General features: G+C 42.7%; 4 protein-coding genes, 1 long non-coding RNA gene and 1 pseudogene across 13 annotated transcripts; 2 read left to right on the forward strand and 4 right to left on the reverse strand.

Moving 5' to 3' along the window:
- Positions 1–22,045: 22,045 nt before the first annotated feature.
- Positions 22,046–51,390, reverse strand: ALKBH1 (alkB homolog 1, histone H2A dioxygenase). The gene is made up of 6 exons (XM_061611867.1): positions 51,213–51,390; positions 43,061–43,169; positions 42,672–42,834; positions 25,600–25,690; positions 24,775–24,968; positions 22,046–23,564 (listed from the first exon to the last, which is right to left on the reverse strand). Exons 1-6 carry the CDS (start codon positions 51,342–51,344, stop codon positions 23,192–23,194), a joined length of 1,062 nt encoding a protein of 353 aa, XP_061467851.1. The 5' UTR covers positions 51,345–51,390; the 3' UTR covers positions 22,046–23,191.
- A 62-nt stretch (positions 51,391–51,452) lies between these two features.
- Positions 51,453–56,719, forward strand: SLIRP (SRA stem-loop interacting RNA binding protein). Its single transcript, XM_061612814.1, has 5 exons — positions 51,453–51,515; positions 52,438–52,483; positions 53,227–53,285; positions 54,672–54,779; positions 56,578–56,719. The coding sequence occupies exons 1-5, from the start codon at positions 51,453–51,455 to the stop codon at positions 56,650–56,652; spliced, it is 351 nt and encodes a 116-aa protein (XP_061468798.1). The 3' UTR covers positions 56,653–56,719.
- SNW1 (SNW domain containing 1) lies at positions 56,644–79,307 on the reverse strand. The gene is made up of 14 exons (XM_061611853.1): positions 79,205–79,307; positions 76,918–77,071; positions 73,084–73,245; positions 67,147–67,242; positions 66,959–67,065; positions 66,231–66,335; positions 66,070–66,139; positions 64,921–64,986; positions 63,730–63,846; positions 63,298–63,439; positions 62,683–62,779; positions 61,195–61,312; positions 57,461–57,627; positions 56,644–57,381 (listed from the first exon to the last, which is right to left on the reverse strand). Exons 1-14 carry the CDS (start codon positions 79,216–79,218, stop codon positions 57,183–57,185), a joined length of 1,614 nt encoding a protein of 537 aa, XP_061467837.1. The 5' UTR covers positions 79,219–79,307; the 3' UTR covers positions 56,644–57,182.
- Positions 78,822–242,604, forward strand: ADCK1 (aarF domain containing kinase 1). Of its 8 annotated transcripts, none has more exons than XM_061611855.1 (12): positions 78,822–79,751; positions 87,129–87,561; positions 94,629–94,774; positions 98,264–98,347; positions 165,098–165,301; positions 208,703–208,861; positions 210,550–210,708; positions 218,080–218,196; positions 236,008–236,157; positions 237,088–237,285; positions 238,336–238,529; positions 240,692–242,603. In XM_061611855.1, the coding sequence occupies exons 3-12, from the start codon at positions 94,640–94,642 to the stop codon at positions 240,858–240,860; spliced, it is 1,569 nt and encodes a 522-aa protein (XP_061467839.1). In that variant the 5' UTR covers positions 78,822–79,751; positions 87,129–87,561; positions 94,629–94,639; the 3' UTR covers positions 240,861–242,603. The 8 variants fall into 8 exon arrangements, with proteins under 8 accessions (XP_061467839.1, XP_061467840.1, XP_061467844.1 ...); XM_061611856.1 differs by having other exon boundaries at positions 78,822–79,456; XM_061611857.1 differs by lacking the exon at positions 78,822–79,751 and adding an exon at positions 85,064–85,133.
- Positions 101,468–106,417, reverse strand: LOC133377565 (uncharacterized). 2 transcript variants are annotated; one of them, XR_009760735.1, is made up of 4 exons: positions 106,336–106,417; positions 105,949–106,077; positions 105,474–105,525; positions 101,468–102,703 (listed from the first exon to the last, which is right to left on the reverse strand). It is a non-coding gene; the product is annotated as an uncharacterized LOC133377565 (long non-coding RNA). The 2 variants fall into 2 exon arrangements; XR_009760734.1 differs by having other exon boundaries at positions 105,949–106,080; positions 106,336–106,411.
- On the reverse strand, positions 132,830–146,444 carry LOC133376088 (splicing factor YJU2-like; annotated as a pseudogene).
- Positions 242,605–288,358: the final 45,754 nt, after the last annotated feature.

Below are 288,358 nucleotides of genomic sequence, written 5' to 3' on the forward strand. Positions count from 1 at the left end.
GTGGTGGTGCCAGCAACACTCCAAAGGGGCCTGGGAGCTGCCATTTTAATTTCCTTTAAATGCCCAGAGCACCTGATGTGTCACTCCAGGGCATCCTGGGAAAGTTAAATGCAGGCCCAGGATGCTGTTAATTGATATGGAGGGCCTGGAGCCAGGGACTGGGGGCCAACAGCTGTCCGAGGATGCCAGGTGCTGACAGAAGGCCATGTGTATGTTTTATAATGGTTATTTGTCTGCTGTTTCTTCCTTGGGAACTCTGAAGCACACATCAGCCAATTCATCTTTCTTTCTTTCTTTCTTTCTTTCTTTCTTTCTTTCTTTCTTTCTTTCTTTCTTTCTTTCTTTCTTTCTTTCTTTCTTTCTTTCTTTCTTTCTTTCTTTCTTTCTTTCTTTCTTTCTTTCTTTCTTTCTTTCTTTCTTTCTTTCTTTCTTTCTTTCTTTCTTTCTTTCTTTAATTACACCAGGAATATTCACTCTTGCTCCTTAACCTGAGGAGGTCTCATGTGAGGAAGTTTGACTCTAACAAGAATTTTGCTTCATGCAACATCTTTGTAATCCAGTGCAGCTGACAACACTGGCACACATTCAAGAAACTAGCTGCATGGATTTATTTATAAAACTTAAATACAGTTTTCCTAGTCTGTAAAGTGCAGTACAGACTAAAAGGGAAGGATCGATGAGGAATGCCCTGATCCTGTAGGAGCTGACTGCTGATGCACAACTGGATGCCCTTCCTAATTTGCACTGCATTCCCCCTCAGGGCCTCTTAGGCTGTGAACACACTAGTCGCCTGCAGCAAAGCATTTCCACTGGCCACACTTGGAGGGGGAATGGGTTGATCTGCTGATGAGTTGTGAAATCTCTGTGAAGCGAATTTTTAAAAACGCACTTGAGCTGATCCCACCAGGTTTTACAGTAAAAAGGGGCAGGGTTTGACTAGCATTGTGTGCTCCTATTTTCAGAAGAGAGGTGAAGACATACTAGAACCAGCAGAACAGTGAGTGTGTCTCTACCCTTGAACTGACTGGATAATTAATTATGGATAGGAATGTACATCCACATCTGGGTTGACCAGTTGTTACATGCGACTAGCTGCCTGTGATTACAGATGGATTGGCACCATTGTCTTTTCTTAGTAAATTAACATGGGCAGAGTGTGTGGCAATTGGGGGGGGAGCAGTGGGAGACTTCTCCCATTATCTTTTGTAACTACCCCCCCTTGCATAAGCTACTATATTGGAAGGCTATGGGCAGGACTGAGATTTGGCCCAAGCTGGGCAGAGTTGAGGGTAGAGCTTGTGGGTTTGGTTAAGTCTCCTTACCTTGTGTCCACTTAACTGGAGCATTACAGAAAAAGGATTGGAAATTGGCTCCATCATGGGCAGAAACTGTCAGGGTTTTTTGGGGGTGAAAACACCTACAGAGGTCAAAAAGGACAGCAGGCAGTGACTTTAATGGAATACAAGTTAGCAGTCATAAGGTACATTGTGTCAAGGGAAACAGAAGCAAGGATTAGGTAGGCAGGTGCAATGCAGCAGAAATGTCTTCATTCTTGAATGGAAAGGAAATAGATGTTCTTATTCCAGCATATTTCATACAGCTTACTGTTGGAAGTTGCTTCGAGACTTTTTTTGTAGAAATATGATGATGATGATTAATATTAATATTATTATTAATAGTAATCCATGGAGCTGTGATAGACATTACACTTATGACTGTGGTTTTGGGAGTGACAATAGCATATCTAAGTGCAGTTGAAAGACAGGAACTATTATGTTTGGTCAGAACATCCTTAATCTTCAATCCACAAGGGAACTGAAAAAAATGTTAGTGGCTCAGTCAGAACTGGAAAATTCAGCACTCTCTGGTGCTAGTTTTTTTTTTTAAGTGATCATAGCCAAAGCCTATTACATGGATTGATATTAATGTCCCTGTTCATTATGTACAAGCAGTTGTTTGGAGAAATGAAACATTCCTAGCCCTATCTGTGTGGAATCAAGTTGTGGTTAGTAAGTAAGGAGGCAATGGCCTGCTGATGTGCAAAGCCACTTTCTTCTTGTTCCACCTGTTCCACTACTGAGTTCCAGCATAAAAACCAGGGGCATACAACCCAGTGCAAGGCAAGCTTAAGGCAACTGTTGAACAGAGGCTCCCGTGATGAGGACCAGGATTCATATTATTTTGCCATATGACTGGTTCCAGGGCATGATGTAAAGGCACATGATGCATCTACTCGGGTTTGGTCAGTGCTTGGATGGGAGACTGCCTGGCAACATTAGGAATGCCATGCTGAGTTCCACTGAAAAAAGGCAAGAGATAAAGTAAAGGAGATTAAATGGCTGCTCCAACAGCTGGAGGAAACCCCCACCTGGCAAACCTCCTTGGCCCCAGCAGTCAAGGCAGCAAGATGAGGACGCCAGGGCATCTCACTCTGCCCATCTGTTCCTTGACCTAAAGAAAACTGTAGCTTTCAATACAGTAACTCAATGAATTACAAAAACAACTATGCAGGTAGGAAGCCAGCAGGGTTGTGGGGGCTTTACAGTGTTTTGCACTGTCTGTAACATATACGACTATCTGCCTGTTGGACAGAAGCTGCGGGTGTGCCTTCGGAGCAATGAGCTCCTGGCTCTTCACCAGAGGAGCCAGAGACCTAGAAAAAATGAGAGGCAGAAAGGTTTGTGGATAAGGCCTTTGGGGACATTATAGATTTTATCGTTATTGTTTTTAGATTTTTAATCCCTACGTATTGTATGCCTATGTTGTACATTGCCCAGAGTGGCTGGACAGCCAGTCAGATGGGCGACTAATAAATTCAATAAATAAATAAATATAGCTGTGTCCCACTTCCAGGATGATAGCTCTCCTGAGAGCCTTGGGGAAGGACAGCATCTAGCTGAGGAAGACAGAAACAATCTCTTAGAAGGGGTCCATTCATGGAGGGACAAGCAGATATCCTTTCATGCCAAGGATACTTCTCTGGGGTGGTAGTGGAGGGATCCTAGTGGTGGGTGATTTGATCATTAGAAACATAGATAGTGGGGTGGGTGGATGTGCAGACTGCAGGGTGATTTGCCTGCCTGGCATAAAGGTTGCGGATGTTGCCCATAATCTAGATAGCTTGGTAGCTAATGCTGGGGATGAGTCAATGGTCGTGGTGCACATTGGCACCACTGACATGGGGAAATGCAATCGTGAAATCTGGGAAGCTGAAAGCCAGGACCTCCAAGGTAGCTTTCTCTGAAATACTACCAATTCCATGCATAGGACCAGCTAGACAGACAGCTTTGTAGTCTGAATGCATGGATGAGGCGATGGTATTGGGAGGAGGGGTTTAGATTTGCTAGGCACTAGGGAACATTTTGGGACAAGCCAGGTCTGTACACAAGGGGTGGGCTCCACTTGAACCGGTATCAAACCAGACTACTAGCACTTAAAACAAAAAAGGTGGCAGAGCAGCTTTTAAACTGATTGAGGGGGGAAAGCTGACAGAAGCTAAGAAGGGTGTGGTTCAGAACAAATCTCTACACCCCCCCCAGGATAAAGAAATGATGAAAAATTATATGGGGTAGGCCTAGAACTATGCATTGTGAGTGCAGAGGCACAGGATAACAATTTAGAGAGGCCAAAGTAGCACAGGCCAACCAAAAGTGCCAAAGACACTTGAAGAGAGACACTGTATACAAGTGTCTATATGCTAATGCTAGAAGCCTCCAAACCAAGATGGGAGCAGTGGAGTGCCTGGTCTTATAGGACAGCATTGATATAGTGAGCATAACAGAAACCTGGTGGAACAGAGAAAACCACTGGGACACAGTTATCCCTGGATATAAAATATATTGGAAGGACAGGGAAGGATATATTGGAGGTGGTATTGCTCTGTACATGAAAGAGGGCATTGAATCCAGCAAGCTAGAAACCCCGAAAGAGGCAGACACCTCCACAGAATCGTTGTGGGTGGTAATATCAGGCCCCAAAAGTAATTTATTACTGGGGATGTTCTGTTGCCTTCTTATAAAAATGCTGAGGCAGATCTTGAGATGAATAATGAAACTGAGGAAGCATCCAAACTTGGAAATGTTGTAGCAATGGGTGACTTCAACTACGCAGACATATATTGGAAGTTTCACTTCAGTCAATGAATTGTCTTGCTGTGTGCTCTAAATCTATTGACCATTAGGGGCAATTTATAGTTAGTCAGTTGCTTGAATTCTCTCCTTGTTGCTTTCCTCAAGTTTAAGCATGCTTCCAATTGGTTAGATTGATATTCTCAGGGCTATCATCACTTCCAGTTCCTCCTCCCCACAATTCTCTCCCTACCTTCTCAATCAATCAATCAATCTTTATTGATACGGTCATAGACCAAAAGACATTTATAAATAAAACTACATACATTTATAATAAAAGGTTACAAAGTTGCAGTCATGTTAAAACAGTAAAACAATAAAACAACAAGGAAAACAGTTATAGTTGGGTGGCGGAAGCTTCTGAAAGGATAGATGCCTTCCGAATTGATTGAGCCGCAAAAATAAATTTAGCAACTGACAAGATAGTATCCTTATTAGCTGCTGACAAAAGATGTAAAAGTAAACAGTTAAGCGGTTTGTAGGGGTATTTATTTATGATGGGGGTTATGAATTTGGAGCGAATATCGTCATATAGGGCGCACTCAAAGATAACATGAGAGAGAGTTTCTATGGCGCTGACACCACAAAGGCATAATCAGTTTGCATACGGGATACGTTTAAATCTCCCTTCAAGTAAGGCAGAGATAAGACAGTTAAATCTAGCCTTTGTAAAGGCTAGACGATATTTGGGGATCGTAAGAGTTTCCAGATAAGGGGCACTGAGCATAGGCACAAAGCTCAGACCAAAGTGAATAGGAGAGCAGGTCGAGGTGGCTGCAGTTATGGAGCGTTGGAAGTCCATATCGTTGATACGAGTCCGGATAGAATGTTTAACTGTCTCTGGAGCGAGGGACATCAGATGTTCAATTGAGAGGCCAATACTTGCAAGGTAATTTGTAAACGTACGGGCCCATTTCGAGGTAAAAGAGTCTTCCCAGAGTAAAGGGAGATAGCCAGTAGATTTTTCATAAGACATTTTAAACCAGAAATTTAGGGCGGCCAACCACGCTTGAGACTCAAGTGAGACTAGGCCAGATTCTAACCTAAGGACCGCCGCAGGAACGCACCTGGGAACGCCAAAAATTTGTCTGAGAAACAAGGAGAGAACTGCCTCCGCAGAAGAGTTGAAGGCGCCAATCCATAAAGGTACCCCGTAGAGGTTGAGAAATAGTTTTGGATCTAAAAACCTTTAGGGCTGCCGGAATGTATTGTCCTCCTTTAGTGAAGAAGAACCTTCGAATACCACTGGCTAAGTTGCGAGCAGTAGAAATAGCCCCTCGGATATGGGGATTCCAGGACAGAGAGGAATGAAAAAGTATACCAAGGTATTTGAAATGAGAAACCTGTTCTATTTTATGGGTATTAATTGTCCATGCGTGAGCAGGAGAGTGCTTGGCAAAAGCTAAGATCTTAGTTTTGGAAAAGTTTATAGATAGTTTGTTATCATGACAGAAACTCATAAAAGCTTTAGTTAGGCGTTTGAGTCCTACTTTAGAAACAGAAAGGAGAACAGCGTCATCTGCATACAATAACAAGGGACAATGCAGGTTTGCTAACTTAGGGGGGTGGAAGTCCGGGGATTGACAATAAAGGGACAGATCATTCATGAAAAAATTAAATAAAAGTGGGGCTAGTATGCAGCCTTGTCTGACTCCTTTTGTTGTAGTAATGGGGTTTGTGAGATGACCTTCACGACTACATCTAACACGAAAGGATGTGTGGTGGTGCAGACGGCTAATTAAGAAGAGGAGTCTCTTGTCGATCGTAGATTTTGCGAGTTTCGCCCATAGTATCTCCCTAGGGATGGAATCAAAAGCCGATTTCAAGTCGACAAAGGCAACAAACAGGCCGTTACCCCAGCGGTTCTTGTATTTTTCAGCTAAGTGATTTAAAATCACACAGTGTTCTATCCCAGACCTACCTTTCCGGAAAGCTGCCTGCTCCCTCCCAAGGATATTATCCTCCTCCAACCAAGATGAGAGTCTCTCTTTTAAGTAGCAGGCATATAGTTTGCCAATAATGGAAAGGAGGCTAATTGGGCGGTAATTTGCTGGGTCCTCTTTGTTCCCTTTTTTAAATATAGGGATAACTATGGATTCAAGCCAAGACTCAGGGAAGCATCCGGAATTATTGATCAGAGTAAAGAAATTTGCTAGAAGAGGGGCCCACCAAGCTTGGTGCGCCTTCAACATTTCAGAAAGTATGTTATCAGGTCCAGGAGCTTTGCCGGATTTCAAGCTAGCAATCAAATCAATAATTTCTTTTTGGGTTACAGGTGGCCAAGTGGGAAGATTTGTTAAATTATCAATAAAGGAAACAGCATTTACAGTCTCGTTGTTTGCAGAAAAATATTTCTCCCAGAGGTATGGGGAAATGTGGCAAGGGGCCGGATTTAGTGGGCTCATAGAACCAGAAATCAGCTCCCAAAAACACTTCGAATTATTTGATCTGGAGGCTTGAATTAAGGCTTCCCAATCTTCATGCATCACCTGCCTTTTTTTGATGACTATCATATGCTTGTAGTATTTTTTGATAATAAAATACTCAGGGGGGAGTGTGGTTAAATTTTGGTGTCGATATTGAAGGTATAGCCGTCTCAGCTGTTTCTTAGCATCAAGACAGTCCTTATCAAACCATCTGGGAAAACCAGTGGTAGGAGGAGCCCTGAAGGAAGAAGATGGTGGGATAATAGAGGCTTTAAGTTTGGTAATTAAGGAGTTATACGCTATTGACGCTAAATATGAATCAGAAGCATGCATGATCTCCCTCTGTAAGGACAGGGCAGAGGGGGAAGTGAGAAATAAGGCCACATTAGAGGCTACTGTGGGAGTCCAAAATGTCCTTTTATGGGTAGGGTGGATTAGATTTGCTATTGGTTTATGGGTAAGGAGCAAGTGACCGCGTTCTGGTAGATAAAAGGAAAAGGTAAGGGGAAGGTGATCACTATCCTGTCTGGAGCCGACAGAAAAGTCCAAAATAAACCTGAACAGGGAATGCGAGATCAAGGCGTAATCGATGACACTGCACCTGAGGCCAGAGATGTAGGTAAATTCCGCACATGAATCTATCTGCTTATGACCGTTCAACATTATTAGGCTGTGTCTAGCAAGGAATCGGTATAAACATATTCCACCATAATTTATCTTGGGGTCCTTGGAAGTCCTAGCATAGCCTGGGAGGTATGGGGCGGTGTCCTCGCCCCCCCAGAGGTTTGAAGCAAATAGCGCATCATTGTGGGGGCCAGACCTGGCGTTGAAATCACCCATAACAATGAGAGGCGCTTTGGGGAATTTAGCCTCGAGTGATGTTAGATAATTGGTAAGAACGTCCCAGTCACGGTCAATTTGTGCCCGAGAGGCATGAGGGGGAATATAAACATTTACTAACAGAAGAGAAAATGTGCTAAAAGATAATAAAACAGCCTGTGCAATGTTTTTACAAGGGGTTAAACTTATAGAGCGAGCTGTTACAGAAGTAGAAATGAGTATGGCTAGGCCTCCTTTGGGTCTGCCTTTGGAACTGGGTTGGGAATAGGTCGCTGGTAAACATGAACAAGAGAAACCATCCACTATTAATTTAAGGGTACACCACGTCTCCTGTAAGAAAATTAAGTCAAATTTGTTCAGAAAAGTAATAAAGTCAGGAATTTTTTGTTTGGCATTCCACCCTGCAATGTTCCAGGAGAGAAGGTGGAATGTAAAATTAGGTGAGAGAACAGAAACCTGGCATGCATTAATAATTGGATTCGTAGGATGAGAAATTTCCTTTGCTGTATAAGATTTGCAGAGTGAGTGCTGTGGTGTCCTGAAATGAGGGTTTACCATTTTTTCAGGAGATTCACAGGATAGAATCGGGTTTTTAGAATTTAATAAGGGTTGTCAAGTCAGTTCAGGAACCTCATGTACTATCACATCACATATTGTGCTAGGTCTACAAACATTTGAGTAACAATGTGGCAGTACCTTTAAGGGAACTTTCAGAGGAGAAACTTGAATGCTGGATGGTGAGTTCAGTTCATAGTCCTCCAAGTATCTGGAACATGTCCTTTTTGCCCTTAGATTGTTTAACAGATTCTGCATTTTGTTTATGACCTCACTTTGTTCAATCTCAGTGAATGTATGGAAACTATTTAATAGTTCCTCCTCTCCCTCACAAGCAAAGTCAAATGCAAGATCTTGATTTTCCTTACTGTTTACCAGAGAAGGAGGTGACTGTAACGGAACGAAAATGGGAGCTGGTGGTGGGGAGGAGCTTACTTCATCCAAAATAATAAGATCAGAGTTTATGGAGTTAAGTGTTTCAAAGTTTAATGTTTCTTGTGCTGGGGGAGTCAAAGGGGATAAATTCTTTTCCAGCATAGTTGGTCCTAATGATAAAGAAGAGCAGTTCATGTTTAATGTGCTTTTAAGAGGAAGCTGTTCCAGGAATGGATCCAAGTTTCCAGAGTTTGATATATTTTTGCTGCTGTTCGAGGAAAACTTCCTCCTCTCATGTGAAGAGATAAGGTTTGTTGTTGGAGTTCTCTTTGTGAACAAGGAAATTGGACTGGCCAGGTTTGTGAAATGTCTCTGAACGGATATTCCATGGTAGCTGAGAAGGGATTTATTTGCAATTATCCGTGCTGTTGTCTCAGCCGATTTAAAGGTAAGTAAAGCAGACGTTTTTGTTGAGGGGTTGTAAAGGAATTCCACATACGAGATATCGTCAGGCCGTAAATCCATTACACCTAATGACTGGAGGGCGTAACACACTCTTTGCTTCCTGATGTTTACTTTTTCTTTGATGTTAAGAAGAGGAAGATTCAGCAGTGCAAGTTTGTTTGAATTATATTTGAGAAGCCAATTCCCATTTGTATTCTCTCGTCGTGAAATCTTGTTATTGGTAGAGCATATTCCGCTATAGGACCTCGGGTTGGGGTGAGTAAGTAGCTCTGGGAGATTTGGACTTTTTTTGCTTTCTGGTAAGGCTTTGCAATAAGATCTAGGGGGTGTTCTCGCTGTAGATGAAGCAGATAAATTCTTTGTTTGCGAAGCTGTTTGCTGTTGAGCTTTAAGTACTTTAAAAAGTTTCTGAAAGTTCATCTTCTTACTCCTTGGCGGTTTGTAATTTTTTATGTTTTTGGATTTTTTCTCCTTAGGTGCAATACGAGGTTTCTTTATGTTTGCACACTTCAGTGTTGTTGTTGTTTTGTGGGGGGGAAGAGTGTAGTTTAGGCTCAAATATAGTTTGGAAAGTTCTTCCATAAATGATTTTAGAAGGTTGTTTGTTTCTTCCAAAAAAGCTTTGATGTTTTCAGTCTCTTTTGCCACAATGGCTAATTGTAACTGCAGACATTTTTGGCCAGTTAGAAGTAGTTTTTGGCCAATTTGTGCCAGTTCCGTGGTTTCAGTAACTTCTGTAGAGCAGGCAGAAGATGGCTGTGATTGAGTAAAAATGGGAGTCTGGCTGTCGATGTCTGTAGCATGCACAGTAGACAGAATGTCTAAGGGGGAATGTAAGTCAGTGTCCTTGTACAGAGAGGAAGATGGCGTCTCCTTGCTTTCAGGTACCTGCAGCAGAGAGTTGATCAGACTAGGTGTATGCGTCTGCCCAAAAAGGGGATCTGTGGATGTTCCATACACCAGGCTTTGTATAATTTCTGGGTCATCCCTTGCCTGGAATTCCTCACTCAAGCAGGAACAGAATTGTTCTGTTTCGATTTGGGAAGGGGTTTTCTCAGTAGATCGTGACGCATTTCTCTTTGTCTTATCCGCTTTGGTTGGTAAAAAGAAGTTTGTAATTTTAAGCTGTTGATCCCCATTCCCAGATTCTTCCAAAACCTGGTCTGATTTATGGTCATGTTCATAACATCTTTTCCTTGTTTGAACCATTTTAAAAACTATAAGGTTTGCCTTTTAAACTCTAAGATGAACGGAGGTATAATTATAAATTGTCGACTCCAAGGCTAAGTAGTTTTATCTTAGGAATCCTTAGATTTTGTTATGGTAAATTATATTCCTTGAGTTAGTAATGCGAAGCAGAGTTGTGACTCACCGGCTGATAGAGAGTCTGTTTTCTTGCTGATAAAATGGTTCCATAGCCTTCAAAAAATAGGTGTTGTTGATGCTGTTAGGTTCCAGAATAAAAATTTCCAAAGAATATCTCTAAAGATAGCAAAAAAAGAGGCGAGGTGGGTATGAGCTCCAGAGCTCGCTGGTGGACCTGCCTGCCAGCAGCCATCTTCCGTCGCATCTCCCTCCCTACCTTCTGAATTCAGCTAGCATAGATGATTAAACGTTCCTATCCACGTGTACTTTTGTAATAAAATGAGTTTAAGATAAACACCACTTTCATATTCTTTTATATCTCCAATGAACTCTGCTGAATAAAGCAACTCTCTTTATAGGGTTATGGGCCCAAATATAATTGGAGATTTATAAAAGAAAAAAGAAAAAGGAGTCTGTGGAGTCTGTAATACAGACAGATTAGATAAGAAAGGATGGCTACTTCTGAATCTGCTAGGAGGTCTGATGCCACTGAGCTGCTAAATGACTCAAACTACAGAAGGTGGTCCTTTCGGATTAAATTCTGCTGAATACTTTGGGGTTAGCCTTTGTCCTCAAAGAACAAAGGCCAGAGGCATCTGGAAAGAAACAAGATAACTGGGATGCTGCAAACAGAAAGCCATGCTCTACCTGTAAGTGATAATTTAATTTACCATATGGAAAAAAGCAAACTGCAAGCGAAATGTGGGAAAGATTGAGGCAAGTTTTTAAACAAAACACAATGAATACTCAAGTTTCCTTGATATTAAAACTCTAACAAGAGGCTTAAAGATTCAAATAATTTATCAGAACATTTTCTTGGGAACAGTAAGAGAATTGGAGCAACAGGTGATAAATTTACCTGAGGCACCTACAATTGGCCTTTTGCTCAACACTTTGCCTTCAGAATATGAAGGAATAATTAATTTTCTTCAAGTTAAGGAAAATGTAACTTTGCGTTTTGTCCAGGAAAGTTTGTAAGAATTTAATCTAAGAAAACAGATACAAAATGAGGAAACTAAAAGCCAAGCCTACAGACTGACTCAAGGCAAGCATTGTTTCATTTGTCTAATCAACATTCGAAAAGCGCTTGCCTTCACCTGAGAAAACCTCTTAAGGGCAAATTCCAAGGGAATGAGTCAGCAAGACCAAAAGACAATGGAGTAAGGTGGAATGCCTTTCCAAGAAATAATTTTGGAAAAGGAAATAAAATAAGTTCTGCAAAAGAAATAATTTGTAGAGTTGATTCAAGCCAAGCCCACAACAAGATTTACATAGACAGTGGGGCAACTTCACCTTTCTTCAACAATTTTGATGTTTTCTCAGATATAGATATGAATTGTAAAATCCCAATTTATTTTGGTGATGGATTTAGACACAAAGAAAAAGAACAGTTCATTTAAAATGTAACCTGGGTGAAAAGAGCACCAGTGAAGTGTGCATTCCTGGAGCTTACTATGTGCCATCTCTACAGAACAGTTTAATGAGTGAAAAACAGCTGCAAGGCAAGGATGCAAAGTTTTGTTTAGAAGATATTGTTGTTTTGTGTTCAAAGGTAGAGAACTACTTATAAGAGGACTTTTAAGTAATGAAGACCTTTATGAAGTAAGCTGTGTGAGATAGCAAGCTAAGGCTACTAAATAATGTATTTAGAAAGACTACATGGGGTTGTGTCATCGCAGATTTGGCCACAGAAATGTTGAGAGCATTTCAAAACTTGTGAAAGATAATTTAAAATAGACATAATAATGTACAAATCTGAGTTCAACTGTGTTGATTGTGTTAAAGCTAATGCAACTAGAGCCACCTAGAGGCCATCTGCTGAAGTGCAAACAGAAAAAACCCTGGGTTTAATCCACAGTGACATCTGTGGATCCTTACCTGTAATGACACCAGGAAGGAATGTTTATTTCATTACTTTTATAGATGATTTTTCAAGATGTTTACACTTACCTCCTTAAAGAGAAAAATGAAGGAGTATATGGCCAGAGTGAACAATAAATTTGGGAGAAAGCCCAAGACTCTGCTCCCTGACAATGGTGGTGAATACACAGGGAAAGATATTGAAGAATAAAGGAACAAGGCATTAAACATGATAAAACAACTCCTTATACCCCAGAACAAAATGGAATGTCAGAAAGGAAAAATAGAACCCTGTTAGAAATGACAAGAAGTAACTTCTCTATGCTGGATTGCAAAACAAATATTGGGGGGAAACAATCATGACAGCCACTTATTTGCAAAACAGGTTACCCACTAAAGGCAGAGAAGCAACACCATTGAAATGGGGAACGGAACTAAACCAAGTGTAAGGCGTATTAGAGTGTTTGGATCTAAGGTGTATGCTTACATTCCTAAAGAAAAGAGAGGCAAACTGCAGAAGTGAAGAAGGCATGAATTGGCTATGAATTGGGCTGCAAACGCTATAGAATACTTGATCCTACCACAGAAACAATCAAGGTTCATAATGCTGCATACTTCGATGAGAGACAAGACCAAATGTCAGAAATCAAACTAGACATCCCAACAGGAGAAGGAACAGTGCAGCAGTCACAGCAAGAAGAGGCTGTGGCCTTTGAAACTTCAAGTGAACCTGAACAAGAAGGGGGTGCAAGAGGTCAAGTGGTGAGGCATTCAAGCAGACACAGCAAAGGGATGGCACCCAGTAGGCTGTGACTTCTAACCAGAGTGGAGGAGACACCAAAGCCCTCCAATTGGTGAGACATTGAAGGTATGCCAGATAGTGAGACAGACAAATGGCTGCAAGCTGCTGGAGAAGAAATAGAATCTCTTCACGAGAACAACACATGGAATCTTACAGAGCTACCAAAAGGGAGAAAGATCATTGGATGTAAATGGGTCTTTACAACCAAATGAGGTGCAGAAGGGGATATCCAGTGCTACAAAGCTAGGCTAATTGCTAAGGGATACTCCCCAAAATATGTTGAAGATTATTATGAAACTTTTGTACCTGTGGTCAAACACATTTCTATAAGGACACTCCTCAGTATTGCCACCTCAAGGAAGATGCAGGTTCAACACCTGGACATAAAGACAGCCTTCCTATATGGAGACATTGAGGAAGATAAATATATGTAGTAACGACCAGGGTTTGAAGAGCCTGGGAAAGAAGGACTGGTGTGCAAGCTTCAGAAAAGCAATTATGGCTTGAAGCAAGCTGTTAGGGCCTGGAATGACAACCTAAACCAACTACTACTTAAGGAGGGGTTCATGCAAGGAAAGGCTGACCCCTGCCTATACTCGAGGTTCAAGAATAATAGGTGGACATTCATCTTGACCTATGTGGATGATTTAGTCTTACATCATCAAGACAAGGAAAACAGTGATGAAATTGTGAGAAATCTTAACAAGGAAATAGAAATGAAAGAGCTGGGAAACATCTCTTACTATCTTGGAATCCAGATGGAAAGGGGAGAAAATGGACGCTTCTTCATTAACCAGAAACAGAAGATAATGGACCTGTTAGAGCACCTTGGTCTGACAGAAGCTAATGTAGCAGAAACACCAATGGCAGTAGGCTTCTTTAAAGACAATGAGACCAAGGAACCACTGCAAGACAACAGTCAGTACAGGACAGCAATTGGAAAGCTCCTGTACATATCAACTGTAACAACAGTGGACATTGCAGCAGCAGTTGGGTACTGTGCAGAAAAGTTAATGCACCAACAAAGAAAGATTGGACTGCACTCAAGAGGATAGGAAGATATCTAAAGGGGACTGCAGATCTGAAATCGATGTTACCTGCAAACACCAGACTTGTAGGCTATATGGATGCAAACTGGGCTGAAGATAGAGAAGACCAAAAGTCCACTAGTGGGAATCTGTTCTATTATGGAGGAGCAGTCATCAGTTGGACTAGTAAGGTATAGCCCTCTCCTCTACAGAAGCAGAATACACATCTGCAGCACAAGCATGTCAAGAAGCAACCTGGTTACACAGACTACTCTTAGACATTGGAATCAATGAACCAAAGCCAACTAGAATGCATGAAGACAACAAGAGCCATATTTTGCTCTCCCAATCAGCAAGGGTGACACCACAAAACACATTGATACCAAGTACCACTGAGTGAGAGATGCACAACACAAAGGGTTCAATGAGCTGAAGTACTGCCCAACAGAAGAAATGGTGCAGATGTTCTTACCAAGCCACTGCCCAGACAGCGTTTTCAGGATCTTTGTGAAATGATGGGAGTCATGAGCTGGCTTGTGAGACAATGAGAAGGGGTATCGGAAGTTTTACTTCAATCAATGTGTTGTCTCACTGGGTGCTCTGAATCTATTGACCATTAGGGGCAATAGATATAGTTAGTCAGTTGAAAGAGCCCCTGCTTGAATTCTTTCCTTGTTACTTTCCTCAAGCATACCTCTGATTGGTTAGACTGATATTCATAGGGCTATCACCACTTCCAGTTCCTCCTTCTTCTTCCCACAATTCTCTCTCTCTCCCTACCTTTTGAATTCAGCTAGTGTAGATGATTAGGCTTTCCTATCCACATGTACTTTTTTAATAAAATGAGTTTATTCTGTTTTAAGATAAACACCACTCTGGTTCATATTCTTTTGTCTCTGCAATGAATTCTGCTGCATAAAGCAACTCTCTTCAACATAGACTGGCTCCATATAAGTTCCAGTCACAACAAAGTGGTAAAATTCCTAGATACTGTAAATGATTGCCCTAGAATATTTGATCATAGAACTGACTAGAGGGGTGGCAACCCAGGACTTAATCTTAAGTGGTGTCCGGGACCTGGTGTAGATGTAAGTGTTGTTGAACCAACTGGGAGCAGTGACCATAGTGCTATTAAACATACATTTAAATGGCCACTTGCCAAGAAAGTCAAACATAGTCACATTTGAGTTCAAAAGAGGAAACATCTCAAAAATGAGAGGTAGAAAGAAAATTTAAAGACAGAGTCAGGATCAAATCACTCCAAATGCTTGAGAGTTGTTTAAAAACACAGTATTAGAAGCTCAACTGGAATGTATATCGCAGATCAGGAAAGGTACCACCAGAGCCAAGAGGGTGCCAGCATGGTTAATGAGCAGAGTCAAAGAAGCTATTAGAGTCAGGAAGGCTTCCTTCAAAAAATGGAATTCTTGTCCAAAGGAGGAGGATATAAAGGAACAAAACTCTGGCAAAAGAAATGCAAGAAAACAATAAGGGATGCTGAAAAATAATTTGGGGAGTGCATGCTAAATATATAAAAGCCAATGAAAAAATATTTAAATACATTCAAAGCAGGAGAGCATCTAGGGAGGCAGTTGGACCCTTGGCAGTTGGACAAGGGAGCCAAAGGTTTGCTAAAGCAAGATAAGGAGATTGTAGAGAAGCTAAACTGAATTCTTTGCATCTGACTTCACAGTGGAGGATGGAGGAAAGATCCCTGTGACTGAACTAATTTTTGCAGGAAGGGAGTATGAGGAACTGAGGCAGATAATGGTGAAGACAAATGAAGTTCTAGGCTTAATAGCCAAAATAAAACCTGACAAATAACTGGGTCTGGATGGGATCCACCCAAGAGTTCTCAAAGAACTCAAAGATGAGATACCAGATCTAACAAAAACATATAACTTGTTCCTTATGTCTGCCTCCACACCAGAGGTCTGGAAAGTGGCCGATGTAACACCAATCTTTAAAATGGGATCCTGGGGGAAATTACAGACCAGTAAGCTTAACATCTGGCCTAGGAAAACTGCTAGAAGGTATAGTTAAAGAAAAAAAAAACCAAACATTAGAAGAACAAGCCTTGCTGAAGCAGAGCCAGCATGACTTCTGCAAGGATGAGAGCATATAGATAGAGGTGATCTGGTTGACATAGTGTACTTGGACTTTCAAAAAGCTTTCAACAAGGTACCTCACCAGACTCCTGAGTAATAAGAGGAGAGGTCCTCTTGTGCATCAGGAACTGGTTAAACTTCAAGAAGCAGAGTTCAGGAATAAATGGACAGTTCACCCAATGGAGGGATATAGAAAGTGGAGTCCCCCAAGGATCAGTGTTGGAACTTGTGCTTTTTAACTTGTTCATAAATGATCTAGAGTTAGGGGTGAGCAGTGAGGTGGCCAAGTTTGCTGATGATACTAAATTGTTCAGGGTTGTTAAAACAAAAAGAGATTGTGAAGCACTCCAAAATGGGTGATAAAATGGCAAATGCAATTTAATGTGAGCAAGTGTAGAGTGATGCTTATCGGGGTGAAAAAATCTTAATTTCACATACAGGTAGGGTCCTGCTTTACAGCGATTCGCTAATACAGCAGTCTCAATTAGATGCAATTAGACTAAAGCCCCACTCATATGGCGCTTGTTCTGCTTTTACAGCAGTTTTCAGGCATCGCACACCATTCTATTCAATGAGTTCCGCTTTACAGCGATTTTTGCTTTACAGCAGGGGTCCGGAACATAACCCGCCGTATGAGTGGGGCCCTACTGTATATGTTCATGAGGTCCGAAGTGGCAGTGACTGACCAGGAACGAGACCTTGGGGTCTTATTGGATAGCTCAATGAAGATATCAACCCAGTGTGTGGCAAATTCCATGCAAGGAATATAACTGAGAAGTGCAGATGTATCAGCTCTACCTCTTTGGGCAGCAGGTTCATACTAAGAGGGCAGTCTTTCGTGGGCCACTTTGGATTGCCAATTTCTAGTGGACCTACTCCCATGCAGACTGACACACAAACACAATTTAACATTTTCCATCACTTTCTCCATGACAGGGAAAAGCTTCACTGACAACATTGAGTGCAAGGCTGCTTTAAAGGCACAGCAGCAGGGTCAGTTTAAGAAACAAAGTAGTTCACTACCCTACTAGCAGCTAAAAGAATGATAGAGCAATATGGCTAGTGTGAAGCTTATCGAAGTAGAACTTATTGAAGGGGCACAAATCCTTTGTGAATTATCTTAAGTTAATTGACACAAGATTCTATATATTTTACCAAGTATTAGATATAGCAGAATGCAGTGTTATGTGTGCAATGCATTAGAGATGCCTGGGGAGGACAAGAGGACACTTCACTGTTACATGAGGTGAACCACTGTCATGGCAACACTGTTGTTGTCTAACTTCCAGAAACCAGCTTATAAGGTATGTGCTTGTGGCTGGAAAATTCATCTTCCATTTTGAAGGAAATGGCAAGCACATCCTTTCTCTGCAGGAGTGTCATCCTCCATATTCTATAGTCAGCTGATCAGTTTTAATTTTTGTGTGGCTTTTTATATTGTAATTGTTGTAAACTGCTTTAGTTTTTTTGAAATGAAATTACATTATACAAATATTTTTATAAATAAATAATAAAAATGAAAGATGCTTGCCATGCTGTTCAATCAAAATTGCAGCTTTAGTTAAGCATACACCTTGGGTCTCCCATTTTGTACCTGCTCAAATAGAATAGGTGAAGTGGGTCTCTAACTTTCTTAGCTTACATACTTTATTCTACATAGCATATGTGGTTTTACAAAATATGGACTACCCCCATCTCCTGAATGATATGGTGACAAAAAAGGTATCTGGAGCACAAAAAGGGGATCTGTTCATGAGGACAATCTTATGCTCTGTCAGGGGTTGGCACTGCTGGGCAGCTGCCAATGGCCTGAGTCCTCAAGAGGACCCACTGCTGAGGCTGCAGCCACTCAGACCTGGTGGTCCTCTGCAGGGGCGTCACTACCGGGGTGCGGAGGGTGCGGCCCGCACCCGGGTGTCACCATGAGGGGGGTGACACCCAGAGCCGCCCCGCCCCGTTGCCCGGCAAGGCTACTCCAACTCCTCCTCGGAGGCAGGTGGGCGGGTGAGACCGGGAGCAGCGTCGGTGGGGCGAGGGAGGCGTGCCAGCGTTCCCAGGCCTTCTCCGGCTGGGTGCACCTCCGGCACGCGCCCTCCCAGGTGCATGGATGGGGTGGCTGGCCCCAAGTGCGCGTGCATGCAAGCCCAGCCACCTCGTCCATGCCCCTGGGAGGGCATGCACCGGAGGTCCGCACCCCCTCGCACTCCCACTAGTGACGCCGCTGGTCCTCTTGAGAGTTCCTTTGTCTAGTACTGGAGCCCAGCTGTGGCTGGTAGACATCATTTTAATTTCCTGCTGAGGCATCATGAGGGAAGTAAGATAGCTGGAACCAGCACCAGAGCTTGCTAGCTACACGTGCCCAACACTGCCATGGGAATGGAGGCACCGGGGTGGGGTATCAGAGGCCCCACTAAACCTGCCATTGGCAACATGTTTTTCAGATCTTGTTTGTTTTAAAAGAAATTAAAACAAGTTTTCAGATATCAAATTATATAGGTTAGAGTGAAACATTGACGAGAGATTTATATGTTGAGGAAAACTACACATTGAAATTACATCAGTCTCTAGCTCCGCTTGTCAAGCACAGTCCCTGGTTTGACCAAAGACTTACCCACTCTCACCCTTTGTGTTACGCTGTTCTTCTTCATTACCATCAGACCAGCAATGTTTTCACAAGGCTGTTCTAAGTATTCTTCTTCTTGAGAAACTTGTTGTTCCAAGGCACAGTTAAGAAGCTTGCTGACTCCTATTACACTCATTTTTTAGTCAGTAGGGTGTATCCAGCAAAATTGCCCCATCGGTGCAAGAACTTCTACCTGTGCAATGGGACTTCTCTCTCTCCGCACGCACCCCCCTAAATCTATTCTGGGGTTTTCCTCAACCCTCTGCAGCAATTTGGGGAAGGGATACAAGGTCACGTGCAGACAGGAGAGCGTGCCGTTTCACAACTGGAAGACTTTGCACTAACAGGACAACTTTGTTGGCTATAACCCAGTGTAGCAAAGAAAGAAATGTTTGCTTAAAAAGCAGATACCTTTCCCACCCACCCCAAACTCTGGGAAGGCTTAATCTAGTTTTGAACAAAACCCATCTAGTGTTGTGCCCCACACTGAGGGAGAGCTAGATCGGGAAGAGCAGTCAGATGAGGATGAGATCCTTTGGGAAGTTGGGGGAAGGGAGAGTATCAGGGAGGGTTCTGACAGACCCGACTCCCGTGCCCAGCACGTCCCGTGGATACAGTTCCTGTCCCTTCTGCAAGTCTGACATCAAAGCAGTTGGGGCGAGACTCCCCAGTTGCACCCTCCACGCCTGCGCAGGAATCCCTGCCGGACACTTCGAGCGCTTCCCAGCCAATCAGCATCCAGCTTCCAGAGCCTGTGCTGTCATCTAGCGAAGCCCCCCTTACTGATGTGCCATTTGAGATTCAGTCCCCTCACCCCATGTGAGGAGGCGGAAGAAGACTTTCAAAAGATGGAACTCTGGTGGAGCTGCCATTTATGCACAAAACCCTTCCCTACTTAAGCCAGTGTCGTCCGAGGCACAAGTGCTGAGTCAACTTTTCCCCAAATGCTGCAGATTGCTTAGTTAGGATAGTTAGGAAAAGTAGAGAGAGTAGTCAGGTGTATGAAGTACACCGCTTTGGATGTAACCATAACCTTAATAAAAAGAGAAAAAGACATCGCCCCGCCTCAGTCTGAATCCTTCGACTCTGGGCAGGACATTTAGAGCCAATACACAGCATTAAATGAATGACTAGCCCCCTAAGACTACTGCTATTCTTGACGTGCTGCCACTCAAGGCCCTGTATAAATATAACAATAAAAGCCCTGTTTTATTGTTATATTTATTATTCTACTTTAATGAGACTTAGTGTCAGGTAACTGTGTTTGGGACCAGGATATAAGCCCCACTGGTTTCAATTAACCTGGCTTTCAAGTAAATGTGCTTAGAATCCGTTTTAATCAAGCACCTGAAATCTAAGCATGGTTAAGTCAAGGGGGAAAGTCCTTCAGAAGTTGATTCTTCCCTTTCAGAGCTAGGAATTCTTACAACCCCCATTAAATAAGCCTCTACATTCTATTCTACTCTCCTCACACTGTGCTGACTATACGTAACCGAGAAACATGGCACAAAGAATGAGTCTGGCTTCTAGATTCACTTCTCTGCTGGATCTTCTATCATTTAAAAATCAATAACCATCTCCAGTACTCATCATGGCTATAATCTGATACAGCAAACTATACTCTTCTCTTGCCCCTGTACCCTAATCAACAGGCCCTTTTCTGTTAATGAGAAAATGGTTATTTCTTCCTCAAGCACATATAGAAAGGAATGGATGTTTAGGAGATCCATTTGGGAGATCAGCATCTCCCAGCAGCCCTTCAATACAGCACTAGTTCTTCCAACTTTCCATGGTTAAATGCAGAGTAGTGAGAACATATTTCTCAAGTAATTTATATCGTAGTTCCAGGTCCTTAATAGATAGCACTGGGTGGTGGTCAACATATGGAAATGGTATCATGGAGAAAGGAAAGGTTGTCCACCCTGATTATTACAGGGTAGATCTGTATATAAAGTTTTGGATGTATTTGTCATCTTCATAGGGCTCCCCTACCATGCAGACAGGTGAATATTGGAATGAGTTTAAAAATGCACCTACTTTCAGGAAGATATTTCCAGATGCCATACTAGCAACAAACAGCTGACTGGACTGTTATACTGTTGCTTTTAAATACTTATTTAACCAATGAGCAGTAACAGAGTTTAGAACAAATGACTGGGGAATCAGAACTGGAATCATTTAGGAGATTCTCATTATGTATCCTAGGGAAAGGTGTTTTTTTCCTTTTTCCTGAGACAATAGCCTAGTTATATTGACCTATAACATGATCTGGAATCTTGGACTAGTTTGCTTTAGAAAAGCGATTACTATATAAAATAGCAACAGTAAGCAGGCAACCTTCCCATGTCAATTCCCCATCGAGATGAGCTTCCCCTTAGGCTGCAATCCAATACATGTCTACCCAGAAGTAAGCTCCATTGGGTTCAATGGGACATACTCCCAGGTAAGTGTGTATTGGATTGCAGCCTTAGGGAAGTTGCTCAGAAGGGGTTGTTCTTTTTATTAGGATCCATCAAGTAAATACAGGAGTGATCACAAGTTAATTTTTCTGGGCTAGTAGTTCAAAAGGAAATGTTAGTACCTAGACAAAAGAAAGTTATAGGTAGCCACACTGAGCAGTTTAAAATGTCCTGGGTTGAGCGGTCTTGCATTAATTGGCAGCAGGCAGGCAGCCTCTTAAGGTAAATCTACTGCAAACAGTAAAGGTCCCCCTTCTTTCCACAAGTAGAAGCAACAATGACTGGTTCAGATACGCCTTTACATGGGAGTACTGGAGGCTGTGACACATTACATTTTTGTAAGTGTATATCCAAACCTTTTTAACAGTGTAATCCTATGCATATTTACTCAGATGTAAACCACAGTATGTCCAAGGAGGCTTATGCCTTCGTGTGTGTAGAATTGCAGCCCAAATATTTACCTAGAAATGTCAAAGAGTGAATGCAATAAGCACGTAAGGGAACCATGACTGGGTGCACCTCCCAGCTGCCCTGTGGCAAATCAGGACTGGTCGTGGATCTCAACGTGAAAGGGAATTCAGTTCTCTTGTGTACCCTCAAATGTTATCTTAGGAAACTAATTTATTAGTATCATTTAAAAGTGAATACCTGTGTAGAATGACCTTTCCTATTTAAGCTATTGATGAGATGTAAGTCTAACCTCTGGAAACAAGTGCCAGGTTTTTCTTATGAAAGCCCCACCACATCATAAGACAGCAAGTTCCAGAGAGAGGTGGAAGACAACACCAAATCCACACCATGGCTGAACAACATAAAAAGATGCTAAAGACCTTGGCACAACTTCCTCAGAGTTTAGCCACATAGAGGTCAGCAGATATTCCTTTTTCTGCTGGGGGATATTGGGAGCAGCAGAGCTAGATACAGCCTCAAGGCAAAGGTGAGTTGCTCAAGGCAGCATGAACAATACTGCAAAATAACAAGGGGAGGGGAGAGAGAAAGAGAGAAACAGCAAGACAGATAGGGATCTTTAATTTAAAACAGAGTAAGCTTATTCATGGGAAAAGTGCGACAAAACACCCCTGGGACAGAGCGCTGCACTCTGGCAATTAAAACTGCATTAAAAACCAGATAGGGAAGTCAGAATCCTAAAACAGATGGGCACAGAAGACTGTGTTGTCCTTATTTGTTTCAATATATTTACCTATTGGGCAATAGAGATAGTCGCTGATTAATTTTCTTTCTGGGTGCTTCATCTATAACTTTATTGTTCCTGTTTGTAAAGTCATTCTCTTCAGTCTGTTCCTAAAGGAGGCAGGCTGCGAAGATTGCATTATGCAGGCAACCAAATGGCCTGATGCTGATGGAACAGGGCGCTTTTAGTATTCAGAGTCAAGGGGAAGAAAAGGACATCTTGAATAGAAAAACCACTAGACAATCCCTAATTATTTTGCTCCCAAAAGGGAGGATGCTTTAAATAAAAGCCCTATCCCACTCATAAAATGAACCCTTGGTATCAGTCAAAAGGTAATAAACACATTGCAAGCCATATAGCTGGTCTCTAGAAGACACAGCAGACTAGCAGTATCCAGGGGAGGCCAGTGAGAAAGGGATGTACATTAAGGTGCTTCCTTCGAATGGCCACTTCAGTTTAAATGAGAATTAATATTGGTAACATTTCCACTGGTATCCCCTAGTGGCATTCTACCTAGGCAGTAACCAGAGCCAGACCTGCTTATCTTAGCCATAAGCTGGATTACAAACATCTGTAACTTAACAGCTGCTCCTTTGGCTGGTGCATCCCTCCCGATACCTCAAAGTGAGTAACAAGACAGCTACAGGCCAGGGAATGTATATTCTATTCAGTGTTAACCAAAGCATGGGGATGACATAGTTTTGTGTGACCTTGGAGGAAAAAAAACACACAAGTGGAAAGAGCACTCAGTGTTTTGACCTGAGCCACACACTTTGTCCACAAAGTTCAAAGGTTTGTTACATCCACTTATTTTCAGTACTAAGGATCACAATTTTTGTTTGCTGCTGCTTTAGTTGCTGCTCCTGGAGGTGTTACTTACACAATCTATATTGAAGGAAGAGAAGATTGCAGGTCTCCACTGTCAGTATTAGACTTATGCTTTTTTATGTCACTATGCTCCTCATGTTAAGAACCTATGGGAAAAGCATCCAGTTCGCTCTGTGTCCTGGTCTCAGTTGGGAAGCTCTGACCTTCAGCCAGCACCTGCCTGACAGTCATGTTAATACGGGATGTTTGCAGATATTTGGCACAGACTTGCCAGTCCTCTTGAGAGCAAGCCTCAATAACAGAGTCTTCAGGAAGGTCAGCAGGGAGAGGCAGGTCCAGACAAGAAGGCAAAGGCTTCCCCTCCAGGTTGGGCAGAATCCTGGGGACTGCGTGGTACAGCAAGCGGCTGAAGCCAGACATGATCATCATGTCTCCACTGTGCATAAACATGGCCACGGGGGCTTCATCTCGTTTCACTCCCCCTAACAAAAATATGGATGACTGTCCCAAACTAAGCATAGAGGAAAAAGAGAGAAGGCAGTTAGCAAAGCTGTGGCTATACACAAACAGGGGAAGACGTTACTAGCTGTACTCTTCATAGTATGGTTAGCTGCAACTTGGCAGACTTGAACCCACCTGTCCTATACCATATTGATTCTGCTTTCTATGATGTTCTAATTTATGTAGAAATGTTAGAGAACATAAGCATGTACCAATGCATATCTCATTTAATTCTAAAACAAACAAATATCCCCACCCCCACCCAAGTCCTATGGTACCTTAAAGATGAACCAATTTGTCAGGGGAATGGCCATAGCTCAATGCTGGAGCATCTGATTTACAAGCAGAAGGTGCCAGGCCCAATCCTTGACATCTCCAGGTAGGGCTGGGAGAGACCCCTGCCTGAAACCCTGGGCAACAGCTGCCAGTCAGTGTAAACCATACTGAGCTATATGGACAGATGGTTTGACTCTGAAGGGGGGGGGCTTCCTATGTTCCTATACAATGGTCAAAGTTATTCTCAGGTCCAAACTACACAGGACACTCAGCTGCATGTAGTTTGTTCTAAGTCTTTTCTTTTCTTTTACAAAACACAGCCATGGAGGCTATGATCTAAAGTGGAACATCTTTGGATTTCTCAGCTATCTCTCCTCCAGTGATTTTTCTGTTAGACAGATGTCACTCTCCCCTCTAGCCCAGTAGCGGAAATTACATATTGGCAATTTCCCCAATGTAAACAGTTAAGAAAATGAAGCATTAAGAAGTACCTTTTCCCTCACCCCAAGGTCTATTTTGGATAGCAGCCACTGTTTATATTTTGACCTCAATGTACAGATAAGAAACTCGGGTAGAGTACAGGAAGTCTGACAGGGCAAAGGTCAATATGGTGCAGTAGATGAGGTATACTATCACAGCCTAACATACAGGGCTGTTGTAAGAACAAAAAAATGGCACTGAGCTCCCTAGAGAAAGGATAAAATCATTATTTTGGCTCTCATATACTTCAACAACCCAGCCTTTCCTGCTACTCTGCTATTCTGGACCACTAATTAGTTGCTACCCATAAATTTGATCTGCCACACTCCAAACACTTCATACTTCCAGAGGTGAAAGTCTGCATTTGCCACATGAATTCTGTCTTTTCCAAACTTTAATGAAGATGCATTAGCTAGAAGATAAAAGGTATACATTGCCTTCTACAAAATGTTTGGATAGCCTACCTGAATGATAAGAGGGGTTGCGAACAGTCCAGCTCAGACTCATCCACATGAATTCCCAGAGATGAATCAAAATGATAGTAGTTCAGGATCCCTGCTTCTGCTTGGAAGTCTGGAAAGCCACAAGCTTTAGCCACTTGCTTCGAGAGGAAAGCCAGGTCAGATGGAAACGGTGTGTGGTGATCATCTGAATATTTCTGGTGAAGAAGCAAAACAAAGAAACACTCAAATAGAATTCTAGAGAAACAAAGACAGCCTATAATTATAATTACATTCAATGGTCATCTAAAGTGAATTTTAGGTTAATGCTGGCTAAGCCTTGGAGACCAATTTTTCATCTCCAAAGCTGGGGGTAGGTGGGAAATAGGCAGCTTCTCTCATTGGAAAACAGAATCGTATTTCACGTAATGAATATTTTTCACACAGGGGTCACATAGTCGAGAATCTTTCCCACAAATGCCTGAATACAAACTTCTCTGAATGAGCATCCTCAATCCGCTTCACCAAATGTTTCTGATGAGAAGGCTGGGAATAGGTAGATTGCTTATTAAGCCAGACAATAAGCAGATAAGGCTGCAGGCTCATTTGGCTAAGCATGTCTGCAGCATGCTGATAGACAATGCTTTCCCACTCTACTTCAAGTTTACAATCTGCTTAGAATGTTTTGGCTTTAACTATCTTTAGGAAGCCATGGTGTCTATAGCAAGAAGATTGCACAGTGACACAGTGCAAGTTTTCTAACCCTTGCAAAAATAAAATCAGCAAATATTTGCTATCCTATTATTTCACTGTTCTACATTGCCAAGAGGTTCTGTGGTCCTTGAATACCTTTGTATTCCAGTTATAATGGTAACCTAAAGTCACCCAGCGCAGCTTTTCCAGTAAACTTTTTGACTCCCGTTTGCTGGAACTTTTGTTTCTGGAAAGATATAAAATTTCAACAAAATCAGTTTCAATTATAAAGACTCTCTGCAAGAATTTCTTACAGAAAGTCAAGTTACTGATGCATCTTGATACAATTCTTGAATAAAAAAGCCTGTCCTGGAAGCTTGATTCTCACTGTTATTTGTACAAATGTCAGTGAATTCTGATCTGTGTTGCATTTTCAGCAACAAATTAAATGATAAAAATATAAAGAAAAATAATAGTCAGTGAGTTGAAGAATCAATTTAAGGCATTTCACAGAAAACTTAGGAAAAGAAAAGCTGAATCAGATGAATATTTCCAAGACTGGGAAAGATATAGAATTGTGTAAGAGACTCAAAACTGTAGTTAAATCCAGAAAAAATCCTATGGAAAATAAGCTGAACTGAATGGAAGGATTTTAAGCTCCACCCTGAAACATCTCTGAATATAAAATAACTGGAAACCCATTCCATTCTTCTCCTGCAACAGAACAGCACATTGCCTATTAGAATTAATGAATGATGGCATGTAATAATGAAAAATGCAAAGCAACATCATGTTTCTCTGTCCACGGATACTTGCTAGTTCCTGCTACTTTTGTTTACAAACCAATTAAATAATAAGACACAACTTGGGGGGTTCAGAGCATTTTGAAAAATCATAGGGCCAAGCTCATATTTTTTATTATTATTTATCACTTGTGAAACATCTGAAATTTGTTTGGTATTTTAAAAATATGTGTGAAATAGGAATAGTTCTGTGGTCCTATGTCTTAGCAGAGATATAAATGCAAGTCTGCTTATTCTAACACTCCTCCTCAAACTGGCATGCAAGAACCCAACAGCCCCATCTTGACACGAAGTCTCTGGAAACAGTTTCTTGAAAGTGGCTTTGTCAAGATGTCAGCTGTCATCTCTGCAGTTGGACAGTTCATCTTGATGAATCCTTTCTCTGTCAGCTCACGCACAATATGGTACTTCCCTATATGTTTAGTGCGTGTTGTGATTCTCTCAGTCTGAGAAAGTCTAATACAACTTTGGTTGTCATCCATCATCTGTATTGGTCTTTGTACTCTTATTCCAAAGTCCGTTAGTAGTCTGTTAAGCCAAATGGCTTCTTTGCATGCTTCTGCAGCAGTTATATAGTCTGATTCTGTAGAAGAAAATGCTATTTTGCTTGTGACTAGCCCAGGAGATAGGCCCAGCTCCATACGTAAACAGGAAGCCACTAGTTGATTTGGAGTCTGAACTGTCTCCAGCCCAGTTAGCATCAGTGTAACACACAAGTTTTGACTCCTAGGCATTTTAGCATGTGTTTTTAAATTGCTTTTTAAAAATGTGTTTTTAAATTTGTATATTTGTTTTTAATGTTTTTAATTGTTGTCAACTGCCCAGAGAGCTTCGGCTATGGGGAGGTATACAAATGCAATCAATCAATCAACCAATCAATCAATAAAATAAAAATAAAAAAACATGATCTGCTACAGTTTCTATGGTTTCATTGGGTAGCTTGCACTTTAGAGCAACAGTTCCAGATCCATTAATATTCACATATTGACCATTGGCAGTCTGAATTTTTCCTTTAGTGTCACTATTTATTTCAACACATAAATCTTCATTATAACAACTATGGTTTGTACATCCACTGTCTAAAATCCAATTTTTTGATTTTTGCTTATAATTATTTGCCACAAGGCCAACAACAACAACAATTCTTTATTGCTAGAAGCTATTAGCCACCGCAAAAGGTTAAAAAAAGTACAGAAGGGCATAAAGTGCACTAGCATAAAATACAAAGGTACAATAAAAACAGCCAAACAACCAGGAAATTTACATACCATAGGATCTTTCTTCTTAAAACAGCCTTAAAGTTCTATGTTAAAAACTGAACAGTGAGACAACGTCAAAACAGTTCCAAGTGTTTTACAAAGCTAGCCCTAATCTTCTTGGCTGCGAGGGCAAAAGTGGCGACCTTAGATATTATGTAAATATCTGAACCCGCCAGAAGGATGGCTATTTGTTCAAAAGCGGGTCTGTCCTGCATGAGAATTATAAGGTCTAAAATTTTAGCTCTGGGCGCCTGATAAAGGGGACATCTCAGGAGGTAATGGACCATGTCCTCAATCTCACCCGCACAGCAAATACAAACTCTGAGATCATAGGGGGTGTTAGCATAACGGCCCGCCAGCATTGCAGAGGGCATGGTCTGCAGACGCAGGGCGGTAAAGGACCATCTCTGCAGAGGGGCCGATAGAAAGGAGGGATATGGTTCAGCACCAAATGTTGTTTTGAAACAGGGGTACCATACCGAAAAGGAGGTTTGGGAGGCCGAATAAAGCATCCAGTGTTGGGCATAGAATAAAATTCTTTCCTTAAGCAATCTTTTCGCCCTTAAGGAGTAGTGTGATGGAGGAATGGTTATGGAAATCCCATAGGCAGACAGTTTGGCTTTGGCTCGAAGTAACCATGAAGAATGGTAGGATGACTGAAGTTGTTCGCGTAAACACATTTTAGGCAGGCATGTGTCATCCATGCCAACGAGCCACAGCCAATACGAAGCCAATGCCAAAGATTCTAACGGGTGGAGACTGGTTTCTAGTCTCAGTAGGTTGGCGGGAGAACCACGGGGAGAGGCCAGGATAAACCTGAGAAAGGTATTCTGTACTTTCTCTAACGATGAAGTGTCACTGTGGCCCCAGATCTCTGCCCCATATAGTAATTGGGGGATTAACTTTCTACGGAAGATTTCCAGAGCTGGGGGGACCAATTTGTCACCTTTATAGGAAAAAAAATGGCATAACTGATGGACAGAACGAGCTGCCTTCAGTCTAACGGAGTCACAATGAAATTTCCAAGACAAATTTGCAGTAAAATTAACACCCAAGTAACAGTAACTCCGTTGCTGTTGGATAATTTGGTTGTTTAATCTCCAAACATGTTTGGTGCTCTTATTCCCAAACACAACCACTTTCGTCTTTGCATAATTAATGAGAAGGCTTTCCTTAGAACAAAAACAGCCCAGGCTGTTTAACAGCCTCCTCAAACCGACTTGTGTGGTTGACATGAGGGCAAGATCGTCCACATAAAGCAGAACAGAGATTTTAGAGGATAAAATGGAAGGGGGGAAATACAAAGGGCCAGATAGCTCCTGGACAATGTTATTTATATAAAAGTTAAAAAGAAAGGGGGCTAAAATACATCCCTGGCGCACCCCTCGATGGGTGGAAATCGACTCAGAAAGGACACCATTTGCACCGAGTCTCACTCTAAGAGAAGTGTCACAATGCAGGGACTGCAGGAGCAAGAGTAATCGTTTGTCAATATTAGTATCACCCAACTTTTGCCACAGGCGGCCTCTTTCAATGAGATCAAATGCAGAGGAGAAATCCACGAAGGCCACAAAAAATTCCTATTATGGAATGCATATTTTTGGATGAGGTGAGACAATACAAAACAATGGTCAACCGCGGATTTACCCTTTGCAAGCCCGGCTTGTTCTGGAGCAATAACATTATACTCTTGGGTCCATTTATCCAATTTCACAAGGAGATACCTGGTGTAGAGTTTGGATGCTATGTCTAATAGACTGATCGGCCTAAAATTTTTAGGATCCGTTTTGGCTCCGTTTTTGTGGAGAGGTATAACTATGCTACTTCTCCAACCCTTAGGGATCACTCCCCTCAAGTTAATAAAGGTAAAGAGCTTTGCAAAAATAGGTGCCCACCAGTTGGGGTTGGACTTAAAAAGCTCTGCGGGGAGCATATCTTCACTGGGGGCCTTATTATTTGACATCAAATTAATCAGCGAGGTGACCTCCCCAGGCGAGACCGGGTCCCACTCTGGGCAGCAATTTAAGGAGCTGATGAGAGAAGATGAGGAAGGTTGAGGGAAGGGCGAGGTGCTCTTATAAAGAGCAGAGAAGTGCAAACTCCATTGGTCCAATGTTATCAGGTTATCTAAACCCATTTGAGCCTCCTTCAGGCCCCTAGAAACAAGATCCCAAAATCTAGAGGCATTTCTCTCGAGAGAAGCTAAGCCTAATTCTCTCCATTGTTGTTGGACATAGGAGGCCTTTTTTTCTCTTAAGAGTTTTTTATAAGTACACCTTAAATTTAGCCAGCGAGTATCTTGCCTGCTGGCCCTAATGGCTTGGCCTAGCTTGCGTTTGGCCAGGGCACAGCTTTTATCAAACCACCCTCTGTTCTTTAAAATTTTAGGTTTAGAGGTGGACAGCAGGGGCTTTAGCTTGGACACTAGGGAGTCATATAAGGGAGATGGGTCCGTAGAGGACAACAGACGATCTCTCAATTCCAACATCAGGGGAGAGTTAAGGAAAAGGTTTATTGATTCACTTAACTCCCCACTCCAACGGATCCTTCTATCCCCCTGGGGCACCAAAGAGCCGGGTGGGGAAAAAGCAGTAAGGGGAGAGAGAGGAAAGATAGAAAAGAGGGAAAAGAGGGGCATATGGTCACTCTCAGGTCTGGAAATTATCCCAAAGGTTGTTATATAGGAAATAAGGGGTTGGGAGAGGACCATATAATCGATTGTGCTCCTACCCCTCGGGCCAAGAAAGGTATGAACGTTGGACGCCGGGTTTAAGTACGAACCATTGCAGATAAATAGATGAAATTTATAAACTAAACTGAAAAAGGGTAGTCCCACGGGATTAATGGATTTATCCAAGGAATTCCTACAGGGAAAATCAGAGAGGTCATCTGGGTATAACCCCATTCTACTGCCAATGGCCGAATTGTTTGGGCCTAGTCTGGCATTAAAGTCTCCAGTCATCAGGATTAGAGGGTCTTGAAACTGGTGGTACAGGGCAAGCAATGCCTGATCTAAATCGGCCCAAATTGAGGGACTCCCATCTCCTGTCTTGGCTCTCATTGGGGGCACATAGACGTTGATCACAATTAGCATAGGAGACCTGGGCCAGGAAATTTTAGTTATAAGAATATTGTTGGACGAGAGCACCTCTATCTCAGAAACTGTAGGATTCCAGTCGACCGAAATTAATGTCGCCAGACCGCCCTGCGGTCTGCCCCCCTTAAGGGAAGCAGTAGCAGGTATAATGTGGGCAGTGAATCCAGGTAAAGAAGGAGGGAGAGGTGATCCATGATTCCTGAATGCATACGATCTGAAATTTCCTGCAAAATTCCACAAAACTGAAATCAACCAGCTTGGCGTGTCAACAGGCCATGTTCCATGACACAACTGCTAATAGAGAGGAAGATACGCTCGGGGCGGTTGGATAAAGTCAAGGTGAAGAGGATTCCTCCAGATGGACTTGGGCCTCGCAGCGCAGGACATGTCTATGAGCATTCGGGCCTGTCAAGTGGGAAGGGAAGCAGAAGATGGCAGACCCAGAAAGCAGTCTTTAAAAGGGGAGCCTAGTTCAAAGTCCTCCAGAAATCTGGAGGGGGGGGGTCTCCTGCCCTGAAGGTTTTTGAGAAGGTTTTGTAACTTGTTTATGATATCTTGTTGGGCATAATCAGGGAAGTTGGAAAAATTAGACACTAGCTCATCCTCTCCATCACAGGAAAAAACAAAGGATTTGTCTGCTGGCTCGTCAGTGCTGAGTGGCTCTGGGGACCGCTGTTGAAGCACGATCGTGGGCAAGGGGCAGGCGGAGGCACTAAACCTGTCCAGGACAATGAAGTTGCTGCTGGAGACATCTAGGAAGCCCCTAGTAGAGTTGGAGTTAATGAATGCTGAAGATGTACAGTCGTCCCGGGACTGCTCCTCCACCACCAAAGGTCGAGTTGGAGATAGATCAACTCGACGCCACGAAGGGCACAGAGGCCGCGGTTTCGCTAGGTTAACAAAGTGGCTTTGCGCATAAATTCCATGCCTGAGTAATAAAGAACTACTGGCTAGAATCATGTCGACCAACTCATGAGACTTGAAAGTAAGTAAGACCACCAAGCTAGTGAAATTCTTAGAAAGAGCTTCAACCTTAAGTATGTCATCATGTTTAACAAAGGCCAGGTGCAGGGAATGTAGAACTTTACAAATGTGCATTTTCCAGTTGAGTTGTTGCACTCTGGTGCTGAGGCATGGGACATTAGACAGGACTAATCTATTCCGGCTCAGCCTTAGGGACCAGTATTCTGCTTCGCCATTTTTCACGGAGGGCTTAGAGGAGTAAACCGCTGGCTTAGCGGACCAGGAAACCGCAGGAGGTGCAACAACTGAAGATGGAGCAGCTTGGGGCGAAGACAGCTGCACAGTGGGGGCTATACGTGGGGATCCCGAGAGGCAGTCGATTGACTGTGATTCCCCTTAGCCCTCTCAGTAGGCAACGGTGCTTCAAGTAATTTAAAAAGCTTGCGGAAGTCCATCTTCCTGCCTCTAGGAAGTTTGTATTTTTTAATGTTTTTAGATTTTCTGATATTTTTTACATTCCTGGGAGCTTTGCGTCTCAGGCTACGGTTCTGTTTTTGTTTAAGGCCACAAGCAGACGAAGAAGGTGGTTTGCCAGTAAGGCTATCTGGCTTAGCATAGAAAACAAGGCCTTTATTTTATTTTTATTTTTATTTATTTATTAGACTTTTATACCGCCCGACTAGCAATAGCTCTCTGGGCGGTGAACACAAAAAATACAATAAAATCACACAGTATAATACAACAAAACATATAAAAATAAAACAATCTAAAATCAGTTACACAAATTTTAAAATTAAGTTAACTTAAATTAAAATGCCTCGGAAAAGAGGAAGGTTTTAACTTGGCGCCGAAAGGATAACAGTGTTGGCGCCAAGCACACCTCCTCGGGGAGACTATTCCACAGTTCGGGGGCCACCACTGAGAAGGCCCTAGATCTTGTCACCACCCTCCGGGCCTCCCTATGAGTCGGAACCCAGAGGAGGGCCTTCGTAGTAGACCGTAGTGTACGGGCCGGTTCGTATCGGGAGAGGCGTTCCGACAGGTATTGTGGTCCTGCGCCGTATAAGGCTTTATAGGTTAATACCAACACTTTGAATCTGGCCCAGAAGCATATTGGTAGCCAGTGCAGGCGAGCCAGAACAGGTGTTATGTGCTCGGACCACTTGTTCCTTGTTAACAATCTGGCCGCCGCATTTTGCACTAGCTGTAGCTTCCGAACTGTCTTCAAAGGTAGCCCTACGTAGAGCGCATTGCAGTAGTCCAAACGTGAGGTTACCAGAGCATGTACAACTGATGTAAGGTCCTCCTTACTCAAATAGGGACCTAGCTGGGCTACCAACCGAAGTTGGTAGAACGCATTCCATGCCACCAAGGCTACTTGAGCTTCAAGTGAAAAGGAAGAGTCTAAGAAGACTCCCAGACTACGAACCTGCTCCTTTAGGGGGAGTGTAACCCCATCCAGGACAGGGTATATATCCACCATCCGATCAGAGAAACCATCCACCAACAGCATCTCAGTCTTGTCAGGATTGAGCCTCAGTTTGTTAGCTCTCATCCAGTTCATTGTCGCGGCCAGGCAACGGTTCAGCACATCAACAGCCTCACCTGAAGAGGATGAAAAGGAGAAGTAGAGCTGCGTGTCATCAGCATACTGATGACAATGCACTCCAAAACTCCTGATGACCACACCCAATGGCTTCATGTAGATGTTAAAAAGCATGGGAGACAAAACCGACCCCTGCGGGACCCCACATTGGAGAGCCCACGGTATCGAGCAATGTTCCCCAAGCACTACCTTCTGGAGACGGCCCGCCAAGTAGGAGCAGAACCACTGCCAAGGAGTACCTCCAACTCCCAACTCTGCGAGCCTCTCCAGAAAGATACCATGGTCGATGGTATCAAAAGCCGCTGAGAGATCAAGGAGAATCAACAGAGTTACACTCTCTCTGTCTCTCTCCCGACATAGGTCATCAAACAGGGCGACCAAGGCCGTCTCAGTGCCAAAACCAGGCCTAAAACCCGATTGAAATGGATCTAGATAATCGGTTTCATCCAATAGCGCCTGGAGCTGGCCAGCAACCACTCGTTCCAAGATCTTGCCCAGGAATGGAACATTCACTACTGGTCTGTAGCTGCTGAAATTTTCTGGGTCCAAGGAAGGTTTTTTCAGAAGTGGTCTCACCACCGCCTCTTTCAGACAGCCAGGGACCACTCCCTCTCGTAAAGAGGCATTTATCACTTCCTTGGCCCAGCCAACTGTTCCATCCCTGCTAGTTTTTATTAGCCAAGAGGGGCAAGGATCCAGTACCGAAGTGGTTGCACGTACCTGTCCAAGCACCTTGTCCACGTCCTCGAGCTGAACCAACTGGAACTCATCCAATAAAACATGACAAGACTGTGCTCCGGACACCTCATTAGGATCAACTGCTATAAAGTGGGAGTCTAAGTCCCGGCGGATGCATGAGATCTTATGCTGGAAGTGCTCAGCAAACTCATTACAGCGGGCCACCGATGATTCTACCGTGTCCTGAAGGCCTGGATGGAGTAGCCCTCAGACAACTCTAAAAAGCTCCGCTGGGTGGCAAAGAGATGACTTAATAGTGGCAGCAAAATGTTGTTTTTTCGCCACCCTCACCGCTCCTACATACAGCTTGGTAGAAGCACAAACCAGCGCATAATTGCATCCGTCGGGAGTTCGTCTCCATCTCCGCTCAAGCCGCCTCCTATCTTGTTTCATCGCTCTCAGCTCTGGAGTATACCAAGGAGCTGTATGAGCTCTACACAGGAGAGGGTGCGCAGGAGCGATCGTGTCAACAGCCTGGGTCATCTCCGCATTCCACAGATCAGCCAGGGCTTCAACAGGAGCGCCAGTCCTATCAGCCGGAAAATCCCCCAGAGCCCTTTGAAAACCTTCAGGATTCATTATGCAGTAAGAGGAAGTTCCTTTCTTTGGATCCCTCTCTCTAAGGTCCCTGCTTATGCTTAGGTAAAGCATGCTGATGCTTTCTTTGTTCTCTTTGTTTGAAACTTGGAGAGTTCCCATTGGCTGTTGAACTTTTGGGTGAGTCACAGTCCCTAGCCACATGAAAAACACGCCTCCCACATGAAAAACAGCATTGTGATTGGTTCTTGGCAGGGGCTTTTCCCTTCCCTTTATCCTTCTTACTAGCCATGTAATTTGAGCCACTCTCATTTGAAATTCTTTGGACAACACATTTCTCTCTTAACTTTGCAAGAGCTCCTTCAAACTGAATCTCATGGTTGTGGTTTAAAAGAGAAATAAATGGTTCAAATCTCTCTCCCAGTGTGCCCATAAGAAAACCCAACTTCTGTTGGTCATTAAATTCAAGTCCAGTTAATTGTAACTTGCTGAAAATACTTATCAGGGAAGTTATATGCCTTTCACAGTCTCTCTCTGTTTCTAGTTTTAGCTTCATTATTTCATGAATCAACATTGTCTGAGATCTAAAACTTGTAAAGCCAAATGCTTTTTGGAGTTTATCCAGCATTTCCTTGGCTGATTTACACTCTGTTACATAGATCAGTTGATCATCCTTAAGAGAACCAAATATTATAGCTTTTGCAATAGCATCTTGTCTTGCCAAATGCTTATTTCTTGGGGATCTTCCTCTGGTTTAGGTTCCTCGATACAGGAAAGAGACTTTTCTGCACCCAGAGTAATTTTAACCCTGCTTTTTCATTGTTCAGAGTTAACAGCCGTTAGCTCTGGAAGTCTGGCAAAACCTCTATTGTTATGCTGATACATTCTTTCTTGCTGGTCTGAGAAGAGCTTTGGTTTGCTAATGCAACTCAGAAAAAACAGCAGCCAAAAAGGTCTCTTTAAAACTAGTGCCTAGTAACAGGGCAAAGGGGGAAAACAAAATTACGGAAAAATACTCAAAAAATAAAACCCCAAAAATCTGGTTTAATTCTCAATTTATTTCTGGGCCCATAACCTGTTTGGTATTTTAAAAATATGTGTGAAATAGGAATAGTTTTGTGGTCCTATTTCTTAGCAGAGATATAAATGCAAGCAGCAGGATGAGAATCAATCACCCTTTCCCTCAGACACAAATAATTACAGACACAATCTTCTTAAGTAAAAGATAAAGAATGTTTACTCATGACATTTCATATGTTCAGATAGGCTCTAGCTTAGATAGAAAAGTAGAAGTCTCAGTCCATGATAATGGTCATCTTGGAGAGGAGCATGTGCATGCTTCACTCTCCTCAGGCTTAGTGGAGAATATGCAAGAATCCCAGACAAAGGAAGAGGAAGAGAAAGCCAGGTAACCCCACCCTTTAGGAAGTTACATCACTGGTAAACAGGTACACTGGATATTCCTCAAATATCCTTTAAAGGGAACATGCAAGTTTGCTTATTCTAACAAGATTTCCTAAACACTTTACAGAGTTTAAAAAAGGTAAGGGAGAACCTGCCAGCAGGCTTTCAATCTAATAGACAAGACACAAAAGGAAAAAGAGGTGGGGAATGAGGAGAAAAGCACACATATTTGGGCACCAATTCTTCAAGTTACATAATCTCAGCAGCAGCATCTGACATGCACAGCTGGGCCTCCCTGCCTTTACGTGTGCACAATACAAGTCCTGCTTAGAAAAGTAAGAGGAATGACCGTTCTGGCAATATTGTTAAACCTGACTCAAAATCTGAGCTTTCTTCATTCCTTTCCAATACGGATACATTATTTTGTTTTTCCAGTCCTCTAGATTGTCTGGCCAGTGTGCAGGAAGAAAATCACAACTTGCATTCACTATCACTACCATTTTTGAACAAAATTTATTATCCTCTTGTTTCCTTCTTCATAATACTATATAAGAAATTCCACTTACTTTTATGAAGTAACTTTCTAACATTGCCAGTGACACCAAGATCCACAAATAGCCCCGAGCTTAGAGGCCACAGAGAAACTGCATGGAATTTGGCACTTGCAAGTTAGCATTTTTAGTGCCTAGAGTAAATTCTGCTTTTAGTTGACTCAGAGACACCAAGTTCTTGACAAACTTCTAGTAAGCTATAAAACTAGAAATACAACATTTTCATGTAGTTTCCCAAGCAAGTACAGTTGTGGCTAATGTGATATCTCACACAGTTGAGAACACAGCAGCAGGGAGAATTGTAGGTCAGGATTGAAGGGCACTAGACGAGCTGGATGAGTGGGAGGAGGAATAGGAAGGGGTTTGCAGGACTGGTGAAGTACACTGACACATCTTTGCAGGGTGCCCCTAATTAAGGAGGCAGAGAGTGCTGCAAAGCAGAATTTAAATGCAATTTAAATGTAAAACTTTGAGAACTACAAAAGCTCCAGAACAGCAGAGAAATGGCTGTTGGTCTCATTGTTGTTTGTTGGTGTGGAAAAGTTCAAGGAATCCTCCAGCTCTCCCCCAATCTTGCCTCCTAACAGTTCTGTGTGTGTTTTGAATTTCTCATGCAATCCATTAGCTGCTATTTAATAGCCCTGCATTTGACAGCTCATCTGGGACCTGTGGTTTTGCTGAAAGATCCCCATTCAACTCTGTATATTCACACTGGCATGGCATCACTTTCTTCAATAACTAAGAAATTAGCTCTGAAACATTTTCTACTGCAGGAGAGAATGGATATTAACAGTTTGTCAGTGGGATCTGCTTGTAGCTAGTTGGCCAAGAAAGTAGCCCAGCATCTCTGACCAGGGGATTACACATTACTCCAAACATTTATTTATTTATATGAGCATTTCTAAAATGTCAGCTCATTAGAAAAATGCACAGTGGAAGCATTAAAACATCATAATATTATTTTTATAATGTTCCTATTTTAGTATTGGGGGATATACAATTATTTATTAGGGTTTTGTGCTTAGCAATCAACCTACAAATCAACCAGTTGAGCCTAGCCCTAATTGTGTATCTTCAGGCCCAGTAATACCCCCTTCTTTAATTTGAATCAAGTTTACAAAAAAAATTCAAACAAAATTTACAATAAATCTGCCCTCCCTGAAACTCAGTATGATTCTGATATCAAGATCAGCAAATGTACCCTAAAATATCTGAATATCATTAAAATGATATATGTATAGAATTAGGAAAGAGTGTAACTCCTCTAGGATGCACACCTTAACGTGGTGAGGGAGTTTGAGAGTGTTGAAGAAGCTGAGAGCAATGCCATCAAGAGTCTAGACCAAGGGGCTAGACTTCTAGCAGGGTCATCCAAGGCAGAATGGTCAAAGCTGAGACACCAGAATAAGATACATCTAGACTCAAAGGAAGGCAATGGTAAACCACCTCTGAATACCTCTTACCATGAAAACAATATCAAAAGAATCAAAATACAACAGGAGATAGTGCTGGAAGATGAGAACCCCAGGTCAGATGGCACTCAACGAGCTACTGGGGAAGAACAATGGACAAATACAAGTAGCGCTGTGACTAATGATGCCACTGGGTCAAAGCCGAAAGGAAGCCCAGAGGATGATGTTCACAGATGCCAAAGGAGAGTCTGGAGTTGTACCACACAGCCAATAGGAACATGCAATGTGAGAAGCATGAACCAGGGAAAGTTAGAAATGGTCAAGAAAGAAATGGAAGACATCAACATTACAATACTTGGCGCGACTGAATTAAAATGGATGAAATTCAATCAGGTAACTACAAAATATTTTATGCAGGAAATGAGAAATTAAGAAGAAACGGGGTTGCTTTAATAGTGAGAAGTGATGTAGCAAAAGCAATTAGGAGCTATAATGCAAGGTCTGAGCAAGTGATATTAATGACGTTTAACATAACCATCATCCAAGTGTACACTCCAACGGCAAACGCAGAAGAAGAGGAATTGCAGAGATTTTATGCAGAAGTACAGGACAATATTGATCATACACCAAAACAAGATGTGCTGATAATCATGGGGGACTGAAATGCAAAAGTAGGGAACAGAGAAGAAATAGAAATTGTGGGGAAATGGGGCTTAGGAGATAGAAATGAAGCAGGAGAAAGATTTATTGAATTTTGTGAAGCCATTAATTTGTTTCTTGCAAATACATTTTTTGAGCAACCGAAAAGGCAACTGTACATGTGGACATCACCAGATTGTCAATACAGGAATCAAACCGGTAGCAGACAATGGAGAAGTTCCATACTTTCTGCGAAAACAAGACCAGGAGCAGAAAGTGGTACAGATCATGAACTAGTAATATCGAAAATTAGAGTAAAGCTAAAGAAGAACTATAAAGCACTCATAATGCCAAAATACAATTTAAATAACATCCCAGAAGAATATAAAGATCAAATAAGGAACAGATTTGAGGCTTTAAACTTAGTGGATAGAGAACCAGAAGGACTATGGATTGAAGTCAGAGACATTATCAGGGAAGAATGCAAAAAGACAATACCTCTAGTTAAAAAGAGAAAGACCTCAGTGGGTGACTGAAGAAACTCTTAAAATGGTTAAAGATAGAAGGAAAGCAAAAGCAAAAGGAGACAGAAACTCTGTCAGAACACTAAATGCAATAATACAGCGACTAGTATGTAGGGACAAACAGAACTATTACAATAGTTATTGTAAAGAATTAGGACAACAAAAAAGGTAGAACAAGACATTAGAGAAATTAAAGGGGAATTTAAACCAAGAGTAGGGATGTTGAATAATCAACAGGGGAACACACTGACTGAGATAAAGTAAAAGGAAGATGGAAGCAACACACTGAAGAACTCTATACAAGTGATGCAAGGATGACAGATTCATTCATGGAGGAATTGTATGATGAAGAACCAGAAATTTTAGAATGTGAGGTGAAAGCTGCTTGGAAAAACAAATCACCAGGAACAGATGGCATACCAACAGAGTTGCTACAAGCTACTGAGACTGAAAAAAAATGGTCAACAAATATGAAAACAATGGCCCTCAATAGAAGAGTTCAATATACATCCCGATTCCAAAGAAAGGGGATCCCAGGGAATGCAGTAATTCTCAAAGTATTGCCTTAATATCCCATGCAAGTAAAGTAATGCTCAAGATTCTACAACAAAGGCTCTTACCATATATGGAGCAAGAAGTGCCAGATGTCCAAGCTAAATTTAGAAAGGGAAGAGGTACAAGAGATCATATCGCAAACATACGTTGGATAATGGAACGGAGCAAGGAATTTCAGGAGAAAATCACCCTGTGCTTTATAGATTACAGCAAAGCCTTTGATTGCATAGATCATGAAAAACTATGGAATGCTTTAAAAGAAATGGGGGGGCCACATCATCTGATTGTCCTGATGTGCAACCTATACTCTGGACAAGAGGCTACTGTAAGGACAGAATATGGAGAAACCGATTGGTTCCCCATCGGAAAGGGCGTGAGCCAGGGGTGTATTTTATCACCCTATTTGTTTAATCTATATGCAAAACATATCATATGGAAAGCGGGACTGGACCAAGGTGAAAGTGTCAAAATTGGAGGGAGAAATATCAATAATTTAAGATATGCAGATGATACCATACTACTAACAGAAACCAATAATGATTTGAAACCAATGCTGATGAAAGTTAAAGAGGAAAGCACAAAAGCAGGACTACAGCTGAATGTCGAGACTAAAGTAATGACAACAGAACAGTTATGTAACTTTAAAGTTGACGATGAGGACATTGGACTTGTCAACGAATTTCAATATCTTGGCACAGTCATTAATAAAAATGGAGGCAACAGTCAAGAAATCAGAAGAAGGCTAGAACTGGGGAGGACAGCTATGAGAGAACCAGAAAAGGTCCTCAAATGCAAAGATGTATCACTGAACACCAAAGCCAGGATCATTCAGACCATGGTATTCCCAATCTCTATGTATGGATGTGAAAGTTGGACAGTGAAAAAAGCGGGTAAGAGAAAAATCAACTCATTTGAAATGTGGTGTTGGAGGAGAGCTTTGTGCATACCATGGACTGTGAAAAAGACAAATAATTGGGTGTTAGAACAAATTAAACCAGAACTATCATTAGAACCTAAAATGATGAAACTGGGGTTATCATACTTTGGACAATGAGAAGACATGATTCACTAGAAAAGACAATAATACTGGGGAAAACAGAAGGATGTAGAAAAAGAGGAAGGCCAAACAAGAGATGGATTGATTCCCTAAAGGAAGCCACAGACTTGAATTTACAAGATCTGAACAGGGTGGTTCATGACAGATGCTATTGGAGGTCGCTGATTCATAGGGTCACCATAACTCGTGATCGACTTGAAGGCACATAACAACAACAATGTAAGAGTGACTATAACAGGAACAAAACAAACTTCACCAATTATATCATCCATAAAAGAATGCCTCATTCTGAATGGAAACCAGCTGCATATTAAATTCTGCCTATGTGGTTGCAGTGGATGGTATGGGGAAAGTATGCCAAGATGGAACAGCATCCAGTCCATGACTTGCTCACTCATGGAGAAGGCTGCTCACTTGTTTTTACTGTATATGGAACATGAAAATCAAACAGTCCACATTTGGACAGTATTTTTTTAAAAAAATGACCAACAGAAAAGAAGAGCAAACATTCCGACATCCCCTTTTAAGACTTCCATGGGTAATTACAGTCACTGTTGAAACCTTTTACCAATATCACATCCTGATGCTGGAATAAAATTTTAAAGAGGTAAAACTTCAGCATTTAAATTTCATTGCAACGTCAAACAGAACAGCGGCCTTTACAAATAAGTGGCTCAATGTGCAGATAATGACAAGTTTTAATCCCGTTACTCTGCAAGTGCATTTCAGCCTCATTAAATCCTTTGGCCCTGCAGTATGCCCAACTATAACGTCAAAAACTCAGGTCAAACAACAACAAATTAGGTTAATTCATTGTCATACTGCAAAAACTGTATCTTTAGTACTGTTTGAATAGCGCAGCTTCCTCACTGCCTCCAGAACAGTCAAAGACAAATTCCTAAAAGGTTGGGATGGAATCAACTCTCAAAGGGAAAAGTGAGAAGGCCTTTAATTTTCTTCTATGGGCCCAACCTTTTGACTGATTGATTACATGATTATTCTGTCCATCCTCCCCCTCACTGTAAGTAGCCATGTCAGCTTCTGCCACAAAAAATGTTATGTCCACGTAAAGGCTCTGTTCCTGTTTATAAAAAGAAAAGGGAGGGGTTGCGAAGAAAATAGTTATTCTAAATATTTCCCCTTCTAAACTGGCAGGTAAATTAAAAAACAAAGAAACCATGAAACAGTCAAGCATATCTAGTGATGTGAAAGCCTGGAACAAAACCCAGCAGAATGGGGAAGGGATGGAATAATAATAATAATAATAATAATAACAACAACAACAATAATAATACCCCCCAGTGTTTTCCCTAGGGCTTTACATCTCTAAACACATTTTCATAGTCTCTCCTGCTTAGATTTAAGAATTCCAAGATCTCTTTCTGGGTCAGTCACTGTCAGTTCAGACCCCGTAAGAGTAGCAGTGGTCAGCGGGGCAGGGTTGCATGCCTGGCTTCAAAACACGAAGCACTGCTGCCACTTACCAAGTGGGACAGCGACAAGGCAGCGGGGAGCTTAGCAAGGTGCGGGTATGGCGGTAGGAGCTGATTGGTTCTGCCCCTGCACTGAGCTCCCACGCCTCACGCCTCTCCTTCTTGGTAAGCGGCGGTGACACTCGGCACTGGGAAGCCAGGCAAGCATCACTGCCTTGCCTGCACAGCCCTGCTGACCACTGCTGCATCTATGCTGTATACATGTCACAATGTCCAAACTTCAAATTCAGAGACAAAGCAACCAATCCATGCCTGCCATCAGAATCAGAGTTACTTGCAACTGCAGGATCTTTGGCCAGAAAGAGAGCAGAATAGTTATCATCCAAGACAAAGCTGTCTCTTAAATTTAGTGTACAATCAGATTTTCAAAAGTTAAATTGGACCCTTTCCTTCCAAAAATTATAATTACCTAGTTTCTCTTAAAGAATATATAGGTTAGTGTAAAACAATCAGAATATAAACATGTTAGCTCCTCGGTTAATCTTAAACTGACTCAAAGGCTCTACTAGGTACTTTAGTTAAAAGAGGCTTTTCTATGCAAATAACCTTTTATCAAACTTGTCATGGGATTATTTGGAGCCAAGATTTACCGCAGCTGATGCTGACTCTTCCCCCAAAGATCAGTGGTCTCCTTAGAAGACATGTGCATATCCAAATTGCACACATTAGGCTTCTGGGTGTACTTCTTCAGACACTGCTTCATCCAGTGACGCTGGCAACCCGGAAGGAAGGGATCTGGTATAAATATAAACCCTAGACAAAAATGGAGGTGGATGGGAAAAAAATAGTTAAGGCCTTCATACATGTGAACATTGGATAAGATATTGAGAAACAGCAGGAGCACAGAGCTTACAACCTGTGTCTTTCAGAAATAACACTATCTTCTCCCAACTACGTTTGTATCACTAATATTGAGAGAAGCAAACACCCCATGAAAATAATTATTTATTTTTATTGCTTGTTATACAAACACACTCACCTGGATAGTTATCCAGACCATAGGCTTTCCACTGACTAACTGGACGTAGTCCTGCTTTGTGGGCATCCTGATCACTTACTGAGGAGAAACTCAGGGGAGAGCTGACAACCTGGTGGAGAATAGTTGAGTATGAAACACCTGAACAGTGATCCACAAAATTTGGATGGATTTGATTGCTAGAATAATTTGTGCTTACTTCCAACCCTGCCTGACTCCTTGAGAGAGAGAGGTACTAAGTCTTGATGGTGATGTCAACACTGAGTTCAAAGTAGTCACAGAGGCTAAATACAGCTATGAAAGTAAGCCTCCACATTCTCCTTAGCTCAGAGTTAAGGGCAATTTGTCCCTATTGAGTTGCTTGCTGAAGCGCTCCAGGATTCAGCATGAAGTCAGGGAGGCCCCCTACCATTCTCCCAAGGAGAGCAGGGAAACCAACTAGGCTTTGTGCTGAGTTTGGGCATGCTTGGAAAGCACTATGATACTTCCCAAAGTCAACCTTGGAAAAGAACAGGTGAGGGCAGGAGGAATCTTGCCAGGATAAAAGACATGTATGCTAAGATAAAAATGTTTTAATATTCTTATAAATAAATTTGTGGAGACAGTAAGATTATACCATAAAACCTTAAAATGTTTTAAAGTTTGTATGCCACCTATAGCTCCTTGGAGGAAAGGTGGAATATAAATTTAATAATAAGCAAATAAATAAAAAACTAGTATGGTTCATTGGATAGTATTACATTTAGATTCACTGGATGATCAAAGTACAGTAACACCTCAGTTAACAAAGTACATGCGATCCTGGACATTACTTTTTTAACAGAAACTTTGGTACCAGTGGTAGGAATAACATGGAAAGAATAGGGATAGGTTCCTACACCACAAAAAAGAAGAGCAGTTCAACATATTTCAGCAAACTTTTTATTCAAAACTAACAATATGCATGTCTGAAATGAAACAACCAGGTCAGGTAAGCCTTGCATACAGACCACTTGAAGGCTTCTTCCAAAACGTATCCATTTTTTCTTTATCATGTAGCATCTTGTCATAGCAATCGAAAGCTTTGAGCAGTTCTCCTCGCCATACACTCGAGTGGGCAGGCAAGGGACAGCCACTGCTGCCACCCTGTGCTTGGTCTCTCTGCCATCCTCCCCTACACTTGGGCAGACAGTTCTGCAGTAAACAGTGCTTCTGGGGCACCCAAAGCACTGTTTGCTGTGGAGGCGCCTATGCCACCTGGCATGGAACACCATTCCTGCCCTATGTCAGAGAGCTGCCTGCAGCTGTAATCCATTAGACAAGGAGCCACATTCTTGTCAGAGCCTGTGTGTGCCTCCCACACGCCCCAAAATGACTTTGTTAAGAGGAGCTTCTTTCCTGGAGAATTTGTTAACTGAGATATTACTCACTGGGTTCAATGGAGCAGAACTATACAGCCACAAGAGTGGCTGTATACTGTAGCATGGATTTTTTGCATTCCGCAATGTTAAATTGAAAATACCCCCCATGACACTCTAATGCTTCCCATAAACTCATTACAAAACAAAACCTTACAAAACTTAATGGTCCTGAACTCAGAAACGCTTGCTTAACAACCCTTTAAAATTTCATGGCAATACGCAAAACAGAGAGAATAAAAAGTTAAAAGTGTAAAAAGAGAGAGAGAAAAACCAGACCCCATCTGGACTTTTTTGTCAGAGTTCTCCTAATTTGTTGAAATTTATTAAAAATCAGCCAGGTTCACAGAGCACCTGTAATCCTATTACTGACCTTACCCCATACTCTGACAAAGGTCTTACTGAGCATGCCCAACATATTTGAGTTCAAGCTAAAATTTCTTAAATTAATTAAAAATCAGCCAGGCATTTTTTTTAACTTTTAAACTGCAGAAGATGAAGAAGTTAAAAAAATGCCTGGCTGATTTTTAATTAATTTAAGAAATTTTGGCTTGAACTCAAATATGTTGGGCATGCTCAGTAAGAACCAACTGTCAGTGTTCTAAAAGCCAGACTCACAGCCGCTGGGCTTGGCTAATCAGGGGGCCACACCCACACCAGACCTTTATTTCACTTTAGACAGTCATGGCTTCCCCCAAAGAATCCTGGGAAGTGTAGTTTGTGAGGGTGCTGAGAGGAGTCTCCTGTTTCCCTGACAGAGCTCCAGTGGCCAGAGTGGTTTAACAGTCAGCCGCTTTGATTGAAGCTCTGTGAGGGGAAAAGGGGATCTCCTAGCAACTCTCAGATTTTTGTCAAAGTTTGGACAGATTCAGTCTCAGTAGCTTGTAGCAACTCTATTGGTATGTCATCTATTCCTGGTGATTTGTTTCTTCCAAGTATTTTAACAGCAGCTTTCACCTCGCATTCTAAAGTTTCTGGTTCTTCATCATACGGTTCCTCCGTGAATGAATCTGTTGTCCTTGCATCTCTTCAATGTATTGCTTCTATCTTCCTTTTATTTCATCTTGGTCAGTCAGTGTGTTCCCCTGTTGATTATTCAGCATCCCTACCTTTGGTTTAAATTTCCCTTTCTCTAATCTTTTGGAATAGGGCTCTTGTTCTACCCTTTTTGTTGTCCTCTTCTATTTCTGTACTGATTTTACATCAAACTGCAGTTTCAGACTCAACCGTTAATGCGCCCAAAGCAGAAATAGAGCATAGCCTCCTGTTTGAAACACAATAGCCTGTCTTCACCATCATATGACACTGACCAATTAAAAGGCTTTGAAATTAATAAAAATAAATTTGCCACAGATTTCTAGGATGAATAATGAGAGAAATATAATTTTCTAGGTTAGATTCTCTGTAGAAACAGTAAATACAGAAAAGAAGCAAAGTAAGAACAACACCAACAAACATACACAATGTAATTCTCCATCTTTGGAGATGGAAGGTGTTGCCACCACTCACCATATGCTCAGAGGCACATGTTACCAAATTCTTCCAAGCTACACAGGAAGTGGATTGGACTATGAAAGACCAACCCAAACGGTGTTTGCATTTTTACAAATTTGTAGGGCAGTACAGTATCTCAGAGAAGAGGTCAAGTCTCCTGCTCCCCTGGTGCATTCACTATAACTGCCCAATTTCCCTGCTTTTTAAAGTTTGAGAGAAATATCTGTTGGCTATAAGTATGCCTATTCGTGAATTAAATAGTATGACTTGTTGAAATAAGTGCGACTGATGTTAGTTGTATTATGGCTGTATGCTGGACTGTGCCTACAGTCTCTCAGCCTTGTTACTCCAACTTTAAAATGGAAATAATAGTGAACTTGCCATCCTTGAATACATTGATGCACTATATAAAGTGCATCCAGGAAAACAAAGTTACACTCATATTTATCCAAGATTTGTCAAATTTGCCTATTAACAGATGTTTCCTGTAGTCTGCCAGCTTGCAAAACATCTGTTAGAGGCATGTGATATATACAGAATTTCAGCTTTTCAAAGCAATACAGCATTTGCTTTCATCATAGCAGAACTGTCAGATATCGGACAATAAAAGTGCAATTGCTTCTTTGGGCCTATGAGAGTTTGTGGCAGATTTTATTTCTTGATTCAGTAGGCTGTGGGATACTGAAACCTGAAATCACAAAATTCTGACAAATAGTTTATGTTTCTCCCAGCACCATAATTTCAACATTATGTATGGTAATGGCTATTAACACAGGGACTGCTAGAGCTAGAAAGCCACAACACTTTATAGCCTGTGACAGAGCAGAATCCCAGTTTCAAATGGGAAAACGCATTAATGTCTAACTCCAGTGGATATGTGATTTTAATTGAAACTACAAACGATGCTGAAGAAATGAGAGGGTAATCATAATTATGTAATCTTAAGGTCTGAAGAGCTTCTTTCTGTGACAGAAATTCTCCTGGGGAGGGCTGTAATTATACTGCACTCATTACAGTACTAACTGAGGACCAGTAAACCTGTCTAAGCACTGGTGCTAATCAGAAATTGTTAATACCTAGTAGTCACTTTTAATATGTTATCCTTAATGAAATAAAAAGGGATCTTTTCTTACTGAAGACAGTGTTAATCCTCTGTCACTGTGAAAATGTCACCTTTATTGTTAATTTTCTCTTCAGTAGTTAATTTCCTGCAACAGTCAGAAGATAATGGGATCAGGTGGGTAAGAAGGAATAGGCAAGACAGAATCTTCCTTATTGAACATGTCTGATAATAATGCAAAGAGCATTTTTTTCAAAGATAGGAAAAAGAGAGAACGCAGAGCAGAGCACTCCCAACTGGTAAGATGAATTACAACACAGTGTGTGCTCTTATGCAGAGCTTCCCTGCAAAGGTATATTGAACTTTGTGAATTCTCATCAATGTTTAAAGTCCATTGATGAAAAGATCAAGCACAGAGAAGTACAAATATCGGTACATTTGCCACAGACAAGGATGACAATCAGAGGCATTGCATAAGTACCAAACAAGTGAGTGGGCCATGATACAGAAGAGATTATACAGATTCAGGCTTTACAGACCCATCAAAAGGACAAGGATAAAATTACCTTGGAATCTGCATTAAATATGTAACAATAGTGTTGCAAGATCAGGACAATCGTCTATGCATCCTAACACTGCCATCCTAACACTGCCTAACACAGTGATAGAGATGTGAAGCCCTGCACAAATATTGGGGAAAACAAAGCTTTCCCCATGTTTTCCTGATACCTTTCCCCAAAAATTTTTCAATTTTTTTTCCAGGCCTTCACATCGCTCCACAGTGGTAAGCTCCAGATGTTTTCAAGAACAAGTTTAGCAACAACAGAAGACATTAACAGAAAACAACATCTAGGTTTCTGGTAGCTGAGTCTGCTGTAAGGACATCAACTTGGTGGGGGCGAGTTCTAAAGATCAGTTCTTATTTATATAAACAGTTTTTAATCAGTTGCATGTTATTTTCAATAAGCACCCTGTAAATTTAGCATTTTAAAGAAGAGTTAAGCCTTCCTATTCCTTTTTATATTGAACTTCATATACTTTATATTACATTCCCCTTAAACACTTTTACCAGGCTTTGACCCCTTTGACCTAATCCAACGAGAAAAATCCCTGTGAAAAAGCAAGCTTCCATTCACACAGACCAGCTAATATGGATGCAGAAATGCATCTGGATGTGCATTCTATTTTCACTTGTAAAGCTCATCCGGACACCACTAAATTTGGCTGATTCTCTGAGCGTGCACAGAGATTTGCATATTCTTCCAGGCTTCCAGCTGTCATAGACAACCCATGTCTATAGTTGGATCACTTTTTTAGCTGCTCATGTGCCATGTGTCCATGCCGCTAATTATTTTTCAAAGAGCTTCAGTGGCAGTCTGTCCCAGCAAAAAGCTTATTCTATGGCTTCTTAAAAACCAGCTGTTATTGTAAGTTTAGTTTTCATAATCAAGAGCCTAAGGTCAGATCAGATGCATCTTAAAATCAGCTTGAGACAAATATGAAAGGTGATTCATAAATTAACTGAATGAATTAATTTTTTTTTGTTCTTTAAGGAACAAAAGGATTTAGATCTAGCAACCAAAGGCAGAACTACATATTACAGATAGTTCAGTGATCCTGTTTCAGGACTCACGTGTATCTTTATCTTTTTAGCACTGGGAGTAAAAATAGATGAGAGATTTTTAGAGAAAAATCAGAGGAAAGGGTTCAAATCCCTCCCCTCAACACTAATCTTCCACCAAATTGCAGCAATACTCCTAAAATTAATCATGGCACTATATGTAACATATAGTTTTGACCCCTGATGATTAACAAGTGGAAAAAGTTGACAAGTGGATGTGACTTTATTTATTTTTTGTGGTGTTACTGTTTTAGAACAATCTTGTTACCGATCAAGCTGTTTCTAAAAAAACTTTAACCAAGTTTCAATCATCTTATGAAAATAACTGAGGGTGTAGTCCTAACCACATTTACATGGGAGTAAGCTCCACTGAATTTAATTGAACTTACTTCTGAGTAGACATGGTTAGGATTGTGCTGTTCGTTCTTTCTCTCGAGACAGAACAGCAGCTCATCAGATGCTGTGTCTAGTTGTCTGTGACCAGAGAGATAATGGACAAAGGCTCCATGACATAAGGAAAACGGTTACTACAAACGCCATGATTCCAAAACTGTAATATGCAGGTAGAACCAGTAACTGGCTCTCATAATATTCCCACTCTGTTCTACGCAAATGAGGAGACACATTATGAAGCCTTGTTTCCTCATATGGTTGGTTAATTACTGTTGCTGAGGGAGGAGAAATGATTCAAGGGATTGAGACCACTTCTCCCCAATGGAAAGGATGAGAATACTGGTGTCAGGCCAACAGAACATGGTATTCGCAATGTCTGTTGAAGACACCATGAGCATCAGCTAATGCCTCCAGAATTCCCCCTTCACTTGGTCAGCAGAAAAAGATATTCTAAAGATTAACCAGCCCCTCCGGCTTGAGTCTTTGTAAATTTGATCTTCATATTATTTATTTATATATATGCCACTTATTTGCCAAGATGGTTTCTAGTAGTACATAACTGTTCATGAGGATTTAGTTTACTACTATCCTTCGCCCCCTTCAATCCCAAGGGTCCACCCTAACAACATTTAGAGCCATTTTGTAGAGATGTCATAGCTCAGTAATACAGCACATGCCTTACAGATAGAACATCTGATTTAACTCCTGGCATCTCTCTTTAAAAGAATCTCATGGGGCTAGGAAACACTTCAGATTGAAGAGCCTGGGAGAGCTGTTGCCAGTCGAAGTGGATAATATTATATGGCTAATGGTTAAAATCAGTTTTTATGTTCAAGTCATACATTTTATGCATTTGTTATTGTTATGTGCCTTCAAGTTGATTACGACTTATAGTGACCCTATGAATTGGCGACCTCCAATAGCATCTGTCATGAACCACCCTGTTCAGATCTTGTAAGTTCAGGTCTGCGGCTTCCTTTATGGAATCAATCCATCTCTTGTTGGGCCTTCCTCTTTTTCTACTCCCTTCTGTTTTTCCCAGCATTATTGGCTTTTGTAGTGAATCATGTCTTCTCATTATGTGTCCAAAGTATGATAATCAGTTTCATCATTTTAGCTTCTAATGATAGTTCTGGTTTAATTTGTTCTAACACCCAATTATTAGTCTTTTTCGCAATCCATGCACAGTGAAGTGGAATCCTGGGCTATACTACTTCAGACTGAAGGTGGAGGTGTCATATTTTTAAAAGCTTTCCTTGATTTAAAAACAACACCCCCCAAAACCTTGCATGTAGTACTAGCCATGATGGCTGTGTTCTGCCATCATAGACAGAAGCAGAGAAAATTGAAATGGACTGCCTTTAAGTCGATTCCGACTTATGGCGACCCTATGAATAGGGCGTTTATGGTAAGCAGTATTCAGGGGTGGTATACCCTTGCCTTCCTCTGAGGCTGAGAGGCAGTGACTGGCCCAAGGTCACCCAGTGAGCTCTGCTTCTAATAACCTGTTTCCGGAACCCACAGGAGGGGACAGTACTCTTGCATTCAGGTCCTGCTTATGAGCTTCTGTTTTCTGTGAGAACAGGATGCTGGACTAGATAGGCCACTGGCCTGATCCAGCAGGCTCTTCTTATGTTCTTATGAATAATTAAAAAATGTCAACCTCCTTACCTGCAGCCTTTAGCGGTACAGACCAGGATTTTACCACCTCACTGGATATATTATGATTAGGTAAAAGCTGGCTTGCCCCTCTAAAGAACTGCTCACTGGAGTGGTCAATGCATGTGAAGGATTAAATATCTACTAAGCAGCTGATTAGATATTTTGCAAATCCTTAAGTCTGGCGTCAAGTGTTACAATGAATAAACGGCAGATCTTTCAAAACGTCATGTGTGGACTGGCTATGATTGCGTAGAAAACTTCTTCGATTAGTTTACGCTGCTGAAGGCAAATTAGATTAACTCTGCTCCAGCTCTTTATAGAGGAGCCTTCCCAACTCCACACACAGAAACAAAAAATGCGAGGCAGAGAACGGAAGGTTCCTCCAGAGGGTCACGTGCAAAAACGGGGCAAACAGACACAGATGAATTCGTAGGAGGCGGCTGCCATCCCTGCCTAGCAGCTATCACCATGGATACAAGCTGTGAGAGGGCCAGAGTTGAAAAGGATGTAAGGGGAGGCCCAGTTTACCTGTCGCGACGCTGGTTTCGAGAAATCAATCACCCCAGTAGGATCCGAGCCCTCCCACCGCCGGTAGAAACGAAAGAGCCGACGGAAGGCATCCTCCCCGCTTTCGCGCACGACAACTGTGCCCGCCGCCATCTTAGCGCTGAGAGTGACCTTGCACGCGCTCAGCGGAAGGGGCAGAGCTCGCCTCCCATTGGCTCACCGGTCGCCAACCGGCTAAAGTCACCTTTTTCTGTTTTCAAGATGGCGGCGTCAGATTCTTCTAGGCGGCTGTTCCGGGTTTTTGTTACCCGCGTTCCTTGGACAGTGGGGAAAAGTGAGTGAGGGCTTCTTTCCTTCTGAGAATCGAGGGGTGTTATAAATGGCACCTTTCGGCGTGTTAGACGGAAGTCAGGGATAGTGTGGGTGCAGGCCGCCTCCCCCTCTCGGCGTTTTAAGTCTGCTTCTCTATCCCCATGCCAATGTTTTGGGGGAACGGGTGAGAGAGAGAGAGAGAGAGAGAGAGAGAGAGATGGGTCCTAGGTGTGTGTGAGCTCGTGCGAATATGCCTCTTAGTGTCGAATTCCCCCTTTTTTGTGTTGAGGTTAGGATGGCCAGATGTAAAACAGGACAGTGCTTTACACATTTACTCGTTACAGCAGGGGACTTCAGCAGGTCTCATGCAACCTACACCTACTGAAGTCCCCTACTTTACAATTAGTAAAGGTGCAAAACCCTGCCCTCTTTCATACGGGCCCACTGTTGCAAGCATCTTTCATCTCTCCATTTCTACGGAGAATCAAATGCCCAGGCATGCCCTCTTCTCTCCCCCTCCCCGAAATTTCAAAAGCACATTATCGCAATTATGATTACACAGTGACATGCCCCAGACAACCCTATGTGGCTAATGGCTTGTAATAGGCCAGCCCAGATATGTGCCGAAACCATTTACATCTGCTTATATTGCTTAGAATATGCAGAAGATTTGCTGAAATACCTTATAAAGTCTGTTTTATGTATAAAGGCCAAATAGTAAGAAAGCAGTAGTTTAAAACAGCCCCCCCATCTTCTGTGTCTTGACTAAAGCTGTAATTTTCCTATGAAAGCAGCTGGAACACATAGAGATAAGAGGTCTGGGCAGTCAGCCAATACTTAAACTAGCTCTTTGAAGAGGAAGTTCCTTACACGGTATGGTTAACACCACCACTTTCAACTAGTAGCTTACATTGAGCATTCTTGCAGTCTCTAGAAGGCAGAAAGGTCGCTAGTGCTGTCTCTAGTAGATAGCATAATTGGTAAGGCCATGGGAGCAAGTCTTCTCTGATAAGAAAGTGTATAAAAGGCCAGGTTTTATACCAATCGTTACCCCTCAGCTCTGCTGGAGTGGGGAATCAGACTGCAGGAGAACCCTCTCTGTTCCAACCATGATGTCTGATGGGTGATGTGTTATGAGATGTATTTCCATGTACTTTGTAACTTTGGCTCTGTAACATGACTTAAGAGTTTAACTCAGTCCTTCATCTATTGTAACTTGTTTTAACTAAGATGTGCCTTCATTCTTTTACTTTGATGTTAAATGGATATCCAGAAACTTCTTTCATGCTGATTGTATTTCTATTTTTGTTTCTGCAGTGATGGCTGAGGCCACCTAGAATGCATTTTATTAGTTGTAGTGTGCAAGATATGAATAGTCTATATTGTAAAGACTGTTCATCTATCTGTAGTCAGACTCCCAGATAGAAATTATCTGGTACCTCCCAAGGCTCAAGAATTCTTGAGTGGGGTCTCCTCTATTCTCCACCTGCACTGGATGACTGCTGTTGATAACCTGTGTGCTTAGGTGAACATACAAGGACTCTATGTAGACACAGAGGAAGGGAGAAAGCAAGAACCCTTGACCCTGTGCATTCACTGGCAAGGGGATTGGCCTTGAGAATTATCAGGCTGTAGAAGGATTTGGACCCAGGTCCCTCATAATGTGTGCCTGGGACCAGCCCTGCATGGACTGCACTTTAACTCTTCATTTTTTTGTGTGCAGAAGAAGTTACAGAATATTTTGCTCAGTTTGGCTCTGTGAAAAAATGCGCTCTGCCATTTGTGAGTATAATTGTCATTAACCAACTCTAAAGTAAACACAGTATTTCTGTGGATTATAGTTCAGTTTTAACTATATTTAAATTGTGATTGTATAATACAACCAGCACCCTGTATGTTAACATTTGTCAGGTTAGGCACAAAGTAACCTGACAAATGTTAACATACGTACTGCGGTTAATATCTGCCTCTTATATATTTGAGTTTTTAAAATGCATCTGGTAATTGTGACATAGCTTAAGAAAATGTTAAACTATTATACAATGCAGTATTTTCTGCTGTCACCTTCAGAACTGTATTTGAACACTCTGCAGAAATCATCATTGAATTATAATAGGTTTTTTCCCATGTCTTTTATGAACTTTCTTCAGATGGCTTTTCAATTATTTCCCGCCTTTGCCGTATCTGCATCCAAAGGGTGCTTCTTGCATTTGGGTACTTCTTGAACTTGGGTACTGATATACCAAAGATTAAAAAAAACGTGTACAGTGCATCTAATAGGGGCATACAATTCCCCTTTATAGAAAAAAATCCTGTTCCATCCACTGCCTGTGTATTTAAAATGGGAAAGCAGTGATTTGTATATATCCATGTATTTTGTTTTGGTAACACAGTGGGCATAGTCCAGCTGAACATGAGCACTTTTGAATTCCATTGGTTTAAGTGGAATAAATTAAGTTTGTATTTAACTCTTCCACTGAAATCAGTAAAACGTAAGTATGTAACTGGCTACATCATGCCCAAAGTTATGTATTTTGTTCTTAGGTATTAGCAATGTCACTTCTGTAGTACCCGTTTTCCTTTTAGTTTCATAACAACTTGCAGTGCAATCATATACAAGTTCAGTCACAATTAAATTCCTTTGAATTTAATGGGGGCTTGCTCCGATGTGAGTATAGGATTACAGCCCCAGTTCTTTCTCCCACTTCCATCCAAAATTAGTTTTCCCCAGGAAATTCTCACCCCTGCAGGGGTAAGCCAGGGGTAGCCAGCTTGGTGCGCTCCAGATATTGGATTCCAATTCCCATTATCCCTGCCCCTAGGGCATGATGGCTGGGGCTGATGAAGTTGTACAATCTAGAGAGTTGGCTACCCCAGAGGTAACTAAAAAGATTCCAGCTAATGAGTTCTTGCACTCCAACATGAACTAATGAAAAAAGTGGCTAGGAAATTTTCTAGTCTGCTGGAGAGAGAAAATAATTTGTGGGCATCATTTTTTATCTTTAGTAACTGCTTTTTGTATGACACTGTTGGCTAGGTTAATGTTGAAGGTGCAAGGGGCAGATGTAATCCATATGTAGGTTACATTTAAGCAGTATTTGACCAAGAATATAGGAACCATCAGAAGTCAGTTCAAATGTTTGTAATGTACTTGTCTTGAATGATTAGGATAAAGGAACAGGATTCCACAAAGGTTTATGCTGGATTGGATTTTCTGCAGAAGAAGGGCTTAAAAATGCTTTGCAGAAAGACTCTCATATTCTAGAAGGAGCTAAGGTAAGAGGCTCCAGTACTGCGCACATTGAATTCCTCTTCCTTTGCTATTTCATAATTAAAGATACACATTGTCTATCTAGCTATCGCTAGTCGGGCGGTATATAAATTTAATAAATAAATAAATAAATAAATTGTAACTGAGAACACCCTGGTTAGCACATTTGTTGCACTTTTCAAATCTTCCACAAGTTATGGCCTCAGGCTCCTAATACATGAGTTGAGGTTTGCATTAATATGATAAAGATTCAGTGCAGGGGTAAAGAATAGTTTTCAGGACAAGGGCTGTGTTCACTTGTAGGCAACCTTTTAGGTCTGGCATCCCAGCAGTAGATGGAGCCCAGAAGCAAAAGTGGGCAGAGCAATGGTAGGCTACATCCAAGCTATGGGCTTCTACACACCCATACATCTGACCATGCAGGAAGATAAAAGTCTCTATCACAGTTCAAGGACATATCCCAGCCAAGTAAAAGCATTTGAGGAGGGCCTGCATTTGGTGGCAGGCCTTTGTTTTACCCACTCCTGCTCTACAGGTGGTACTGTATATTATGGTATGAGCAAGGAGAGGACCAGCTTCAGCTCTCCTAAACTTGGTCTCACAGCTTGGTTGCATGAAGGACTGCTGGGGGAAGATGGCTGGCTTCCACTATGCTATATAACTATTCCCCTGCAAGTGAAATTGGAATAGAGGGCACTGCAAACCTAACTTTTGGCAGGGATCAGCTGCACTAGGGAACTCTTGATTGGGAGCTTAGATCAGGAGCTTTAACTGGAACCAATTTCATCCAGGCTTGCATTGGTCTCAAATTAAAATATAAGCTCTGCTTGCTAAGGAGCAATTGAGAATGTACTTTAAGGTAAAGCTGCGTCTTTACGTGCCCCATTCCTAATGTCAAATGTGGGGCAGATACGTGTGGCTTGGGGAAAATTGCCTTGCAGGTCAAAGTAGGACCCCTGACTGCTGGCTGGAGGTTCTCCATAACTGATTTACACTTATGGATGTAATCTACTAAAAACGAGTGTTTGACATATGAAAAAACATTGACAGTTGTTATTCAAGTAAAAATTAAGTTGTTTAAAATAAGTGCTTCCATTAAGAGACTGAACCAACGTATTACAGAGCTTTGGAATGACAGTAGAGTTCAAATCCATTTTCAGCCCTAAAATTCAATGGCAGATCTTGAACTACTTACTATCGCTCAACCAACCTTTAAGATTCTTGAGAGGATAAAGGACAGGAAAGCCATGTATCTGCCTTGAGGTCCTTATAGGAAGGATGAGGCATAAACAAAATGGTTTTAATGTCTTATCCTTCTATAGTTGAAAGGAGTTTATCTCTTCATAGATATACTTCACAAAAAAAAAGATGAAAATTAATCTTGAAAATTTAGTGAAGTGTAAGATAATGGAAATTAGTATATTTAGATAGATGAAATGTGCTTAAGTTCTAAAAGCTAAATAGCATTATCTTGAATAAAGAAATTGGTTGATCATTAGTCAGAATATTTACAGGTGAACAAAATTAAATGTCCAAAGGCATTTGTGAATCTGCATCCGAAACGAATATGATAGTAAGCCTATGGGTAATCTGAATTAATAAGCAGATCAGGTATTTCTTTTGGCTAAAAAGCATTTCATTAAGGGCTCAAAACAAGCCTGGATTCAAAGAAATTTTCAGAAATGTTTTGTGAAAAAATGGTTTTAATTTATGCATAATTATTACCTCTAAAATATCAAAATTGACATGGATATTTATTTCTTCGACTATCTTACGAGCAATTGTGTTTGTTCAATCTTTCAGCTTGAAGTAAAACATCAGAAAAGTAGAGGTTTTGCAGGCCAACATTCAGACAGAAGAACTGCTGACTTCAGTTAAAGGAAGGAGACTTTATTTCACTGCTATGTAAAGAAACTAAAATAAACTTGGATATGTATTCATCTCAGTTAAATGAATCCAGCTGTTTCTCTTTTAAGCCTAAGATGAATGAACGAACTATACAATCACAGTAGAGCAAGTGAATGACAATACACTTCCCCCTTTCAAGTACATTACAGCAGAAGCAGGGCAAACTATGTACAAGAGGAGCATTATCACATGGAATAAGCAGCTTTAGCTACAAAGAACTCAGGATACATCAGGCAGCATATTCTGACCCTAAGCCAAGGGAACAGAACTCCACCTGTTTAAAAACAAAGAGGCAATGTACAACTACAGCCCCCAAATACAGATCCTATAATTCAGTGGTCCATTTTTCCTTCCCTCTGTTCCTTGGTAAAAGTATCCCATTAGACAGGTGCATCATATCCACTATAGAGGAGCTGTCAGTTGTTTAGACAATCCCCTGCAGTCTGGTTTAAAATCCTTGAAGTACTGAATCCAGTCTCCCTGTCTAAAAATCCAAATCCTTACTCTTTCCTTCTCTTCTTGCCTTCATGCTCATGTTCTTTAGGGCGGCTACTATCAGAAGGCCTTTTTGAGCCCCCATGCTGTTTGGCTTCTTCCAAGAATTTGTCTAGACCAAAAGGATCCTCCTCAAACTGAACTGGTCCTTCTCGGCCTCTTTGCCTACGGTCTGAGCCCGAAAATTCCTTATCGGGAACAAATCTGTAAGGAAAAAAAGAAAGCAGTAGATCTAGTGTTCTAGTGTTTAAAATACAATCTGAAACATTTGAAGTTTCCATACCTGTTTGTAGTTTTTATTCGTGCCTCCAGATCATCACCATACATGTCCTTATCCACATTTTTACTGGGTCTGTAGATGTTCTGGGCCATGTCTTTACCACTTCTCCAGGGCTGGTCATAGACATTGTAAATTTCATCTTCTCCTCCAGCAAAGCCACTGTCCATACCCTAGCAGAACACCAAAACAGTCTGTATTAGTTGGACACTAACCAGCACAAGTGCCAAAAACATATCCTGAGAAATCAACACTACTAAAAACCTACCTAATTGCATTAGGTAGATTGCTGTTCAGAGTCACAGTAGCAGAATTTGCTGGGAGAACAGATTTCCCATAAAACAGAATGGTTATAGTAGCAGATTACTTTTAGTCAGCCATTACACGTGCATGGGCATACACCCTCCCTTTAAAAGCCAATTCCCAACAGTGTTGCATACTAGCATTAGAAAAAAAGAGAAAGGATGAAACTTCAGTTGAAAGGAGGAGCCTGATTCTCAATGGCTTGGGTTACCAGGTTCGGGTTTAGCCTCCACCACAGTGGTATCTGAGGGCTCTCTTTAGGAGGCACATGCTTACTATGGGCAGATCTGAGCCAAAAATGGGGGGATACCCCTTGTCTCTCTTTCTGCTGACTCCCTCTCCACCCAGTGGACTGCCAGGAGAGGCACAGATCATTCCTGCCACAGGTCTGAACTGATCGCTTGCAGAGTGCTTCTGAAATTAGTCTAAGAGCTGCATAAAATTAGACTGAAGGAGGCAGGTTGTCCATCTCCAATTTACATGCAGAGTATCCCCAACACCTGAAAGGCAATGTCAGGTGATGGGAGTCTGGTACTGTGGAGCTGTTAAGTATTGTCTGGAGAAAGCAAATAGTTTGCTTTCCTTCACTCAACATGTTCTAGGATGGGGTCATCCCAGTTTAAGACACGGTGCTTGCTTTAATGTGTCTCTTAGCTGCAGCTTCTCTAGGGCTGACAACAGTACAGTGCATGGTAGTTGCACCTTCATTGCCAAAATAATCCTGAGAATGTGTATCTTCGGATCCCAATTCTTTTCCTACACACACATTTTCCTTCACCCCCCCCCATATTTTCACAGCAAAGGTATCATCTGCAACATATATAGGCCCCAACTTCATGTAAGAAATGCCCTCTCTAGGATGCACACCTTAACATGGTGAGGGGGTTTGAGCAACTGAAAAAACAACTGTACATGTCGACATCACCAAATGGTCAATATAGGGATCGATTATATGATTGGGAACAGAAGATGGAGAAGTTCCATACTTCCTGCGAAAACGACCAGGAGCAGACTGTGGTACAGATCATGAACTGGTAATACCGAAAATCAGAGCAAAGCTACAACAGCAAAGCAATCATAATGCCAAAATACAATTTAAATAACATCCCAGAAGAATATAAAGATCAAATAAGGAACAGATTTGAGGCGTTAAACTTAGTTGATAGAGAACCAGAAGAACTATAGATTGAAGTCAGAGACATTATCAGGGAAGAATGTAAAAAGACAATACCTCTAGCTAAAAAGAGAGAAAGATCTCAATGGATGACTGATGAAATTCTTAAAAGGGTTAAAGAGAGAAAGAAAGCAAAAGCAAAAGGAGATAGAAACACAGTTAGAACCCTAAATGCAACAATACAGCAACTAGTATGTAGGGACAAAGTGAACTATTACAACACTTACTGTATAGAGGACAACAAAAAAGAACGAGCCCTATTCCAAAAGATTAGAGAAATTAAAGGGAAATTTAAACCAAGAGTAGGGATGTTGAATAATCAACAGGGGAACACACTGACTGACTGAGATGAAATAAAAGATAGAAGCAATACACTGAAGAATTCTATAAAAGAGATACCAGGATGACAGATTCACTCATGGAGGAACCATATGATGAAGAACCAGAAATTTTAGAATGTGAGGTGGAAGCTGCTCTTAAAATACTTTATTTATCATTTGATTTATATCCCACCCTTCCTCCCAGCAGGAGCCCAGGGCGGCAAACAAAAGCACTAACAACACTTTAAAACATCATACAAACAGACTTTAAAATACATTAAAATAAAACAACTTTTAAAACATTTTTAAAAGTTTTGAAGAAATCTTAAAAAAAAGGTTAAAAACATTTTTCTAAAAAAAGTATAAAAACATTAAAAAGCAACTCCCAACACACAAGCAGACTGGAAGAACTGGACTGGCAGGCTAGAAGACTGGACTTGGAAGAAAGAAATCACCAAGAACAGATGGCATACCAATAGAGTTGCTACAAGCTACCGAGTCTGAATCTGTCTGAATTTTGATAAAGATTTGTCAACAAATAAGGAAAACAATGGCCCTCGAGACTGGAAGCTTCCAATACACATCCCAATTCCAAAGAAAGGGGATCCCAGGGAATGCAGTAATTATCAAACTATTGCCTTAATATCCCATGCAACTAAAGTAATGCTCAAGACTCTACAATAAAAGCTCTTACCATATATGGAGCAAGAAATGCCAGATGTTCAAGTTGGATTTAGAAAGGAAAGAGGTACCAGAGATTATACCGCAAACATACGTTGGATAATGGAACGGACAAAGGAATATCAGAAGAAAATCACCCTGTGCTTTATAGATTACATCAAAGCCTTTGACTGTGTAGATCATGAAAAACTATGGAATGCTTTAAAAAAAATGGGGGTGCCACAGCATCTGATTGTCCTGGTGCGCAACCTATACTCTGCACAAGAGGCTATTGTAAGGACAGAATATGGAGAAAACAATTGGTTCCCAATTGGAAAGGGTGTGAGACAGGTGTATTTTATTTGTTTAATCTGTACGCAGAACATATACAGAAAGCAGGACTGGACCAAGATGAAGGAGGTGTGAAAACTGGTCAATACCTTGGCACAGTCATTAACCAAAATGGAGACAATAGTCAAGACAGCAGAAGGCAGCTAGGACTGGGAGGGCAGCTATGAGAGAACTAGAAAAAGTCCTCAAAAGCAAAGGTATATCACTGAACATTAAAGTCAGGATCATTCAGACCATGGTATTCCCGATCTGTATGTATGGTTGTGAAAGTTGGACAGTGAAAAAAGCAGGTAAGAGAAAAATAAACTCATATGAAATGTGGTGTTGGAGGAGAACTTGGCAGATACCATGGATCGCGAAAAAGACAAATAATTGGGTGTTAGAACAAATTAAACCAGAACTATCATTAGAAGCTAAAATGATGAAACTGAGGTTATCATATTTGGACACATAATGAAAATACATGATTCATTTGAAAAGACAAATTAATGCTAGGGAAAATAGAAGGGAGTAGAAAAAGAGGAAGGCTCAACAAGAGATGGATTGATTCCATAAATGAAGCCACAGATCTGAATTTACAAGATATGAACAGGGTGGTTTATGACAGATGCTATTGGAGGTTGCTGATTTATAGGGTTGCCATAAGTCGTAATCGACTTGAAGGCATATAGCAACAGAAGAAATGAGAATGACTGAAAATTACAAACATGGGCTCAAACCACCATTGTCATAATTACCACAAGGTGAACTACTTGCAAAATTAGAAGTTAATATATAAACTGTTCAGGATAGTGGCTCACAAGTCAGGACATAAATTTTTAATTTTTTAATATATTTTGTTTTTAATGCTCTGCATCTGGCAGCAGACATTGCAATTTTCTGCTTCAAATGTAGTGATGGCTTTCCACATAGTGATGAAAGGAATTACTTACTTTACTCTGGTTGAAAAGCCTCTGGTCATACTGGACCTCACTCGATGTCCGAGGATTAGGAACACCCAAGGCAATGACTTCACTAATATCTCTGTTCTCATTCCTTTGCAACTTTGACCTGAGTTAACAATATTGTGTACTGGTTATGTTGCAGTAATATCAACAATGCTTCTATGTGACACACTATAACTTTAGTTGACTCTTGACATCTTCATTCTGAGTAGGCAGAGTGTTTTGCATTTGCTTTTTGACTAGACATACTTTGGGGAAGCAGTGCTGAATTGCTAGATCAAAATAATAACTTAGCCATGGAAGAGGCTTGCACTAGCCCAATAGTGACTTCTTCAAAAAGCTAACCTCACCCCAGAAATTCCTTTTGAAACTCTCAACTTCAAAAAGTAGCTTGCCTTACAAGAGGGGAGGATGCTTTTTAAGAACAAACCTAAAGCCCTCATATCGCAATTCTTTGGATTCAGCCTTCATCTTCAAGGAAGCTACCTTGCTTAGTGTTTTTGCAGGTAATACAGAGGGCCATTCAGAAACAGACTGTGAAATTAAATGGTCACCCTTGTCTCCAAGCTGGTAAAATTCTGTAGTGCAAAACTGTGGGTTGCATGGCTAGAAGTTGTGGGATATATTCCAAGATAGTATAAAGGCTCTGCTAATTGCTAATTAACAGAATTGTGTGTTTTAGCAACCAGTTAACACATATGCTCACTCAGGAAGTGTAGAAATTGGAAAAAAAATGGGATACTTTAATTCAATCAGTCTAAATTTTCAAATTAAATTTAATTTATAATTTCTGGGTGATACAAAAATCAATCCAACCTGCAGAGAAATATGGTTTTCAAAATACAACAGACCTCCCAGAATTTGCAGAGAAAGATAGCAGTTTGGCTGACATAAAGGATGGCATATGAGAATTAAACTAGCGGAGAAAATCTACATGGTGGGCATGGGAGGAGGACCTGCCATGTTCAAGTCTTTATCCAGGCATCATTGTTGCCTAAGGGTGAAGTACATAAATACAGCTTATGCAGCTTTCTATAATCTCTCCTCTAACCAGTCAGAGCAAGATCATGTTCTCCAGACAATGCTAATACACGAAGTTCACTTGTTCCCATCAGTTATAGTATGGCATATGTGGGGCATTATAGTGCAACCTTAGTTCCTTTCTTTGGGGTTGGCAGAGAGAAAAACTAAGGAACCAATGCTATGCAGAGGCTTGGCTGACTGTCTGGCTCATTTCATGGCTTCTAGCTCAAAACACACCAACATTTGATATACAGATGCACAAAAACTGACACTGAAGGTGCGCTTCTATTCTTCCAATAACATGTCACAGCACACTACAGGAATGCACATTTCTGGCATAGTAATATGAAAGAGCAACCAAGGGAATGCTAATTTGTTGGGTTAGAATCAAACTCTTTCCATTTTCCTTGACCAGGTGAATGTGCCAGTTATATATTAGCTGAACTACTTAACCTTTTGTCAGGGGCTGCTCTGGAAAGATTCCGGTCATGCTGCCTCTCTTTTCGCCTGTCATGTCTGATTTCATCACGTTCTCTAGCTTCTCCATCCTCTGTACAGATACATTTGAGATTCCAAATTACACACAGCCATCACTTATTTGGGATATTTAACAGTCAGTTCCACAGTAGATGGTGAACTAGCGCTATTGGATATTGGATGCTGGACTAAGTATTCAGAAGTTGAAGGATCTTTTAACATTTCTGCAGCAGAACAATACTGTATTTCTTTTCTGGGCCAACAAGTTTAAATGCAATTGGGAAAATCACTAAAGGTTATGTGCCATAAAAACCAGCCACTTAAGACTACAATCCCATGCACGCCTATTTGAAAGTAAGCACCAATGAATTAAGTGGAACTTACTTGCACATAAACATGCATAGGATTGGGCTGCATGTTCTTTGCATGAGGACCACTATGCATACAGAGCTAAGACTGAGGGGATTAAGCAGTCCTCCATTATGATAGCCTCATGCTGCAATCTCCCTGAAGAGGTCTTTACACCAGTCACATGCAAAAACCTCTTTGGAATATTTTATGAAAGCAACCAAGAAGATGGAAGGGATGTACCTTTCTCCACGTGGGTTTTGATCCCAGCTCTTCGCTCCCTGGCCTTCTGAGCCATTTCCCTGAGTTTCTCCTCATGTTTCTCTTTTTCCTTCTGGGCCATCTTCCGCTCCACCTGGGCTCGCATCTCTACAGCCTCGCGAGCCTACACAAGATTCAGAGCATAAGGCACTAAGGGCACTGGAAAGCCACCTGGTTTTTAAGCTTTTGGTTTGTAATATAAAACCACATGTACAATCCAGAATTAGAACAGCCATATGCTTTTGGCTAGTCAAGAAACTAGATGGCTAGGGAAAGTGCAGTATAGAAGCCATGCTACACTGCTGTCACAAACTTCTGTTTCCAAGCCACTGAGTAAAAGTTACAACACAGCTCAATTTTTTTCTGGGGAAAGAAAAAAAAAGATGCATAGTGGAGAACAAACTATGGCCTGACCTTTCTGTCAGCAATGTAGAGAGCCTCAGCCAATTTGGCAAAGTTTTCGTTAATGTGTACAGTCTGCAGTCCTCTGCCATCTGCAGCCAGACGCTTGTCTAATGGAATAGTGTAACCCTGGAAAGAAAACACACAAGACACTTAGTTACTAGGAAGAGAGATAGTAGTGCCAAGCCTAAACACATTTAGGTTGCTGGAAAAATTAACCATGTATCTTCAGTCTAAGATTTTATGAAAGGAATCAAATGAAGCATCTAAACATATGGGATATTTTGTGTTGTCAAGACCTACTATTGAAGTTTTAATAATGAGAACTATGATCCCAAAAGAAACAGAAATCCATCACTACTCCCCCTTCCTGCAAGCATTGAACTGCCAACAGAATTGTTCTCTGAATATTGTTCTCTCTGAATAGGGCAACAAAGTGACCTTGCAAAATAGAAAATAGCTCAGACAGAGTTGGAGAGACACAAAGGTAGCTGTGGTAATTGAATAATAACCAATTTATCGTGGCATAAGCCTTCATAAGCATCATACTCCTCAGATGGTGGGCTGAGAAACTAGTGAAAGGTATGGTGAACCTTATTAGCATACACAAACACAGATGTGAACCAGTTAAGCCTTTTATATCATTTCTCCCATTTGTATCCTGCTCCTCCTCCAAGGAACTTAGGGATGTAAAATGAGGGGGTTATCCTATTTTATGCAATCTGGTGAAGTATGTTAGGCTAAGTGTGCACAATTGCCCACCCTATAAGATACATAAACTAAGTGAGGATTTGAATTCAATTCTTACTGGTTCAAATCCAACCTTTCTAATGACTCTGATAAAGAAATGCTACTACAAGAGTATATCCCTTATTGCCAAAGGCTCAAAAACACCAGGCCAAATTGGTTTTATACCCTGGAAACATAGTATGATGGGAGTTTTGAATACTTCCTTTGCCTAACCAGTTGATCACTGCAAAATAGCAATTTACTACCCAGCGATATTCTTTCCCCTGTCATCTTGACAGCTTTAGGATATCAAGCAGAGAAGAGTCAAATCATATGTTGGCAAACCCCTTCCAGAAAAGAGCTGGTTTACTCAGCTCTAGATGCTTTAAAGCAATATTCAAATTGTAGATCTTTTTTGAGGAGGTTCCCAGCAGGATGCAACATTAGAGGCTGATGTTATGACAAGTTAATTACCTTTGCATTTTTCCAGTTTGAAATGCAAGGAGGAATTTTCCATTCTTGTTGCTCCTTCACGGTCATCTGAACAGAGAAGAAGTAAAGATATTTTAACCAAGGGGGGGGGATTCTTTCCCATTCTTTCCCAATGGCTGAGTAGCAATGAACCATCAAACAGAAAGTGTTAACAAAATGTTTTTGTGGCAACTGTTGTGTTCATTCAAGCTGTATCTCCTGGAAAGCTAAAACTAAAGATAATCCCTCAGCAATTCTGAGAATAGTAGTTGCATTTTAAACTTGGATATCAAGCTCTGCTGAGGGAGTCCTAGATCTGTGGGGAATCAGTTCATCCAGTTTAACTTACATCCACGGTCCCCCCAATGAGTTTATTTCACATAAACCTCACTGGTGGCTCTGAAAGCTGCTTCAGCAAGTAGTAGCCCAAAGAACATTCAGTGCTTCTACAAACAGCAGAACATTGCTCAAGTGGTTAACAGGAGCAAACAAGGTTTATCATGCCAAGATGCCTACAGAATAGATAGGTCCAGATTTCTCAAGCAAGCAAGTCAAGGGGGAAGTAAAACAACAAATCTAGAATGTCACTATCCAGTCTAATCAGAGGGACACATCTAAGAACAAAAGAAGAGTTCAGCCACATCAAGCCAAAGATGCACCTAGTGTAAGATCCTGTTTCCCACAGTGGCCAACTAGGTGCCTCTAGGAAGCCCACAAGCGGGACATGAACGCAATAGCCCCCCACTGCTGTTGTTCTCCAAGAAGTGGTATTCAGAGGTGAAGGGACTCTGATCCTGGAGATCGTATACTGCCATCATGCCTAGTAGACACTGATACCTTTATCTTCCAGGAATTTGTCTAAAGCCATCTAACCTGGTGGCCATCACCACATCGTGTGGCGGCAAATCCCATAGTTTCATTATGTGCTGTGTGAAGAAGTACCTCCTTTTATCAGTCTGGAATCTCCCACCTTGCTTTATTGGATGACCCTGGGTTCTAGTATTATGGAACAAGGAGACAAAACATATTTCTATCCACTCCCACACCATGCATAATTTTATAAACCTTCATTCCCCCCCCTAGAACACTTCATATTCTGTCCATCAGGTCTTTAAAAATGCCACATAAGAGGACAACTGCAAAGCCCATTACCTTTCTGCTGGGAGAGTGCATTACAGGAGCTGGAGGAGATGGTGGCCCACGAGGAATTTTTTTGTTAATTCTAATGTGTGGAAAAATATAGTATAATTAGTATGTTAATCTCCATTCCCAAACCCTCTATGGCACAAGAACGATACATGTCCAATTCTCACTTGAATCTTGGTGGCTCCATGGGATCTTTTTGCATCTCCACCATTCTAATAACTCTCTGTTTTGCACCAGAGTTGAAGGCCACACCTTGCTGTGATGGTGTGTATCTGAAAAAAGCAAGGAAGAGATTCAGCTATCAGTACACAGACTCTTACAATTTGATCTGTCCTTTCCTCTTTGCCATCATTTCAGTTTTGCTCAGACAATGGATTGCCAAGCATACAACCTTGAGCAGAAGTGCCAAAATGAACACCCAGAAGTAAATGAATGGTCTCCATGCTTTCAAACTGTGCACACATTGACTAGACAGCTCTGTTTCAGTCAAATAACAGAACCTGATGTTCTAATTCCTATCCAATTTTACTGGTAGGACAGCAAAAATCTTTCCAGTTGGATGCACTGTATTTCTGACCTTTATTTTGAAGGTAGCTTCATAAGACACCATTGTGCTATTCAATGTTCATGGACCATAAAGACCATAATGCATTTATTGCAAGAAGGTTCATTATCAGAAACAAATCAAGAAGGGAACGCATAGCCACAGTTTCCTCTGCATAGCCAAGTACATCATGTTCTCTGCAACAGGACTAATACCACATTTCATTAAACAGCAATATTTTTTTAACAATCATGTAACTGCTTGTGCACTGACATAATCATTATGCTTTACACTGCCAACAAGGGCTTATGTATGCAAAAAGATTTCAACAATACAAAAATTGTCCAATACCGAATGTATTGAGCTGGAGCTAGTTTATCAGCTGCTCGGACCGGCATGGCTGCTGCAATTTTCTGGGAGACAGACTTTTCCAGGGCTGCTCGAGTCTTTTCTGTAAGCTGCAATCAGAAATGTTACATTAAACACTTGGACAAGATACAAGCAGCTCCAATAGTTGCATGTATCACTGACTACAATACCTCTCTGACAGCTTCATCATCAGGTCTTTGCAGCTCAGGGTCATCCACATTCATAACTTCTTTTGGAACCAGGTCTGTGTATTTGCTGTAAATGACCTGAAACATTGAAAACAGCCCTATGAAGGAGGAATACTGTAAACGAACAACAACAAAAATCCAGCATATCTCTGCAGCTTTGTTTTTTCCTTCATTTTTTGGACCTTTAATAGCTTTCTTAAATGGGGTAGCGCACATAAGTGCCAAACACTAAAAATACCAGGGAAAAAAGGCTAGAAATATATTTAGAATTCCAAATTGCCACCCCAGAGGGCTATTTTCTTTTTCATGACCCTAGAATAAAATACCAGAGATTCTTTCACACCCTATTTGGAGCTACTAGGATGTTTTTCTTATTCCACCTTTCTACCAAATGGCACTCAAGGTGGCTAACAGCAAAATACAAGACAATCAAAACCTAAGAACAGGAGGTAAAACATCAATACAGATCCAACAACCATGTCCTGTCAGGACAAGGATTTCTGCTTGTGTGCATCCTGTACCCTCTCCAAATCTGCGCCAGAGGGTTGGGGGAACTCCTAGAACAGATTTAGGGGGTGCATGGAAGAGGAAGGGAAAGTCATAAGAACATAAGAAGAGCCTGCTGGATTAGGCCAGTGGCCCATCTAGTCCAGCATCCTGTTCTCACAGTGGCCAACCAGGTGCCTGGGGGAAGCCCGCAAGCAGGACCCGAGTGCAAGAACACTCTCCCCTCCTGAGGCTTCCGGCAACTGGTTTTCAGAAGCATGCTGCCTCTGACTAGGGTGGCAGAGCACAGCCATCACGGCTAGTAGCCATTGATAGCCCTGTCCTCCATGAATTTGTCTAATCTTCTTTTAAAGCCGTCCAAGCTGGTGGCCATTACTGCATCTTGTGGGAGCAAATTCCATAGTTTAACTATGCGCTGAGTAAAGAAGTACTTCCTTTTGTCTGTCCTGAATCTTCCAACATTCAGCTTCTTTGAATGTCCACGAGTTCTAGTATTATGAGAGAGGGAGAAGAACTTTTCTCTATCCACTTTCTCAATGCCATGCATAATTTTATACACTTCTATCATGTCTCCTCTGACCCGCCTTTTCTCTAAACTAAAAAGCCCCAAATGCTGCAATCTTTCCTCGTAAGGGAGTCGCTCCATCCCCTTGATCATTCTGGTTGCCCTCTTCTGAACCTTTTCCAACTCTATAATATCCTTTTTGAGATGAGGCGACCAGAACTGTACACAGTATTCCAAATGCGGCCACACCATAGATTTATACAACGGCATTATGATATTGGCTGTTTTATTTTCAATACCTTTCCTAATTATCGCTAGCATGGAATTTGCCTTTTTCACAGCTGCCGCACACTGGGTCGACATTTTCATCGTGCTGTCCACTACAACCCCGAGGTCTCTCTCCTGGTCGGTCACCGCCAGTTCAGACCCCATGAGCGTATATGTGAAATTAAGATTTTTTGCTCCAATATGCATAATTTTACACTTGTTTATATTGAATTGCATTTGCCATTTTTCCGCCCATTCACTCAGTTTGGAGAGGTCTTTTTGGAGTTCTTCGCAATCCCTTTTTGTTTTAACAATCCTGAACAATTTAGAGTCGTCAGCAAACTTGGCCACTTCACTGCTCACTCCTAATTCTAGGTCATCAATGAACAAGTTGAAAAGTACAGGTCCCAATACCGATCCTTGAGGGACTCCGCTTTCTACAGCCCTCCATTGGGAGAACTGTCCGTTTATTCCTACTCTCTGCTTTCTGCTTCTTAACCAATTCCTTATCCACAAGAGGACCTCTCCTCTTATTCCATGACTGCTAAGCTTCCTCAGAAGTCTTTGGTGAGGTACCTTGTCAAACGCTTTTTGAAAGTCTAAGTACACTATGTCCACTGGATCACCTCTATCTATATGCTTGTTGACACTCTCAAAGAATTCTAATAGGTTACTGAGACAGGACTTTCCCTTGCAGAAGCCATGCTGGCTCTGCTTCAGCAAGGCTTGTTCTTCTATGTGCTTAGTTAATCTAGCTTTAATCATACTTTCTACCAGTTTCCCAGGGACAGAAATTAAGCTAACTGGCCTGTAATTTCCAGGATCCTCTCTGGATCCCTTTTTGAAGATTGGCATTACATTTGCCACTTTCCAGTCCTCAGGCACGGAGGAGGACCCGAGGGACAAGTTACATATTTTAGTTAGCAGATCAGCAATTTCACCTTTGAGTTCTTTGAGAACTCTCGGGTGGATGCCATCTGGGCCTGGTGATTTGTCAGTTTTTATATTGTTCATTAAGCCTAGAACTTCCTCTCTCGTTACCACTGAGCAAGCAGAAATCCTTACAATGACAGACATGATCCTTAACATTACTTTGGAAACAACCCAAAGTTGCAAGTAAATAGCTCATCCTTCTGTAATAGCTGTCTCACACTTGCAAATCTGCGCAAATTGCAAACATAAGAAGAGCCTGCTGGATCAGGCAAGTGGCCCATCTAGTCCAGCATCCTGTTCTCACAGTGGCCAACCAGGTGCCTGGGGGAAGCCCGCAAGCAGGACCCGAGTGCAAGAACACTCTCCCCTCCTGAGGCTTCCGGCAACTGGTTTTCAGAAGCATGCTGCCTCTGACTAGGATGGCAGAGCACAGTCATCACGGCTAGTAGCCATTGATAGCCCTGTCCTCCATGAATTTGTCTAATCTTCTTTTAAAGCCATCCAAGCTGGTGGCCATTACTGCATCTTGTGGGAGCAAATTCCATAGTTTAACTATCTGCTGAGTAAAGAAGTACTTCCTTTTGTCTGTCCTGAATCTTCCAACATTCAGCTTCTTTGAATGTCCACGAATTCTAGTATTATGAGAGAGGGAGAAAAACTTTTCTCTATCCACTTTCTCAATGCCGTGCATAATTTTATACACTTCTATCATGTCTATCATGGAGTATGTTTGGTTAAGAGAAAGCAGACAACACTGAGTGCTCTGCAAAGATATGGTTAATTTTATTAATTTTTGAGACAGGGATAACAAGCAAAACGCATTTGTGTCAACGAGCTTGTATTATCTAGGGATTATTTGTAACTAGTTCACCTTTACTACATTTGTTGTCATCGCTACATTTTTGTGTGTTTCTTTCTGTAAAAATAAGACAACACTTTAAGAGCTTCTGGGCAATGTTCTGCCTCTTGAGACTAAAGAACTATTGCCCCCTTGGCTGTCCAGGAACAAGATAAAAAGATTTAGTTTGGCAGACTCATTATTTGCTATGGACTATACTAGGAGCTAAGAGACATGGCCCACACACGTTATTGTTTGTGGTGCTACCACAGAACTTCTCTCAGACTACTGTGTCATGCTTCTGGTGGTTGCTTACTCTTTCACCTACGTGTATTACTACTACACAGGTTTCTCAAAGCATGTATACAATTACACAAATGTAAAAGCTAGAGAAGGCATTATAAATTCTAACATCCAAAAAAACAAGATACAAGAAAAGATGCTGGTAAAAATAAATGAATGAAAAACTAAGTCCTAGCACACCTGTAATTAGGTTGTTCTATATATATAAACCAATTCTAATTGCTCAACATCAGTCAAGGAGGTAAGTATTCATCCAAAAGAGATTGCTCTAAGTAACAACTCTCCATCCTGATGGCATTTGCACAGCTATAAAAACAGACCTGTAGTTCAATTAATAATTTAGCAGCACAGGAGCCATTTACCAATTCTCATCCAAGTATTCCAAAATTAACAGCCCCTTAAATGAGCATCAATAGAAGCACGTCTCACAGAGCCAAGTGAAGGACATTTGAAGAGCAATATTTCTTTGTGGTAATTAACTATAAAACTTCCAAGAATCTCAAAGCATGAAGAACAAAGCTCAAAATATCCCAGGAAATGAAATATGGTGATGTTCTATCACTATTAAAATGAGTAAGCTCTGAATAAGATAAAACTACAATTCATAATCCACTGTTTATGAGAAAAGTGGCAGCAAATAGAGTATAATGTGGTAATCTTACTGGTAATAAACTGGCTTGCAGTTACCCACTTGCCCATTCACCTGTGCAGAGCAAAAGTTGCCTCAAAACAATCAGGTGAGTCCTGCCCACTATGAAGATAGAGCCATATAGCCAGAGCTGGCACCAGACTGCCCTCGTCTCTCAATCATCATACTCCCCAGCACCCCCTCCCAATGCAGGTGGCGTGGACTTAAAGAGGCCCACCTGTCTGACCCTTCTGCCACGTCGTGGCTAGTGTGCCCTGCATGCACATCTGTCATCACCTAGATGGTAGTGGGGGTGCCAACACTTTAGGGATGCCCCTGCTGCCATCTTGAGTGATGGCAGGTGTGTATGTGCAAGCGTGTTAAGTTAGGACACAGGTGGAGCAGGAGGGTCTATTTAAGTCCTCACTGCTTGCATTGATGTAGTTCGCCCCACAACTTGATGCTAGTGCAGATTGCGGAGTGGGAGCTGCATCTTCTCAGCCAAAGGAGGGGCCCTTCTGGGCCACAGGGGTCCTTGGCTAGTGCCCGAACTGGCCACCCGTCTGGTGTTGGGTCTGCACATGGCTTTTATTCTTTCCTGTAGCGCAACTCTTTTAACATAGGGTTATACAACAGAGGTGGTTCAAAGCGCTCTCTGTCTTTTTCCTTCTGGCCTCAGAGCCCATTCTGATCCAGAAACAGAATGGGGCCATATGCATGGAGGCTGAGTACTGGGCATGCTCTCTCTTCCCTTGTACCAGCAGAAACAGTCCACGCTACTGGGGGGGGGGGGAGATAAAACCACTGGGAGAAAGATAAAAGGATGTGTCTGTGTAGGAATGATCACAGAAAGGAGATGGATGGTCACACTCTGATGTATTATCAGAAACGCTAAGTAAGAACACCTCTTTGCTTTGCAGGTCACAAACATAATTTTACTTCAGTAACGAACTCAGGTTCATCACAGTCCTGCCTCACTTTCATGCTCATGATGACTAAGACAGACAAGGATCCCTAATTGGTTCATAACCATGCAATGAAAACAAGCTTGTAATTTGCCACTCATCTGGGATGAGTAGCAACCGAGCACAGTGTGTTCTCCTAGCCGCAAAAGATTATTTGCTCTTTAAAGGAGAAGCTGAGTGGCACAGCTGAAGAGGCAGCACCGGTCTGGTCACTTGCATATCTGGCTTTATGTTCAGTTGTGTCTCCCTTTTCCTTTAAAGGTTACTGGATTTTTGAGGCAGAACAAACTTGTGTGCATAGACTAATATTGTGACAATGTAGCCATATCTGCCATTGCTGTCCTTTGGTTCCTGAATCTAAGAAAAGTGGTAGCCAAGAATCTATCCCTGTAGTTGGCAGCTCATTCTTGGGTAAAGCTAAGCACAGTCTCAGTCTCTCCAAGAAACATGGCACATGGACTGGGTAGACAACCATAGCAGTAGCGTGGGCACTAATACCCATAGCAATTAGCTGTAAGAATGAACCATGTTACCTACTCCGTAGTCACTTAAAGAAAACACTCTATGTCCTGAATGAAGTGATAGTGTTGTAATATGGCAGAACTGACTATATCATTTTAAACTAGAGATGGCGTGTTTTTGAATGCTGCTCTGCAGTTTGAAGTGGTATAGTCCACTCTACCATGTCATTCCGTTACATATGTAGATCAGGCCTCAATGATCTTGACTATGTGCCCTTAAATGCTTGGTCACATGTTCATAATATGCCAGATGCAATGAAATGTGTCAAGTGTCTTGACAAGCTATACTTTGAGATACCAATCTCATGTTCTGCCACTGTACTGTTGCACTTTTGCAACTCTTCCAGAGTTCATAACAAAACTGTTCAAGTTTCTATTAGAAATCGAAAACTAATAAGATAAAGCCATTTTCATATGCCTCCTCATACACAAGCATCTGTGAAGTCAATTACCTTGTCTTTTGACTGTCCCTGCCGAGCTATAGCATCGTATTTTATTTTTCCTTCTGCATCCACCTGAACAGCTAACGCATTGGACATTTTCTTTTTTCGGCCCATATCCAGAGGATACTGGGCAACATGAATTTCCGGGAAAGCACCTCCATCTCCAAAATCCTATACAGTAAAACAAAAGGGAAAATGATTATGAAAGGAGCAAAAGAAGCAAGACAGGATTGTTAGTACTGGAACATTCATTTAAAAAGTAACAGCAAGGGCTGGGATCCAAAGTTCTTGCCCACATATTAGACATACCCAAGAACCTAGACATGGCTAGTGGGATTTCTAGCTTTTTTGTTTAAATATCAACTTCCTCCTACCCAAAACAAATCAAAGGGCTTCTAAAAGCCTCATCAGTTTCAAAAGTGGTTTGTCATGCATATTATGCTGTTCAAGAAATATAATTCCAGCTATGGTATAAGCAACTAGTTGCATGGTTCCTTAGATTCCCAATCTAGGATATAAAACCAAGGCTGTATTTATTAATCTCATTAGCAACCACTGAGGCTTACTTTTGATAAAAAAATGCTTAGGAATGGGGAGTAAACATTTTATGTGCAATGAACCAGTTATTCAAAAGTGTTAAAGCTGTTGCAATGACCTTATAACCAATGTACAATGCAAATTCTAGAACTTTCAGTTCCAAGATGTTTAGGAAAACATTGTTCAAGCATTTTCTGTCCTAAATCTCACCTCTAATTTCATGAAACCCTGGTATAAGGGGTGTCTAAAAAAAATCTGTGTTCCACTATAGCAATGGGTTTTATGAAATTCAGTGGAAATACCTTAAGACAAACTAGTTTCGAAAAATAAACTGAAGGTCCTAATAAAGTGATTCTCTCCAACATGTATTAGATATTGATTGAGATAAATTGTGCAGATAATACAGGTTATTTCATTAAAAGTAGTATGGAACTTCAAAATGATAGGGTGAATTCAACCTAGCTGTCCACTTCATGACTTCCACTTACACAACTGAACTTGCCCTCCCTCTCCTCTCTCCATGTGCCACCCATGTCCCCCACCCTCAAATCTGCTGTGGAAGGTTGGGGGAACTCCCAGAACAGATTTGGGAAATGCACAGAGGGAGGGAGGGGAAGTTCCATTGTGCAAGCAAAAATCCTTGCACCAATGGGATGACTTCACTGGATACAATCCACTATTTGTGAATATGTGTAGTATCATTTATGGTCAGTGACCATGGAACAATCCCCAAAGAAAAAATAAAATGTTATCTGAAAGGCTGCTCTTGAGGGCTGGGAGACCCTGCACAGCATGGAACACAGCATGCAAGGCTACAACAGGTAAGTAGAATATAGGAAAATTGGGCACCCCACCATGGGCAACCAGAAGTGTTTCCCATTAGCACATAACCTACCATTTGATAAACTCAGCAAAAATATAACAATAAAATTAAACAGACAGTTAACAAGTATGGAACATAAACAAGAAACTTAATCCTTATAAAAAGCTGGATGCAAAAGAATAGTCATTATCACCATCTGTTGGGAGGAAGAAAGAGATGCAGGATGCATCTCCTGGAAAAAGGAATTCCAAAGCCTAGGTACCACTGATGAGAAAGCTCTGTCCACCAGCCTACTCTGAAATAATGGTGCTGCTTAATGCCTTGAAGACTTACAAAAACGTACAAAAGCACAACTAGGCCCATTTCAGATGATCTTGCAAGAAAACATTATTGTCCCTCCTACTGCATGCCACAGGATGCTCAGCAGCAGGGGCAGAGAGAGGAAGTACCCTCCATTACAACTTAAGGAAATAAATACTGGAGTAAGAAGGTATGGCAAAAATTAATAAATGTAAAAGTGCCTAATTATTTCAATACTGGAGGGAAACAGAACTATTATGCAAGGCTGGACTGAAGTGATAATTTACTGACATATCTGGGTACATAATAAATCAACATGTTACTGATTTATAGTTATATTAGCATTTATTTAAAATGTTAGCTTATTGATGTGCTTCCTTTGTTATTAATTTTGTATAAAATTAAATTAAAAATTGTGTTTTCAAGCATTCTACCTGCTTCAGCTTTCAGTTACTGTAAAAACAGTTTTCTTCTATTATATATTATTTTACATCTGTGGCGGGTACGTGATTTAATATTAAGTTTCAATGTTTGCTCTGAACTGTTTTCAGTAACAGCTTTGAAACTATCTAAACATTATAAAGACTTCCTACAATAAATCTTTACAGGTTTCAGAAGACATTTCTAAAACACATTACTGCTTCTGATCACTCATACTGCCTTTTCTGTGTGCTTCACAATCATTAACTTGCAGGCCCTAACTCACAGCAGCTATGTGAAGCATTTTATTCCCATTTCATACATGGAGGAACCATACCCAAGAAATATGGACTTCTTCAAGGTTATGCAATAAAGTGCACAGTACAGATGGGATGTGAATCCAGCTCTCCTGTGTCCTAGTCTAATTTGGATTCCAGGTCTGCACAACACAACCAACCAAGAGTGAACCTCACTAGTTATCTTTTTTTTTACCAGTTTACCAGATTTTTTTTACACTCCCTTATTTGTTTTGCAATTCCAAGCAGGCAGCAAAGCAGTTTTCTAATATATGACCTGTGGATTGTGTTCAGTTGTTGAGTTGCAAGTTACCTCTCACTCAGATTCAGGGCTATTTCTAAAACAATTTGTTCTGTCTCCCAGCTTTTCATCATTCACAGACTGAATAACAGTGTGTATTATTCCTATGAAAAAGATGTTTGTGCTATGATCTTTGGCTGATGAAGTTGTTAAATCTAACTGAATTCTGTGAAATGGAAGCATATTTTTTTAAATTAATGTTTTTGCCCCATGTTCAGACACTCCTATAAAAGATTGTTCCCTAAGAAAAGAATGTAAGAAGAGCCTTCTGCACTGTCAGACCAAGAGTTAATTGAGTTCCACTTCCAACACAGATCAGGCCGCAAAGAGGATTTTTCCAAAGCAAGTCTTTTTCGCTCCATTACTCTTTTCTTTTCTTTTTGATCAGTCATCAACAATAAACTAGATCAGGGATGGGAAACCTTTGGCCCTTCAGATGTTGTCGCACTCCAAATCCCATCAGTCCCAACCAACATGACCAATGGTCAGGAGTGATAGGAACTCTATAGAGTTCAACATCATCAGGTGGGCCACAGGTTCTGCAACACTGAACCAGATGCTAGTTATTTAGGACAGGTATCTATACAGATAGAGACCCAGTGTGGCATGATTGCAGGTGAGTAAATTCCACTAAACACAATAAGCATGCAAATGATTAATCCATTGTCAGCAAATTTGCACAGGATCCCATTTCTTACCTGGATTAAAAAGCAGAGAAATTCAGTAATAGGCAAAAAAACCCTTGCGGTTTGAGAATTTATCTATAGCCAACAGATATTTCTATCAAACTTTAGAAAGCAGGGAAATTGGGCAGTTATAGTGGCATAGTGGTTAGCATGTTGGACTATGACCTGGGAGACCAGGGTTCGAATCCCCACACAGCCATGAAGCTCACTGGGTGACCTTGGGCCAGTCACTGCCTCTCAGTCTCAGAGGAAGGCAATGGTAAACCACCTCTGAATACTGCTTACCATGAAAACCCTATTTATAGGGTTGCCATAAGTTGGAATCGACTTGCAGTCCACTTCCATTTCATCTATACAGATAGCAACAGAGTTACTGCAATACACATATTATAGGCCCTCACATTCAAAAGGCAACATTTCACTTTTCTAAAGTAACTAAAACCATTTTTCATGACTAGAACTGTGCACATCATTGTTTACCTCCAACATTCGTGGTATCCATCCTTTCCGATAACCATAAGGGGGCGGCTCCCTTCGTGATGACACCAGTGCAGTCTGTCTCACCCTTTGAGACCTTGCCCTCTCTTCTAATTCCAGCTGGTCCTGAGATAGTTGAGTTGGTGCAGGTAAGAAACTAAGCAAATGGAAAAGAAGGAATGTAATATTTGTACTCTGTATACATTAGAAAACACTGAAATATTCTTACTATTTTAAATTCCACTTTACAAAAGATTTTACAAAGAGACTTAGGTACTGCCTTTAATTATAAGACACTGTCTACAATATTAGTTTAGCAGGATGGCAAGTACTAGGGAGAAAGAACTAGTTTTAATGGTATTAGGGGACTTCCGCTATACTGCTCTTTAGGAACCTAGGATTACCAAACTATAGTTGAGCCAATCCAAAATATAACCATTGATTTGCTCATCATTTTGGTTTAAAGTATGAAAATATCTTAGCATTATTCCACGGACAGAAAGACGCTAGACTGTATTGCAACACACTCCTTCTCCAGCTCCCTGTACACCCTCAAAATTAGTTCCAGAGAGTTGGAGAGCCATTTGAAGCAGATTTTTGGTGTGCCGGGGAGGAGAGAAAACAGAAATTCCATTGTACCAGCAGAACTATATGTGCAGAATACTGGTTACAACCCACTATCTCCATTTGATATAGTATTAAATATGCCCATCATGAAACTCATCATCCCCCTCAGAGCACAGAAGCTCCACTTTCCACTCCACATGTAAAAAACTAATTGCCCACATGTAAAGTGAATAAAGGTTCTAGAACCTAGAGCATATATCCTCAATTTGCCACTAACTGTGCCATAGTTGTTTCAAGCAAACACAAATACACATGACATAGGACTCAGGGTGGAAAGATGGTGACCACAAATAATGGCTCACTTCCACAAGCAGCAAAAATCTGTGGACTCTTTGATAACAAGGTTCTAGCCTTTCCACATCAAACCACTCAACACAACTTTAATGCTTAAGTTTATGCAACTTGTTGCCAAAACCGTCTGCAAGGTGTGCATAAACAATAATAAGGGCATTTGGAAAGCTAACTCAAGATTAGCCAAAACATATACAGAACTATTCTACACATGCTAAACCTGAAACCCACATTTGGATTGTTACAAATTAACATGTAAGCATTTTCACTGTGCATACATGGGATTAATGCAATGATGTCTGCGACTGGCATGTGAAGATGTACACACAGTTTCCACACTTGTTTGCTTAGTTCATACATGAACTGCATCAATTACTGTAACTCCTGATAAGTTGTAACTGAAAGTGTAAACAGACCCACTGTGGCAACACAAATTGAAATGGTCCATCTAGCTCAATGCTGTATACATTAACTAGCAGTAAGGTCCAGGTTTCAGGCAGCAGCCTTTCCCTAGTCCTACCTGGAGATACCAGTGAACCTAGAACCTTCTGCATGCAAAGCAGGTACTCGACCACTTACTTACAGCCCACCTGATGCCACAGTCACCAAAAGCTTATTCACACATTACATGGAATACAGGTACAAGCTGTTTCTACAAATGTAAACGTTTTTGTTCAAAAGTGTACACCTGGCAATCTGTACGGCTCAGCTACTGCGTTCAGAGGTGCAAGATGTATTTGTGTACATTAAATTTGAATAACGGTACAGATGCACACTTCAACTTTATGTATAAATTTGGTGTGGAGTCTATCGTGTGAACACCCCTTACGAGACAAACATACACGTGTGAACCAGCCCTTTCTCACACGGAAATACGTCCCATATAGAAAACGCATACAGTACGAACCAGCTTCTAGGTAGAGATTAAAACATCGGCCCACGGCGGCCACCAGAGAGACCAATCCAACCACACTTCTGGAGCAGTCTCCTTGTAGTGGCCAATCGAGACTCCGCCGCCGGCTCCCCCATCCCTACCCCAAGATTGTCGGCCATCCACACAAGCCGTAGATGGTCCCACCATCACCACCCACGCAACTGAAATTCCCTCTTCCAAAGGGTTCCACTGCTGTTGTTAGACGCACTGGAGAGATAAAAGTGTGCCTACTAAAAAGATAGGCCTGCGGACTAAGCTCTTAGGAAAATGTCCGGATCAGCCCAGGCCTCACTGGCCCAACTCCCACCGCAGTCGAAAACTCCTCACAACCGACTACCGTAAACAGATAGCTGGGCATATGTTAAAAAGAGAACGAACTGAGGGAAGGAGACGGAAACCTGTCTCTACTGCCTAACAGGATTCGGGCCCACAACCAACCTGGTCAGCGCCATCTTGTTCTTCCTCTTCACTAGGGCCGGTGGCGGTGCATGACAGCCTCAATAAAGCAAGTTTGGACACCAACGGCATTCTGGGAATTGTAGTGTCCCCGTTTCGTTCGGTTACCAATGGGAGCGCGCTCCGCTGCTCGACGCATGCGCTTCAGTGGATGGATTCTTCGGCTGTGTTGAGGTTTCTGAAATAGATGCGAAGACGTCGATGGAGGCATACGTATTGCGGTTCTCCCAAAAGGTATTTTCTCCCCGCTGCCGCGACGAGGAAAAAGGAAACTTGAAAACGACATAAATGAAAGTGCCAAGGATAGTGCTATTGTAGCGTTCAACTAAAGGGAGCTCAAGGGGTGTAATGGAAATCCGACAAAATTCTGCAACATCTGGATGCAAATCCACTCCTTGTGTGTGTGTTAAACTTGCATTGCTTCGGAAAGAGCAGGACCTCACCCTCTGAGAAGTTAATGGCAAAAAGAAACCCTGCTCCAAACACGCGCAGGAAGCCTTCATGGTGGTGGTGGTTCGAGTATTGAAAGGTGATGGTTCGAGTATTGAGGATATGCAGTACAATCCTATGGACCCTTCTAGATATCCCTTTTTTTGTGCATTCATTATTATTCATTTTGATTTGTGCTCATGATATCGGAGTGGCTATATACAATCCTGCTTTCAATACTGTTTGCACCTGCAGGAGGTCATACTGCTTTGTTTCCAATCAGTGCACATTCAGTAACTTTTCAAACCACAGGTGTTTCGGGGTTTGTTTTTGCCCCATTTTTGTTGCACTATAGTGCAAGAGTCCTTCTCCAGACAATAATATAATAATGTTGGGGAAAATTGCAGAACAACTAATAAAGAGAAATGATGTGTGGATGGTCTAGTATAAATCTAACACGAATGCCTTATTATTGTGTCAATGACATGTTGCAGAATACGCCTATCAAAAAACAAAAAAAGTCTTAGAGGGGCTCTCTATTCAGAAGTAAGTTTAGTTATGTAATCTGAATCTTGATTCTTAGATTGAATTGTATTGATACACTGGTGTTTGGAATGAAACTTTCAACAGTTCATTAAAAAGGAAATCTAAAATAACATAGAAAAGGAAAACAAAGGGAGTTTTAACATTTATATATCAGTAAGGGTGCAACTTTAATTATACAGCCATGAGAGTGGCTGTATACTATAGCCAACATGGATTTTTGCATTCCGCAATGTTAAATTGAAAATACTCCCCATGCCATTCTGCTGCTTCCCATAAGCTCATTTCAATACAAAACTTATAGTCCTGAACTCAGAAAAGCTTGCTTAACAACCCTCTTAAGTTTTCATGGTGATACACACAACAGTCAGAGAGAATCAACAGTTCAAAGTGGAAAAAAATCCAGACCCCTTTTGTACTTTTTCCTGTCAGAACTCTCATAATACGTTGAAAGTAATTACTAATCAGCCATGTTCACAGAGTACCTATAATCCTATTACTGACCTTACCCCATACTCTGACCTTCATTTTCTACAGTTTAAAGGTTTTTAAAAAATGCCTGGTTGCTTTTTAATTAAGAAATTTAACACTGAAGTCTTTTAAAGCACCGGGTCAGTGTTCTAAAAGCCAACTGTTTGGCTTGGCTAATTAGGGGGCCACACCCATGCCAGGCGTTTATTTCACTCCTATTCCCCTGAGAGAGCTCCAATAGCCAGAGTGGTTTAACAGTCAGCCCCTCTTTTGGGGATTGTAGCTCTGTGAGGGGAATAGGGCCTCTCCTAGCAATTCTCAGCACCACAAACTACACTTCCCAGGATTCTTTGGGGGAAGCCATGACTGTCTAAAGTGAAATAAAGGTCTGGTGTGGATGTGGCCAGGGACAGCTTTGGTTTAATTTTGGGTGGGAGACTACATGTGCCTGCTGTAGAATAAAAAGGTGGAGGAAACCCTGAAAAACAATGATATTGTTCACAATGTTTTCTTTTTGGACAGGAAAGAGGCTTTCCCTCTGCCCAGTGCCTGCCCACCCAATCTCCTCCCCTTCCTTTCCCCTTCCCCTTTCTCCCTACCCCTACCCTTCATCCTCTTCTCTCCCTCTTTTCCCTCTTCCCTACTCCCTGCCCCTCCCCCAGGTCAGTTTCACCTTTCCTAAGCATAATTGTAGGGGAGTAAATCCCATTGAACTCAAGAAGCATGCAAATGATCAAACCTGCCCTCCCCTCCTCCTCTTCCTCCCTCATATCCCCTCCCTTTTGCCCCTTCCCTCCCCTTTCCTTTGCCCCTCCCTCCCCCTCTCCTTCAAATCCCCTCCCCCCTCCTTCCCTCTCCTGTCCCCTCCCCTCCATGGTCAGTTTTACCTATTCTAAGCATGATTGCATAGGAGTAAATCCCATTGAACTCACTAAGCATGCAAATGACCAGACCTCCCTTTCTCCTCTCCTCCCCCTCCCCTCCTTCCCCTCTCCTCTCCCTTCCTCTTCCCTTTTTCCTCCCCTCCTCTCCCCCTTCTTCCTCCTCCCCTGCCCACTCCAGCCCTCCTTCTACCTCTCCCTCTTGTCCTCCTCCCGCACGGTCAGTTTCACCTAGCCAAAGCATAATTGCACTGGAGGAAATCCCACTGAACTCAATAAGTATGCAAATGAACAAAACTGTCCTCCCTCCCTCCTGCCTGCTTCCATCCCCCTTCTCCCCTCTGCCCTTCCTCCTTCCCTCCCTCCTGCTCCTCTCCCCATCCCACCATAATAAGTTTCACCTATCCTAAGCATGATTGCAGGTGAGTAAATTCCACTGAACACAATAAGCATGCAAACGATTAATCCATTGTCAGCAAATTTGCACAGGATCCCATTTCTTTCCTGGATTAAAAAGCAGAGAAATTCAGTAATAGGCAAAAAAACCCTTGCGGTTTGAGAATGTATCTATAGCCAACAGATATTTCTATCAAACTTTAAAAAGCAGGGAAATTGGGCAGTTATAGTGGCGTGGTGGTTAGCGTGTTGGACTCCACACAGCCATGAAGCTCACTAGGTGACCTTGGGCCAGTCACTGCCTCTCAGCCGCAGAGGAAGGCAATGGTAACCCCCTCTGAATACTGCTTACCATGAAAACCCTATTCATAGGGTAGCCATAAGTCCAAATTGACTTGAAGGCAGTTCGTTTCATTTTCAGTGAAGGCACCAGGGGAGCAGGAGATCTGACCTCCTCTCTGAGATATTGTATTGCCCTACAGATTTGTCAATATGCAAACACAATTTGGGTTGGTCTTTCACAGTCCAATCCTCTTCCTGTGTAGGTTTAGATATTAGCTTCTATTTTTTTTCTTTGCATAGCTAATATAAAAGATTTATCAGAACAAGTTTCTAGAACTATATTATTAATACCAAAAGCCAAAGCAATAAATGAAAAGCAAACTGGAGTGCTAGAGACTTTTGGTCATAATTAGTCCTGGCAGAATCAATGTTGTTAAATGGGCAAACATAAGACAGACCCTTGCCAAGGCTGCAAGGAGAGACCACAGCTGCCAGGGATGATCAGCTTTTCAACACTAGGCCTCCTTTTCTGATTATCCTAGTTTAATTGGACATGATATGATGTTTTCAAGCTGCTGCAGTACTGTAACATGGCAAATCTCACCTGCATTTACACAATTGCTAAACGTACAAGAACGACTGGCCATCTCTGTTCTAAGAATGTTTATATTATTAAGTCCTTGCTTATAGTTGGTAAATGACATTGGGGATTAGCTTAAAGTCTCATATTAAAACAGAACACCACAGGATTCAGCAGGATGCAAGGCACATAAATATTGGTAGCTACTTGTTACTGGACTCTTCCTCTCCCCCGCCCCTTGGTTGGGGGCTGAAAGAAACAGCTTGACAGGTCTCCTGCCACCATTTAAAGAGAAGGTCTTAAGGTTTCACATAAGAAGAGTCCTGTTGGCTCAGACCAAAAGCATATCTAGTGTTACATCCTGTTTCTCACAGTGGCTAGTCAAAAGCCTATGGGAAGCCCACAAGTAGAACATAAGGGCAATAGCCATTTCCTGCTATTCTTCCCCAGCAAATGGTATTCAGATCAGCAGCACTGTGCCTCTAATTCTCAAAATAGTATCTAAGCAGAGTTGGGGAACGTGGTGCTTCATATGTTTTTGGACTGCAGCTCCCATTCCTGGATGGGACTGATGAGAGCTGGAGTCCAACAACACCTAGAGGGCCACAGGTTCCTTATCCTTGGCATACTGGCATCATTGCAGTGCAGGCTGGTGCCCACTGGGACTGGTAGGGTGGAAGGCAGGGAAGTCAAGAATAGGTGGAGCCAGAACAAATGGCTGATGGAGCTACGGCCAATGAAAGGCAGAGGTAACTAATTCTAGTTTTGTCCCCATCCTCCTCCCTGCTGAGTTCTACAAAAACATCACTGAGATTAAGGAAGAGACAGCTGAAGGGCCAATCCCCTGGACTGGATAAAAATAAGAAGACAGGCAGGTGGGGGCTTGCTATGGGGAGAGTGAGCTTGGCAGGGCAGTGCCCCACTTGCCCTAATGTACCAACTTCCACTGAGCCATTGATAGCCTTATCCTCCATAGCTGTTAAGGGGAAGAGCTGAAAGGCTACAAATGCATCCTGCTGTCTGTCCAGATGGCTACATTTTCCCCAATTCAACATGTATGCTTACAAATAAACCAATATTACAACATTTCCATGAGTCTCCAGCATTCTCTTCTCCCTAGGAAACTGGCCCTGTAAATGGTCTGCTCCTGAAACTTCTTACCAAGTCAGGGAAGTGCAAAACAGACTTATTGGTGCCCTAGATATAGTGCATTTCCATTGACAATGCTACTGCTCAGTAAGATGCTCTGTTCTCTTTCTTGATTTTCTCATAGAAAATATATTTAAACTTTTTCAAAATCTGTTTATCATCATCATAATTATTCTAGCACAGCTTTAGAAAAGAAATCAGCTCTATCTTCCTGGAAATGGTGATGTTTGTCATTATTTTTCTTTCTGGTGGTAGGGAGGCCCGAGTTAAAAGCCAGCTGTACAGGAAGCTTCATCCCTCACACCTGCAAATGTTTTCCCTTGTCATCAACACTTTCATTGTTCCTAATGAGCACATTTATCCTTGATTATTGTCAGTGATGGCAGAGAGATGTTGGAAAAATCCCATTTTATTGAGAATTTTGATTCTTGATAAAGATCTTGAATAAGAGCTGGCATATGAGAGGAACTAGTGGAGGTTTTGCCTATTATGAGAGAGAGGAAGCAAAAATGGCATTTTTGCCAAAATGAATGGATAAAATGCTGCGTCTTGGAGATCTGAGTTCAAGTCAGATTTGCCACTGGACTGTTGAGTAAAGTGCTTTGCAGATAAAACAAATGCACTCTTATCTTCCTTTCTCTATGGCTTGGTTGTCTTTGACATTTAATGGACAGGGTTGGAAGTAGTTTGATCAGACACAAAAGAGGTCAAGACTCCTGCACATGAAAGAGTTCTGTAGAAGAGGGAAATTCAGCAGGTGTAGCTTGTCACTCAAATCCACTGTACTACACAACTATTAAAGGTGCAAAAAGTCTCTTTTCTGTCTGGCCATTCTTGTTGGAAGAACATGGGGGGGGTGTTCCAGCCCACTTGCAAGTACTCATATTCCCATCTCATGGGGTAAGGTGAAAGAGTTTTGAAAATATATTTATCTCTGTTACTAGAAATGTCTTTTGGAAGGAGAGGAAAGACAATGTTCCCTCCAATGGGCAGTAATAATGGCTGGTCCACCTATTTTGCTTTCACACCAACATGCACCTTCAAGTGGATCAATGTCCTTTTCTCCATAGAGATGAATGGCAGCCATTCCTTGATATGGAACAAAACAAAGGCATGCATTGAAGTGTTCCAATGAAGTACTGGCTAAACCTGACCCTGGCAATCCTTGTGCGTGAAATGGGTGTGTGTCCCTCTTCTTAACTAGCCTGTTTACTTTGTCTCATGAAATTCAATGAAAGCCACTGAGAAAAGCAGCATCCTTCTCTTCTCTTACCACCTCCTTCTGCACAGAACCATCCTGGGTCCTGATTCATAGCGTAGTGCTAGAACAGGCTTGCACACCACATAAGACTAAATGTGGCCCCCTCCCTGACTTCTGGGTCTGGCTATCCCAAATTGACACTGGAAGAATTTCAAGCACCTTGGTCACACTTGGGCCTACCAGTGAGTTGGGGAGGAAGCGGTGAGGAATAGGACAATATTTGTGTTATGTGGCCTTGCTATTCCCAGCCATAGCAATAGTTTTGGCTTGAGGTTGGCTGAGCAGTGCAAAGAGATGAATGGGAGACTGACAGAAATGGCTGCAGGAGTTCAAATGGAAGGCTAAGGAGTGTACAGGGAACAGAAAATAGTGTGGCTTTCCAATGTTATTGTGGCGGGGGTCTTTTAATTCCCCCCTTTTAAATTACATGTGGTAGGGCAATGCCCCAGTTGCCCTAGTGGGCCACCCTTCGCTGGCTGTTCCTCTCCCTGAATTCAGAGGTGAACCACTGAATCTTGTAGAAAAAGATTCTCAGTGAAGGCTTGTATACGTTAATCCTCCCACTGTATATGATACAGATTCCGCAAAATCGGTTGCAGTTTTCCCATCCAGTCGATTGCATTCCCCGGATTGTAACGAACACCAATAGAAGTGAGCAGTATGGAATGTGTAAATCTCCAAGGTTTACCATTCCTCATCACATTTTGCAGTAATCAAGCATGGTTAAGGAGTAAGTCAACATCTTCAAGGCTCTTAATTAAGAAGTGCCTTCAGCAACATTTATTTTTGATTGCCCCTTCCCCCGCCTCCCCCCGTTTCAATCCCGAAGGCAATAGTGCATTCCCATTTGCTTCTAGTACTGCTGGGCAGATATGTAAGTGAATTTGTCCAAGACATGCAACTAACTTTGCCATTGGTGGCTAGTGGCCTTTTGGTTGCTGGTGTCATGGCCATGTGTCCTGTTTTACATAGGACAGCCCTCTATTTGAACGCCTGTCCAATCCAAGTCTGTTTAAATATAAAGAACCATAAGAAGGGAGAGCAGGAGCTTTAAAGTTGCCCATTGGCAGTTAGGCCTGGACAGTCCAGGTGCTAACTGTTGAATGGCAACTCCCAGGCCCCTCACAGCAGACTTAGCAGGCAGGCAGACACACAGGTCACCTGACCACAGTCTTCCCCACTATGATGAAGTGTATTTCTATTTAAATTACAGGACTTACTTCTATGTTTGCATCTGTTGTAAACTGCCCAGAGAGCTTCGGCTATAGGGCAGTATATAAATGCAATCAATCAATCAATCAATCAATCAATATGCACATTTTATGCAAATCTGCACCCTAGTTTGTCTTCCTTTTTGATGCTGCATTTTCTCTTTTTTGTGATATGTAAGTGGCCACCTTATGGGGTGGACAATGGAGCAAACCAATAAACTCTAACCCTCCCAATAATTGCAGCCTATCAGATGAATCTATCAATGGAAATTTGGCCTGCAATCCTGCTCACAGGCTACTTGAACCCCAGTGAATTCCAACTGGCTGGACAAATGGGTTTAAACATGAATGTTGAAGGTCAGATCGTAATGTATAACAAATCTAATGTGTCCAGTAAATGTATGTATCTATGTATGATAGGATTTCTACCCTACCCTTCAAACAAATTATCAGGTTGGCTTGCACTAAATATATTACACTGGTGTATAACAAATATTACTATATAAAGGGGTAGCAGTACAGTTGTAAACATGTGTACTCAAAAATAAGCCTCACTGTAAACACACCATAGTAAATGTGTTCAGGATGGTAGTCTATAGCATTGTTTTCCATTTATTTAACTGGGCATCTTGGAAGAAGAGGCCGCTCAAACCTAGGCAGCATTGATGAGCAATAATAATATTTATTTGTTTATTTTTGTTAGCTGCCTCTCACCTGGATGACAACACCTTGAGGAGGAGGATTGGGAAGTCGTAATGCTAGAGACTGGGTTGGCGTGGTTTTGCCCTATTTTTCTTCACAAGCTTTCACCACGCTGAACATACATTCACATTATTAAACAACAGCTTAGTTGCTGACGCATGTAATTTTTTTTTAATAAGGCTGACCTACAAACAGGCGTTAGGCAAAATACGCTAGTGCTCCATCCTCCTCTTCCCTTTCATTGAGATCGCCTGTTCCTCTGGCATCGTAGTTCTCCAGAGCCCCCACACCCCTAAAGATCTCAAGGCGTTGATGTCAGCGGAAAAACTACAAGTCCCAGCATCCCCGGCAAGGAAAAACTTGTACTACGCGCGGGAAGGAGGGGGGAACCTTTGATTCCGCCGAATAAAACTGTTGCGGTGCTCAGGAAGCCGGTAAGTGTGGAGAGAGCGCTGTCTTCATTGGTTATGGCTGGATGGCAAATTCAGGGGACAGGACGGGTGGAAGGTGCCGTTGGAATCATTCCAGCGGAGGGACAAAGCCTTGAGGAATTTAGAACGTCGAATAATGAATGGGGAGATGGCAGAGGGTTCTAAGGGGGCGGTATGGGACCGAGCGTTTTCCCCACATGTCTTCGTAGTCCAGTTATACAAGTAAATGTAGGGTCTTCGCATCCGCCCCTTCAGTATTCAGAGTCTCCACTTCACTACACACTGTAATCCCTTCCAGCCCCACTTATGGGACCGGTTTCTTTAACGATCACTCAGTGTTGATCCGTCGTTTACCCAATCAGCATCTTCTGACCTCCCATAGTTCCTGAAATTTACCCAATCTCACTTCATGTCCTTTTAACTACCGGCCCCCTTTACGTAGACCTCGGTCATTATTCATTGACATCTGAAATGCAAATTTCCCTGCACGTAGGTTAGTTTTTCACGTTCTTCATATTCAGTTGGGGGGAAGCAGATTTATCTGTCAACAAGCAGCCAGAAGACAGCTTCAGGTGCTGGCAAGACTCCCACGTTTTCGTCAGAAAGAGATTCATAGTGAGACAAGTGTTCTTACGTTCAGTGACCAGCCATAATTTATAGGGAGTTACTATAACGTATTCACATACTTCATACTAAATACACAAGACAGAGACAGTTTCTGCTCAAGAGTCTGAACGGTCACGTCTGGATTTAAAAATCTCATGGATCCACCTTAAAAAGGAAACGTTTTATCCTGAAAGCAAAGACCAATCGAATAACCATTTTTGACTTAGCTGAAAAACGTACATGGTGATCTTTATTAACACAAAACACTTGGAAAAAGAGTTTTTTGGCGTTTTAAGAACTGTAACAAATTTAGCCTGCAATGCTATGCCCATTTACCTGGGAATAAGTTGCACTGAATACGATGGGATTTACTTCTGAATAGGTATTTATTTATTTTATTTACTGTGTTTCTTAACTACCTGTCAAAGAGATCTCAGGAGACCAGGGTGCAAATTGCTACTCAGCCATGAAGCTCACTGGGTGATCTTAGTTGGCTTACCTCACAGGGTTGTTGTGATGATAAAATGGGGAGGAGGAAAACCATGTATACCACTTGAGCTCATTGGAGGAAAGGTGGGAAATAACAACAATAACAACATAAAACCATATATTGTCCAATTAAATAGGCATAACTATCCAAACCATTCCCAGTTCACCTGTCCCCAAATGCCTGATGGAACAGAAATGTCTGCCTGGTGAAAGGCTGATGAGAGGGATGTATTTCTAGTGGAAGGGAGTTCCACAGCAGAAAAGGACTTATCCTGGATCACTGCATAGCATACCACAGACATAAGTAGGACCACAATCAGAGCCTACCCCAAAGAGATAGGACTGTGCTGTTATTGTAGCATATACCTTTACGGACTTGAATCTACTTCATCTGAACATTTGTAAACTTGGTTTCCTTTGGAGGCAAATGTGAAGTCACGGGAGATATTTTTTTTCCTCCAGGAGAGCACCCAGTTTTATTATTTTTCATATCAGAAATTAATTTCTGTTTAAAAGCAGTCTGGTCCATACAAAACCTGGCCTTCCCCTTCCTCCCAGCTGCAGTGGGTGATCAGCCCAAATGTGTGCAACCCCCCCCCCGCACGGATTTTTGTGTGTGGAGAATGTTTACTTATATAACAGACAATGACAGCTTGTTTTAAGTACAGGAGCAATTTAAAAATAGGACCCTTTGAAAAATTATTCGTAGTTAATAAAAAAAACAATTAAAAATAGGACCCTTTGAAAAATTCAGTGAATAAGGCAGGATGAGTGCACAACAAAAACCTAATCTGGAAGAACCCCCAAAAGTCTGCTCATTCAGGATTTTTCCTGACTGTGGGTGGACTTTTTATGATCACAATACCCTATAATTACTTAAGTGATCCTGGAAAAAAGGCCTATATGACCCTAGTAATAAGAATTAAATATTATGGACTGGACTCCACCCCTTGGACTTTCCTTTGTTCTGCTTTTCAGTTTCAGTTGTTTTCTCTACCCAGCCAGCATGTTTGCTTGCCTGCAGTAAGAAGTAAGAGTTTATTCTGCAGTTATTATGATTACAGCAGGATTGGGTGCTTATTGCTAAAGGATAAAATAAAGAGATAACGTAAAGTGACCTAAAAGTCTACTCTATGTTATCCTTTATTATTTCAAAGCACTCACTATACTCACAATCATAGTGGCTATAGTCAGAAACACAGATGTGCACACTACAGCTAGCTGGCTGGCCACCTAGGCTGAAACTCAGGCCAATATGTGCAGTTTAGCATGAGGCCTTTTCAGGGTTTTTGGGCAGAAAAAAATCAACCCTGCAGCCAGTTAAAAAAATATCCAATTGCTTTCCACAATTAGTTTCCAGTCACTTACCTTGTCCTTTAAAAACTTAAAAATTTTCCCCTTGATTGTCCAACAGGAAAGAAAATCTAAAGATCAGGAACAGGACTAGAATGAGGGACCCTCAAGGAGGAGCTAACACACACCCTGAAGTATTTATTTTCTCTCTGCCCTTCCCTAAGCTCGTAGTATGGATGTTTTTCAGGTGGAATCTAAACCTGAGATACCTAATCCAGCATCACAGCAAGCTCAGAAACTCATTGTCATGACCAAAGTAATTCAGTACATGAAAAATCAGAACACATGGACAGACCACAGGTGAAGGAGGACTGTAGCTATAAGCAAAGTTTTTGAGTCTGGTATTCCTAGGGATCTTTAAAAAAGACTCAATCTCACTGACTTCAACAAGAAAGTTATGCATGGTGTTCTGAGTACCATTCTTCCAAAATGCTTGCATTGTAATATGCTCTTATTGTGTTTCTAAACCTATTTTTTTGTATTGGTATTGTCGTGATATGACATTAAAACTTAATTTTTGAGGAAACAAGCTCCATGCTGCTTTTTAACTTCTTAGTTATAGCATAAACAATATTGTTTTACACCTTTTGGTGGCCCCTTGTTCACTGAATCCTTAACATCATTTTTTCTTATTAAAAAAAAGGCAATCATTTTAATTCCTGGTGTTTATACTAAATTTTTGTTTACTTGACCTTTACATAGCTCATCATGTACGTTACCACACTTCTCTGCATGGAGGAGTAAGGGGGAAGGTCACTGCCTTTCCCTTTCCCTGCCCTGCCCCTCACTTCTTTTCCACAAGTGAGTTGGGGGGAATTGGCTAGCACTATGTGCCTCCCTCCCCAAAATGCCCCACCTAGAAATGTGACTGCCTCACCTAACAAAGAAGCCTGGCTACAGGGCTGTGGCTGATTCAGGATGTCCATAATAGTTTCTACATAGGAACAAAGGAAGCTGCCTTATACTGAGTCAGACCACTGGCCCCTCTAGCTCAGTATTGTCTACATTGACTGACAATGGCTCTCCGGGGTTTTAGTCAGGATTCTCTTCCAGCCCTACCTGGAGATGCCAGGGATTGAACCAGGGACCTTCCTGTATGCAAAGCAGATGCTGTACCACTGAGCCACATTTCACAGCAATACTTGCATTTCATGTTCCACCCCCCCCCCAATAATATATCCACACATTACATTTTATTAGGGGGTATTTCAAGTGTGCTGCCCCGAAATGTAAAGTGGGAATGTTACCAAACACATATTTCATACAGGTACACCTGTCTGGGAGCGGAAATTGGCTATACGGCTCCTTGCTGGGTGTATACTTATTAGCAAACCCAAGGTTCCTGCTTCTTACTGTGTGAACTGGCCCTTAACCAAAAGCTTTAGATCAGGGGTGGCTAATTTGTGGCCCACCAGATATTGTTGAACTCCAGCTTGCATCAACCTCAGCTGGTATGACCTATGCCAGAGATGGAGGAGCTTGTAGTCCAACAACATCAGGTGGACCACAGGCTAGCCACCCCTGCTTTAGATGGTATGAGCCACAAAGTTTCTCTCTACGCCTTTAGGCAAGCTGGTTAAAAAGTGTATATAGAAAGCATGTGCTGGTACATGTCTGTCCTTTATTAAAACTTTTAGCTTTTTTTATTCACTAAAGCTGGCCCTTTTTCCTCCCGAATATGCACTGGGTGCCATCAGAGAACACATTTAAATGGTAATGATTTTAACCATCCTTTGCAGGGAGGATCTCAATTATTCCTGTCTTCTACAATTACGCAATTTAAATGGTAAAGACAGGTTGCATAATCATGACTGTGATTGAAATATCTCTGCTGGATTTATAGGAGTTCATTGCCATTTGTCTTTCCTTGCCTTTCAACTGGAAATTGAAAGGCTTAAATAACAGTGAACCGGCTTTCTAAAAGTATTGTTATCTTGCTGTAGGTGTATGTAATGTAAGACTGTGGAAACAAGAACTGGAAAAATCCTAAACGCCTAAACTTCAAGTGCATAAAGAAGCCAATAATTGACCCCAGCAGTTTTAATAATAAAATGTACTTATACCGGCACTATGATTCTAAAATCTTTTGCAATAGCAAAGCTCCACTGACTTCAGCAGGACTTAGCTGCTGTTGAGAATCAGGGTATTAGAACATATTTCATAGTTGACAGGGCATTTAAGATTCCCCCTAGGGATGTCATCATTTACATGCGAGAAGTACACCGATGCCTTGTGGAAAATTTCCCAAGCAATTGATTCTGTTCTTTTTACCTTATTTTTTTTAAGAACTCCCTTTTTATTACAAAGAGACATTAGCACCAGATGAGGTGTCTGTTGCTTAAAAGCTCAGCTACCACTCTGGTTCTCCCTTGAAGTTGCCATCCTGTGGTAGGTGTTGCAATTAGTGGAGATGGCAATAGTTGTGATGACACAAATGGTGCAATATGGCTTTAGGTGAGAATAAGCTATGGCAGCAGATGGTTTTCAGCACAGGTTGTTAAAAATAATAAAAAGAAGAATGTGGAGAAAGATGGCTGAAAACGAGATATTTCTTTAAACAGAATGGCAGCCAAAAAGATTGAGGCCCCAACAGATACTTTAAAAGGAAAGTGCTAGGAATAAAAATGTATTCACTTAAATAAAATATGGTTTTGAAGGTCCCCCAGCTGAGGATGAACTTAAATGGAAGCAGATTCTGCTTCCATCCTAGGTAACTTATTTGGGGGTTGTTGTAGTTAAGGAAGACTTTGCTGTAATGTTTAACGTAAACATGAACATAGAAAGTAGTCTTATGCTACTCTTTGGAATTTCCTCCTGCTAAGTATTAGACAGGTGCTATCTCTGGTCTTTTTGGCATCTACTGAAGACCTTCCTCTTTAAGGAACCTTTTAAGCAGAGATATTTCCCAATCTGCATCTGTATTGAAATTGTTTATAGGTATTTTAATTGTTTATTGCGTAAGTGTTTGCTACTTTGGGAGAAGGGCAGGATATGAATTTCAATAATATACTGTCCTGCACACCCTAATCTCCAAGTGATGCAAGATTTCCAGGGGTTCTTGTGCTTACCCAGGGTTTGGTTTCCTTGGAATGAAGGTCAGCAGAGACTATGGTGTCTATGATATATAGTTTATTTACACATATAAACACAATCTGAGTGTAAGATGGAAGGGCTCACAGCATTACTACTCCAACAGATCTTGCTTCCCCATTAGGTTTCTAGAGGACTTCCCAAAGCCATAGCTTGGGATTCAGCATTCCTTTCTGTGTGTTTCCAGCTTCACCTCAGACTAACACACACAAAAAACTACCAGGGGGTGGGGAGTCACTCTTGTTCCTCTGGCAATCTTCTCTTGACCAGGTCCTTAGATATGTAGATCGAGTACTTGACAGACTCCTTAACCTAAACAAACTGGCTTGGCCAGTACAGCAGGTTTTTCTGTTACAACTCCATCTATAGAGATTCAAAATCAGCGGCTGGAAGAGGGACCCAAAGACATCATCCAAAGCAATCCCAAAATCCTATAACACTACTCACTGAGACTGAGATCATTGATTCATCTAACCTGGTACTGTATGCTTTGATTTGTAGTTACTTTCCAAGCAGAGATCTTTCCCCAGCATTGCTACATTAGAAGAAGCGGAGATGCCAGGGCTTTCACATGGTCCCTTCTACATGCAAAGGAGAACTAGACATTACAACTAGAACATATGGGGTTCCCTATGAAGACAGGGGATTCCCAATCTGTATTTCTCTTGTAATGCTCATGTTAGTGGGCAGGGCGGGAAGATTATATTCCTGAATTGGGGTCCAAAAGCAAAATGAGGGGGAAGTAATTTGGGGGAATTAACAAGGGAGAATATATGGCCCCTTCTGTTGCTTGCCAGTTCTACTCTATAGTCTTCCCCCTTGTCTCCACACTCCTGTTATCTCAGCAAATGCAGAACTGGAAACACATTTCTGGCAAGTTAATGTCTAGTGTCACCCTGAGAAAGAGGAACTACATAGCACATAATAGTACATAGAAATACAATCCCCTCCTTGTCCCTAGGATTGTTTTTACCTTTTAGTATACTCAGCTAGGGGACATGCAATGGTGCAGCAAAGAAGAGTTGGGCAGGAGTGTAGATCTGATTCTATGCCATAGCTAGACCCATATGCCCTCCTGTTCTCCAGGAAACCCACTGACTCTTGCTTCCATTTGTAGTGCCTGTGCTGCAGTCTAGTCACTCCTGCTCAGGGCCAGCTCTACCATTAGCCAGTGTGAGGTGGGCATTTCAGCTGATTTTCGCCATCATGAAAGGGCATCAAATTGATAGTTATCTAATTTTTTATGATTGTCTTGTTACTGCCAGGAAAGGGGTGCATAGCGGATGTTCTGTCTTAGGTGCCATAATAACTTAGCAGGTCTTAGGTACGATGCTCCTTGGCTTCAGGTGGTGGTGGTTCTGTCATTTGTCGCTCTGCCTCAGGCAGCAAAATAACTTGAGCAGGTCCTGGTCCTACTTGAAATATTTTGGAAAGTGTTCCACAGTTTGAACATTCTGCAGTTCATTTGAGAATATCTTCCAGGTCTGCCCTTTTCTTCATCTAGCCATGACTTCTCCTTTATTTCTCTGCAGCGTTTGCTCCTATGGCCAGAAGGGCTTTAAAACTGGCATCATTTGCCACTGTTGCAACAGCCTCCACAGGTTTTTACCTGTACAGCAACAAGCACCTGGATCCCAATGACTTTGGAGTTGTGCGAGTAGGCAGAGCTGTTACCACAGTAAGTTTCAAACTGGCAGTTTGTGGAAGGGAAGGCATAACATTTCCCCCCAGCTGCACTGAGGATGCTGGCTTACAAAACAGCTGGATTCCACAGGGCCCATTTGCTAGCATGTAATCTATCTGATTTGACCATTTCTGGTTTACAGTGGGTGTTTTTCATCAGGAATCCATATTTCAGAGCTCCTGTGTTGCAACATTTGATGAAAAAGGAAAGCTTGTAAAAGGAATACGGGATAATCATAGAAGGAACCTAGTGACAAGCTGATATTATACAGGACAGAAACGATACAGCCAGCAGGTACTGACATTCTTTTAATAGAAAGCACAAACTCAAAACACACTGGAACTTGAGACTTTCTAGTAAAGGAATGCTGATACCTGTTTACTGAGCACTTTCTGTCATTTCTTGTTTTTATTGCCCATATAGAGCGGGGGTGGGGAGCCTGTTGCCTTCCGGATGTTGCTGGACTACCACTCCCATCATCCCTGACCATTGCCCATTCAACAACATCTGGAGGGCTACAGGCTCCCCACCACTGGTAATAGAGTGATCTTGCTTCTCGAGACAGGATTGGTCCATATCCATAGTTCTTAGTGGGAGAAAATCTTAAAAGAAATTTTAGACACATTGCAAACTTCATCCCACCTGCATCCACTTTCCCGCCACCTGCCTCTCTAAGCACATATTCAGATTTGCATAGGAATTTTTTCCCCATCTAATTGGGTCCCCAATTGTCTGGTTTTGCTCGGATTTATGGCTGCCACTTTTTGTTTCCTGATACTCTGTGCCTGTAACAGCTGGCAGAAATTCAGCAACTGCAGTTTTCCCCATCACTGAAGCTCCTTGATAGGCGACGCATCACCTCTTGCACTTCTGCCTATCATTAAAGGGGCAAAATTGGTGTCAATATAGAAATAAAGCAAAAATCAAGCCTAATTAGATTGCATGATCTTATTATTATTATTGTTATTAAATTTATTTATATACCGCATTTTCCACACATGTGCTCAAAGCGGTTCACACAAATAGTCCAAATGCAATAGCACAACACATAAGAAAAAGTATAATCACTACATTAAGAAAAATATACATATACACATCTTACAGGGCCAAAGCAGTGAAATTATCCAGTAAGGGGGAAATACTACTTCCTGAACAACCTGAGCCCATGTTTTTGGTGTGTTTTAGGATTAGGGTTGCCAGGTCAGAAGCATTCCAAACCCTGAGATTTCTGGGGCAGGCCCTAGCGATGTCATTAAACATGATACATTAAGCATCAACCACAGTTGCTTTGAGCATACCACTCAAACAAAAAAAACCTTCTCTGATTCTGATTAGCACAGTCCTAACCATACTGAATTCAATGGAGTTAACTCCAAGGTATGTGGAATTAGCATTGCAGCTTTACCCCTAGAAAAGTTTCATATTGGGAAGGTTTTCAAAACAGATTATAAATAAGACAAATAAACTGCCCTCTTCAGCAGGTCAGTAAAATTTAAACTTGTTTGACTCCTTAATTAGAAAAGTATAACACTGCAACATGTACACTTTTTAACTTCTGTTCAAAAATTATTTGAAAGATGAAATGTATATGCCATTTTCTGCAAGTAATAAACCCCCCCCTGCATGGACACTTTTATTATAACTAAGATTGTTTACTGCAGCCTTTCCCAACCAGTGTGCCTCCAGATGTTGTTGGACCACAACTCCCATCAGCCTCAGCCAGCATTGCCAATGGTCAGGAAAGATGGGAGTTGTGGTCCAACAACATCTGGAGGCACACTGGTTAGAAAAGGCTGGTTTACTGTGTAAGCCCACCAAGATCCTGCTGTGATCTTCTGCTGTAGTGCAATCTTATGCATGTTTACTGAGAAGCAAGCCCCAATTCTGTACAGAGAATGTACTCTTTATGCTGCTAAAAGCTATATATTTACTGAATTCCTGATGTGAGACCAGCAGGAAAAGGAAACTGTTCTCAGAACTTGAAATAGGGTTTAGGTATTGCCTGGGGGTCAACAAATCTTGTCAATCACAACCTTGACTTCACTTATTGGCTAAAAACCTGAAAGGGCAGGGATTAGAGCAGCCGGTACTGACAGAAGTTGGAGGGTGGCTGACAGTTTGGTTTATATCTTCTGAACCAGACCACCTAGAAACTTAATTTTTTTAAAAAATGAAAGCTAAGAGTCCAGAGATTAAGGTGCCTCACCCGGAGACCCAGAGAGGACCCCCAAAAACCAGAGTCTCTGGGCAAAAACCAGATACCTGGCTACCCTATTTAAGGCTGTTATTTGTTGTCTTGGTATTGAAGCCACATCCACACTAATGTGTAACATTTAGTTACTATGAGAACAGGTACGATGTCACTATAGTAGGTTGTGATGCAATTGTGAACAGAGGGTAGGAGGGAGAAAAAGGCTTCAGTGGATAAAGCCAGCTTTAGGCTGCTTTCCATCAAAACGTCAGGCTCTTGAGTCCCTGTTTGTGATCATTAGACAAGCCAGGACAAGCCATTGCTTCTCCTGAGTTCTTACCTTTGATAAAGAATCTTTCTACTGGAGAAATGCCTTTGTAACTTCATACTTGAGATCCTGCATTTCTGAAATGGAAAACTCCCAATCTATTTCCCAGGAAGGACGTATAATTAAGATTATTACCTAAAAGGAATTTTGTAATTCTTGTTACACTTTTTATGGTTCCCATGTATATTTTAAGGCAAGGATGGGCAGAAGGTAGATCAGGATGTACTGGTAAGTCTCAGAGTGATTTGCAGTAGATCAGCAATGGTTTCTGACTCCCAACTGTCGAACAGTATCAACAGCACGATGACTTTTTCTACCTAAATTAGAATGAATGAAACCTAAACTGAAATGGAGAAAGCTAACCAGGAGAAGTCTTTTTTTTGTAAAATAATTTTGAGTTCAGTTCAGTTCTGGTACTGAAAACAAATTCCTAGGCTCAGAATGTGCTCAGAGGCACCCTGCTCTTTCATTCTAGCTATGGCTGCATACATACCAACTATTCAAAGCACATGATTCCCCCCCAACCCGCAAAGGATATTGGGAGCTGTAGCTTACCTTTCATAGAGCTACAATTCTCAGCATCCTTCAGAAACTAGTTTCCATGATTCTTTGGGGGAGGTCGCATGCTTTAAATGATTGGTAGATTTTGTGGTTCTAGGAGAAAACAAAAGACATGCCTAAAATCTGCCCGCTCCTTCTGTCAGGTAAACCTGGATTGGGAAGCTAGTTCTGAACAACATGCCAAAGGTTTTAGGAGAAAGATGAGCATTTCATTTGTGGTGCGCCGGTAGCTTTCTGAATTGAGGATGAATTTCTAGACAGGTGGGCGTATGAATAGTCAAGCCCAATGGTTTAAGAAAGGTCTATATTTCTGGATCAACCACAAATTCCTTTTAATAAAATAAGTAAGACATGAGGAAAGAAAATACATTGTTTATCCTTTTGTTTCTGGCTTGTTTTGTAGACAGCAGTTATTACTTTTGATTATCTCACTTCTCTCCGGAACGTTCCACGTGGGACAGAAGAGTATGACTCAGTCAAATCACAGGTAACGGGGCAACAGTAGGGTGAGAGAGCCTTACTCAGGGCAGTTTTCTAAAGTAACCAAGCTAGTTGTTGATTTAGCAGTCTAATGGCTAGAGAAGAAATGGAGCCAAATGCCTGCTTTTGGGAAGTTTCCTGTAGCCTGGAATGATGCACAAGTTTGGTATTTCAGTTATTGCAGATGTGGAAACACAAATTGCTTGACTGGGTTAGCATTGAGAATCTTGGTATCATTGGACAGAGGACAGTGGTTAAAGGGTAGATCAAATGTGTGTGTGAGGGGGGGCGAGGGGGGAAGATGAAGACAAGGAAAGTTATCTGGATTCAACTTCCTGAAGAACTGAGAAATCGCTAAGGAAACTAAGGCCAGCATCTGTTGTAGTTGTTTGGATGTTACTGAATGGTTTGATTTAAAAACAATCTGCCATGTTATGAATTAAAGTGTTTATTTATTTTATTTTTATTTATTAAATTTGTATCCCACCCTTCCTCCCAGAAGGAGGCTAGGGTAGCCCTTTGTCCCGGCAGTCACTACACCAGGAAAAGGGTGGCGGAAGGAAACATGCATTTGATTTCAGTGGTTCTAGTCTGAGTATGGCTTTGCTCATGGGTAGGCTCTTCATGGGCCAAATTTCACAGGTAGCCACAGCTACCCACCTGCCAATCACCTGAGATCACAATGTTAAATGACCTGTCACTTTGGGCTTCAAAGTAAAGTGCTGGGCCATTTGCAAATCCAAAAACTGCGGCAGGTGGTGAGAAGAGTGTAACACTTTCCTCTCCTCCTTCAGTTCTGATGAGTCATAGCTCAACAGAAGCTGCTCTCTGCATGGGTGCTAATGGGAGCTTTCCTCCTAATGCAAATAGAAGCTTCAAAGGAGCAGTTTTCATCAGGACTGCACCAGGTGTTGCTCCTCCTCCCTGCCTGTTGTGCTCCCAATAATTATCAGCTCTCCCCTTACTCCCATAGTGCATTGTTAAAAACATGTGTATTAAAGGCAAAGATGCATTTAACATATTTACCTTGTCCTTGAGAAGGCCCGGGACTCTTAAGATTACATAAATGTTAATATATTGCAGCCTAAGCAACTGGAAGGTTAAACTGAAAGCATCCCAAAAGAATAAAAAAGAAACAAATTGCGAAGGTTGCAATGGCCCTCCAAATCTGTCTGACCCTTGGAATTCTCCCCAGGCCACACCCATCATTGGCCTTGTCCTGCACTCTCCTCAAGAGCTTTTGTCTGGCTGGAAAAGTGTCCTTGAGCTCTGATAATGGTTCTTGCTTGCCTGGAGGAAGGATGGAGGGATATGTACAACTGTATGTATAGGAAGAAACTGGATTTTTGTGGCTAGAACATAGGCTGCTGAACAAAGGATGAGTCATGTCTGTTGCTCCATCCACTTATTGCTTCTTGTTCTGCCTACCACTGGCATGTGGAAGGTCACCCACAAGGGAATGCTGTCCTTGGGCTGAAAACAGTTTTCCACCCCTGAAATAGAGGTACTTTTTACTTTCTGTCAAGCATGAGAAAAATGTGATTGACATGGTTGTCCGACCATGGTTTCTGGTGTATATTGTCCATGGTGCAAAACCCACCAGTGATAAATAACAACAAAATGGGAGATGATAATCCACAAAAATGTTAGGAAGTACTCAAAGTAGAGATGGGGGGGGAATTTGATTCAATTTGCATTTAAAGCTGAATTTATGGAATATGCTTTTTGAAATAATGAGAACTGAAACACAACCATCCTTTGAAATTCATACTTTTCTGAATTTTGCAATCCAGTTCTCTGACCAATGTTTACAAAAATGCTTGTATTAGGGGCAAGTGTACATAAAATGAATATATTTATGAAAACAACATACAAACATGCATTGTATTAAGAAAAACTGCTTGCAAAAATGTGTATGTTAAGAGTGAAAACAAAAATTTGTTTGAGGAGAAATTCACAATAAAATGTTGAAGAATTTTCATGGGGATTTTTTTTTTAAAAAAATGGCACATTGCTGCAGAAATGTGGAGAACTGAATATTAAGAATTGAAACATGAGAAAGTGAGAGAACCAAAACTGATAGATCTTTCCATCCCTAAACTCAAGTAGTATCTGGAAACCCCAATGTTCTTGTCATAGATTACTGAATCTGCATGGAATGAACTTGTGAATTGTTGATTTTGTGGGCTTCTGGTTGGCCACTGTGAGAACAGGATGCTGGACTAGATGGGCCACTGCCCTGCTCCAGCATAGCTCTTACGTTAGCTGGGATGAGCAAGGAGCACAAAACCCTCCCAAGATTAGTATTAGCTGCCTTGTTGGCAATGTAAAATGGAGAGGTAAAGAACTGAGTTATCCATGGGTTGGGATCCCAGCTACAATTCACCCAACTCATTGATGAAGAGAGGAAGCAGGTTTGTTGTTGTAAGGCAGAGGTCAGCATTGTGGTGCCCATAGGCACAATGACACTCTTGAGGTTTTCCCCGGTGCCCGCAAAGCCTCTGAGCCCCCCCCCACCTCACTGCCGTGTTGGTTATGAGGTGGTGAGGGTGTTTACGCTTTTCTCCCTTAAAAAACAAATCAAGTTGAAGAAGGAAGTTAAAAGACACTCTTTCCCACTTCCTCTTTCAGTTCAATATGCTTTTCAAGGCACAGATTAATTCTGCTAGATCCAACTTTTACCCAGATCCCTTGGAAAAGTGAAGCATGTGTGCTCATACTTATCTCTTTCTGTCTCTCAGGGTGATGGTGGTGGGGAGAATTGACCAGCGGTGGTAGCAGACATGACACTTGCTCAAAAATCCAAACGTGCACGTGGGCCTAAAAAGATTAGTGATTGCTGCTGTAAGGGATGCAGAATTTTGAAACATCTGAAGCCACTAGATCAGTATTTCTCAATCTTTTAAAACCCATGCCTCCTTTTAGCTAACATCAAAATCCCATGCCCCTCTTCAAACTTGGCTCCTCTAATTATTTTATTTTAATTTTCAAAAGAATTGAACAATTGTGACTTTTAATTATAAATAGATTTTGGGCTTAATAAACATGACTCAAAGTATTTACATTTTTTTTAAAAAAATGTTTATTAAAACTTTATATATATATTTGGAAACATGCCTCCCTGAGATCTTTACATGTCCCCCCCGGGGGGCACCCCACCAGTTAAGAAGCACTGGTCTAGAGCAAAATATTGCCATTCTGAAATCTTCCTTGGCCCTAACACAATTGATTAGAAGCAATAGTGACCTTGACATCTTTACCGGCGGAAGAGTTGATTGTGGTTTTCTTCTGTGCTGCAGAGAGCTTGAGGTTTGATGGCTGTTGCCAATAGCCCATGCAAAGCTTTGATCCTCAGGCCTCATGTCTCAATGGCCTCATTAACCTCTGTCAGGCACCGGCTGATGGTTTTTCAGGTAATGTATGGGGAAAAGGCCCAGTTCATTTCAGTTGCTTCCTTCTTATTTGGCAGCCTAGGTGTCCATGATTCAGCATTCAAGCCTTGCCAAGGTTAGTGGTTAGTGCAGTGCATTGCAAGAAGATGTTTGCTGTGATCTGTATGTGTGTGCCTCAAAACCTGTAGTCTTAAACCCAGGCTAGACTTGGATTGGCAGAAACCTGAAGTCTAGCTATTGGTTCAGTGCTCTTGGTAAAAAAATAAAAAGTTAATTGAAATCCAGTCCATCTCTGGTGGATGGCATTCAGCCAAAGAGCTTCATTACAGGGCTTCCTTAAGAAGCTGAACTCTCTTTTTACCATAGCAGTAGAGTTTCCAAGTCATAGGGCTCCTACTGGGAGGAAAGGTGGGATATGAATGAATGAATGAATGGGAAGGAGGCACAAAGGCTGAGGGAAATCATATTTGGAACATTTGCTTTGATGTTTCACTTCCTCGTAGTGTGGAAGCCTGAGCATTTCAGGGTTCTGCTTAATAAAAAGTCTTCTTTGTTCATTTGCCCCACAGCTATCTGAGCATTGCTTTTATTTTTAATGTCTGTGCACTTTCCTCTCTCAAATCCATCATATGCAAGCTCTCACAGTAGCTAGTATTTATAGTTTATGGTAGGCTCAGAGTTTTGCAGAATGTGAAAATTAATGCAACCTTTTCGGTGCTGAGCAGCAAAATAAAAAGCCTTGGCCATCTTGGCTCCATCTGTGTCAGACTATGGCAAATTGGCTTTGTACATTCACTGCCACACTTGAGGTTTAGCGTTGGACAACCATTCTTTTTGAATATGTGTAGTGATGTGCCAAAACCTGATATGGGCTGAATCCTGCACATGGCTATAGATGCACATGCATGTAACTATCCCACAGTAAGATGAAGCAGCTGGTAGTCAACATGTTTTCTCAAGGCCCTGCCAAGCTGAAATAGTCATATGATTAGGCCTTGGGAGATGGAAGAAAATTCTGTTTTTGTTATATTTGCAGACATTTTCAAGAATCTAAAAAGTCCATTGTAAACTGAGTAAGTGGACAATAAAATGTGGTTCAATGTAAGTAAGTGTAAACTGATACACATTGGGGCAAGAAACCCAGACTTCACATGTACCCTGAAGGGATCTGAGCTGGCAGTGACTGACCAAGAAAGAGTTCTTGTGTCAAGAAAACTGGGGCCCAATGTGCAGTGGCTGTGAAAAAGGAGATTTCCAAGTTAAGGATCATTAGGAACAGGATCAAATATAAAACTGCCACTATCATAATGCCTTTGTAGAAATCTATGGTACAACCACATCTGTGTACAGTTCTGGTTACTGCACCTTGAAAAGGATGCTGCAGAGCTTGGAAAGGTACAGAAAAGGGCACCCAAAATGATCTAGGGCTGGAGTAGCTCCCTTATGAGGAAAATTTATAATGTTTGAGGGTTTTTAGTTTAGAAAAAAGGGAAACCAAGGGGGCATGATAGAGGTGTGTAAAATTATGCATGATGTGGAGAAAGTGGATAGAGAGTTCTCTCTTGCTCTTTTTCTCATATAATACTAGAATCTGCAGTCATCCACTGAAGTTTAATGGTGAGAGATTCAGTACAGGCAAAAGGAAATACTACTTCACACAGTGTTGGGGATGGACAAATGGGTCAATTTTGGTTTCTCTCAGTTTCTCATTTTTCTAATCTTAGGTTCAGTTCTCCATATTTCCACATCAATTTACTGCTTTAAAACAAAAAAAGTCCTCATGGAAATTCATCAGCATTTTAATGCTAATTTCTCCTGACATAGCAATTTCTCCTTAGGCAATGCATTTTTGAATGTTTATTTTCACTAGTATATGCATTTTTGTACACATTACTTGGCTGCAGAACTGCATAGCAAAATTTGGATGTGTGAATTTCGAAGGGTGGCTGTTTTGGTTCACATATGGTTTCAGAAATTGTGAATGAAGTAAGTTCACTGAATTGAATTTCTCCCCCCTCCATACACAGCAATAGCTGGTATAGCACAGTGGGGAGGAGAGCCTGGCTGGGAGTCCAGAGTCTGTGAGTTCAAATCCCTGCTTGTGTCTCCTGGGTGTCAAGGGCTAGCTAAAGATCACCCGCACAGTGAGTGGCTCAGGGGTTACGTGCCCTGCCACCTGTGCAGCTGTGGGCAAGCTGCATAGTCCCAAGGAGCCCAGTTGCCCCCCAGCCGGCAGTTGCAGACAAGGAATTGGCTGGCTTGTGCAGCTGTGGCAAGCTGAGCAGGCCCTAGCCAGCTGGGGAGGACTGGCCTCAGAGGGAGGCAATGGTAAACCCTCTCTGAATACTGCTTACCATGAAAACCCTACTCATAAGGTCGCCATAAGTAGGGATCGACTTGAAGACTTGAATTTCCATTTTTTCCCTACACACCACTTAGTTTAACAATAGAATTCACTACTGCAGTGTAGCATGGGGGAGAATATTCAGATTTATTACTGGACTTTGACATAATCTGACAATCTGCATTGTTTTCAGATCGGCATTGATTTCTTGTGGTGGGTCATAGCTGTCATCAGCCCCATTCCTAATGGCTACCAACCTTAAAAGCTTTAATGCATGGAGGATAAGGCTATCAGTGGCTCCTAGTCTTGATGGCTTTATGCTTTCTCCAGGATAAGAGATATGCTTCTGAATAGCAACTGCTGGGGAACAACATGAGAGAGGGCTATTGTGCTCATCTCCTGCTTGTGGGCTTTCCGTAGGGCTCATGTCGGCTATTGTAGGAAGCAGGATGTTGGTCATCTGTGTGTGGCAGCTGTGAAAAAGGGAAATTCCATGCTAGGGATCTTTAGGAAAAGAACTGAACTATTGATATCATAATGCCATTATAAAAATCTACGGTGTGCCCACATTTGGAGTACTGTATACAGTTCTGGTCACTTCACTTCGAAAGGGATATTGTGCAGCTGGAAAAGATTCAGAAAAGGTCAACCAAAATGACCAAGGGCATGGAATGACTCCCCTAATGAGAAACGGTTGCAGCGTTTGGGGCTGTTTAGTTTAGAAAAATGGTAAGAAGTGACATGATAGAAATGTATACAATTGTGTGTGGCATGGAGAAAGTGGATAGAGAAAAGTTTTCTGTCTCATAATGCTAGAACTTGTGGACATCCAATGAACCTGAACGTTGGACGATTCAGGACAGCCAAAAGAAAGGACTTCTTTACACAGTGTATAGTTAATCTATGGAATTCACTCCCATGAGGCAGTGATGGGTGGTTTTTATGAGAAGATTAGAGAAACTCATGGAGGATAAGCCTATCAGTGGTTACTAACCCTGATGGCTCTGCTCTGCTTCCACAGCTGGAGGCAGTATGCTTCTGAATACCAGTTGCTGGAAGGGGAGAGTACTGTTTCACTCAGGTTGTTCATTGGTTGGCCACTGTGAGAACAGGATGTTGGACTACATGGGCCACTGGCCTGATCCAGCAGACTCTTCTTATGTTGTTATGTTTATTTAAGACATTTATATACTGCTTTATCATTTGCATTTCTAAGTGGTGTACATAAAAGCAAGTCATACATAAAGTGAAACAATAACAAAATCATCATGGAATCAAACACTACCTTAAAATGCCTGCTGGAACAAGAAAGTCATAGTCTTACTAGAAAGGGCTATTCTAGTAGGGCTATTCTCATGTTCTTTCTGAGAACTGCTTGCCTTTGAATACAAACTCACCTGAGACCACTTGAACTTCCATGTTCCTTTTCACTCCAGCCTGCCAGACCCCCTGTAAAAGGAAGCAGGAGGATGCTGCTGACAGGCTGATACACAGCTCTTCTTTGGAGATCCTTAACTAGGCCTTAAACCAGTTTGCTGATTTCTTTTTCATTGTTCTGTCCTTTTCCCTGAATCGTGTCTGGTCTGACTGCCTCTTTCCTCTTAGCTTTTCCTCAGTTCAGCAATGCTGCCTCAATCCTGATTTTTGTTGTAGGCGCTTGAATTGAAATAAAATAATCCCAGGGAATGGGTTACATGTGAATGTTCTGACAGTGAAATCTCGTATGCAGTTTCTTTCCCAAACTCGTTTTGAGGTACAGTCTCAGAATATTCTTTCCACGTCTGAGCCATCATCTGAGGTACTTTGCTCTCATCCATTTAACTACAGGTGCACTTTTTCCCCTCCCCTCCCACCTTGTAAACGTTGCTTTACCTGTGGAGATTGCTGTCTGCTGTGATTGTGGACAATACCCGGCAATTAGTAAGCTGTGCTGCTTAATAGAACACACATAACTGGTAGTCGGGAGATAGGAAACCTCAGTGCCAGTCCCGGTCCCTGAGCCTGCTGGGGCCAAACAAGGACATTGTCATTAGGAAACAATTACATAGAAAGCGGATTAAGCAGGGAATGGGCTCCCCATGGGCACCTAGCAGGTTTCTATTTAGCTGCAAGGAAACATTATCAGTTCCTCTCTGTTTTCCTTTCATGTGTGAGCTGCTCTTGCTGCTAATGCTCACAACCAGGCAGTTGCTAGCATCTCTTTATGGGCAGCAAATTGGGGGACTATTTACTTCTCTCTGTAAGGAAATGGAAACAAACCTGCTTCTTTGGAGTCTCCAGAAATATTAAGCAAGCATCTTTCTCCCAGTTAACTCTGTTGGCTTCAGAACTGCTGCCCCGGACTCCTGCAGGAAGGAAGTGTGGGATATAAATCTAATAAATAAATAATTGCTATGTCAGGGACAAGGCTATTTGGGGAGGTTAATTATCTTCTTGCCTTTGGCAAGCAGGACTGGGATATTCTCTCCAGCTGCGGTACTATTTTTTTTTTTTTTTTTTTTAGCTAAAGGTATCTGAGCAATTTGAAGAGCTGCAGTGTTTTGTTTTGTTTTAAATTGGAAGGTGGCGGAAGAATGTCCCAATGCTACACTGGTCTTGCTGAGTTTTCTGTCTCCTCAGCTCATACCTGGATTTGATCACCAGCAACATACATAAAGTAAAAATTAGACGAAACTGAACCTCAGTCAGTCCCAAAAACTGGGAGTTCTGCTGCCACCACTGCATTTTTTAAACTTCAGGTTCTGCCTGAGAAATAATCCTGCTAGGTGACACCCAGCATAATTTCAGCTAGATTTTTTTACATTTAGGGAATCCACTGCCCCTGGTTTTAATTAAGGGGCAGGTCATGAAAAGGGCTAGAGAACAAAAGCAAAAACTTCTTCTGTAGCTAATGCACATTTCTTCTTCTTCTTCTTCTTATATTTATATCCCTCCCTTCCTCTTAGAAGGAGCCCAGGGCAGCAAACAAAAACACTAAAAACACTCTAAAACATCTTAAAAACAGACTTTAAAATACATTAAAACAAAACATACTTAAAAACGTATTTTTAAAAGAAACAAAGCTTTAAAAAACTTCTTAAAAAGCAGTACCAGCTTTACTTCTTGTCCCCGATCTAATTCAGAGCAGGCTGTGTTCATGCTTCATTAGTTATATTACCTGTGATGGTTCCAGGATCTGGCATAGCCACCAGCAAGGTGATCCTCCTTCCAGGATCCCACATCAGACAACTTGGCATCCCAGCTGCATCTTCCTCGATTACATGAACAGAAGGTGGGATTCACAGCAGGGGCTATGCAGGAAGGCGGATAGGCCAGCAAGCCTAGAATAACCTCAGTCAGACAGTGGCCAAGTGAGTGGCGTTTTACAAGCCTGCTTTAGGAGGTTGCCACTGCTTTGTTTATTCATTTATGATATTCATATATCCCAGCTTTCTTCCAGGGAACTTGAAGCAGCTACTTTGGGAGTCTTAGGTGCAGGGGCAGCTGATGCCCGCTAGACCTGGTAGGGCTGCCTGTTGGAGTGTGGCCAACAAGGTCATGGGGAAGTGGCCAAGTTTTTCCCATCCCCGTCCCCTTGCAGACATACTGTGGATACTTAAGCATTGCCGTTTTGCATATAGCACCTAACTAAACTGGAAAGTGTCTTGTTTTGGTTCAGAAGGGATTCCAGCTGCTGTCAGAGCAGTTATCATGGATAACAGTTATTGCCTAGAGAACTCCAGAGTTTGTTTTTTTAAAAAAAATAAAACTAATCCTGTAAACTGTAAGTTCCTATCACTCAGAGAAAAAGATATGGCAGTGGGGAAAAACAAGAAGCCAAAATGTTAGAAAAGGGGAGTCTTTTACACCATATGACCAGTTCTGAATACTGTAGCAGGAAATTCCAGTTTCCTCCAGTATTCCACTGGTGTGGGGACTCAGTCACAGAAAGTATTATTTAAGTCTCTTGGTTTTTATAAAAGCAGGGATTTGCTGAAAATTCATTCACCTTTTGATAACATTTACACAGATTCCACCTCTCTATTTAAAATGTAATTGGGGCTGGAAGTGTGGAACAACCTCATACTTGCCCTGCTGGTTGGATTACCAATGCCAGAATATCTGTGTTATCAACTGCTCTCCTGCTGTCTTCTCCCCCTGCCCCCATCATGAAAGACACAGACCTGGTTTCAGAAGTATCCTAAGCTTTTTGTTTTAATTAAAATAATTATTAATAAGTTCTTACTCTTATCCCTATGGGGATTAATTATCTTGTGTGAACCTGTATTAAAATTTCAGATACTTTAAATAAATAAAAAAGGTCCAGCCCAGTCCATTCTTGGGGCAGTTTACTACTAAGAATCTCCTCTCTCTCCCACCCTGACAATAAAAAGATTCAGCCCATGGGAAAAAACCCAGATTCTCTGTACACACGCGGGTGCACGTGCACACACACTCTCTCATGCCAGCCAAACATTTGGGGGGGACGGGACAGTTTGCCACCAATAATTTCTTCTCTCCCCCAGTCTGATAATAAAAAAGCCCAAGCCAATCCATGAAGAAATCAGATTCTTCCCCCACACCACTTGATGATGCCAGCCAAACATTTTTGGGGCAGTTTGCTACCAAGAATCTCTTCTTCCTACCACCTTGACTATGAAAAGGCCTAGTGTGGCCCATGAAGAAACTAGATTTCTTCCCATCCCCTCATGAAACTGGCCAAACATTTTTAGGGGCAGTTTGGCATGAAAACCCTATTCATCAAAAACCTATTCATAGGGTCGCCATAAGTCGGAATCAACTTGAAGGCAGTATATTGACATTTACCCACTCCTCCTCTCACTGATACGTCTAGATACATCTGAGCATGCCCAGAACCAGTGTGTGATTCTGACATAGACTACCATAGACTACTAGGCTCCTCCCTAATTTGCTATCGTGCCTGTGTTAGATGGGCCTCTTACCAACAGACGACGTAGAAGCCTTCTAAGAGGGCTAATAACCTAGCAGACCAAGGGGAAGAACCTCTTTGCCATAGCTGCACTTTGGATTAGGATTGGCTGAGTTGTGCAGAGAACTGATTGGCCAGAGAACAGTAGATTGACATAAAGGTTTGCAGAGCTTCTCTGAGTTCAATAGAAGTGTAAAATGTGTGTGGAACAAGAGTGTGTGGCTTTGAGATTTTTTTGGGGGTGAGATCTTTTGGGGGGTGTTTGGAGACATTTTAAAAATGGCTTGACATTCTCATTGGGAGGATTATATCCCAGTAACCCCAAGGGACCAGCCTCCACTTCCTATGTGGTCTCTCATCCAGTTACTGACCCAGCCACAGGCCTACTTAGCTTCAGTAAGGTTTTTGTAAAATGTGATTTAAGAAAAATGTGCTAACAGCACTAGGGGACTGAAGAAGACCTGCCCCAGAAGTGAGTATCTGAACATCTGGGTGCTTGCTGCTTGCTCCTTTGGGGTGCTGTCTCTCAAGACAGCTGGAGTCCCTGGTAAGTGCTGCAAGGACTGGGACCCCTTCCTGACCCTGGCTCCAGAGAGAGGCTGCAGTTAATTTCAGTGATCACGAGTAGGGGGAAATATAGCCATGGGGATGTGGTGAAGTACCGTAGAAGACAAGGCTATCTGCTCCTTGTTCCTTGCTGCCACTCCTCTCATGGATAGGTTCCTCATTGCTCATCTGCTGTGCCCACTGGCCTGTGTGTGTTGTTGTTTAATGCCAGATCAGTACACAATAAGACCACTCTCATCCATGATTTGATTGTGGATGAAGGTGCCGATTTGGTGTGTGTTACTGAGACCTGGGTGGGTGAGCTGGGAGGAGTTGATCTGACCCAGTTTTGCCCACCTGAATACTCGGTGCAACACCAGCACAGGCTGCAGGGATGAGGGGGAGGAGTTGCTGTGGTGTACAGAATTTCCATCTCTGTCAACAGGAAACCACTCTGTCTTGGAGCTGGCTGTGAGGGCCTGCACCTTGTGTCAGGCCGAGGAGACAGTAAACTAGGGTTGCTGCTGGGGTACAGTCCACCCTGCTGCCCAGCAGCTTCTCTGACTGAGCTGGCGGAGGCCATCTCAGCTGTGGTGTGGGAGGAGCCCAGAACGATAGTGCTGGGTGATTTCAATGTCCATGCTGAGGCTGCCTCTAGTGTTCGGGACTTCATGGCCTCCATAACGACCATGGGGTTGTCTCAAGTCGTCACTGGCCCGACGCATAGGGCAGGGCACACCCTCAACTTGGTTTTTACTCCAGATGAAGGAAGGGGTGGTCTGGAGATGGGGGGGTGGATGTCCCCCATTGTCATGGTCAGGCCACTTCCTGGTGAAGTTTAGACATATGGCTCCGTTCCTTTTCTGCAGGGGTAATGGACAGATTAAGATTGTCCACCCCCGAAGCCTAATGGAATCCACTGGATTCCTGAATGCCCTGGGGGAGTTCCTAGGAGATAGAGCAGGTCACCCTGTTGAAGCCCTTGTCACGCTGTGGAACAGTGAGGCGTGTTGGGTGCTTGACACGGTTGCCCCCGAGCACCCATGCATTGTGGAGCCCGGTCTGCACCTTGGTACATCAGTGAGCTAAGGGCAATGAAACAGGCTGGATGATGGCTAGAGCGCAAGTGGCGAAAGACGTGCTGTGAGGCTGATCGGGCACAAGTTAAACATAAGTGTGCCTACTGTGTGGCGGTGAGGGCAGCAAAGAAGGCCCACTTCTCTGCCTCCATCACATCCTCAAGTATCCATCCGGTGGAGCTTTTCCGTATTGTCAGCAGTCTGTTGACATCAATGCCAGGAAATGGAGTTTTAAATCCTTTGGAGGCCCACTGTGAATTGTTTGCAAGGCACTTTGAGGGTAAAGTTGCTTGCCTCCGTAGCAGTCTTGATGCCCCTTCTACATCTACTGTAGTCCCCAATGAGGTGTCCAGTGCAATGTCTGCTGCAACTTCTTGGGAATGGTTTCAGGTGATGCGGCCTGATGACGTAGACAAGGTGCTTGCAATGATGCGGCCAGCAGCCTGTCCTCTCGACCCTTGCCCTTCTTGGCTTATTTAAGCTTGCTGAGGGAGTTTGACCGAGTGGATCCAGAGTGTGGTGAACGCATCATTGTGGGAGGGAGTGGTTCCAAGCACCTTGAAAGAGACGGTGATCCGACCACTCCTGAAAAAGCCCACCCTGGACCCATTGGTCTGTGACAACTACTGACTGGTTGCAAATACCCCCTTTTTAGGGAAGGTGATTGAGAGGGTTGTGGCGCAGCAATTGTAAGTACTCTTGGATGAAACAGATTATCTTGACCCATCCCAGTCTGGGTTCAGGTCTGGTTATGGGACTGAATCGGCCTTGGTTGCCCTGTTGGATGACCTTTATCGGGAGAAGGACAGGGGGAGTGCGACCTTGTTATTCTTACTTGATCTCTCAGCGGCTTTTGATACCATTGACCATGGTATTCTTCTGGACCGACTTGGTGAGATGGGTATTGGAGGCACTGTTTTACAGTGGTTCCGATCCTATCTCCAGGGTCGCTCTCAGAGAATAGCATTGTGTGACTGTCTTTCGGCCCCCTGGCAGTTGTGCTGTGGGGTGCCGCAGGGTACCATCTTGTCCCCCATGCTGTTTAACATCTATATGAAGCCCTTGGGAGCAGTCATCAGGAGATTTGGGGCGAGGTGTCAGCAGTATGCTGACGATACCCAGCTCTATTTCTCCATAACATCTGAATCGGGAGAGGCCATGCAAGCCCTGGACCGCTGCCTGGACTCTGTGGTGGGCTGGATGAGGGCCAATTAACTGAGTCTGAATCCTAGCAAGACGGAGGTGCTGTGGGTTGGTGGCTCCCAAGTTCGGATAATTGGTCAGTTGCCTGCTTTGGATGGGGTCGTACTGCCTCTGAGAGAACAGGTCTGTAGTCTGTGGGTGCTCCTGGATCCAACATTGTCGCTGGAGGCCAAGGTGACCTCTGTGGCTAGGAGTGCCTTTTACCAGCTTCGGCTGATAAGACAGCTGTGGCCTTTTCTGGACCGGGATAGCCTGACCACTGTTGTCCACGCACTGGTAACCTCCAGGCTGGATTACTGTAATGCGCTGTATGTGGGGCTGCCCTTGAGGTTCGTCTGGAAGCTGCAGCTGGTGCAAAATGCAGCGGCGAGACATGTCACCCCGCTGCTGAAATGATTGCACTGGCTGCCCATTTGCTACCGGGCCAAGTTCAAGGTTCTAGTTTTGGTGTACAAAAAGCCCTATATAGGTCGGGACCAGGATACCTGAAAGACCGTCTTACCCCTTATATACCCAGTTGATCATTGCGCTCTGCAGGTGAGAGCCTCCTGCAGATATCATCTTATCAGGAGGTTCGTTCTGTACAATATAGGAAACGGACCTTTAGTGTGGCGGCACCTACCCTGTGGAATTCCCTCCCCTTAAATATTAGGCAGGCGCCATCTCTGCTATCTTTTTGGTGCCTTTTGAAGACTTTCCTCTTTCAACAAGCCTTGAGTTGAGACCTATCCCAGTCTGTGTCTGTGTTAGAATTGCTTTTAATATGTTTTCTTTAATAATATGTTTTTAACCTTTTTTGTTTTTGTTTTTAAAGTTTTTAAAGCTTTTAAAAATGTTTTTAATGTTGTTTTGTTTTAATGTATTTTAAGGTCTTTTTATGATGTTTTAAAGTGTTTTTAGCGTTTCTGTTTGCTGCCCTGGGCTCCTGCTGGGAGGAAGGGCAGAATATAAATAAAATAATAAATAAATAGATAATGACAGACTAATCTTTATATTAAGGGAACTGGAATATGTTGACTTTCCTCTTCTTGCTGCTGTGGAATTACCTATTATGATGTGAGTTTTGTTTATTGAGCATTCATCCTTTGCTTTAACAAAGCTTACACAATGGTTAGACTATGCCCAGTCTTTACTGAGCATTCATTCTGATTTCTTTGCGGGGAGGTTATATGACAATGAGCATTTGTTTGCACAGTGTTAAGAACATAAGAACATAAGAAGACCCTGCTGGATCAGGCCAGTGGCCCATCTAGTCCAGCATCCTGTTCTCACAGTGGCCAACCAGGTGCCTGGGGGAAGCCCGCAAGCAGGGATTGTTTATTTCTCTCCCTGCTAATCATTCACTCATCCCACATGTTCCCTGTCACTTTCCTAACCACAAAAAAAATCCCTTTTTAAATGTGGATTTGTTGCGCTAGGATGACAATGTGATTGGATGATGATGATGATTAGGATGGTATTCAACAAACTTGTCCCGTCAGTGCAAGGATTACTGCTATTACTAATCTCCTTCCACCCACGCCCTTCCCACATTTGCTCTGGATAGTTGGAGGAATCCTTAGAATAGATTTAGGGGTGTGTAGGGGAAGGAGAGGGGGCAAAATTCAGTTGCATAAGCAGAAATTCTTGCACTGACAGAACTATGTACTTAGCCGTATGTTGAATACATCCCTCCATCTTCTTCCTCATACATCCCAAGGTGTTGTGCAAAATCCACCTTAATCGGGCAAACCTATACAGTAGGGCCCCGCTCATACAGCGGGTTACGTTCCGGACCCCCGCTGTAAAGTGAAAACCGCTGTAAAGCGGATCCCATTGACTTACATTGACCAAAATGGCGCCCGGCGGCAAAAAAACCCGTAAAAGTGGAACAAGCGCTGTAAAGCAGGGCCTTTCTACAATCCACAACCGCTGTATTAGCAGAACGCTGTAAAGCGGGGCCCTACTGTACTTGTGGTATGTACTTCTTGCCATCCCCCCAAATAGTGACGGTCTGGAGGTTACTGTTGTTTGCTTGCATGTAGGGTGTAGTTTCAGCCTTTTGAGAGGTCTTGTTTACCGTGACTTCTAGTAAAGTACATTTCAGAGAAAGGTAATGGTACCGTGTTCAGGCAGCACTTTGCACTTCAGCCCGCATGTCACTTCATTGCCTTCCATTCTATTAGTACAGGGGTTGCCAACCTTTTTGGACCAGAAGGCCCACTTCAAATTTGAGAGGTGGTGGGGGCACCAGTCACAAAATGGCTGTCATGGGGTCATGGCATAACACAAAATTAGAGAGTAGTCATGGTGAAGATTTCCCCATAATTGTATTTCCATGCTAGACAAATGTTTACCCATTGAATTTCTGCCTGCCATACAGCTGTTAAAGGCACAAGAACCCTATTTTCCCTAATTGCAGCCCTAAACCAAAGCCCAGGCTATGATCCTGTGCCCACTTACCTGGAAGTAAGTCCCATTAAACACAGACTTACTTCTGAGTAGACATGTATACAGTTGTACTGTAAGTTAACTGTATAGTGAATTCTCTCTCCAACACTGGAGGCATTCAAGAGGCAGCTGGACAGCCACCTGTCGGGTATGCTATAAGTTAGATTCCTGCATTGACCAGGAGTTTGGGCTTTTAATGCCCTTATAGGCCCCTTCTAACTCTACTATTATATGATTCTTAATGAGTCTCTGGTCTTTAGCTCCTGCAAAGCAGGAGACATGTCTAAGCCTCTTTGCAAAGTTTTCACATTTGCCTTTGAGAGGGAGGGGGATTCTTTAACATTCACTCACACCTATTGTGTAGTAGTATTTGCACAAAATAACTTCTAGGCATTACCTGATCTTAGTTGAACCCAGCACAGGAAAGATGCATCCTGGTTGCTAGGAGAAAAGGGCAAGCTATGGCAATTTCAAGGACTTAAAAAGAAGAAGACAAAAGCAGGAAAAATGCACTAAAAGAGAGGGGAAACAGCAATTCTTTAGGACCCCAGGGATTGCCATTGCCTGGTGTCCAAACAACTCACTTATAGCTCTGAATTCACTCATTGGCAAATAATATTGACAGGCAGAGCAGCCAGTTTGCTCATTTCACTGAAACTGCTTAGAAGGGTACTTGCATGTTTTGTTCCATAACTTTCCTTCTCGGAGGGTTAGAGACTTACTTCTTCTTTTTTTAATGAAAACCCAGATTCTGGGCTACTGCCAGGGATGCCATTGAAAGCCTGTATTAGTAGAACAAATCTTTCAACAACATTTAATTGCAAAGCTAGGATTAGGTTATATGCCGCTCACCAACAAGATTCTTCTCTGATTTGCAGATCTGCATGTTATTTTATTTTATTTAAATTCTGCTTCCTATGATTCAGTATTTATTCATACTTGTCACCTCCAGGTGGGGCTGTTCCTTTGTTGTTGGATCAAAGATAGGCCTAATAGATTTATCACCTTAGACTTTGTCCCTTTTCAAGACAATTAAACCAAAACAAAAGTGATTTTTCCCTCCTTGGACTGTTTTCTTGTTTGTCCCAGTTCCCTGCAAGTGCTGTGATATCCCATTCTTATGTAGTGTATTGCAAAGTGTGTGTGTGCGTGTTATAGCCTTGCTGTGGCGACTACCCATATCTGGGTTTCTGTCTCTTGTTCTTAAATCTGGAGAGTATTGGGAGTGCATGGCTTTCGAAGAGCTATGTTATATTAAAAACCATCAACAAAGCTGTGTAGTTTCTGTTCAATAAAAATTGCACTGATAGCTAGCGCTATGTGTACATTAAAAGAGGTGTTAAGTCATACCTGCAATTTGCCAGCCAGTAAAATATTAGTTCATCATCTGTCTTATTAATTCTCATTTTCCTCTTTTCACTCTGATTTCTCTCCATTGTAGGGTAACCCTGGGAAATTGGTTTGGCCTTGTCATAACATCTGCTATAAATGTATACTGTACTTTTGCCAAGAGAAGTCAATAGACTGAAGGCCACTGATCTACTCAAGTCTATAATTTGATACTACTTTTCCAGATAATAGGTCCTTTGTCCAATAAATGCAGAGATATTACTCATTTGTAGTAGGGGAATCAGATGATTCCGTCTACTTTACACCTTTTGTGAGATACCAGCTCTCAACCTCTGGTATATTGCTAGGAAAGTGCAATTCTCCAGCCAGATAAGGCTATATTTTCTAATGCAAACACAAGCCCTGTTTGTACCTAATGACAAGACATAGTCTAAGCAAGTTATGGCTTAGCATGAATGAGCAGCAACTGGTGCATGTTGCTCAAATCGTGCCTACCCTGCTCCTCCCTGTGTTGTGCCAAGAGGAAACAAACCACAGTGCTGGCTCAGCACTATGTATGAACCAGCACTCATGATTTTTCTCTCCAAGCAAACTGTGAGCAGTAAGCCAAGAACAAACTTTGGCTTCAGCCAATGCTAAGCCAGTGCAGTGGTTTGTTTTCTTCCAGTGCAGCAAAGAGAGGAGTGGGGTGGGTCTGATTTGAGCAGCATACACTATCATGCTGCTCATTCACAGTAAGCTATAGTTTGTTTGGACTATGGGTTACCATTACATCCAAACTGCATCACTGTATAGAGTGAGAAGGTAGTCAACATAAATGTCGCAAGCACCTATTGTGTAGTGCCTGTGACCAAGTTACAATCAGTGACTCAGCTCCTTCCCCTCATCTGTCTATATTATTTTGAGACCATTTTTTATTTATTTAATGTGCTGGATGTGGCTCGCCTGCTTCACCACTCAAAGCTAGGAGTAAGATCCATTTCTGTGCTGTTAACTGCTATGCACTGCATCCTTCTCCTCACCTTCCTTCAATGGTTGTGTACCCTTCTTCTCCTGTGCTGTAGTGCAGTGTAGGGGATGAATAGCAGCACAGTGTTTTCAGACATCTAAATCCCAAAGGAATTTTTCAGGCCACATCTTGGATTACAAACCAAAGGTCACTGTGCTCTTGTTAGGTGAAGTTGTGCAGATTGTAGCTGATGTCTGGACCTCTTGTAGTGGAAGTATTCCTGCCAAGCAACCTGGATTCTGCATATCACTAGAAGAAAAGGAAAATAACAGTTCTTCACCTAAAGGGGTGGCTCTTCCTGGTTATTTTTTTAAAAAAACTCAGGGTTGTTGTTTTTAAGTAAGTGCAATGTATTTATTTAAGAAAACATATAGCCCTTTCTTCCACTCCAGACTCAGTGACTCTAACTTCTTTAATTGTTCATAAAAGTTTCTGACAGAAGTCTTTTCCAAATATCTATCATACCTTACTCGGAAAAACACCACTGTGCGATAGATGTACAGCTCAAGTCCACGTTCACACAGCTGTTAGGATGTCCAGATGCAAAATAGGTTAGGGCTCCTTTAATAGTTATGCAGCTGCTGGGAATTTCAGCAGGTGTAGAGTTCATGGAGAGCCAGTGTGGCGTAGTGGTTAGAGTGTCAGACTACAACCTGGGAGACCAGGGTTCGAATCCCCACACAGCCATGAAGCTTACTGGGTGACCTTGGGCCAGTCACTGCCTCTTAGCCTCAGAGGAAGGCAATGGTAAACCCCCTCTGAATACCGCTTACCATGAAAACCCTATTCCTAGGGTCATCATAAGTCAGGATCAACTTGAAGGCAGTCTATTTTCATTTCAGAGTTCGTGACACGTCACGCCTGCTGAAATTCTTTCTTCTGCATCCAGCTATTAAAGATGTAGGAGCCCTGTTCTCTTTTGTGTTGGGCCACCCTGACAGCTGTCAATCTAAGCAAGCAGAAGTGCCATAGTTCAGTGGCAGAGCATTTGCTTTGCAAGCAAACCCTAACCCTAGAGAACCACTGCCAATCAGTGTTGACAGTACTGAGCTAGATGGACCAGTGATCTGACTTGGCATAAGGCAGCTTCCTATGTTTCTGTCATGCCATACCAATCCAGTGTTTGGGTGGTGGTGGTGGAGGTATGGTCCTGTAAGTTTGAATTAGAAGTTGGCTGCACACTGTAGACCGGGTCCCTGTTGGGTCAACAAGACAACCCCTCCATCTTTAGAGTAGCTTTGTATTTGTATATACAGTACCCCTTTTTCTTATTTATGGGCTAACTAATTAGTGGAAAGACCTTCATGTGGTACTTCTTTTTCTTTGAAGGTGGACAGCCTTCCTGAGGCTGGGGTGGGTGGAAGAACAAGGATAGTGGTTTGAAGAGGATGCAGTTATATCACCATGAAGATGGAGGCATGTTTCCTGGAACTGAGACCATGCAAAGCTTGCCTACAGGTGTTTGAAGACAAGCACGCAGAGGCTCTGTGACTCCTGGAGTGCTCAAGTTGGAGAACATTGAGAGGAGGTGATTCAGATCCTCCCTCCCTTCTAAGACTTGAGAAGCCTAGAGAAGCAAGAGGCAGGTTGTGGATCCAGAGATTGTGACAGCTGGTATAACTGTCAGGTCACTTCAGTTGCCAAGTAAGGAGCAAACTAAGCTCACCCTGTGTACTCGGGGATCTAGCCTGTCATGTTTCAACTGGTTTAATAGTTGTTCCCTTGCCCCTAGGAGCATGAGAGCTATAACTGGGTGATGAGAGATCTCTGATAGAGAATCTTCAGGAACTTCGCTAAACCACAAGTCATGCCAGTTACACACTGGTATAAAATCAATACAAGCCTGTAGTGCACATGTACTCTTATGGTACTTTAACTGCTGATGCATTCTCAGCATGATTAAGTAGGATTGTGGAGAGATTGAGGCAAAGTAAGAAATTGGGCTGGTCTAATGCAGTGGTGGGGAACCTCTGGCCCCTGGGCCTAATTAGGCCCTCAAGGCCTTCTCATTTGGCCTACCAGCCATTTTGGTCAGGTTACACCCACCTGTCCTACACACATTATATATGTCAGGTGGAGGGCAGGTAAAGACATGGATAGGTCAAAAGGGGGGGGGTTGTAGCCGATTACCAGGGCTTGCAAAGTGCTTTGCACAAGACTTCACAAATGCTAATGATCAGCTGATTCCACTCAGTAGACCTCAAGGCCACCTAGTGAGATGATCTTGGGCAAACTACTCAGTCATTTGCTTTGTAGCATTACTTTGAGGAAGAATGAGGAAAGGTTTGTATTTTTTAATATAAACTATGCCAATATGCTAAAATGAAAATTGCAGTTTCATTTTAAGATATTTGCAAATGCTCAGTGAATTCTTTGGTCAAAAAACAATTGATACATTCATATGAAGTTATGAGAGGAAAAGGGAAATAGGAAGAAATTGTTTTCCCCAGGCATACTTCATATAAAATATGGTGGTTTGCTAGTATTATTCCTTTTGTAGCAAGGTAGCCACTGGATCATGTAAAGGATTTTTTCGAAGACTGAAGAGCAGACTTAGTATAAATTCTGCAGGCTTTCTCTGCTAAACCAGTGACCTTATCAAAATCTCCCTAAAGTGTATCAGATGAAGGAATGTGCTTCAGGCTAACACACAATTAGCTTACCTGTCAAGCCAACGGCTTCATCTTACCCTACTCTGTCACTGCCAAGAGAATAACTGAAATTGGTATTGGCTTGTAGGTGACAGCTGGTATAGCACAGTGGGGAGGAGAGCCTGGCCGGGAGTCCAGAGTCTGTGACTTCAGATCCCCGCTCGTGTCTCCTGGGAGTAAAGGGCCAACTAAAGATCACCCCCACAGTGAGTGGTTCAGGGGTTACGTGCCCTGCCACCTGTGCAGCCGTGGGCAAGCTGCATAGTCCCAAGGAGCCCAGTTGCCCCCCAGCTGGCAGTTGCGGACAAGGAAGGGGCTGGCTTGTGCAGCTGTGGCAAGCTGAGCAGGCCCTAGCCAGCTGGGGAGGACTTGCCTCAGAGGGAGGCAATGGTAAACCCCCTCTGAATACCGCTTACCATGAAAACCTTATTCATAGGGTCGCCATAAGTTGGGATCGACTTGAAGGCAGCCAATTTCCATTTTGTAGATACTTCTCCAAATTAGGAGAGAATCTTAAATGTGATTCACACAACAATTGGGCTGATGTATACAGTAGCTGCTTTGAAGGCCTTCTGGTGGAAAACCTTGACAGAGTCATTAAAAAAAATTGTAAAATGGAATGACAGCTTCTTTCCCATAGCTAGCTGGTTGTGTGCAGCTGCTGTCGCGTGCAGGATTTTGAGCTCTGTGTGTATTACCGTAAATGCTGGGAAAGTAAGTTTTTAAGTGATGTGCAAAAGACTTAATTTTATGTATGGGAGCAGCTTCATATGGTTGACGGACAACAACTGGCAGGGAACTGACATCGGCACATTTTTGAATGGTTACCCTGCTGGGTTGTGTGAATCAGCCTTCAAGGGTCCACCTCAGTGCCAGAGCTTAATCTGGGGGTTCAGATGAAAGAAATATTTATTTTTTTCTGATTTAATTTTTTAAATTTTTTTCTGATTTAATTCATGATTTAATTTGGAAACAATAAAATGAAGCTCTTTGACGGTATTGTCAGTAGCCTTTGCTTGAATAGCTGAATTGTCTGGATGATCGACCCAGTAAGATGGGCCAAAGCAAATGTGTATTATACACCCATGAGAGTGGCTGTATACTATAGCCAGCGTGGATTTTTCACATTCCACAATGTTAAATTGAAAATACCCCCATGCCATTCTGATGCTCCCCATAAGCTCATTTCAAAACAAAACCTTACAAAACGTATAGTCCTAAACTCAGAAACGCTTGCTTAACAACCCTCTCAATTTTCATGGCGATACACGAGAGAATTGAGAGTTCAAAGTGTAAAAAGAGAGAGAGAAAAACCAGAACCCTTTTGGACTTTTTTTCTGTCAGAGTTCTCATAATCTGTTGAAATTAATTAAAAATCAGCCATGTTCACAGAGTACCTGTAATCCTAATACTGACCTTGCCCCATACTCTGGCCTTCATCTTCTGCAGTTTAAAAGTAAAAAAAAGGCCTGGCTGATTTTTAATTAATTTAAGAAATTTTGGCTGGAACCCTATGATAACATTGGGCATGCTCAGTAAGAACCAACTGTCAGAGTTCTAAAAGCCAGACTCACAGCCGCTGGGCTTGCCTAATCAGGGGGGCACACCCACACCATGCCTTTATTTCACTTTGGACAGTCATGGCTTCCCTCAAAGAATCCTGGGAAGTGTAGTTTGTGAAGGGTGCTGAGAGGAGACGCCTATTCCACTGAGAGAGCTTCAGTTGCCAGAGTGGTTTTACAGTCAGCCACTGTGACTGAAGGTCAGTGAGGGGAAGAGGGCATCTCCTAGCAACTCTCAGCACCCTTCACTAACTACACTTCTCAGGATTCTTTGAGAGAAACCATGACTGTCCAAAGTGAAATAAAGGTCTGGTGTGGATGTGGCTAGGGACAGCTTTGGTTTAAATTTGGTGGGAGGCTACTGCTGTAGAATAAAAAGGTGGGGGAAACCCTGAAAAGCAATGACACTGTTCAAAATGTTTTCCTTTTGGAAAGGAAAGGGGCTTCCCTTCTGCCCAGTGCCCACCCACCCAATCTCCTCCTCTCCCCCCCCTCCCTGTCCCTTCCCCAGGTCAGTGTTGGACTACGACCTGGGAGACCAGGGTTCGAATCCCCACACAGCCATGAAGCTCACTGGGTGACCTTGGGCCAGTCACTGCCTCTCAGCCTCAGAGGAAAGCAATGGTAAAACCACCTCTGAATACTGTTTACCATGAAAACCCTCTTCATAGGGTCGCCATAAGTTGGGATCGACTTGAAAACAGTCCATTTTTATTTTCAAACATGATTGCACAGAAATAAATCCCACTGAACTCAAAAAGTATGCAAATGATCAAACCCACCCTCCTATCCCCTCCCTCTTATCCCTTCCCTTCCCCTTCCTTTGCCCCTCCCTCCTCATCCCCATCCCCTTTGAATCCCCTCCTTCCCCCTCCTCCCCCTCTCCTTCCTCTTCCCCCTCCCCATGGTCAGTTTTACCTATCTTAAGCATGATTTCATGGAAGTAAATACCACTGAACTCTATAAGCATGCAAATGATCAAACCTGCTCTCTCCTCTGCCTTCCCCCTCCCCATCTCCGCTCCTTCCCCCTCCCCCTCCCCTGCATGGTCAGTTTTTCCTATCCTAACCATGATTGCATAGGAGTAAATCCCATTGAACTTTATAAGCATGCCAATGATCAGACCTGCTTTCCCCCTCCTTCCCCTCTCCTCTCCTTTTCTCCTCTCCTCCCCTCTTCTTTCTTCCTCATCCCTTGCCCGCTCCAGCCCTCCCTCTCTCCCCCCCAGTCAGCTTTACATATCCTAAGCATGATTGCACGGGAGTAAATGACACTGAATTCAATAAAAATGCAAATGATCAAACCTGTCTTTCTTCTCCCCTCCCCCTCCTTCCTGCTCCCATCCTCCTTCTCCCCTCTGTGTTTCCTCCCCTCCCTCCTAGTCCTCCTCCCCACCCCATCCCCTGTGGTCAGTTTCACCTATCCTAAGCATGATTGCAGGGGACTAAATCTCACTGAATTCAATAAGCATGCAAATGATCAATCCATTCTCAGCAAACTTGCACAGGATCCCATTTCTTACCTCCTGGATTAAAAAGCAGGGAAATTCACTAATAGGCAAAAAATGATAAAATTGACACATTGTTTCTCCCTATATCCACAAGGGCTAGAAATGTAAAATCTTTTGTTTCCCTGGAGAAGGGTGTATTGTTTGTGAATTTGTGGGGGTACTTTCTAGCAAACATGCCTGTAAAGTCGAACCTGGCTATGACCCTATGTCTGCATAGCGCAGGTGTGGAGACCCTTTTTCAACCCAAAGGCCACATCCCCTTGTGGGAAACCTTTGGAAGCCTCATGCCATTGGTGGGCGTGGCTAGAGGCAAAAAAGCAGGTTATCTTTGTACAGCAGGGATGGAAAGTTCTGTCCATTTCGGTTCTATCAGTTTCTCATTTTTCAAGTCTTAAAATCGTTCTCTACATTTCTGCAGCAATTTGTGATTTTTTTTAAACCCTCATGAAAATTCTCCAGCATTTTGTAGGGGTTTTTGACTAATGTATACATTTTTTACAAGCCATTTCTTGTCACATAATGCATTTTTGCATGTTATTTTCACTTATATATTCATTTTTATCCACACTTTCCCCAACATATAATTTTTTTGTAAACATTATTTGGTTGACGAACTGCAAAATTTGAATAAGTGCAAATTTTGAAGGATGGTTGTGTTTTAGCTGTCATACTGTTTTGGAAAATGTGAATTTGATAGATTCGGCTTGAAATCTGAACTGAATCAAAATTCTTGCCCATCCCTATTGTAGGCTACATTCCACCTGTGCAAAATTCAGAGGTTTCTGCACACCCACCCACTTACCCACCCACACTTTTATCTATCTAGGCAAGCAGAAAGCCTTATCACAGTTCAAGAACACGTTCCAACTAGGGCAAAAGCATGTTAGGAGGACAAAGGGCGTGGTCAGTGAGGGATGTGGTTTGGGAAGCAGGCATGGCCCGCGGAGAGTCCCAAGGCCTGGACAGAGAGGCCTGGAGGGCCTCATTCAGCCCTCGAGGCTGAGGTTCCATACTGCTGGTGTAGAGGGATGACTTCATAATTATATTTAGTACACTGATGGCCCCAGAAAACAACCAATAATAATATTACAAAATTGAGTCTAGACAAACTGGGATCTTTACTGTTAAATAATCATGTGGGGGTGATTATTTGCTAGCAGTTGCTGTTTCTTCATCACATACTAGCAGAAGAATGAACATACAATAGGGCCCCACTCATATGGCGGGTTCCGTTCCTTTTGGAACCGAAAAGCGAAAACCGCTGAAAAGCTGAACTCATTGAAAAGAATGGTGCACAATGCCCGAAAACTGCTGTAAAGGCGGAACAAGCGCCGTATGAGTGGGGCTTTAGTCTAATTGTGTCTAATTGAGACCACCGCATTAGTGAAGCGCCATAAAGCGGGGCCCTACTGTATTCCCTGTTTGGGGGAAAGTTGAAATGTCAATAACATGCTCATCATGTAGACCAGAATGGCTATACTGTCCTCTCTGTGTCACTGCTGCAGATTTTTTCGTGGTGGGGTTACTTTAGGAAGTGTGCTGCTGCATTCTGCACCAGTTAAGTCTTCCAAACAATCTCCAAGGCAGCTCTGCAAAAACTACACTACATTTCAGAATTTCTCCGTAGTGAGACGTGTTGAGGTCTTGAAGGCTTTGAGCAATACAGATGGCCATGCTATGGCTTGGCTTAACTAGCAGTAATTTTCAAACTCAGTATGTGATGTTTGGGGGACATTAAATAAAGCCAAACCTACAACCTTGTAGCAAGAATCTCTCTCTCTTTCTGTATGTTTGTGTGTACACAAACACACACATATATACTCTACCTTAACTTGCTGTGAATAGAATAATTGTGGAACATATGTGCAATTAATGAAAGTCTCTTAAATATATAAATAAACTGTTGACTGATTGTAAATTGTGAGACATATGTGCAGTTAATTAAGGAAGAAGCAATGCATAGTTTAGGCCACTCTTGCACAATCTGCTCCCCCACTTCCCCAGTGACAGATGCCCCCTCCACCTGGATTGCTTAAAAAAAAACTTTTCAGTTGGAAAATGTCATTTCAATCACAACATGCCCTGTAATTAATTGCATAGCAATTCCTGTGTGTAGCTCTGTCACCCATGATAGGGACAGGGGACTGGGGAAGGTGTTGATATTTTTGTTGATGGCTGAACATTTGTTTTCCTCATCATTTTGACATCAGAGGTAATTGCCATTCCTGAAATATTTTCCTGCTGCCATTACAAGGAAACTGTTAGGGACAAATTAATTATGAAGTCTCTTGCTATGGCAGATTAATAGGTTGATGAAAGAGATTTCTTCCTGTCTTCTGTAACTTCTGGCTGGCTGGGAGGCAAGGTGTTGGGCATTTATGCGCTAAACATCAAACTTTTCCCAGACACATAATATAAGGGATGTTATCTATTTACAGCAGCAAACTAGCATTTAGGAAATCATCACTGTCTTGTGTTTTTTTTTCTACCAATCAAAACAAGATTCCTATGAGTAAAGCAGGAAACTCAGTATCCCACAACCAGTCAGGATTTCTAACCAAAAACCAAAACTAAAAAAATCCTGGCAGCCAGTCAGTCAAGGTCACAGAAATCTCAGTGCAGCACAGCCTGATCCAGTGGTTGCAGTTAGTGCACAATGCTGTGGCACGATTGCTGACGTTAGTGAGACCCTATCAGCACATAATACCTCTGCTCTGATATCTGCACTGGTTGCTGATTTGCTACCAGGCTAAGTTCAAGGTGTGCTTTTCATGTTACGGGTGCCACCATAGTACTTGTTCTGCTCTTGTAGGAAATCGGTCCTTTATTGTGACAGCATCTATGCTTAGGAATTCCCTGCCTATTGATATTAGGCAGATGCCTTCATTGTACTCTTTTCAGCACCTGCTAAAAACATTTTCATTTAGGCAAGCCTACCCAGGCATGTAGAAGCTATTGTGTTTTTTACCTGTTTTTAACTCGTTGGTTTTATTATTTTGAAAATTTTTAAATACCTGTCTTTAACTGTTTCTGCCAATAGTTTTATTGTTTTAATTCCTTCTGTAAAGTGCTTTGAGATTTTTTACAATAAAGTGGTATATAAATGTTGTAAATAAAATATGTAAATAAATTTTGGAGTCACTGTGGCCCTTGGGTCTCTTTCCTCTTTTAGGCACAAAGGCTATGGTCTGAAGGCACATAAGGCCAGCTCCCTGCTGAAGCTAAGCAGGGTCAGGTGTGGTCAGTGCCTGGATGGGAGACCGCCTGGGAACCATACGTAACTCGCCTTGGGTTTCTATCATGGAAAGAAAAGCGAGGTATAAATATAATAAATAAATAAATAAATAAATAAATATGCCTTATACCAAGTCAGGCCACTTGCTACCATCTAGCTCCGTACTGATGACATGGACTAGCGTTGGCTCTCCAGGGATCCAGGCAATAGTCTTTTCCAGAAATATACTTACTCAATTTATGAGATTTTCAGATAACAGGAAAAAAGCAACAGTTTTCTGGCCTTGCAGTGGGCTCTAGGTACTGCCTGGAGGTCAACAAATCCCTTGTCAATCACAACCCTGACTTTACTTATTGGCTACAAACCTGAAAGGATGGGGTCAGAGCAGCCAGCAATAAGCTCATTTAACAGAAGTTGATGTGTGTGTGATATTTTGGTTTATATCTCGTGAACCAGCACCTAGAAGCTAATTTTTTTTTAAAATGAAAGCTGAACATCTGGAGATTAAGGTGGCTCACCCAGAGATCCTGAGAGGACCCCAAAAATCTGGAGTCTCTGGGTTAAAACTGGAGACCTGGCAACCCTATTCCAGTTAGGTGTATTTATGCTTAGGGTGTGTACACACTTACCCATTTGTTGTGCAAAGAAGTAGTTTTTCTCAATACAGAATCACGCATGCTCATCCTCAACATGCTGCTTTCAGTCTAGAGTGATACTAGTTCCTGTCCTCCACAAGGGTGATATGGTTATTTGACATGCCTTTCAAAATCTTTTCCTTGACTAAGTAATTCATGCCTTTTTCTCCCTGCACATTCTCTACGTAAATGAAGAAGGAAGTGGTCATTGCGATCTTAGTATCCTAGCCGTGATGTCATTGAGAAGGTGTAGATACACCCCCTCCAAATGTTGGGACCGACCACTTCAGTCCATTTTCAAATGGACACTTTGGGGGGTAATGCAGAATCAATCAGCATTAGGTATTTATTTTCGGAATGAAACTAGTTTGTGAAATAGCACTTTTCAGAAGCATAAAATAAGTTCAGACTGGGTGTGGACTAGGTAGGAAAAGCAAGATCTCAGTGGGCATTGAATGTAGAATAGAATGTTTTGTGCATGCAGCCTTAGTTGGGTGGTAGTTGGAGAGAGAGAATGGGTCAAGGATTTTTAATTTTTGGAACAGGAGAAATTTTCTCAAAATATTCCTATTGCATGTTCAAATTTAGTAGGAAAGGAGCTGTGGCCATGGTGAGGTTGATTGTGTGATGAAAAAGATGGGTAATATCTGTGTAGTCACTTCCACTCCATGATGCTCCTCCCAAAGGCCTTTCTTTCAAAGTGTTTAGCAGAAATTGCCCACACACTTTAAAAAGGCTTTTTCCTCCCATAACTGAGACGGAAACCTTCTTTAAACATTCTTTAAACATTCTTCTTTAAACATTCTTTAGGCTTCCATGGCAACTGCCAGATTTGGAATTAGGTACCGTCATGGAGACCAAGCTAGCCTACTCTGAAATATTTTACTTTCAGTCAGGTACAGATCTGAGTGTGACTTATAAACAAGATTGGGAAGGAAATTGGCTATCTGCACCATTTAAAAGCAAAAAACAAGGTTACATATTTGCCACTGTCACTAGATCTTTAATGGAAACTAGTGGGTTGCTGTAATATGGACCCAAGCATAGTTATTTTGCTATTCTCTATGCCAGCCTTTCCCAACCTTTGGGTCCCCAGATGTTGCTAGACTACAGTTCCCATAATTCCTGACCATTGGCCATGCTGATTGGGGCTGATGGGAGTTGTAGTCCAACATCTGGGGACCCAAAGTTTGGGAAAGGCTGCTCTATGCCAACCTTCCTCATCCTGGTGCCCTCCAGATGTTTTGGACTACAATTCCCATCAGTCCCAGCCAACACAGCTGATAGTAATTGTAGTCCAAAATATCTGGAGGACACCAGACTGAGCAAGGTGGCTCCTTGTCAGTTTCTCACATAACTACATTTTGCCCCATTAACCTAATATCTAGCAATAGAAGCAAACTCAGGATAGACAGTCTTATTTTAATTAACCCACAGTAGAACTTATGTATACTTAAACAAAAGCACGATTGGGTTAGCAATTAAGGATTTGATGGCTTATTGATTGCTAAAGGAAGGAAACCCTAATAAGCTTTAGTAAACATGCAGATTAGTCTGGCAATCTGCCTTTTCACTGATGTAGCATTACCTGTTCATAAACAACTGTGTAACAGAACAAAGGCATTCTTTGGATATGACCAAAACCTTCATCAAGCAGGGTATTAAGAAATAACAAATTCACCTACCATTTCAATAAATAATTAATGACAAATTTAGGAGCATAGAAAGTTGCCTTATACCCAGTCTATCTAGCTCCATATTGTCTACACTGACTGGCAGTATCTTTCTAGGGTTTCAGATAGGAGTTTTCCCCAGCCCTACCTGGAGATGCCGAGGATTGAACCATTGACCTTTTGCCTGCAAAGCAGACCCTTCCCCTTAATATTTTCAGGATCATAGGAACAGCTGGCACTCCAAGGTTCAGTGGCCTAGACTGGTGCTGCGCTGGTATACTAGCCATGATGGCTATAATACTACCTTTACAGTATGCCTGTGAATACCAATTGCTGGGCATCTGGTTGGCCACTGTGAGAACAGGATGCTGGACTAGATGTGCCTTTGTCTTGATCCAGTAGGGCTCTTCTTCTGTTCTTAAAATGCTACATGTACATGAGGCAACCTGATTTGATACATTGGAAATGTGTAATGCCACATGGGCAATTTTGTTGTGTCATGATTCTTTCTCCTTTCTGTTTCTATCCTGAGCTGTGGAGCTTGTTCTTCTGGCCAGTTCCACCTATCTCTGTGCTTTTTTATCTAAGCATGCTTTTAACATTATCTGGTGAAAGCTCCTGCATGATGACTCTGTCTCGGATGATCGTGTTGCCTCTGGTTGATCCAAAATAAATGCAAATCCACTGGCACTCATTGACATCAATAGACTGACCCACTGGCAGAGCACGAACCTTTTGCAAAGCCTCCTCTGGCGCTCTGGGTATAGTTAGACTGAACTGACCGGACTCAGTTTATATGCATATTTCCAGCAGATGTGAAAAAAACATCTTTTTGGCCTTTTTTTCCTGATAGCATTGTGTAGTCAAAGTTGGAAGAGGCATTGTAGGCCATTTAGCCCAGGAAATCCAGAGCTAAAACATCGTCCAACAGAAGACTATCCAGGTTGTGGTTGAAAGACTTAGCAAGGGAGAACTCCCCCTGCCTCCCCCAGGTAATTTATTTTATTGTCAAACTGCTCTTATTGTTGAGAAGCTTCTCCTGACCTTCATCTGAAATCTGCTGTCTTGTTACTGGGGCAGCAGAGAACACATCTTCTGTGTGATAGCATTTCAGGTACTTGATGAGTTATTATTACTGTTGTTGTTGTTGTTGTTGTTGTTGTTAATAATAATAATAATAATTGAGTCCTGTTCTTCCTCTCAAAGGAGCTCAGGGCCCACTTCCGGGAAGGGTTGCTTTGCCTGTGCTGCCTCTGAGACGAGCTCTTGTCTCAGAAGAAGCTTTTTCAGCTTTAAAATCAGTCACAACGCTCTTTTTGACTGGTAAAGATTTTCTCCCGGTCAGGGAGAAACGTGAGATTAACCACAAAGCCTGTTTTTGTGGGGAGGACTGGATTTCATTTATTTATGAGAGAAGGTTCAAACTGCAATGCCGGATGGACTTTCATCAAGCTCTTGCTGATTACAGCGACACGTTTATCTTTTCTTTAAAGAAAAACGGACTTCAACAGGCAGATAAGCATCCTTCTTTCTATTTTCTTTTTTTACTTGGTTTAAATTGGTGTAGCCAAAAAGAGATTTGTCAATGAATCAGCTGTGAAGAAATTCTAGGTGAGTTTATGGCTTTTCTCTTTCACTAATGAAATTAAGGAAGAAAGAAATCGAAAAAGCTTATCTTTGTTTTTATCGCAAAAAGCTGTCCTGGAGGTGCATTCTAAAGATACCAATGGAAGAGGGATTTCTATTTCGAGGAGGGGGGAACAAAAACTTTTTTTTTGGTCTATTTCATTTTGACGAATCTGCTTGTTCACGATGCCACTAATTGTTTTGAAGTTGGGAACTAAGTTTGTTTTTGTATTCCTGAATACATAGAGATAAGGCAGGCTGTAATGTCTACACTGATATAAGCAAGCCTGGAACATTAACCCAATTGTGGCTGAAATAATTTTTGTTTCTGTGGTTTTAAGAAAGACAACCAGGAAAGTGATTGAGACCATGGAAGAAATTATGTTTCAGAAAATAATGGCTGAGATTGAGATAACAAAACAAACCCTGAGACAGGGTAGACAGGAGATGAAAACTGAATTTAACAAAATGACGCAGGAGCTTAAAGAAACAATGGATTCTGTGAGAGAGGAGTTTGATGGGATAGGGAAGCTACAAGCCCTGGAGATTGGAACAAATGTGAAATTGGAAAAAGATTTGGAGTTTATGGATGTTAGAAATAAAGTTTACTGTTTGGAATTCAACGTTGTCTCTGAAGAAATTAATGAAGATTTTGGTGGTAAAGTTATCAATGTCTTGGATAATTTTCTGGACTGGAATGATATGATGGAGCTTGACATAGAAAAAATCTATGGAGTTGGCTACAGATATGTGACAGTGGAGAAACTCTTAAGAAATGAGCCAGTGCATTTTGTAAAAAAGAAGAACAGAGATATGACTTTGCAGCAATATTTCAGCAACATACTCAGAATTCTTGACTGGAATGATGTGATAGGACTTGACATAGAAAAGGGTTATGGAATTAACTACAAATATGTGACAGAGCAGAGATGCACCCAGAGCAGAGATGTGACTTTACAACAATATTTCAACAACATATTCAGAATTGATGGCAAGGACATATTTGTGATGGGGGAAATTCCCATCAGACTCTTGTTATATGACTATGGCTATGACAGCAAGATCATCATGGGATACTGATAATGGATGAATGGATACTGAAACCACTGGATTTAACAGGACTATTGAAGAAGGAAGATGGAATTAATATTGATAATGGAAGAATGGTTGTGGAAATTATTGGACTTGGCAGATTTGACGAGATGGATTAATTGATATGTTTGCTTGGACTATGGCTATGACAACAAGATTATTATGGGATACTGATAACGGAAGAATGGCTATTGAAATTATTGGACTTACAGGATTATTGAAGATGGAAGATGGAATTAATATAGATAATGGAAGAATGGCTATTGAAATTATTGGGCCTAACAGATTTGAATTAGATGGATTAAGCGATATGTTTATTTGGAGAAAAATTGAAAGATATATCTCTCAAGGAATTGAAACCTCTCTTGGACTTTTTGTGGAAAGAATAAAATAATGTTTATGAGATTTGAGGATTAATTAAGATAACTACTGGAGGAAAGTGATTTTATAATATAATTTTAGAGATAGGATTGTTATATATTGTAGACCTATAACTGATCTGCGACAAATCGGAAGTCGACATTTTATTTTATTGTTTAATTGTTTTTGTTTTGTTTTGTTTCTTGTCTTTGAAAATTTGAATAAAAATTAATGATAAAAAAAAAGGAGCTCAGGGCGGCACAGCTATCAGGTCATCCTTCTACCCCTCCTTTGGTTTTCTCTTCTCCAAGCTAACCATACCTCATTCCAAATATGTATGAATGTGTGTTTGTATATGTGTACATGCATGGGCAGGTACAGATTATAGTGAAGCCTACTGTGTTTGTTTATTTAGTAACCCACCCTTCCTCCCAAATAAGCCCAGATTGGCAAACAATGAAGCAGCAAAACAATGCAAGTGCAATGAAATAAACAACAGCCCAGAGAACATTTTAAACAGTCATGTATCCTCACATCTACTCATTTCAAAGTAGCCAGGAACAGTATCTGTCAGTCATCAAATGCCTGGGTGAGTAGGAATACTTTAAAATTCCTGCTGAGTGTTATTAACGAGGGAAACAGACGTATCTCACCAGGCAGGGCGTTTTGGAAGTGGGAAACTACAGGCAGCATCTGGGGTCAGCATCACCAACAGTGCCAGTGCTACCACCTTTTGCAAAGCCTCTTCTGTTGATCGTAAGGCCTGAGATGGTTGATATTAGGGGAGGTACTCCTTCAGGTACTTGGGTCCCAAGCCATTTAGGGCTTTAGTACCACCATACAAACACCTTGAATTTGACCGGGTAGCTCACCTGCAGCCAGTACAGTGCTTTCAGGACTGGTAACACATGGTCCCATCGGGTTGCCCCACTCATTCTAAACTATGTGATGCCATACTATATTGGGAAACGGAACAAGACTTGCAATCAAATAATGCCATAGCCTGACAACAACCACTGAATCTTTAGTGGCGGTTGCTGTATCTTTGTCCTTTTGGTTAAAGTAATAGAATTAAGCCCACTGCATAGTCTTTCAGAGCTATTGCCAAAGATGTGCCATGTTGGAACTTTGTATCCTATCAGAAGTGAGTGTCTGGGGAAATTCCTTGCTTTTTTCTTCCTTACATCATATCTGTGTATTTACCATAATTGGAGGTTCAGGTCAAAACAAAAGCCCTTTGAAAGAAGCCTTTTTCCTCACATGCTGAAAAGAAGTGTTGAGTCTCTCTACTGTCCAGATGTCCAAGAGTTCAGCTATTCAGATTTCTAGGTAAAACCAGTTTTTGGTGATTAGACATCTGTGTTCACTGATGTGCGATAACAGTTTCTTAGATTTCTAAACATGCCGCCAAGGCCCAAAATGTCAGGTACCCTTGTATTAATCAAAGAAAATTTGCTGAGGATATAACTTGCATTTTTGTTTCCTGCTTGTGATAAATTTGACTTTGCTGGGTGCCCAATTTTAGCATTTGGTTATTTATTTATTTATTATTTGATTTATATCCAGCCGTTCCTCCCAGTAGGAGCCCAGGATGGTTTTGCGAATGTGTGTTCCCTATGGCTCATTTCCAAGATATATTCTTTTCTCTCTTCTTTGGCACGGTGTCAGATTTATTATTGTTTTCAATTGCCTTGAAATTATTTATATATATATAAAAGACAGTTTTGAAAGCAACATTCATTCAATTTGTTAGACGCTCATCTGGCTGGTTACCCAGCCACTCTGAGCGACGTACAATACAGCATATAAATAATAATAATAATAAATAGCCACAGGCTACTCACTCCCTCAACCAGGGGTGGTCAGTCACTTTTACTGTCCTCTCTGTCAGAATATGCTCCCAGGAGGCTGAGGGAAGAGGCGCCCGCCTTTGAGCGGGAAGCCAGAGAGGTATCCACAGAGGTCTTGTCTGCACTCCCGGCACTTGGGCCCGGCGGCATGTTCCAACTGTCCGCCCCATTTGCCACGCTCAAATCCAGCTTCCTCTTGGCTGTCACCAGCCCGGAGAGTTTGGTCTTGTCAGAGAGTTTCCCGACGCTCCTCTCCCGGCTTTCCACCTTCATCTTCTTTGCTTGCGGCTCTGAGTCCTCTCACGGGATGTCTGCAGGCTTTGCTTTTGCAAACGATTTAGCAGGACCAGGAGGAGAGTCCTCATCTGAATCGGAGTCTTGCAGCAACTTCCTGCTCTGGACTTGTTCTAGCATAGCTTTGGTCTCCCGCTCGTCCTCCTCCAGCGCCCGTGGCCTCTGCTGCTCCTCGTTCGCTTGGTGCTGCTGCAGCATGGACTCGAAGTCCACGTGGGCCTGGTGCTGGTTCAGCTCCTGCAGGTTCTCCAGGACTTCCATCTCGAGCTTGGAGTCTTTGGTCCTGTTCTCCAAAACCTTCATTGGGTTGTTCAGCAAACAGAACTTCACTCAAGCTTGCTCTGGATCCCTATAAGGATTCCGTTAATCACCTAAAATATATATATATGAACCAGAGCTTGGAAAAGTTACTTTTTTGAACTACGACTCCCATAAGCCCCAGCCAGCATGGCCACTGGATTGGGCTGATGGGAGTTGTAGTTCAAAAAAGTAACTTTTCCAAGCTCTGATATGAACGTAATTGTGATTAACCTGACAGAGGTTTTTATTATATTAACAAAACGTTTCAGCTTCCGCCTTCATCAGCTGCCAACATATATAACTTCTGCAGCCATGAGGCACTAGGAGACTTCATGCTAGACTCGTCAATCAGCATTATTAGCCTCCTTCCTAACATGAGGTAATATTATCCCATTTTTGGAAATCCATTTCGGTCCATAGGTTGCCCTTAATTGGAGAGATTGTGCAAATGACCCTCTGTTCTGTCCTCTAACGTTTCAGCAACATTAATTTTAGCTGAGCTTATACCAATTGGTGGTTTTCATAATGACAGATCCTCTGTCTAGAGAACAGGGGAGGTCAAATGCTCCCACCCTTTATGCCTTTCTGAGATGAGGACAGCAATAAAGATAATAGTCTTGAAGGCAAGTCCCATGTATGCCAGCTGAAAAGTATGGTAGGTAGGCTAAACTTTAGGACGATTCCGGGTTCCCAGAGATCAGAATATTTGAAAGGCTACGATAAAAGAGAGGGAATGAACAAATGTTCTCAGTTGCCATCGTAAGTAAGACCTGGGCAGTGTCTGCATTGCTGTCTTTGCAGAAGGCTAATGCATTGAAGTAGGCTAGGTCTGCCTTCACAGGCAACCCTTCCCACCAGGGATCTACAAACATGGTAGGCCAGAAATTTACTTCTAGTGACCAGCAGCAAAAGCCTCCAGTATACTCTGCCAGAGGAGTAACAGTTTTTTAAAAGTCACTGGCAGGACAAGAGGGGATAGAGAGTACTTTGTCCAGAATATTTGTTTGTTTATTTACAGCATTTGTACCCAGATTTTCAACCAAAATCAATTAAAACAAACTACAATCCATTAAAACTACAGTCCCTGACTAGAGGCTTACAAGCTAAAATACATGATGCAAAAGGAAAAAGGGACAGGGAGGGAAGAGAGGAAAAAGCAAACTCAGGCACCAATTTTTTTATACTGCCTTTCTGTTTGGTGCTGGGATGAAGCATCAGTATCCTGTGTTAGAGGGAGAGGGATTGTGACAAACACAGATACAGACATACCACATGTACCACAGATCCCCTGTAAAATTCATCAGGTGGCAAGTGCTAAAGGAATTAACTTACTTTACTTCTGTGGAGCAAGAAGCAAGAAAGCTGAGCCTCGTCAGCTAACAAGAATATCCGAAATGTATGGACCTTTACCCTGTACAGTTGTTGGCAGCAATCTGTGGGAGGTTCTGTGCCACCATAGTAGGAAGGAACTTGGGATGATGTCAGTACTGTATCCCTCCCCCTTAAATGACTGCCATTTGCCATGCTAGTGTTCCCCAAAGCAGTAGTGCAACTGACCTGGACCAATCCTGGATGTGGATTTGGGATTGCTTTCTGAAAGGAGGCTACTACTTATAAAGAGTGGCTCCAGATGATCAATTCTACAGGTGGATGGACCATAAGGTTAAATTTAAAGTGACCAGAATTGACTCTGACTCTGAGTAAAGAGGTTTATGCACATGAGTGATCTGACTCAGGAGTACACGGCCTTGACTAAGACTCCTCTCAGCCTCAGTTCCCCACACGAATAATGAGAATAATAATGACCTTGGTTGTGAGGATCAATATATAATGCAGTGGTTCTTAAACTGTGATCTGCAGTGGGCTTTCAGGTGACCCACAAGAACACCATGGAGATAAAGGAAAATGCTGATGAGCCAGATTTCATTGACATGTCCACTGTGGCCACTTGCACTGAAGAGGAGGCTTCTGTATGGAGCAATGTTGCTGCCTGACCCCACTCTCAATGTGGTACAAATATTATAATAAACTTGACCCATGGCCCATGATACTGAGATGTTTGCTCAGGTTTTCTCCCTCTGCCATACACTAGAACTCGTAGACATCCAATGAAGCTGAATGTTGGAAGATTCAGGACATACAAAAGAGAGCACTTCTTTATGCAGCTCATAGTTAACCTATGGAATTCACTTCCACAAGAGGCAGTGATGACTACCAACTTGGATGGTTGTAAAAGGGGGTTAGACAAATTCATGGAAGATAAGGTTTTCAATGCTGCTAATCATGACGGCTATGTTCTACCTCCACTGTCAGAGGCAGTATGCTTTTGAAAACCGGGAGGGGAGTTCCTGGTTGTGGGCTTCCCATAGGCATCTTGCTGGCCATGGTGAGAATCGGATGCTGGACTAGATGGGCCATTGGCCTGATCCAGCAAGCTCTTCTTATATTCTTATGACATTACTGTTCTAATCCTGCTTCAGTTTTAACTCCGCTACATTGGGGAGAGGAGGGTAGTGGCAACACTCTGCATTTCATGGAACATGCACAAGCCTAACAACGCTTCCCCATTCCTTCCATCCTTGCTGGAGTGCAGGATAGCTGCATTGGGATTTAGAAGGCATTGAGTTTTAATTCATAAACTTCTCCAGCAGTTCCTCACGTGGCAGCCATTATTTAAGAAAATGTGGCACACAAGACAATTGTAGTTGCAAGAATTACTGAGGACTGAGCTAAATGTGATGTGGAGAGAAGAAATCTATGATTAGGATTTCTTCGGGGTTTTTTGTTTTGTTAATTAGCAGTCCCACTTTGACAGCAGGAGACATTGTGTCTTTGGGAGAGGGTGTTCACCCCTTCTCTCCTGTGTCCTTTCTGCAGTGTAAATCTCTTACACTCTGAGCCTGCTATTATCTCCACAGGAGAAAAAGAAGAAAATAGGAACAGCATTACCAACCTCCTGCATCACATATGGCTTGGTCCTAATAGAAGTGAAATGATAACATCCTTTGGAAATGATGTTATCCAAATTAAGTTTTCGAGACAGTAGAGACCATAATTCTAAACAAAGGCATCATATAAATGAGAAGTTTTACTTGCTGGTTTCTCTGCATAGGAAAAATGAAATGTATGAGACCAGGATTTAATCTAAACTCTCCAATCACAAATCCAGAGTTCTAATACAGAGGTAGCTAACCTGTTGCCGTCAAGAGGCTGTTGGACTCTGGTGCTTTTCATACTTGACATTGGCCATGCTGGCTGGGATTGATGGGAGTTGGTAGGGCTGGCACCATACTGCAGCAGGCCCTCAAAGATGGCAATGGCACTACCACTGCTGCTGCTGCCGCCACCGAGGGCTTTAATAGGCCCATTCATGTCAGCTCATTAGCATGCTGAGCATGCCTACCATCACCCAAGATGGCCGGGACATGTGTACGCCCCTGCTGTCATCTTGGGTGATGGCAAGTATGCACATGTAGCATGCTGTTGCAGCGATACGGGCGCTACCAGCCTGTGCAAGTGGTGGTGGTGTGTTACCTGGGAGGTTGGCTGCCGCTCTGTGATCTTCACCAACATTGGGGCACGGGGCACATGCTCAGTGACCTGATGCTAGTATGGATTGCAGAGCGGGAGCTACACCATGCCCATGCCCAGCAGCAGAGCCCTCTGTCAGTTACAGGGCCCTCAGCCAATTCCCAACCTGGCCACCTTCTGGTGCTGGACCTGGGAGCTGGAATCCAACAAAGTCTGAACAGGCACAGGTTAGACACCCCCATTCTGATGATGATAAATGCAGCAAAGTTTGGCTGGGCCAAAGTTCAGTTGGTTTCAGTGGGATTTATGTCACATCCACACCATACATTTAAAGCACATGGCTTCTTTCAAAGACAACAGTAGTTTGTTAAGGGTGCTTAAAATTGTAGCTCTGTGAAGGGTACACAACAGTTCCCACGATTTTTTTTGGGGGGGGGGGGAAGCCACGTGGTTTAATTATGCTTTAAATGTAACTTTGGTAACTTTGGAATCAGATTTCAGTCTCTGGCTCCACTCCATCTATGCATCTGAGAATATCATTGGCCAGAAAATTATGAAATGAATGGAAGTTGTTCAGGAGCACAGCCACTACTTGGAATACTACTTTGCTCTTGAGCAGTTTCCATTATTTCAATGGGGCTTGCAGGGGTGAATTTCCCAGTGGATTATGTTCTGAGTATAATTTAAAAGGGGAAAAAATAGGCCTGGCTTCCCAGATTTTCTAAAGAGGCCTTGTGAGAAGGGCCCATTGTTGTCTCATTGGGATTTAGACAGGGGAACAGCTGCTCCCTATACATATTTTGCTCCTCCTCCTTAACAACTCCTATTGATAACTAATCGCAGCCCAGACACTTCTATTAGCTATTTACCCAAAATCGAGTTGGCTAATGAAAATGTTTCTAATTAATACGAGGCAGATTAAAACTCATTACAGCAAGGTCGTTGGTAATGAGAGATAATCAGAGCGCAAATGACCAAGCTTGGAGCAAAATGAAGATGGAGCATGAGCCAGGAAATCAGCACCAGCTGTGTGTGCATCAAATTGCAAGGGAGAAAGGGAACAAGGCAAGGTGGCCAGAGGCTTTCTGCAAGCATTGCTTCAGGCCCTGGGCAGCTACTAACAGTAGAAACACACTCATTGTTTTTGCTGGTTCCAGTGCATCTCCACCTCTCTCTTCTGAAAATGTGGGCACATGACGCTAATCAAAACCTGCCCCTTTTTATTATAAAATGTAGTGGGAGCAGCTTGAGGGCTTTTTAAAAAATTCAGCTTCAAAAAGATTTCACAACTGATTGGCAGATCAATCCATTGCCCTTCCAGTTGTGGCCAATGGAAACACTTTGCTGTGGGTGACTAGTGTGTTCACAGACCTGGTCTGTCCCTCTGGGTTCTGTGACACGTTTAGTTTGGGCATCTGTTTGTGGTGCTGTGGCTGCATGAGTGCAGAAGTCTGGATAGTGGTAGTGACCTTGGAGAGTCAAGAAGCATTTTCCTCACACGTTCCCGAAGGTGACCTGTGCCCCTCTTGAGGCATTTGATGGAGATGCTAATTCACAGCAATGGGGCTGCTGTTCAGTCAATATCTAAACTGCAAATAGTACCTGCAACAAAGTGTTGCAGGGTGGAGTACTCCTGTTCAGGGTATTCCTTTTCATTCTTTCTGATTTTCAATTTCTCCCCTTCATTGAGCTATTTGTGGGGTTACCCCTTTATGGTAATATGTTTTATATTTAAGTAAACCTCTAAGTTCCTTTGAGCCTGCTAATCGCTATTGAGCCTGGGTGGTGATGTTTGGCTACATAAGCTATGATACTCGCAGCCTGAATATAGTGTGAGTGATAACTTACAACATGAAAGATTGATTTCGAGTGCAACACACAGTGGTACTCCTGGAATACTAATGTAACAGCACACTTTGTGCCCTTGCTGTATTCGTGAATGTTTTAGCTGGTCTTCAGCTAGATTGGGGACATCTTGCCAAACCTCCTACCTTGAATGAGCCTATGTGAGATCTGGTGCCTCACCAGCACAAATGAACACTTACCTGAAGAAGAGACAAAAAGATGGAGCCCCTGCCTTTAGCTTCAGTCGTGGATGCTCTGAACTGGCTCAGGTCTCTGCGGGGCCTGAAGAAGAAGGAAGATGATGTCTGACTTCCACAGGAGCAACCACAATCTTTTACCACACTGACCTCCTTCACAGAGTTGTGGTGAGGTTAGAATGGGGGGAGGGAGTGGCGGGATCCATGTATGCTACCCTGAGGAAAGGTTAGCTTAAATAAAATGAACATAGTCCTTGGAGAAAAGGATGTGGATGTGGCCAGGGTGCAGAAGCACCCAGAGGAGAGAAGAAAACCACCTCTACCACAAGTCCCCATCTATTTATTTATTAAAATTCTGCCCTGCCTTTCCTCCCAAAGGTGGGAAACAAGCAAACAAAATAAAACAAAACAAAATAAAAACCAATTTAAAACATTTAAAAACATTAAGAACATTTTAAAAATAGTCACATACCCTCACAGTTAATAATTTCAAGATTGCTAGGAACAGTCTCTTTCAGCCATCAAATACCTGAGTGAATAGGTATGTTTTTAACTTTCTCCTGAATGTTAATAATGAAGGAGACAGACACAACTCACCAGGGACAGCATTCCACAAACAGGAAACCACTGAGTAGGCCCTGACACGGGTCAGTCAGTACCACCAGGCAGCATTCAGCAGCAGCACCACCATTAGGTCCTCCTTTGCTGATCAAAGGCCTGAGATAGTTGGTATTGGGGGAGGCACTCTTTTAGGTACTTGATTCCAAGCTGTTTAGAGTGTTGTACACTGGTACTAGGGAACTGTTTCTTGTGGGTCCAAACATCATAAACCAAAACAGGACACTTGCCTATAAAATGAATTACCATCTTCCTAGAGGGCTACTATGGTGGTTAATGGAGGATGGCCTCCAAGTTTAGATCAGTGGAACAGGATGGATTAGTCGTATAAATTTTGTTCTCACCAACAGATCATTCCCCATTACCACGTTATTTCATGGTCACTAGGGTTTGAACCATCAGAATTAGGCTGCTTCCAACTGACTCAGAAATAACCTGGGTCAACCAGCCTCCTTTCTAAATGAATGGGGGATGACCACTATGAAAGTGCTATTGTATATACCCCTTGCATCTGAGGCTGACTAGATGGAATTGCTTTAAGAGCAAGACAAACACTGTTAGAGTGAAACAAGTTAGCCATGCAACATTTTCCCTACACAAAGATAATTTCCATGTAAAAAAGAAACTGAACAGTTTGAAGATGATGCCAATGTTTATTTTGTTGCCTTTAGGTATCCTGCTGTGGAGTAACTTCCATAGACATGGCATTTTGCATAAATAGTATAAGTGTTTTCAGACATACAAGGTTTTCTCCTATGCAGAGCTTATTTTGTGTAGAAAAAAATGCACAGGTCAATTCTTAGGACACCTTTACACTATAGAGGAACAGGTTTTATGGTCATTACCTTTCCACAGAGAACTGTGTTCTGTTTGGGGATCTAGGGATTCCTAACAGAGAATCTTTAAGTTCTTGCCAAACTACATTTCCTATGTTTCTTTGGGGGAATCCAAGACAGTTAAACCAGTATAAAGCCATTACAGGCTTATAGCATAGATATGGCCCTAGACACAAGATTATTGTGGAATCTTAGACCAGTAGTGCAGAAATGGGTCTGAAGGCCAGATAATCCCACCTCCTCCTTTGAGGCAGAATGATTTGTATCTATACACCCTGAGAAGATTAGCCAACACATGTATTCAAAATTACACTGTGTTTTAAAGACTTGCTCTGCCAACACATAAATGCCAACTGCAGTGTGGTCCCAGGGATGCCTATAGGGCAAATAGGAGTACACTTGTGGATTGTGTGTGTGCATGCATGCACATTCCCTATAAAGTTTGTGCAGGATGCAATTTAATTTTTTAAAAACATAGATTTATTTAAAAAAAAGTTTGTGGTGAAAAGCTTAATAGCTCAACCCCAGTAAATCCTCAGAGCCCAGGAACAAGAAGGCAAACAAAAGCTACCAATCCAACACATCTTGTCTTTTTGTTATAGCACAACAGTTATGATTCTTATATCAATCATTTGATTTCTTGGGCTTGACTAAATGTGTTCTATTATTTTGGCTTTGACACTGATGTTGCCATCTCATTTTTTAGTGTCATTGTCCTTGTAGTCTTTTCTATGTTTTCATTTCTGTCCCTTTGTTTTAAGGCACCCAAGCACCCTGTTGTTGCTCCAGTGGCTGCTCTGTTATAAAGAAACATCTTTACTGATCTAAATTCCATCTGCCACTGGGCTGCCAACTCTCCCAGTATGTTTGACTCCATCTGGAGTTTCCCACAATCTTTTCTAAGTCAAATTGCTGCCTTGGGCTCCTGCTGGGAGGAAGGGTGGGATATAATAATAATAATAATAATAATAATAATAATAATAATAATAATAATAATAATAATAATAATAAATGTAACCCAAATATATAAGTCTGCACTGCTGCTTTACCAGCTATAGCCACGTTCTGAGAGCAGAACTGCACGTTATCCCAGCTTGAACTTGAACTTGAACTAATACTCAGATATGTTGATGTGAAAGACAATGTAAAGGAGAAGATCCTTAATTAATTTTGTGTTGAAGCCAAGATAAAATTGCATTATCTAGACCAGGGGTGATTAACCTAGTCTGGCCTGAGGACCACATTCACCTTTGGCCAACCCTTAGGGGGCTGCATGCTGGCTGTGGGTGTGACCATTCTTGCATGCACATGGGCACCCCCCCACAGGCAAACAGCCTTATTCCTCAATTATCGCCCCCTCCCTGCTTACAGGAAGAGAAAGGAAGCTGACTTATACTGAGTCAGACCACTGATCTATCTACCTCTGTATTGTCTACACTGACTGGCAGTGGCTGTCCAGGGTGTCAGGCATGGTACTCTCCCGCCCTACCTGGAGATGCCAGGGATTGAACCTGGGACCTTCTGCATGCAAAGCAGATGCTCTGCCACCGAGCTACGGCTCTTCCCCAGATAATCTCCCTGACTGATCACTCTGATACCCCAGTGTTAAGTCTACTTATTTTTTTTCTTTTGTTTTTGTTTCTGCTGCTAAAATCAGTGGTGTCTTGGTAGAAACATTGGCTTATAAGCCAAATCAGGACCTACATATATTGCTCAGCCAGTATTTTAGTGATTTCCTGATGTTCTTGCCTTTCCCACTCATGTAGGGATGAACTATCAAATAGTCTAGAGCCTGTGCCACTCAGAAGAAAAATACGAGCTGGTTGGTACGTTTCGCCCCCCTGCCATATATGCTGGATCCCAAGTCCATTGTTGCCACTGATTAACACTTGGAGCCACTTATTTATTTATTTTATTAACAAGGACAGATTTAGCCTCAGTCAATTATTGCATTACAATTTTTTTTATTCTTAGGGCCTACTTTCCGAACAATGAGTTTTTCCTTACTCTATCAAATCTGCAGTGCTATTCATAAGATAACTAGCAACTGTTTTTAATATTTGTATTTCTTAGTATTAGCATTCTAGCATCACTAACCGTCAGACAGTTCTATACAATAATCTTTAACTGAATATTGCTACTGTTTTGTAAAATGTCTCTAAGAGAGCTGTTTGGAAGGGCTTGACTGGATTTTGTTTTGTATGACTAATGCTCCTACATTTTAGCATTCTGCGCATATGTCATACATCTTTTGTTGTCATTGTATTTTGGAAAATGTCTCAATAAACGTTTAATAATTAGAAGAATCTTCCCATTTTGACTGTATGCGTTTAGAGCTACTTCATACACTTCATTTTTAGGCGTACACTTATCATGATTCAATAGTATTAAATAGAGCTGCAACGCAATTGATCAAATGAGTTTTAGTTGATTTAATCTATTAATTTTGAATTTGCATGGGATAAAAATATTTCTGAAGCAAGGAGCAAACTTTCTTCTCTTTTAAAAAAATCAGCCTTCCCCAACCAGGTGCCTTGTACATATTGTTGGACTCCAACTCTCATCAACCAGCATGGCCAACAGCTGGGGGTAATGGGGATTGTAATCCAATAACATCTGGATGGCACTAGGTTGGGGAAGGCGGTTTTACATAATGCACATGTGTTGTAGGTAGCAGGCATCATCTTGGAACAGATGTGTAAGAAAAAGGGGAATGCCTCTTTTAAATTAGCCTTTCTACTCTGCAGTTTTTATAATCTGGGCTCACCAATATTTTTGAGCCAACAGCCACTGTCAAGAAATCCAGTTTCTTTGGCTTAAGAAAATGGATTTGCCATGTAGAATTGTGGATAAAATCTTATTGCTGGGAAGAAGCTTATTCTCATTAGCAGAGACATGATCTCATGCTGAAGCCACCTACATTATCTAGTGAAAGCAGTGCTCAAGGCCAAAGGTGGGAGCCTGCTAATGGGGAGAGTTGGTTAGCTGTGAGAAAGTAAATATGCCATGGCATGAGAAGGCACTGGAAAGTTCCATCAAGGAAGCTTCCTGATTGGCCCTTAGGCTTTACAATGGTTGCTGTGCTTTTTTCTACAAGAGTCAACTTGTGTTAAGAGGGAAAGGCAAGTTGGAGATCTAATGAGGTGCAGGGCTGGCTTTGGACATGAGAAACTTGGGTTCAAATCCTTGTATGAGCACTAGATGTTTCCTCCTTCTGTTTTTCGAAATAAAATAGTCCAGCTTGTCTCAGCATCTCCTCATGTGTAAACATTTGTGCCTGGACTGTTTTCTATTGCTTTTCTTTGAGGTGGGATAGCCAGAAATGACTACAGCATTCAACTATATCACCAATTTGTATGATGGCATTGATGGAATTTTCTTTTAATATTATTCTCTTTGGTGCATTCATGCAACCTAACAAAATGTTTTCTTTGTTACCTGCAGCTGTACATTGAGCAGATGCTTTTGTTGAGCTGTCCAGGAAGCTATTTGGCTCTTTCTCGTGAAGAGTCAACTGTTAATTTAGGTCCTATCACTGTATATGAGTAGTACAGATTGTTGCTCATCCATCCATCCAGCTTAACCTTGGGTTTGTCCATATGAAATTTAATTTACCATTATATAGTCCAGGCACCTGGCTGCATTACATAATATTGGCATTCTTGGGTGGAATTTGGAACCCGCTGCGGTTTTAATCTGATTATTTTGCAGTGTGCAATTTATTCTTATTATTCTCTTGTTACACAAAAAAGGTCTCTAAGCAACTTACAAGTTTTTTAAAAAGAAAGAACATATAGCTTAAAGATATGGGAAGAATTCCTTGAGAAAACAAGTGCAAAGTAGTAGAGGAGGAACTGGTGTCGACATATACACTTTTCTGTAGAGAAGTACCTCTCAACTCGCCCTTTTGCAGTGTATATGAGGTGACAGCGGGGGTGGGTGGAGGAACTAGCACTTCTTGAAGGTATGGTGCATGTGAACTGTGCTCCTAAACCTGAACCCATAGATGACATGGGTATTTTCAGACTCCACTGTGCCAAGCAGATTAACTCTTTCTCATGGGTTGTTTTTACAAGCAATCTTCCCCGTGCCAGGTGAGAGTCCCTGTGGGACTCTGCTCTGATGAGATTTGCAGGCCTCCCATCTGCCTTTCACTGGTGGGAATATGCCCACACCAGAGCTTGGAAGATTACTTTAAAAAAGTAATAAATTATAGTTACAGTTACATGGCCCAAAAAAGTAGTAATTACCGTTACAATTACAATTGCTCTGAAAGTAACTGATTTCTTTACTTTTCCTCCAGAGTAATCACTACAATTACATTTCAGTTACTTTAAAAAAAACCACCTACAAGGTGCTGGCCTTGGCTGCTACACATCTAAGTAGCCTAAAACAACATTAAAAATAAACAAACACATACAGAGGTAGTAGAATAATTATTTTTATTCATAAGACAGCAATGGTGGTCTCTCCGCTGGTAAGGGTGGTGGGGAGGGAGGCTGAGGCAACTACTCAGATCTTTGCACGCCAAACCAAGTGCAACCCCCCCACTCACCCAGCACACACACACACACACACACACTGTCATCTTTCACCTCCACAGTTCTGCCTCCTTCTCCTCCTTTATCCATGTTCTTGACCTCCGGATCCTTTTTCCCTGCACTCCATTCTTCACCACCACTATCCGTTTTTTAAAATAATTGTTTTCTCCACTCCACCCCATCTCACTCTCCGCCTCCTCCCTCGTTGCCTCCTGCCCATCCACAGAGCATGAGGAAAGAGCGACACTGCACAGAAGCCCAGTTTGAGGCACATGATTTTCATCCACAAATCAGAGGAGCAGAAGACTTCCCCTGCTCCCCCTCAAGTAATGCCCAAAAGTAATTCTGGAAACGTTACTCCACAAAAGTAGTAAAATTACTCCTAGTTCTATTACAATCAAAATGTAAAGGAATTACCCACTCATTACTCAAAAAACTTGTAACTAGTTACTTCCAAGCTGTGGCCCACACACATGTTGCAAGATTGATCATGGGTCTCCTGACATTATGTTTCACTTGAGCTTCATCCCAGACACTGAGAGGTGAGAAGTGATCCTTCCTTGTGCACTGGTTTGGGAAGGTAGCTCTGGACCCACCACTTACATTGCCTAAGGTAATGGCCTCAGTACTGGGCAGAGAATGGGAAAGGGAATGTGACTGTGGAGAAAACTCTCTAGCTTTGTCCACCTCTCTCCCTCTTTGTCCAATCTGATGGACTCTTAGCTAGTAACTGATAATAAGTGCATGTAAGAACATAAGAAGTAGCTAAAGTCTAAAGAATCTAGCAGCCCATTTCCCATCAGTAGCCTTCCAAATGTCCCTGAGAGCCTCAGAAGAAGAGTATAGTGAAGGTAAGAGAGCTACCTCCAAGTGGTTGTTATAAGCACTAGGTAATCAGAATGATATTTCCTCCCTGGATAATAGTCCATCAAGTGGGTTGTGGCTCCACCTAGCGACCAGAGCCAGGAAAGTCGGCTCACATACGTGACCTCCTCAGTCCTTTCCTGCCTCGTCGACCTAGGCGGTTGAATTTCTTTCCGTTTTTTCGTTGTTGTTTCTTACCTTTTGTCTTCCCTTTTTGGCTTTTTCCTTGCTCTCACAGTAAGGTTGTCGTTCTTCTTAGTCTGTAAAAAAAAAGACGTTTTCATTAGTGTTCAAAGCCTTTGTCCTTCTCTACTTATTCTCTGTCCCCCCCCTTTCGCTGTTTTCCCCACTTGGGCCGGTTGGAACAGGAAAGAGGGGCCTGCTTCACCTTGGAGTCAGAGCCTAGCCTGGCTGAATTAGAGCCACTGTTCACACACCCCGCACCCCAGAAAGGCGTGTCTGCGTGAGAGAGAGCAATGGCCGCTATGGATGACTCCCCTCAGCTTAAGCAACTAGTGCCTGCTGAAGGCATTCCAGCCATGTCCCTGCCCACCTCGTTCCTAGAGACCGTGTTGCCAGTACGAGATTCCCCCAGCGCCATAGCGGAGGCTGATCCAGCGCCTTGCGCTTAAGAAATCCAAACTTTGGGCTGGAGCAAGGGCAGAGGCGTCAGCAGGCAGTGCAGTAGCGCTAGTTCCTCTCGCCTCGGCAGCATCCACTGTTCCCACCAAAAAGAGGACGGCCACCATTTTAGAAGTGTTTCCCTCAGCGGCTCCCACTAAAAAGAAGCTTATGGCTGCCACTGCCTCATGAATGGCTGTTAGTTCAGGGGACTCAGGCATTGTACCTGTGCCTGGTGAACCCTCAGGGGACTCAGGGACAGCTACAATGGCCATTACCAAACTGGCAAAGGCTCCTCCAGTGTCTAGGCGCCATCGCAAGGCCTGTGCTTGTCACTCTAAGAGTCACTATGACACTGCAACTAGGCACGCTCAGGACTCTCTTTCAGAAGATGAGCCTCCTGCAGACACATCTTGCATAGCATCTTCTGATGCCTCTTCATGCAGAGACATGGAGAATTTCGCTGATGAGAGGGGTTCTCAGTCTCTGCTTCTCCCATCTGCTCAGTCTTTCCATCATGCAGGACTGGAGGCTGCTGTGCTGTTCCAGCTTACACCTGAGGCCCTTACCCACATCAGGGAGGCCCTCATTGAAGCCCTATCCACGGAGCTCTTGGCCCCCACCTCGACTCAACCCATGGCTGCCAGCTGATTCCTCAAATCATGTCACCAATGTGGGGGAAACTAGGCGCCCCAAGCAAGTATTGTCTAGGGAGTTTATGGGACATTCCTCTCAGGAGGAGGATGCGGCTTCTCCTGAACCTTTCACAGCATCCAGAGGCAGTGCTACTGTTAGGTCACCCAGAGATCCCTTGGATCCATTCATAGATCCCAAGTGCGAGGATGAGGAGTGGAGTGCGGGTTCAGGGATGGAGGATACCCCATCTCAAGCAATTTCTGCTTCTCACAGACTGTTCCAGGCCGACCACTTCTTACCTCTCTTGTGCACGTCTATAGCAGCCTTGGATATTAACTCTTCATCGCCAGACCCGCCTCCGGCTCCTTCCAGAGCAGCCTCGGTTCTGAAGGCTCCCAAACCTAAGGTGGTGACTGTTCTAGTTCCTGACATGCTTAAGCCGGTAGCTCAGGCCGAGTGGCAAGCTCCTCTTCAGACCAGGCATCCACCCTCTCTGGCAGCATGTTTCTACTCTCTGGAACTGGCTTCTGTGGATATGCTGAAAGTTCCTGACATGACGGTCCCATTTCTGCTCTGGTTTCTTGTTCCTTGTTACCTAAGGAAATCGATGCTCAGTTCAAGAATATGTCAGTGTCATCTTGACTTTTCCTTCCATAAGACCCATGAGGCAGCTGCTCTGGCACTAAGGGCTTCCTGTGTGGCTTCTATTTTTGCACGAGCCTCATTGGTCCAACTGAATGATCTTTTGGATCCAGCATCACAGGACTTTAACAGTGACCCCAATAGACTCCGCAAGACCTTTCTGAAGCTTCACAGGGTGGCAGCTTTCATTGCAGATGCCACGCTGGATACAGTCCAATTCTCCGCGAGGGCCATAGCAACGCAGATTGTGGCACACAGCGCTTTATGGTTATGTCATTGGGATGCTGACCCAAAGGCTCGGGTCAACCTGTCGACAGCTCCATACGTGGGTCTAAAGTTATTCGGAGAACAGGCCCTCCAGGAGGTCCTTGTGGACCCTAAAGAAAAACGGAAACTGTTTTTGGCCACCTTGCTCCGGGATAAGCGCAGATCTTTTTGCTGGTATGCTGCTTACCAGCCATCTTTTCAATCATTCCAGCCATCCTTCCAGTCCTTTCAGCCCTGTCGGTCCAATCAGTCATCAGGAAGAGGTCAGTAGTATTGATCAGGGCAGCACAACCGGGCTAGGAGTCGCTTTTCCAGGAAATCCAATTCACAAGTTGGAAACAGGTTTGCCCCAGTGTCTTCTGGATCCAAGAGCAGCAGGCATCAACATTCCTCTTGGCAGTTCTGACTCAGAAGTCCCTCCGGTGGGGGCTTAGCTTCTTCAGTTTCCCCAAAATTGGGATCATGTCACTTCAGATTTATGGGTACGGCAAGCTGTTTGGGAGGGCTATGCAATAGAGCTGGAAAGCCTTCCTCCGGATCGTTTTTTGCCCTCTCCTGTCGTCCCTGAAAGTGCTGGGCACTACCAGACACTGTTCTCCATCTTCTTCACATCGGGGCAGTTGAGGACGTGCCTGTCATAGAACGGTTCTCAGGAGTCTACTCCACTTTCTTCATTGTGCTGAAATGAAAACCTGGAGAGCAATTTTTGACTTGAAGTTCCTGAACCAGTTTGTCAGATACCAGAAGTTCAGGATGGAGTCTCTGTCATCCATCAGGGAGGCTCTCCATTGAAACAATTATCTGGCATTGATAGATCTCCAGGAGGCCTACCTACATGTGTCTATTCATCCCCAACACAGAAGGTACCTCTGCTTCGCTTACGACCAGCAGCACTACCAATTCCACTCAATGCCCTTTGGCCTACCTTCTGCTTCCTGGGTTTTTACAAATAATATGGTAGCCCTGGTAGCCTACCTTCACTGCCAGGGCATTCACCTTTTTCTTTACTTCAGTGATCTTCAGTGACCCTGAGGCATCAAGTTTCTGCCCTATCATCGGTGTTGTCCCTCTGTCCTTTGGGAGTTACGGGTTCCCATCCGCTGGTAAGATGGTTTCCCAGAGGAGCGATGGCCCTCTGCCCACCTACAGTCCATAAATACTCTTCATGGAGTCTTCAAACTGTCCTCTTGGCACTGCAGAGGCCACCTTTTGAGCTTCTTAATGCCATTCCTCTCCATTTGCTGTCATTCAGGGTGCTTTTTCTAGTGGCAATTACCTCGGCTAGACACATTTCTGAGCTCAATGCGCTGTCTGTAGCCAAGCATCTCTGTATCTTTCACAATGACTGAGTCATTTTGAGATTAGATCCTTCCTTTGTGCCTAAGGTGAACTCGCTGCTCCATCCACAACAGGAGATCGTCCTCCTTGGGGCAATCAGACCCCTGCACTCCAGCTGATCGCACCAGAGGAGGGGAAGATCAGCTGTAGCACGCTACAGCTTATCTTCTCCTCCCCCAGCGCGATCAGACTCCTGCACTCAAGAGAAAGGGAAGATCAGCTGTAGCGTGCTAGAGCTGATCTTCTCCTCCTCCGGTGCGATCAGCGGGTTAGATTCCAGACCTCCGCTACAGCTGATCTGCTTTTTGGTGGTTTTTGCTTTTCGGCCCGGGTCTGGAACCTAACCTGCCATTTGAGTGGGGCCTTACTATATATATAAAAGCAGCAGGAATAAATATATCACATTGCTCTCAACAACTAGAAAAACTAAAACAATAGCAATAAACAGGCACTAATATCCAGCAAATGCACAAGCAAGAATGTGAGTCTTCAACCGGCACCTAAAACTCATAAGAGGTATCACAAGCCATATCGCAGAGGGGAGGGAATTTCATAATCGAGGCATCACCACTGAGAAAACCCTCTGTTGGGTTGCTGCATAGCATATCTCCCATAGTTGCAGCACTACCAGGAGTGCTTCCTGCATAGATCTTAACAGTGAGAGACCTGGGCAAGTCACTGTCTCTCACCCACATCTGTAAAATGGGACTATTAAAGGCTTACAGGTTTGCTGTAAGAGTGAATGGGATTAAGTATGAATAGTATTTTGCAGAATTGAAACATGCTATATCAGACAATCAATAGTAATGATAGCTCAATAATCACTACTTTTATTCCATGGCTATATTGTGTCAGTTAGGACATGACTAATGTTTTCCAATATTTGGGGTTTTGACATTAATGGGGGCTTCTCATTTCTCAGTGTCACTCCAATTTTAATAAAGCCTCTGGCTCTATATCATTGTGCTATCTGGTCCCTTTCGTAATGGCTCTCAGTCACAGAATAAACAGGAATCTTGTTACCACCAGAAACTCATCCTTTGTTTCTGAACTGAATCTGAATCTAGGGCAGTGGCAGATTGGGGCTTGTGGCATTGTTAAAGTGTGCCTGGCCATGCCTACATGCCTAGCTGGTGTCATGCAGTCCTGTTCAGCTTCTATTGCTCAGCCAGCCCAGAAATCCATTTAGGCCCTCAAGAACACCCAGCAGGCGGCAGGCCCTTAGTAAGGCCAGCCCTTTTCACATCCTCTCCTTTACAACCTCAGGAACCAGTTGGGCAATTTGAGCTCTGCCTAAGCCATATGTGGAAGGAGTGGCCACACCTGCTTCCTGTTCAAGTCTTGGTTCCAAATCTTTTTTTGTGCTGAGGGGTAGAGAGGGGGCAGCAGTTGCCCCAGGCTTCAGACATGGAATGAACATCAAGAATCCGTGCTATATTTCAGTGCTTGAAATGTTTAGATCCTTTATGTTCCACGGCAGTAACTGTCAGGCTCGCACCTGCTTTCACCACTTTGTCAGGCCCCTATCCGTCAGGATCCCACCTCAGGCCACCACCTGCTAGGTTCCCACCTCAGGGTCCTGCTCTCAAAATGGTTCTCTCACCGGCTCTAGCAAAGATCTCTCAAGATCTCACTGCTAGGCAGCACCACCAGATCTTCCTGTAAAACAATATTGCCTTGAGACTGTGCCTTAGTCTCCACTTGGCTTATTGCTACTTTGTGTCTGGGTACACTTGCAGGCCACAGCCTCCCTGTATCTTTGTGCCTATAAAGAATACAGTCCTGGGTTCCTCTGAATACTTGATGATGTTACACTATCTCTTCACCGCTGCCACCATTGATACTGTTTCCCTACCTTGGTATATGCCCTGCCCACGCTTCTGGTCTGTGTAACCCAGCCAAGGATCAGACGTTCTGATAAGCCAAGAAATATTTATTTATATATACAGGAATAACAAGATTACTTAAAGGTATAGTTTAACAAGCGTATGGTTTCATCAGATGCGTTACTCTTTATGTTTCTAGCTGTCAATAACCTGCCTCACTACCCATCTAAATCCAATCCAACTCACAAAACCAACTCCAACCTCCCTCATCAACCAACAGAACTGAACAACCAACAGAACTCTCTCTCAACGGTCATCCTCTCATTTATACCTTCAGACACTCAAGCGCTCAGCCAATCATAATACAACATTCTCCAGCATTCCAGCCCATGTATTCCTCCCTCTCACTCAGTCCACTTACCATATACACTCTAATAAACCCACACTTACCATATTTACAGTCATATATATACAGGGACATCACAGTAATGCTGATCAGTAAATGACCCCCCTGAACCAATTTCAATATAGGAACACAGAAATTAGCCTAATACTAGAGTCACGTCCACATCATAAATTTAAAGCAGTTTTTTAAAAAAAGTTTTATTGAATTTTTACAAACAGATAAGTATTTAAAACATTGAACGGTTCAATGGCTATGGCAAAGAGCAGGGGTAATAATGGGCACCCCTGTTTCATGCCTCGTTGTATGGAGAAGCGAGCTGAGTCTTGGCCATTCACCCTAATCACTGCTTGGCTGTTCGAATAAAGTCTGTGTAATACATCTATAAATCCTTTGCTAAATTACATTTTCTGCAATAGATCAAACAAGTATTTCCAATTGACTTTATCAAATGCTTTATGCACATCAAGGGAGATGATTGTACATGGTTTACCGGAATGTTTTCCATAGTATGTGGCATTAAGGAGGCAGTGGATTGGGTCCTTGATATGTCTATTTCGTATAAACTTGGCCATTGTGTATCAATTTTGGTAGGAAGGTGGCTAGCCTATCGGCCAGGATGCCAGTGAATATCTTGGCATCCTGGTCGATAAGCAATATTGGTCTGTAAGATTCTGGTGTCTCGGAATCCTTGTCCGGTGTGAAGAGTAAGATTATCCTTGATTCTTTCCAGGATTGAGGTACTTTCACCATTAAGTATGCTATTGAATAATCTTAACAGGTGTGGGGATAGTATGCTTGCAAATTTTTTATGAAACATACCTGTAAATCCATCTGTTCCTGGGGCTTTTAAGGGTTTAAGTTTTTTAATAGCCTTATCTAGTTCTTCTAATGTAATGGGGCTCATAAAAAGGTCATTTTGTTCAAGGGTTAGCGTATTTAGATGGTGTTCTTGAAAATATTTCTGGATCATTTCTGGATGTACATCAGTAGCAGTATACAAGTGTTAAAAAATTCTTTAAAGGCATCTCTAATTTTTGATTTGTCATATATCTTTCCTCCTGTTTCTGCTTTGAGAGCGTATATACCATTTTCCTATTTTTTTCCTTAATCTTGAGGCGAGCAATCTAGAGCTCTAATCTACAAATTCATAACATTTTTTATTTGTATACTGCATAGATGTAGTGATTTTTCCTATATCCAGGGCCTGTAATTCAGCCCTTTTTTGGATTAGTTTGTTATATACTTTATTGTTGCCTGAATTCTTATTCCCCCCCCCACCGTTCTGTTATTTCAGTTAAAAGTTGTTGTTTTTTAATTTGTCCCTTTCCCTTTTTAGGTGTGCAGATTCACTTATAAATTCCCCTCTTAAAACTGCTTTCAAAGAATCCCATAACAGGTGTTCTGGGTGTTCTTGGAGGGTATTATGGTGATAAAAGTCATTAATTTTCATAGTTATACGATCTATAATCTCTGTATGTTGCATTAATAGTGGATTTAATTTCCAGCTAGGGCATGGTGGTGAGTCAGTGTAAAAATTAAATGTTGTATATACTGGGCCATGATCTGATATCAAAATGGGTCCCATATGTGATATTAAGATGTTATTCATTAAATTTGAGGAACATAGTACAAAATCAATCCCGAATATAATTTATGGTGGTTTGAAAAGAAGGAATAATCTCTACTGGTGTTATTCACTAGACACCATGAATCAATCAGGTTGTATTTTGAAAAAAGAGCTTTTAGGTTCTTTGAGTCAGACTGTGTTGGTGAATGAAATTTCCCTCTTTTATCTATTTTAGCATCTACCACCAAATGTAAGTCGCCTCCAATTACCAGATTGCCTTCTTTAAAACCTTGAAGTTGGCACAGAAGGGATGATAAAAATTCTCTTTGACTGCAGTTTGGGCTGTATATTGAGCCCAGTGTGATTGGTTTACCATTGACAAAACCTTTAATAAAAATAAATCGACCCTCTGCATCTTTTAACGTGCCTGAAGACTGGAACCATCTACCTCCCATGTGGGGAATTATTGGCATGTGTTCCAGATTCTTCTTTTGGTGTGTTTCCGGTATCATTAACATGTCTGGGTTCTCTCTTTTCAAGAGACCCCAGTTCCTTTTGCGCTTCATTGAAGAACCCAAGAGCAAAATTTTAACGCCATAGATCATTAATTAAAAAATCTACTCTCCAGAGCCTTATATGAACAAGATGAATTTGATTTTGAAATTTCAATGTTAACCTGCAGGTTATAATTATGTCAATAAATCCCCTTCCCTCAACCTCCCCATTATAATGTTAACCTAATAACCAACAATGAGAAAACAATCTCATCTTCCTCCCTCCCTCCACAAGAGATCCTGAAAAGTTCCTGAATTAAACTGACAATTCAGGAGACATTGAGGGAGAAAATACATACATACATACCTACATATATGCACAGTGGTGACATTTATATATATATAAATAGAAAAGAGGAAGAAAAAAAACAAGGAAGAAAAGGGGAAAAACCTTATTTAACTCCCTTACAAGCCTGTAAACATCTTGAAAATTTGTGTTGCTCTGCAAGTATTGCATAGTGTTATGAAGCGGGTCACAATGGTATCTTTCAGTATTTAGTTTAGATCAGTGGTTCCCAACCTGGGGGCCGGGACCCCCAGGGGGGCTGCGAAGTAATCCAGAGGGGGCCGTGAACAGTAAAGAAATGAATTATTTATTAATTTTTTTAAAAAGTCTTCACTCCTTCTACACTCTGCTTTCCACTGCCGCTGCAGATGACACCTCCCCCTTGCTCCAAACGAGAGGGGAGGCCTTTTGCTGAAGCGCCAGAGCATCTTTCAGGCGCACTAAGGGCAGGCATCTGCCTATAAAATACATGGCAGATGCCAAAGGAGGCTGAGGGTGGAGCTACCAGGAAGAAGAGGGGATTACTATCACAGATTCCCGTCTCCTTGCATTGCCGCTACTGGCAACGCCCTTACTTAGAATGAGAGGAGAGGGCTTTTTGTGAAGCAAAAAGAAGAAAGGCTGCACAGAAAGGCTGCTTTCCCCCTTCCTTCCTGGCAGCCAGCCTGCCTCCCTGGGGGGAGGGGGTCACAAAAAAATTTCAGCTTATAAAGGGGGTCCTGTGCTCATAAAGGTTGGGAACCACTGGTTTAGATTATGTCCAGCTGCTCCCAGGGGATTCTTGGATTTTTTATTCTTCTTTGTTTTATGTTGCCAGTCATACAGAACATCGTAGCAGTGATCATTCTCGCTGTCTTCTTCTTTCACCTGGCTGTCTTGTCCCGTCTTCTCACAAAGTTTGAGGCTGCAAAGCATGTGGCGGGCTTCTGCCATTGTTGCGGCCACATGCATGACTCCATTATGAGTGACTATCAGTTTGAATGCGAAGCCCCATTTGTAATGAAAGCCCTCATCACGAAGCTGGGTAGTGATTTCTTTGAAGTTTCTTCTTTTCTGCAGAGTGTCTGTGCTTAAGTCATTGAATATGAGGACCTTAGCTTCTCCATACTGTAAATCCTGTTTATTTCTTGAGGCTTTCATGATTTCTTCTTTTACAGAGAAACGTGCCATTTTAGCTATGATGTCTCTTGAGCATCCTGCTGGGGGTCTTGGAGAGCTATTGCTCTATGGACTCGCTCTATGTCTCTCTCTTCCAGGTCTAAATCTGGCAATGAGCCTCATAGCAAGTTGAGAAAAAAGGCTTTTATATTATCCCCCTCTGCTAATTCTGGAATTCCTCGTACCCGTAAATTTTCTCTTCAGCTTCTGCCCTCCCAGGATTCCACCCTTTATTGTAAGTCTGCAGTGGTGGAATTAAGTTTTTTAATGGCATTTTTGTGTCGCATACGCAGTTCGAATGCAACATCAGCCATTTTCATGAGCTCCGTGAGTTTAGATGACTTGTCTTTGAGTTCGGCTTTTATTAAGGTGAACTCTTGTTTCCATTCTGCAGCTAGCTCATTCTTGAACTGCTGTAGAATATCATGCACAGGTTCCCAGTCCTCTTTGGAGAGACGTGCTGATTTACACACCATATTGGGACCTATATCAGATTCGTCTTCTGCTCTTTCTGCTGTATCTTGTGCTCCAAAGTAGCTTTTTAGCAATTGTTCTCGGCCTCCTAATGAGGAGGTGATCATGCCCCACTATTTCAAAGTAATTTGGGGGGGGTTATTCTAGCAGTAACAAGCTATTTAGACGCTAAAACTGGTGGCCGAGGTGGGAGCTGACAAGTTACGCTGCCATCTTGGGTGATGACATTACCGCCCCCCCATTTAAAACACTGTTATATCACTTTAATAGTCATGGAGGATCCTGGGAACTGTAGTTTGTTAAGGATGCTGGGAATTGTTAGGCCTGAGAGGTTTGTACTCTTAACAGACTACAGTTCCCAGGATTCTTTGGCCCATTCCTGTATCCTTGGTTCTTCTTTGGTCCTGACTTCTGGGTTGAACCAGCCTTCTGGTTTTGACTTAATATTTGGTCCTGACTACTGAGTTTGCCCCACAGTTCCTGGCTTGCCTTACACTGCTGCTCATGGCCCAGCCCTGACACAGGGAGAATGTGGGTTTGTGGTGTGGAGGGGGTTGGATGGGGAGGGGGTGGTGCAGGCTCCAAGGTTATGGTCTCCTGAGTCCTCATTCAGGTGTCCCTGACTCAAGGACCCCTGATCCAATGGTCTCTGGCTGTGGCTCTGACCTGGTCATAATACTGGGGGTTAGGTTGGTCTCCAGCAGCAGTGCCCCCAGTCTGGTTGGTCCAACACTTGCTGGCTCCTCCTTGTTGGCATCAGAAGAGCTCGGTTCCTGTGCACAGTGGGGGTCCTAAAAACCCTGTTGTCTTAAAAATGCCCTGCTTAATATGGAATACTGATAATGGAAGATTGGACACTGAAATTACTGGACTTAACAGGACTATTGAAGATGGAAGATGGAACTAATAGGGATAATGGAATAATGGCTATTGAAATTATTGGACCTAACAGATTCTGATGAGATGGATTAATCGAAATGTTTATTTGGACTATGGTTATGACAATAAGATTATTATAATTATTAACGAGATGGATTAATTGACATGTTTATTTGGAGAAAAATTGATAGATATATTTCTTAAAGAATTGAAACCTCTCTTTGACTTTTTGTGGAAAGAATAAAGTAATGTTTATGAGATTTGATGATTAATTAAGATAACTACTGGAGGAAAGTGATTTTATAATATGATTTAAGAGACAGGATTGTTATATATTGTAGACCTATAACTGATTTGATATGTGACAAATGGGAAGTCAACATTTTATTTTATTTTATTTTATTTTATTGTTTAATCATTTTTGTTTTGTTTTGTTTTTTGTCTTTGAATGTTTTATGATTTTGTTTTCTATGTTTTATGAAAATTTGAATAAAAATTATTGTAAAAAAAAAAAAAATGCCCTGCTTAATCCCAGTTTAGCTTTTGTTGGTTGGACTGTTAGTACATTGTTGAGAAGGAGATAATTTCTAATTCTGGGTTTTCTTGAGAGAGCAGGGGAAAGGTGCAATATATCTTATATAAGGTGTTTCTTTCTCGTTGTGCTGATGACATCCCAGTTCACTCTAGATCTAGTAATAACAACTGGACATTTGAGTGGAATTCTACTTGGAAATCAAGTACTGAAAAAGTTTAGCCAGCTTCTGATCAGTGGCCATGCTTTTGCATCTCATACAATCATTATTTTCTGACAGTATGTTAGAGGCTTCATCAAAGGCCATTTGAAAAAAGTTCTATTAAATATCTCCTCTTTGTTTGTGTGTGTGTGTGTGTTCTTTGTTAGGATATCCAAAACTGGCAATAAATTGGAGAGGAATTTTTTTCCTTTGGCAAAAGCCATGCTGGTTTGTCACATATCATATTCAGTGAGGTGATTTATAGCTCTGACGTTGATTATTATTTCAGCTTGTTTATCTGCTGCTGGAGTAATTGAGAGCCCTGGGATGGTTCTGTGGTGAAGGATTAAAGAAAAACACCACAGTAAAGCATAAAACAGTTGGGGTTAGGAGATGTGGGTTCAACAATTTGATTAACCATGAGCTCACAATGTGACTTTGTGAACAGAAACTAAGGGTTGAATAGGTTTACCCTTAATGGTTCTTCAAGTCTCTTGGTTTGGTTGGGCAGCTGAGTGATAGTGTTGTCAGTGGCCGCTATTTATTTATAAAAATATTTTATATACTGCAATTTCATTCAAAATATCAAAAGTGGTTTACAACAATTATAATACAATGAAAACAACACAAAAAATAGAACAGATCACCAGCTGGCTACTACCTAAAAAGTTTTCCTTAATTGCCTACATAAGCCTGGTGGCAAAGAAAAGTTTTCAGCAAATGTTTGAAAGTTAGAGTGGAAGGCACCTGCTGAATCTCTATTGGAAGAGCATTCCACAGGAGTGGGCCAAAAACACTGAAGACTCGGTTTTGTGTTGATGTCAAATGTGTTACCAACACGGGGGACAAACAGCAATGCTCCTACAGATGATCTCAGTGATCGAGCTGGGATATAAGCGTTCAGACAGTCCCTCAGGTATCCTAGACCTAAGTTGTTCAGGGCTTTGTAAATTAATACAAGGACTTTGAACCTGGCTTGGTAGTAGATGGGCAGCCAATGCTCACAGGGTCTAAACTAACAATGGCCAACCATGAGCAAGACTTTGGAGTCACAGTGGATAGCTCAATGAAGATGTTGACCCAATATGTGGCAGCTGGGAAAAGGGCAAATTCCATGCTAGGGATCATTAGGAAAGGAAGTGAAAATAAAACTGCCGGTATTATAACACTATTATATGAATCTATGGTGCATCTGCATTTGGAATACTGTGTACTGTTCTAGTTGCCTCACCTCAAAAAAGATATTTTAGAGTTGGAAAAGGTTCAGAAAAGGGTAACTCAAATGATCAAGAGGATGGAGAAACTCCATTCCTATGAGGAAAGGTTACTTTGAGGTTCTGTAGTTTAGAGAAAAGGCGAATAAGAAGTGACATGATAAAAGTGTATAAAATTGTGCATGGCCTGGAGAAAGCGGGTGTCAGCTCTTCACTGAGACAGCAGTGTCGGTGGGGGTGCAGGCAGGGCTGGAGATTCCTTGGTAATTGCCAGGCCGTAAGTCCTCAGCTGGCAGCTTGGCTATAAATCTGCCAGGCTAGCAAGGAGGAAGCAAGATAAGGGCAGAGGCCATTCAAAGCTTACGTGCCAAGCCAGAAACCCAGAAAAGACATCAGTGAAGGTCCGGGTCTAGTTTGCCGAGAGATCAGTCCAAGTCAAGGTTCAGGGGATAGGAAGACACACAGTGGTCACGCCTGACGCTGTAGTCAGCAACAAGCTGAAACCAAGGTTTGACTTTTAAGGAGCAGGTTTGTCAGCAGGTGTGAGCCATCAGCATTTTGGCCTTAAGAGGACAGGCCTGCCCCTCTTCTGCCTGATCTTCTGTTGTCTATGTTCTGCAGGTGAGGGGGGAGTATCCTGTTCACCGTCTGCGTCTGGCTGAAGGACCTCAGCTGTGCCTGTGGTGCTCTGCAGCGGAGGGGGAGAAGGAGCTGGGTTCTCAGGAGTTTCCTCCATTTCTCCCTCTGGGTCTGCTGCCTCTGGGTCCGCTGCTGTTACTCCCGAGTCATCCTCATCTGATGAGTCCTCTGACAGGGCCATGACAGCGGGTAGAGAAACTTTTTTCTCCCTCTCTCATAACTGTATAGCTCGTGGACATCCAATGAAGCTGAATGCTGGAAGATTCAGGAAAACAAAAGAAAGTACTTCTTCACACAGCACATAGAGGCAGTGATGGTCATCAACTTGGATGGCTTTAAAAGAAGATTAGTTGAATTCATGGAGGATTAGCCTATCAATGGCTACTAACCATGATGGCTGTGATCTGCCTCCATAGGTAGAGGCAGTATGCTTCTGAAAACCAGTTGCCAGAAGCCACAGGAGAGGATAGTGCTGCTGTACTCAGGTCCTGCTTGTGGGCTTCCCACGGGCATCTGGTTGGCCATTGTGAGAACAGAATGCTGGACTAGACGGGCCATTGGCCTGATCCAGCAGGCTCTTCTTATATTCTTAAGATTTTAACAATGGTGTCACATGTTTGCAGCTATGTGTCCCCATCAGCAGTCTAGCTACCACAGTTTGCACCAGCTGGAGCTTCTGGACCAGGCCTAAGGGCAGTCCCACATAGAGTGCTTTGCAGTGATCCAGCCTTTAGGTTACCAACACATGGACTACAGTGATCAGACTATCTCTACCCAGGAATGGAAGTAGCTGGTGAAAGAAGAAGTTGGTAAATGGCACTCCTAGTCACAGAGGACACTTTTGCCTCTAGTGACAAAGATGCTGTCTGGGTGGTGCTACAGCCCATCATAGATAAAGCCAATAGGCCCTTCAGCCTGGGCTTGTCCCAGTGGTGCAGGGGCTGTCTGGACCCTGCTGCCAGAGTCCTTATTTTGTGTCCCTTGGCATCTTAGAATGTATTGTTTCAGATCCCTCCAGATCTGATGACTTGTTACATATTAATTGGTCAATTTATCTTAGGCAGTTGAGAGGGTGTTCTTCTTAATTCCCTGTGTCTTTGTAGCTTAAACTCCTATGTTTCAAAATTGCTGGGGTGAACAGTTCATCTTCTTTATCCCATCCTTTCAGATATTTCAAGGCTATCATCCCTTCATGTTGTTTTCTCTAAAAGAGGCATGGCTAGTTTCTTCATTCTTTTTATTAACATGATTCATGACAGAAGCTAGAAGTAACCTGAGCAATAGGAGCAACACCCAGGCATTTTCTGAATGAATTGTTTGAGCATCAGTTCACTGTGTCCCTGATGCTTGCATGCTACACAGCAGGAGGGGGGAACCTTTAGCCCTCCAGACATTGCTGAACTACAACTCCTGTCAGGCCTAGCAAGCATGGCCAACAGCCAGGGATGACGAGAGTTGTAGTTCAGCAATATCTGGAGGATGAAAGCTTCCACACACATGCTATATAGGATAGAACTGTGTTGATCCCCTTGCTGAATGTTGCTAGTATGAACTGCAAGCTGGGAATTGGTAGGATTAACATGGTCGGCACAGTCAAAACCAGTTCAAAATTCCTATGCAAATTGCCACCTTTAATTAATCAAGACAAATTCATTCTGCTTTTCTCAGAAGAGTCATGGAGGATTCTTTAAAATACTTGAGATACTTTTTGTCATATTTCCGCAGTTTAGGATTACACCATTACATAAACTGTATTGTGAAACTCTAAACAGAATGCAGTCTTAGAACCAAACTAGACAATATGTCATTCACATGGATTCAGCTGCCCTGAAAGAAGTGGTGATCCGACCGCTCCTGAAAAAAACCTTGAACCCATTGGTTTCTGATAACTACTGCCTGGTTGTAAATACCCCCCTTATAGGGAAGGTGATTAAGAGGATTGTGGTGCAGCAATTGCAAGTACTCTTGAATGAAACAGATTATCTTAACTCATTCCAATCTGGGTTCAGGCCTGGTTATGGGACTGAATCAGCCTTGGTCGCCTTGATGGATGACCTTTATTGGGAGAAGGACAGGGGGAGTATGAGCTTGTTATTCTTACTTGATCTATCAGTGGCTTTTGCCACTATTGACCATGGTATCCTTCTGAGCCAATTTAGTAAGATGGGTATTGGAGACACTGTTTTACAGCTTTTCTGATCCTACCTCCAGAGTCATTTTCAAAGAATAGAATTGGGCAATTGTCTTTCGGCCCCCTGGCAGTTGTGCTGTGGGGTACTACAGGGTACCGTCTTATCTCCAATGTTGTTTAACATCTGTATGAAGCCTTGGGAGCGATCATCAGCAGATTTGGGTGAGGTGTCAGCAGTACGCTGATGATACCCAGCTCTATTTCTCCGTAACATCTGAATCAGAAAGGCCGTGCAAGCCCTGGACCGGTGCCTAGACTTGGTGGTGGGCTGGATGAGGGCCAATAAACTGAGTCTGAATCCTAGCAAGACGGAGGCACTGTGGGTTGGTGGTTCCCAAGTTCAGATAATTGGTCAACTGCCTGCTTTGGATGGGGTTGTACTCCTTCAAAAGAGCAGGTTTGTAGTCTGGGGGTGCTCCTGGATCTATCTTTGTTGCTAGAGGCTCAGTTGACCTCAGTGGCTAGGAGTGCCTTTTACCAACTTCAGCTGGTAAGACAGCTGCGGCCTTTTCTCGACTGGAACAGCCTGATCCCTGTTGTCCATGCACTGGTAACCTCCAGGTTGGATTACGAAATGTGCTCTATGTGGGGCTGCCCTTGAGGTTGGTCCGGAAGCTGCAGCTGGTGCAAAATGCAGTGGTGAGACTGCTCACTGGGGCAGGGTATCGCCAACATGTCACCCTGCTGCTGAAAGAATTGCACCAGCTGCCTATTATCTAATGGGGCAAGTTCAAGGTTCTGCTTTTGCTGTACAAAGCCCTATACAGCTTGGGACCACGATACCTGAAAGATGTCTTACCTTTATATATCTAGTCAATCACTATGCTCTGCAGGTGAGGGCCTCCTGCAGACACCATCTTATCAGGAGGTCCGTTCCACACAACATAGGAATTGGACCTTTAGTGTAGTGGCACCTACCCTTTGGAATTCCCTCCCCTTAAATATTATACAGGTGCTATCTCTGTTATCTTTTCAGCGCCTATGGACGACCTTCCCCTTTCAACAAGCCTTTTAAGTAAAGACCTTATCCTAGTCTGCGTCTTTGTTGGAATTGCTTTTTAATATGTTTTTAAATCCTTTTTCTTAAAAAAAAGATCTTTTTAAAGTTGTTTTGTTTTAGTGAGTTTTTAGAGATGTTTTGTTTTAATATATTTTAAAGTCTGTTTTTATGATATTGTAGAGTGTTTTTCGTGTTTTTGTTTGCCGCCCTGGACTCCTACTGGGAGGAAGGGTGGGATTTAAATTAAATAAAATAATAATAAAATAAATAATTAGCAATTTCATGAATGGCTTTTAAAAATTAAATAGCAGGTGTGGTGGCCCAGTTGGGAACCTGGTGGAGAGGAGAGTGGTATGGGGGCTTTAAACTTTTGCCCTCCACTGTTGACCTGGTCCAGATCTGGGTTCCTGCACCTCTTATTTGCATGGGAAGAAATGCTCGCTTTTGCACCAATAGAACTTTTTGCACCTTTTCTAAAGGACAGAGTAGACAAAATGCCATTCATAGAATTATCTATTGTGTGCATGGCTTTTAAAAAGCAAATAGCCGTCATAGGACCACATTCTGGATTGGAACCCTGGTGGGGTAGGCGGGTAGGAGAGCTTTAACCTTTTGCCCCTTACTGTGGTTCCAATCCAGATCAAGACTCCTGCACCTATCGTTTGAGTGGGAAGAAACACTCCCTTTTGCACTCATGGAAGCTGTTCTTCCAATGCAAATAGCAGGCACAGAGCCTTTATTTGGATTGGAACCATAGCGAAGGGCAAAAGGTGAGATCTCTCCTACTCTTCGCTTGCCAGGGTTTCAATCTGGACTGGAGCCCCTTCCACTGTGCCTGTGATTCACTTTTTAAAAAAGCCATACATACAATAGATAATTGTATGAATAGCATCTTGTCTAGTTTGGCCCTTAGTCTCTCTTTAATTCAACCACTATGAAAAGAATTGAGTATATATGCAGTCGATGAATAACGTGCATGACATTTGCTTTGTTAAGTAGCATCAAATATTATCTGTTCAGTAAATGCTATATTTCCTTCTTGATGTGGATTGGGCAACGGCATGCAAAATGGCAACTTTCAGTCTCATAAAAAATACTCTCACAAGGACCAGGGAGCTACTATCGTGAAAAAGCATTGCCCTGAGCAGAGTACTTGTGGTTGGTGTGCCTTAGAAAAAAAGGGGCATTTTTATTTGACTCCTTGACTTGGCTGTTTATCTGTCTGACACTTCCCTTTTGAGTGCAGAAATGTCAAGAGGGAGAGAGAAAAAAATAAGAGAAATTGGAAATGAAAGGGTGCAGCTGGGGAGGGGGGATGAGAGAGAAGATGGAGAGATGGAGCTAGAGCAGCTGGGCAGTTTGTCACAGTACAGGGAGTTCAGCCCATTACAGGGAAACAGCTTTTATGCAGCTTGGATAATTGTCCTCAACACTGTCTCCAACAGAGGAGAAAGGGGAGGGGGGGAGAATCAGTGGCCAGCAAAAATAGGGAGGGGCTACCTACAGCTGTCTAGAATTAACCTGCATTTGCTGGACTAGATGGGCTACAGGCCTGATCAAGCAGGCTGTTCTTATGATCTCATTTCAGAGAAAGCAAGGGCAGGCTGGGTGTGCTTGAGAAGAAAAAAGTCAGTTTCAACCCAAATAATTCACAATTTCCCCCCAAGTAACTGTATAGACTTGAAGGCACATAACAACAACTGTATAGAGTGTCAGGACTATTGGGAACACATAGACACAGACAGACACACACACACACGCATACCCACACCCAGAGTCCTGCATGTGAGTGCACCAGACTGAACAAAGAGACTAAATGAGACATCTGCCCCCAGTGTTGATTCACCTCCTAAAATATGAGTTCAAAATGTTTTCATTGCCAGTTACTAGCAAACATCCTGCATGCCTTGCAGCCAAGTGTCACTGCAAAGGCAGTGTAGTTCTACCATATGGTGATTCTGCCTCATCCAGAGACAAGGAAGTGTATGTGAGCGAGTCCCACTGGGATTCCTATGGATTTATAATATTGGTCACCACTGTGTAGAAAACACTGACAGGGCATATTCCCGACTTTAAACATTTGGATTGAAGAACAGGCCACAGAACAGATGGAAGTCATATTAACAGAAGACATGTAAAGCTAGCTACTCCAGTCAAACACAGAGATCATCATTCTGAACCCTGTTTTCAGTTGATTGCAACCTTTCACAATTCCTCACCCATGGTACTTCAGGGTTCAAGGGCACATTCCAGCCAGGTAAAAACATTCGAGGAAGGTATGAGGCAAGGCCAGTGAAGGGTGTTGTTGGAGAGGGTATGTGGCCTGGGAAGAGTCATAAGGGACAGATAGCTGCAAGGGGCTGCATTCGGCCCTTGGCTTGAGGTGTCCCCCCCCCATCTTAAGGCACCTCTTGTATGGTGCTCATTGTGGGGACTGGATGTACTCATGTAATGCTTCTAACACCTGCAGTCTGTACACGTTGTGAGTATATCAGCCCACTCTCAACTTTGGTCTGCCTACAGGGAGTGATGGAAGCAATTGCAGGCAATGCAAACTGCACAGGGGCATCCTGGCAGGAAAAGTACCTGTTTTTCCAGAGATGTGTCTGTGCACAGTATCCTGCCCCAATGGTAAGCACAGGGAGCCTTATGGACATGCGTGTGTGTGTGCACACACACACACACACCCAAAAGAAAACAAAACAGCTTCACAATTGCATTTGGAAGCCTAGATGGAAATAGCATATAGTTTGGAGAAAGGGGTTCAGGAAAAGTCTCAGAGGTTTCTGGGTCTTTCAGTCTCTCTTTCTCTCTCTGTGCAGGTGCATCTACGGTCTGCCAAACGTCTCCGAGATCTGTGTTGTGCCAACCGGGGCACCTTCATCAAAGTGGGACAGCACCTGGGGGCTCTAGACTATCTCTTGCCTGAGGAATACACTCACACCCTGAAGGTGCTGCACAGCCAAGCTCCTCAGAGCAGCCTGCAGGAGATTGAGCAAGTGATTCAGGAGGACCTGGGCAAAGAGGTATGTGAGATGATAGGCACTTGTTGACATGTCAGTCAAGCAAGAGCAATGTGAATATTCTGGGCAATACCACAGATGGAGAACATTGAACATAGGGGTTTCTGGCTGTTTTCTTATGTAATAATTGCACAATCGTTAGTTACACAGAATACAGGCATCTTTTCTCAAGATGGTGTTTCTGTTGCACAAATACTGCATTGTGGCACTGCTGAAACTGGTGTGTTTTGTCACTGTGAAAATGCAAGTGCTTCCCCCAAGCTCTGTCTATTACTGTTGTGACTGTTGCATGCTAAGTACAGTATAATATGACTTCCATAGAGCTCTGTTGGATATAATGATTAACTAATGATAACTAGCAATGTGCTGTATCTGCCTGTGCCATGAAGCTCCTACTGGGAGAAAGGGCAGGATATACATTTAATAAATAATAAATAAACAAACTTGTACCATACTTTCTAATACAGAGGTGGCTACTCTGTGGTCCTCTATACGCTGTTGGACTACAGTTCACATTATCCCTGATCATAGGCCATGCTAGCTAGGATTGATGGGAGATGGAATCCAACAACATCTGGAGGGGCATGGATTTGCCAGCCTTGCTTTAACATCTGATATGGGGGTAATTCCTAGGAACATATCTTATAAGATGAGGCTGTGGGAGTCTACTGTTCTAAGAAACTGTAGACAGACGGTGTTTACTGCACAAGGTTTCCAAGTGTATTCATGTCCTTTAACTTACTGACAATAACCAGTTAGCTAAAAAAGGGTCAGGGAGTGAATTGCTGAACCTGGGCTTCAAAATAGGCATGAGTGGCATACGTAGAACCAAAATGGAAAAATCTCTCAGGTGGCTATCCATTGGACAAGATTGATGGGGTCATTTTTTTTTTTACCACAAGTTAAATCTACGCTATTCATCTGATTGACATCAGACTTGACAATTTTGCCACCAGTGTAGCTATGGGGCTGAGCAGAGTTCATGAGCAAATGAGTTTGTCTAAAGTGAGTACAGGTTAGTTAAGTGGGTCAGTGAGAGACATTGGTTAGATGATATTAGGCAGGAAATAGAAGACAATCTGGCAATCTGCATTGCAGTAAAAATGTCTTGAGACAGTATAGGTCCAACCCAGCAAATCATAGATGGCCTTCTACCTCATTAGGATATAACTGCTTGTAGGCCAATCAGCGTTCATTGATGAGACATGTTGCTGCTGAGCCCTGTTTTGCTAGAGTATTTTGGGGTCCCTGTTCTCTTGTAGCTAATTGTCCCCTAAAGCTTGGACACTTGGCAGGCAGCCCAGTTTTGCTCAGATCATTGTCAAAGCAACATCCATCTTCTGTGGGACCTCTCCTGGGTCTTGCAGAACCTGCCTTTGGTACCGGGAACCTGCTGCCTTCTTTGTGCTGCTGGAGAACTCTCACTTAAAGTCTGTCTCCTCCAGGCCTTGGTCAGCACCCTGTGGGTCAGAAAACAAGACCAAGGCTGCTTCTGCACAGTGCATTCATTGTGAAATAGCCACAGTTTGTCCACTCACCTTTTATGAGGGCATCTGCATGATATAATGTCATGAAAAAAAACCCTGTTTTTCCCATTCAGCTTCTGTTTCACGCCTCCCCAGCTCAGATAATCCAGATGTTTAAAAATAATAAAAATTAAATAACAGTGGATCAGCTGCACAATTTCCTCACGTGTAGATTACCCATTTCACAGCAGTTTTGTGTCTCGTTATGGCCTTTATAGATTTCCTTGTCTGTGGCCCATCTCTAGGAATCAATACTATCGCTTTAACCCTTCCCAAACACCATTGCATTTATATCAGTTTCTTTATACCAGCTTCCCCACCTTTAAATTGCAGAGGGGAAGGGAAGTAATAATCATTGGGAGTGCAGTGAGGGGGAAGGGAGTATTTAAACCTTCTCCCCTGCCATTACTCCAATGAAAATTCCCCCCCCCAAATTTGAAGCTGCTCAGGATATCTACAAGCTATTGCAGAAAGAAGGACTGTCTGTTTGGCTATAAGATGTTATTTGGACTCCAGAAGTCTGGAAGCAGGTTTGCTATTAGACTTCATCAACAATTTGTATGGTGCCTTTCCATAGCTAAGCCATCAAAAAAAGTACACAATTCATTCTAACAGTTACAAAAATAAAACAAAATATAAATAGTCAGATAATAGTCATAAACAATAAACATAAACAAGAAAGCATCTCAATAAATATACAATAAAATTAAGCAGTCCCCACATAATTCATCACAATGTCTAACAATAAAAATACAAAATCATAGTTCCAACAACAGCAAAAATGCATCTCTAAAATTAAATCTTGACTCCAACAGGAACTCCTAAAAAAAATCACACCCCAATAGCTTGTAGACATCCTGAGCAGCAGATCTTTCAGCAGGGGTAGCAAGATGATTCTTCACGCCTTCAGCAGTTGCTGCTTTTGTAGCTGGAGTGAGTCAGGGCTCTGTCTTCCCAGGCCAGGTGGAAATTAGCTAGCAGGTCTTGCTGGACTCACACTTCCAGCTTTGAGCAGAATAGCAATGATTGGATGCTGTGAAATTGTCCACATCTGGAAGTAGCCCTTGACAGTTGAGGTTGCTGGTTCAAAGTGCATTGAAGAGCTGCAGAGAGCAAGATAGAGATGGGCAAAACTGTCAAAACTGTTGGCTTCTCTCAGTTTCTCTTTTTTTCAGTCATATGATTGGCTCCCCAGATTTCCACATCAGTTTACTATTTTTTTAAGTCCTTGTGAAAATTCACCAGCATTTTAGTATGAATTTCTCCTAACATACACATTTTGTTATGCAATTTCCCCTAATATACGCATTTTAGCAAAGCAGTTTCCCTTAATGTTATGTGTTTTTGTATGTTATTTTCACTAATGCACACTTTACCCTAGTATATACATTTTTGTGCACAGTACTTGCCTGGAGAAATGCACTGCAAAATTTGGAGAAGTATGAATGTTTCGGTTTACATATTGTTTTGGAAAGTGCAAATTAGGTATATTTGCCTTTTAAATGTGAACTGAATACAAATTTCCCCCAATCCTTAGAACAAGGGTAGGTATAGGAATGAAACATCAGTCAGACAATGCAGATAGACTGTGGCAGATCCATGAAGCTAGAGCCGGTCCTAGCATGAGGCAGAATGAGGCAGCAGCCCTGGGTGGGAGATACTAAGAGGCTGGGAGGGACAACAAGGTGTTGAAGGGCAGAGCTGTGCATGCCACATAGCCTGCCCTACATCCCTAAGCTAGGCTGCTACCCTCAGGTGTGGTGGGAAGATACTGGCCCCATCTGCACTGTACATTTAAAATAGTATTATACCACTTTAAAGTCATGGCTTTCCCCAATGAATCTTGGGAATTGTACTTTGTTAAAGGTGCTGAGAGTTGATAGGATGCTTGTATTCCCCTCACAGAGCTGCAATTCTCAGAGTTCCCTGGGAAGAGGGATTGATTGTTAAACCATTCTGGGAATTGTTGCTCTGTGAGGAGAATAGGGGTTTCCTAGCAACTCTCAGCAACCCTAACAACCTACAGTTCCCAGGATTCTTTGGGGGAAGCCATAACTGTTTAAAGTGGAATAAATGTATAGTGCCGATGGGACACTTCCCCATTGCCAGGTTTGAACTAAGTGTCTTCTGCTAGTCTGGTCAGCTTCTGTGTGTGCGAAGGGAGGAGGCACCATTCTTTTTCCTCAGGCAGCAATATGTCTTCGGCCAGCCCTGCATGGAGCTCTCCCTCAGCAGAATTACTGTTTAAATGAACTGCAGGCTTGCTGTTGGTAGAAAGTGGCATGTGGGCAGCTTGTGCTGATCCTTAGCTGCACTATACCATTTCCAGACAGCACTGTCAGCCCTCTACATTTGCAAGCCCCCTAATTAACCCCAAATGAAAAACAAATAAATCCCTGTAATAACAACATAAATCGTTGCTGCTGCTCACACCGAGGCCACGTGGTAGCAAAGAAGGCTGTGTGACCATTAACACTTTGTAGCTGATAAGTCAGGTTACCTTTCAGATATTGCGATGCTTTCCCCGTCTTCATTTATGGTCATACTTTAAGCATGTAGTGTGGATTGAGAAGGGCACGCTATGAAGAATGGGGCTGTAGAGTGCATGTAAGAGTTTGGAGGGATGATTGGGGCAGGCACCTGTAATGAAGGGTGCGGGTGGACACAAAGGAAGTGGAAAGAAGGCCAGGCCACAAAGGAAGAGTACAGGCAGGTATCACGGAATTGCAGGGATGGTGTCAGGAAGGCTAAAGCTGAGAATGAGCTGAGGCTAGCAAGGGATGCTAAAAGCAATAAAAAAGCTTTCTTCATGTATGTCCATAGTAAAAGACAGAGAAAACAAATGATGGCACAGCTACTCAATGAGGATGGCAAAATAATAACAGATGACAAAGAAAAGACAGAAGTGCTCAATTCCTACTTTGGCCCAGTCTTCTCCCAAAAAAGGATCTGTGACCCTCGGGGGAAACATGAAGTAGAAGGGGCAGGATTGGAGCTTGAGATTGATAGACAATGGTCAAGGAATACCTAATCACTTTGAACGAGTTCAAATCGGCAGGACCCAATAAACTGCATCCTAGAGTATTGAAGGAACTGGCTGAAGAACTCTCAGAACCGCTGTCTATTATCTTTGTGAAATCATGGAGGACTGGTGAAGTGCCGGATGACTGGAGGAGAGCTAATGTTGTCCTTATGTTCAAAAAGGGAAAAAAGGGGGAACCTGGGAACTACAGACCAGTCAGCCTAACATAAATCCCTGGAAAAACTCTGCAGCAGATTATAAAGCAGTCAGTCTTTAAGCACCTTGAAAACAATGCAGTGATTACTAGAAGCCAACATGGATTTATGAAGAACAAATCCTTCCAAACTAATCTCATCTCATTTTTTGATTGGGTAACCTCCCTTGTAGACTGTGGGAATGCTGTGGACATAACATATCTCGACTTCAGCAAAGCTTTTGACAAAGTGCCCATGATATTCAGATTACAAACTAGCTAAATGTGGGCTGGATGGAACAACTATTAGATGGATCCATAGTTGGCTCCAGAATCATACTCAAAGAGTGCTTATCAATGGTTCCTTCTCAAACTGGGTGGAAGTAACGAGTGGGGTACCACAGGGCTCGATCCTGGGCCCAGTACTCTTTAATATTTTTATTAATGATTTGGATGAGGAGGTACAAAGCATGCTTATCAAATTTGCAGATGATACAAAGTTGGGGGGCATAGCTAATACTGTGGAAGACAGAAAGAAAATTCAAAGGGACCTTGATTGGCTGGAGCATTGGGCTGAAAACAACAGAATAAAATTCAAGAGGGATAAATGCAAAGTTCTACACTTAGGAAAAAGAAACCAAATGCACAGTTATAAGATGGGGGATACTTAGCCCAGCAATATGACATGTGAGAAGGATCTTGGAATTGTTGTTGATCACAAGCTGAATATGAGCCAACAGTGTGATGTGGCTGCAAAAAAGGCAAATGCTATATTAACAGAAGTGTAGTTTCCAAATCGCGTGAAGTACTAGTTCCCCTCTATTCAGCACTGGTTAGGCCTCATCTTGAATACTGTGTCCAGTTCTGGTCTCCGCACTTCAAGAAGGATGCAGACAAACTGGAACGGGTTCAGAGGAGGGCAACAAAGATGATCAGGGACCTGGAAACAAAGCCTTATGAGGAGAGACTGAAAGAACTGGGCATGTTTAGCCTGGAGAAGAGAAGATTGAGGGGAGAAATGATAGCACTCTTCAAGTACATGAAAGGTTGTCACATAGAGGAGGGCCAGGATCTCTTCTCGATCATCCCAGAGTGCAGGGCACGGAATAATGGGCTCAAGTTGCAGGAAGCCAGATTTCGACTGGACATCAGGAAAAACTTCCTAACTGTTAAAGCGGTACAACAATGGAACCAATTACCTAGAGAGGTAGTGGGCTCCCCCACATTGGAGGCATTCATGAGGCAGCTGTACAGCCATCTGTCGGGAATGCTTTGATTTGGATTCCTGCATTGAACAGGGGCTTGTACTCGATGGCCTTATAGGCCCCTTCCAGCTCTACTATTCTATGATTCTATGAAAGTGAGGCTTTGTAATATATGAGGTTAGCATTGAAATGCAGGCTGCGCAACAGGGTGGGAACATCTAGTGCACCTGGAGCTCTGTGTTTGTGGTGCGGGAGCTCCAAGTGCATCTAAAGGCACATGCTTCATGAGCTAGCCTTGTGGTGAGTGGATGATGTTATCAGAAATGGTATAGCTCAGATAGGCTGTGCATATCTGAGTAGGTGGGCAAGCCTCAAAATAGCCTTTGTTGGTAATATGAGTAGTGATGGGAAAATGGAAGGTTGTAAGGTATATGGAGATAGGTGGTTTCTCAGCCATATTATGTTGCCCAAGCTGCAGCCTGACCTTTTTGTAATTGTGACATCATCAAGTAATTTATGACCAGGGCTTGCTGTTGAAATAGTCCTGCCAGCTTTCTGAACAGGGTTGTGTGTCCTGTGACATTGAACATATGAAGCTGCCTAATGCTGAGTCAGACCACTGATCCATCTAGAACAGTATCATTTATTCCTACTAGCAGCAAAGACTCCAAGTTCTCAGGCTTAGGCAACATAGGAAGCAACCAAGTCAGACCATGGTCCATCTAGCTCAGTATGGACTATACTGACTCTCTGGTAGCAGCTCTCCAGGTTTTCAGACTGGGGACATTCATAGCCCTACCTAGAGATGCTGGGGATTGAAAATGGGACCTTCTGCATTCAAAGCAGATGGTCTTCCACTGGACTATGGCCTGCCACCATTTTAATTGGAGATGCTGTGGACTGAACTTGGTAATTTTTGTCTTCAAGGTATGTTCCCTGCCAGGGAGATATTGCCTCTTTCCTCCCCTCAACCAACAATACAATATTTTAGAGAGCAAACATATATTCTTATTTTTACTTTTTAAGTTTCTAGTTTAGCTGGTGTGGTGGGTGGTGGTGGGAAACAACAATAAGTTTTAAAAACATGGATAAGATACCAGTTATAACCATATAAAACAGATAACCCTGCTTTACCCACTGCCACCTCTATTCCAACGATCAGCAGCTAACACAAATGAAAATGTGTTTATTGCTTCTGAAAGGGGGCTCACACCTGGGCTTGGATGAGTCTGCCAGTGAAGAAAACCTCATGGGGTGGGGAGCCAGCAAGAATGCCTCTTGATATATCCTGAATTGTAAAGTTGTAAATTAATCTTAGAAATTATGGCTGGCCATAGATGGAAGAGATAGTGCTCTGTGTTGGGTCAAGTACTTTAAGAGCTTTATAGATCAAAACTGGCATCTGAAATGCCTATAGCATGGATGCAGAACCTGTGGCCCTCAAGATGTTGCTAGACTACAACTCCCATCACCCATGAGCACTGGACATACTGACTGGGGTGGATGGAAGGTGAAGCCCAACAACATCTGGAGGGTCAGAGAGTCACTACTTCTAGCCTATAGATAGCCAGTGCAGATGTCCGGCCGTCTGAAGCCTGGAAGCTCTTTGCTGTATTCTTAGGAATATGTTGAGTTTGGTTGTGTTTACACAAAAGAGAAAGACACAGTTCTGTGTATTGTTCCTTCATCTGTCTTAGAGCTGAACTCTAGCACTGAAAGTATTCTATGAATCTATTCCTCAGTGAGCCTAGGCACACATTAAGCCCTGCTCAGTACTTTTGTTTAGCCGCCTCCGAATTGGTCCCACGTCACCCAGAGCTCCCTGTAAGGTGGAGAAAGGTAGGAAAGTGACATATTAAAATACAGCATGTGGTTGCCTCCAGCTCTGCTTACATGGCTTCCACTGAATGTGGCTTCTGTGACAGGGGCCTCTTCTCTCTTGAAAACATTTTCTGCTGCTGCTGATCCGCCCCAGTTTCTTTCAGCATTTCAGACATTAGACAGAGCCTTCTATGCCTCATTGATTCCCAGCGAGGCAGCTCAAATCCTCTCTCAGCCGCAGACTTTCCTTTCAGCATTACTTCACCCGCATGGGGAGAGCCAGGGTGATATTAATTTCAAAGAGAGAGAGAAAAAATGATGTATGTGTGTGAGACAGAGAGAGTGTGTGAGACAGAAATAATAAATAAGAATAGTTAGACAAAAAGTTATAAGGGGGATAGGTTATGATAGTGAAAATGTGGTGTGGGCTGGTAGCTCTGATGAGCGATTTATGTGTGGAGCTGAGGTGGGGAGCTCCTCTCTGTTGATTCTTTAGGAGAAGGGTGGGGAATTTATTGCTGCCCAAGGGCCATATTCCCTACTGGAAAACCTTCCGAGGGCGACATGCCACTGGTGGGCAGGGCCAGAGGCAAAAACGGGCACCATCAGAGGCAAAAGTGACCATCACAGGCAAAAGTGGCTGGAGAAATTAATATGAATCTTTTGTACAGTAGACTAATTTCTGCACACACTCACACAATCCTCTCTGTATTCCATCCAAGCAACCAAGTGGCATTTTCAAAGGTCAAGGGCACACCTTAGCAAGGCAAAACCACGCAAGGAGCTTATCAGACAAGGGTGATGAGGGGTGTAAGCTGGGGAGGGGGTGTGGCCTCGGGAGAGTCCCAAGGGCCAGAGCGAGAGGGCTGGAGGGCTGCATTCGGACCCCAGGCTTGAGGTTCCCCATCCACACTTAAGGAGCTCTCAGTGGTTTTCTTATCAATTTATTCAATAGTGTAATTATGTCGTATAACATTTGAAAGAAATCTTGAAAGCTTTGCAGGGATAAAATACACATTAAATTCATTAAAATAAAATTGAGAGAAAGACCTCGATGACTGAAGAAGCTCTTAAAATGGTTAAAGAGAGAAGGAAAGCAAAAGCAAAAGGAGATAGAAACATGGTTAGAACCCTAAATTCAACAATACAGCAACTAGTACGTAGGGACAAAGAGAACTATTACAATAGATATTGTAAAGAAATAGAAGAGGATGACAAAAAGGGTAGAACAAGAGCCCTATTCCAAAAGATTAGAGAAATTAAAGGGAAATTTAAACCAAGAGTAGGAATGCTGAATAATCAACAGGGGAACACACTGACTGACCAAGATGAAATAAAAGGAAGATGGCAGCAATACACTGAAGAACTCTGTAAAAGAGATGCCAGGACGACAGATTCATTCATGGAGGAACCGTTATGATGAAGAACCAGAAATTTTAGAATGTGAGGTGAAAGCTGCTCTTAAAATACTTGGAAGAAACAAATCGCCAGGAACAGATAGCATACCAATACAGTGGATACAAGTTACTGAGACTGAATCTGTCCAAATTTTGACAAAAACTTGTCAAGAAATATGGAAAACTAAACAATTGCCCACAGACTGGAAGCATTCAATATACATCCCAATTTCAAAGAAAGGGGATCCCAGAGAATGCAGTAATTACCGAACTATTGCCTTAATATCCCATGCAAGTAAAGTAATGCCCAAGATTCTACAACAAAGGCTTTCACCATATATGGAGCGAGAAATGCCAGATGTCCATGCTGGATTTAGAAAGGGAAGAGGCACCAGAGATCATATTGCAAACATATGTTGGATAATGGAATGGAGCAAGGAATTTCAGAAGAAAATCACCCTGTGCTTTATAGATTACAGCAAAGCCTTTGACTGTGTAGATCATGAAAAACTATGGAATGCTTGAAAAGAAATGGGGGTGCCACAGCATCTGATTGTCCTCATGCGCAACCTATACTCTGGACAAGAGGTTACTATAAGGACAGAATATGGAGAAACCGATTGATTCCCAGTTGGAAAGGGTGTGAGACAGGGGTGTATTTTATCACCCTATTTGTTTACGCAGAACATATCATACGGAAAGCAGGATTGGACCAAGATGGAGGTGTGAAAATTGGAGGGAGAAATATCAATAATTTAAGATATGTAGATGATACCATACTACTAGCAGAAACCACTAATGATTTGAAACGAATGCTGCTGAAAGTTCAAGAGGAAAGCACAAAAGCAGGACTACAGCTGAACGTCAAGAAGGCTAAAGTAATGACAACAGGGGATTTATGGAACTTTAAAGTTGACAACAAGGACATTGAACTTGTCAAGGATGATCAATATCTTGGCACAGTCATTAACCAAAATGGAGATAATAGTCAACAAATCAGAAGAAGGCTAGGACTGGTGAGGGCAGCTATGAGAGAACTAGAAAAGGTCCTCAAATGCAAAGATGTGTCACTGAACACTAAAGTGAGAGTCATTCAGACATGGTATTTCCGATCTCTATTTATGGATGTGAAAGTTGGACAGTGAAAAAAGCAGATAAGATAAAAATCAACTCATTTGAAATGTGGTGTTGGAGGAGAGCTTTGCGCATAACATGGACTGCAAAAAAGACAAATAATTGGGTATTAGAACAAATTAAACCAGAACTGTCACTAGAAGCTAAAATGATGAAACTGAGTTTACCATACTTTGGACACATCATGAGAAGACATGATTCACTAGAAAAGACAATAATGCTTGGAAAAACAGAACGAAGTAGAAAAAGAGGAAGGCCAAACAAGAGATGGATTGATTCCATAAAGGAAGCCACAGACCTGAACTTACAAGATCTGAACAGGGTGTTTCATGACAGATGCTTTTGGAGGTCACTGATTCATAGGGTCGCCATAAGTCGTAATCGACTTGAAGGCACATACCAACAACAACATTTATATACATGTTTACTGTCTGTTATAGTTTTCATGATTGTGGCAAGCTTTGGAGAGGCTGGAAAATATTTTAAATAGATAAATTCAAGGGCACTTCAGGGGATCCATTAAAACTTTAGCAAGGCATTTCACTTTTTTTGTTTTAAAAAAGAGTGGATTTTAAGAAGCTTTATGTATTAAAGCCCTTTTGACTCAAACTCCCCAGGCTCTAGTCTGTTGCAACTATTCACAAGCTGCAACTATAAGACATAGATGATGGTGCACATCCCCTTTATCACCAAAACATGCTTATAGCTAGCCAATTTGGGCCTGGATGAGTACAACAATGCATCTAGAGTCTTATTCCACGCACATTAGTTGTGCAAGCAAAATCTTTCTTCGTCACATGGATCTCTATTATTAGATCAAAGGTAGAAGTCTATTAGATTACTGCTAGGATAAATGTAGTCCATGCACAAATTTACTTGGTTATGTTTTTGTATTTTAGAGATGTAGTTTTAGATGTTTTAATTATTGTAAGATTGCATTTTATTATGTTGGGCTCTTATAGGAAGAAAGATGGGATAAAATCATCACAATCATCATCACTAAATTTGTAAAATTAATACTTTTATTATTGGGGGGAAAGGAGTTTGTCAAATATGGTTAGAGGAATAAATGCTTTACTGCATCGACATTTTAAAATTAAGATACACTCTGAATATGTGTTGTCTGGTATAAGGGACATGGATTATGTTTTGTAGTCTTGTAATGATCTGAGTTAGGAACATCTGGCAATCCAAAAAACCAAAGGATTTTAAAGTACTTATTCTCCTGCTGTTCTGAGAAACTAGTGCCGAAGCCTGGTAGTGCCCAACAACTACAAAAATAATTATACCTTGAGAATATAATTGATTTTGTAGGAGGTCAAAGAAGTCATAACCAATGGCCAGACTATTGCTGTTTTTGTTGTTGCTTTGACCTGCTATAAAAATTGGTGTCCAGATGTTTTGTTATTCTTTTAAAATATATTACCACACTTTTTTCTTTGTAAAATCATATATTTTATCCTAATTTTAAAAAGTGATTTATTTATTTTTGCAAATGTTAAAATGGAGATGTACAAGGCTATTTTTTTTTTTACATTTAAGATTGGGTAGTGAAAATATCAAACACATTTTTGTGCTGGGTAAATACATTTTGTTAATACTTAAAGAAGTATGTCATTAAATTTTAGAGACCAATTACAAAAAGTCTTCAAATAGAATGCTATCATTCTATTTCATTTTCAGCATAGTGGAGATCTTTTCCCTTATTGGTTGCTGGCATGTGCCAAATTTTATTATACCATTCCCTGATCCTCCTGGTGTTCCACCTCCAGTGTAAATGTATTTGAAGCATCTAGATTTTAGTTAGCTTTAATCAGAGAGAGATGAGTTTGCGATGGGACTGAAATGTAGTGCTGAGCTTGTAAAATGTGATTCAGCCTCAAGCAGTTCAACAAGGACGTCTAGCGTATGTTTGTGTTGGGTTTCAGACATACTAATGAACTCTGTGTCTTATGTCAGAGTCTCATGGAACTTGGAAAGGGCATCTTTGTTGAAGCCCTTGTGTCAGGCTCTTAACAAGGTTTCAGAGAATAGCATTGGGTGATTGTCTTTTGGCCCCCTAGCAGTTGTGCTGTGGGGTGCCACAGGGTACCATCATGTCCCCCATGCTGTTTAACATCTATATGAAGCCCTTGGGAGCGGTCATCAGGACATTTGGTGTGTGTCAGTCGTACACTGATGATACCCAGCTCTATTTCTCTATAACATCTGAATCAGGAGAGGCCGTGCAAGCCCTGGACCACTGCCTGGACTCTTTGGTTGCTGGATTGGGGCCAATAAACTGAGTCTGAATCCTAGCAAGATGGAGGCACTGTGGGTTGGTGGTGCCCAATTTCAGATAATTGGTTAGTTGCCTGCTTTGGATGGGGTCATACTCCCTCTAAAAGAGCAGGTCCATAGTCTGGGGGTGCTCCTGGATCCATCTTTGTCACTAGAGGCCCAGTTGACCTCCGTGGCTAGGAGTGCCTTTTACCAACTTTGACTGGTAAGACAGCTGCGACCATTTCTGGACCGAGATAGCCTGACTACTGTTGACCACACACTGGTAACCTCTAGGCTAAATTACTGTAATGCGCTCTATGTGGGGCTGCCCTTGAGATTGGTCCTGAAGCTGCAGTTCGTGCAAAATGTGGTGGCAAGACTGCTCACTGGGGCAGGGTATCACCAACATGTCACCCCACTGCTGAAAGAATTGCACTGCCTGCCCATTTGCTACTGGGCTAAGTTTAAGGTTCTAGTCTTGGTGTACAAAGCCCTATACAGCTTGGGACCAGGATACCTGAAACCGCCTTATCTCTTATATACCCAGTCAATCACTACACTCTGCAGGTGAGGGCCTCCTGCAGATACCATCTTATCAGGAGGTCTGTTCTGCACAATATAGGAAATGGACCTTTAGTGTGATGGCACCTACCCTGTGGAAATCCCTCCCCATTAATATTAGACAGGCACCATCTCTGTTATCTTTTCGGCTCCTGTTGAAGAGCTTCCTCTTTCAACAAGCCTTTCAAGTAGAGTCCTTATCCCAACCTGTGTCTGTGTTGCAATTGCTTTTCAATATGTTTTTGACCTTTGTTTTAAAGATGGTTTTAAAGATGTTTTAATGTATTTTAATGTCTGTTTTTATGATGTTTTAAAGTGTTTTTAGTGCTTTTGTTTGCCGCCCTGGGCTCCTGCTGGGAGGAAGGGTGGGATACAAATTAAATAATAAATAAATAAATAACAAAATAGGGCCTTCTCAACTGTGGGCTGTCCATGGGCAAGAGGCCCACCCCCCTTCAGCAAGCGTGTTTAGCTCATTAATCTACCAATTTGCTAGTCTCCCAAGTACTGGAATGGGAGAGAATAATGAGGGTGAGGATTTGTGCTGCTGGTGAAGTTTAGCTCCATGTCCCTTCCTATGCATGGTCTCTGGCAGCTACCTCCCTCTGTCGGATGCTAGTGATAGCCATGACTGCTAGTGTGCTAAGGCACTGAACTGTAGGCATGAGGTATATAGAGGGGGAAGCAGCATGACTTAGAGCTACGTTCATTGCAGCATTGTGTTGTTATGAAGAGTTGCTTGTTGTCCCTGGATAACCTCACTGAGAGCCTGCTCAGAATATATTGATGAAACCTCATGACCCTCAGAAATGTGAACATTTTTCAAAGAGCAACTGAGCTGACAAGGTTCTCAGTGAACTGACTTTTGAGAAGAGATTTAAAGAATTTGAAACATACACACTAGGTATGGTGATTTATTTAACCCTATTTTATCTATGCATGGGCTAATGTGAAATGGGTGCAAATCTTGCTGTGGGATAGCCAGAGGATTCAAATTTCCACCCTTCACTACTTCTGGCACCTGAACAAAATAATAAATCTAATTGTAGCAGTAAGCATCTCTTGTGCAAGTGTTGGTTCTCTGTTGCACATCTGTGATTTCACACACTGCAAGAATTTACAGAAATATTTATCTTAATCAAGTGCTAGCTTATGTTGTTTTATTTATTCCAGTTACTGCCCTGCCCAGTTCTTAAAATTCAGGCCCAATACATATGAGTATATGAAGCTGCTTTATAGAGGGCCCCAGGGGGTGGGGAATCTTTATCTGTCCCTTCCCCATGGGCCAACTGTGACTGGTGGGTGGGACAACCCACCTGTCAATCCTTTAATATCATATGATAGACAACCACTGCTAAACAGAACTTTCCCCCTCCATTTTCATAGTGGCTTCAATGCAAACTGCTTGCTGCTCTAAGAACAAGGCACACTCCCAACACCAACACCAACACCAGCTGATGGGCAGTAGAAGCATGTCTTGCTCTAGCACAGGAACAATGGAAGATCATTTAAGCTCCTGATGTTCCTTGGTAGCCATGTTGGTACCTGCCTCCACTTTATGTCACATGTGATATCAGGTGGGTGTGGTTTTTGGCAAATGGCCTTGCAGGCTGAAGTTTCCCCACCCCTTGGTTAGAGAGTTGGACTAGGAGCTATAAATTTTCTGGGTGATCTTGGGCCAGTCACCCCATCTCAGCCTAGCCTACCTCACAGGATTGATGTGATAATAAAATTATGCCACATTGAGCAAACCTAAATCCCTTGGAGGAAGGGCTGGATTGAAATGTAACATACTACTATTTATTATTTATTTAGTAGATTTATATCCCACTGTTCCTCCCAGTAGGAGCCCAGGGTGGCAAACAAAAGCACGAAACACACTTTAAAACATCATAAAAACAGACTTCAAAACATATTAAAACAAAACATCCTTGAAAACATATTCAAACAAAACATCTTTAAAAGCATCTTTTTATAAAAAACTTTAAAAACATCTTTTTTAAAACTATAAAAACATATTAAAAAGCAATTCCAACACAGATGCAGACTGTACTAGTAACAATACTGAGTCAAACCATTGGTCCATATCACTCAGTGTTAAGGGTTTTATGAGAAACTGAGTAAGGGTACTCGAGAAATCATACAAGCATGCAACTTTAGGGCTGGAAGGGATCTTGGAGGTCATCTAGGACAGCCCCCTGCTCAATGCAGAATTCCTGCAACCTGAACACTCATACTGGGCACTGATTCTGCTTGCTTGCATTGCCTGACCTTGGTAAAATTTAAAGTTTACTGACTAGGCAGATGACAGCTGCAACAGTTCCTTGGATGAAAGAGGACTGTCTGGCCTCCTTTTCTTTCCCTTTCTCTTTTTTAAAGCAAAAGGATTTATTGCTCATTTTGACCCTATGACGTTCCCTTCTGCTTGGGATCTTGGGACTGGGTGTTGAACTAAGGGTCTTATCATCTCTGGCAGGAAATGCTAAAATGGCCCTTTCAAGTGATCTCATTAACCATGGAGTCCCTCTCTTGAAGCTTCAATGTTTGATGTTTTCGGGTTGAGCAACCTGCTAATCAGCCAGTCCTATTTAATTTTGTCTTTACTCTGACCTACCCTTCCAAGGTCTGAAGCAACAGTCTTGCTACCTGAGGCCATTTCACCTGGCTCAGATCCTGCTTCTGAGCTTACCCGAGGCATCTGGCTGGGGGTTGCTGGACAGGCAGCAAGCACACCTCTTCTCCACCTGGACTTTCCACCTGATGACTGTGAACAGTATCAACAGTCTGCTAAATGGCTGCTCCTCTATCATTTATTTCTTTAGCATATTTCCCTGATGACATCAAACACTGAGTACTACTTTTTGTTATATACCTTAGGCATTCAGGATATTCTGTATGCTGGTGGAAGTGATTTAATAAATAAATAAATAAATCACTTGACAGTTTCTCAACTAACCTGGCAAAACCTGGAGTTGGAAACTCAGGGCTCCTCCAGACTGTAAGTACTTTGCAGGACAGATTTAAGGGCACACCGGGAAATTTAGGTTTGCACAATTAAAGTGGATTAAAAGTGCGCTGTCACCTTAGTGCTGCAGTCCACTTTAAAAAAGAAACAGACCTTCTGTGGTTAGAAGAGTGATGGGGAAATGCATTGAAAAGTGTGGAATGAATGAATGATTAATGGGAAGACATATAAACATCCCACAAACAAATCAGGTTGAATGCAGGATGGCTGATTGTCTCAACACCTCCCTGCAAACAATTCAGAACAATGCTCAAAAAAGACATAATGTATTCCAGCCTCCACATAAGTTTTGGGCAAGCAAATCAGGATGAACACTCAATAAATAGGTTGCCTGGAGAAGCCCTTGGTGAACAGGGCAGCCTCCTTGCTTGGCTGCCCTAGATGTTCTGCTCCACAGTGACCAGCAGATGGCCAACTAGATCCACCCTGAACAGGACTTGCTATGAAAATGTAAAGTTGGAGGACCGGCTTGCAGAAACCTGCATGTAAATAAATACTACTTCCCACTTTTTAAATGTAATAGTGCTTCTCTACTTCCATGTTTCTAGTCAAAATCTCCTAGTGAACTTTGCACTGTCTCTGGGTTCCCCCCCCTTCAACAGTGCTGACATGAATAATTCACTGCCAGATGCTGGTGGTTTTGGGAAATTACATAAGAACATGAAAAAAAATGAAATGGACTGCCTTCAAGTTGATTCCGACTTACGGCGACCCTATAAATAGGGTTTGCATGGTAAGCAGTATTCAGTATATGGGCGGTATATAAATGCAACAAAATAAAATAAATAAATAAATATAGCCCAAGGACCATATGTCTTAGATAACGTTCCAGGGGCCACATTCATGATGGGCAGGACCAGCAGGTGGAGTAATAGATGCAACTTCTATTTTTGTTCAGTAGGCTGGTACATGCTACACTACAGCAGCCTTTCCCAACCGTTTGGTCCCCAGATGTTGCTGGACTACAGTTCCCATGATTCTGGACCATTGGCCATTCTGATTGGGGCTGATGGGAGTGGTAGGATGATCAGGGGACTGGAAACAAAGCTTTGTGAGGAGAGACTGAAAGAACTGGGCATGTTTAGCCTTGAGAAGAGAAAACTGAGGGGAGATATGATAGCACTCTTCAGGTACTTGAAAGGTTGTCACATAGAGGAGGGCCAGGATCTCTTCTTAATCATCCCAGAGTGCAGGACACAGAATAATGGGCTACAGTTACAGGAAGCCAGATTTCAACTGAACATTAGGAAAAACTTCGTAACTGTTAAAGTGGTATGTCAAGGGAACCAATGACCTAGGGAGGTGGTGGACTCTCCAACCCTGGAGGCATTCAAGAGGCAGCTGGACAGCCATCTGTTGGGTATGCTTTAAGTCTTTTTGAGCAAGGGTTGGACTCGATGGCTTTATAGAGCCTTTCCAATTATTACTATTCTATTCTAGTCTAGCAATATCTGGGGACCCGAAGGTTGCGAAAGGCTGCTACTACACACTACAGAATTACTTCTTTAGTAAACACCTTTCATTTTACCCGGAGCTCTAGAAAGCACGACAGTTTCAGCCCCCTGTATTGTTTCGGTTGTTTCTCCCCAGAACTGGTCTTTCTTTTCAATGGCCATGTGCCCCTTTCCATCATTCTTCTCTCCTACGGTGAGGACTCAAAGCTGTTAGGCTTGACAGCTCCAAGCAACGAGGATGAGGAGGATGAAGCATAAAATGGGGAGGGTGGGATTGCTTTCCTTTGCTAGCGTCTCCTGGTGGATGTGTAGAGCTTTCCAAGCATATACATCTGGAGGGCCACATTTATATTAAAACTAAAATGATTAATAAAAAGGGGAGGGGGAAACCCTTCCTTTTTCCTCCCCAATAATGTGGGATATAAAAAGGAGATTTTTATCAATTGTGAAAAAAAGATTTCAGCCATAAAAAGGTAATTTAAAGAGTCAGAGATAGATGGGAAGGAGCATTAATGTCAGCCAGAACAAATGGGTCCACATTAGTCAACTGAAAAGTGGCAGTGGCACCACTACTGCCTCGCTTTCAAGTGACACGCCTGCTTTTTGAAGCTTGCAGAGTACTGCTGCACCCTAGAAGAAGAGAGGTCTTTTGAAGGCAATCTCAGGCAAGCTGCTCATAGTGCGTCAAAGCCTCCCTGGTGGTCCAGATGTTGCTGGACTTCAACTCCCATCAGCCCCAGCCACCATGGCCAGTAGTCAGGGATGAGGGGACTTGTAGTCCAGCAACATTTGGAGGGCCACAGGTTCCTCACTCCTGTTGTAGGCAGAGAAATCAGCACAAAGAAAAAAGGGTCTGCAGGGATTCTGATGCTTTCATTTAGAACGCGGTAGCTCCATATGGCCTTTATTTATTTAAATATTTACAAACCAGACTTTATAAAAATACAGAAAGGCATATACAACATGCAAAATTACAATAAGATAAATCATGGATAAAAACTGGTTGGGATAAAGACATCCATGTTTTAAAGGCCTGTCTGAATAACACAGTTTTCAGGACATGCCTAAACATAAGCAGGAATTATTGCTGTCGAGCCTCTACTAGTAGGGTGTTCCATAAGGTAGGGCCTGCCACACTAAAGGCCTGGTCCCTAGGCTCTCAGTGATGTGAGGTGGGCCATAAGGAACCTTAAAGGACTCTCAGTCCGAGTTGTTTAATGCTTTGTGAATTTACAGAAGAACCTGGCCCAGCAGCAAATTGGCAACCAGTGCAGCTCTCTCAGCAGAGGAGTACCATGCTGCCAGTTGCCTGCTCCAGTGAACAATCTGGCCACTGCATTCTATGGCATATTGATGCTGTTAAGAAATGAATAAATATGAGTACCCCAAGAGTTCTCTGAGGGAATATGGATAGCTCAGCAGAAAGCTAGGGTGTTGAAATGCACTTTCTGGAGCATATCATAACTGGTTGTTTACCTATGGTCCTGTATTTTCCCCCAAAAGCATTTAATTTGGGATAGTGGGCAAAATTGGTCCGTAGTCCATTTGATAGTGGTTTGTCCTTACATGGCCGCCTTGAACTTCTTGGAGGAAAGGTGGGATAGAAATGTAATAATAAAGTAAATAAATAAAATTCCCAATAATCTTTCACATTATCATTATTGATTTATCCCTGCCGTACTCTGTGATGCTGTTTATATGTGTGTGTGGTTACTATAGCCAAGTGCTTGAAGCTACTGCCAACACATATTAGGGATTTGCTACGCAGATATTGCTTCCATTTAGGAAACGGTCTCCCTTTGTGTGTCAGTTCACAGATGATGTATCAGGACTAGAGAACCTCAGGCCAGGGGTTCTAATGCAGCCCTCCAGGCCTCTCTGGCTGGCCCTTGGGATTCTTCCCAGACTGCACACCTTTCCAAGCCACACCCCTCATTAGTCTAGCTTTGCATCTTCCTTGAGTGCCTTTTGCCTGGCTGGAATGGACTCTGATGATGCTTCTTGCTTGCCTGGATGGAAGACAGAGAGAGGTGTGTGAAAGTGTGAGGAAATTAGCCTACCGTGCTAAGGTAAAATTCACATTCAGTGCTCTGCCATCTTTTACCTCTGGTCCCACCCACCATTGGCTCCTGGAAGGTTGCCCAGAAGGAAAGGTGGCCCTCAGTTTGGAAAAAGGTTCCCCACTGCTATGACAGATGAACAACACTCATTTATCACAGGGACTTTGACAGCATTTGCAGCTTTCTGCCATAGCTACACATGATGAAACAGGCTTGAATGTATTCACAACACACACACACAGCACACATGATGCAAATGGGACGCACATAGTTCCCATACAGACGTGATGTCCGGAAAGAAGACTGAGTGCAGTGCACAATATAGACCAGAGATAAGTGCTCCAGATATTGATGGACTCCTTTTCTCATCATTCCTGACCATCAGCTACACTGGCTGGGATTAATGGAAGTTGGAATCCAGCAATATCTGAAGGGCACCACTTTAGCTGCTCCTCGTTAGGAATGTTGGAGGATTCCATTGGAAACAAATGGGAGTGGAAATTGCGGCAGTTCGCATGTCTGTCCAAGGTCAGGAACGAAATCATGCAACCAAATATGAATGGTTTTCGCTATTTTTGTTGTTTTAGTCTGCAAATGTTGCATACATTACATCATTTTTGCATTGTTTTTTACGTTTCCCTTCCATTGAAATGTATTGGAATTAATTATGTTATTAATTACATAATTATGTTATTTTCGGCCATAGTGGATGAAATGGAAATGGACTGCCTTCAAGTTGATCCCGACTTATGGCGACCCTATGAATAGGGTTTTCATTGTAAATGGTATTCAGAGGTGGTTTTACCATTGCCTTCCTCTGAGGCTGAGAGGCAGTGACTGGCCCAAGGTCACCCAATGAGCTTCATGTCTGTGTGGGGATTCGAACCCTGAAGCCAAACTGTAGTGGAACAGAAACAGTGCTGATTGCAAGAAGCACAAGATGGGATGGAAATCACTGCCTCTTTACATCCCTACTCCTGATACTTGCGGTAACCTGCCCAGAAATTGCTGTAAACCGCCCAGAAAGCTTCGGCTATGCGGCGGTATATAAATGTAATAAATAAATACAGGCTTTAGTAGTACTGCAGGGCTTCCTGTTTACATAGTAACTTCTCCTGTCTTTGGTGTTAACTGGAATGAAGCCTGCTCCACTCCCTTTTATTTGGTTCAGTATTATAGCAACAGTACTTAATGTTTACATAGTACTTTCTGCTGTGCAAAGCACCTCATATATCTTAGTATATTCCTTACAGCAACCCTGCAAAAATAGGTCATTATTAATATTCCCATGTTGCAGATCAGGGACTGAGGCCATGAGAGGGTGGCTTGCCTAAGATCACTGAATGAGTTCACAGAAGAGAAATGATTCTGATCAAAGGCTTTCTAATTCATAGCTAGGTCAGCTCCTATACACTGTATGCACTGTTGTTGCACTGTATTGGTTCTGTGCTGAGCCACCGTAGATGATTATGCATTAGTCAGATGATTATGCATTGGAATTGCATTCTGTGCCCACACACACTGTGGAACATAGAAAGCTGCCTTATAACAGGTTCGCGCCAGACTGTTTGAAATAGGGGTACTGCAAACTTATCCCTGCTTTCATCTCTAAAATGTTGGAGGATATATTTAACAGGATCTTGAGAATACAGCCTTTACATGTTAATAGTTTCAGTCCACGTAAGCGTTTGTGAGGATTGCATTGGGTTATATTTGTTTTAGAATGAATTTATCTGGAGTCAGTGTATAATCCTGCTTTGTTTGGTTTTGTTTGGTGCACTGAAAATAGAAATGCAGACTTTTCCAGCTCTTGCCCTGAGAGTAGCTTTCATTCTTCCAGTTAATCTTAGTGAGTTGCTTGGCCACAGCTCAGTGACACATACTTTGTGTACAGAAGGTCCCAGGTTCAGCCCTGGCATCCCCAGTTAAAGTAGACAGGTTGCCAGGGATGGGAATGAACTCAGCCTGAGACCTTGAAGTGCCATCATCCATTGGAGAAGACAGTGTTTGGCTAGATGGACAAATATTCTGACCTGGTATAAAGTAGCTTCCTTCCCATGTATGTAAGGGTAGTGGTGGAATTTGCACAAATTATTGTCTCCCTGATTATCCCTACAAACATATGATAGCATCCGTCAGCCTGGCATCCATTTTTTTCACTTGCACATTATATCCCCGGGGAGCAACGGCAATGCTGGGCCTATAAGTGTGGTTGATTTATGTTAACTGTTGAAACGATAATGTTTAATCTGTAAAGTGCTAATCTGTTTTTATGTTGATTATGAATAGGCCAGCTGTGCCTACTTCACTATTCATAGAGTTTAGTGAACAAGCCCATTTTACAGGCTGGGCTCAGAGAGTGATTTACATGCAAGCAGACATGGCTTTAAGGGGAGTAAATCAGCTGAGTCGCACTACTGAACCGGTGCGCCAGCAACCCAGCAAGGAAAAAGATGGGTAGGGAAGTGAAAGAAGAAGGTGATGGAGGAGAGTGAACTGAGAAAGGAGTAAAGGGAGAAAGTGGGAGTGTCTTCTATTGCTTCCATGACAAAGGATGTGGTTCAGCAACTCAGCTGGAAATGCAAAATGTATCCTCAAAATATAAGTTTGTGGAAACATTTGAGGGCTATAAGCAACCAATGAGACACAAAATCTGCACATATCATGCAATAAAGTGATTTTACAGAAATGCACTTGCTTGTGCAAACTATACAAAACCTATTCCTTATTCCCATTAGTTTCCAAAATGTCTGTGGCTGAAGCACACTGTGTGCATACATCAAAACAGTAGCCAGCTAGGCTGACCCCTGCTTGTTGAACTGAGCTTCCATTTGCTTTTGCTCCTCATGTGAGAGACACATATCACCACTACGGATGGGGAAGAAATTTGGTTTGGTTCACATTTTAATACAAAGCTCCTTAATTTGCTCTTCCCAAAACAAAAAGCAAAGCAAAATGCAGCTGTCCTTTGAAATTTACCCTTCTCTGAATTTTTCAATGCAGTTCTCCAACCAAATAATACACATATTATGGGAAAATATACAAAAATGCATATATTAGTAAAAATAACGTACATACATTATATTAACATAAGAACATAGGAAGAGCCCATTTAGTCTAGCATCCTGTTCTCACAGTGACCAATCAGATGCCCATGGGAAGCCCAAAACCACAACCTGAGCGCAAGAGCACTCTCCCCTCCTGTGGTTTCCAACAACTGGTACTCAGAAGCATGCTGCCTCCAACTGTGGAGGAAGAGAATATTAGAGAAAATGGCTTGCAAAAATTAGGCAAAATTGAATATATAAACATGTATATTAGGAGAAATGCTCACTAAAATACTGATGAATTTTCATGAGAACGTTTTTTAAAAAATTGCAAACTGATGCCATAATGTGACAAACTGAACATGGTTGGAAAGATGAGAAACCGACAGATTCGCCCAGCTTTTCTCTCCAAAGTGAATTCTGATTTCCTTGTCAGTTTGACTCCTACCATCATGTTTTTAGTGAGCTGGCTACTTTGTTGGTTCATTTAAAACACATTTGTATAACTGTTAATCATGATCATTTATTAAATCATTTGTATGATTGTACATTTAGACGTAGGAACATAGGAAACTAATACTCAGCCAGTACATTGGTCCATCTAGCTCACTTCTCTGCACTGACTGGCAATGGTCTGAATCGTTTTGGATGGAGGTCTTTACCACTGAACTACAGCCTCTCCTTTCATCAAACAGCACCTTATTTTTGAACATTTTCATGCTGTTAAGCTGCAAAAATGCTCTGTGTGGAGGTGGTTTGTGATGTCACAGGCATACAGCCAATATGTGACCTATACAGCCCTTTTTTCTTTCAAACTGGGAGAACTTGTTCCTCCTGAGCATGATCCTCAAGGGAATTTTTTGTGTCTGATGACAATGTGATGAATGAGCTTTCTAGAAAAGGAGTGGCTCCTGCTTTATCTAATTTCTTTTCCACATAGGGATGGACAGCTTAGTCTGTGTCCATGAATTGAATCCACATTCTGCAAACAAAAGGGCTTGCTCTGTTCATGGAAAGGATTGAGGTTCAGCAGATGCTTCTGCTAGAAGAAGGGAGGGGAGGGTTTTTTTACCAGTTGCCACACTGCTCCAGAGAGTCCTCTGCAGGGGCTAGGGGAATCAGTGAACATTCACTTCCTCCAGCACCAGCATCCTGTGAGCAGAGTTCTGCTCCTGGGAGCTCTAGATCCAACCCTAAAGCAGTAGTTTCAATAAACAGATAATTAAATAATACATACACATACACAGTGTTTATCTAGCCTGTTTATCTAGCACCTAAGTAAAATGAATTAACACAACAAACTCTGACAGCTATATTGCCTATATAGGTTAGGAATCATTCTGTGTATCATACAGCCATGAGAGTCTAGCACCTATAGCCAGCGTGGATTTTTCGCATTCTGCAATGTTAATACCCCCCCAGAATGGAAGCACCATTCTAATGCTTCCCATAAGCTAATTCAAACTAAAACCTTACACAACTTCTAGTCCTGAACTCAGAAATGCTGGCTTAACAACCCTCTACATTTTCATGGCAATACACAAAACAGTCATAAGAACATAAGAACATAAGAAGAGCCTGCTGGATCAGGCCAGTGGCCCATCTAGTCCAGCATCCTGTTCTCACAGTGGCCAACCAGGTGCCTGTGGGAAGCCAAGAGTTCAAAGTGGAAAAAGAGGGGGAAAACAGAACCTTCTGGGCCTTTTTTCTGTCAGAGTCTCATAATTTGATGAAATTAATTAAAATCAGCCATGTTCAGAGAGTACCTGTAATCCTATTACTGACCTTGCCCCATACTCTAACCTTCATCTTCTTCAGTTTAAAAGTTTTTTAAAAAGCCTGGCTGGTTTTTTATTAATTTAAGAAATTTAGCATTGAACTCAGTAATAATGTTGGGCATGCTCAGTAAGAACCAACTGTCAGTGTTCTAAAAGCCAGACTCACAGCTGCTGGGCTTGCCTAATTAGGGCGCCACACCCACACCAGACCTTTATTTCACTTTAGACAGTCAGGATTCCCCCAAAGAATCCTGGGAAGTGTAGTTTGTGAAGGGTGCTGAGAGGAGACTCTTATTCCCCTGACAGAGCCCAGTGGCCAGAGTGGTTTAACAGTCAGCAGCTCTGATTGAAGCTCTGTGAGGGGAAGAGGGCATCGCCTAGCAACTCTCAGCACCCTTCATTAACTACACTTCCTAGGATTCTTTGGGGGAAGCCATGACTGTCTAAGGTGGCGGAAAAGCTGAAAAGCAATTATACTGTTCACAATGCTTTTCTTTTGGAAAGGAAAGGGGCTTCCCCTCTGCCCACTACCCACTCACCCAATCTCCTCTCCTCCCCTTCCCTCCCCCTCCTGCCCTCTTCCTCCCCTCCCGCCCTCCCCCCAGGTCAGTTTCACCTATCCTAAACATGATTGCACAGAAATAAATCCCATTAAACTCAAAAAGTATGCAAATGATCAACCCCCCCTCCTATCTTCTCCCTCTTGCCCCTACTCTCCCCCTCCCTCCCCTCCCCTTCCAATTCCCTCCTTCTCCCCCTCCCCTGCCCCATGGTCAGTTTTACCTATCTTAAGCATGTTTGCATGGGAGTAAATCACATTGAACTCAATAAGCATGCAAATGATCAAACCTGCCATACCCTCCTCCTTCCTCCCATCACCTTCCTTTTGCCCCCTTCCTTTGCCCCTCCCCTTCTAATCCCCTCGTTTCCCTTCCCCCTCCTTCTGCTCCTCTCTCGCCTCCTTTTCTCCTTCCCTCCCCTCTCCCCTCCTCCTCCCCCACAGTCAGTTTTACCTATCCTAACCATGATTGCATGGGAGTAAATCCCATATAATTCAATAAGCATGTTGGGGATAATTAGGAAAGGGATTGGAAATGAAACTGCCATTATTATTATTATTATTATTATTATAAAACATTGATATCCCGTCTTCCTTCAGTAGGAGCCTAGGGCGGCAAACAAAAGCACGCAAACACTTTAAAACATCATAAAAACAGACTACAAAATACATTAAAACAAAACATCTTTAAAAACATTTTTTTAAAAATGCTTAAAACACATATTAAAAAGCAATTCCAACACAGATGCAGTTTGGGATAAGGTTTCTACTTAAAAGACTTGTTGAAAGAGGAAGGTCTTCCATAGGCGCTGAAAAGATAACATTTAAAAAATGTTAAATGTCTAATATTTAAAAAAATAGAAACGGACTGCCTTCAAGTCGATCCCGACTTATGGCAACCCTCATGAATACGGTTTTCATGGTAAGTGGTATTCAGAGGGGGTTTACCATTGCCTTCCTCTGAGACTGAGAGGCACTGACTGGCCCAAGGTCACCCAATGAGCTTCATGGTTATGTGGGGATTCAAACCCTGGTCTCCCATGTTGTAGTCCAACACTCTAACCACTATGTCACACAGCTCTCACATAAGAACATACAAAACTGTATTATGCTGAATTAGACCACTGGTCCACTTAGCCCAGTAGCAGCTCTCCAGCCTCTCAAGCAGAGGTGTTTCCTAGCACATGCCATCTGAGGTCCTTTTTTAAAAAAAAAACACTTGGAGATGTCAGGAATTGAACCTAGCATTTTCAGCATGCAAAACATGTGTTCTGCCACTGAGCCCAAATTAAGATCATCATCATTGATTTGTACGTCACTTTTCTGGGCCAAACTATGTTCAAAGTGGCGCACAACATCAGAAGAGTGTACATAAAGAAACATAATGTTTCAAGATAATGCTTTTAACAATTACAAGATGTAACAAAATTTTAAATAGCTGTACACATTTTAATAGGTTAATCAAAGCATCTCATCTTAGTAAAGATTCAACAACCCACTAATATTTCAGAAAAAGGCGTAAGAATAGAAATGCAAGAACATAGCAGCAAAAATAATATGTCTTCTCCAAAACGAAAGGTTGCCGCCACCACCACCAACAATCTCTAAACAAGACTCTACAATTAGCCTGTAGACCATTTTTACCCAAGCTGGTGTTCTCCAGATGTTTTGGATTACAATTCCAATGACTTGCCCAAGGTCACCCAGTGAGTTCATAGCTGTGTAGGGATTTGAACCCTGGTTTCCCAGGTTGTAGTCCAGCACCTTAACCACTATACCACACTGGCTCTCTATTTAAGGGGGAGGGAATTTCACAAGGTAGGGGCTGCCACACTAAAGGTCTGTTTCCTAAGTTGTGCGGAACGGACCTCCTGATAAGATGGTATCTGCAGGAGGCCCTCACATGCAGAGCTCAGTGACTGACTGGGTATATAAGGGATAAGATGGTCTTTCAGGTATCCTGGTCCCAAGCTGTATAGGGCTTTATACACCAAAACTAGAACCTTGAACATAGCCCGGTAGCTAATAGGTAGCCAGTAATGTTATAATGCCTTTCTACAAATCTGTAGTACAACTGCACTTGGAATACAATGAACATTGCTGCTTTCCACACCTTAAAGAGGATATGGCTGAGCTAGAAAATGGATGATGTGGGAAAGGTGAATAAAGAGATTCTCTTCTCTCTCCCCCCCCTCTCATTTTTCCAAATGGGGGCCTGGAATGAGATATCACAATTCAAACAGCAGAGGACTAGCCTTTCATAAGGCTCTTCTCACTTCAAAGCCCAGTGTTTTTTTGAATAGAGGCAGTTTAATGGAGCTACGAAAGATTGCATTTTTAGTTGTGACATATATGGTGAAATACATCATTTTGTGAATCTGACCAACCAAGAACCAAAGACTACAAAGATATATCTGGGGCAGCATGCAGAGTGGTGTGTTACAAATGTGATAAATATTAATATCCTTCTACATTACTCACCAATTTGAATAGTGAGCTATAAATCTAAGGATTTCCTGCATTGCTTATTGAATACATGATTATTACCAATTTTGAAACATCGACTCTATTCAGTTAGCTCAGTGGTTCTCAAACTTTTTTGGTTCGCGGCGCACTGTAAAACATAAAAATTTTCTGGCACACTTTGTGTACAAAATAAAAAATATATTAATATATTTTAAACTATGAATAAAAATAACAAACTATTTTTAAAATATACTTTCATAATATTTGAGGCACACCTAGCCACCTCTTAGGGTGCACCATTGTGCCTGGGCGCACCTTTTGAGAATCACTGAGTTAGCTGATAGCCAAAGAACAAATGCACAGAGGTCCCATGTATTGTATCTGTTGCTATAGTGTAACACTGCTGATTGCAGTGAATGCTCCCTACCAGGGATGGACAAATCTGTCAATTTTGGTTTTCTACATTTCTCATTTTCCCAACCCAAATTTGTGAGTTTTTATTTTAAAATCCTCATGAAAATTCACAAGCATTTTAGTGCAACTTTCTCCTAATAAACACATTTGTATATCCCTATTCGTCTCACAAAGTTCCAGTTCCAGAGTTCCCTGGGAAGAGGAATTGATTGTTAAACCACTCTGGGAACTGTAACTCTGAGAGGGGAACAGGAATCTCCAAACAACTCTCAGTACCCTTAATAAACTACAGTTCCCAGGATTCTTTGGGAGAAGCCATGACTGTTTAAAATGGTACAATACTGCTTTAAATGTATATAGTGCCGATGGGACCCAGGTCTATGGATTATAGTAGGTCTACTCTGAGTGTGACTAACACTGGGTATCTATCACCCTATGAAAACTTGTCCTGTTTTCCATTGACTGTCAGGAAATCAAGGCCAGAATCTTCCATCAGAAACAGGGAGACAATCTGCTGTTGCTTATTTTTTTGAGCACATTTATTTTAATTACTGCTGCTGAGAAACCTACACATTCTGAAAGAGCTACGATTCCAATCTATCTTTGAGATTGACAGATACAACTCCATCCTGACAGGCAGGCTAGTGGAAGAAGTGCATAAGATAATATTTCTCCAAAGAGAGGGAGAAAAGACAGTGGATTTAATGAGCATTGTTCAGTCCAGGTGGGAGACAGCTCGAGACAGAAGAGTAAATTAGGTGGAAACAGGTTTGGCATGAGGAATGCCCCCCCCGCCACATCAGATTGAAGGATGCCTTGACTTTTGGCAAAGAGAGTCAGAAGGGCATTGGGGACATAACAAGTCACCAGGCCTTTTATTTATGTAAAATTGGGGAAGGGAATATATATACCCTTCTTGGCTTCCTATAAAGGTGCTTAGCAGCTCTGGGTTGCTTTCATCCTCATATAACTGGGCTTCTGGGTGATGAAGTAACAGAGGCACTTTATCAGGTCCCCTGTTTTAGAGTTCGTCTCTACATCCCAACAACAACACTGTTCCTTATTTCTGCTGAAAATCAATTAATTGCTATTATTTTGCAAACAAATTTCTCTTACAGCGGAAAACCGGACACAATGTAATTTATGTCTGGGGCATGGGAAGAAGGAGGGGAAGATAACTAACTACAGGAAGTGCAAACTAGCATAGACCAGGGAACAGGAAGGGAGATTTCAAACTAGAGCCTGGACCCCTGTTGTAGGAGGCACTATTGATTTATCATCAGGTTGAATCTTTTCATGATTAACAAACATGGAGGGACCTGCAGCAAAATTTTGTGGAGATCCAGTGCCTGCAAGGGAAGAGGACCATCACTGCCCAGGGAGGGAGAGCCATCTGCCTGCTTTGCTGCTGCTGCTGCTTGGTCAACATCTCTGCTCTCTCCTTCTTGGGCTCCTGCTCTGCACGTGGGCACCTCGCAGGACCAGGCTCCAGGTACTCAGCCAGCTGTGCCTGATACTGTTCCACCTGCCCCTTCTCTGGAGGGGATATTTAAGCCGGCTGGCTGAGGGGGCTTGGGAGATCCAGTGCCTGCAAGGGAAGAGGACCATCACCGCCCAGGGAGGGAGAGCCATCTGCCTGCTTTGCTGCTGCTGCTTGGCCAACATCTCTGCTTTCTCCTTCTTGGGCTCCTGCTCTGCACGTGGGCACCTTGCAGGACCAGGCCCCAGGTGGCGCTTTTCCCGGGAAGAAGAACGGTTTGAGAGCTGCGTTGGTGCGCATGGAGCACGGGACTGTGGTTGTTGTGTAGACCTGAATGGAATGAGTGGATGTTTGTATGACTGTATGTTGTGAGTGTGTGTGTATTTTTATTTTATTTTATTTTTATTTTATTTTATTATGTGCCTGGGCGGGAGGATAGGGTATTGGGAGGGGGGACCAGAGGGGGCCCCTGTTAGCGTAGTGACGGGTAATGGGAGGTATGGCGTTGTGAGGAGGACATGCCGGTTGAGGGGAACTCGGCCCAGACAATTGGTGGCTGTACCGTGTTCCGGTCCTCCCCACATCCACAGGATTGCTGGTAGTTCTATCAGCCAACTCTCGGATCTCCAGTTGCTGCTTCTTAATGCCAGATCGGTAAATAATAAAGCTTCCCTCATCCATGATTTAATTGTGGATGAGGCGGCCGATCTGACGTTTATTACTGAGACATGGGTGAGCGATCTGGGAGGCATTAATCTCTCCCAGCTGTGCCCACCTGGGTACTCGGTTCAGCATCTGGGTAGATCCGAGGGTCGGGGAGGGGGAATCGCTGTGGTCTATAGAAGTTCCATCCCTCTCATTAGGCACCCTATCCAGGTAGCTAATGGTCTGGAGTGTCTCCATATTACGTTGGGTCAGCGAGACAGACTGGGAATACTGTTGGTGTACCGTCCACCCTGCTGCCCAACAGCCTCCCTAACTGAGCTGACGGAGGTGGTCTCGGGTTTGGTGTTGCGATCCCCCAAATTTATGGTATTGGGGGATCTCAACATTCATGCCGAGACCGCTTTGTCTGGGGCGGCTCAGGACTTCATGGCCTCCATGACAGCCATGGGGCTGTCTCAATTTGTTACTGGCCCTACGCATATTTCGGGGCACACTCTAGACTTAATTTTTGCTACTGGAGCAGGGGATGGTGATCTGGGAGTGAGGGATTTTACATCTATTCCTCTGTCATGGACAGATCATCGCCTATTGAGGTGTAGGCTCACAATGTTTTCTCCCCTCTGCAAGGGTGGAGGACCAATTAAGATGGTCCGCCCCAGGAGACTAATGAATCCTGAAGGTTTTCAGAAGGCTCTGGGGAGTTTTCCGGCTGATAAAACTGACGCTCCTGTAGAAACCCTGGTCAATCTATGGAATACGGAAATGACCCGGGCAGTTGACACGATCGCCCCGGTGCGCCCTCTCCTCTGCAGAGCTCAATTGGCTCCGTAGTTTACCCCGGAGCTAAGAGTGATGAAGCAAGAAAGGAGACGGCTTGAGTGCAAATGGAGACGAACTCCCGACGGCTGTGGTCTTGCACTTGTGAAGATCTCTACCAAGCTCTATGTGAAGGCGGTGAGGGCAGCGAAGAAGCAGTACTTTGCTGCCTCCATTCAGTCATCTTCTAACCGCCCAGCGGAACTTTATAAGGTTGTTCGGGGACTTTTACACTCTGGTCCTCAGAACGCAATAATACCATCAATAGCCCGCTGTAATGAGTTTGCGAGACACTTCCAAGATAAGATCACAAACATCCGCCGGGACCTTGACTCCAATATTGTAGCAGTTGAGCCTAATGAGGTGTCCGGAGCACAGTCCTGTCCTGTTTTATTGGATGAATTTCAGTTGGTTCAGCTCGAGGACGTGGACAAGGTGCTTGGACAGGTGCGGGCGACCACTTCTGCTCTGGATCCTTGCCCCTCATGGCTAATAAAAGCTAGCAGGAACGGAACAGCCGGATGGGCCAAGGAGGTGATCAATGCCTCTTTACGAGAGGGAGTGGTACCACCCTGCCTGAAACAGGCGGTGGTGAGACCGCTCCTAAAGAAACCCTCCTTGGACCCTGAAAATCTTGACAACTATAGACCGGTAGCAAATGTTCCGTTCCTGGGCAAGGTTTTAGAGCGTGTGGTCGCTCACCAGTTCCAGGCTCTCTTGGATGAAACTGATTATCTGGATCCATGTCAATCGGGCTTTCGGCCGGGGTTTGGTACAGAAACAGCCTTGGTCGCCCTGTATGATGACCTCTGTCGGGAGAAAGACAGAGGGAGTGTAACTCTGTTGGTTCTCCTTGATCTCTCAGCGGCTTTTGATACCATCGACCATGGTATCCTTCTGGGACGTCTTGCGGACTTAGGAGTTGGAGGCACTGCTTGGCGGTGGCTGTGCTCCTACCTCAAGAATCGTCTCCAGAAGTTGGTGCTTGGGGAGCATTACTCGAGTCCCTGGATACTCCAATATGGGGTCCCACAGGGTTCAGTTCTGTCCCCCATGCTCTTTAATATCTATATGAAGCCGCTGGGCGAGGTCATTAGGAGATTTGGAGTGCGTTTCCAGCAATATGCTGATGATACGCAGCTCTACTTCTCCTTTTCATCTTCTTCAGGTGAGGCTGTTAATGTACTAAACCACTGCCTGGCCGCGATAATGGACTGGATGAGAGCTAATAAACTGAGACTCAATCCTGACAAGACTGAGATGCTGTTGGTGGGGGGGCTCTCTGCCCAGATGGTTGATGTCCGACCTGCCCTAGATGGGGTTACACTCCCCCTAAAGGAGCAGGTCCGTAGTTTGGGGGTCTTATTAGATCCGCTCCTGTCACTGGAGGCTCAAGTAGCCTCGGTGGCACGGAATGCGTTCTACCAGCTTCGGCTGGTAGCCCAACTACGACCCTATCTGGATAGGGAGAACCTTGCCACAGTTATCCATGCTCTGGTAACCTCTAGATTGGACTACTGTAATGCACTCTACGTAGGGTTACCTCTGAAGACGGTTCGGAAACTTCAGCTGGTGCAGAATGCTGCGGCCAGAGTTCTTACTGGGACAAAAAAATTTGATCATATAACACCTGTCCTGGCCCAGCTGCACTGGCTACCAATATGTTTCCGGGCCAGATTCAAAGTGTTGGTTCTTACCTATAAAGCCCTTAACGGCATCGGACCGCAATACCTGGCGGAATGCCTCTCCTGCTATGTACCTACCCGGTCGCTGCGCTCGACATCGAAGGCCCTTCTCCGTGTCCCAACGCATAGGGAGGCACGGAGAACAATAACTAGAGCTAGGGCCTTCTCAGTGGTGGCCCCCGAACTATGGAACGCCCTCCCTGATGAGATACGCCTGGCGCCTTCTTTGTTATCTTTTCGGCGCCAGGTAAAGACCTACCTCTTCGCCCAGGCATTTTAAAAATTTGAATTTAAAATTGAAAATTTTTAATTATGTTTTATTGTGTATTGTATTTACATTGTATTTAATATATTTACTTGTATTTTAACCTGTTTTATTATGCTGTACACCGCCCTGGGAGCTTATTGCTATAGGGCGGTCTAAAAATGTAATAAAATAGATAAATAAATAAATGTATCCCTAGTGCTTTTTTTTTTGTAAAAAATGAGGTGGCAGTAATTGATAAATGTACTGTGGCTGCCAGCATAAAATGGCTGCCATGGGCAGCAAAAAAAGAGATGAAAGTATACCATACCAGTGAGTACTGTCACAAAAAGCCCAGTGTAACCCTAACTTGAATGCTATCTCAAGCCTTAGTTAATATATCAAGCAAGGATTGACTGAATTTGTTTTCTCTTTAACAATATTGTTACGGTGCTCTCAGTACAAAGGGTTGAACAAGTCCTACTGAGAGCGGACCCACTGAAATGAATAAACCTAGTCATGTCTATAGACTCCAGTGGGTCTACTCCAAGTAGGACTAGCTTTGAATGCCACCCAAAATGGCTCACAAATTTGATGCCTTAGGACAGGGGTGGCTAACCTGTTTTGGACCAAGGGCCTCATTGACCCATGGTCAACCCTCTGGTACATGACAAAGTGTGTGTGGCCAAAATATAAAAGTGGATATGGCCAAACTTTTTTTTAAATGCAAATGTTGGGTGGGGTGGTCAAAAAAACTTTTGGCATCATAGTATCACAGTGGAGAATCTAAAGCAGCAGTTAGTCTGTTTTTCTGGGGGGGGGGAAGTTGGGTGGTCTGTCCTTGGGGGAAAAACCCTCTTGGAGGACCAGATGCGACCTACAGCATATCCACCCCTGTTTAGGGCATAAACAGATTGGTTGTTGCCTGCTGGAAGAAGAGATTATCTCCTGTCACCACCCTATACTTCAGGGTAGACCCAAATGGCATCTCAGCAGGGTTCAAGCAGGCATCCATTACACCCCAGACTCCACAGATTAATTTTCCAAATGGAGGCTATTTCCAGTGCAATGGGTTCTGTGGTCCACGTGGTTGTGTTCTAAGTGTTGGTATAAGATTATCCTGAGAAAAAAGACCTACCTGGGTCTTCCCAGCCTTCCTGCTAAAGAGCTAGGCCCCAGAATGTTGAAAATGAAATGGACAAGCTAAATTACAAATTAATAATGCTTATGGTTCACCCATAATTTTGTATTCTTTTACATTATGTTGTAATCATCACATTTTTAAAAATGTAGCCACTGGAAGTCTCTCAGGAGGAAAGGAAAAGAGGCATTATGTTGAATTCTGGAGAAATAAGGATGCTGAAGTAAACAGGCCTTATTAGAAAGGAATGTAGGGAGAGTTTAGATTTGTTCATTTGATTGAATTATCCCAAGAGTTGAAAGGTTGAGCTAGGATTATTATTCAGGCAAGTCTTTTTAGAGTTTTATTGTATACATGCTGTATGCGGAATCAGTCTAGGTATTATTGCTGCTCCCATCTCTTACTTCTTTCCTGCTGGTATCATCATATTAGAGTATTGTTATCAGCCCAGGATTACTGTTTTTTATTGCTAGTTTTGCATTTTATTGAGCATCTGGCCTTAATAAAGTGTTGGTGTGTTTGCCTGATATATCTCAGATATATCTCAAGGCTCTGTTAAGTGGAAAGGAAGACTACATGGAGTTTGCTCAAAAAATCATTTTTCATCAAGAAAAGTTGGATTATAACATACAAATGCAGAAAAAATGCATATCTTAGTTAGTTTCGCAAAATTCTGCTTCTACTCGGCATGAAAACAATCAGGGAGCTGTGTAGGTCACTGAAGTCCTGCCTTGTGACCACTAGAAAAATAGTCTCTCCTCTGGCTTCTGAGATTTTATCAGAAACTGTCAACACAGTTTTGAGACAATCTATTAAGCCTTGCTTTGTTTTACTCCAGGCTGCAATCTTATGCCCAGTTACTAGGGAGTAAGCCAGCCTTGTATTTAAGCACTAGCCTGGTAGTCATAGACAACAAGGTATTCAGAGTAAGTGAATGAACTATATCTTGCAAATAGTTCCGTGCCCCACTACAGGTGTTGATACAATTATCTCAGCAATTATCACCAATCTGCTACTGTAAAAAGTCAAAGATGTACCTATTTAACATATATTTTAGCTCTAATTATCACTGACTGTAATTATTTCAACTCTTTGCCATTGAGCTCCCACCTCACAGTTTTCTCTTGCCAACTAAGATTTCTCTTCATGCATCTGACAATGTGGTCTTGAGTCCACGAAAATGTCTACCATAAAAATTTGTTATTCTTTAAGGTACCACAAGATATTTTTCTGCAAGTATGGATGGAGAGACCTGCCAATTTTGGTTCTTTCAGTTTCTCATTTTTCCAAGCTTTAATTCAGATATCCACATTTCTGCCGTAATCTGCAATTATTATTTTTAAGTCCTCATGAAAATTCATCAGCATTTTAGCGCAAATTTCTCCTAAAAACCACATTTTTATATGTCGTTTTCACTAATGTACACATTTTGCAAGTACGTTTCCCTAATATAATGCATTTTGTATGTTATTTTCACTAATATATTCATTTTTATGCACACATGCACACTTTCCTCTAATATATGCATGTTTGTGCACATTGGTTGGAGAACTGCATCACAAAATTCAGAGAAGTGCGAATTTTGAAGGATGGCTGTGTCTCAGTTCTCATATTGTTTTGGAAAGTGCAGATTTGGTAGGCTCACCTTTAAATGCGAACTGAATTGGAGTTCTCCCCCATTGCTAGCTGCAAGAGACTTATATGGCTATCCCTCTGAAAACTCTTCTGCAGAATTATTAACGGTGCAGACACCCTGTCCTGGTTTGTGTTGGGCCACCTTACTACGTCTGCAAACCAAATAGGGCAGGCTGGTATAATGAAACAAACACCACAAATAAATTACAGTAAACCACCAGAATTAACTATCAAGAGCCTGAACAAACAGGACAGACTTTCCCTGTATATCATTTGCTGGGAATTGCAAGTGGGGAGAGTGCTCTCACACTCAGGTCCTCCTTGCAGGCTTCCCATAGCCATCTGGTTGGCCACTGTGAGAACAGAATGCTGGAGTAGGTGAGTTTGGCTGATCTAGCAGAACTTTTCTTATATTTTTATGAGAGAGATTTTGTCCAGAGTCTCAGTTTGGGGTGAAAAGCACTATATTGCCCACATGTTAAGATATTGTTATTTTAAAATACTTAACAAATATGCATTCTTGACAGCCAAGTTAGGGTCTCATCAATTAAACTAGGCATTCATTAGTCAAGAAGACGTCCAATCAGATTTCACAGGCTCAGCCTGGATTCTATAAATTGTGGGCTGTTTATTCTGACGTATGATGAATTATTCTTCATAATCCTCTATCGGCTGCGATAAATCTAATCTTTCAACTTCTGCTGTCTTAATAACTCCTAGGGTAACAATGCAACACTTGATTTCTGAGCACAGAATGCACAAATTGATGGGGGAAGAGAGGATTTCATTTACTATCCAGGTTTAAAGTTTAGAGGGGCTCTCTTACTTTAGCTTGACGTTTGCTGTCACAACAAGCCCAAGTCTTGCAAAAGCCCATAGAGCCTGTGGAATAATGGAACTTCAAGTGTTGTACAATATCTGATTTTAAAAAGAAAATTGGAACAGGGCCAGGGCCAGTATATTTTGCATGTGTGCCTCTATGGGGGGATTTTGGGAAACGGCAGGAGCTCCCAGAGAGCTGGTATACTAACATAGGAAGCTGCCTTGTGCAAGGTTAGAGTATCAAGGACAGGGAATCATTTTCAGCCCAAGGCCAGCATTCTCTCATTGGGAATCTTTTGGGGGATGCATGCCGGTAGTGGGTGAAGCCAGAGGCACTTATTTCCCAGCTCGTTCACTGAGATCATCGAGAGGAATGCTGTGCTAGTTGTCAGCCATGTTGTAATTAAATAAAAGTGGACAGAACAGCACATACGATCCTTACCTTTGTACAGTAGACTACATTCCAGCCACACAAAAGTCAAATATTTGCAAACCCCCACACCCCCTCCATCTTCTATCCAGACTAGCAACAGTCATTAACACAGTTCAAGGACATATTTCAACCAGGCAAAAGCACCCAAGGAGGGTGCACAGTATGAATGCTGATTGGTGCAGCCTGGGGGGAATTCAATACCCGGGTCTGAGGCTCCTACCTTTGCTGTAGCTAGGGATGGAAAGATCTGTCTGTTTCGGTTCTCTCAGTTTCTCATTTTTCCAATGTTAAATTCAGTTCTCTACATTTCTACAGCGATCTGCAGATTTTAAAAAAACATCCTCATGAAAATTCTCCACCATTTTAGTGCGAATTTCTCTAAATAAACACATTTTTGTAGGCAGTTTTGACAAAGGTACACATTTTGCAACCCATTTCTCATCAGTTCATGCCTTTTTACGTGTTATCTTCACTCATGTATTCATTTTTATGCACACTTTCCCCTAATATATGCATTTTTGTAAATGTTGTTTAGTTGGCGAACTGCATCCCAAAATTCTAATAAATGCAAATTTCAAAGGATGGCTGTGTTTCAATTCTCTTATTGTTTCGGAAATTGAGAATTTGATAAATTCTGCTTGAAATGTGAACGGAATCAAAATTTTCACCCATCCCTAGCTGTAGCCCAATACTCTCTATTAGGCGACAGCTCTCCAAAACCTCAGGCGGAGGTCTTTCTCATCATCAGCTACCTGATTGCTTTTACTGGAAATGCCAGGGATTAAACCCATCCTCCTGCATGCAAAAGTATATGCTGAGCTATGGCTGGGATCCATTGGCCAGTGCTGGTTTGAAAGCAATCCAACGACCTGACAGGCTGGTATTGATATAAGCTTGTTTGTTGTCTGCTAGCCACTGCTTTTACCAATCCGTTTCCCCCTCTTCAGAAAAAATATTGAAATTAATATCGATATTTTAAAAGGACAAATATTAATATTTTGAAAGGAAATGTCAATAAATGAAATATTGTTAAATGAAGGAAATATCAATAAAATATTGATATTAATATTTTAGATGCAGCAATAAGGATTACTGTTGTATGATTTTGGAAAGACCTTAAAGGAGCAAATATAGATTCTTTGTATAAAACAGTTTGGGATATAGCTCTACTAAAAAAACTAACAGATAATTTAAAGAGAGCAAGAGGACAAAGTAAAGGGACTAATTTCATTTCAGTATGGTATGATTTTATCAGTTATATAAATCTATATGTAAAAGATTCTCCTGCCAATGGCATACACATGGATATGGCATTATTATTAAATGGTCCAATAAATGAAAGGATAGGAATGATCAGAGTTTGGAAGATTACTTTTAAAAAGTAATATTGGTCTTTTTTGCAGTCCATGGTATGCGAAAAGCTCTCCTCCAGCACCACATGTCAAATGAGTTGATTTTTATCTTATCTGCTTTTTTCACTGTCCAACTTTCACATCCATACATAGAGATCGGAAATACTGTGGTCTGAATGATCCTGACTTTAATGTTCAAGGATACATCTTTGCATTTGAGGACCTTTTCTAGTTCTCTCATAGCAGTCCCAGTCCTAGCCTTCTTCTGATTTCTTGACTATTGTCTCCATTTTGCTTAATGACTGTGCCAAGATATTGATCATCCTTGACAAGTTCAATGTCCTTGTTGTCAACTTTAAAGTTACATAATTCCCCTGTTGTCATTACTTTAGCCTTCTTGACGTTCAGCTGTAGTCCTGCTTTTGTGCTTTCCTCTTTAACTTTCATCAGCATTCGTTTCCTGACTTTGGTGTTCAGTGATACATCTTTGCAAATTAAACCAGAACTATCATTAGAAGCTAAAATGATGAAACTGAAGTTATCATACTTTGAACACATAATGAGAAGACATGATTCACTGGAAAAGACAATAATGTTGGGAAAAAGAGAAGGGAGTAGAAAAAGAGGAAGACCAAACAAGTGATGGATTGATTCCATAAAGGAAGCCACAGATCTGAACTTACAAGATCTGAACAGGGTGGTTCATGACAGATGCTCTTGGAAGTCACTGATTCATATGGTCGTCATAAGTCATAATCGACTTGAAGGCACATAACAACAGCTGCAAAGTGACACATGGTTCTCCTCTTTCCCATCTATATTCACAACAACCCTGTGAGGTAGATTAGGCTGCAAGATAGCGAGTGGCCCAGGATGACCCTGTGAGCTTCATGGCTCAGTGCAGATTTGAATCCTCATCTGCCAGTCTTAGTCTGACACTCTAACCATGACACTACTCTGGCTCTACCCTATAAGCTAGTTTTGGATACTATATCAAAATTAATTAGTAATGTTTTATAAAATAGCATATAAAGTGCAATCTGTAGAAAACCAAATGTCATTCAGTTACCTGCTGATTGCTGATGATGGTGGCGCGAGGGGGGGAGGCGACAGGTGTGAGGGAGGGAGGCAACAGGTGCAAGGGGGGCATGAGGAGGGGAGGCAGTGGCTGCGAGGGGGGAGGCAGCAGGTGCGAGGGGGGGAGGTGGCAGGTGCGAGGGGGGAGGCGGCAGGATGAGCGGGGGCACACACACACACACCATTGTTACTCACCTCAGCTCTTCACCTTCATTCTGCTGCTGCCTTCTCCTTCATCCTTGCCCTCTGGCGTGGTCTGGCTCTCCACTTTCTCCCTCGTGCCTCCTAACACAGAGCACGAGGGAAGAGTGACGCTGCGCAGAAGCCCAGTGCGAGGCACATGTCTTTTGCCCACTAATCACAGGAGCAGAAGACTTCCCCTGCTTCCCCCCCAAGTAACGTCCAAAAGTAACACCAGAAACGTTACCGTTGCTGCTAAAAAGTAGGGAAATTACTAGTCGTTCTATTACTAGCAAAATGTAATGAAGTTACCTACTCGTTACTTTAAAAAGTAATGAATTAGAAGTAACTCGTTATTTGTAATGAGTTACTTCCAAGCTCTGTGAATGATATTCAACGGTCCTGCAAGAAAGAAAAAGAAAGGGAACGCTATTAATGTATGAATTAAAATTGTGTTAATAATTCAGTATGGATACTCAAAATGTAATATTTACAAGCAATAAAGAACAGCCGTCGCCGTGATCATATCACTCCAGTATTAATAGACCTTCACTGGTTACCAGTTGTTTACCGGGCCCAATTCAAAGTGCTGGTATTAACCTTTAAAGCCCTATACGATTTCGGCACAGTTTAACTGAAGGAGCGCCTCCAGCATCACCAATTATGCCGCCTGACAAGATCAGCCACACAAGACCTTCTCTTGGTCCCACCAGTTAAAACAGCTAGGCTGGTGCGGACCAGAGAGAGGTCATTTTCGATTGTGGCCCCCACCCTCTGGAACTCCCTTCCTTTAGACCGATCCTTGAAGACCTGGCTGTTCAGGCAGGCCTATGGGCTTTCTGGGGTGGGTTAGTTTTTAGTGCTGCTGATTACATGTAAGAGTGGGTAGCTTAATTATTGAACGTTGTTATGGTTTTATATCGTATTTTATCTTGTTATTGTACATCGCCTAGAGTGGCCGTTAACTCGGCCAGATAGGCGACTCAAAAATAAAATTTTATTATTATTATTATTATTATTATTATTATTATTATACGATTATGATCTACATAGTGTAATATTTTGGGTTTATTTTGTTGGTTATTTTTATATTTCGTTTATTTTGAAAATTAAAAAAATTAGATGCATTTTTTAAAAAAAATCCATTTCAGAAAATAGCTGCAGAAAATCACTACATAAAAATCCAGTCCACAACAATAATGACCATGTGAATTCATGGAAAATTCAGTACCAAATTTGAATTGGGCAGATTTCTAGCACATCCCTACTCTGAGCTATGGCTCCATCCTCATAATATAATGGGTAAGAATGTAAATTGCATAAGCCAAGCCAGGAATTTCCTTGTTTCATATTTCACCTTAATTGTCAACTGACTGCCCCCTCAACCCCCCTTCTCTTCCCCCATCTACAATATGGCTTAAAATACTACCTTATCTGCAGACTTGTGTAAAAACTGTGCTGGCATGTGTATGGTGATAGGAATAGCGTGGGCACTGTGTCACAAGGCAGAAGCAGTACTCCTAATTTAGGAGGATGTGAACCTTATAAATTCCTCCTGCTTCCTGTTGCATTGGAGCTGTGGTGTCGGGTGGTGCTTCAAATAATAAGTTTAACTATGGTTTAAAGTGACATGCAAACCAAGCCAATGTGTTGCTTTGATTAGATGAGGAACTGGAGGTAGACTGAGCGTTAACAATCTTAATAATAGAGGGTTTTGGTGGGAAATGTAATGTGTTCCTAGCTTGCTAGATCTCTCCACCCATCATTTCCAGGCAAAATGCACCTTTTGTGCCAAAGTAATAGCAAGAGGAGAACACACAGGGGAGGCAGCTGGTCCCCCTATACACTGAATGCAGTATGCAAATAATTCATGGGCTATAGGGAGGTACAAGAAGCCAAGAAAACACTGACTGCTGGATGTCCAGTTTGGCATCTTGCTAGAGTCTACATTGGTTATACCTATATGCCGGAAACCTGTAGGAGAGGAGAGTGCTCTTGTGCTCATCTCCTTCTTATGGGCTTCCAGTAGGCATCTTGTTGGCCACTGTGAGAACAGGATGCTGGATTAGATGGGCCATTGACCTGATCCAGCAGTCTCTTCTTATGTTTTCATAGTCACACCTGGAAGCATATGGGATAGAAGCTTAATTTAAAAAGAAAGGAAAGCAAGCTGAGGCTTTCAAAGTGTTGAACCAGAAACCAGCAGTCAATCATATGGTATGACCATAAGTGTGTGTGGACTACTCACTGCCTTACTTTGGGGACAGGAACTTTTACTCAAGTGCAGGGGTTTCAGTGATTGCCTGAAGCCATTAAGGACCCAAATAGCTCCATGCTCATGTGGCCATTCCCCCCTCCCCCAGGTCATCTGACTTTCCACAGAATCAGTCACTGCTTTGGTGGTGTGGTGGGGAAATAACTCGGAAGGTAACCCCCCCACACACACATCTAGTAAATTGTTTGGAGGGGGAAAAAAAAATTCTTTCTGAAGGCAGAAATGTCAAAGGTTTGAATCATGGCTCCGCTGTAATTAAAAACACACATAACTAGTCGTTTTCAAACGTGGTTGTTCTACTTAATTGATTTTGCCGCCAGAGGAATAAAATAAATAAATAAAAGGTGCCTTCCCCGTGAATTACTGGAGGCGGCTGAGACTCCGTTTGAATCTAATTGCCGCAAATGTGCCAGTTTGTTGCTGGTAATAGTTATTGTAAAAGAAGTGGGGGGGGAGGCAGTGGTGTGTGTGGAGGGAGAGCTTCTGTCAGCAGCTGCATGTAGGCAAGAGCTGCTTCAAAGATGGTGCTTCCTCGCCCCCCAATCAGCACAAAAGATTTCTATTGAATGCTTTGCATGTAAGCTCTGCTTAAAAGTGTTTTATTCATATTTAATTGCTGGCTTGCTGCACTAGCATTCAATTTGTTTTCTTTTTAATTTCTGCATAAATTATGTGTTCCTTGACTGCTGGCCCTGGTGAGATTTATGTGTTGTATAAGCAGGGAGCCTTCTGCTAAGCCAACTCTGCTGGCCGTTTGTGTTTTAACATTGGGTTGGACTTGGAGGTGAGGCAAGATGGCCCTTGAAGCTTTCCCCAGCTGTATAATTATACCCCTAAAGGACAATTCCTACATTGGAAGCCCCACTAGTTTCTGATAAGCCCCATTTAACACTTGCAAGCTTATGTGACTCATCCAGTTTTGCTTCCATCCCATCCAGTCTTCTGTTTAACAACTCACCTGGTAGCCATAGATGACCATGCAGGTGAGTGAGAGGGCTAGTGGAGGAGGGCAGATCGCTCCATCCCTCCTCTGCCATCCCATAGGAAGCTGCCTTATACTAAGTCAGATGCTGCTATTAAAAATAAGTAGGACGATACCAGCTTATCAGGAGGTCTGTCCCATACAATATAGGAATCAGGCCTTTAGTGTTGTGACACCTATCCTTTTGAATTCCCTCCTTCTGAATATAGGACAGGTGCTGTCTTTGTAGTCTTTCTGGCACCTACCAAAGACCTTCCTCTTCCACGAAGCCTTTTAAGTAGAGATCTTTCCCATTCTCCATCTGTATTGGAATGGCTCTCCAGTGTTTCATACTGGGGATATTCCCAGCTCTACCTGGACACGATGGGGTTTGAACTAGAAACCTTCTGCAAGCAAAGCAGATGCTCTACCACTGAGCTGCAGCCTGTCCCTAAAATAGACTTGTTTTATGTGCTAGCTGCGAAGAAAGGAAAACCCCTTGCTCCACAAACAGCATGGGAATGTGGAGGACTGTCAAAGGAGAGATGGATTTGCTTGTTCCTCCCTTGCCAGTCTGGTTAGTTGAAGCCTTTCCCCCTTTTGCTAGCCCTACAAGAGGCTGTCTGTCTGTCTATGGTAATTTATATTTCTCTGTAGCTGAAGTTTACCTGAGGGCTGTTTCTCACAGTTTCCCTTCTTTCTTCTCCTTGCAGATTAATGAGTTGTTTATAAGTTTTGAAGAAGCTCCACTGGGGGCGGCATCCCTGGCCCAAGTCCATAAGGCTGTGCTACAGGATGGGAGGACTGTTGCAGTGAAAGTCCAGCATCCTAAGGTTCAAGCGCAGAGTTCTAAGGATATTCTGCTGATGGAGGTAAATTCCCTCACTTCCGATTCTGCCTCTGCAGAGCACCTTTGCAGTTTTACAAAATGGACCTTTCTCACCTTTGGCACAGGCCATCTCAAAAGCCAGTCTGGATCTTCCATCGTGATGTGTCTTTTATCTCCTCGAAGAAATAAGCTAGGCTCCACATTTTTTTAGATACTATGGAAAGAGGGATGGCATGGGTAGAAGTTGGGGCTGAGCCGAAATTTCTCAGAAAATATTTTCATTTCACTTCATTTATGAGTTGTCTCCCATGAAACATCCTTAAGCAGTTAACAATAAAAACAATTCAGCACCAATACAGACTGGGATATGAATTTTCTGACACATTTTTGACAAATTTCTTTTGTGAGTTTCTCCTGAACTGCAAGGAAAAAATCCAGTCCTCCCTTGGTCTTTGCATTCCTGAGACAATGAGCATGCACTCATCCTCTCTTATAATGGCAACATCCAATGACCCTGAATGTTGGAAGATTCAGGATGGACAAAAGAAAATGCTTCTTCACACAGTGCATAGGTTAAACTATGGATTTTGCTCGCACAAGGGATAGTGATGGCCACAACTTGACGGGCTTTAAAAGAGGATTGGACAAATTCATGGAGGATAAAGCTATCAATGGCTATTAGCCATGGTGGCTGTGTCCTCCCTCCACGGTTGGATACAGTAAGCCTCTGAATACCAGCTGGTGGGAACTGGTGGTGGGAGAAATATGATTGAACTCATGTTCTCCTTGCAGGATTGCCATTGGCACCTGGGTGAGAACAGAGGGCTAGACGAGATGAACCTTACATTCTTACATTGTCATCATCTCAAGATGAAACACCAGCAAGGCATCAAGATACACATACACACTATTTAATGTTTTTAGCATCATTATTATACGGTATATGGCAATTTACAAAGTAACATAAGCAGCTCAGTTAGGACGACTCTTAGGCAGCTGGGTGGTCAGTATAGCAACAGAGTCCTTCATTTTGCCCTAGTGCCCAGTATTAAAAATTTGCTGCCCTGGGCTCCTGCTGGGAGGAAGGGCAGGATATAAATCAAATAATAAATAAATAAATAAATATTAAGTGATGCTCAGGCTCAACTGGACTGCGATCCTGGTGAGGGAGACAGCATCCCTAGAGATCCCCATCATCTACAGTGATCTCCATTCCCTCCAGTCTCTATTTTGATGGTGTACTAAGAGTCTAAGTATAAACATATCACCTCAGCCTTTTCCAGCAGTTTGTAGTTAGTTTGAGCAAAAAGAAAATGCCCCTGAAGATGGGGCAGGTGGGTGAAATGTCTCTGAAGTTTCAAGGTGGTGATGATGGCAGTGCAGAGATGTTCTTGTCTAAAACCTCCTCATAGCTCTGGCATCTCTTTCTGCAACTTTCCACCTAGATTCTTCTTTTAGGCCTTTAGAATTTTCTTACACACTGAGCAGCTGCAAACATCTCCCTGCTTGGGCTGAGAGTCAGGACTGCTCCGAAAGGCAGGGTCTGCTTTTGTGGGTGGCCAAAAGGCCTCCTGAACTTGGAGGGGGTGGGACACTTCAGGACTGCAGTAAGTCCAGGTGGGCTCAAATGGGGGAGATAAGTTTTCCCCAGCACTCTCTGGCACAGCATTATTTTCCAGCAGTTGGTTCAGGAGCCTTTCAGAAACTTATTATTTGACTGTTGGGTTTCAGATCCTTGTGTCGGCTGTGAAGCAGATCTTCCCTGACTTTGAATTCATGTGGTTAGTGGAAGAAGCTAAGAAGAACTTGCCTCTTGAGCTGGACTTCCTTAACGAAGGGAGGAATGCTGAGAAAGTGGCCCACATGTTCAGATGCTTTGACTTTCTAAAGGTAATGCTTATGAATGTAATTGTGTGTGTCTGTGCACACATCTGCATGTATATATACACCTACGTGCAAGCTCCTGTGCGTCCAAGTGGATGTAAGGCTAGCTGTTCAGCAGGGACAGTGCATTATTCATTTAATAAAATTCTAAAATGAATGTGATTTTGCTGGAGATGCTGAACTGAATATCTTAGGGATGCAAAGGCTTATCAGACCTCATCAGAATATCAGGAAAAGTAGGGGAAAAGGGAGTCCTAAGGTTGTTCTGGAAGCACTGATTGGAGAAAGAAAGAGGTAGAATTTTTAACAGCTAGTTTTGGGTGACTCAGCAGAAACTGCAAAGAACGTAGCTGGGACAGTCTTTTCTGCACAGTTCAGTAATTTGTGTGCTACATGATTATTTCAGCCTTGGCACAACAGCTCTACATAAGCTCAGTCCTCCAGGACGACTGAGTTCTAGAGGACAGAATGGCCTCTTGCTGCACAGAACACCCTCTTGAGTTGCCTTATTCAGCCTCAGAGCATTCTGGGACAGCAACCAGAAATTCAGAAGCGGTGTCAAGGCCTGATGGTATAAGCCTGGCAGTATGGATACCAGGAAGGATCAACACAACCATTTAGTTAGAATTCAGAATAAGTTAAAGCAAAAGCAACACTGCATGGAAAATGGAGGCATTATCTGCTGCTACTGCTACTTCTTTGCTGGACTGTCACTTTGCACTGGAATGAAATAATGTCTGATGCCACAATTGATTGTGTGGCTAAGGGCATGCTTGTGTGGCAGTTTCCTGAACCCTTGGTTGAGTATTATTGCTACTGCTAAAAAAAGAGAAAAAAATATAGTTCTAAAGCAGAAGCACTGGGGGCGGGGTGAGTTAGTCCTAAAAGAAGCAAATATCCCCTTTGCTCTTTTCAACAAGAAGCCAGTTGCATAGCTTGCAAGGCTGCTGCTGATACTGGCCTGATCTTTAGTGTGCATTGCCAAGGTTAGTTGGGGGATCCACAACAATAGAATGCATGTGTGCTGTGGAGTTTGGCAGAATGCTTTTCTGAACAGTTCAAGTTCTCCTTGCAGGGTTGAAAGGTAGGGAATTCTATTAGTTCACAGTCTTTTGTCCTAATCATCTTATCGGGAGTCCTTGCTGCTCCTTGGGAGAGATTTCAAGGTTACTTTTATCTTAACTATCAGGCCAGCAAAATTTCCTCATAACAATGGATGAGAAACTGAAGTAAAACTGTGAGAGCAGGGTGGAAGAAAATGAATTCTGAGAGAAGCCATGCAATGGAAAAAGAAAGCTATCACTTTATGTGAAGTATAAAAAGGGCTGTTTGCCTTTATAATTTCTCAGTAGTACATCTCTGTGAGACATGCTTCTGAATACCACTTGCTGGGAATCACAAGTGGGAATGCCGTTGCATTCATGTCCTGCATGTGGGCTTTTCATAGACATCTGATTGGCCTCTGTGAGAACAGGATGCTGGACTAAATGCGCCTTTAGTCTGATCCAGCATGACTCTTCTTATGTGAATGCACAGCAATATAGAACACAACATTGCTCCCCTTTACCAATCTCATGTGCCATACATAGATACACCAGAGCAATCACATACAGTTGCCATGTACTTCAACTCAGCTGCATACCAATATGACTATACCCTTACCATGTATGTTACCCAATCAATATATAGAGCTGTACTCCACATGTGGGGATAGGTGTTGAATTTCCCAGCTGCCATTGCTGAGGAGTGACCAGCTGTGCGAAGTGCTCGGTTTGCATATTACTGGACCCGCACGATTGCTCTTACACCTGTAGTTATCTGTGCAGATACACACTTGTCAGGTTCATGCCTTGCTACAAGCATTATGGGCCTCTGCACAGGAGTGACATTATAGCACCTGCATTGTATGAGCCAGGTTCCTTCCTCTCACAGCAAGGGTGGCAGCAGGGAAGTGCTGTGTGCTCCCACTGCTTTTGTCACATTCATTGACGCACGCACACATACCTGGATTGTAAACAAGCACGTTTCTGTAGGCATGCATTTGCCTACATAAGCACTCCTGTAATTTGCTGTTACTTGTTTGTTTCTCTTCGGAAACCGTGAGGCAACAGTCATGCTCACACACCCAAAACCATATGAGTTTACCAAGGGTGTGAAGCTTCTCTCCTTACCTTCTCAAAATCTGTAGGTGAGCCAGCCCTTTCTAAACCTGACTGCAGGCCAGTGACACTCTGCAGGAATTATTCTGTGTGTAATGCTAAACAAACAGGCCTTAAAAGGGCGCAAAAGGCCAAAGGCTGATGGCTCATTCTAAGCGAATGTTTATCAAGCATGTTGTGCCTTGGGGAGCTGCATCCACTGCTGCTGTAACAAGTAGAAGAGTGTGGAGCAAATCCCCATGGAGACAGCCAATCACATCCTCGCTGGGTTAAAGAGTCGCTGCAATATCGATTTAGGGAATAATAACAAATTGCTGCAAAAATGGCTAAATAACAGATTTCCCCTGTCCAACCTGTCGATTTCAGTACGTTTTCATCAACCCCAAAGGCAACAAGGGAGTTGGGCTCCTGTATAAATCCTGTATATTTTCCTGGACGGAAAAAAAATCCCCTAGCACAGCTGGGGAGTGGATTTCTTACTGTGAACCCAGTTGAGCTTGTAAAGCCAGAGATAAATTGTTTCCACCCACAGGCATTAGGGCCAAATGTCTGTGCATAATTTAAGCTTGCCAAAGTGTATGACTTTGTGTGAGTGAGACTTATACACAGCTTAATAATGACCGTTGACTGCTGCTGTAAATTTTGAAAGGGGGATAAATGTTGACTCAGGGTAAAAATAAGCTACAGCCTTTGGGATCAAGGGATTTAAAAGCCAGTGCACGGTAACAGCAGGGGCTGGGAAAACTGTAAGAGTCAGGGTCAGTGTACATAGGCCGTTGGTTGTTTTTTTAATGTGAAATGAAAAGGGGGCTTAGTGATGATTCTGAGCATGATGCATGGCTTCAGCAAGTCTTTTGCCATGTGCTGTGGACTGAGATGCTGAAAAGTTTCAGTGATATAGCCCTGGAGAAAGAGAGTTTGCAAATCCAGACCAACGAGTAGTGGCATAGAAATGGAACTTAGCAATATGTTGGAGCTATTTTTTTCCCAGGAAAAGGGCCCCCTCTTCCCAAGAAAAACTAAGTTGGAGGAGGATTGAAATATATACAGTATATTTGCCTCAGTCTCAAAATTACCTTACTACTTTAACAGTTGTGTGTATACAAGGGGTAGCTAATCTGTGGCCCACCTGATGTTTCCATTAGCAGCAACCAGCATGGCCCATAGTAAGGGATTATGGGAGTTGTAGTTCAAAACTTCTGAAAGACCATAGGCTAGCCCCTCCTTGTGTATAGGATTGCAGCCTGCAATTCTGTACATATTTACCTGGGAGGACCATTTCATTCGGTTAAGACTTTTGTTTATTCGTTCATTCATTCATTTGTTAAGTTCCAGGAAGCAGAACAAAGCAATTGAGGCATCTTTCTCCCTGTGTACTACTGCCTGTTCTTTACTGAACTCCCACTGTGTGTGGGATGGTGGTAGGGACATGCTAGAATTCTGCCCAGTTTGGATTTGGTACCAAATTTTCCATTAATTTACTTATTCTCTATAGTTGCGGATCAGATTTTTATGTAGCGATTGTCTCTGGCTATTTTCAAAAATGATTTTTTTTAAAAAAAATCTGCCTCTAAAATATTGATATTAAGAATGAGAATTATATCATGTTTATTTATCAATATTTCCTTTCAAAATATTGATGTCAATATTTAGTGGGAGGAAAAAAATGGATCGGTAAAAGCAGTAGATAGCGGTCAAAGAATGATCTCAAATTGATACTGGCCTGTTACGTCAATGCAATGCTTTCGAAGCGGCACCAGTGAATGGATCCCAGGCCTAGGTGGTTGTGGTTGGTAAACCACAGTAAGGAAAAAACAACAACAGGAGAGGCAACCAATGATTGGCCAACAGAGGTTGGAAAATACCTCTTGGATGTACCTGACAGAAAGGTCAGGAATTATGGTCTATGAAATGCTTAGTATGTAGTTTTATGGAAGGTAGTGTAAGGCTCCAAGGGAGCTGAACTGTGCATTCTGACAGCTGGGCTCAGGTGCCTTATGCGCTATGCTATCCTAACATTACCTTGGCTTACCTCCTTTTCTCCTGCACTGCTGACTGCTAAAACTTCACTGGTTGCTTGCTAATTGTGAAGCGCTATTTTCCCCTTCCCCCTCCCTTAGCTGATGTGATAGCCTGGAGGCCTGTGCATGGGTCTTGTCAGTCTGGCTACATCTGTGCTCAGAGGGATGCTGTTGAAATACAGATCAGGATTATTTATTACTGAGAGAGCAATGTTAAATGTGCACTGTGCATAAGAAATGAGAGATGTGGCTCTCCCCTGAATGGCTGCTTCTGCAACAGGTAGCAACCCCTAAGAAGGGTTAGATATTCAAGAAGCTCAGGGCAGAGGTCAGGGCAGATGCACAGCTTATTCAAATGCACATTTACAGGTCTTTCATAATGTCATGTCCTCAGGTGATTTCATTTATTTATTATTGTCTTTATACCCCGACTTTCCTCCAAGGAGCTCAAGGTGGCATACGTGGTTATCCTTCTCTGCGTTTTATCCTTACAACAACCCTGTGAGGTTAGTTAGACTGAGATGCAGTGATTAGCCCAGGGTCACCTAGTGAGCTTCATGGCTGAGTGCGGATTTGAACCGTGGACTCCCAGGGTCATATCCAACACTCTAACCATTTTGCCACATTGGCTCTCTCCAGGTACACTTGTAAAAACATATGTGAACATATAAAACTGCCTTATACTGAATTAAACCATTGATCCATCTAAGAGCAGTATTGTTTATACTGACTGGCAGTAGCTCTCCAGAGTTTCAGACAGGACTTTTCCCCTATCCTGCTTGGAAATGACAGGGACTGAACCAGGGGCCTTCTGCAGACAAAGCATTTGCTCTACCACCAAGCTCTGTGCTGCCCTGGATTATCCAAGAGAAAGGTGGGGCTGAACCCAGGGTTTTGCGATTCGGTACCAAACTTTCTCTTTGCCGAACCACACTAGCTTGTTTAGTGATACATGTTTGCAGCAACAGAATCTGACTAGGCAGAATGGCATTTGGGAACACAAGCTTTGCCTTGTTCTTCTCTTTGATTGTTGGCAATGGGTGATTTCTGCCTCCAAACTCCTTTAATACTTCCCTGTGCCAGCTCGGAAGTTCCCAGTAGCAATAAGCATAGAGAGTATTCAATGCTAATCTTACTCAGAGCAGACCAGGTCTGTAGCCAGCCGAAAAGTCCGGGTGGGGGCATAAATGAGTTAGAAGGGGAATATTTTTTTTGTATGTAATAAAGTTAATTATTTATTTTTGCAAAATATTTTTTTTAGTGTAGGGCAGGATAATTTTAGGGGAAATACTCCCTAGCTACAGCTCTGGGATAGACCCATTGAAGTTAATGGCTAACATAAGTCCATTAATTTCAATTAATCTACTCTGTGTAGGACTTGGGTGAATATAAGCCTATGTTTTAAAGGACCAAACCAAGTCAGATACAATACCTAATTAGGGTTGCATTCCTGAGAGAGGGTTCTGGAGGATAGCCCACCCAGGTTTAGCATTCAAAGGGTGATAGATATCCAGTGTTAAACCATATTCAGAATAGATCCATTGAAATTAGTGGACAAGCAAATTAATTTCAGTGGATTTACTCTGAGTATGATTTAGCTGGATATTAACCAAAATTAGGAGAGTGAAGGACGAGATTTGGTTTGCTGCACGTCTGTCTGTTGACAAGCATAATATATTTACTGAAAGATAGTATAGATAACATAGCGCTGAAGAGAAGTTACTTTAGTTGAGCAGATGTGCTCTATTTACACATTCATACTTAAAAAACAGAAAGGTCCAGCTTGCTTGAATTGATATAGAAGTCACCAACTCTGCTCTTGGGGTACTTAAAAACACACACACTCTTTCTGCTCTCAAGTATGCTTTTGTTCTAAAGCATGACTCTGCAGAATCCTGGGAACTTTCCACTGTGTTTCCCAGTTGTCATTCAGGTTTGGGGTTCTTAGGCTGCTGGCTGGCTTCTACTGGAAACCAAATGCTGGCCTTTATTTTACAGGGCCTTGGGCTGATCCAGTAAGACAGCCTCAATCACAGAAATTAAAAGGACATCACAAACTTTCAATACTTTCCCCACATGTCACCTTTCACCATTCCAACCACACAACAAAAAACAAAATGATGGTTCAGTAACCAAGGCTGTAAACACACTAGTCTCCAAATCAAAGCATTTCCATTACCCACACCTGGAGCGGGAACAGGTTAATCGGGTGATCAGTTGTGAAATCTCTTAGAAGCAAATTTTTTAAAAATACACTCACGTTGCTCCCACCAGATTTTACAATAAAAACGGGTGGGGGTAAAAAAGAGAGGTGGAGACACACTAGAACTGGTAGAACAGTAAGTGCGTTTCCATCCCAAAATTAGAGCTTACAAAACTGGCCCAAGACATTTTGCTGCCTGAGGCAGAGGACAAGGTGTAATCCCTCCTTTCAAAGTATACAAGCTGACTAGAATCGTGTGTCAGTGCTGATGATGGGAAAATTTTTAAAATCAATTTTTTTATTTGTAGTTGTAACCAAAAGAAGAAGAAAAAAGCCAAGTAATAAGGATAATAATAAAAATAATGATTAAAACCAATAACAAAAATGTGTTGCCTGCTGACATGGAGAAGAATATTCCATTAGTCCTGTTTTAAACATACACAGTACATTAATTGAAGCCGTCCAAATAGTTGTCTATAAACCATAAGTTCAAACATAGAAAGGGCAGTAAGATCTTCAAACCACTAGGTGATAGATGGTGAAAGTTTGCCCTTCCAGCCCTGCAATATCTTAGGCATTAAAAGGGCTTGCAGAACCTTCTTTTGATGTCCATCTGTTAATCCCCACACCACAGGAAATTCTTGTGGGATATAACATGGAGAGAAATGTGCCTGCTGCCACATTGAAGGACAGCAGGGTGGTTTAGGGGATGTGGGGCAGGTTGCCTGGAACACACAACCCTGTCCTCCAGTACCTCCTTGTCCCCCCAGTATCTGAGATGGCTGCCTCCCTTTGCCTAATGGTGGAGCCACCCCTGAGGGCTTAACTTATATCGAGTTATGTTAAGGCCTTTGTCAAGAGTTTTGTGTGTGCTTCTTTCAAGGGCCAGTTCTGCAAGCTCTCCACCTTGGTTACTGAACCTCCATTTCTCATACACACTTTCTCTTCTATTCCTGTTATCTTGTGGTATTCAGAGAGTTACATTCTGTTTCAGGTCCCTAAGATTTATTGGGAGCTCTCAACAAGGCGTGTTCTTTTCATGGAGTTCATGGAAGGTGGGCAGGTGAATGACAAGCCCTACATGGAGAAAAATGGCATCAATGTCAATGAGGTAATGTTCTCTCTCTCTCTCTCTCTCTCTCTCTCTCTCTCTCTCGGCTACTGTATAAAGCAATTTAGATTAAGCAGTTTAAAAGCTGATAGCAATAAAAACAAAGAAATATAAATACAGTGTTAAAAATGGTTGTGGAGAGTAAAAACAGGTTAAACAGGTTAAAAAACCTAGGAAAACAAAGGTTTTCCCTTGGTACCAAATTGACACCAAGGTAGATGCTAGCCATCCCTGGAGTAGGCGTTCCACATCTGGAAAAGATCCATGACTACCGCCACACCTCACTTGGTAGTTGTGCTTGACAAATGCCTTCCAGATATGTCAAGGTCCAGATGGGTCCATCTGGAAAGAGGTGGTCCTCCAGGTACTCTGGTCCCAGGCCGTGAAAGGCTTCAAAGGGCCAAACCAGCACCCTCAATTGGGCCTGCAAATGAACAGTGAGCCAGTCAAGATGGCAAAGCATTGGTGCAATGTGCTGCCAACAAGTAGTGATGGTGATATGGAGAAATAGAAATGGTAACATCACTAGCTGTTACTGAAGTAAAGTGGTGTGGCACAAGGTAATAGTGTAAGAGTAATTTAGAAGCAAAGAACAAATATTGATTCACTAATAGGCAAAAAACTTGCGGTTTAAGAATGTACCTATAGCCAACAGATATTTTTATCAAGCTTTTAAAAGCAGGGGAATTGGGCAGCTACAGTGAATGCACCAGGGGAGCAGGAGACCTGACCTCCTCTCTGAGATATTGTACTGCCCTACAAATTTGTCAAAAATGCAAACACCATTTGGGCTGGTTTTTCACAGTCCAATCCACTTGCTGTGTAGTTTGGAAGAATTTGGTAACGTGCCAAGAGGAGGAGGAAGAAGAGGGCAGGTTTGATCATTTGCATGTTTATTGAGTTCAGTGGGATTTACTCCCGTGCAATCATGCTTAGGATGGGGTAAAACTGACCATGGGGAGGGAAGCCTGGAGTGGGTGGGGAGGAGGAAGAAGGAAGAGGGGAAGAGAGGAGGAAGGGAGAGGAGAGGGGAAGGAGGGGAAAGGCAGGAATGATCATTTGCATGCTTAATTGAGTTCAGTGGGATTTACTCCCTTGCAATCATGGCTAAGATGGTAAAACTGATCCTGGTAGAGGAGGAGGAGTAGAGGGAAGGAGGAAGGGGGGAGAGGGAAGCAGAAAGGGGATTGGAAGGGGAGGGGCGAAGGAAGGCGGAGGGAAGGGGCAAAAGGGAGATGATGGGATGAGGAGGGGAGGGCAGGTTTGATCATTTGCATGCTTATTGAGTTCAGTGGGATTTATTCCCATGAAATCATGCATGAAAATGAAATGGACTGCCTTCAAGTCAATTCCGACTTATGGCGATCCTATGAATAGGGTTTTCATGGCAAGCGGCATTCAGAGGTGGTTTACCATTGCCTTCCTCTGAGGCTGAGAGGCAGTAGTCCTAGGACAGGTAAAACTGACCATGGGGGAGGGTGAGGGTGGAGTGGAGGAGGAGGGGGGGAAAGGAGGAGAGTGGAAGGGGATGGGGGAGAGGGAGAGGTGAAGGAAAGGGGAGGGAAGGGGAAGGGGAGGGGGAGGGAGCGGTGAAGGAAGGGGCAAGAGAGAGGGAATAGGAGGGTGGAGGAGGGCAGGACAGGTTTGATCATTTGCATGCTTTTTGAGTTCAGTGGGATTTACTCCTGTGCAATAGTGGTTAAGGTGTTGGACTACGACCTAGGAGACCAGGGTTCGAATCCCCACACAGCCATGAAGCTCACTGGGTGACCTTGGGCCAGTGGGTTGTTGAATCTTTACTAAGATGAGATGCTTTGATTAACCTATTAAAATGTGTACAGCTATTTAAAATTTTGTTACATCTTGTAATTGTTAAAAGCATTATCTTGAAACATTATGTTTCTTTATGTACACTCTTCTGATGTTGTGCGCCACTTTGAACATAGTTTGGCCCAGAAAAGTGACGTACAAATCAATGATGATGATCTTAATTTGGGCTCAGTGGCAGAACACATGTTTTGCATGCTGAAAATGCTAGGTTCAATTCCTGACATCTCCAAGTGTTTTTTTTTTTAAAAAAGGACCTCAGATGGCATGTGCTAGGAAACACCTCTGCTTGAGAGGCTGGAGAGCTGCTACTGGGCTAAGTGGACCAGTGGTCTAATTCAGCATAATACAGTTTTGTATGTTCTTATGTGAGAGCTGTGTGACATAGTGGTTAGAGTGTTGGACTACAACATGGGAGACCAGGGTTTGAATCCCCACATAACCATGAAGCTCATTGGGTGACCTTGGGCCAGTCAGTGCCTCTCAGCCTCAGAGGAAGGCAATAGTAAACCCCCTCTGAATACCGCTTACCATGAAAACCCTATTCATAGGGTCGCCACAAGTTGGAATCGACTTGAAGGCAGTCCATTTCATTTTTTAATCATGCTTAGGATAGGTGAAACTGACCTGGGGGAGGGGAGGAGGAGGAGGGAGGGAGGGGAGGGAGGAAGGGGGAGGGGAGAAGATTGGATGGGTGGGCACTGGGCAGAGGAGAACCCCCTTTCCTTTCCAAAAGGAAAACATTTATTTATTTATTTATTATTTGATTTATATTCCACCCTTCCTCCCAGCAGGAGCCCAGGGCAGCATTGTGAACAGTATCATTCTTTTTCAGGGTTTCCCCCACCTTTTTATTCTACAGCAGGCACATGTAGCCTCCCACCCAAATTTAAACCAAAGCTGTCCCTGGCCACATCCACACCAGACCTTTATTTCACTTTAGACAGTCATGGCTTCTCCCAAAGAATCCTGGGAAGTGTAGTGAAGGGTGCTGAGAGTTGCTAGGAGACGCACTGTTCCCCTCACAGAGCTTCAATCAGAGTAGCTGACTGTTAAACCACTCTGGCCACTGGAGCAAGCATTTCTGAATTCAGGACTATAAGTTTTGTGAGGTTTTGTTTTGAAATGAGCTTATGGGAAGCATCAGAATGGCATGGGGGTATTTTTAATTTAACATTGCAGAATGCGAAAAATCCATGCTGAATGTAGTATACAGCCACTCTTGTGGCTGTATAATAATCACTGTATTGATGCCTCTATAGGAGAGTCCTCAATCCATGGTTGGATGACATACTCTAGTTCTCTGTTAGGATCAGAGAATCTTCTTAACACCTCAAGGTTTTCTGTTGTTGCAGAATTGCATAAAGCAGGCGATAGAAATCTTTGTCAGAGAGAACCTCACTTCATTGGTGGATGTTTGGAGCAGTGTTTGGTGCAATGTGTGGAATGGTATAGCCTAAAGGATCACTGGTTTTCTCCCCTGAATATAATTATTTCCTTTATGTTTTATTCTTTATTTAGCACATTCTTCAATTGTCTTTTCAGCTCAAAGCTACTTAGACTGACATACAGAATTAAAATAATAATTAAAACCTCATTTTAAAACAATCAGTAAGATAAAACAAACAAACAACAATGGAACTCAGCAAATGTATGTCAAAATGGCATTGTCTTTCGCTAGTGATGAAAAACATATAGGGAAGAGCAGAGAGTTCCAGATGGTGGGTGACACAAATTAGAAGGCTCTGCTTTGCACTTTCTGCAACTTGACCTAAGGGAATCTAAGTGGTACAGGGTGATCTTCAGGGTGTAAAAAAGCATTGTCATTAGAAGATGCAATATTGTTGCAGTGGCTACTAATAGCACTGCAAAATTCAGGCTGTCATCCCTGGTAACAGCTTGCTGTCTTCTAGGGTTGAAATTAAAGCCTCCTTCCTTTTCTTTGATTTTTTGTTGAGGGAGTTTCTCTGAAAAGCGTAAAAGTGTTCACATATTCAGAGGCCCATCTACACTATACATCTAAAGCAGTATCTTACCACTTGAAATAGCCATGTCTTCTCCCAAAGTATCCTGGGAACTGCAGTTTGTTAAGGATGCTGAGAGTTGTTAGGATGCTACAATTCTCAGAGTTGTTTAATAGTTGATCTCTCTTAGTTGAGAACTCTGGTCTTATTTGCAAGAAACGGGTAGGTTCCGCCTGTCAACTTTGCCCTCCAAGTCAGTGAACTCTGATTGAATCACTGCTGCCTACCTTTCCCCCTGTGCACTATTGATGAGTGTCAAAATGCCACTTGGCTGACTAGCTATCAAAGAGCTCCGGCGTAAAATCAATTGTACTTAATCCATCTGTCTGTCTATCTCAGAAGTCTGGATGCTCCCTCCTCTGTCATCTGTTTTATTCTGAGGCAGAGTACACTCTGCATCAATAACAGACATTCCAAAATGTATCCAGAGGGAGAGTCTAGTCATGTGTTCATTCCAAGAGGCTACATCTTTATTCTCCTACTTTCCACTAGAAGGAATTTCTCACAAATGTAAGTAAGCTCACACAAATCACATTAATGCACTAATTGCCAGTAGCATGAAGGGAAATTAGTACTCAGAATCACTGCCTCATTGCCTTCATATGCCTCCATAGCTATAATCTAGATGTATATAAAAGTCAGCTCCTAACATTCTGTCTCACTCTGGCATGACCAAGAAACTACTATGCAAACTGTATGATGGGGCTATGCAAAATGAAATAGGACTATGAAGTCACTGAGTTCACCAAAGGCCAGGGAGCAGATCCAGCACTCACCTAAGTGTTGTCCCTGAGTGCACCACTTTCCTTTCTGCCGTATGAATAAATGTGTGCTATTCATTCCTGCGTAGTAAAGAACAGCCCTTCACTTGAGTACACGGTTGCAGTGAAGGGAAATCATGGGAGGGTGCATTGTCCCACACTATACCCTGCAGAGGCCTTTGGTATTTACAAACCCTCCTATGCACATTTTGCCCATCACAATGATGGGCATTTGCTAGCATCCTTAATAAGCCAATAGCAGGCTGCAGTTGATCTCCCATACTCCTCAGTGCTCCCTACAGGACAGCTAAACAGGCAGACTAGTTGTTTTGAAGAAACTGTTAAAATAAACAATGATTTATCCTGTCTTTCCCCCTGTAATTAGAAGGTGGACACCCACTTCCATAGGCCTGATGTTATTGCAGACATGCCAGGTACCCAAACATGTTTATTTTGCATTGTATATTCCTTGCAGAATATTTATAGTCCAGACCTACCCACTTTTATTCAAAAATAAGTCATTTTGATTCTAGTGGAGCTTACTGTCAAATGAGGCTCCTTGAGGCTCAAGCCTTAGTCATTCTGACATTTGAGAGAAAGAGAGTTCTCTGAGAGAGTAGTTTGCACTTCAGAAGGCAGTTTGTATCTGTAACTTTGCTGTCATTAGGCTGGCTTGGGCCCACTTCCTTATCCTATATCATCAGGAATACTCCTATTATCTAAGGGTGGTAATTTCCTTTCTTATATAAGCTTTGCCTCTGCATTTATAATAGGGAGTAATGACCTTAAAATCATCCTGGATTGTTGTTGGATACGTGAAGCTGACTACTGTCTAATCCTGCAGGGGTATTCTTGTGTTTTTCTGAAACATTTCTGTGAACTGTTTGGCTGTGAACCACATAGCCTACCTATTCATAATATAGTGTGTGTGCTTTTTTCCACACAAGCTCATACACATTCTCAAGATAGCTTACATTTTTTTAATTAGTCATATGGCCCATATTTACAAGTGGGCCTCAGCCATCACTCAGTGATGGATCACATTCTTTGTGTACAGAAGGTTCCAGATTTATTTATTTATTTATTTATTTATTTGATGCCTTTCTGGACCACATCCACCCCCCAAAAGTTCAAAAGTTCTCAGGCAGTAGGGCTGGGGAAGAACCCTGTCTGAGGCCTTAGAGAACTGCTGCCAATTAGAGTAGAGAATGCTGGGCTTAGATGGACCAATGGGCTGATTCTGTGTAAAGCAGCTTCATATGCTCTCAAAAATCTCAATTTTTCTCTACCAGATATGAACATATGAAACTTCTTTGTACTGACTCAGACCATTGGTCATCTACCCAGCACTGTCTACCCTGCCTTGCAGTCAGTTTCCAAAGTCTTTTCCAACTCTGCCAAGAACTATTTTGTTTCCTTAAACTGAGGGTACTGAGGAATTAAACATGAAGCTTCTGCTATGTTCTACTACTCTGTGGACCCACGATTGTATGCCTGCCACCTCACTTTCCCTGAAGTAAGTCTTGCCATATGTATCTGGGAAGAGCAGAGAGGAATCTTTGCTAAGCAGGCTTCCTTTTGTAGAGCAATACAGCCTTGAAAAGCAGACTGAGACTCTCTTCTCTAAATGGAAAGGATCCCTGAGGTGAAAGCTCCCTTCCAACCAGGTTACTGACATTTACTTAATGCTGTCTGTAGCAGGATTATCATTAAAGCTGCCCAAAAGCACATTAATCTCTCTGGATGCGTCCGAGCGCTGGACTGTAATGGCATTTAATCAGAGAAGCCTTTGATTTCTAAAGACAAGTGCAAACACTGAGATATCTGCCTGTTACTTATTCATGTGCGAGTGCAGCCTAGAATGAGAACATAGCTGGGGAACTAAGAAATTGGTGAATGTATTGAGATCAGGGAGTAGCCAAATATTCCTACTCTGCTCTCCAACGTGTGGTCCAGGGGCTGGAAGAATATTTTGGTATACAAATTAATTAATTAATAAACTAACCCCCTCGTAATTGCTCAGGCTCCATTACAAAGATTATGTTACATAGCTGCAAAGACTTCACAGTTACGGAGCGTCTGTCTTCAGGTGTAGCAGTCTCCTTAGTTACCAAGGGAGGAGATACATTCAAGCAGGGGTGGGGAAGCTTTTTCAGCCCAAGGGCCACATTCCCTTCTGAGTAACCTTCCAAGGGCCGCTTCCAGTGGCGAGTGGGGCCAGAGGCAAAAGTGGCTGGAGCAGCAAGGGTACATTTTACTTTTGTACAGTAGGCCAGTTTCTACACACACTCACACACCTCTCTCTATTCTCGATCCAGGCAAACAACAGCAAAAACATCTTTAGCAACAGGCATGATCAGAGTTCAAAGACACATTGCAGCCAGTCTTGGGGGAGGGGGGTGAAGCAGAGTTAGTGAGTACAGTGCTGAGCCAAACTTTACATCACAAGTTTTCTTCTCCCATGAAAGAAGCATCTGGTTTTTTTGCCTCATTGCAGAGTGCTTTAATTTTGGTGGATGTGGGGCTGAGCTTACCTTACTGTTCCAAGGTCCTGGTTGCCTGTGCTTTCTGATATGAAAGCCCTTTGGGAGGAGTTACCTCATGACATCTTCCTCTAAGCTTTAATCGAAGCATGGGAAGCCAGGGAGTTTGGCTACCAAGTGCCTGAAATTGATAAGGTTGCTGCTTTTGTTTTTAAGGGAAGTTTTTCCTTTTTTAAAAAAACCAGTCTGCACTGATTTCTTTAAAAGTAAAAAAAGATATATAAACAAACAATGAGCAGCTGTCAGGAGCACAATAGATAGTCTCTCCAGCTTGCTGTGCTTACAAGCAACCCCACCTGAGGACATCCTGGGGTTTTCAGGAAGTGCAGGGATTTCGGAAGGCTGCAGATGCAGACCACTGGACAAATCATTTATAGAACAAAATGAAGGGCACCCGCAAAACCCATCAACCACCTTGAAAGTAAGGTAAGCACAACAAGAACCCAGCATCCCACCCATGAGAATGTCACCCAGATTTTCTCTTCCAAATTCCATTTCTTTTCTCATTAATTAATGTAAAATAGATGGTTAAAAATGCACAAGAAATTTTTGGTTCAGCACTAAAGATTCAGTCATCATGTGCAAGCTGCTGGTGTCAAATATATAGCAAGAGTCTCCATTCTATAGATCTTGCTTCTTTGCTGTAGTTAGCTGAATTCCTTGTATTTTTTTTATATAGCCCCATTTCATCCAGTAATACATTAGTAACACCTCTGTTCAATTTGATTGTGCCTCCACCTCCAAGCCTTTTAGATAAAGCATGTTGTACTACAACCAAAAGATTTGCCCAGCATTACTGATTAGGACAGCTCTGACTCCCACTTGTTAGGTTCCATTTGGTTGTCAGAACTAGTGATTTTCTGTTACCATCAGTTAGTTATAGCAATCACAGAAATGATATTTTACGTTCTGTGATGTGTTGGAGAGGCTGTTCATGTCAAGCAAGAATTCTGATTCTAGTAATAACAAATGTAAGTGCATTATTGCAGGTATATGTGCTCTGTATTGCAACTATTCTCTTCCTCTCCCCTCCTGTGTGATGGCTGTGAATTGTGCATTTCAAGCTTTTCACAGCAGTTTCAAAACCTTTTCTCTCTGTGTGTAAATAAGCAGTCAACAGCTCTTTGTCCTTCCTTAAGCCTTCTTTTCTCAAGATCTCAAAGTACCCCTCCAAACATTAATGGACTTTGTAACTGGCTAGTGAGATTCTACCAGTTAGGAACTGGTGGCACTGAATAAGAGGGATTTACTCACAGGTCTGAGAGCCAGTGTGGTGTAGTGGTTAGTGTGTTGGACTACGATCTGACAGACCAGGGTTCAAATCCCCACACAGCCATGAAGCTCACTGGGTGATCTTGGGCCAGTCACAGCCTCTCAGCCTCAGAGGAAGGCAATGGTAAATCACCTCTGAATACCTCTTATGAAAACCCTATTTGTAGGGTCACCATAAGTCAGAATCAACTTGAAGGCAGTCCATTTCCATTTCCACCCACAGGCCTCAAAGCAAACCTGGCCACATACTGAGACTAGAACCTAGGAAGTCAGTCTGCCACTCCCTTTACCTCATCATAAGCGTATTCTTTCTTGTCATTTGTTGTCTCAAGAGGGATGACCTGTACCACCCAAATGGTATTGGTGAGTTGTCATTTCAGTATTCCAAAAGGAAGATCTTTGTTGGCCAAAGTCTTAGAACAGAGTCATGTGATATGGAGTCACTGGTTTGATCCATAACATCATGATATAGTGAGAAGCCAGGCACATATTGAGAGTGAGGAACTCCACTTTGGTCATAAGTCAAAGTCTGGGTCTGTACATGCAGCATTATGAGGTAGAAATGAGGTTCTGGAGTTCTGAGGTAGTAGAATGGACTCTTGTCGCTTTATGATAGCGTAAAGTGGCAGAGTCCATTCTACTACCTCAGAACTCCAGAACCTCATTTCTACCTCATAATGCTGCATGTACAGACCCAGACTTTGACTCATGACCAAAGTGGAGTTCCCCACTTTGGTTCTTTTTTAAAAAAATGCTTCTGTAGATAACTAGCACATCAGGGAGACAGGTGTTATTTTTGTGTGGAGTTCTTTTTACACAAGGTAGCCTCCATAAATGGTACCTCCCCCATCTGTAATCTGAAGTAGAATAATTCATTCTACCATCTCAAGATTCTTCCACATCACTCAGCTATATGCGCAGACCAAGCCAAAAATACTGGTTCTGTGGTTGATTTAAAAATAGACTTTCCCCCCTCCATTAGTGATGAACCAACTCTTTGGGCCAGTTGTCTAGCTGTATACATTACCTCTTTGTCTCAATCAAACACTCTACAAATGCAAAGCAACCTTATATTGATAACTTCTCATTAAAAATATTGCTCCTTTGCTGTGTCATCTACTCTCCTAGAGGACAAATCCTCCATGTTTTCTGACTGTACTTTTTATGTGGTCCTACGGTTTCATTAATAAGGGATGTTGCAGAGTTGTGATGATGAGCAAGCAAGTTGTGCCCAGGCCCCTACATTTCACACCAACTAGTTTGCTAATTTCACACCAACATGATTGGGGACTTGCAATATATATATATTTTAAAAACCATGCTTGCTAATCCAATTAACCTTCGATTAAAGTTCTAAAATCAATGCCATTCTTTTGGCCTGAGGAGGTAATATTGAGCCCTGAGAAATGAGCTACATCACGACCTTTACTTTTAATGAGATCAATAGAAGTTAGTGTCGCTGTCTCTTAAAATAATTGGCAAATATTAGGGCTGAATTAGGGCCAACAGCTAGTATCTGTTCTAAATTGAAAGAGACAGGAATAAATAGAGGAAAGAAATGAACAGATCCTGTATTGAACTATGTGTTCCATGTAAGACTTTCCAATGTTCAGTGGGCTATAGTATGTTCAGCACATAACACCATTCCAGAGGCAGACACCATGCACATTGGGGTGACCAAGACACAGTTGTGCTATGCTTTCCATGTTACTGGGTTAGAATTTCAATCTTTGTCATTAAACAGTTTCTAGTCCTCAGTGTTTTGAGCTAAACAGTGGGATACTAGCTCCACACCTGACCCATTTATATTATCAGCCAAAACTGATAGATGGTTTCCCTTAAAGATTGGTGTCCTAGAAGCAAGCTGAGAACTGTCATTTTGTTGCAAGGTCCTTTCCTGTACTCTTTGGAAACAGTGCTCTTTGGGAACTTGAGGACATTTTGGTGCTGCCTGAGCCACCACAAGCCTGGGATTCCTGATGGGTTGCAGATTCTTTCTTAATGACATCTTGTGGGGATTTGTCAGTAGAAGAATCTGGTAATTGAGGCTGATTTGTACTTTTCGTAGCAAGCCTGAATCTGCGAACTCTGACCACTTATTCTCTGCTGCAAAGTGATTTGAAGAGATGGATGGGATGCATGCTTAAATTTTTCCCTACCCACTTTTCTCCTGTAATGAAGAGCTAGATCCCCCACTTTTTGTAAAATATTTTTGGATCATGTCAGGTGGAAGTGTGGGGGAGATAATGAATTTAGATTTTAAAAGAAACAGAGTTATTTTTATTTTCATTGTAAATACGTTTGCTCTTTTGAGTTTTATCCTGAACACACCTAAAAATATGGGAATTTAGTGATGATCCAAGGTCCTAAGGATGAGGAATCTATCAATTTCAGTTTCTCTTAGTTTCTTATTTTTCCAAATTTACATTTGTTTGCACCAATCTGCAAACTTTTTTTAAAAAAAGTCCTCATGACAATTCATACACATTTTGTCTGTATTTCTTCTAACACTTGCATTTTTGCATGCTATTTTTTTTAATTTATTTATTTATAGAATTTATTAGTCGCCCATCTGGCTGGCTGTCCAGCCACTCTGGGCGACGAACAACATAGGCATATAATACCTAGACATTGAAAATCTAAAAACAATGAAGATAAAATCTAGCCCACCCCAAAAGCCTGCCTGAAGAGCCAGGTCTTCAAGGCCCGGCGGAAACTCATAATAGAAGGGGCATTTCTCCTAATTTAATGTAGTTTTGCCAATTTTTCACTAATATACACATATTTTGCACACTTTCTCCTGATATATGCTTTTTGTAGGATTTTTTTCCGGAGAATTGAATTGCAAAATTTGGAGAAGTAAGAATTTTGAAGGACGGCTGCATTTTGGTTCACTATTTGGCAAGGGCAAATTATGTAGATTCATATCAAAATGTGAATGGAACAAACAGGGCTGGCACCAGGCATGACTGGGCCCTTGGGCACCAGCCTGCCCTGGTCCCATGGTGCCTGCCCGCATGTGCCACCTACCTCTCCTGCTGTGGTAAATGGTGGCCGTGCTGCATGCACATGCCTGCCATCAACCTAAGGGCCTGATGCCTCTGATGCCATCTTGGTTGATGGCACGCATGCGCTTCGGGGGGGGGAAGAAGCTTGTTGTTCTTTGGAGAAGGGCTGTGGCTTAGTGGCAGAGCATTTGCCTTGCATGCAGAAGGTCCCAGGTTCAATCCCTGGCATCCTCAAGTAGGGCTGGGGGAGACCTGTGCCTGAAACCCTGCTGCCAGGCAATGTAGATAGTAGGGATGTGCTAGAATTCCACCCAATTCAGATTTGGTGCCAAATTTTCCATTAATTCACTTTTTCTCTAGTATTGCAAATTGGGTTTTTATGTTGCGACTTTCCACAGCTATTTTCAAAAATGAATTTTTTAAAAAAATCCGCCTTGAAACTAACAGTATTAAGAATGATAATTGTATCTCTATGTCCTTTCAAAATATCGATATAAATACTGTATCCATTTTTTTTTTTGGTGAGAGGAAGAAAACCCCAGATCCATAAAAGCACCAGTTAGCGGACAAAAAATGAACTAGAATCAATACCAGTCTGTTAGGTCACGGAATGCTTTCTAACTGGCATTGGCCAATGGATTCCATTCCTCGTAGACAGCGTCTGATGCTCCTGTGTTTTCATGATGCTACGTCCTCTAGGCCCCCCTCCTTTACCTCTATCTCTCAACCCTTCTCTCCCTCATATGGCAGCTCAGTGGCTTCTGGTCCTTCACAGGCAGGCTGCCAGCTGGCCTGACTAGCACCTTCAAGGCTACCAGGCATCTCTCAGCTGGGGAGGCATTCCCACCATGGACAGTCCCCACATAAGAAAGTGTAGCTTTAAAGGTGCAGATTGAACTGGCTAACAGCTGCAGTCTCTCTGCTTTGGGGGGTTCACTTTGTTTTACTTTGTTCTTTGTAATTTTTTTGGATTTGTGCAGACCAACATATAAAAATACACTGCCTGAATATTATTCTCTCCAAATCAACTGATGGCATTTTGTTACAATTCCTCTTACTTTATTTAATGTTATTTCTTTGACTGTCATGTAGTCTTAGTGGAATAGAGGTCACCAGCAGCGATAGGAGCTAAGGGGCTTAGAGGGTCCAACAATCACCCTTTCCAGGCTCCAAAGCTGAAACAGGTTGCAGTTTATTTGACAGGGTATCTGTACTACCGGTTTATGTGGGTTTAGCAGGCTGTCCTTTTCCCTAAGGAGCCTTGGGAGTTGTAGTTCTGTGTGTGGGGAAATAGAAATTGCTGACAGATAATTCTGTAGCATAGATACACCCACTGAGGCTGTGAGAAGAGATAAAAAGTCAGATTCCCCCATTTATTTTTTGACCTCCTTATCCCCGTTTGCAGCATCACCAGCTTCTGCTTTGATCCCAATATACATGAAATTCAAGCTTCCTTGCTTACTGCTGATTGGCTGATCGGTCCAGAAAATTAAATGTTGCAGCTGCTGTTCCCTAATTAAATGAGCATTCATCCTGTCATTAATACAGTGTAATATTTTGACATTTATCATTTCTTTCTTTTTTTGCCATTGGATTTTGTTCATGCCTGAAGGCAAACTCAAAAGAGGCAAATGCAGCAAAATGATATTTCATTGTAAATTTTTATTCTCCAGTCTCTTGATGGGCACAGATTTACAGCTGATGTCAGATTTATTAGCACTTTAGCCAGAGCCAGCTGCCCTTACATTTATGATCTTTAAGGGAGGACCTCCTGCAGGTGCCCCCACCATCTAAGTTGAGGTGGGTGGCTGTCAAAGAAGGAGCCTTTTCAGTGGTGACACCCCAGTTCTCCCCAGAAACATTAGCCTGGCATATACTTTATTGTCCTTCAGTGCCAGGCAAGGACCTTTTTATCTTCCAAAGCTTTTTAGATGTAATTTAATCCTGCTAACTCTTTTATGTTGTGTTTCTTTCATTTTGGGGCTCTTAGCTTCCCCCCCTTTTTTCTTTTTTGTGTTTGGATCTTAATTGTTTCATCCTTTTTCTAAACTGTCTGTGGGAGTATGATCGAAGGGCAGTCTAAAAATATTGATAGTAAATAGACTCTCCCGCAAACTCACAGTTGCATGTGCACATTTGTGAAAGAGGATATCTGAGCAAGCATATTCAGATACATTGGCATGCACAAAGACACTGTGGTACTGGCTTTCTTACCCATGCGCACGGAGTCTCCTCACCTTGAACAGGGAAATTCACAGGGAGAGCCGGGCAGCACGCTTTGCCTGGGTGATATATATGCTACCTCTCCCTCACACACTGGACACAGATAGTGCTTCTTATTATCACAACTTGGTGATTAATGTTGATGAACAAATTTAAATTTCTGCCAGTGCTCACACTACCGCCTTGGCCCTGATGTGCTCAGAATCCCAGCAAGCTTACTGCTTTCTGGGATGCTGCACAGGTGGGAGGTGGTGTCTCTCTGCTTCACGCCATCTCCTTGAATAATGAGCAGTCCATCTAACATGGAAAACAACCCTTATGGATATGTCTCTTTGCTTCACTATTCTCCCCGTTCAGTCCAGCCCACCTTACTTTATGTAAGCGACATCCCTGGGACCAAGAGAGAAATGCTTATTGGATTAAAGGTACTGTCAAGGGCTGGCCTCTGTCGGTCTAGAGGCTGAGGCCCTAGAGGCACAGGCCTTTGGCACTCAGCCATTGTGGGAACCCAGTGAAGAAGCCGGCGGTTCCCTCAGAGCATTTTCAAGCCTTGATTGGCTCCCAGCCTTTTGTGCAGGGTCAGCTTCAGATCTGAACATTCATTTTGCCGCCCTCTGCCTGCAAGTCAGGTCTTCTATACTCAGGCTATGGTTGCAGCCTATGCAACCACTTTAGCATGTTTATTTTTGCGGCTGAAACTGATTCCAAAGATGAATCCCAGTGACTGCCAGCTTGCCCCAGACTTGCAAAGCTGGTTGTAGCACCAGGGGTGGCTGGTGCCCATTGAGAGTGGTGGAGCAGAATGCAAAGAGCCCAACAGTAGATGGAGCCAGAGACACTGACAGGCAAAGCTAACTAATTCTAGTTTTGTCCCTATCCTCCTCCCTGCTGAGTTCTACAAGGTCAATGCTGATCCTAAGGAAGAGGAAGGCGAAAGGGAGGACCACCCCCTGGACTGGGTGGAAGTAAGAAGGTAGACAGGTGGAACTTGGTGGGGCACCGCTGCATATGCCCTAATGGACCAGCCTTCACTGTGCAGCACCTAAATCTAAGTCCTGGGGAATAGATATTTACATAATAGCACTCTCTCTCTCTCTCTCTCTCTCTCTCTCTCTCTCCCTCCCCCCCCTCTCTCTCCCTCCCTCTCTCCCTCTCTCTCCCTCTCTCTCTCTCCCTCCCTCTCTCCCTCTCTCTCCCTCTCTTATAAAGACCTAGAACCTGGATTTGTTTACTTTCTGGGTCCCTCACAATCCATTTCCTTTTGTATTGTGTATATTAGATTGTAAGCTTGCAGTTTGCAAACAGGGATTGTGTTTGGGTTTTTTAATCTCTGTATGGCACTAATAACAATAATTTGTTAATAATAATCATGAGGTACAGCACCTCTCAGGCACATCTCGAATTTGAACATAAACTCCTAGAAGTGTCTTCTTAAACTCTTCTTCTACCCTCTCTGATTCTACACTTCAAGTCTGGGTATTTAATATGTGAAGCTTTTAAATGTTTATCAAGTTACCTTGCACCTGCCATTTCAGTAAAAGCCACTTGTCAGCTTCTAGTGATATGGCTTGATCTGCTAGTAGTGTGGTGAAGGAGACTGTTTCAGTTGGTATTGTAAATGATGCATCTACATGTCAGGTTATGAAGTGAAATGGAAGAATCTGGCCTTGAGTACAAGATGCTCTGCAGTGGAATGTCTGCCTTAGAAGCCCAGTGAGTTGCAAGGATTCTGGGGCATGTTCTAGGTGCACACATGGAACCCTTGCCAGGCTTGTTGGGCTTCATTATTGGCCTATATGATCATGGCCTAGAACACAACTGACACTCTCCTGCAGCTGCCTGCTGTAGAATAAGATCAGATATGGGGGGCAAACGCTCTTTCCAGGAAGATGTCTGCCATTGCTGGTCTTCTTACTGAGGAGTTTTGATAAGGGTCCAGAGAATACCAGGATTCCCTAGAATGCCATTTGAAAAACAATGGATGGATCCTTTGGTTTCCTTCTGCTCTGGCTCTGCCAGAGCTTTCAAAAGCGGGGTCATTGTTTTTCACATTTGTGGGCAGTGACTTCTAAATCAGAATAATGTGTGAACATATGGGCTGCATTCTTGGAGATCTTTGAAATACAGTCCCCTTTGATGAAAGCTCCTGGCTCATCTCACCTGCCCGTCTGTTATTTTTGTCCTTTCTGTGTGTATTTGTTTGTAAGCACATGTTGGCTTCCAGTCTGGCTATAGGGCCACATGGAAGGGGGGGGGTAAGAGTTGATGATGGGGCTATTTTATATTTTGTATGAAGACAGTGGATGTTTTGTTAAACTTTAAATTAAAAAAGAAGAATCTCCATTTTGTATGGGAAGTGTTGGGCACATGGCTCATTGCTGGTGCCTGTGCAGAATCTCCCTCCTTTTCCTGAAACACTTTTTATAGTTTGTTGCTTATACTATGTGTTTGGTGATGTGTTAAGGATCTTTTGTAATAATTGTCTTTTAATTGCCTTTTGGGAAACCTGCTGCGAGGCTGTTTGTATCTTGCTGGGGGAAGAGGTTGTCAGACAATGGTTCTCTGTGTGTGTTTGTGTGTGTGTGTGCGTGCGTGCGTGCGTGTGCGTGCACACACAGACACATACATGCTTGTGCGCGGGTGGTTTATTATAAAGGGAAGAAGTGTATCCCTTTCCTCACACACACTGTGAAAGTGAGATGCAAAGCTCTGGGGCCGTTTCCTGACTCTGGCTTTTAACTTTAATAAAATGGTGTGCCGATAAGGAAACAATTGGGGTGAAGGGTTGATGAAGGGGGATTACAGGCAGTGACAGAATGATATAAACAGTCTTACGGTGTTGCTTCATCTTTGTAGACATCATGGGGGGGGGGGAGAATCATGACCACTATCAGAAAAGGCATTTAAATCATTTTTCAAAGTATTTTCCATGGCTGTAGGATAGCATTGTATTACTGCAGAATTAAGCATGTTCAAATGTTAACAGCCTGTGAGGGTGGAACTACATGTTACGATATACATAGGGCTGCTGCTGAAACCACAGTCTTGTGTTGATTTCTCTCTTCTTCTTAATAGTGAAACCATTAGTGAATAGTGAATCCATGTCCTGATATCATTATTATGTGTTTTCCTGCCCTGCTGCTATTTTCAGTGGCAGTCCTACTCCAGTCCCCCATGACAAAAAAGGAAATCTACAACTACTATTGTGTATCTATAAAATTAGGATTGTACACTATAATGAAAAAAATTGCATCCAACAGATCTTTAGGTCAAAATAAGCAGATGTGTTGAAATAATAGTTTGTATTTTAAAATGTTCCTATTGCCTGCATTACATGCCACATGAATGATACTCACCTATGTAAAAGACAAAATAGGATTCTTACATCGCTTTTGAATGCAGCCTATACATCTGTCTCGCTGAAATGAAGGTTAAAAGGTAGATACACTTTGTCTCCATTGAAGACTACTTCACATATTTCATACACATAAGATATTTTAAATGTACACCTAAAAGTATGACATGTGAATGTAACACATAACTATGTACCAATATGTGCATCTTCATAGGGACACCACAGCTCTCTGCTGAGTGACCTCTCAGAGGCAAAACCAGAGTTACCTGTGCATAACATATGAAACGTCATTCAGGTGGACATTTCAGCTCTGCTTTTCAATGGTTCTTTTCACCTTCCTGACTTCCCACTTATTCCTTTGTTTGTTTGAAAGTGTGCCCCCAAAAGAAAAAAAATGTGCCAGTGTTTCTGATTCTATCCTTATTAGACCTTTATTTAGTCCAAGAAACACTTCTCACTTTGTTCCAAGTTTACTTGGCTCTCTGTGCCCAGGATGCCTTGAGGAGGTCTTCATATGTAAAAAACCCCACTTTGTACTCTTTGTATTCTGCCTTTAAGAGGCACAGCAAACACTTTCCCTACACACTCATATCCGTGTTAAATCTTTAGGTTGATACTGTCACATTTCCCCTCTATTTCTGGAGCCGTCAGAATGTGAGGAGGATGCCTGCATTTGCTACTCCCTTGCCACGCCAGTAGGTGGCACCTTTCTTCCCAATAGTTATTGTTCTCTGCCCTTGGCTCTGTTGCTTGCCGGAGCCGTGTTTCACAGTCTGGCTCCCTTTTTTCCCTGCTCAGATCTCTTGCAACCTGGGGAAGCTGTACAGTGAAATGATCTTTGTCAATGGCTTCGTGCACTGTGACCCACACCCTGGCAATGTGCTGGTGAAAAAGTGCCCAAGTACAGGCAAGACACACATTATACTACTGGACCATGGGCTCTATCAGGTAAGCAGAGGGCAGTGGGAGCAGATGGGGAGAGAAGTAGGGCCATCTGTACAGAGGCCAGAACTCAGCCAGGTCTTTTGCTGTGGCAGTGGATGGCATAGGTTGTTCTTTCCCAGTGAGATTTGGATGTCTGTGTTCCTCCTCCTTAGGAACAAGGAAGGATGAAGAGAAGATGGATGTTGTGGTGATCCAAGGAATGTGCAGGCTGTAGGAGAGAGGGAATGGGCAAGGAATCCAGTGAGGCTGGGGTGGAGGTGGGGGTACCTAAGGCAGCCTTCCGCAACTTGGTGCCTTCCAGATGCTGTTGGACTGCAACTCCCATTAGCTGCAATCAGCATGGCCAATGGTCAGGGGATGATGAGAGTTTTAGTCCAACAACTTCTAGGAGGGCACCAGGTTGGGGAAGGTTGACCTAAGGTGTGGATGCCTGGGTAGCAGCAACTCATCAGAGGTTGAGGGCTGTGACTCATAGAAAGGAGAGTGGTGAGAGGAGAAACCCAGCAGAAGGTGGCAGGCTGCCTGAATGGTGCAAATTGCTGTAGCTTAGGGAATATATACTACAGGGCCAAGGAGAGTGGGTGAACAAGACTGTCAAGAGTACAAGCTGTAGGACTCACAGCAAAGAGGGCATCATTTTCCTATTTCACCTGGGGTGCACCCTAGGGGTACAGTTGCCACTCAAGGTAGATGCCAGTCATGGTCACAAGTGTTCTGTTGAAGACGTAGCCATTTGCCTGTGTGTGAATTAAAACGGTGACACAGGACAACCTATTTCTTATTCATATTTTCCACTTAGTCCCAACTGTCTTGTCTTAGAGAATTAAGTATCTCCAGTCCATAATGTTATTTAATGGTGCTTTGCTGGGCCTTACCTTTATTTATTAATTTCCTCTGGGTGGGATGTATGGGAAATTTCTCCTTCCTCTTTAGGTCCTGACAGACAACTTCCGCTTGGACTATTGCCAGCTTTGGCAGGCCCTGATCAAAGCTGATGTGAAGCGTGTCCAAAAATACAGCCAGCGACTGGGAGCGGGTGACCTGTATCCCCTCTTTGCTTGCATGCTCACTGCCAGATCCTGGCAATCAGTCAACAGGGGCATTGACCGGCTGCCAGTCACAAGTAAAGAGGTGCATCTTCTCTTATAGTTGTTTAACAATTTAACATGAAGAATAAATGAGACTGCCCAAAGAACATCATGCAGAAGATTCACTGATGTCTGAAGGCCTGCATAGGAACGTGGGAAGTTGCCTTCTATTGAATTGGTCCATCTAGCTCAGTTATGACAACACTGACTGGCAGTGGCTCTTCAGCATTTCCAACAGCAGTCTTTCCCAGTTCTACCTGGAGATGCCAAGGATTGAACTTGGGACCTTCTGCATGCAAAGCATGTGCTCTGCCACTGAACTATGCCCCTTATCCAGTTATTGTGTTGTATCCTCCATAACAACCCATGGAGCTATAGTGCAGGAGAGTCTGTGGCTCTTAAGAGGGAACAGCTATAGCTCAGTAGTAGAATACAGGTTCAGTTCCTGGCATCTCCAGTATTAGGTCTGGGAAAGATCTCTGCCTGAGACCTTGGAGAGGTGCTGCTAGTTGGAGTAGACTGTATGGACTTGATGGGCCAGTGATATTAGCCTGAATAGGAAATCTTCATGTGTTCTGTCATTTAGATGCTCCTTTGACTCTTTTCTGGGTTTTCTAATTAATATGCTTGCTGCTAGAGGATGTGGAGACAGCCTCTGCAGTTGTGAGATATATACCACTGCTCTGGATTCATTGGGATTCTTGCAGAATGAGATGGGCGGGCAACTCTAGCAACATATCTTAGAGAGTGAGTTGTCACTGGCCATGCTTCCAGTTTGTTGGCCCTCAACTACTATTTGTTGGACTTAGTTGCCACATGCTCTGGATTGGTCTTCCCCAACCTGTTGTGCCTCAGTTGTTTTGGACTGTGCCTTGCATCTGACCAGCCAGCATGGTCAGTGGTCGCAGTTGATGGGATTTGTGGTCCAAAACATCTGGAGGCACCAGGTTCAGAAAGGCTGCTCTGCACAGCCAGCCCCCTTTACAAAGGCAGCTGTTGGTGCTCCCAGATTATGGTTCATAGATAAGATCAGGACTCCAGTGTGAACCTTTCTCTTCTCTGTTTCCCTACATCTCCAATTCGATTGCTCCAGGATGTGGAAATCAGGACCGATGCTGCCGCTTACCTACCTCAGATTACCAAGCTCCTCAACAATGTCCCTCGTCAGATGTTGCTGCTGCTGAAGACCAACGATTTACTGAGGGGGGTTGAATCAGCTCTGCAAACACGGGCCAGTGCCAGCTCCTTCCTCAACATGTCTCGCTGCTGCATTCGAGCTGTTGCCGTGTGAGTTCCTTTGCCCTGTGAGACAGGATCCCTGGCTGCTCTTTGTCTAGCAGTTGCTATTTCCTGGTACTTTGCAAAGACTGAAGCTATAGAGCACATGGCATGCAAATGCTTCCCTGCAGCAGGCCAGAACTGGAGTGCATTCAGATGTGGATGATTTAGCAGCACCCATTCATTGCTGTTCTGCTTTAAGGTGGCAGTGGAATAGCGACTCTGTTTCCGATCTTCTAATGCTCTGTAGCCCAGTGGATAGTTCCTCTTTCCTCAGCAGCATGCCTTTGGTGATGGGGTTTAATTGGGACTATAGTTTAAGGATAAAGGGCCAAATACTGCCTTCCCACCTTGCTGCACTCCAGATTATGATTGCTCCCCTGCAATATTTTTTTTTGGGGGGGGCAATGAACCAGATATAAGGCAATGCTATTTGAAAAGACAAGGGTTAAAGTGATAGAGCTGATTCCTAGAGAGGAGAGATGGACCAGAGAGAAAGAAGTGGCTAGAGCACAATACATACAGGCTATTATAGTACTAGCCTGTATAGACCACAGCTATTGGATGGGCCATCATCTACACCTGAGGAAACTGAACAGCTGTTCCACTGTACAGCAATACCTCAGTTAACAAAGTAGATGTGTTCCTAGGCATTATTTCTTTAACAGAAACCTTGATGCCAGAGGTAGGAATAACATGGAAAGAATAGTGACAGGTTCCTACACCCGCTCATAGATGGTGGGGCCAGCTTCAACAGGGGCTTTAAAGCATGCCTACCCGGCATCCACCCACTCTCACTCCCCTCCTTCTCCTCTGATTCATATTGGTTCCTTCCCTCCCCAGCCCAGGGAGAAAGCAAGAGATGGCTTTAATGCAAAGCAAACACACAGGCTTGTCAGTTTCATCCTAGCAAAAGGAAGGAACAGGCTTGAAAGTTTATCCATAGCAAAGCAAAGTTGATCAGTTTCACCCCTTTAAAAGTACCTTGGTTCCAGCCTTCTTTAAAAGTACCTTGGTTCCTGGAGGATTCCTTAATTAAGGTATTACTGTATTTAGAAAAACCCTTGTTTTTCTGAGCTCTGAAATAAAACTGAGGCTGAATAGGGAAAACATGAGATGTTTTGATCATTATCTTGTGTAAAAAGTGAGTGGCAGAACGTGGTTGTTCTACTGTAAGTGCCCAGTGTGGGAACAGCCTTGGTGCCATGAAATGTTTAACATCCTGGGAAGGCCCCAACTGACTTTATGAAATGTTACTATGCTGGGGCAAACAGTGGGGAGGGGTGTGAAGTTCCAGGTCTGGGATTCCATTCTTCACTCGAGGAATTTCCCCCCACCTTCCTCCCCTTGCCAAAAGTGGACAATATGTTTCCTTCCTCTCCCCTTACTTTGTTATTACCATCATTGCACCCCTCACATTGTCAAAATAGTAAAAGGTCCCTATGAAGGTGGGTGTGGAGGGGGCAGATGGAGTGGAAAGGAGATCCCTTTAGGACCAGATGGAAGGAGGTACCAGCGACCCTGTACTTGGGCCAATTCTGGTAATTGTTTCACAGTGTAAACTTTACAGGAAATGTTCTTCCATGGGCCTCCTGTTGCTGGACTTAAACCTATTCCCCCTGGCAGGCCAGATCTGTATCTGCCCTACCACTTGCGGGCTGGTTTTGACAGGTGGGTGATGCCATCAGGTGATTTACTTATTTATTTATGCCACCCTAGGCTCCTACTGGGAGGAAGGGTGGGATATAAATCTAATGAATGAATGAACAAACAAACGGGCCCTTTTGGAAGTGCAGTCCCAGCATGCCTTCAGAGAAGCTAGTTCCAGGAGCAGGAAGCAGGAGCAGGAACTGCTACTAACATGGAGGTTCTTCCTCCTAGAGCAAGGAATACGCCCATCACCCATCAGCTGATGGCCGGTTGATGCATGGCTTGCTCCAGAGATGGAGCGATCAGGAGCTCTCTTTAAGTTCCTGATTGTTCCTTTGAAGATACATCAGTACCTGCCCCATGCCTGGCATCATGTGGTGTGGGGCAGATGGGCATGGTTGGTCAGGAACAGCCTGCTGGGCCAAAATGGGACCCATGCAGGGCCAGATTTGGCTGCAGGCCAGAGGTTTCCCAACCTTGCTGTAAGATCTCACGCATTCCCTTTTTTGTGTTTTACCCAGGTATCAGAGGGGCAAGAATGACTCACTGTACAGGAAGGCACAGATCTCTCTCTCTGAGGCCCTGAGCTTGTGGCAGATCAGCTTGTATGAACTCTTCCTGCGGCTGAAAGGATCCCAGCTGGGGAACTGGGTCACTGTTTTCTTGAGTTGGATGCACCATTCCTCATAGTGACATGAACTGGTGGGAGAAGCCGGTGCTGATGCTTTCCTTGTCTTTCCCGACTGTAGTGTTCTGTTCCTATTTATTCTGCTGGAGTTTTCTGGGTCTCTTCTCATGTAACACAGGGTGCTGTCCTCGTTACCTTCTGCAGGTTCACTTTCTCTCTGGTCCAGAGAAGGGTAAAGTGCAAAACAGCAGCTAGAGCTCAAGGGATCCAGAGGAGTCATGTCTCCAGGCATAGTTTAGGATGGTGGTGGCTTGGGGAGAAGTCTCTCTGTTCTCAGGGTTTTGGAGGGCCTCCAGGTGACGTTCTAAAGGACTGCATAGAGCAATGAGCTTTGAATCCTACTATATAGGTTTCTTGAGCAGGTACTGCAGAATTGTTGCACTGGCTCCTCTTCAGTTCTGCTAAAATGTCCCCCCCCCCAAAAAAATGGGTATCAAGTGGACAAGGGCCTGGAAGGATGTCTGAATGGTACTCCCACTTCTGGGAGATGTTGAAAACAAGGGCTGGGAAGTGAGGATCTTTTGAGGTCTTTCTCCACCTCTGCAGGCCAAAACAGATGTTACTTCATTTGCATGTCTAGCAGCCATGCATGGGTTATTTTTATTTAATATCTGTCCCAGCCCTGCCACACACACACACACACACACATGTTTTTTTCAGGACCACAGGGCATGGGGAGGGAAATTTTCACTTTTCTCTCCTCAGCTGCAATCCCAATGAAAATCCCCCCCCATAATTAGCTGAAGAAAAAAAGCTCCAGTTGGAACCAGTGAGAATTTCTTTTCTAATGCTAATTACAGAGTGTGTTGGATTTTCATTAGGATCGTGGCTGAGGAAGGGAGGTTTAACTGCTGACCTGATGGAAGTTACCTTCCCCACTTCTAGGGGTGAATTTTTTTAAAAAACCCACAGATGTGGCTACTGGCCTGCTTTGACACTCTGTGGTTGTGATTGTATTTTAATTGCCTCTTAATTGTAAACTGGAGGCAGCAACACCAGCCTGCCTTAGAAGTGTTTGGAGAGAAGACACTCTTGAATGGCAACGTATTTATGGTGTGAGAATTCATTCACAAGTCAGTGCTGGTCATGTTTTATGTATCTGCAAGGGAAAATAAATAAGGACGTCCTCCCATTGGGAGGAAAAAAAGGGGATGGTTGCCTATTTGGTTTTTTTAAACATTCTGTCTCCCAAGAGCCACATGTCACTTTCTCTGCTGTTGACAGCAAAATTGGATCTGTTCACCAGCTCCACAGATGTAATCAGCTGGTTTTGTGCCTTGATCACCTGGTGCTGAATCACAGATGTTCTCAGAAGCAATTCAATACTTTCCCATACAGGACCAGATTGGGGATAAGTCTCCACTAACCCTCTTCTCCATTCTTGGCTCTGTTTTTTTCACTCATTTATTTCAGAGAATCCAGATGATATTCCTCCCAAATCATTGCATTCCCTTTTTTGTCTCCCATTGAGAGAAAATGAATGAATAAATTCCAAAACATAGTAAATAAGGGATAGCGCCTAACGTACCATGACAAAACCTTGCAAATGTGGACCTGCTTTGCATAAGTGTTCTCACTAATGCATCTTCCTTCTGTATATAATAAGTTTTTTTAAAAAAGGAAGAATAGCAGTGCCCCAAATTCTATAAAAACAGTTTGATAAAGGAGGAACAATAGATTTGTTCCAGTAATAGAGAATAGCAGCCTTTGTTGCCATTAATACATTAATGGCCATTTGTCAATCATTATCAACATCCAATGCTGTAAATAATTGAAGAGCGCATTTAGAGGATCTGCAGAGATTATTTGGGTTGTATCCAACTAAGTCTTATTCAGAGTAGACCCACTGAAATTAATGCGCCTAGGTTAGTCATATTGATTAACTCCAGTAGGTCTACTCTGAGTAGAACTAGCATTGAATACTACCCGTTATTCAGTGATTTGCTCCAAAGATGACAAAACCACATTCCCTTTTTTCAAAACAAACACCAACACCCCGCTCAACTAAAAAATGTACAAATAGTCTCTATGTGATTTTCCATGATGCCAGCAGTAATCATATATCAAGTTATAAATTAGCAGAGCTTGGAAAAGTTACTTTTTTGAACTATAACTTCCATCAGCCCAATCCAGTGGCCATGCTGGCTGGGGCTGATGGGAGTTATAGTTCAAAAAAGTAACTTTTCCAAGCTCTGTAAATTAGATAGTTTGGGGATGAGGTACCATTGATGATAGATTTTAATGGTTCTTTTTTTGCTTCACTGATATCAATCTTTTAGGTATCTTATATTATAGCCATGCCAGACATCTGTTGTTATTGCTACCCCTAAATCTTCCCACCATTTTATTTGACAGACCATTGGTCTATCGAGTAAGAGATTTAACACTGAATAAATTTTGCCAGGTAGTCTTCTACTCTACCAGGTATACTGTATGAAACAGAAAAACTTCAGATTTTGTTAGATCTCTCAGAGGACTGTACTTGACTCAGTGCCAGAACAAAACATCTGATGGAAAGGTATTAGAAGAGCTGTGGGATTTGCTGTGGCAGTTACTTTCTCAACAATGCCACTTTCAATAAAGTCCTTCAAGAACATTCATCCTTTGCTCCTCCATGCAGACACATCACCACTTTTTCTGTCTATTTGTTATAGTAAGGAATGTAGAAAAAGATCATTTGATCTTACAGTTTTACCACAATGAAAAGACTGCACTTGCACATTTCCTGAGATGTTCATGAGTATAAGAATATAGCCAGTGCTTTTATTTGGTGACACTACTCACTGGTATGGAATGCTGGCACCTCTTTTTGCTGCCTATGGGAGCCATTTTGTGCTGACACGACAGCATATGATAACCAGCACTTCATTTCCCCCCTCAAAAAAGCACTGAGTATAACATATCCTTTATTAAAGGTTTAGGAAGCCCAGTATTGTCGTCTGCTGCCCAACACCTTTAACTGAAGATGCCATGGATTGAACCTGAGACTTTCTACATGCAAAGCATGTGCTCAACTCCTGAGCAGTGATCCTATAGCTTAGGGGTGGGAAGCCTTTTCGACTCACATTCCCTCATGGGCAACTTTCCAAGGGCCATACACCCATGCTGGGCAGGTCTAGAAACAAAATGTAGGTGGAGCAACAGATGTGACTACATCTCTCCATCCAGGTAAGTAAGAGGCATTATGACAGTTCTAGAACATTCCAGAAAGGCAAATTCCAGAGCAGATTTTGTGAGTGGATGGGTTTGAGGAGACTGCTGGAAGCATGGTGAATTGCCGAAAATTCCTTCCATCCCCATAATGAAGCATTATCAACAGCTGAGCAACCTTGTTGTATATATTATCCTCTTATTTGGGGTGTGTTTACTTTCCTGTGTTTCATTGTGCTTTTTTTGACTGAAACTAATTATGGGGTGCCTTCTTGGTAATGAAGGATGGGCTATAAATATTATAACTAAGAATTAAAAATGAACCCCTATTTAATGAGCTTCTTCCTCACATTCCTGCAACCTGGCGTTTCAGTCAGAGCTCCAAGTGCTTCTGAACACTGGGAAAGTTCTTTCTTTCTCATTCGCTTGTCATCTTCTCCCAGAAAAAAGAGAAGTAGAAACTTTCAGTCACTTATACGTGAAGGAAGAGAGAGGAAGAGGTGTGTATAAGCCCAAGGTTCATAATCATATAAACTATTGTTTAGATCAAATTTATTTGCAGTGGCCAATGGGTATAAGCAATAAATATTTATTGGATTGGATTTAGGTGTTCATCTGAATGGCGCCTAAGAGCTGGAGCTACAAACCACAAACTCCCTGGTTCATCTTTTGTTTCTGCCTCAAACTAGGTGGTCCTAAGCAAGCCACGGTCTCTTGGTTTTAGCCCTCTCCCAGAAATGTGCTTTATGGGAATAATACTGACTTAATCTATGAGGTTGTTGTAAGGATTACCATAGTGTATGAATAGTGCTTTTGAGTATATGTGTGTTATGTGCCTTCAAATTGATTACGACTTATGGCAAACCTATAAATCAGTGACCTCCAATAGCATCTGTCATGAACCACCCTGTTCAGATCTTCTAAGTTCAGGTCTGTGGCTTCCTTTATGGCATCAATCCATCTCTTGTTTCGTCTTCCTCATTTTCTACTTCCTTCTGTTTTTCCCAGCATTATTGTCTTTTCTAGTGAATCATGTCTTCTCATGATGTGTCCAAAGTATGATAACCTCAGTTTCATCATTTTAGCTTCTAGTGATAGTTCTGGTTTAATTTGTTCTAACACCCAATTATTTGTCTTTTTCACAGTCCATGGTATCCGCAAAGCTCTCTTCCAACACCACATTTCAAATGAGTTGATTTTTCTCTTATCTGCCTTTTTCACTGTCCAACTTTCACATCCGTACATAGAGATCGGGAATACCATGGTCTGAATGATCCTGACTTTAGTGTTCAGTGATACATCTTCGCATTTCAGGACCTTTTCTAGTTCTCTCATAGCTGTCCTCCCCAGTTCCAGCCTTCTTCTGATTTCTTGACAATTATCTCCATTTTGTTTAATGATTGTGCCAAGGTATTGATAATCCTTGACAAGTTCAACGTCCTCATTGTCAACTTTAAAGTTACATAAATCTGAGGGGCTTTTTTGGGTGGCAGTACTCTCTGGTACAGAGTACCGGCATACAGTGGCAGCTGGTGGCTCCATGTCAGTGGGGCAGTGGAATCCACTCCGGGTTTTAGTCCAAAGCACCTTGGACAGGTCCTTGAAAGTGCAGACTAAAACCCAGAGTGGATTCCACTGCCCCACTGACATGGAGCCCCCAGCCGCCACTGCAAACACCTCTTTTCCTGCTGCCCATAGCAGCCTTTTTTGTGCTGCACCCATGGCACCTTTATCAATATATGAGTACCAGCAACTCATGTTTTACCAAAAAAAGTACTAACTATATTTACATTATTATTATTCTATTAAACCCACATTTCATGTGCACCAAATTTGGTTATGTGAATTCTCCCTCAGTGGAGTCTAACATTTTTCTGTTTAAACTGCAAGCCTTTCTTTATCATGAATCCAGATTCCTGTCTTGTTACAGTTAATATGCTAGAAATAGAATTGCTTAAGAATCTCACTAAGCAGGTTTCCTTTTGTGGTGATGGAAGAAGTTCACCTTTTGTACTACCAGATGGCATCTTCCAGCATGTTAGCATTAGAAAGAGTCTCCTTAATTAATTTAGTCCCCACTTTAGTTTCTGGAATTGCCTATTCAAGATCAACTGCTTATGCTTCTCTATTCCGTATTTTAGAATAATATCTTCCTGTTTGCTAAAAGCATCTTTTCAGTTATCTGCTGTTTACACAAGATCTTGCCTTTTATGGGGTAAGCTGCAATGAAAATTTGGATTGTTCATTCCTTGTGGCTCCCATTGACTCCCTCTGCTGGCCAACAGCAAAAATACTAATCAAAGACAGGCAATAAACAAACATGCTTGCAAGTCCTGCTTGCATGGAAGCAGATTCCAGTGCTGTTTTAGGAGGAAATTCTAAGCATGTTTCCTTACCTCCTTCACATCCCTCCTCAAATATCACCCTTTCTAGATACTGTTTGGAACAACCCCTAGTCCCAGTAGTCCCTATAGTAACTAATCTAGAGTATATGCAAGTGAAATAATCACATATTCTTCCTCGGCCTCCATTCCCCTTCCCCCACTGTTTCCCTATCTCTGTTTTAGATGGTAAGCCCTTTGGGGCAAACACCTGTCAAACCTGTACTTTATGAAGTGCTGTGTGTAGAGATGGTGCCAGGGCCAGACTACAGTGGGCCCTTGAAGGTGACAGCAGCAGCAACACAGTAGTATTGCTGCTGCTGCCGCCAGAGGCTTAGATAAGTCCAGCTGTGTCGGCGCATTAGCATTCAGAGTGTGCCCGCCTGCCATTATCCAAGATCTTGGGTAATGACAAGCATGCTTGTGCTGGCCAACCTGCACTGGCGACAAGGGGTGTTGCCTGGGAAGGTGGCTCCCACTCCATGATCCGTGCCAGCATTGGGTCATGGGATGCATGCTCCATGACCCGATATTAGTGTGGATCACAGAGTGGAAGTGACACCTTCCCAGCCACAGAGGCCCCTGTCAGCTGCAGGGGCGCTCAGTCAGCTCCCAACCTGGCTGCTCACTGGCACTGGGCCTGGAAGGTGCTATAACAGCAATAATTTTCCATTCACACAAAAAGTATTGCCCTAATATGGGTTTTGGCTTATTGATGGTGATGAAGTGCATATAGCAGAAGGGCGTATTGCAAAATGGAGCATACTGCAGATGAGACCAGTTCTCAATGGCTCCCACTGAATTCTCTGAGGCAAAGTATATGGGCTCATTGGGCTGCAACAAAGCGAAAGGGGATAAAATTGTCCCTCACCCCAGGCAGTAGATTCACTGAGGAGGGGGCAAGTTCAGCTCCACTGTAGTGGTGCCCCCTAAGGGCACCCTGTTACTTTCGCTCATCCTAATGAATGGCTATCACTGACACCTGTGGCTAGGGTGCGCACAAATTCTCATATATAAACATTAAGAGTTTCTGTATTATCTGTTTAAAGCAGTTTTACCTTTTTTGCCTGGGTGGGATATGTCCTTAGGCTCTGATAATGCCTCTTGTTTGGCTGGATACAGGGTGTGTTGAATGTGTACAAAAACTAGCCTACTATACAAGGGTTAAATTGACATGTGTTGCTCTGCCCAGTGCTGGTCCTTGGAAGGTTGCCCAGATATGAATGTGGCCCTTGGGCTGAAAAAAGGTTCTCCATCCCTGCACTACAACTAAGGCCCCTTCTGCACTGCACATTTCAAACAGGATCATACCACTTTAAACAGCCTTGGCTTCCCTCAAAGAATTCTGGGTACTGTGTAAAGCATGCTGAGAGTTGTGAGGAGGCCCCTATTCCCCTCACAGACCTACAATGCTCAGAGTGGCAATCTGGAAATTGTAGCTCTGGGTGGGGAATAGTAGTCTTCTGTCTGTGCTCATCACCCTTTACAGACTACAATTACAGGGAAGTTTTTTTGGGGGGTGGGGGAGCCATGACTGTTTAAAATGGCATGATAAATGTATAGTGCAGATGGGGCCTTAGTCGTTCTTGATCACCTAGAATAGAAACATTCAAGGAGAGGAGGAGCCAAACAGCTTTTGCAAGATGACTGCATGCTGGCTTCTCAGTGCAGATGATGGTGTGGCCTGCTTCCCTCCAGTCCCCCTCCTGCAGCCAGGTGGAATGGTAGCATGAAGTACAAGGCCTGTAGCACTGCTGTGTGCAAATATATGCAAATTCAAGCTTGCTCAGTGCAATACTAACTCAGGCAGCATGTTAGCAAATCCTAGGGTGGCCAGCAATTCTCACATAGGAGTGAACAGAAGAATGTGGATAAAAGGTGATTTTCTTTTTTTACTGCTGTTTTCCCCCAGTCATGGCCAAAAAGAGTTCTGGTCATCCTTCATGTCACAGAGCAAGATACAGCAGCAGTGTGTGGGGGAAAGGATTCCTTCCCTCTCTTCTTTCTCGGTCTGTTGCTGGATAGGCAAATTGATGCGGGCAGTGCCACTGGGGAAGGTGGAATGAAGTGGAAAAGCTTGAGGGCTTTTGTGCAAGGCAGCAGATGAAGGGAAGGAACTCTTTTAACAACCACCTTTTGCTCCACTACTTTTGTGATCTCCTGGACATATTGTTTAATTAGCTATGACACAAAAGGCGGGGTTGACTTCTTATACCGTGTGACCTCCTTGTGCTCTACTGCCTTAAGATATTTTCTTCCTGCCGGTATTGAAGCTGGGCTTGGGGAAACCGCTTAAAGCAGGGGAGCACAGGGAGGTGATAGGTGGGAGTGGAGTGGGCTTCCAGTCCCCTTATCATGCACTCCTTTTAGCGTAAACACCCCCACCTCCACTTTACAGCCAATTCAGCAAGTTGAGAGCAAATTTGGCCCTCAACTGAACCTTTTTCCACTCCATGGAATTGATGTCCCGCATGAAGTTCCATCCTCTTGCAGTCCTCTGGCTTGGGGCCTCGCACTCCATTGCCTCTCCATGCTCTTGTGCTGGGCATACTGCTTGCACTGTTGAGCAGGCTTGGTGGAGCATAAGGCCTGTGTGGGCGAGGAGGCCAGTCTCTTGCTCAAACCCAGCTTGAATGCTGCAGTCTCGGTGAGTCCAGGTTTGGTGTTCTCAAGCTCAGAGGTCTCAGACTTGTGTGTGTCTCGCTCAGGATCAGTGCCTCCTTAGTCTGGACCTCTAGTGCCTTGCCTCTATGTCCATGTGAGGGTCACTGCTGGACATCAGGATCAGTCATGAGAGTATTTTGTTTTTTTGTGTTGTAAAGCTGCTGTGGAAAAATCTTTTTGAAGGGCAGGGCATAATCTCTGAATGAATAAATGAACAACCTGGGCATCTGGAGGATCAACTTCTCCCTTTTAAATCTGCCTGTTTGGAGATTGTCATTTGAGGCTGTGCTTCAAGTTTATTAAAAGATTGGCCAGGGGGCCACCATGGACAGTGACTTTTCTGCAGTAACAGATGTAACCGTCCTGGAAATATGTTTCAGGTACCCAGTCAAATCTATTTTCCTCTCCTGAGCTTTTCATGAGTATTAGCATAGAATTAATTTTTCTTGAATTTTTGTCATGGTTTTATTTCACTGTTTTTGGAGTTGTTGTGAAATTAGTTTGGCTGTTTTGATTTGCTATTTCATTTTTTAATTGTTTTTAAAATCGGTATGTAAGCTGCCTGAACATTTTTTGGCAGAAATTTGGTGTATACAAATAACATATATTTAAAAATAAATACGTGGCCAGAACTGCACAGTATTCTAAATGTGGATGCACTGTAGATTTACACGAAGGCATTATAATACTTGCTAGTGTATTGTGCAAAGGTTAAAAAGTATTTAAGGCATCCATTCACCATCCTCTGGATCCAGTGGACTCTCACTGCTAGTTTTTGAAACCGCATACACATGACATTAGCCACAATCCATATTGATCTTGTAGTTTTTTTGAGAAATACTCTGTTTGATGCATTTCCCTCCAAACAGCTTCAATCTAGCTGCAAAACTTAAACCACATTCACTTCTCAGTCAGGTGTGTATATTATGATAAGTTCATGGATAGGAGTTCTGGGGGTGGGGGCAGAGGCGGGGAAACCAAACAGGTAATGCACATCAGGTGAAGACATCCCTGCCCCCTCTTTGATGTGTACGGCACTGTGCAAATGCAACTTGAAATGTGTGTGTGTGTGTGTGTGTGTGTAAATGACCTTGCCATGTTTTTTTTATTAGTAGTAGTAGTAGTAGTAGTACCAGTACTAGCATTTTATTCATTTATATCCCGCCTTTTCCCCAGAATTGGGACTCAAGGCGACTGCGTTTTAATCCGCTAATGGGTACATGTCCTTACTGTGCAGTGGGCAGCCTGCTTGAAACATATGTGCATTTTTATTTACAGTATGATAAGATATCTATAGAAAATATTGACTCCCTTTGGTGGTGGGTAAGGTATGCTTATGCGGTCAGTATCCCAGGTGTGGTCATATGGAACAATGATCTGGGGAAAGGGATTGATTTATTGGAACCCTGTAGTGGTCTGGTTGTACCATTCCATTCCTCCACAGAACCATACACAATTTGCAGTATACATTTGTCCCTTGTTCCTTCTCATTCTTATGCCTCAAGAGAGTAAACCCAGCAGTCCACTGGCATTAGAAACAAAGGAATTAAAATGGCAAGGAAAAAATAGCCTGGACAAAGTGGAACTTTCTGCTTTGTGCTACACTTTCCAAGGAAAAAAAAAAGCAGTCCAGCATAAAGTTTTGACAAAGAGAAAGCATAAATGGAATTAGTCTGTTCTGTGACTGAATATGATGGGGAAAGTAACTACAGCAAAGGGCAGATGCCACAAACTGGTGGAATGTTTTGACAGATGCAGTTTTGGAATGTCTTTGTAAAGAGAATTAAGTAGGCCTTTCCAGACTTAAATTTAAAAATGAGGGCCACATTATAGGTGACATTAAATGTGTCTTTGTATTTAACACACACATTATAAAACAAAATGCAAAGAGCAGTTGGATGTGTATGTGTGTGCCGATCATTAGTAGGATCACTGCAGGTGGGAAGAAGGTGTTACCCTTTCTACCTTTGTTGAGGTCCTGGCTAAGCTGCTATTTGCATTGGGTTGAAATCTCCCAGCACCTGATGTTGCATTTTTAAAACTATGTACATTAAATGCAAAGGCACATTTAATATCACACCTAGTTTGGCCCTCAGTAATAAGCCCACTTGAGGAAAGGGCCATAGAACCATGGTTTGCATACAGAAGGTCTCAAGTTCAATCCTAGCATCTCCCAATTAAAAGTAACACTACTCCTTACTTGCTTCTGGTTGATGCAAAATGGCAGCCTTGCAATAAATATCTTCCATCTCACATTTCCAGCCTCCTCATAGTAACTATTGGAGGGAGCATTATACGTTTTGCAAACCCCATAAAAACAGAGTCATACAGCTGTTCATTTTTCAGCAGGGTTCCTATAGTTCATGTAAGACTGAGCCCTAAGCCACGATGACATACGGAGCCACTATCACCTTCCATGCTTCTTTGGAGAGACCCCACTGGAGCCGGTATACATGAAGAGCATTGTACAGAAGTAGACAAAGTAAACCTGAAAGGGCCAAATGCCGTTTGCTTTGTCTAATCCATAATCCTTCTGCGTTAGCCGCTTGAGGTGGTAATTACCATTCCACTTCTGTCCGTGGCTAGGGGAATTATCTTTGGCTGATTTGCTGCAATGTTGCAATGTCCAAAGCAATAATAACTTTGTTGGCATTCCAAACATGAAGTGAAGCCTATTTGAAAAGCAGCACGAGGACTCGCTTGGGTCTTCACACTGCAGCTGATATTAGTCCTCCAGTTGGGAGAAGGGAAAAGGGCATTTGGGAAGGAGAGCAGAAAAACAGAAGTGCTCTTTGGAGTAAATAATACCAAAGCAGAGTTTGATTTACATGTGTTAAACCTTTCTGTGCTAGATTTGCCCATTTGCTTTCTCCCCCTTTTTTAGCTTAGATATTCTAACAGACATTATAGATCTGACACCTTCAGAGATTCCCCACCTTGTAGGCTAACGTGCCTTGTGAGCACTGTGTTCACTTTGAACGCTATTTTCTAAGGTTTTCCTTTCTCTGCGGCGTTTCGGAGCTTGACTGCTTTGTTGCTCCCTGCCTTTCATGCAACTTCTTCATCTTCCTTTCCCCTGTGCATACTTGTAGACACTAGCAGTTGTCAGTATTGTCAGAATGATGAGCTGTCAAATAAAAGAGCATGTTGCTTATGCCATGTAGGAAAGGGAGAGCCGAGCCTTTCCTTTCCTCCCAAGATCCTCAGAAACAAGGATCCCCCAGAGCAGGGATAACCTGGGAACTGCTGGACTTTGAAAAGTGTTTGCCATATATATAATCGCCATATAATCAAAGTCACGGAGGCCGTCCTTTTTGGACAATTGTATGTTAATTCCTCTTTGGTGCACACGGGGGTGGAGGAAGAGATACAAGGTGAGCACAGGCTGATGATAACCTATCAGGGTGAACTACAAGCCACTATCTGTATTGGTTGACTATCTTCAGCTGCCCTTCTTAATGGGAGGTGACAAAGTGGGTCATATGCAGATGTGCAAGGAAGTGGGAGATAGACTCTGTGTGGCTGTTTCTAGCAACTTACTCCTCCAAGCTGTGCTTCTAGCCCATCAGATTGCACTACACAGAGGCAAAGGAACCAGCATGCAGAATGTCACACAAGGCATTTTATTCTGAAACATTATACCAATGCTTTTCTACAAGCCCTCCTTCTAGACATCACAAAATGTAGGTGATAACTATGTATGAGTCAAGTGGCTCACAAGCTGTGACTCTTAACTAGCCACCTGTGGTCAATGGTTCTTGCTGAATAAGAAGAGTTACAGTGAAATTCTATACTTGTCTACTTATTAAGTCTCACTGGATTCAATAGAATGTTTTTTATTATATCGTGTGTGTATATATATGCATATGTGTAAACACACACACAAACAAGCACATTTTTTGTTATCATTCATTTTATTTATTTTTAATCAGGAAATGAAATGTAGTAGAATGGTAGGGCAGACAACGATGCAGGGAGAGGGAGGGGTGGGTACTGAGAATATAATGCACATATTTCTCCTTTTATTTTATTTTTATTTAGCAAGATTTATATACTGCTTAATCAAAATATCTCTAAGTGGATTACATAAAATGGTATAAAATATTCATTAAAACAGCAATAAAGATGGACTTTAAAACAGTAAGTGCAATAAAATTATCAAAATATAGATAAAATCAACAGATGCTAAAAACAAATTATATGTGTAGCTAGACTTGCCTAAACAAAAAGGTTTTTAGCAGGTGTCAAAAAAGGTACAATGAAAATTAGATAGGGAGTTTCAGAGTATAGGTGCTACCACATTAAAAGATCAAATCCTCAGTGCAGGATGAACATTATATGGCTCTTGTAGAAGAATCAAACATGAATTGTGTTGCTCACTGTATCATCGGAACAATGGAGGGTGGAGGGATGAAACTGCAAGTCCTTAAGCCAGAGGTAGCTGACATTGTGCCCTCCAGATGTTGTTGGACTCCAACTCCCATCAGCCCCAGCTGCCATAGCCAGTAGTTAGAGATTATGTGAGCTGTAGTCTACTTGCATCTGGAGGCCACTATATTGGCTACTCCTGCTTTAAGCCAATGGTAAGAACCCTTCTAGCTGGAAGTCAGGTGATCAGGAAGACTCATTCTCTCAAAGCTCCTCTTATGCAAGTCCTAAGCTCTACTGCTAGGCTGCTCCTCAGTGTCTGCCTGCCTGCCACATCTGCTTACTTGATTGTTCTGTTATTGCCCAATCTAGCCCTGTCTTGCTGGATGCCATAAAGACCACAGCTTTATTATTTGGGGCTCTTTAGAGAAAAGGTAAGAGGTGACATGATAGAAGTGTATAAAATTATGCATGAGATGGAGAAGTTGTATATAAATAAATGTTTTTCTCCCTCTCACATAATATTGGAACTCAGGAACATCCAATGAAGCTGAATACTGGAAGATGCAGGACAGACAAAAGAAAGTATTTCTTCACACTGCGCAAGTTAAACTGTGAAATTCAGTCCCACAAGAGGCAGTGATGGCCAACCATCTTGGGTGGCTTTAAAAGAGGAGCAGACAAATTCCTGGAGGATAAGACTATAAATGGCTACTAATCTTGATGGATATGTACTACCTCTACTGTCGGAGACAGTATGCTTCCGAATACCAGTTGCTGGAAACCGCAGGAGAGGAGAGTGGAGTTGCACTCAGGTCCTGATTGCAGGCTTCCCACAGGCATCTGGCTGGCCACTGTGACACCAAGGTGCTGGATCACTGGCCTGATTCTGCAGGCTTATGGTCTTACAGCACTGAGAGCTTGACGCCCTCACCAGAGTATGAGATGAAAGCCATTATCTCACTTTCACAGAAGGATAAATTGTGGTCCTAGAAAAAAGAGTAAATTGCTCAGCAGTACCCTTCAAAGCAAATACATTATTTGGATCTGGTTTACTCCAACTTTGTGTGCCTGGACAGCATCTGTTATCACTGAGCAGCAACTAGGGCCCCAATCCTTTGGCAGGGCACACTGCTGATGCCTGTCCTATGGCCACCTTATTATTTTTTTCTGGCCTGGCATTCTGAGCAGCATCAGGCAGCTTGATTTAGTCACATTTTACATTTCTCCTAACATCCCTGACCTAGCAGTCTGGGATATTGTGGGAAATTAAAGGATGGCTAGACCCAGCCACCAAGACCTGCTTAAAGCAATGTCAACTGCTTGAAGCAGTGTCCCACTGACAAGGGAGTGCATCCACCAGAGGACACAGTGTCCAGGACCCACTCAAACCTGGTGCTGGCCTTGTTCTTGCATTTGCCACTGCAAAGCTGAAATGGGCTCAGGTACACCTCTGCCACAAAAATGCAAAATTTCCTTCTGTGTAGAATAATAGCCTCATCAGTGGCTAGCTTTTATTTGATTAATTTACAGAAGTATTTACTTTCCATCTCAGTGCTAGATTTAGGAACAAGCCAAATAAGCATGGTTTAGGGCCTCACATTATGATGGTCCTCTAAATATGTTGGAGATAACAAAAAAAATTATTTTCAAGGATAATAAAACGTAGTTCTCTCTAAGGAAAGGCAAGGAAAAACAGGAGGGATTCAGAACTGATGCAACTAACAAATTGCTTTCAGTGTCTCTCGGCAGACAGCACCTCTGAAGAGCCTCAACAAACTCACCTGCATCAAGAGACACTGACTGCAAAGGAAGACTCCACACCCCAGAAGAAGGAAGCTCATGCAACCACCACTCGCGGCAAAAAGAGGAGGGTACTGGTGGTTGGAGACTCATTGCTCAGGGGGGTAGAGGCACCGGTATGCCAGCCGGACAAAATGAATCGAGAAGTCTGTTGTCTCCCTGGGGCGCGCATCCGGGACGTCGCTGACAACCTGCCGAGGCTCATTGGGAAACAAGATAGGTACCCCTTTCTCCTCATCCATGTGGGCATGAACGACACGGCCAGAAACACCTTGGAACAGATCACCTCGGACTATGAGGCTCTGGGTAGGAAGGTCAAGCATTTGGGGGCGCAGGTGGTCTTCTCGTCAATTCTTCCCGTGAAGGATAGAGGACTACAAAGGGAAAGGAAGATACTGCAGGTCAACGACTGGTTACGCAGATGGTGTCGACGGGAGAGGTTTGGATTCTGGGACCATGGTCTAAGCTTCTTGGAGGGGGGACTGTTGGCAAGAGATGGGCTGCACCTCACGAGGACTGGGAAGAATCTCTTTGGCAGAAGTATGGCAAAACTCATTAAGAGGACTTTAAATTAAAGCCTCTGGGGGATGGAGATGATAGCTTAAAGACCGATCCAAAGACAGCGGGTTGTAAACGCAGCGATTTGAAGGGTACAGGAGACACTGGGAGAGAGAAAGGGATGCACGGCAAAGCTCACGGTATATTAACAGAGGAATCCAATCGGGACAAAAGAGACTTCTGGTGTCTATATACCAACGCGCGGAGCTTGGGAAACAAGCAAGGGGAGCTTGAAGTCTTAGTGCATCAAGGCAAATATGACTTCATAGGGTTAACAGAAACTTGGTGGGATGACTCCCATGATTGGAATATAGCCATTCAAGGATATAAACTCTACAGAAAGAATAGAAGCAACAGAAAAGGAGGGGGAGTAGCATTATACGTCAAAGACAAATACACCTCTATGGAAATCCAAGACAGCGAACAAAGTGGTCCGGTAGAGACCATTTGGGTAAAAATAAATGGAGAAACAAATAAAACCGACATGGTAGTAGGTGTCTACTACAGACCCCCTGGCCAAGAAGAGGTGGTAGACGAGGCCTTTCTCAAACAAATCTCTGAAATCTCAAGGAGGCAAGAAGTAGTAGTGATGGGGGACTTCAACTACCCGGATATCTGCTGGGAGACAAACTCTGCGAAGCACAAAGCCTCCAACAAATTCCTGATGGGCCTTGCTGATAATTTCCTCTTTCAAAAAGTAGAAGAAGGAACAAGGGGATCGGCAATCCTGGACCTGATCTTAACTAACACGGACGAATTGGTCACGGGAATTAAAGCGGTCAGTACCTTGGGGGAAAGTGACCACGTAATGCTGGAATTTGGGATTCTGGGGAAAGCCAAAGAAGAATATAGTCAAACATGGACCTTGGATTTCAGGAAAGTTGATTTTAGCAAGCTCAGGGAAATGATGGGTAGGATCCCGTGGCTAGATAGACTAAAGAAAAAAGGAGCCCAAGAAGCGTGGGAGTTCATGAAGAACGTATTACAAAAAGCGCAATCGCAAACAATTCCAAAGAGGAAGAAAAATGGAAGACATCGGAAAAAGCCAATGTGGCTACACGGAAGACTGGTGGAGGAGGTAAAAGTAAAAAAAAGCATGTATAAAGAATAGAAGGAAGGACGCATCACCAAGGAAGAGTACCGACGAGCGGCTCGGGCTTGCAGGAATAGCGTAAGGAAAGCTAAAACCCAGAATGAGCTCAGGCTGGCGAGGGAAGCGAGGAACAACAAAAAGGGGTTTTTCAGATATGTTCGAAGCAAGAGAAAGACCAAGGAAACGGTGGGACTGCTGGGCAATGAGGATGGCAAAATGTTGACAGATAACGAGGAAAAAGCACAACTGCTCACCTATTTTGCCTCCGTTTTCTCCCAAAAAGGGAACAGTGTGCAACCTTGCATCGGTAGCAATCTCAGTAAGGGGTCGGGACTGCAGTTCGAGATTGATAAGGAGATAGTTAGGAAATACCTAGTTAACCTAAATGAGTTCAAATCTCCAGGGCCTGATGAACTGCATCCTAGAGTATTGAAGGAACTTGGGGATGTACTCTCGGAACCTCTTGCCATCATCTTTGAGAAATCCTGGAGAACGGGAGAGGTGCCGGAGGATTGGAGACGGGCAAACGTCGTCCCGCTCTTTAAAAAGGGTAAAAAAGAAGATCTGGGGAATTACAGTCCGGTCAGTCTGACTTCAATACCGGGAAAGATATTAGAACGGATAATAAAAGAGTCCATTGGCAACTATCTAGATGACAATGCTGTGATTAGAAGGAGCCAGCATGGGTTTGTCAAGAAAAAATCCTGTCAAACTAATCTCATCTCTTCTTTTGATCGGGTCACTAGCTTAGTAGATGGTGGAAATGCTGTAGATGTCATCTATCTAGATTTCAGCAAGGCATTTGACAAAGTCCCCCACGACCTTTTGATTAGCAAACTAGTCAAATGCGGACTACATGGAAATACTGTCAGGTGGATTCACAACTGGTTGGAAAATCGTACTCAAAGAGTGGTCATCGGTGGCTCTGCTTCGGACTGGAAGGAGGTCTCGAGTGGAGTGCCACAGGGTTCTGTCCTGGGGCCGATACTCTTCAACATTTTTATCAATGACTTAGATGATGGGGTGGAGGGAAGCCTTATGAAGTTTGCAGATGATACGGATCTGAGAGGGATAGCTAACACAATGGAAGACAGGAATAAAATCCAAAGGGACCTGGATAGACTAGAAAATTGGGCTGAAATTAATAAAATGACATTCAATAAAGACAAATGCAGGATTCTGCATTTAGGCCACAAAAACAAAATGCACGGGTACAGGATGGGAAATACCCGGCTTAGCAGTAGTGCGTGTGAGAAGGACCTTGGAATTGTAGTGGATCGCAAGTTGAACATGACCCAGCAGTGTGATGCTGCGGCAAAAAAGGCAAACGCGGTTTTGGGCTGCATAAACAGAGCTATAGTTTCCAGGTCGAGGGAAGTAATAGTCCCACTATATTCTGCATTGGTCAGGCCTCATCTGGAATACCGCATTCAGTTCTGGGCGCCTCATTTTAAGAAAGATATAGACAAGTTAGAGCGGGTTCAGAAGAGGGCGACAAGGATTAGCCGGTATGGAGAACAAGTCTTATGAGGAAAGGTTGAAGGAACTTGGCATGTTCAGTCTGGTGAAGAGAAGGCTGAGGGGTGATATGATTGCACTCTTTAAGTACCTGAAGGGCTGTCACATATAGGAGGGTACAGATTTGTTCTCTGCTGCCCCAGAGGGTAGGACTAGGTCTAATGGTTTTAAGTTGCAGGAGCGTAGATTCAGATTGGACATTAGAAGGAACTTCTTGACAGTAAGGGCGGTTCGGCAATGGAACTGACTGCTGAGGGAGGTGGTGGGATCCCCTTCACTGGATGTCTTCAAGCAGAGGCTGGACAGCTATCTGCGGGAGATGCTCTAGCTGTGGATTTCCTGCTGTGAGCAGGGGGTTGGACTCGATGGCCTACAAGGCCCCTTCCAACTCTATGATTCTATGATTCTAACATATCCAACATTGCTTTGGCTTAAATAACCTTCCATATAAAATCCACCACCAAAATTCTGAACTCTAACCATATCCCAATCCACACCCAATCCCATCAACTTCCCTTCCAGCGCTGCTAGAATACTTGCATCATTCACAGGTTGCTCAACCTCACCTCAGGCATCAAGAGGACACAATGGCAACTAGCCTACCAACACATTTGAAAGTTCCATTCCACATTAAACTTCATTTCTGTGAATCTTCTCCTTGCCTCTTTCCCACCACTTTTTTACTCTTAATGTTTTGTGGTATGGTGCCTCTGAATCTTGACATGGTTTAGGACCTCAGCATATCTTAATCCAGCCCCAGTGGCGTCACTAGGGTTGGTGTCACCCAGTGCAATAACTCATGGTGTCACCCCCATGGACCTCCTCCCGTACCAGACCATACAGAATCCTTAGTAATGTTTTTTGCACTAATGTTACTCGTAAATCGTAATTCCCGTATATCACTGAATGTAATGGCAATAATATTGACATAAACAACTAGCAAAATTAAAATTACACCTTTAAATTACAATATCATATGCACAGCCTAAATGTATTTACATTTATACATAGTTTCATGTTGTTAAAGTGAAAATTCGGTAAGAAAACAATAGAATTCAAAGTAAAAACGTTTAACGACGACATCAAAATTATGTTCATTTTAACACAGACACAATTCTTTGTTATGTTTACTCAGAAGTCCCATTAATTTACTGCATAATCCTAACCATGTCTACTCAAAAGTAAGTCCTAATGAATTCAATGGGGTTTACTCCAGGTACATGGGATCAGCATTCCTTTACTCCCAGAAAAGCAAGTATTGGATTAAAGCTTTCCTATTGGAAAGGTTTTCAAAGCACTGCCCTCTCCAACAGCCCAGGGTCTGACTGCGTGCTACACACAAGAGAAAAAAAACTTTAACCCATATTCTTATTATGTGGCCCTTGGAAGATCTATTGCCTTGTTAAGCTGAGTTGGGACACTGAAAAATGCTTGTCAAAGTTGACTTTGAAAACTGGGCAGCATTTGACAGTGAAGAACTTGGAGGTGTGTGTCTCTGTGTGGTCACTTCTACTCCTTGTTTTTGAAGTATCCTGACAAAAGTGGTGACTTCCTCTTCAGTGCACAGTTAAACTATGGAATTTGCCCACAGATGTAGTTATGGCCATCAACTTTGGTAGCTTTAAAAGAGGATTGGACAAATTCATGTAGGATAAGGCTGTCAACAGCTACTAGTCCTGATGACTATTTACTACTTCCAGTATCAGAGGCAGTATGCCTCTGAACACCAGTTGCTGGGAATCACAAGTAGGGGGAGAGGGCTACTGCAGCCAGGTCCTGCTTGTGGGCTTCCACTAGGGTTGCCAGGTCCATGGCCTGAGACTGATCCTGTATCTTTAGGACAGCCTTTCCCAACTAGTGGGCCACCAGATGTTGTTGGACCACAACTCCCATCAGCCTCAGCCATCATTGCCAATGGTCAGGAAAGATGGGAATTGCGGCCGAACAACATCTGGTGGCCCACTAGTTGGGAAAGGCTGCTTTAGGAGAAGAGAAGGTCAGCCAAGTGCAGGTGTTCTTGCAACTCTGTAATGGGAAAAACCACAAGGTGGTCTCCTTCTCCCTCTCCCCTCCACAACTTTTAAAGATACAGAAGACCTCTTGGTTGCCAGGCCCGGCCTCCAAGAGGTCTTCTGTATCTTTAAAAGTTGTGGAGGGGAGAGAGAGAATTCCACCTTGTGGTTTTTCCCATTACACAGTTGCAGGAACACCTGCACTTGGCTAACCTTCTCTTCTCCTAAAGATACAGGATCAGTCTCAGGCCATGGACCTGGCAACCCTAGCTTCCACAGGCATCTGGTTGGCCACTATGAGAACAAGATGCTGAATTAGATGGGCCTTTGCCCTGATCCAGCAGGGCTCTTCATATGTTCTTTTGTTGTCCAACCAGCAAGCAAGAAGCAATCATCAGTTTTTCTGGGGTCAGAGCACTTCAGACAGCCTCAGTCATGAACTTAAGATGTACTGATGTCTGGAGCTAAGCTTGGAGTTCATTTATTTTTTCATGTTCTTTCCTGCAGTGCTGTCCCATAATGGCCCACTTGCAGCTCTCAGAAGTGTAGCCCTGCAAAGAGACTATTAAGTTGCAGAAGCCCAAGGCAGTGCCTAGCAACCATCTGCTGTACCCTGTGAGTACTTCCCTGTTTTTATTGGCCTACCTGCTTCTCAGTCTGTTTTCAGGCAGAATTGTTTCCACCTGCAGCTCTCAGAGGTGTGGCCTAGCAAGAGGATATGTAGCTGCAGAAGCCCAAGGCAGTGGCTAAAGGACAGTGCCTGTTTGGAGCCAATGAGGGACCATGCTTATACAAAGCTGGCAGGGTCTACCTCAGCTGGGGCTTCTGCTGGTGTAGGTATATCCTAGTTCCCTCAGCCTGGCATAAATACAAGTTGGATTGCACCTTAATTTGTCTGAATGTATGTCCATTTAAAACTGCCTTGAATATTGAGGATAAAAAACCAGCAATAACAATGAGGGAGATAAAGATGAAAAAGAGGACAGACCTCCTGTACCTTAATTAATATCATTTGTAGACCACTTCCCATCCAGGATCCCAAAGTGGCATACAGAATAAAATCCAACATTAACATGTTAAAAACATATAAAATCAAACAAGTACTGAAATATATATAATATTAAAATATCAACAGCAAAGAACAAACAAATGCACAATATCTAAAATGGGCCAGTGACCCAGCTGGGGAAAGCCTGAGCAATCCAATGTGTTTTTCACACTTTTTCAGAAGCACTCTACTGTGGATGCCTCCCCTATAGGAGTGGGGGAATCAGCATTCCAAAGCATGAGTGCCACTACAGAGAAGGCTTGTTTCTATGTCATCAACAAGCAACACATCATAAAGTGGGATGACCCTAACAAGGCCTCTTCTGATGACCTTTATGTCCTAGAAGGTCTGTATAAGGTGCTCTTCTAGGTATCCAAGTCCCGAGTTCTTTAGGGCTTCATACATCAGCAACAAAACTTTTAAAAGGGTTCAATAGCTAATAGGCAGTCAGTGCAGTGCTTTTAGCACAGGCGTAACATGTGCACGACTGGATTACAATAAACATCTTGTCTGTGCCCTCAAGCCTCAAAAACTGAAACAGATCTCATAAAACTAGGTAAGACTCCATTGGACATCCATCTGATACTGCATCAATAGTATCAATTCAAGTTGGCATAGGTTTTATCTTCAAAGTGTTTTAAAATTTGTCACAGCATGATTCAAGAGTGCAAGCATTCAATTTGCTGGGGTATATGAGAATAATCACCGCACCACTCGGAAAAGCAATGCTGGATGGCTACTCAAGGCTGTGATGGAAGCAGCAAAACAAGCTTCTCTGCAGCCTTCACTGCCATGCAGTAGGTGCAATTATGCACTCTAGCACATGTCCAGTTGGCTTTACTTTGAATCTTACACCACTTGCACTTTAGTTTTCGTTGTCCTGGTATACCGCAGAAAACCAGGAAGCAATCTGGGCTCTACAGTGCAGGACAGGACAATTGGGAGCAATCATGTCAAGCGCCCACCCCCATCTGCATTCCATAGTGACACAAAGACCTCAACAGGATCACCACCAGCTTTTGTTTTGGATTCCATAAGTCTCCAAGGGCAGACTATCTTAATAGGTTCCCCAATTCTACCAAAGGTGACTAGTACTATAAGTCCAAGCTTTACCAGAGAGTGGTCTGACAGTAACAATGGGGTAAGTTAAGCCCCCCTCAATGTCCAGATTGCCCTGTTCACACACTGAGGCAAAGACCAAAACAAAGGTATGCCCTTCCTTACACTTTGGCCCAGACAGACAGCCCCATGGTTGCAGGCCATGAAATTCCAATGCAGCTTCAGTGTGGATACTGAAGTCCCTCAAAACAAATGTAATGGGGTTCTCAAGCTTGAGACCATCTCTGCCTGCTCAGTTAGGGTGGGCAGTATACCAATAGCATCCCCAGTCTGTCTCATTGCCCCAGTGTCATGTACAGGCCCTCATAGCCAACAGCAAGCCACCCCTCCACCTGTGTCTCTCTTACAGCCCTGCCTCCAACAATGGCCCAATATAGAGGGCTGCTGGAAACTGCTGATTCACTTGTAGTCCCCTCCAACAGAAGCCCTCTGACTAGTTCAGTAAGTCTACTCAAGAAGAAGAAGATGCCACAAAGAGGTAGCAAGCAAATAACAAGCACAGTCTCTCAGTTCAGGCGGCTGGTCTTACTTCTTTCCCTCCTGCTGCTCTGGCTTGAAGCTACACCTGCTGAAATTCTTTATTTTACACAACTTTTAAAGGTGACATAACCCTGCCCTTTATTTTGGATCTGGCCACTCTAGTGACAAAATGAAATGTAAAAATCAAACAGATTTATAACTGGTTTTCAAAGCACTGCCCTCTCCAACAGCCCAGGGTCTGACTGCGTGTTACACACAAGAGAAAAAAAAAACTTTAACCCATATTCTTACTTACTCAAACTAAAGACCTCAAAACCACCATTTTGACGTTGTAATGAAGCCTAAGCACTGCCTGGGTCAATAAATCACAAGCCTGGCTCCCCTTATTGGCTACAATCCTGAAAGGGCGGGATTAGAGGCCAGAGCCTGGAAAAGTTATTTTTTGAACTATAACTCCCATCAGCCCAATCCAGTGGACATGCTGGCTGGGGCTGATGGGAGCTGTAGTTTAAAAAAGTAACTTTTCCAAGCTCTGGCTAAAAGCTGCTATACAGATTGGTTAAAAAACAGATCAAACAGTCGTGGGGGGGCTGGCGTTCTGGTGTATATCTCGGGAACCAGATGACCTAGAAACTTAGGGGTTTTTTTTATATTGAAGCTGAGAGTCCGGAGATTAAGGTAGAGGCAGCTCTGGGTGTCACCACCCTCTCGGTGTCACCCAGGTGTGGTCTGCACCCCCTGCACCTGCTTAGTGACGCCCCTGTCCAGCCCTGCTCCATCTGCTCTGCTGAAAGACCAGCTCCATCTGGCTTCTCCCTCAGCTGTCATCAGCAGCCATTCCATCAGGCTATAAGAGAGGGAGGGAGATGGGACCAAAGGGCTTCTCCATCACTTCTACTGAAAGATCAACTTTTGGCTCCTCATCTCCTTGAAATGTATCCATTCCAGCTTGTCATTACAAGAACTAAGAAACAGTGCTTGAGTTTGCTTTTTTCTTCCTTCCTCCTCATCCCTTTTTCTTTTATGTCATGTCTTTTAATTGTAGGGCTAAGGAAAGGGTCTGCCTTATTGCTGACATATGTAAGCCACTCTGCGATTCTTTCTCTCTTTTTTTGGCTGAAGATCTGGATTTTAAAAATGCTGAACATAATTAAAACCCTAGCACAGCCTTTCCCAACCAGTGTGCCTCCAGATGTTGTTGGACCACAATTCCTATCTTTCCTGACCATTGGCAATGCTGGATGAGGCTGATGGGAGTTGTGGTCCAACAACATCTGGAGGCACACTGGTTGGGAAAGGCTGCCCTAGCATCTTGGCTAAATGCTATTCCAGGTAGTTAGCTGGTTGATGCAGTATGACACTCTTTGCTCCTTCTGGCCTGGAGGTGCCCACCACCTTAAACATTGCTTGCTGGAGAGACCTTTCCCATATACAGCTTACCTTTATGCAGAAACCATGTGGACTCTCTACACATGTATTACACTCCAAAATCAAGATGGCACTCTATTGGTCTTGAAATGAGAGATACAGCTTTGGTTTGGCCTCATTAGTTTCCCAAATTTAGGGCCTGCTTCAGTGACGTGTATGAATTTTGGTGTAAGCGGTGGTATTCAGTCCTTCTCAAGGTCAGCCCGTTGGTGGTTTTCAGAGCACTTAACTGATCCACAGCAACTCTACATTCCTTTAAGTTGTATGTATGGTGGATACAGGGCTTTCTTACTGGAAGAAGGACAGATGTATGAAAATGGATTAACAGTACATTTGATGATTATAACCTTGAAACCTTCCATTCAATGCCCCATATTCCCCCGCCCCTCTAGCAACTAAAAGGAACCTTTGAATGGGAGTTTGTTTTTAAATTCACCCAAATGACTCGCTGTCCTTCCTGATTGGGCTACAGGGGTCTTCATATGCAGATGAGTGTGTCAGAGCACATTTTACTTGCAAAATGTGTATTAAATGTCTCTTATTCCTTTCCCCCCACTTTCCAAGATTGTGATCGGCTGAAATAATTGCTTTCTTTCGAGGATGGGTGCCCATTGGAACTGCTTGCTGCAAGGCTTTCAGTCCTGCAGAGCAACTCAGCCAACAGACACTCTAATGGTGTCTCCAACTTTAATAAAAGGAAGATTGAAGCTATTACTAAGTGGTTTCTGAGAGATAAAGCTGCATGCCAGGAGCACAATAATATATTACTGCTGTTAAAGAAATTATGGAAAATAGTAATTGTGGCCATTGTTATCACTATCTTGTCCTTCGGTGTGCCTTAAAAACAATCCATCACATTGATAAGGCTGAACGAAACTCCTGGCACTTAATAAATAGAGGGAAGGATCTCTCTCTTGAGGCTTTCCGTTTCTCAACACATAGTATGCAGCTGCATTTCCCACATCCATCTTGTGGTAGAATCATCCATGCCTTGTGACTGCTGGATTGCTCCCTGCAGGACAAAAAGCAAGAGGATTCCACTTCTTTAGCCCCCCTGAGCTGAAAATCTGTCAAGAAAAAAGCCACTCATCCTTTGTTCAAACAAAAGGAATTCTGGGCAAGATAATGCCAAGCCTCTGTAGGCTGGGGATTTATTTTGGTGTATCAATGCATCTTTGATACACTTTAACAAGCCAGATGGGCCTGGAAGAGGGTGGTAGCCTGTTTTAGCTTAGCCTTGGGTGGTAAAAGTCAGCAGAGAAAGCTTTGTATTTCTGCTAGCTGTGGGCAAGATGCTAATGTTCAATAAAACAGTCATGTAATCTTGCTAAGAAGGAATTATTTGCTTCTTTAGCAAGTATTTCCAGAGAATGAGTGCTGAAAAAAAGAGGCACGAAAACAGACCTATTACTGATTGCCAGTCAACATGCAGTCCAAGGATAGCCAACACTGTGTCTTCCAGATGTTTTGGAGTACAAGTCCCATCATTTTGTCAAGGTGGAGGGGAATTGTAGTTCAAAACACCTGGAGTCCACCATTTTGGCTCCCCTCCCCTAGTTTATTGTGGCATTCCTCCTTGTAGGCAGGACCAATCATCTTATTTTGGGGAGCAAAGGGCTAGGCTACAGATGAGGAACCTGGGCCCTCCCTATGTTGCTGGACCATGACTCCCACCAGCCCTGACTACTGGCCAGGCTGGCAGGGGGTAATGGAAGTTGGAGTCCAGCGACATTTAGCAGGACACAGGTTTCTCAAATCTGGGCTAGGCAGAAGGTGAGACAACCCCCATCTCTTCAGGACAATATTAAAGAGATGCTTAAACTGAACTTTCAGTTAAAACCACATAAAAGCTGTTACTTTAATATTTCACTCCACTGTGTGTGTGTGTGAGAGAGAGAGAGAGACAGAGACAGAGAGAATGCAAGCAGTGCAGATGGTGGAACACTAAAGTAATGGGCTCCTGGTGACTAAATCATGTCAAGAGACTGGCTGCCATCTTCTGTGTCCATTGATCAGCTTAATGAAAACCAAGGCCACAGTCTGACTTAGAATGAAGTGCAATTAAACCCACTGAAGTCAATGGCATTAAGCATGCTTAACTCTCTTTTGGGTTGTGTGGCCCAAAGCTTTGGGGGGAGGTTTATCCAAGGTAGTGGTTTGGATGCAGCACATCTGCTGGAAACCTCCAGAAGATGTGTGACTAGGTGGGTAGATTCAAGGGAGGCAGTCAGTGGCAAGCTAGGATCTGAGAAATCTGTTGGGGAAAGGTTGGAATGAGGGGGTCATCAGTAGAACAGGAGACTAGTGGATACAGAAGCTGGCAGTCTGGGAGAGGAATGCGTGGCAGGGTGAGAACTGAGGAACTGGCAGGTTGATAGGTAGAAATACCTGGAGAAAGGATGGGAAGTCACACAAGTACAGAAAGAATCTGGCTGCTGCCCAAGCAAGGTTGGTTGTCTGTCTATCTGATATTGGAGAATTTATAGAGGATCCAGGTCAGGAGGAGCTAATAAGCTACTGGGCGGAGGAAGTAAGAGAAGGTAGAGCCTTATATAGAAAGTAGAACCTTAACAGTGAATAGTTAGACTATGGCATTTGCTGTCACAGGAGGCAGTGAAGACCACCAACTTGGACGGCTTTAAAAGAGGATTAGACAAATTTATGGAGGATAAGACTATCAATGGGCACTAGCCCTGATGGCTATGTTCTACCTCTGCTGTTGGAGGCAGCATGATTCTGAATACCCATTGCTGGAAGCTGCAGGAGGGGAGAGGGCTGTTGCACTCAGGTCCTGCTTGCAGGCTTCCCCTAGACATCTGGTTGGCCACTGTGAGAACAGGATGCTGGCCTAGATGGGCCTTTGGCCTGATCCATCAGGCTCTTTTTATGTTCTTATGACCGCTGAGACATGGTAGAGCAATATCATTCCATCCTCCACTCTATTGTCTTCAGCATATCCTGTTTTGGGGAGGGTCTGGGACTTACTTCAGGAGAAGCTCAGTGGGTAGAATTGTGTTAGGAGTAGTTGCAGTCACAGAAGATATATATGGACATCAGCTATGGTCACAGTAGGCAATTACCACGTCTGGTAGAGATTTAGCAGGCACAGTCTACAGCACTGACATCTCCCATCATTCTCAGACAGCATGGTCAATGGTCAGGGTTGATGGGAGTTGTAGTCCATCAACATCTGGGGACTCAAGGTTGAAGAACGCTGGTCTACAGTGTGTTCAGGAATGGCAGGAATGGGCAAGAAAGATGGGAGCTACAGTCCAACAACATCTGGAGAACCACAGCTGTCTCATCTACTACATAGATCAACCTGTGGCCCTCCGGATGTTGTTGGACAACAGTTTATTTATTTATTTATTATTTGAATTATAATCTGCCCTTCCTCCCAGCAGAAGCCCAGGGTGGCAAACAAAAGCAGTAAAACCACTTAAAACCATAATAAAAACAGACTTTAAAAGACATTAAAGCATATTTAAAAACATTGAAGACATCTTAAAAAAGAAAAAAAGGTTAAAACATATTGGTTTTTTAAAAAAGGTTTAAGAAACATTAAAAAGCAATTCCAACAGAGACGCAGACTGGGATAAGGTGTCAACTTAAAAGGCTTGTTGAAAGAGGAAGGTCTTCAAAAGGCACTGAAAAGATAACAGAGGCGGTGTCTGTCTAATATTTAAGGGTAGGGAATTCCAAAGGGTAGGTGCCACCACACTAAAGGTCCGTTTCCTATGTTGTGTAGAATGTACCTCCTGATAAGATGGTATCTGCAGGAGGTCCTCACCTGCAAAGCCAGTGATCAACTGTGTATATAAGGGATAAGACGGTCTTTCAGGTATCCTGGTTCCAAGCTGTAAAGGGCTTTGTACACCAAAACTAGAATCTTGAACTTGGCCCGGTAGCAAATGGGCAGCCAGTGCAGTTCTTTCAGCAATGAGGTGACATGTTGGCGATACCCTGCCCCAGTGAGCAGTCTCACCCCCGGATTTTGCACCAGCTGCAGCATTCGTATCACCCTCAAGGGCAGCCCCACATAGAGCGTATTACAGTAATCCAGCCTGGAGGTTACCAGTGCATGGACAACAGTGGTCAGGCTATCCCTCTCCAGAAACGGCCATAGTTGACTTACCAGACAAAGCTGGTAAAAGGCACTCCTAGCCATTGGGGTCACCTGGGCCTCTAGACACAAAAATGGATCCAGGAGCACCTTCAGACTACAGACCTGCTCTTTCAGAGGGAGTATGACCCCATCCAAAGCAGGCAACTGACCAATTATCTGACATCAGGAACTACCAACCCACAGCGCCTCCGTCTTGCTAGGATTCAGACTCAGTTTATTGGCCCTCATCCAGCCCACCATCGAGTCCAGGCAGCAGTCCAGGGCTTGCACGGCCTCTCCCAATTCACGTTACACAAAAATAGAGCTGGGTGTTGTCAAAGTACTGCTGACACCTCACCCCAAATGTCCTGATGACTGCTCCCAAGGGCTTCACATATATGTTAAACAGCATGGTGGCAAGATGGTACCCTGTAGCACCCCACAGCACAACTGCCAGGGGGTCGAAAGGCAATCACCCAATGTTATTCTCTGAAAACGACTCTGGAGATAGGATCACTCTAAAACAGTTCCTCCAATACCCATCTCACCAAGTCAGCCCAGAAGGATACCATGGTCAATGGTATCAAAAACCGCTGACAGATCAAGTAAGCATAACAGGGTCGCACTCCCCCTGTCCTTCTCCCGATAAAGGTCATCCATCAGGGTGACCAAGGCCAATTCAATCCCATAACCAGTCCTGAACCCAGACTGGAATGGGTCAAGATAATCTGTTTCATCCAAGAGTACTTGCCATTGCTGTGCCACAACCCTCTCAATCACCTTCCCTAAGAAGGGGGTATTTGCAACCGGTAGGTAATTGTCGCAGACCAATGAGTCCTGGGTGGGCTTTTTCAGGAGCGGTTGGATCACCCCCTCTTTCAGGGTGGTTGGAACCACTCCCTCCCACAATGATGCATTGACCACACCCTGGATCCACTCGGTTAAACCCCCTCGGCAAGCCTTAATAAGCTGAGAAGGGCAAGGGTCGAGAGGACACATTGCTGGCTGCATCATCGCAAGCACCTTGTCTATGTCATCAGTCCACATCAACTGAAACCATTTCCAAGAAGTTGTAGCAGACGTTGCACTGGACACCTCATGGGTACTACAGTAGATGTGGATGGGGCATCAAGACTGCTACGGAGGTGAGCAACTTTACCCTCAAAGTGCCTTGCAAACAATTCACAGTGGGCCTCTGAAGGGTCAAAGACTCCATTTCCTGAAGCTGATGTCAACAAACCCTTGACAATATGGAAAAGCTCAGCTGGACGTCTACTTGAGGATGCAATGGAGAGGGAGAAGTGGGCCTTCTTCGCCACAGTCACCACCACACAGTAGGCATGGTTATGATGCTTAGCTCATGCCCGATCAGCCTCACAGTACGTCTTTTGCCACTTGCACTCTAGCTGTCATCCAACCTGTTTCATTGCCCTTAGTTCACTGGTGTACCAAGGTGCAAACCGGGTTCACAATGCTGGAGAGGGTGCTCAGGGGCAACCATGTCAACAGCCCAATGCACCTCACTGTTCCACAGCATGACAAGGGCTTCAACAGGGTCACCTGCTCTATCTACTGGGAACCCCTCCAGGGCATTCAGGAATCCAGTGGATTCCATTAGTCTCTGGGTGTGGACCATCTTAATCTGTCCACCACCCCTGCAGGGAAGTGTAAACTTTACCAGGAAGTGGTCTGACCATGACAATGGGGTGACATCCACCACCACCCCAATTCCAGACTACCGCTTCCTCCATCTAGTGCAAAAACCAAGTCAAGGGCATGCCCTGCCCTATGCTTTGGGCCAGTGACAACTTGAGACAGCCCCATGGTCATCATGGAGACCATGAATTCCTGAGCTGGAACACTAGAGGCAGCCTCAGGATGGACATTGAAATCACCCAGGACTCCTCCAATACCACAGCCGAGATGGCCTCTGCCAGCTCAGTCAGAGAAGCTGCTGGACAGCAGGGTGGACAGTAAACCACCAGCAACCCTAGTTTCCTGTCCCCTCGGCCAGACACCAGGTGCAGGCCCTCACAGCCAGCTCCAAGACAGAGCGGTTTCCTGGTGACAGAGACTGAAGTTCTGTACACCACAGCAACTCCTCCCCCTCATCCCTGCAGCCTGTGCTGGTGTTGCACCGAGTATCCAGTTGGGCTAAGCTGGGTCAGATCAACTCCTTCCAGCTAACCCACCCATATCTTGGTAATGGACATGAAATCGGCACCTTCATCCACGAGCAAATCATGGATGAGTGTGATCTTATTGTGTACCGATCTGGCATTAACAACACACACAGGCCAGTGGGCACAGCAGATGAGCAATGAGGAACCCATCCATGAGAGGAGTGAGAGGGAGGAATAAGGTGTAGATAGCCAGTTCCCATAATCCTTGTTCATTGTCCATGCTGATTGGGGCTAATGGGAATTGGAGTCTGACAGCACCTTGATGTCACCATGTTTGCAACCTCTGACCTAGATGATCTGATCCAGCAGGGTTCTTATATTCATAAGAAGCTCAGCACCCATCCTCTACCCTGATGGTGAGGGAAGGCAATGACTGTGAATGGCTGCAAACAGCAGTGTAGTGGGGCTGGGAATGAATGTAAAAATCAGCTAAAAACATTCCAGCCTTCCTGAAAGGACACTTACCTTGAAAATATCCATAGGCCTCATTTAAGATCTGTAGTTCAGGTCTAATTTATATGCACAGTGTTTTGAAACATCCTCAGGAGTTATTGGTTTCTATGATTGATGTTGACCGTGACTATGAGTTCTGCCAGTTGTTGCTAAGGGCAATATGGGTAATCATAATAATATCCCAACAGCTGAGAACTTATGTTGTCTATAGCTCCACCACAGGCCATTTGACTTCCTTCTTCTCTGCCTGTTTCCTAGACCCCACCCAGCCTGTTCCTCTCAGATGGCAACAGTAAATGGCAAAGACAAAAATTACCTTGCCACCAAGTTAAATTAGCACAGCTGAGCTCTCTCTCTGTCTCTGTCTTGCCCCCTACCATAGCACTTACCTGAAATTAGCTGTGGTCGGCGTTTTGCAGAGGTGAACCTGGTTGCAATTATGAATGCACTGCTTGTTTGTCTTTCACTGCTGAAATCCTGTCGGTGAGGAGAAGTGATAATAGCATGCTATTAAGTTCTTTCTGTATAATGTAATTCAGGAGTCAGGAGGCTGTTTGGTCATTTATGCCTTTGAAAAGCTCAGAATAATTTTCAGTTATTATCTTCCATTTTAAAGAGCCTGTTTCAAATATCAATATACAGACCCCCCCCTTCTCCATCACTTCATGCTCTGTTTTGTGATTTTCTTTCATCTATTATTCTTATGTGCTCTGAATTTCCAGGGATTTCACTTTTTAAAAAAATAATAATTCTGCACCACCTTTTACCTAGTCACGCTTTATATTGACTGTAGCAAGGGACTAATATTTATTTAGTGTCTGTAAACTGAACTCAGAGACTCATACATCCTGAAAATCGAGTAAGCACCATTGCCTATGGTAGCAGCGAATGCTGGCTTAGGCCTCTTTAATAATAGTGGAGGCCCAACTCCTTGTCAATTCCTGTCAAACAGAGCAGCTGGGCTTATAACTGATTTAATGGATAGTATATTTCCCCTCAGTGCCATCTGATAGCCATTAAAATAGTTGGTTGAGTATTTAGTGCCATTCCTGTTAGAGATTATGTATTGAAAGTAGAAATGCTAGGGGGGCTGGGTAAAGCCATGGGGCTAATTCAGTAACAGGATCAGCTCTGGAAAACATAGGTTATATTCTGTTTAGATTAGAGGTGTAATGAATTTAGGTACCTGAGCATAGTCCTAGGGACACATAAATCCGCCTCACTGAACTATCATGATTTGTCATCTTGCCATGTTCTGCACTGGCACAGTTACAATCAGTATAGCAAAGACAGCTGAAGGATAGGACTGAGAGGCACTGGTTTCAAAACTTGGGCACTTCTGATCTTTTGGGACACTCAGGAGCTACTAATTATGATGGCTATGTTCTACCTCCACTGTTGGAGGCAGTATGCCTCTGAATGCCCTGGAGAGTATGTTGTGGTCAGGTCCTGCTTTCAGGCTTCCTGTATGGGGAACTGGTTGCCCACTATGAGAACAGGATGCTAGTCTAGATAGATATTTTCTTATTTATTTATAAATATATTTGTGTATGGCTATTTTGTTAAAAACATCAGAGTGGTTTACAACAAGTTAAAAACCAACCAAACGACAACCATATGATAAAACATTAAAAGGACAATAAAAAAGGCCATCTATTGCGAAGGAACATATTCTTAATTACCTGCATGAGCCTGGCAGAACAGAAAGGTTTTCAGCAGGCATTTAAAAGTTAAAACAGGAGGTACCTGATGAATCTCTGTCAACAAAGCATTCCAGAGAATTGAAGGCTTGATTTCATGTCAATATTAAATAAACCTTGCCAACTCCGGGGACGACCAAGGCTGCTCCTGCAGATGATCTCAGTGAATGAGTTGGGATATAAGGGTTCAGGTGGTCCCTAAGATACCCTGGACCTAAGTTGTTCAGGACTTTGTAAATTAATACAAGGACCTGTAGTAGTGAATGGGCAGCCAGTGCAAATGGTTTAAGAGTGCAGATGTTTTAAGAGTGGTGTCCTAAGAACATAAGAAGAGCCTGCTGGATCAGGCCAGTGGCCCATCTAGTCCAGCATCCTGTTCTCACAGTGGCCAACCAGGTGCCTGGGGGAAGCCCACAAACAGGACCCGAGTGCAAGAACACTCTCCCCTCCTGAGGCTTCCAGCAACTGGTTTTCAGAAGCATGCTGTCTCTGACTAGGGTGGCAGAGCACAGCCATCATGGCTAGTAGCCATTGATAGCCCTGTCCTCCATGAATTTGTCTAATCTTCTTTTAAAGCCGTCCAAGCTGGTGGCCATTACTGCATCTGTTGTTGGTCATGTGCTCCCATCAGCAGTCTGGCTGCCGCATTTTGCACCAGCTGGAGCTTCTGAATCAGGGCCAAGAGCAACTCCACATACAACAGACTGCAATAATCCAATGTCTAGTTCTGGGCATCACATTTTTCAGGACAGCATTGACACACTACACTAGAACAAGTGTGGAGGAGGGTGACCAGGATGGTGGTGGTGGTGTCTGGAAACCAAGACCTATGGGATCATAGTGAATAGCTCAATGAAGATGTTGATCTAGTGTGTGGCATCTGTGGAAAAAAGGCAAATTTCTTGCTAGGGATCATTAGGAAAGGTTTGAAAGTAAAACCGCTGATATCATAATGCCATTGTATAAATCTATGGTGCAGCTACATTTGGAATACTGTGCACAGTTCTGGTGGCCTCACCTCAAAAAGGATGTTGTAGAGTTGGAAAAGGTTCAGAACAGGGCAACCAGAATTATCAAGGGGATGGAGCAACTCCTCTATAAAGAAAAATTGCAGCATTTCAGGTTTATACAGCCACAAGAGTGGTTGTATACTATAGCTAGCATGGATTTTTCACATTCTGCCATGTTAAATTGCCACCCTGAGCTCCTGCTGGGAGGAAGGGCGGGATATAAAACAAATAAATAAATAAGTAATAAATTGAAAATATTCTCCAGTGCCATTCTGCTGCTTCCCATAAGCTCATTTCAAAACAAAATCAAAACTTATAGTCCTGAACTCAGAAACTTGCTTAACAACCCTTTAAGTTTTCACTGTGATGCACAAAACACTCAGACAGAATGTAGAGTTCACTGGTAAAACAAGAGGGGGGGAAATCCAGACCTCTGTTCAACTTTTTTCTTCATCTTCTCCAGATTAAAAGTTAAAAAAAAATGGCTGATTTTTAATTAATTTAAGAAATTTAATATTGGAGCCTATGATAGTGCAGGCACGCTCAGTAAGAACCAACTGGCAATGTTCTAAAAGCCAGACTCATAGCTGTTTGGCTTGGCTAATCAGGTGGCCACACCCACGCCAGACATTTATTTCAAGGTCTAGAACTTCATCTCTTGTCAAACCATTTGCTCAGGTCCTCAGACTCCCTTCCTGAGAAAGTTATTTTTGGTACATGGATCTTCCCTACATCTTCTGCAATGAGGGCAGATGCAAAGAGTTCATTCAGCTTCTCTGAAATATCCTTTCCCTCTTTTAGCACACCTTTGACTTCCTTGATATCCAAAGATGCAACCACCTCTCTAACCAGTTACCAGTCCCTGATGCATTTTTTAAAATTATTGTTGGTCTTAAATGTTTTTAGCATGGTGCTCCTCAAATTTTTTTGTTTATTCATTTGTGCATCACTTATTATCGGCTTACATTTCTTTTGCCAAGGTTTGTGTTTCTTTTTGGTGTCCTCATTTGGATAGGACATTCATTTTCTAAAGGAACCCTTCTTGTCTCTAAAAGCTTTCTTGACTCTACTTGTTAACTATGCTTGCATCCTCTTGACCTTGGCAATATCTTTCCTGATTTGTAATATATAGTTGAGCTGAACTTTTATTGTGGTTATTGGCATGCCCAATGTCCATCTCAAGATGACAACTTTTGTGGGTAATGGACAGCAATAGCTAGACCTCACTTTCATTTTTAATGGGTTTAATGAGCTATCTGGGAGGTCTCAGTGCTGTAGAACTGCTGAAGTTAAGCAAATGTGAACTCAGTTCTTGAATGAGATGCCACTGAGAGATTCATGTAAGCCCTTCCAAACCTTCTGAGGAAGAGTGGGATGGAATTAAAATATACAACGTTCCTGCCAGTGTCATATGGTCCTAGCAAAAAAAGAGTGCACTCCTCATTTTGTAGCCTGTGTTGATTCCGTGGAGTTTCTTCTGCACACAAGGCCAATTGCTTACAAGTAAGCCAGACAAACCAGTGTCCATTGCAGCAAAGGAGAAGATGCTCATAGATATTAACATGTGCTGAAGGATTAGTGCTCTGACTCACTCTTAAAATAATAAATAAATAAATCTATCCCACCCTTTCTCCTAGAAGGAGCCCAGAGTGGCAAACAAGGGATAAGACTCTAAAAACATCTTAAAAACAAAACATCTAAAAACATTTTTAAAATAAGCTTTAAAAACATCTTTAAAAGCAATTCCAACACAGATGCAGACTGGGATAAGGTCTCTATTTAAAGGCTTGTTGAAAGACAATAAAAAATATCAAAGTATGATTATGAAGAGGGGCTATAGCTCAGTGCTTTGCACACAGAAGGTCCTATGTTCAGTCCCATGTAGCGAGGAGAAAACCCTGATCTGAGATCATGGGGAACCAGTCAAATCATATTGGCTTTGGTGAGCCAATACTCTGATTCATCAGCTTTCTTCATATCTGGAAACCCCCTTTAGCCCTGCAACATGGGGCTCATTTACATTGTTTTATCATTTCCATTTCCATCCATCTTCTCTTTCTAGGGCAGGGGTGGAGTGCCTCCGCTCCCTAGGTCAAACCTGGTCCACAAGGGCTCCCCATTTGGACCACAAGACTATTTCAGGGAAGGAACAATCAGGAACTTAAAGTGGGCTCCTGATTGTTCCTTTGCTGGAGCAAGACATGCTCCAAATTGCCCATCAGTCGGCTGGATATTTAAGACCAGGATGGGAAGGGAGAACTGGTTTCCATTGAATGAAAACCGTTTCCTTCTCCTTCAACGATGTATAAAGCTGCCTTCAAAGGGCTTTCAAACATCCTTAAAGTCCCCAAAATTGGGGCTTTAAAGTGCAGCATTACTTGATGTCATTGTGACATCAGGTGATTGACAGGTGTTTGGCCCTGCCCATCTGTGAAGTTTGGCCCACCAAGGAGTAGAGAGGTAACTCTCTGGTCCACCAGTCAGAAAAGGTTCCCTACCCCAGGGTGACCAGATGCAAAGCAGGACAGGACCTAGAACTTTAATAGTTCTGTAGAAGCAAGAATCTAACAAGAACAGCTTCTTGTGGATAGAGCAGAAATGCTGAACTTGCTGCAGTTCCCTTTCATTTTCTTCTCTCTCTCCTTCTCTTAATAAAATCATAAACAACAAAAAAATAGTAGTGGCTCACTGGGTGGTTTGACTCACCTAGGCTGTAAACATACTAGTCACCTACAGCAAAGCATTTCTATTAGCCACACCTGGAGGGGCAAATGAGTTGATCTGTTGATTAGTTGCAAAATCTCTTTGAAGCTGAATTTTTTTAAATGGACTGAAGCTGCTCCCACGAGGTTTTACAGTTAAAGGGGCGGGTTTGACTTGCATCATGTTCCTCTGTTTTCAGAAGAGAGAGGTAGAGACGCACTGAAACCGGCTGTGTTTCTACCCTTAGTTCAGGGCATGACTTCCTTATGAATCCTGATCCACTAACTTAAGACAATTGGCATATTCCTTTTAAAGATACTGGTAACACAGCATGAATGGACACTGCATTCAATTTCTTCCTACCTCCTGAGTTGGATGAAAAGACAAAGATTCCCTGATATGCCAGTTGAAAATGTTCAGATGGTTATGAGTTTTATTATGAAATTTGAAACAATGAGATTTAGGCCAGTGTGGTGACTGCATTTGAAACAGTCTTGGGTTTGGATACAAAAGAACGACATGATTAGGTCCAGTGTGCTATATACTTTGCCATATTTAATGGGCACATTTTTGTAAGCTTTTTATTACTCCATTTTTATTCTTATTTTAAATTGCTTCAGGAATTTTTGCAGTGGGAAATGATATATACATTCAACAAAATGGACTGCCTTCAAGTTGATCCCGACTTATGGCTACCCTATGAATAGGGTGTTCATGGTAAGCGGTATTCAGAGGGGGTTTACCATTGCCTCCCTCTTTTTTTTTTTTCAATAATTTTTATTCAGATTTTCATAAAACATACAAGACGAAATCATAAAACATTCAAAGACAAAAAACAAAATCAAAAATAGTTAAACAAAACAAAAAAAAAAAAAAGAAAAAAAAAACAAAAAGAAAAAATAAAGAGTAAAATATTGACTTCCCATTTGTCAAAGATCAAATCAGTTATAAGTCTATAATATATAACAATCCTGTCTCTTAAGTCATATTATAAAATCACTTTCCTCCAGTAGTTATCTTACTTAATCATCAAATCTCATAAACATTACTTTATTCTTTCCACAAAAAGTCAAAGAGAGGTTTCAATTCTTTAAGAAATATATCTATCAATTTTTTTTTCCAGATAAGCATATCGATTAATCCATCTCATTACTAATTATGATAATCTTATTGTCATAACCATAGTCAAAATAAACATTTCAATTAATCCATCACATCAGAATCTGTTAGGTTCAGTAATTTCAGTAGCCATTGTTCTATTATCCCTATTAGTTCCATTTTCCATCTTCCATCTTCAGTAGTCTTGTTAAGTCCAGTAATTTCAATATCCAATCTTCCATTATCAGTATTCCATAATAATCTTGCTGTCAAAGCCATAGTCATATAGTAAGAGTCTGATGGGAATTACCTCTATCCCAAATATTTTCTTGCCATCCATTCTGAATAGGTTGCTGAAATACTGCTGTAAAATCATATCTCTGTTCTTTTTTTCAAAATACACTGGGTCATCTCTTAAAAGTTTTTCCATTGTCACATGGCTGCAGTTAATTCCATAGATCTTCTCTATATTGGGCTCCATCACATCATTCCAGTCCAGAAGATTATCCATGCCATTGATAACTTTATCTCTAGAATCTTCATTAATTTCTTCAGAGATAACATTGAGTTCCAAACAATAGATTTTATTTCTAAAGTCCATAGACTCCAAATCTTGTTCCTGTTCCACGTTTGTTCCAATCTCCGGGATCTCCTCTCTCACAGGGACCCCTGTTCCAGTCTCCAGGGTCTCCTCTCTCACAGGGACCCCTGTTCCAGTCTCCAGGGTCTCCTCTCTCACAAGGACCCCTATGTCTTTAATCTCCTGTGTCTCCAAACAATAGATTTTGTTTCTAAAGTCCATAGACTCCAAATCTTTTTCCTGTTCCACGTTTGTTCCAATCTCCGGGGTCTCCTCTCTCACAGGGACCCCTTCCAGGGTCACCTCTCTCACAGGGACCCCTATATCTTTAATCTCCTGCTTCATTTTACTCAATTCAATTTTCAGCTCCTTACAACCCTGTCGCAGGTTTTGTTTCGTTATCTCAATCTCATCCATTATTTTCTGAAACATAGTTATTTCCAGATTCTCAGCCACTTTCTTAATTGCCATTTTAAAAGAAAAATATAGGAAAACCACTTCTTATTTCAGCAACAATTGGGTTAATACTCCAAACTTGGTGACATCACAGTATAAACAGAGCAGACAGCCTTATCTCTCCATGCTTAAGTAAACAAAATGCAGTTCCCAGGATCGAAACAATTAATGGCGGTCGTCAGGAAACAGATTCGTCAAAATAAAATAGACCAAAAAGAGAGTAGTCTCAGACAATATAATATTCTTCAAAATAAAAATCTGGAATAGAAATCCCTCTTCTGTGTATATCTTTAGAATGCAAATCCAGGACAGCTTTTTGCAACAAAAACAGAGATAAGCTATTAATTAGTGAGTAGCAGAGAGAAGTTATGGCTCCCCAGTGAGATGTCAAAAACCGATCAATCTGGCAAATCTCTTTTAAACAGCAACAATTTAAGTCAAGTAAAAGAAAAATATAGAAAGGAGGGTGCTTGCCTGTTAGTGCGTTCTCTCTTAGAAGATAAGATGAACGTTCGCTTTATCAGATAGAGCTTGTTGTTGAAAATCCGTCCCACCTTCGTCGGCTGGACCTCGTCCCATAAATTAATGAGATCTGGTCGTCCCAACAAAAATAGGCTTTGAGGTTAATCTCTTCGTTTCTCCCTACCCGGGAGAAGTTTAATCAGTCAAAAAAAAAAAAAAACCTGACTGATATATCTGAATAAGCTTCTTTTGAGGCAGGAGCCCGTCTCAAAAGCAGGCACAGGCTAAGTCACCCTTCCCGGAAGTCCACCATTGCCTCCCTCTGAGGCTAGTCCTCCCCTGCTGGCTAGGGCCTGCTCAGCTTGCCACAGCTGCACAACCAGCCCCTTCCTTGTCCACAACTGCCAGCTGGGAGGCAACTGGGCTCCTTGGGACTATGCAGCTTGCCCACGGCTGCACAGGTGGCAGGGCACGTAATCCATGAGCCACTTACTGTGGGGGTGATCTTTAGCTGGCTCTTTACTCCCAGGAGACACGAGCGGAGATTTGAACTCTCAGACTCTGGACTCCCAGCCAGGCTCCCCTCCCCACTGTGCTATACCAGAATGTTTAACAAACCCAGCCTTAATATTAGAGGAAGAATTTTGAAAGAGAAGGTACTGGATTTGCAGACTAGTACAGGAAAGAAGCATGTTCTAAAACAGGGGCAGCCAATGTGGTGCCCTCCAGATATTGTTGGTTTACAACTTCCATCATCATAGGAGCATAGGAAGCTGCCTTGTACTGAGCCAGACCAATGGTCCAACTAGCTCAACATAGACCACAACAACTGACAGCAGCTCTCCAGGGTTTCAGACAGGGAGCATTCCTAGCCCTATCTGGAGATGCCAGGCACTGAATCTGGGACCTTCTTCATGCAAAGCAGATGCTCTACCATGGACATGCTGGCTGGGACTGATGGGAGTTGAAGCCTAGCAACATCTGGAAGGTACCACATTGGTAACTGTTCCAAATATTCTCAGACAGAAGCAAAAATGCAGAGCTGCAAAAATGGCCTGGGACCAAGTTATCTCAGAAACAACCTGTTCCCATATCAACATGCACAGCTTTTGAGATCTATATTAGAGGCTTTGCTCTCTTTTTCATCTATACACAAGGCAGTGGGCACACTAGTTGCTTCAAAAGCAGCCAGAATGGTTTTTCTGCCTGCATTTTGAAGTGACTCTGACCTCTGCTGTCCACACCTCCCTTCTCCACTGCCAACTTCAGGCCTTTCAGGACTGCCCACAGCAAAGTGTTGGGCCAACCACTGTCTCTGCCTGAGCCTGCAACAAAACATTTCCACTGGCCACACCTGGAAGGCAAACGTGTTGATCTACCAGTCAGTTGTGAAATCTCTCTGAAGCTGAATTTTAAAAGAAAACTGCACTGGATCTGATCCAACCGGGGTTTAGAGTAAAAAGGGGCAGAGTTTCATTCATGCCATGTGCCCACATTTTCAGAAAAGAGGCAGAGACACACTGGAACCAGCACAACAGTAAGTGTGTCTCTACCCCAAGATCAGGTGGATGGGGGCAAAGGACAGGAGATTGTATCCAACTGTGTCCCACTGTTAAGAGAAGGCTCTTGGTCCAGTGAAGGCTTCTGTGAATGGAAATGGGGGGAGGGTGATTTTTGCTAATTCCCTATCCCTATGCAGCCTCTTGTGCTTCCCACAAATCTGCTCCAGAGAATCAGATGGACTCTTTGGAACAGCATGGGAGTGGCACAGGGGGATTCAGGAGAAAGGGTGAATTTGAAAAAATTGCTTCCATTCCCCCTCCACAGGAGGAAGTCTTCCCTGAATGGAAGCTCACTATTCAATATAATACTTCTCACTGGTTCTGTCACAAATGTGGAACTCCTTCCCAACAGAGATCCAATAGCCCCCCTCTCTTCACATCTTTCAACATATGGCAATTAAAAAAAATGGCTACCTTTTAATCAGGAGCCTGCTATTTTATGATATTCTCAATGAAGTTTTAACCCTGCTGCCTTTTATGTTTTCTTGCTGATGTTTTCCTGTTGATGTTTTATTGTTGTTGTTCTTTTTAAATGATAAATTGTTTGATTGTTGTTTCATGATATCATATTTTTCTTTTTATTTGCTTCTTGTTTTAACAGAAAAACGGGATCAAAATAATACACACTACTAAATTAAACTCAACTACAAGCTATTTAAGGAATGGTTGAATTTGAGATTTGATGCAGTTCCCCTTGGAAATTCTAATAAGGAAAAACTAAACGCCATCTTGAATTTTTGTGTGTATAAGCTGGTGGCATGGAACTTGTTGCAGGCTGTTTGGGAGTGTGTGTGTTGTCACTCAGCCGTGTGGAGCATCTGCTTTGCATCCAGAAGGTCCCAGTATTCCTGGCATCTTCAGATAGGACTGGGAAAGACTCCCTGTTTGAAACCTTGGAGAACTGCTAACAGGGTGGGGAATAGTATGGCCCTCCAGGCCTCTCTAGCTGGCCCTCAGGACTCTCCTCCTCAAGTGTGTCTGTCTGGCCCTGGATGGAACGTTTTCCTGAATTAATGCCTCTTGCTTGTCTGGATGGGGGATAGAGGGTGTGTGTGTGTGTGTAGAAACTAACTTTCTGTACAAAGGGAAAATTTACGTTAGTATGCCCACTTTTGCCTCAGGCCCTGCCCACTACTAGCATGTGGCCCTCAGAAGGTTGCCCAGAAGGGTATATGGCCCTAAGGCTGAAGAAGGCTCCCCACCCCGGTGTAGACAACACTGAGGTAGATGGACCAATGGCCTGACTCAATATAAGACGGCTTTCTATGTTTCCCCCCTGGATGCCCCCCTTTCGTTTGGAAGAAGAGACAGTGGAGAAAGCGAAGTCACAGCAGCTGCTCCCTTGTTCTGGATGCGTTCCTTTGTCTGTCCACAGCCTCTCTAGATGAGTTATACGTCAAGCTTGATGTATCATTAATTTTTTTCTTCTTCTGGTTTTGTCGAGTGTGTGCTTCAGTGTGTGCAATTAATGGTATTTTTTTTTGCCCTGAAATGGCCCCCAGGAAAGAAAGCACAGAGGCTCCTTAGCAGATGCAACTCCAACACCAGCCTATACTGCAGGCATGAAAACAGACAGATGTCTCCAAGTGAATGCAGCAAAAATTGCCATCCCAAACTGATGCTTAAAAGAAAAAGAAAAAAGAAAACCTCTCCGCTGTGTGCATACACAGGGCAATACTGGGAAATGGGGAGCTTTATTCCATTAAGTTAATGAGAAATGGGTCCTGAACTATCAGATTAAACATTACCTCTGGGTCCTGGTCAATGCTTTGCTATCCCCAGATAAAAGGGAGGGGGACAAAAGCTAAGCACTGTTTTGGTTCTTTGCACACCATGTCTGAGGTTGCTTTTTAGGAAATGGCCTTGCCTCCCCCCCCCTCCCCTGTGCTTTCCCTTTGCTACCCAAGAGACTCGGAACATTTCCAGAGCTGAGTAGAAACTTTGTTCTGGGCAAACCTAACATCAACTCCTTGTGCAAATTAAAACTTTGGGAAGGGATGATTAGCAGGGATGATTAGGAAGGGATGACCGAGCTAGGAAAGGAAAGATCTTTCAGTTTTGGTTCTCTCAGTTTCTCATTTTTCTAATCTGAAAATCAGTTCTCCACATTTCTGCAGCAATTTGTGTGGTTTTTTTTTTTTTTTTTTTTAAACCTTCATGAAAATTCTTCAACATTTTTGCAAGCAGTTTCTCCTAATATAAAGTATTTTTGTATATTATTTTCACTAATATATTCATTTTTATGTACACTTTCCCCTAAAAGTTGGTTGGTTGGGGAACTGCATTGCTGAATTCGCATAAGTGCAAATTTAGAAGACTGGCTGCTAACCATCCTTCCAATATGAGAACTGACTCATATTGTTTTGGAAAGTGCAAATCTGATAGATTCAGCTTTCAATGCAAAACTTAAGAACATAAGAAGAGCCTGCTGGATCAGGCCAGTGGCCCATCTAGTCCAGCATCCTGTTCTCACAGTGGCCAACCAGGTGCCTGGGGGAAGCCCGCAAGCAGGACCCGAGAGCAAGAACACTCTCCCCTCCTGAGGCTTCCGGCAACTGGTTTTCAGAGCATGCTGCCTCTGACTAGGGTGGCAGAGCACAGCCATCACGGCTAGTAGCCATTGATAGCCCTGTCCTCCATGAATTTGTCTAATCTTCTTTTAAAGCCATCCAAGCTGGTGGCCATTACTGCATCTTGTGGGAGCAAATTCCATAGTTTAACTATGCGCTGAGTAAAGAAGTACTTCCTTTTGTCTGTCCTGAATCTTCCAACATTCAGCTTCTTTGAATGTCCACGAGTTCTGGTATTATGAGAGAGGAAGAAGAATTTTTCTCTATCCACTTTCTCAATGCCATGCATAATTTTATACACTTCTATCATGTCTCCTCTGACCCGCCTTTTCTCTAAACTAAAAAGCCCCAAATGCTGCAACCTTTCCTCATAAGGGAGTCGCTCCACCCCTTGATCATTCTGGTTGCCCTCTTCTGAACCTTTTCCAACTCTATAATATCCTTTTTGAGATGAGGCGACCAGAACTGTACACAGTATTCCAAATGCGGCAGCACCATAGATTTATACAACGGCATTATGATATTGGCTGTTTTATTTTCAATACCTTTCCTAATTATCCCTAGCATGGAATTTGTCTTTTTCACAGCTGCCGCACACTGGGTCGACATTTTCATCGTGCTGTCCACTACAACCCTGAGGTCTCTCTCCTGGTCGGTCACCGCCAGTTCAGACCCCATGAGCGTATATGTGAAATTAAGATTTTTTGCTCCAATATGCATAATTTTACACTTCTTTATATTGAATTGCATTTGCCATTTTTCTGCCCATTCACTCAGTTTGGAGAGGTCTTTTTGGAGTTCTTCACAATCCCTTTTTGTTTTAACAATTTAGTGTCATCAGCAAACTTGGCCACTTCACTGCTCACTCCTAATTCTAGGTCATTAATGAACAAGTTGAAAAGTACAGGTCCCAATACCGATCCTTGAGGGACTCCACTTTCTACAGCCCTCCATTGGGAGAACTGTCCGTTTATTCCTACTCTCTGCTTTCTGCTTCTTAATTCAAGGTGTTGGTATTAACCTTTAAATCCCTATACGGTTTCGGCCCAGTTTACCTGAAGGAACATAGCCGCCACATCCATCCAACCATTAACACCAGAGGCTTCATGGCCCACAGATTCAATATAATATAGATTATGAGACTGAACTAAGGCACTAACTGGGTGATACAAGTTCTTGCAATCCCTTATAACAGAAGAAGAATTTTGCTTTTTGTCTAAAGACATTTCTGATAGTAGTACAGCACAGGAATAAATTACCATCACTGGAGATCACAGAATGAATGAAAAGTGGTAGAACTGCAATGAAAAAAGAAGCAGCAGGTTTTAAAGTTACTGCCACTTTTTTCTAACATTAGTAAGAGTTCAGGGATTACGTGTTGATCTCGGCTGTATTATTTGGTGTATATTTCCATTGCTTCTTACTGTTTTTCTTGCTAGCCGAGTACATGTTCCACTGCCATCTACTGGCAGGGAATTCAACACTCTGTGTAATTAGCCCTACAATAGAAAGAAAAATGCCCATTTTATCCTTAGAGCAAAGGTTGCCAACCCGTCGTCCATGAGCCTCCAGAATCTGAGCTTTCTTTCTTTCTTTTTCTTTTTTCTTTTTTTAAAGTAAGTCTCTAGCCCTCCTGGAAAGAAAGTTATGGAGCAACACGTGCAGGTACCCCTTTGAAATGATTTCTGTGAAATGAGCCAGCCTGCCTGCTCCTGGGTGTCAGTGTTGTTAGCCAATGAGTGAAGTCAGAGATGTTGACTGATGTGAGTTGCTTGGAAGAAGGCAATAGGAATCCTGGGGTCCTAAAGAGCTGCCGTTTTGCCCTCCCTTTTAGTGCACTTTTCCTGCTTCTGTCTTTTTTTCTAATCTTTGGAATAGCCATCATATGCCCTTCTTTTTCACTCTAGCAACCAGAATGCATCTTTCCTGTGCTGGGTTCACCCAAGATCAGGCGGTGTCTAGAAATTTCTAAAAACTAGCAAATAGTTTGTTTGTTAAGTGTTAAGAGTGTTAAAGAATCTCCCTCCCCCAAGCAAATGTGAAAACTTTGCCAAGAGGCTTAGGCATGTGTTCTGATTTGCAGGAGCTAAAGACCAGGGACTCATTAAGAATTCACTGTATAGTTAACTAAGGCTGCTTTCACACATGGGCCTTATTGCATCAGTTGTGCAGATTAAAATGGTAGTGCTTCTGTTCCAAGTTCTAAAATTCCTTTCACACTGCAGTATCTGTTGAGTTTTTAAAAAGTGGCTTTTTATTTATTTATTTATTTACATTTCTAGACCGCCCTATAGCAGAAAGCTCTCAGGGCGGTGTACAACAAATAAAATCACAATTAAAATATGAGCAAGTGTGAAAAATATAATACAATTATAAAAACATTAAACATGATAAAAATCCGAAATAGAATTGCCATTGAGTTTATAAATTAAAATCCATATTAGGTTTAAAATTAAATTTAAAATGTTTAAAAAGCCTGGGCGAAAAGGTAGGTTTTTACCTGGCGCCGAAAAGATAAGAAAGAAGGCGCCAGGCGTATCTCGTCTGGGAGGGCATTCCATAGTTCGGGGGCCACCACCGAGAAGGCCCTAGATCTAGTTGTTGATCTCCGGGCCTCTTTATGAGTTGGGACCCGGAGAAGGGCCTTCGACGTCGAGCGTAGTGAACGGGTAGGTACATAGCGAGAGAGGCGTTCCACCAGGTATTGCGGTCCGATGCCGTTTAGGGCTTTATAGGTAAGAACCAACACTTTGAATCTGGCCCGGAAACATATCGGTAGCCAGTGCAGCTGCGCCAGGACAGGTGTTATATGGTCAAATTTCTTTGTCCCAGTGAGAACTCTGGCCGCAGCATTTTGCACTAGCTGAAGTTTCCGAACTGTCTTCACAGATAGCCCCACGTAGAGTGCATTACAGTAGTCCAATCTAGAGGTTACCATAGCATGGATAACTGAGGCGAGATTCTCCCTGTCCAGATAGGGTCGTAGTTGGGCTACCAGCCGAAGCTGGTAGAATGCATTCCGTGCCACCGAGGCTACCTGAGCCTCAAGTGACAGGAGAGGATCTAATAAGACCCCCAAACTAATTGGTTTTTCAACCAATATACCAGCATTTCATGCAAATGTCTTTCACTCTGCTGCAATGAACAATGTCTTGTTTTCGTCCCTCACTTGTTATATGCACGCACACTGTAGTTGTCCCATAAATGTGAGTTAGCGTGGGATCCCCCTCCCCACATTTCTGCTGGTGTATACCAATATATGCCAGTAGTTCCTCAACTACAGAGTGTGGGTGAGCTTCTAAAAAGAATAAAAAGTTTTTATTAAATCTCATTTTAAAAACAACAGTCCAAAACACATTAATCCACACGAGGTGGCACAGGCAGAAATGGAGGAAGGGGAAGCTGCTACCTGTGCCTACCTGTAGAATTTTCATCAGGCAAAAAATATTGACGTGTGCCTAAAGAGCAGGAACACATTGCATGCTGGGGTGCCTGTCACATGAGTGGCTGCAGCTAGCGCATGATTTTCCAGGTTCCCAAGCTTGCAAACGGATTATTCCTGGAATCATTTAACACAGAAATGAGTGCTAAACTTCCACCATATTGCACTAGATTTCCAGAACAAGCTCTGATGTTGTGTGAAAAATAAAATAAAATGCACAAATTACCATGTAAAAAACCATCAGAATAATGGAAGAAAGTGCAGTGTGAAAGCAGCCTTACAGTACAATGGTATACATATCTACTCAGAAGTAATTTCTTTTTGTTTAATGGGGCTTACTTCCAGATAAGTGGGTACAGAATGACAGCCTAGGTTTTGGTTAGGATCGGGGGTGGTGGAAACATGGTTCTTGTGCCTTCAACAGCTGTATGATGGACATAAATTCAACAGGTAAAGCCTTTTTTTAGTATGGAATTAAAATTATGGGAAAAGCTCCACCATGACTACTCTCCAATTTTGTATTATGCCATGCCCCCATGGCAGCCATTTTGTGTTATGCCATGCTCTTATGGCAGCCATTTTGTGACTGGTGCCTACAGCACTCTCTCAAAATTTGAAATGTGTCCTTTGGCCCAAAAAGGTTGGCGACTCCTGCTTTTGAGGCTAAGGCCAAATTAGATAAGTGGTGGTGGTGGTGAGAGAGCATTTGTTTTTCATGTGTCTGGTCCATTCGTGTATAAAATGGGTGCTGGGGTGATGGTACCCAATTCTTACAACCAAACATCTGCTAAAATGTGGACAGCTGAATCTTGCTCCTTCTACCTTAACTTGCTATGCTCTATTATTATGATTATTATGATTAGATGATGATGATGATATTGCCTGCCCTTCACCAATAGGTCCCAGGTCAGGTTACAAAATCTAAAATACAATGTTAAAAAGAATTAAAGCACATTGAAATCACATGAAAAGGGTTTCAAACTCTCCCCCACCACATACACGCACAACCTCACAGTTTGGTATTGGAAGTGGGCTGGGAGAAAAGTGTCTATAATGCTGAAGGGGGGGGGAGATAAGGTAGGGGAAGGTGGAGGATCCCACACCTCTCTTCCATACGCATATTTGTTGTGGTGAAAATTAGACACCCAAAGTAACTAGTTTAGCTTCCTTATATGGAGCCAGATCAATGGTCCATCTACACTAACTGACAGCAGCTCTTCAGAGGACATTGGGGACAGATTTAACCTTTGTGTGTACAGGTGAATGCCTGAAAAGGGCTAAGCAGACAAGGTAACTCAGTTTAACCCAACCAACCTAGTAAGAATGCTCATTGATGTATTTATTATGTCTGTATCCCACTAAGGCACTCAGGAGCATGCCCATGCTAGTCTTACCACAGTCCTAGAAAGTAGGTTTATGCTGAGAAAATGGTTCCTTTGCCAAAGCTGCCCCAGGAGTTTTTAGCTTGTGTGTTTATTTCTTCTTCTTCATTGGTTTGATATATGAATGTGTACAACTAATTAACTAACTAGCTTTGTTGTTATGTTCCTTCAA

This window comes from Rhineura floridana, chromosome 2, assembly GCF_030035675.1.
Source record: "Rhineura floridana isolate rRhiFlo1 chromosome 2, rRhiFlo1.hap2, whole genome shotgun sequence".
In the NCBI taxonomy this organism is placed as follows: domain Eukaryota; kingdom Metazoa; phylum Chordata; class Lepidosauria; order Squamata; family Rhineuridae; genus Rhineura; species Rhineura floridana.

What these genes read in the sequence shown, in the direction of transcription:
- SLIRP (XM_061612814.1), top strand. Translation starts at nt 51,453, where the DNA reads ATGGCGGCGTCAGATTCTTCTAGGCGGCTGTTCCGGGTTTTTGTTACC. An exon ending in TTACCCGCGTTCCTTGGACA is followed by an intron (nt 51,516 to 52,437) that starts GTGGGGAAAAGT and finishes TGCAGTCTCTAG; the next exon opens with AAGGCAGAAAGGTCGCTAGT. An exon ending in ATATTCTAGAAGGAGCTAAG is followed by an intron (nt 54,780 to 56,577) that starts GTAAGAGGCTCC and finishes TCAATCTTTCAG; the next exon opens with CTTGAAGTAAAACATCAGAA.
- ALKBH1 (XM_061611867.1), bottom strand. Translation starts at nt 51,344, where the DNA reads ATGGCGGCGGGCACAGTTGTCGTGCGCGAAAGCGGGGAGGATGCCTTC. An exon ending in TGGTCTGGATAACTATCCAG is followed by an intron (nt 42,835 to 43,060) that starts GTGAGTGTGTTT and finishes ATTTTTGTCTAG; the next exon opens with GGTTTATATTTATACCAGAT. An exon ending in CAACCCCTCTTATCATTCAG is followed by an intron (nt 23,565 to 24,774) that starts GTAGGCTATCCA and finishes CTCTATGCTTAG; the next exon opens with TTTGGGACAGTCATCCATAT.
- ADCK1 (XM_061611854.1), top strand. Translation starts at nt 88,030, where the DNA reads ATGCAAATTTCCCTGCACGTAG. An exon ending in AGGAGGACCTGGGCAAAGAG is followed by an intron (nt 165,302 to 208,702) that starts GTATGTGAGATG and finishes TTCTCCTTGCAG; the next exon opens with ATTAATGAGTTGTTTATAAG. An exon ending in TGCATTCGAGCTGTTGCCGT is followed by an intron (nt 238,530 to 240,691) that starts GTGAGTTCCTTT and finishes TGTTTTACCCAG; the next exon opens with GTATCAGAGGGGCAAGAATG.
- SNW1 (XM_061611853.1), bottom strand. An exon ending in GGATACCACGAATGTTGGAG is followed by an intron (nt 73,246 to 76,917) that starts GTAAACAATGAT and finishes TTTACTGTATAG; the next exon opens with GATTTTGGAGATGGAGGTGC. An exon ending in TGCACTCTCCCAGCAGAAAG is followed by an intron (nt 64,987 to 66,069) that starts GTAATGGGCTTT and finishes TTCTCTGTTCAG; the next exon opens with ATGACCGTGAAGGAGCAACA.